This window comes from Pelodiscus sinensis, chromosome 4, assembly GCF_049634645.1.
Source record: "Pelodiscus sinensis isolate JC-2024 chromosome 4, ASM4963464v1, whole genome shotgun sequence".
NCBI classification, from domain to species: domain Eukaryota; kingdom Metazoa; phylum Chordata; order Testudines; family Trionychidae; genus Pelodiscus; species Pelodiscus sinensis.
The window spans coordinates 23,800,082-24,020,034 of record NC_134714.1 but is presented as its reverse complement, the minus strand read 5'-3'; the positions used below and the strand labels follow the sequence as shown (position 1 = coordinate 24,020,034).

Here is a 219,953-nt window from a genome sequence, read left to right as displayed (position 1 = left end):
TGGCTTGACTATGAAGGGTTAGGGGGTAGCCGCATTAGTCTGTACAGGATCAACTTAAAAAACAATAAATGGTCTGGTAGCACTTTTATAGACTAACAAAACATGTGGATGGTGTGATGCACCTGCTCAAAACCCAAAGCCTTGCCTTAAAATCATGCTGGGCAACAGCCAACCTTTTTCTTTTGTATTAAAACAAAATATATTTTGCAAGCTTCTATTTTAAATGCAGGGTGACTGACTTTGTGCAAAAATCGCACAGTTCTGGGAAGAGATTCCAGGAAAAATGGACCATGGGTATAAAATTTGTTATACATCAACAGCTTTGGTTACACAAAAAGTATGTTGAAGGAGAACAAAAGGTACTAGCTAACTAGCATTTGATAGCCAAATCTGTAATGTTTGTATGTTAAAAGTCACAGAAATGTCTTGCAGGAAAGGAATGGCTTAGCACTTTAGAAGAAAGTGTGTTGGGAATAAAGCTACCTGGGCTGTAAAATAATGCAGTAAGTGTGAGAGAATTTAAGTACAACACATACACTATTGGCAGCAAAGAGAGAGAGGATGAAGCATGAGGCCTGGTGAAAAGCCTAAAGCAGGAGTGGGGAATCAAAGGCCCGGGGGGGCTGGATGCAGCTTGCCTAAATCCTTCCCCTGAGGCTCAGAGCTAACCCTCCCCAGCATTGGGGAGCCTATCAGGCTGGAGCACACAAAATGTACTAGCCTGAGTTTGGGCCTTAAAAAGGTTCGCCAACCCTGGCCTAAAGCTTGAGCCAAAGTCAGCAAAAGCCAAGCTGTAAGCAGCTGCTTTTTTACGAGTTCACTGTCCAGCATATGGACTTGGCACAGCAAATGTTGCTGAAATACAGGCACTCCTAAGAAATACAAAGTACTGGGTATTCATGTGAATATATTCCAGAAGGCGAGCATATGTACACCCCAACATAAAGTTACAACATAAACACAAAAATCATGGAAGATAGCACAGGAAGTTTGTATAAAAGAGGAATCATAAGATTTGTCATGTGTCTATGACTAAGTTGAGTCCACTGTCACAAGCATATATGTGTAGTGTACCCATACAAACCATGAGGTACTAATACCATGTGTCATCAACAATAATCAACAATAAACGTAGCTGAGTCACTGAAATAAGTCAGTGCCTTTGTCACCGAAATAAGTCTGTGGTCTTTCTAAGCAGCACTGTTGAGGTTTGCTGGACCAGCTTTCTGTGCAGAACTAGGACAGCACACGGAGAGAACACAACATGCCTCTCACCTGACAATAATCTTGACCTTCTTAATGCAGGTTCCATTCCTTTCGTCTCTGTCCTTCTTCCTGTCCCTTCCTACCAATGGAAAAGAGCATGTTTTAAATTAAATATAACATTTAATGTCATGTTCTCTAGGTTCCTTTCCCACCCTCATCATAGTAGTATCTCATTATTTTGACATTATGTTGAAATAACTGCTTGTAGTGTAAACGTGGACTATGTTATTTTGGACGTTATTTTAAAATAACATAATCCACATCTATACTACAAGCAGTTGTTTCAACATAATGTCAAAATAATGGTGATCTGAAGGACTTCTTATTCTGACTCCTGTAACCCTCATTTTATGAGGAGTAAGGGAAGTCAGAGGAAGAATGCTCTACCTCTGACTTCCTGCTGTGTAGACAGCATCAAAAGCCAAATTAAGCTATTTCGACTTAAGGTACGCAAGTGATGTAGCTGAGGTTGTGTAGCTTCTTTCGGCTTTAGCCCCACTGTGTAGATGTATCCCTAAGTTAAGTGACTTGCTTATCATCACCTAGGGATGAAGCAATGGAGATAGGAAAAGAACCCAGCTTGCCTAACTCCCAGGCTATGTCTAGACTGCAAGCCTCTTTTGAAAAAGAGTGTCTAGACTACAAGTACAGGCAAGCTGGATGCTCTCTTTCGAAAAAGCACAGTTTGCATTATATAGCACCTTTTTTCGAAAGAGCACTTTCAAAAAAAAGGTATTCTTCCTCGTAAAACAAGGTTTTCTGCAGTCGAAAAAACTGCTGCATTCTTTCAATTTACTTTCGAAAGAACGCAGCAGCAGTCTTGACACAAGGGAATTTTTTTTGAAAAAAGGCTACTTTTTTAAAAAAAAACAACCCTGTAATCTAGACACACCATCCTTCTGCCTGGAGTATGTTCTTAAGGAAACTTGTCTGTGACACAAATAGTCTTTCTCTGATAACAGCATAGGCATGCGCAGTGCATTTCATTAGGGTGTGCACCCAAAGAATGTTTAAAGTGCACTTTGACACCCCTTCCCATTAGCCACACCCCGACCCCTGTTAACACACCCCTGTCCCCCATTAGCTACGCCCCTGGAGATAACCCTCTCTGGGCAAGGTGGGCACATGACCACTCCCTACAGTCCCCAGGCTCCCCCTCCCGAGGATCCCCCTTATCCAGCGCCCTCCCTCCCTCTGGGAAGGGACTGCAGCCTGCGAGCTCCCTATCTACATAAGCAGGGCCCTGACGGTGGATTTCCCCACCCCAAACTGGTTGGCAACAGAGTGGCAGCTGTCTGGGGTGGCCAGCTTCCAGAGGGCGATTGTGATGCACTTCTTCACGGGGATGGCAGGGTGCAGGTGGGTGTTGTGTCTCTAGAGGGCAGGTGTAAACCAGGCACAGAGCTCAAGGAAGGTGGCCTTGCGCATCCAAAAGTTGTGAAGCCACTGCTGGTCATCCCACTACTCCATGGCCAGTGGGTCCCACCAGTCCAAACTGATCTCCAGCCTGCAGAACCTTCTGGGTATGGTGGGATGCGGCAGCCAGTCTGGAGCAGCTCCAGCCATGCAGAGGGTGATGAGGAGAAGTTCTGAGTCCACATCCAGCATTAACATGTAGGCAGCTGGAAGCAAGTGCTGCAGATACTGCAGCATGGCCATGTGGATCCATTGCCTGCCCAGGGGCAGCTCCAGCTCCATGTTACACACCAAAGGCAAAAAGCTGTGGCGTCCACAAAAGGAAGGGGGCAACCACAGCAGGCACTGCTGAAGCTTTGCTGTCCCTCAAGAGAGGTCCGCAAGCAGGCAGCAAAAACAGAAATGGCTCTCCGGGGGTGGGGTGGGGGTGAGGGGCCTCTTTAAGCACGTGTCTCTGCAGGGCTCCGGCAACAGCACTCAAGAGCAACTGGTGACCTAAAGCCCGGCTAGATCCGGTTATATGCAAGACAGTGTCCGATAGTGTGGATGCTCTTGTCCACAAAAGCGCATCTGTGCTGGAGCTGGTGACAGTTCCCTCAGCTCTTGAAATATTGTGTCACAAACATTCCTCCCCTTGGGAGTGTGAAATCTGTGATATAACATCAGGGTAAAACTGATGTAAGAGAGCAGAGAATCTCAGTCCCTTCCACCCTTTTTTCCCATGGCATACAGGCTCAACACTTTGCTATTGTAGGGATGGATTGTCACTCTTCTCTGGGCTGTTATCTTATTGGTTTTGTTTGTTTATATTACTTAAGTTGAAGGAGAAATTAAACCTTTTGTTTTGAGAAACTATTGCATGGACGTTGTAAAAAATTTCATTCCCAGTCCATCCATCCAAATACAGGCCCAGGTGTTAGGCCTTACCAACTTGACAGCATTGCTGTAACTCTTTCCTGTTTTGCGTCTTGCGTCAAGAAACTTCCAAATTAACGTAGGCAGCTGTTGAACTGGTCTGTGAATGCATATGATTTTATCAAGACAAAGGCCATAGAAAATGGAACGTGGGAAAGATTTCCCCCTGAGGTTGGCCTTGAGGACCAGCAGATAAGGCAGAGGGAGATCAGAGATGAAGAAGTGCATGATGTTCTTTCTCATTTGCAGAGTGAATGTTGCTGGTAGTTTCCCAGGAGTGTGGGTCTCCACTCCTGGAAGAGCATTGTGCACTCAAGTGAATCTGACACATTTACATAATCCTGCCCAGTCTTCAACTGCACTAGTGTCTCTTTATTCCCACCTCTTTCCCCTTTGTTTTGTATGCTGTTCCTACTCTTCTCACCTGACTGCTGTCTTTAGCCTCTGGTCGTTGCATTATTATCCACATGTGGATGTTTTCTTACACTACTGAAATTACTGCAGCAGTCCACTTTTCAAATACAATGCAGGATTGGGACCTTGTCTCTCTTTCCCACTTTTGGCTTTGTAAATTCTGGCATATTTCCCCTCTGGCTGGGGCAGTGTCCTATTCTTCATCCATCAAGGAAGCGCCTTTCCCTCCTTAAACACACACATCTTCCTAGCAAAACACATTCAAAATTAACTGGTGGTTTATTGTAAAATGGGTTGTTTCTTGCGAAATAATTTCCCTTGAGCAGGATCAGTTCATATATTTCGTGTGTCAAATTTCATTGAACAGATATTTCCCCAGTCAGTAGAATAGCAGGATTAACATCAAATCTGAAGGGCTGTGTCTAGACTGGCCAGATTTTCTGGAAAATCAGCCGCTTTTCCGAAAAAACGTGCCAGCTGTCTACACTGGCCGCTTGAATTTCCACAAAAGCACTGACGATCTCATGTAAGATTGTCAGTGTTTTTGCGGAAATACTATGCTGCTCCCGTTTGGGCAAAAGTCCTTTTGCTCAAAACTTTTGTGCAAAATGGCAAGTGTAGACAGCTGAGATTTGTTTTCCGCAAAAAAGCCCCAATCGCAAAAATGGCGATCGGGGCTTTTTTGTGTAAAAACGCGTCTAGATTGGCACGGATACTTTTCAGCAAAAAGTGCTTTTGCGGAAAAGCGTCCGTGCCAATCTAGACTCTCTTTTCCGAAAATACTTTTAACAGAAAGCTATTCCGTTAAAAGCATTTCCGGAAAATCATGCCACTCTAAGCGTAGTCAAGGTGTTTGAGCATTACAGCTATTCATTGCCTAGATTTGAGCTGCTCTCCCAACCCCTTTACATACCATGGGTTGAAGCACTAGAAATCATTCAAGTTTGATCATCTGAAAGAGAAACTTGGAAATCTTTCCATAACTTTGAAACTTCTGTATTTGTTTATTTTAGAGGGTAGGGCCGGGGGGAGGAGGTCTGAATTTCTGAGATATTTCTAATGGGATGATGCCGGGGATTTGTAATTATTTGACACCCCAAAGAACAGTGAATATGACAGAGGGACTGTGTTTGTGAGGGACTGAGAGAGAACTCAGATCTTACAAAGACTCCCTGGTTCAGAAATGTTTATGATAAACCCTGGGAGAGGCTGAGTCATTGGATCATGACCACTTTCTCCTTTGGGCATGTTTATATTGTGTATCTGTGCCAAGATAGCTACATTGTATTCATTAGATTTAATTAGTGTTACTGAAATCTGATGGGATGAGTTGCACAATTGGAATGGTAAAAACAATGGCTATAACCTATTTAGAATGGCTCAAGTGGAAAAAGGACAGGGGGATTGGCACTATGACAAAAATGCATTACCTATTTCCAAGTCACCGGGAGCTCTGAAGAAAATGATCTTAAGTGCAAATTGATCAATATCCTAACAGATAAAGCACAAGATGGCGTACTAGGTGATATATGCTACAACCCAAAACCCCTGGAAGATCTGCTCCTTATGCACCTATCTACAATGTGTGGGGTGGTGGAAAAAAGCTATGTGATCATAGGGGATGTCAATTTGCATGACATATGCTATGGAGGTTTCATGCAACCAATACTAAAACATACTTGGAATTTCTAAACATATTAGATGACAGTTTTCTAGCCCAAAACATTTTGTAGGGAACACGGGAATTCTATATTGTACCTTGTCTTGACAAATAAAGAGGAACTGATCATAGAACTAACAATGAAAGGTAGCTTAGGAACAAGTATGACTTGTTTACATTTATAATATGATCTATAAGTTGGTGCTTTAAAAGGATCAATTTCACCAAGCAAAAACAATTCTGAGTTAAATCACCTGGGAGGAAGAATTAAAAGTCAAAAAGTTTGAATGATAATTGAGAATCATTAAGAACACCATATCACGTGCCCCAAAGTCACAATTGAAGAAGAAGGCGGTGCTAGCTAAAACCTGGGGGGGAAATGAAGGCAGCTGTAAAATAAATAAATACATAAATAAACTCAAATAAAATACTATGCAACAAATGTAAGAAAGGGGAAGTTAATAATAATGAATATAAATCAGAAGTTAGGAATTGTAGAAAACTGGTATTTCTATGTCCAATGGAGTAAAGGACAACAAAGAGAATTTTAAAAATATATTAGAAACAGAAAAAATTCTGACAATGATATTGGTCAATTAGCTGGAAATGATATAATTAATAATAATGCAGAAAAGGCAGAAGTGTTCAATAAATATTTCTGTATCATATTTGGGAAAAACAGATTATATAATCCAATCATATGGTGATGATAACATCCACTAGTATCTCTGGTAGTGATTAAACAGAAGAAATTAAAATTATACATTTAAAAATCATCAGGTCTAGATAAATTACATCCAACAGTTTTAAAAGAGCTGGCTGAGAAGCTCTTTGGGCTGTTAATGTTGATTTTCAATTAAGTTTTGGTGCAGTGGGGAAGTTCAAGAAGACTGAAAAAAAGTAACATTTGTGCCAATCTTTTAAAAGGGTAAATGGGATGACCCAAGTGATTATAGACCTGTGAGTCTTACATTGATCCTGGGCAAGATAATGAAGTGGCTGATACAGGACTCAGTTAATAAAGAATTAAAGGAGTGTAATGGATTATAAACTGGCTAAGTGATAGGTCTCAAAATATAACTGTATACAGGGAATCTCAAGTGGGATCATGCAGAGATTGATTCTTGTCCCTACACAATTTAACATTTTTATCAATGACCTGTGAGAAAACATGAAATCATCACAAATAAAGTTTGCAAATGACCCCCCAAAAATTGGGGGAGGAGTAAATAATGAAGAGAACAGTTCACTGATATACAGAGATCTGAATTGCTTGGTAAACTGGTTGCAAGCAAATAATGTGTTTTAATATGGCTAAATGTAAAGGTATACATTTTGTTCTTTAGGAACAAAGAATGTAGGCCATTCTTCCACAATGGGGGACTTTATCATGGGAAGCAGTGATGCTGAAAAAGATGTGAGGGTCAGGCTGGACAGTCAGCTGACCATGAGCTCCCAGTGTAATTCTGTAAGCCAGTGTTTCCCAATCCGTGCTCCGTGGAACCCTGGAGGTTTTTCTTTCTTTTCTTTTTTTTTTTTTTGCTCGACAAATTTTACCTTGGCAACCCCCTAGGGGTTCCTTGAAAGCCTTTCAAGCTGAAAAGGGTTCCATGGCCAAATAAAATTGGGAAACACTGTTGTAAACAAAAGAGCTAAAGTGATCCTATGATACATAAACAGGGGAGAGGATTTTTTTTTTAATCTCTATTATGGCAACTGCTGTAATACTATGTCCAATTCTGGTGTCCATAGTTCAAGAATGTTGATAAACTGGAGAGGGTTCAGAGAAGACCCACAAAAATGATTAAATGATTACATTAGAAAACATGCATTGTAGTGGTAGACTACATTTAGTTGAACAAAGAGAATGTTAATAGGTGATTCATTACCACTATATAAGTATCTACACGAGGAACATAATAATGTGCTCTTTAGTGCAGCGGAGAAAAGTATAACATGATACAAAGGCTGAAAGCTGGAGATAGACAAACTGAGGCTACACCTGTGGCTGGTTTGAGGGAGTGGAGATCAGTTGATTTATTGGATCTAGTGAAGTCCTGCATTGGCCACAGATTGTTCTCCACTTGACCCTGGTACTCTACCACAGACAATAAGAGTAAGGTAAGTTAACGAGAGACTGTGGATAGTCAACTCAAGGTACGTTATTCACATAGCTGGAGTTGTAGATCTTAGGTCAGCTTACTACAGTAGTGTAGATGTTGCCTCTGACTGGAGATAAGGTATAAAATTTTAACAGTTAGTAATTTACCACTGGAACACTTTCCCAAGGATTCTCCATCACTGGCAATTTTAAAATCAAGACTGGATGTTTCTTCTTTGAGTAATGTCCCTATGGGTGCAGCAAAGCCTTCTGTGCCCGTGACCAGAGCTCTGTAGCAGCAGTGCCCATTGGACCACATCTATGCACCTCCCCCATCTCTCTCTCTCTCTCTCTATATATATATATATCACATATGCACCTCCCCTCATTCCTTCTTAGTTTTAGTTTTACTGTTTCTTCTTCTTCTTCTTTGTTAAAAATGTTTTTTTCTTTACTCTATTTCATAGGTTTGGTTTTCACTTTCCCACTTCTTGCCCTTCCTAACCAGGAAGATTTTTCCCTAGCCCTTATGCTTGGATCTCCTGGGTTTAAGAGTTTTTTCTCTTGCCAAGGTACCTTCCTGGTAATGGATGGCCACCCACATTGTAGTCTCTGTCTGCAACACACCCCACAAAAGTGTTCCCACTGCCATGACTTCACTTCCAGAGCCAGAGAAGTCCAGGATATTTGGTTATGGCTTCTCTTTATGGAGAAATAACTATGTTCAGCATTGGACTCAATCCCAGGCCCTCCCCCATGTGAATTTACTGCTTGGATGAGAAGAAACAAGCTCCTTCCTCACTCCCTGAGGCACCGCTCATGAAAATACCATCAAGGTTAGTGCATCCGGTCATGTTGTGTCTGCTGTTCAAGAGTATTTATTGAATGGCTTCCAAAATATTATGTTCATAAGCTGTTAAATAAGTACACTTGGACAGCAGCATCTATGTTCCCTGTCCAAGGATATACATCAAAGTCAGTCAGCTTGACATCCTTGAATGGGGACATAGATTGAGGGCCTGTCTGAGTACCTCCAGTACTGTAATGAAACAATTGTCTAAATATCCTGACCAGGTCTTGGCACCAACTCTCGCCACTGGAGACCAAGACAGACCAATTATGGGCTCTACAGCAGTGTTTCTCAACCAATGGTATGAGGACCTTTGGGGTACTCGAGAGAAGTCTGGGGGGGTACATAAACACAACTGAAATTTGGAGAAAACTGAATTTTTGTTTTAAGTTTTACAGCGTTTTATTATTTTTGTACTATTTACACCCAAAAATTTCATTGCCCGCCCAGCTATGATGAAATTGTTTAAACAAACGTGTTGCAATGGTAGAAAAAATTTTGTGTGTCTGAAAACTGTTGGTACTGGGGGTACTTATAATTTTTGTTTTAAAAAAGGGGTACTTTATAAAAAAAAAAGATTGAGAAACACTGCTCTAGAGCATCAACTAAACTGTTGACACCTATGAAGTAGTTGGCACTGAGCAAGTCCTCAGCACGTAGCAAGTCTTTAGCTCCACCTGCTGGCGACTCAAGAAAACACATTTCTTCCTGTGCTCCAATCCATGCATGGGTGCAGCTAATATTCCTACCTCCTCCCTGGGAGTTCATATACCCTAAGACCCAATTGCATCTGATATACCTGAGTTACCCCTGTTCAAACATGATCTCTCCCAACTTCCACCCTCTTCATGACATTCTTTCCTTTTCTATTTGAGGACTGCACCCTCTTTGCCCAGTGATGAGGAGAAAGAAGAGGAGGAGTGTTCTATCAAACCCTCTTGATTGGGATAGGCACAAGTGACTTCCTATACTGCCGCTGATGACTTCAAGCATTTTCAAGAATTATTTCACTGGATTGAAATCTCCCTCCAGATTCTTTTTGGAGGAAGTGCAAGATCAGCAACATAAACTGCTCAATACCCTGCACACATCCTCCCCCTCCAAAATAGCCTCCCTGTTAATGATGCCCTTATTGATACCGCTAAAGCACTCTGACAGATCCTGACATTCATCCCTCTGACCTGCAAATAGGCACACATTATGTTCCCACAAAGGATATGATTACATGGTTACACAAGTGACTTTTTCAGGCTATGTACATCCTCACAGACACAGCCTGCAGAAACTCTTATACGTGCCCATGAGTTTTAAGGACTTGCTACTGTGGTGGACACAGCCCGAGAACATCTGTACAGAGATTCCTTTCCTTTAACCAGCACCTACTGACCATGCTCCTAACACCCAACATCTCCTTAATTGGTTAGGGAGCACACCTTCACATTCATACAGTGCGGAGTGGCTGGTCCTAAGCCAAATCTACCCTACACATGAACCGCCAAAAGCTGCGAGCTGTCCATATTTTCTACATCATTTTATCCCTCTGATCTCATTGCACCATCAGGGTCATGGCAGACAAACAGTATCATCTGCATGTTTCCTGTTGCCACACAAGTGAGTATCAACAGGAAAGGTGAAGTGAGGTCCCACGTTTTTGGAAAGCACTGAAATTATAGAACTGGTGTATCCAACATGACATCACCACCTCAGTATGCATGTCTCTGGAGACCAGAACACCACTGTAGACTTGCTGAGCAGGAGAAATTTCCATGATCATAAATGGGAACTGCATACGAGAATCCTTCAGCTTATATTCACCTCCTGGGGATTCTCCACCATAGACCATTTTGCCACACCACAAAATAACCACTGCCTTCAATTCTACTCCAGACCTGAAATGGGATGCAGATTTCTGGGACATGCATTCCTCATCACCCTCTTTTGTTTTAAGTACTTCACAAGATACAGAGGACTGAGCCTGTGTCATCCTTATCACTCCAACATGGCCATGACACATCTGGTATACTTACCTCCTTCTCATGAGGATATATATTCCAGTCCCTCTTCATCAGACTCCTTTTGTAGGATTCAGGTTGCATCCTCCATCCCAATCCATAACTGCTCCACCTGAAAGCCTGACTCCTTCATGAATCCGGGATTTGGAAATAATCTGTTTGGAAGCCATTAAATAATTATCTTGAACAGTAGATGTGACGTGACTAGACATTCTAACCTCCACAAATGCACTGGATTCCAATGCTGGTGCGCCTCCCATCAAGTCAACACACTGAGCACTCCATTGTTACTTGTCCTGAACTATATTTTACATCTTAAATTACCAGGAGTAATTACTGGCTCCATTTGTGTACATTTGGCTGCCATCACAACCTTTCACTGCCATTGCGTCTAAACACACCCACTCACAAAAAGTATCCTGAAGGGGTTCCAAAATCTTTACCTTCACAAACAGGATCCGAGCCTGGTAGGGGACCCTGACTTTGTCCTATGCTCTGTTCCTAAGCCTGTGTTCGAACCAATGGCAATCAGCTCTTGCTTCACTTATCAATGAAATTGCTATCATCTGCCTGATGGGCTGGTGAAATTAAAGTTTTGTCCCTCCCCTCCCCCCGCATATACTTTTTCATAAGACAAGCTTATGTCCACACCAAAATTTTTTCCCCAAGGTACCATCCTCTTTCCATCTTAATTAACCTATCATCTTTACTTCTTTCTGAAGCCTCATAAAACCACAGGAGGCAGCATTGCATACCCTGGGCATGAGACAAACATTAACTTTCTACCTGGATGGAACCAAACCTTTCCAAAAATCATCACACTTACTCCTTTCAATAGAGAATGAATGTTACAGTCCCTCAATGTTCACCAGGCCTTAGCGATACAAGGGCACAGGTTTCTCTAAGAAATGCCTTTCTCAGCAGATCTCACAGGGTATACCTCTGTCCTACCAACTACACAATTCCCCCCTGGAACTTCAGTACATTCCACCCATTCATGCTCCACCTTCATTGCTATTCTCAGTAATGTCCCCATTGCTGACATTTGCAAAGTTGCCACACAAGTGAGCAGGAACTTTTGCCCATCACTGCACCATCACTCACCACACCACAACAGATACTCTCCTCGGGTATATTGTCCTGTTACCAGATTTGCCCAATACTCTGGGGTATGCTCATTTATTAGGATTACTCTTATGGGACTGGGGGAAGGTTAACAATTCTATCCGTGTGCTGCTTGTGCTAACTTGTGCTTTCATATGGAGCTGAATTCTCCCTGCTGCCAATTCTCCCTCCCACTGTAGCTCTCCTGCAGGAACTAGGTTCCTCAGGACGGGGTTCTTCCCACCTTAGCAACACACACAGACACTCACACCCACTAACAGAGCATGCCAGAGAAGACTGGGTAATCAGCACTCACAAGTTGACCCCTCATATGTCCCTGGACTCAACAGGCTGGGTTTAACAGCAAAGCCACACTGCACCCTCATGAGCCTTTGGACTCAGTGGGCTGGATTAAACAGCACTTTAATCTGCCATCTTTATATGCCCCCAGGTTCAGCACCTCCCTATCCCCACTTTCACACCACAATCATTCACAAGTAAACCACACGATAAACAAGCCCCACATGATTTTGGGCACTACACGGATCTTTAGCTTGGGTACAAGAAATTTTGTTGCAGAACGAATGGGGAAGCCTAAACAACATCCCTTGAGGAAGAGTGAGTGAAAAAAGAAAGAAAGAGAGAGAAGCAACCAGCTTAACAATGCAAGTTATTTTATATATATATAGATAGAGAGAGAGAGAGAGAGAGAGAGAGACAGAGACAGAGACAGAGAGAGAGAGAGAGAGAGAGAGAGAGAGACAAAACAGGTACAATATTAAATCTAAATTGAAACTGATTATAAATGTTAGGGCTAACTAACAATATAACAGTTTATATAGGGCAGAATCAGGAGGCTATGCTTGGGGTGTAGTGGGGTGGGGAGAGGGGAAGGAGAGAGAGAGAGAGAGAGAGCTCACCACTCCATGGAGTTTGAACTGATCGGGGTTCCCAGATGGTGATGGGAGCTGGGGTCCAGAGGGCAGGAGACAAGCAGAGCCGAGCTTCCAGCACAATCAGACAGGACATGAAGAAGTCTCAATGGAACTGATGCAGTTTAATCCAGGTATCAGAAAAGTTTTTCTTGGGCAAGGGTAGGAGTTTTTATAGGAATAGGACAATAGTTTGAAGAGAACACTGGATTTGTTTATGGGTAAACAGAGGTGAGACAATAGGCTGATCATACCTGATTATGGGTGATGTTCCTTGAAAGAGCTCACAATACAACTAGGCAGTTCCAGTATTTTGGATGTCAATAGGATCCATTACTAGAATTGGTCTGATAATGACTAATTTGGGTGTGAGCAGGCTTGGGTTCATTAGCATCTGGAGCAGGGATTTCCCATCAGGCAGTGCTTCTTTGTTTTCGGTATCCCATAGTTCAGTGCGGTTCCTGCTTTGGAAAAGCTGGTCTCCATTCTGTATGCTAATGGAGATGTCTCTCTGTGCTATCTTCCATGCAGATGAGGCTGGGGTGTTTCCTTAATTCTATCACCCTTGTCTGAAGCAGTGCAGTTTAGGTGTGTCTTCCCCAGCCTTTTCATTGCTTTGTCTTTGATTCTTGCAGAGGCCTGGGTGAGGGGGATGGTTTTTCATTAGTGTCACTCCCTGGCTCCCCAAGAGCACAGGGCTGGTAGGTGACAGTCCTATCATCTGCAGTGAATGATGCTCCAAAGCCCCAACCTTCCTATTAGGGACACTGCTTTCTAGTCACCTTCAGTAGAGCACTCATAAAGACATCATTCAAAAAATAACAGAAAGTTATTCCCCCATACAGAAACTGAGGTTCTTGTAATTGAGGGTCCCTATGGGTGCTTCACTACTCCTCCTCCTTACCTCTGCTTTGGAGCTTAAATGTAAGCTCTGCAGAAGAGAAGGAATTGGGGAGAGGAGGAGGGTCATACCACACACTGTTAGATATATGCAGATATATAGATATATAAGGGTAGGAATAAATGGTAAATTTTCAGAGTGGAGAGAGGTAACTAGTGGTGTCCCCCAAGGGTCTGTCTGGGACCAATACTATTCAACTTATTTATGAATGATCTAGAGAAAGGAGTAAACAGTGAGATGGCAAAATTTGCAGATGATACCAAACTGCTCAAGACAGTTAAGACCAAAGCAGACTGTGAAAAGCCTCAAAAAGATCTCACCAAACTAAGTGATTGGGCCACAAAATGGCAAATGAAATGTAATGTTGGTAAATGTAAAGTAATGCACATTGGAAAAAATAAGCCCAAGTATACATACAATATAATGGGGACTATTTTGGCTACAACTACTCAAGAGAGAGATCTTGGAGTCATTGTGGACAGTTCTCTGAAAACATTCACTCAGTGTGCAGCAGCAGTCAAAAAAGCAAATAGAATGTTAGGAGTCATTAAACAAGGGATAGAGAATAAGACAGAGAATATCTTATTGCCTCTATATAAAACCATAGTACGTCCACATCTTGAATACTGCATACAGATGTGGTCACGTCATCTCAGAAAAGATAAATTGACATTGAAAAAAGTTTAGAAAAGGGGAACAAAAATGGTTAGGGGTTTGGAACAGGTTCAATACAAAGAGAGATTAAAAAGACATGGATTTTTCAGCTTAGAAAAGAGGAGACTAAGGGGGGGGGGGTATGATAGAGGTCTATAAAATCATGACTGGTGTAGAAAAAGTGAATAGGGAAAAGTTACTTACTTATTCCTACAATGTAAGAACTAGGGGTCACCAAATGAAATTAATAGGCAGCAGGTTTAAAACAAACAAAAGGAAGTTTTTCTTGACTCAGTGCACAGTCAGTCTCTGGAACTCCTTGCCAGAGGGTGTGGTGAAGGATAGGACTTTAACAGGGTTTAAAAAAGAGCTAGATAGATCATGGAAATCAGATCCATGAATGGCTATTAGCCAGGATGGGTAGGAATGGTGTCCCTTGCCTTTGTTTGTCTGTAAATGGGTGACAGGAGAGGGATCATGTGAGGATTACCTGTTGTGATCCCTCCCTCTGGGGCATCTGGTATTGGCCACTGTTGGCGGACAGGATGTTAGGCTAGATGGACCCATTGGTTTGACCCAGTATGGCCATTCTTATGTTCTTATGCTCTTATGTCCCATTCACAACATGAGATGGGAAAAATGCGCATATTCAGTCCAATAGACAATGCAGATGAATCAGACACATCAGGTACTGCTGAACCGACAGTGGCACACACATAGAGAAGCACATCTCGAAGAACCTCAGTTACTGCATAGAGTAAATAACTCTCTCTTCTAAAAGCTCTGCTCTAGGAATTAACCTGGGGTAATTCTGTGGCCTGTGTTATAGAGCAGGTCAGCTAGATGAAGATCAGTTCTGGCCTTAGAATTCAAGGATAAGCTGCACAGTTGCAGCTCTAGTTTAAACCAGTTCAGTGTGTAAACACTTCAGTGTGTAAACACCAGCATATCTACTTTAGTGTAGATACTTCAGTACAAATATCTGTAGTCAGTTCTCCCAGAAAGGGCTTCTTGTTTGGTAGCAATTCACAGAATTGGTTGCAATTTTTCAAATACTAATTTTCTCTAAAAATGGCCTTTTTTCTTAACTGAAATGTTTTGGTAGAAAATTGTTGATCTTCTAAAATGTTCTTTTCTCAGGATATTTGGTTTCTCAAAATGATGATTGAAAACCATGATCAAAATGGTTATCCAAATCATTCATTTATTGTAGCCCCCATTTCAGTCACCATTTCAATAAACATGTTTATGATTACAAAAATAAATCAGAATAAATGGATCCATTGTCACCCCGTGAAATGACAACAGTGTCGACATTTTTTTTTTGCCAGAAGATGTTGTGAAGGTCAAGACCATAATAGGGTTTGAAAAAGACCTAGTTAGATTCATCATGGATAAATCCATCAATGGCTATTAGCCAGGATGAGATTCGTTGCCTCTGCCAGAAGATAGGAATGCGCAACAGGGGACGAATCTCTTGATGATTACCTGTTTTGTTCATTCCCTCTGAAGCACCAGGTATTGGCCACTGTCATAAGACAAGATACTGGGCTAGATGACCCATTAGTCTGACCCAGTATTGCCATTCTTATGTTTGTTTTCCTGAGAGGAAAAGAATCACATGTTGATCATCTTTATTCACAGATAGTAAAGTAAAAAAATCCTTGATTAGGTTTGTACAGTTCAAGGGTGACATATTTGTTAGACCTAATATTGATGACTTGATATCTGTTAGTCAGAAAATGCCACTAGATAATATTCTCTCTCTCTCTCTCTCCCATTTCTAGGTGCAGATGTGGCTTTCAAAATGGTGACAGGATGCAAAGTGATAGCTCTTTGATAGCAGAAGGAATAGAGGGGATTTCTTCATGCAGCTGCTTGCGAAAGATTGATGGAAAGAATGCAGATTAAGACACCCTTTCCTGTACTTGGAAATGTTTGATTAATCACAAAGGTGAAGCACTGTTAATAAATCATGTGGGGTTACTAAATATAACAAGGGATAGCTACTGAATAACTCAGCATGTGTGTAGCAGTGACACTTCTACTTCTTAGGTAATATTTGACTTTTCTGTTTGTGTTCATGCTGTATTAGCATGATACTACATTGTGGAGTAAAAGTTCTCTTCAGTTTGGAAAATAATGTCCCTTTTTAATAAAAACATAAAAAATTGTTATAAATCCGTTGAATCATTGTTAGTTCTTGTCCACGCTCGCCTCATTGTAACCTGTGATGCCGTAATTGTACAAGGGGACATTGCTAAGTATATTCATCTGAACTATGTACTTTAGAGTGTATTTGGGGCTTGTGAAAAGGATGAACACAATAGCACTGGGGAAGCCCTCAGCTTACCAGTGAAACAGGTATGCCAGAGACAGAGGTAGTTCAATTATCCCCTCAGGCTGGCCTACCAATGTGTCTCACTCGGGCCCACTGACAGAAGTGGGGCAAAAGGGACAGTTGCTCCAGAGCCCAGTGATTCAAAAAGGTCCGGGGCTTCCAATTACCACCTCTGCTACCACAGAACGATGGCGGCCCTTTAAATCACTGCTGGAGTGCCACACAGTGCACTCTGAGTGGCTCTAAGGGTGTGACATGCTCCAGGCAGCACTCAGGGCTGGCTTTCCCCAGTTCTGCCCCTGTGCCCAAGGGTCTGTCCCTTCCAAGAGCATGGAGCTGGCCTCTCACCTTACCCAGGGGCCTGGTAAGTCTTCTGAGCCTCCTGGTCTCACTCCAATAGTCCTTTATTTTTTCATCTTTGTACAGCAAGATTGAGAGTTGCTGAGTGTTACAAAAAGCAGCAAAAAATACCCTGGGTTGTTGTAGGTGAACACTGCTTATTATAACTGATAATACTGAAAAATATAATTATATTGGGAGAATGGGTGGCACAAGAATGCTAAGAAAACAGTTCCTTATTTTTGAAATACAGTGTTGGCAACACCAGGACCGGGTACAACCTCTGCTAGAAATATCTGATTCAGGCCTTGCTCCAACAAAGCATATATGTACCTATGCAGCCCTGTTGACACAGCACATGCTTAATTTCTTTGCAGGATCAGTACTTTAGTCTCCCTGATCATTCAGAGTAAATCCAGCCTGCTCCTCTGTAGCTTAGATGCCATCTGGATGTCAGAACTGGTGAGGTTCTACTGTGCAAGACAGGAGGCCCTATATGGGGATGTGGCATGAGCTGACCTCTCTCCCACTTTGCTTTCTCCTTTCCTCTCCAGTAGGCCTAAGGTCAGCCTTCCTTGTACAGCACAAAACAGCACAAAACAGTCGTCCTCCATTCATGGGCCATTACTGTTCCACTCCCAACTAACCTTATTGAACTGTTTACATTGACAATGTGTTGTGTTGGCGTCTCTTATCTCACTGAACTTTGCCAGACCTGTCTAAATTTTCAGAGATTAGCTCCTTTGGCCCCATAGTGTCTGAGCATGGAAAAATTGCTAGTACCAGCACCCTGCTCTATTAAAGCCACTCTTTTCTTCCCTCTCTCCCCCCAATAATTGGAAAATAAACCAATCCAAATTCCAGAAAATATTCACAATTTATCAGATAAACAATTAACCAATGGTAACATTTAGTTTGTATTTTCTAGCTCAGAAGGGGCCCTGGAGTAGAGCGTCAGTGTTTTTACTGATTAAGCAGCTGATAGCTGTGTTGTGATAGCTACCTTTGATACTGCCTATTTGATCAGCCAAAATAGTCCAGGTTTAATTCAGGTTACATTTGTTGATGTAGAGGACTAGATGACGTGTGTCCAGAAATGAGGTACAAAGCCATCCATCTCTAGATCATAAACATGAATCTTGTCCAGGTAGATAAGGACTGATTTCGGTTACCTGATGGCCCAGGGGCCTATCTGAAAAGATCTGGTGGTCTCAGTCTAGTTCCTATTGGATCAGGTGTGCCCAATGGAACCCACCAGCTTCACTACCACCTGAGCTGGCTCTGTGAGCAGAAAGACAAAGAAATGGCAGACAGGCAACCAACTCCCCAGAGTCCTAAAGAATGGTTCCCTCTAGTCCCGGTTTGAGCACAGCAATGAAGTGGCAGGAGGAATAGTGGATATGCAAAGTGTGGCTTCTATTGCTGCTCCTGCTTCATCATTAATCACAGCACCCAACCCTGCAGTGTCCTTTCTGGTTACTTGATAACCCATCTCTGGTGATTTTTGAGGTCATGTTATAATATGCTTTTGCCTTAACAAGATGTCCCCCATTAAACCTTCCACTGACAGCTCATTTAAAATTACTATGGCATCACTTGGGCTACTCCCTATCTGCTCCGGTGAAGTTGCCTGCGCAGGGGCGGCCATAGACTAGCAGCCAGCAACTGGTGCCCTAGGCAAACCATGCAATCGGCACCCCCACCTCCAAATCCCACAACGATATTGGGCCACCATTTGGTGCCCCATTTAACTTGGCGCCCTAAGCGACTGCCTAGTTCGCCTATATGGACGGGCCGCCCCGGTGGTCAAACATTATGTAACAGGTCTCTTAGCTGGCTAGCCTAAATTGAAACATACACTTTACATTTGGAAATGTCCAGTCTCTCTGGATAGACCAGTCATAAGGGATGGGATTTGGGACAAAACAAGCATCTTGGCTGGAGATTTTGTGGAATGTACTAAGCTGAGGTCAACAGGGAGTGAAATCACAAGACAGTAAACTGTGCTCCTAGCCTAGGTGAAAAGGCAAACCAAAAAAAAAAATGCTGATTGGAATGCCTTATGCATCAATGCACTTGCAATGCTTTGTGTCTATATATGATAGGACATTTTAGCAGTGGGCAGAGGGATAGCTTAGTGCTTTATGCATTGGCTTGCTAAACCTACGGTTGTGAGCTCAATCCTTGCAGAGGCCATTTAGGGCAAAAATTTGTCAGGGATGGTACTTGGTCCTGCTGTGAAGATGGAAGACTGGACTCAATGACCTTACAGTTCTAGGAGACAGCCAAATTTGTAATGTAACGCTATTGACTTTCAATAAATTATACCTGGGATGAAGTCAACACAAGTTCCTTAGCTCAGATTCACCCAACCAAAGCAAACTGAATAATTTCTCCCTAACATGGTTTGGAATCAACATGTGCTGTAGCTATGTACAATGAGCTTCCAAACTCAGTCCCATGATCCACAGCGTCTTAATTTATAAGTCTAGCAGAGACCACTGTAAACATAGATTCATAGGAGATTAGGGGTGGAAGAGACCTCTGGAGGTTATTTATTCCAACGCCCTGCTCCAAGCAGGATGAACCCCAGCTAAATCATTCCAGCCAGGGCTTTGGCAAGCCTGCCCTTAAAAACATCTAAGGATGGAGAGTCCACTGCCTCTCTAGGCAACATATTCCAGTGCGTCACCACCCTCCCAGTGAAATAGTTTTCTTTCCCAGTGCAATTTGAGACCATTGCTCCTTGTTCTGTCATCACTGAGAAAAGCCTCTCTTCATCCTCTTTGGAATTCCCCTTCAGGTAGCTGAGGGCTGTTATAGCCCTGGGTAAACTGTTCCAATAGTCGATTACCCTCATTGTTAAATAATTGTGCTTTATTTCCTGTCTCAGTTATGTCTAGATTTAGCCTCCAACCATTGGATCTTGTTATGCCATTGTCTGCTAGACTGAAGTGTCCACTGTAGGGCTATGTCTACACTCGCGGCTTCTTGCGCGAGTAATATGCAAATGAGGTTAAGCGGTGAATATCACTGAGCCTCATTTGCATACCTAATGAACCACCATTTTTTTCAGAAGAGTCTCTTGCGCAAGAAGGAGCATCTACACTGCCCCTTCTTGCACAAGAAAAACGCTCTTGCGCAATGCTGTTCTTCCTGAAAAGTAATGGGTGGAACGGCATTGTGCAAGAGGGTTTTTCTTGAGCAAGACGGGGCAGTGTAGACGCTCCTTCTTGTGCACGAGCCTCTTCTGAAAAAACTGGTGGCTCATTAGGTATGCAAATGGGGCTCAGCGATATTCCACGTTTAGCCTCATTTGTATATTACTCACGCAAGAAGCCGCGAGTGTAGACATAGCCTAGGTGTTTATGTTCTGTGAGCAAGTCACTTGTTAAACTAAATAGCTTGAACTCCTGCATCTATCACTCTACAGCAGGTTTTTCAACTCCTTAATTATCACAGTTCTTCTCTGAACTCTCTCCAGTTTATTAATATCCTTCTTGACTTGTGGACTCTAAAACTGGACGTATTGATGTAGTGTACTGTGTATGTTCATGCAATTAACTCAAAGCACCAGTTTCTAGCAAGTGAGCTGGCTGGAAAAAAAATATTTTGAACTTTTTTGGTGGAGAAAAAGGGGCACATTTTTGCTAACATACACAAAACAGGTAGCTCATCAGGGTACTATTGGGTTCCAACAGCATATGGATATGCCAAAATGGCACACAGTTCATGAAGGGAATCGCCAATTTTAAAGCCTTCATGGTTGGGGGGTCTGTCAAAGTTGTTCCCCACTCTGGCATGACAAATGCAGAAGTGGGGGCCCGCAAGAGCACCCCAAAACCTTGTCTTTACAGGCTTTGGTACAAAAACTTCCCCCCTAATATCCGGATTTTGGGAAATCCGCTGCCACCACCCAAGTAAGTCCAAGAAACCAGGGAAGAGATCACTAGGGAAACCTCCTCCCTAAGGTAAAACTCTCCCCTGCCCCAACATCTGTTTTGCTTGGAGTCGGGAAAAACAGAGGGGACACAAAAAATCAACCAGTACTGATTAATTTAAAAAAACCCAACTTTTATTATCACATCAAAACTACAGTTACAAACATAGCAAAGTGGCTAGATGGGAAGAGCCACCAATTGATATTCTCAGGGAACCCCATGGGTTAAAACTTAGTTACAGAGGAAGACCAAACACTTAACCAGTTCAGACATTAGTTCCAAATTCCCAAACCAGGAAAACAACAAAATCTGATGGACTACCTAAACTTTTCCCTACTTAAACATTGTAAGAAGTCCATTTTTGGAGAGAGAAGTGCCTTCCATCTCCCTTTATACCTGGAAGAAACGGCTCTGCTTTTCAGACCAAGGAGGGAAAGATAAAAACTCCTTTGACCCAGTTTAAAATTCCTACCTGCATTGTTACTGGCTGACCAGATACCTGGCTAGGAACAAAGTTAACCCCTTAGTCACCAGGTGCTGGTCAGCACTCCTGATTATGACAGAGTCTGACATAGTTGGTTTTCTACTAGAGTCATGACCATAGTAGTCAGCAGGAGAGCTCAGCTTCAGTTGCTGCATTCCCCAGCACCTTCTGTACTAAGCAAACAAAATAAATCCAGTTTACTCCAATCCCATCCTCAATTGTTGTTTTTTCTGTGCCCTCCCAAAGCATCAATTAGACTGAGGCTTTTTATAGCCCTCTGTTCCTGTGCGTGCAGTAACCGACAGGAGGTGCGACAGAAGGCTGCTCTACGAATATGAATGCTGTGGGATGTCAGAGCACCCACCAGGCCTTGCAGGGAGAGAGAAGGCATCAGCTCTGCATGACCAGCATTGCATAAGTTGACCTATAGATCAGGATCCCTGCTTCCCATCAGGGTGGAAAGGTTTGTGGGTGGGAAATTGGCACCGGCTTCCATGGAGAGGCCTCCTTCTCCCAAAGAGCTCCCACCTGAGAGGTCACCTCCTAGAGCTACAGAATGCTTCCCTTTTCAGAGACAGCTCCCTGGTGTTTATGAGCACCACTCTTCCATGGCTGATCCCCTCATGTATATCTCTCTCCACCTCTGCTGTTAAGAGTTGGCAAGGGTTGGCTGAGAGCTGTGCAAGGCTGAAGAACCCCAACCATAAGTAGGAAGGTCAAAGTGAATGGCATGGGAAAACGGGATGGCATGCTTTGCCTTTGGCGAGGTCTACACCAGGGGAGAAGGTATGTGAATGGTGTAGCCTGAGTTGACGTACCAGAGATTGAATTTCCATGGCGTCTCCACCGTGAGAAGTTGATGAGAGAAACTCTCCCAGGGTATGTCTACACTACCTTCCTAGTTCGAACTAGGAGGGTAATGTAGGCATACCGCAGTTGCAAATGAAGACCGGGATTTGAATTTCCCGGGCTTCATTTGCATAGGCGGGGAGCCGCCATTTTTAAAACCCCGCTGGTTCGAACCCCATGCAGCGTGGCTACACGGGGCACGAACTAGGTAGTTCGAACTAGGCTTCCTAGTTTGAACTACCGTTACTCCTCATTCCACAAGGAGCCTAGTTCGAACTACCTAGTTTGTGCCCCGTGTAGCCACGCTGCACGGGGTTCGAACCAGCGGGGTTTTAAAAATGGCGGCTCCCCGCTTATGCAAATGAAGCCCGGGAAATTCAAATCCCGGGCTTCATTTGCAAGTGCGGTATGCCTACATTACCCTCCTAGTTCGAACTAGCGGGGTAGTGTAGACATACCCCCAGTGACTTCCCTCACTCTTCACGACCCAGTGGAGTTGATAGGGGCATAATCAGTGGTTGATTTAGTGGGTCCTTACTAGACATGCTCAATTGAACTTTGGGAGCTCAACCTCTGCAGCATTGATCTCCCAATAAGTGGAGACAAGCCCTTTGAGTGTGAAGGAATCTAATTTGAAGCAGTGCTTGTGGGTGACTCTTCCAAAATCTCCACTCCTGTATACTCTGCACCTAGGCAAGTGATGGAAAAGATCATCTCCTGTGGTAGTTAATACAACAGAGATGATGTGGCCTCTCCCTGTTTCTCATCACAGCTGGCCCACAACATTTTGGCACCTGAGGCGGGGAGCTCTAATGATGCCCCCATATGCACATATGCACCAGCAGCAGACACAATTTTCTACACTCTGGGTCCTAGTGGTGCCCCCCCACCCCCCTCACAGTCTGGCACCTAAGGTGGCCACCTCAGTTCGCCTCATGGTAAAGCCAGCCCTGTTCTTCATCATTGTTTTATAAGGCTGAGCATGTAGGGATTTGCAGGGCAAAAGGCACTGGAATAGAGGTTTCAGGTCAATGGTCTGCTTCGCCTCTTCATGAGATTATTTATTCACAATATTCTTGGAACCAATTCAATCTTTGTTTCTTCCTGCACATATATAGTTCATCAAGTTTCCCCAGAGTACATAACCTCTGGAGGAAGGTGGAGTTAGCTGGGTTAGCTTTAATATATTACGGACGATATCATTTCCAAAAGACTTAAGTTGGATTGTGTGTGGAAAGATTGAATTTTCCTCCTTGCTTCCTCTACAAGCCCAACATTTGATCAGGACAGTCAAAGCAGCAGACTTTGCGCAGATGGAGTTCATTGCTGGAGCCATTGGAGGTAAATAAACACATAAAATAGAATATGACGAAAGCTGTGTTTCCTTTTAATTCACAGGCAGAGTCTAATGCCGCAATGATAATGCTACAATTAAGGGGTTGTCCATGATTTATTGAGAAACCACTATTTAAAAAAGTATTCTGCTAATTTAATTTAAGGATCAGCAAACTTAGAAAATGTTAAATGAATATAATTAATCAGCTGATTAGCTGAGGTGATTGCTAGGCAATGCTCAGCCTAAGTCCAAAAATACTGAACAAAACAACACGAAAACCCACATGACAGGATACAACAAGATGGGACAAACTGAATGAAGATATTGGCAGTCTCAGCTTGTATAGTGCAGCCTGTTATCTGATATCCTAGGGGATATGAAGTATTGTTAGACAAGCAGGCATGGAACAACTGAGGTAATTTACAGTATAATTAATAGCGTGGAGAAATGACTATTTCAATTAGCACAGAGCTTTGGATAAGTGCCATTTAGAAAACCTTATTTCCAATTTTAGGGGTTGTTTCAATGCAGTTTTAGGTTATGGGGGGTGCTTGTATGTATAATTAAGTTAGCTTTGTTTTAAACAATGAAACTCAGTCAGCAAAGAGTATGGTCTAATTACCTGGGAAATTTTGAGAGAGGAAAGCACTACATGATTAAGAATGATCAGACGTGGAGAAATGCAATGTCATCTTTGCTAGAGAGCGTCAGAGACATTTGACATATGGCTGAGACATATGTTACAAGCAATTCCAACCAGGCTTCCAGAACCTCTGAACTTTGGCAGCCCTTTGCTGGTCAATTCAGGAGAGGTTTATTGCCAATGCAGGGAGTTATATAGGAGAACATACTGAAGGTCTGCCTCTATGTGATAATTGGGAGTCACAGTGTAGGGATGTAATAGTACAGTTGATTAACCTATTAACTGATGAGCAAAAGCTCATAGGTTAATGCTATAGACTGCACACATTTCCCTCCCCTACCCAACCAGTACATTTTTTAGCAGGCTGGTCAGCAGCCTGGCTCAGTTCTGGCTTATGCCGGGTCCAGGACCTATCCCCGCTGTGGCTCTGCATTTAAAGAGTATTAGGAGCTGGGTGGGCAGGTAGCCCGGCTCAGTTCCAGTTCGTGCAGTGTCCAGGAGCACAGACACTGACCCCCCCTCCTCCCCTCCTTCAGACAGGGGCTGCTGCCACCTCGAACTGCAGCAGAAGGAGCAGCACAGGGGGTACATCTAGACTACATGGCTCCGTCGACGGAGCCATGTAGATTTGTTGTTTTGGCAAAGGCAAATGAAGCCGCAATTTAAATGATCGCAGCTTCATTTACATTTACATGGCTGCTGCGCTGAGCCGACAAACAGCTGATCGGCTGTTTGTCCGCTCAGTGAGCTAGTCTGGATGTTCCCCCTGTCGACATCAAAGCCCTTTGTCGGCAGCCCCGGTAAACCTCATTCCACGAGGAATAATGGGGCTGCCGACAAAGGGCTTTGATGTCGACAGGGGGAACGTCCAGACTAGTGTGCGAGCCGACAAACAGCTGATCAGCTGTTTGTCGGCTCAGCGCAGCAGCCATGTAAATGTAAATGAAGCCGCGATCATTTAAATCGCGGCTTCATTTGCCTTTGCCTATGTGTTTAATCTACATGCCTCTGCCGACAGAGGCATGTAGTCTAGACACAGCCAGGGTGACAAGCAGCCAGTCCGCAAAAGGAGCTGGTTTTTAAACTATCTTCCTTCATGGACTAGCTCCCACCTGGCACCTCGCGGTGCTGCCAGCCCTGCCCTCAGGGACTATAGAATAGTTGACTAACCGATAAGAATTCATAAGGTTACTCGACTATTCAGTTAACCGATATTTAACATCCCTAGCTCAGTGAGCCTGGGTGGGATCTGCAATGACCTCAGGAGTAGGAGAGATGGATTTAGTCCCTTCATTGTGGTTCCTTTCTCTTCTCAGTTCTCAGTCATTGGACTGTGTGGTGGTTTGGGATCTTGGGCACTGGAGGGATATGGTTGACAATGACAAACTGTGAGAAAGAATCTTTAAGCCTTGTTACCAACTGCCAGATTGGGCAGCAGCTGTGCAGTAAGTGTATCTGTGGGAATGGGAATAGCAGACACTCAGTACTTGTTGGGTCCTGCTCTAGATAGATGCACCAGGGAGATGGCCATCCCTCTGTAATCCAAATTTTTGCTTATTTTAAACGCATCACATCGCAATGCACACAGAATCCTCCTACCTATTCCCTCAGGCAAACTTGCTGCTTTTCTATGCTGTGCAAGAAAGCAAGCTCCTCTGAGAGATTTTGTCCGGTATCTAGAGACGTTGAATGTAAATCAGTGGGAATTCTGTCTCTGCAAGGACATTAGGAGCTGTCCCAGTACCTTTTATTAGCAGTCTGATGTGGATGATGCCATTAGCTCTTTGAGGGGCATTTCCCAGATCAGAGATTTCCTCTGAGAACAGATATTTGTGGTTGAATTTTCCTGAGTCCTGCATTGATCTATGACTTGTGTTTGATTCTCTCATTTCTGACAAATGTTAGAGAGTTGAAGTGTCTTGTCTTGTGTATTTACACATTTCAAAATATGTTGCAAACAACTGAAATGGCAACATGACAGTGTTTCTGTTTAATTAGCTGCACTCCTGAGACCTTGACCTGTTTTTGCTTTTCAGAGAAAACACTATATGGCTTCTATTGGAGGATAGCAAAGAGGCTCAGCCCCTTTAAAATCCTGGCTGATGTCTATGGTGAAAATATCCAAGATGATAGGTTATCTACAAGCACAAACATGCACAGAACTATTTTGCAGCTCCTCACATGTGCACGTGCATCATGCACATGCACACAACCTATTTCACAGCTCCTTGCCCTGTCATTGCATCTGACGCTATTGAACAAGTTTAGAATCCAGGGAAGGTTTGAGCACACATTTACACTATGGGAGACATGCCTGAGAGAAATCAGAGGATGTCTGTTATTTTTTCATTGAAGACCATCTGCATAATTTGCATCTTCTCAATCCATATCCTCACAGGACTCACAAATATGTTACTTGTCAGGAACTGCTGGTGCAGAGAGGCACAAGCGGCTGTGATAACTGAATACATAAAAAATGAAACAAAATAAACAAACAAAAAATAGATGGATTGGGGATAAAGACAAGGACTCAGAAGACCTGGGTTCAGTTGCTTACATGGGTGACATTTGCATGTGTCTCAGTTTCCCCATCTGTAAAATGAGACCTGTGATTCTAGTCTCCCTTGTAAAGTGTTTTGAGATCTACTGCTGAAAAGCTCTATACAAGAACTAGGTAGTATTATTAAAACCCAATGGGTCCTCAACTTGATTTCACTGTTTATTTTCTATTCAACCTCCAGCAGCCAGGCACTATCTTATTGAGCAGGCTCTTTCTATAGGTTCTGCCTCCCCTATGCATTCTATTCAGAGTGGATCTTGTTTGGTTTTGCTGTGTAAACAGTACAACTGACTCAGGCAGCTGGCATGTCCTCCTGCCTCCTAGGTGTAGGCACCTGTGAGCAACAGGGCAGCTCCTTAGCTCCTCTCTCCCTGCAGTGTCTGGTCTGGGAAGGGGGAGAAGGGACCTTGTGTAAGCTACACACCTACTGGGTGTGGTGTACTGTTCCACCTATGTGGTGTACGTATCTCACCTTTCTTTGGGGATGTGCTCATGTTTGGGGCTGTGGTGACTCAGTAAAGCAGCCACCATTTTTACTTCTCCCATGTCGCAACTCTGGCCAAAGTCACCAAGATGGCCTTGCTATAAAAGAGCTGAATTTACTACGCTCTTTACTTTGTGAATCTCTAGGAAATGTAACAACAGTATAATTTCCTCAGCTCCAAAAAAGGGTTTATAGTGCACATTAAGACAAGTAAATCAGCTTTCAAAACAACAGGACTAGTCACCATAAATGTCCCATTGATACGACTCCATTGTCACAGAGCCTGATTTCTTTTGAGGTCACTTGCAGGTCATGTGTTAAGCAGAAGTTAATCGTTCTGTGAGCTGTAATATCAAAAAATACTTTGTGTTTAGGTATTGTTGTTGAATGGAGGAGTGAGATATTTCGAACCATCGGCTGAGAAATATGGTGGAACGTAATGGCCATAATGAAAATCGATTTATTTTTGTTAAGTAAAGAAACATACAAGAAAAAGGTGGCACTGCCCATCCTCCCAAATGGTGACAGTAACTTTGCCTCCTAGAATTATTGAACTTTCAACTCTAGTGACTATTTTAATACCCAGAAATGTTCCTTGGTTTCTATATTTGGGGCAGACAAATCCCTAATGCATGCTAAAAGCTATGTCTTTACTGTCACCTCTTGGTAATAAATGTCAGCTGGTTCCCAGACAAGTTTTGTTGACCAGCGTGATATTGTGTATACCCCATCATTATGCCTCCTTGGCACCATCACAGTGGGGTGACCCTTTAAGTTTGCCTAAGCTAAAACAGCAAGGTCAGTTCTGCCATGTTGATTTGCAAAGCACCCACTTGGTTTGTGCTGCATGTTGTCCACAGCATTACCATCCGGACATTGCATCACATCACTGTGCAAGGATTCTAAATTCAGCTTGGCTCCTTTTCAAGGCCCGTTTCCTCGTTAAGCATTAATCCTTTGTTTTTGTTCATCTTTTGCACTGTATTGGGGTGTTCACTGCACATGCAAAACACACAGAAGTGACACTTGCTTTATGGCAGTGGTCTCCAACCTTTTAAAGTATGAGATCCCTTTTTGAATTTAAGTGCAATCCAGGATCTACGTCAAACCCAGATACCTTTGCCCCACCTCCTTTGTGCCCCTTCTCCAAGGCCTCGCTCCTGCTCACTTCATCCTTCCTCTCTCCCCCATATTTCCTCCCTTTCATCTGATGGGGCAGAGGATTGGGGTGCAGGCTTTGGTTTTGGGCTAAGGGATTTGGAGCTTGAGAGGGGCTCTGAGCCTAGGTCAGGAGTTGGGGTGCAGTAGGTGGTTCAGGGTAAGGCTCTGTAAGGGAGTCTGGGTCTTGCGGGGCTCAGAGCTAGAGCAGGAGTTTGGAGTACAGGAGGGGGTTCATGACTGGGGCAGGGATTCAGGATGCAGGCTCCAGCTGGATACAGCTTACCACAGGTGACTCTTGTGGGGTGGTGCAGTGAGGCTAAGGCAGGCTCACCCCTGCCCTGGCCCTGCACCACTCTCAAAAGCAGCCAGCAAACTACCTCCCTCCCAAACCCTGTTGTGCTCCCCACCCCTTCTGTAGAGCTAGAATACAGGGTGGGAGAGGGGAACAGCTCCAAGGCAAAGGGCAGGAGCAACGGAAGTGCCAACCCTCGACAGCTTCTTGGCCAGACCAGTCAAGTTCACCTCTCAGAGGCTCCAAGATCTACCAGTAGATCCTGAGCTATTGGTTGGTGACCATTGCTTTATGGGCTCAATCCTGGAAGGTGCTGGATGCCCGCAACTCCCACTGAGTTGGCTGGGGCTTCCTATGCGGCTCTTGAAGAGTGCTCAAAAATGTGCTCCAACTTTGACCTATGAAGTTATAGAATGCAATCACCGGCTATCTCTGCTTAGATCAAGACGGGAGTCTTGCTGGCTGGAACCTGTAGCCTCTAAGGACAAACTCTCCTCCATTAACATCATTCTGTATTATTTAATACTTCTGGTATAATAGCAGAGGCCCTAGAAGGGGTGATTCAGTAACATCCAGAGGCCTAAGTGTTACCAAGGGGGAGACAGTGTGCCACATATGAAGGCTTAGTTCTTGCCCCAGAGACTTTACAGTCTAAAACAGGTGTGGGCATTCATTTTTAATGGGGGGGGGCCGGGGGCACTCCAAGATTTTGGCAAGTGGTCGAAGGCCACACTTCTGTGCAGGGGGCACGGGGTCTGGGATGGTGGATGGGGTGTAGAAGGGAGCTTAGGATAGAGGACTCAGATGCAGGAGGGAGTGTGGGGTCTGAGAGAGAGAGTTTGGGTGAAGGAGGGGGTTATGATCTGGGGCAGGAGCTTGGGGTGCAGGGTCCAGGAGGGGTTATGGGTGCAGGAGAGGATTCTGCACTTGGGGAGGGGTGTTGGAGAGGGTTCAGGGTCTGGGAGGGAGTTGTGACCTGGGAGAAGGGGAAAAAGGGGGTTCAGAGGGTTTGGATGATGATATGGGGCAGGGGAATGGGGTGCAGGATCAGGGAGGGGTATGTGTGCAGGAAAGGATTCTGGCCTGGGGGAGGGGTGTAGAAGAGAGTGCAGCACCTGGGAGGGAGTTGTGGCCTGGAGGAGGCGGGGAGAGGGGATACAGAGGGTTTGGGTGGTGTCCTGAGTAGTTGGGAGGAAAGTGGGAGTGGGGTACCAGAGGCAGTCTCTGATTGGGAGGTGCTTATCTAGGTGGCTCCCAGCCAGCAGCTCTCCAGAAACCTGAGACAGGATCCCTATGTGTGCTGTGCGGGCTACTCCATGTGACTCCAGCACAGGGAGGGAGGGAGAGAGCAAGGGGCAGGGGGGAGTGAGGAGGCTTCATTTGCTGCCCCTGCCTTCAGCAAAATTTCTCAGCTCTTATTGTCTAGAAACTGGCCAATGGGAGCGGAGGGATTTTGCCAGGGGGCAGGGACAGCACACAAAGCTTTTGACTCCCTGCCCAGACTGCACAGCAAGTAGTGGCTTACTGTTTAAAGTGGCTGCAGCTGCTCTTTAGTGAGTGTGCCGGCGAGGTGGCGGCAGGCCGAATCCGGTCTGCTAGCTGCCTCTTACCCATCCCTGGTCAAAAATGAGAAAGGACATAAAAAAGGCAGGGAAATAGGAAACAAACAACTATTTTCTTGATATCACCTGTTAAAACTCCAGACACAACAGAAGTCCACTGTCAATACGGCACTGCACAGTCCATGAAATTAGCATTGTGCATAGCATATTCTTAGCAACACCTCTTACTTTGTCTTTTCCAAACTTGGCTTGCCCTATGCTGCTGTTATCTCTGGCATAGGTTTTTTTTTTTTTTTTTGGTCATTCTGAAATTTTTATTTACATTTGTCTCAGCCTCTCTTTTTTTGCATCTTTGTTGTTTGACAAGCTTTCTGGCTCCCTACATATTAGAGATATGCTATCAAAACCAACTTGACTTTCTTGAATTAAATTTCACTGCAATTCATTTAATTACTTCCTTTATGTTAGAAAAATGGCCCTGTAATTGTGTATATTTTTAACCTGGTTCAATAAAATGTCTTTCAGGTGGCTTATGTGTTGCTGTAGGTTATCCACTGGATACAGTAAAGGTATTGTTTGAACTTTACTTCTAAAACTTAAGTTCTCTCTCTTGCCCATTTTTCTACATTTCGCCCCATTTAGTAAATCCACTCAATGTGCAGCGGCAGTCAAAAAAGCAAATAGAATGCTAGGAATAATTAAATAAGGGACTGAGAATAAGACAGAGAATATCTTACTGTGTCTATATAAATCCATAGTGCACCCACATCTTGAATACTACATACAGATGTGGTTGTCTCATCTCAAAAAAGATATCTTGGCATTGGAAAAAAGTTCAGGAAAGGGCAACAAAAATGATTAGGGATATGGAATGGCAGCCATATGAAGAGAGATTAATATGACTGGGACCTTTTAGCTTGGAAGAATGATGACTAAGAGGGGATATGATAGAGGTCTATACATGACTGGTGTGGAAAAGTAAATAAGGAAAAGTAATTCATTCATGCTTAAATTCGACACTTTATGCCTGAGTTTGAATAAAGAATCTAATTACCTTACTCATTACAAAGATAGCTTCCCCAATTATCACCTCTAATATCATTAGCTCACAGACATTTACCTTCCCTCCCCCATCCCCTTCTGTTCTGAAATTTGATTTGTCCTTTTCATATGTGTTCATATGTGTTTTTAATTGTATCCTTTGGTATATATGGTTGTGACAATTTTCTTCCACTATTTGAGCTGAGGAAGTGGGTCTGGCCCACGAAAGCTCATCACCTAATAAACCATCTTGTTAGTCTTTAAAGTGCTACATAGTCCTGTTTTTTGATTCAGCTACACCAGACTAACACGGCTACATTTCTATCACTTTACTTTTCCCCATAACACAAGAACTTGGGATCACTAAAGGCAGCAGGTATAAAACAAACAAAAGGAAGTTTTTCTTCACATAACACACAGTCAACCTGTGGAACTCCTTGCCAGAGGATGTTTTGAAGACCAGGACTTTAACAGTGTTCAAAAAAGAACTAGATAAATTCATGGACAATAGGTCGTCCAATGGCTGTTGGCCAGGATGGGCAGGAATGGTGTCCCTAGCTTTTGTTTGTCAGAAATTGGGAGTGGGTAACAGGGAATGGATCACTTTATGATTAATTGTTCTGTTCATTCCATCTGGGGCACTGAGCATTGGCCACTGTCAGAAGACAGGATACAAGGCTAGATGAACCTTTGGTCTGACTGAGTATGGCCATTTGTATGTCCTTATGTTAGTGATGTAACTGAATGCTTTAATTTTTTCTTTCAAATTCTTTATACAAATGCATTCTATAATTAACACCTGATAGTGTCTGCGGTCAGCTTGTTTGAGGACAAGATGTTACCGCAAATAAAATAGTGTGGTATTAAAATATTCATTAATATTTTCTGAATGTGTTGTCCTTTATAGGTGAAAGTTCAGACAGAGAGGAGCTATAATGGAATTTGGCACTGCATTCGAGAAACATACAAAGCAGAGAAAGTAAGTACATCTGGTTTAATACATTAAATTTATCATAAAGGCAAGTGTAACAAGAGGAACAATGATCCTATGAATCCACTTGTTAGCAGGTGATGAACCCGCTGAATGATGCTAAGTGCGTCATGCTGATTCATATTGCAAGTAGCCCATCAATTCCATTCTAGATAGAAGGGAGAAGAGATCTTAGAAGTGACCAAAGAGAACCTAGAGTTTGGAATGGGCAACCCTGAGACTGGACTGTACAAATAGCCAGCCCTGGGGAGAAGACTTAGGTTGAAGTTTATTTTATTGTTAATTTGTTAAGAAAGCTAACTTCAGGGTCAGGGTGAGTTTTGATTCTACAGTGTATTGATTGTGTTTTAGAGCAGACTTTGGTAGGGTATTTGCATTAAGGTACAGGTTATTTCCTTTCTTATCCATTCTTTCTCTTTCTCTCTTTCAAACCAGGTATCGGGATTTTACAAAGGCATGTCACTGTCAGTCTGTACAGTGTCGCTTGTTTCTTCTTTTTCATTTGGCGCATACAGAAACTTCCTTTATAACATCTGCAGATTAAGATACGGCACTTCAGATGCAAAACCATCAAAAGTGGATATTTCTGTTGCAGGATGTGCTACTGGTGCTGTTCGGGTAAGTAAATCACAGAAAAGGCCACACAAAATATACTGTTTCCATATATGTGAAGCTGGAAAGATAGTGAATAGCTTTTGTTCAGACCTTATAGGAAGGTCATTGAAACCCACTGTTTCTAATAACCCTTTGTAATCTTGCAAGAGATTTTTTTTTTAAAGAAGCTCTACTCTTCCTTGGTTGTGTCCACATATGTTGGTTTGGATGGTAGAGTGACTCAGTCTTTCTGGGCATCTGACATTGTTTTTATTTTAGAGAAAAGGATTAAAATATTTAAAAACACTTATAATGAATTACAAATTTGTATTTCCTTGCTCCATCTGGTGGACCATTCAGTAAATAATTTTTCATAGCGGGTCACATTATATAGTTCAATTTACTACCCAGATTAATTCAGGAAAATCAAATAGCAAAGATTTCTCATCTCAGTTTAATGTCTCATATTGTTAATGGCAGTAGTTCCAGCCCACTGGTACATGTATTAGAATTGGTATAATGTACTGTTAACTTATGATTCCCTCCTTCCTTCCCTAATGGCCTGACTACTTGTTCTTACTGTTCAGTACAGTCTAATGGGCTTCTGTACTATGCCCCAGTGAACCACCTTTGCCTGCCTCTCATCCCACTCTGTGCCACTGTGTGCCTCATGCTTAGGTGGCTCCACGCTTGAGGTCTTCTAGTTGCTCTATGATGATTTAGGATGTGCTCAGTTGAATTGGAGGAGGCTGGGAATGGTTAGCCTTAGGCGATCTACTATTGCCTGGAAAAGTCAAGTGTGAAGGCAGGATAATGACGTTAATTCAAATTCTGTGAAAGTTTAAAAGTTGTACGTTTTTTAAATTTCCCAGGTGGTGCTAACATCGCCAACTGAGACAGCTAAAGTTCGAATGCAAACTCAGAAGCAATCACATTGCTCAGTTACAGCTTCCCACCTCCCTAAGCCCAAGTATCAAGGTCCTGTGCATTGTCTGAGGATGATAGTGAAGGAGGAAGGCTTTCGAGGCCTATACAAAGGTTGTTCAGCATTACTGTGCCGGGACTGCCACTCATTTGCAACATATTTCCTAACCTATAATATGCTATGTGAGTGGCTGACTCCAGCTGGAAAAAATAAACCAGGTACGTGGAGAAAAAGGGCATGGATATTTTGAGTATACACTCTCTGTACCTATCTCCTTGAAAGTTTGTCTCAGAAAAGGTCCTTATTAAAGGCTGATGAACACTGGCTTTCATCCACCAGGCTTACAATTATTGCATTTATATACTGCCATTCATTCAATTGGCTCCCAAAATAATTTATTTACTGAATGCACAATTTATATATAGTAAAATATGTCTGAGGTGACTATTTTAATGTATCAATAAGTCGTTCAGTGTTGTTTTCATCACTCTCTAATTAGACCCTGCAAGCTAAACAAAGTAGAGTGGGATTCCTTGAATAAGTGGCATGTAGTGGACACCCAAAAATGATTTCTCAGTCAATAGGAATCACATTGCTTAGGAATAAATTCAGCCACCTCTGGGATGAAAGAGGACACATATTTACAAATGCAAAATGATCTTACTAAAGTTGTGTAGGATAGGACGCAAAAATTGTGATATGTGTTTGAAGATGCAGATGCTATTTACTCTAAAAAGAATGGAATTGAAATTTGACTGAACATGTTGGGGATGACACACCCAGTCTTAGATGATGTGCGAGGGATTGAGGAAACCATCCAGTTTACGGTAGGGCAGCGTTCTGCAGTAATACACTAGGGCTAGGACATTGGTTCTGTACTCAGGAGTTAATCCTACAAGGTGCCAAGTAGTTTGAACTCTCATTTGATTAAATCCTTTAACAAAGGATTTAATTTAATCAGAGAGAGTGGCAAGTCCTCAGTCCCTTTCCGGACTGAATTCTAGAGGGGGGGCAGTTAGTGCATCATCACCACCACTTCCTGCAGGATGTGAGTCTTCTTTGAGCAATCTCCCATCTGGGTGGTTTCCCACCCAACTCTGTTTGGGTTGTGAAAGCAGACCAACTTCATGAGACTGTAATTATTCCAAATGTAGCAATCTCTTTCATGCACTCGGAACGCTTAGTTCCCAAGCTATGCACCTTCTTTGCAGATAGCGATGGGGAGGGATTCCAGCAAATGAGACAAAACAATCATTCTACATTCTGCAGCACTGTATGCTCTACATGCTGAGGCTGTAATCTGAAAGCCAAGGCCTTTGCATTATCCCAGACACAGCAACAAAAAATGCCTTAAGGTTCTTAATAGGCAAATAACCCCAAAATGCCTCCCCTTTGGGCTAAGCCTAACTGTGAGATATTTCTGCAAAGATTATTCTTGGGGAGAAAGTTATATAAGAAATTGGAATTGGGGGAGAGGGAGGACTCCAGCTGCAGAGAAACTGAGCACCCAAGAGTTGGAGACATTCATCATCATGTTCCAGGCAAGTTCCAGGGCAGCCTTAACTACAATGTCTCAAAAACAAATACTATATTAAAATAGGTAAAGTGCCTCCCGCCACATGTCTTACAACGCTACATGAACACTGAGTATGCTGTGAAATCAAAATGTAGCACACTGAAAATATTGGAACAATATATAATATGCAGGTGATAGATACTCTGTAGAATACTACTACACCCAATACAAGATAGCTATCTGGAGTAAGAAGTTCCAAAGCCTAGTTTCATTAAGAGCACAACTTTGACTTCTTCCCCTTTACGAATTGCATAAATCAGTGGTCACCAACCAGTAGAGCCTTTAGTGGTAGTTCCTAGAGCCTATGACAGGGGATCCTGACTACTTTGGCCAGGAGGTTATCAAGTACCAGCACTTCAACTGCCCTTCCCCACACTGCCTTGCTGCTCCTGCCCTCTGCCTTCGAGCTGCTGCCTGTTTGTCTCCTGCTTGCTGTGCAGGATGGAGGAGACTGAGGAGGGGGGACGCTGAGATGTTAGGGTATCCACTTCCCTCCACTCCTGTACCTCAACTCCACAAAGTGAGCAGGGTGGGGCCTTAGAGAAGAGATGGGGCAGGGCCAGGGCCTCGGGGAAAGACGAGGAAGAAGGAGGGGAAAGGATATTTGGGTTTGAGGTAGACCCTGGATTGACTTAAATTTAAAAAGTGATCTTGTGCTCGAAAAGGTTGGAGACTACTGGCATAAATGGTCAAGCGCACTGCAGATTTATTTAACTTTATTTCAGCATCAGGTCAGGCCCTGGTCACAACTGGAGGCATGATATGAAACTTGATCATATATTAGCAGTGCTGTCTGAATTATTATATAGTTTAAGGGGCGTATATACTTTAGTGATGGGAATAATACAACCTCCTGGAAAGATTAGAATGGTCAGATGTGGCATGATAAATCTAGTGGACTGACTGAACTTCAGTTGAAGTCAATAGAAAGTCCAGCCACATGAGGAGACTCTGATCTCACTTATAGTGTCATAATGCTATTGATATCAGTGGTGTTACTTCAGACTTAGAGTGTTGTGAGATCAGGCACACTGTACAAGGCTAATTGTTAGTAAAACTGTCTCTTTCTGCAGGTTTTGCTCTTCTCCTAAAACTGTTCACAGTGTTAGCTTTGAACAAATAGCTGAGAAAGGTCTCTCTGGAAATGCTTAGCACTGTATCATTACCAAGCTCTGATTAACTACTTCTGCTGTTGGTTTTCTTTTGGCAGACATACCGACAGTGCTTATTTCTGGTGGCAGTGCTGGAGCATTGGGGTGGGCCGTGGCTACTCCTATGGATGTAATTAAATCGCGGATGCAAGTAGATAACTTGGGACAGTGCAAGTACAGAGGACTCATACACTGCATCAGAGTAAGTGTGAGAGAAGAAGGAATAAGAGTTCTTTTCACAGGACTTGGATTAAACTGCATTCGTGCTTTTCCTGTGAACATGGTGGTATTTGTAACATATGAAGCTGTAATGAGACTTGCAGAACGTCTTATGAAGTAAAAGCATATTACATCACTCGGTTCTAAGGTGGCTGCTTCCTCTGAGAAGGCTTTTCATATAACAGATCACGCAGACAACAGTCCATCAAGAGAGGACTTGAGTGAAATCAGTAGACTTATGGGGAAGAGAAATACAGAACTGGAGAGAAATGGTTGATTACTACTACACCAAGTCCATCTAGTTGTCTCATCAAGTTGTCTCCTACCCTTGTACAAACTTCATCTAACTTGTGTAGCACCCTGTAATTGTGCCTCCGTGAGACACAACTGAAAATACTGAATTCAGGACAAGGTTCTGAAAAATAGGGTAGATACACCCCAAAACTAATGGTTATTTTTCCATAAGATATACCAAACCAGCAACAAAGGTAAACTTCTGTTTCATCATACTGGCTAACAAGAAGTGAGAAAAGCAATTTCCTTAATCATTGCAGTCCTTGTATTACCAACAAAACACCAAACTTATTTACCAGTGGTCATTTAAAACCAGTTTAATCAGATAAAAAGGTTCTTTTGATCCCAAAGGACCCGTCACATACCCAGGTCAATATATAACTCAGATCTTACTCAATAAGAATGCTGTTTCTAAAATCTAACGATTTATTTATAAAAAAGGTGAGAATAAAAAATGGTTAAAGGAATCAAATACATACAATACTTGCAAAGGTATTGTTTGTTCAGGCTTGTAAAAATGACGGAATAAACTGTTGGCTTGTTAAGTCTCTGGTTGCTTCTAAATCATTGGAAGGTTGTTTGTCTCTTGGTTAGAATGCTCCCATTAGGATAAATTCATAGTCCAGAGGTTTGAGCAGGAAAGAGACTGAAGCTGGAAAGAGGCGACATGGAGATGTTTCTAGCACCTTTTTTTATAGGTTCTGCTTTGTGAAGAGCACTCCATTGTTTCTAAGACAGCCTGTAGCACAGCTAGTAAAATATTAAAGGTAAAAGATGGAATTTGGGGTCACATATCCATGCACCATTCTGCTTAGTCACAATAGAAGCCATTGCTTATACTCCAAACAGCACAGTCACAGGAAAGTCTATTCAGCATAGGTGGGCATCTTCCACTGTGAATTAAATGCAGGCCCGCCGATCGGAGGAGAGGGTGGGGAGGGAGGAAAGGGGCAGTTGCCCCAGGGCCTGGTAATTCAAAGGGGTATAGGGCTCCCAGCTGCTGCCACTGCTATCGCGAGACTAGTGATGGCCAGAGCCCCAGGCCCTTTACAGCACAGCTATCAGGGCTGCCTTGGCCTGGGGGGTGGGAGTGTGGTGTAGTGTGCGCTGAACAGTGCTGAGGGCTGTCTTGTCCCAGTGCAGTCCAATAGACTCACACATGGGACAAAGTGGCAATTCCCTCCACAGCAAGTAATAAAATCCCAAACCCTTAACATGTGGCTTGAGGACACAGTTCTAGGCTTGGGGGGAGAGGTGGGTTTGTCTCCCCAACAATCTCCCTGCCTTGAGAACGAAGGGAGACTCATTGCGCTGCGATGGACCCTCCGGTTCTGAGATGGCATCGGACTCCTCAGTCATCGCAGAGGGGATAATTGCTGCTGGCAGGTGTCTTCATGCTGCGGTCAGGCTACATGCTGTACCAGGATGTCCCCTCACCACCAAGGGGCAGGTTACAAAAACTATACTAAAAATCCCAACTTTAGTCTCCCACCCTAGTGCTTTGCCAGCCTCAGAGCAGGACCTGGACCAGCAGCTGGAGCAGTGACACCTTGTGGTGACAGGGAGCTGGAGAGCTAACGCAGCCTGGTAAAGCAAGTGGCGAGGAGTGTTTCCCAGCAAAGCCATCTAAACTGGAAGCTGCCTTGAAGAGAAAAGGACCAAGCTGAGGGAGCTTGTGGTCACTTCTCCTGGGAACACTAAGTGCAGTTCTGGGACCAGCTTCCCACACAGCCAGTACTGCTCTGTCTGTGGCTAGCTCCAGACTTCTCCAACATGGTTTCTGTCCCTCCAGGTCTCCCAGGGGCAGACATCTTACTGCCTATTGGTCGGTCTAGCTCAGAGAATGACAAAATTTGGCCCATGGGCTGAATCTGGCCTGCCAAGCCACGAGATCCAGTGCCCGGCTCAGCAGGAGCCTCAGTCAGGCTCCCTGCCTGCCCTGCCACTGCATGCTGCTCAGAGCAGCTCTCTGAATGCTGCGAGCACAAGTCTGGGGAAGGTGGAGAGAGGCTTCATATGCTGCCCCCACTCCCAGCACAATCTTGCTGCTCTCATTGCCTGGAAACCGGCTAATGGGAGCTGCGTGTTTGCCAGGCAGGCAGTATGCAAAATATCCCTCCTCTTCTGGGCTTGCAGGGTTCAGAAGAACACATGGTCCCCCGCAACCAGCTGCTCTGAGTGGCATAGGGGGCATGAAAGGCAGGAAGCCCGACTGAAGAACCTGCTGGGCTGCTAGCCAGGAGCTGCCAAGGAAAGCATTTCCTGGCAACACCCTATCTCTGGCATCCAAGCTCCTTCCTCCCCCGCCCCCCAGCCCTCTGCCTCCCCTCCTGAACCTCTAGCATCTTCCAGATCCTGCAGCCCAATCCTCTACACCCCTTCCTGCACTTCTGCCCCAGGTCACAACCCCCTCCCAGGCCCTGCATTCCCTCCTGCATCCTTCCTCCAGGTCAGAATCCTCTCCTGCACCCATACTCCCTCTCAAGCCCTGCCCTCCCCAGGTCCCTGCACCAGGTCTCAGCCCAATCCCTTGCACCAGGTCACAAAACCCTCCCAGACCCTGCACCCCCTTCTCCAGGTCAGAATCTTTCTTGCACCTATGCCCCTCCCCCTCCTGGACCCTGAACCCTCTTCTGCACCCGTGTTTCCTGCCCTAGATCACAACCCCTTCCTTCACCTAAACTTTCTCCCAAATCTCAGACCTTCTCCTGAACCCAAGCTCTCTTTGGTACCTGACCTCCATCCCTGACCCCGCACCTCTTCCATGAATATCATGGAAGCATGCAGTTCCCCTGTCAAAAATTATTGCCCACACCAGTCTAGCTATTCTTCCTGGGCTTGCACTTGTCAATCATTTGACCCTGCCCCTCTTGCTAGCAGGTGCCCTGCTATCCTCCCCAGGACAACAGGGGCCCCCGGGCACTCTAAGCAGTGCCTCTCCATTTGTATTGCCACAGATTCTGAATCTGCCCTTGATTTTCCTTTTATCCCAGGGTCAGTGCCACCTCCCCACTCCTCCTCCCCCCAAGAATGTAGTTGCGCTCCTTGAGGATTACACAGGTTAGCATGCTCGGTCTGTCACCCCTTCTCATTCAATATAATGCTTTTACAAATGCCTGTTTCAAACTGGCTTGCATTGCAGAGCTCTATCCGCTTAACAAATCTACTATGCTGCTTTGCCAAATGGATCTCTTCACAAAAGGCAAAAACTGTTTCCTATTCAAATAGAAATTGGTCTTCACACCAAATGCCTGATTAATAAAACAAACCAACCCACTTTTGCTGTAAGTCTAACCCCATACACTATGTATGTGCCATAGAGACAGGTACATTGCAAATACACCAACCAAGCAAAATGTTTTGATTTGTGAATGCTGGGATCCAGGAATTGACTGTTCTGTTTTGCTTAACGTTGCCTTGACATGAGCTATTAATTGCAACTTCAATGATCAGGGAACTATTTATTCTGATAAATTATCCAGGCTGATGGCCAGTTAGCACAAGGAAGACAACACATTTGCTGATTACAAAACATGTTTTGCCAGAAACTGCAGCTTTCTGTGCAAACAGAAGTCTCTTTTCTAACATGAAGCTAATGGCCTTCCACTTAAAGCAGTGTTGTGTTAGAGGTGCCAATCTGGTGCTTATATTTTTGTCTTGCTTTTTAATTCCTATTTCTGGAACAATGTTCTCAAGCATTGCCATGTGGTTTCCAGGGTGCATGACACTACGAAGTGAGACAATTCAGCTGAGACTAGTCACAAAGATTATTTGTCATTCTCAGCCACACTTCATTCTGGAGAGCCATGTTTCCACTTTTTTGTTGTTCTTGTCATATCACACCCACCGAGATACTGCTGCAAGAGTTTTGATAGCTTTCATATCCTTAACTACCCCCATATTCTTCTACGAAGAAATTTTACCCCCCAATTACAGAGAGACACTACTTAACTGGAATTCATTTACAAATGTGACATTGTCAGCTTGGACTTGAATAAAGATATTAACTGGTTAATGCATTACAAAAGCAATTTCTTCTGCTTTTGAAATCCACATTTTCACACAAAAAAGATCAGAACTTAAGGATTCCTCCAAGAGGTAATTTCCACGTTCAATGAAATTACAGAAGATCTGAATTGGAGGCAACTTTAGGCCTTGCAGAGTTTGAACAAGCAACATCTGGGTCTGATTGAATCAATCTTACAATGAGCAGAGAAAGGGGCTAAAAGAAAAAATGTGAAATGAAAGTAGATGCCCCTCATTAAGTACTGAGAGCTGAAATGAAGAAATTAAACACAGAGACATGTGTCAACTTGATCCTATTTTTTATTATACTGAGATGAACAAAATACCAGCAAATCAAGGAAAAAATGTCAGTTGATCATTGTTACAAAAGCTCTCATGGATTTCACTGAAGATTTTGAAGATTCTGCTCTCCCCTGACCTTTAAAATTTCTCTGGAATTTGACTGACATTTTCCAGTGGAAATTTGAATTTGTCAGTCTCCTTTGGGAAATATTAATCATGCTGTTGTTATATGTAAACTTCAGTTTTCAGAGACATACTTTTTTGTAAGCAAGCACTTTAGTACTTTACTAAAATATACCAGCAATCATGTTTTAATTCATTCTGGTTTCACATTTGTTTCTAGTACTCTCCAATTAGATTTTAAATACAAAATGATTCTTTATGTCTGAGTTACAGAATTATATACCCAGTTCCATTTTCTCCTATAATAATTTAAGTTTGTGGTTTAATTGAAATAAATTAGGATTTATAGTGCTACAGTGCCTGGGAAATCAGCACAAAAAGAAAACTGCTCTGGAACTTCTTCAACGAAATTAGAAAAATATCAATAATTCAATATAGCTGGATCTTATGAGGAGTACAGATCAAATATGGTTCAAATTGCACTGTGGAAAGATAGAAAGGTCACCATTAAAAATCCACATTAATCAGAGGGGCAACTTTTTACACACAGGCATGGTATTTCACCTTTCTAGTACAGAGTAATATTTTATCTCTTTAGATATGACAGAATGGAAGTTAAGTTAGCTTGCCCACAGGTTGGGAAGGAAGATAGATGGAGATTATTTTAATTTTTAAAGACATGGGAGGTGCTTAGATATTATGGTGATGGATTTTGTAAATGGGTAGCTGCTATTAAAGTTGACTTCCATATTCTAAACTCACTGTGATTTTATCTGTGACTAAAATTTAGGCCACTATATTTTAGGAGAAAAAAAACCTTTGTTTTGCAGCCTGTTTTGCAAACTCTTAAATACCCATGAAAAATACTTAGCATAAAGTCTACATAATTAAGCTAATTACACCTCATACTTTTTGCAAAGCCAGTTACAAACACACATTTTATTTCCCCTACTTGCTTTAATGATTTTTATTATCAACATCTTTACGTTTAACTTTTCCTAACTATATAGTTTGATTTTAGACATAAATTTCCAAGATTAGGTCAGGGATGAGAGTAAATATTTTTCAGCGCATGAACAATGAAGATTAAACAAGTGGAAGCAAGATCTCAACTTTAACAAGTTTCGTAATTACCCCCTGGTCCCATGTGGATGTATGTCTGTATCATATTAAAAAAATACATTCAACATACTTTTGAGCAGCAGCTGCCAGTTACACCAATTTGAGAGACTGCAGGACAAGGATGCATTGGCAGAATTTTGAGAATGGGAAAGGAGAAACTGCATTCTGCCAGCTCTAAGCAGGACTATTAGTACTTAATTTTCTTACACATTAAGGGCCTGATTCAAGTTAATAGAAATGCTCTCATTGACTTCAGCAGACTTTGGATCAGACTTTTAAAGTTCACTCATTAAACATCTCCTTTCCTATCTCACAATAACCCACTATCTAGTAAGGTATGAAAAAAGTTGGAGTGTACCTTTACACAGCTAAAGGACTAGTAGGGCATTGTACATCGTACACGTCACAGGTTTCCCGTATGTATAGAAGTCCTGACAAACTGATTTTTCAGGGGTTCAAACTGCTTCTCACCTTTCATACCAAATACATAGTATATCAAATCAACTCTTAATGGCTGGAATCCTAGCTACTTTCATTTCATTGTAAATGAATGTCTACTATCACAAGATCAGAGTTTTCAGTGTATTTCAACTGCATTTCTAATTCTGTCATCCAGGCAGGTATGAGTCATAACTACACGTAAAATTGTTATAGTTTAGATCCAGCCTAAAATGCAGTGTTTTTCAGCAGTATCAAATGTTGACTGATTGTATTGCTATTGCATGTGTTGCTCTAAAGAGTGTAAGGGTCTGTTGCTTAAAGAACAAGGATATGGAAATAGAGTACGGGTATTTCAAGGAAGTAGATTTCCTAACAAATGCACAACTTACAACAAATACTCCAATCTTGTGACTGATACAGTAAAACTGAATGAACAATAAAACCACAAAATCCTTTTCTGTAGCAGTCACAGAAGGAGTTTTTCAGCATAATTTGAGGTATTTTAGCTCCCAGTAACAGAAAAATAATTGGTATATCTATAGTAACTTCCATCTGATAAAAACTTTACAATCATTAGTGAATTGGGCCCATTGCACTGGAACAAATGTGAAAATGAAGGAAGAGGAGGTTCTGTGATTTACTAAAAGGCTGTGGCAGAACCAGCTTCACTCACAGTTCTCTGCTTTAGCAACAGATACATGCATCCTTCTTATCTAGTTTAATGTTGGGAACACATTCCTGTACTTTACCCTGTAAAACTCACCTACTATGTGCAATATGTCCCTGAGCAGCCACCATTAAAACTCCATCCATTAAGCTGAGCTATACAGGACGAAAATGTGGATCCATTAAGAATTTCATTTTTCTTTGAGATGTAGACTTTTACTGGCATATATAGAACAATGTACAAGTCAGACTTGGGCATTACAGTAGAAATTTTATTATTATTTTTTAAGACTTTCAACTTAAATACTGTAATAGAATCCTCTGCTAAGCAACATGGCTCACCAAAGACTCTGACAGCTCTGTAATTTGTGTTACAATAAAACTGATACCTGACCTAATGAGTTTTGGTTTTTAAATACAGATATGAACAATGTCTTTACAATTCTTCCAAACGCTCACTGATCATACATTGTACATAACTTATTAGAAGTAACATTTATAAAGTACTGATTGCAACCTTTACATAATTACGGAGTGATGACATACAACAGAAAACAATTCAGTCTGGTTCCTATCTATTGATAAATTACATCTATATCATTAAAAATCAAATGCCAATTTCCGTGGAGTCATAAATTGTTTCACCATTTCATCTGTAATCTGTTTGCGTCTCTGCTGATGAGCTGCTATCAAGGGCTGCAGTGTTTCAATAAGCACCTTCTTTAGCTCTCCTGTGAGCAGTGCTCCGCTTGTATAAGCCTGCAAGAAAGCGTCAGCTGTTAAAAACTTATCTGGTCGTATGGAAAAGGACCTGAATGTTGAGCATAATCTCTTTAAAAGCACAGCTCCTGGCCAATACTGAAGTGATACACTTCAGAAGATCACCTGATATCACAGTGGCAGTGTAATTTGCAACATTACCTACTGATTTTTAAAGGGTTAGCACCACAGTACAACAATTTTTTTAAATTTAACATGCTTCTGTGAGTAAAACTAAGTGAGCAGAGATTTAACTTGAAAATCCAGTTATTAGCTACAGGAAGCCATTTTTTCCTCCCTAGGATATCAGTATAATCAAAAAGTAGCAGTAGCCAGCTTGTACTTCACAACAGCATACCCAAAACTGTTGCTTTTCTTTCATGAGGTTCTACAGAGATTCTATACATGGATAGAGGATCCTGTTTATACTGAATGGCCCTGAAAGTCTATTTCCACACTAGGAAATATATGTGTTTTGCTAGCAGTGCATTCAACTGCACAGCTGTTAAATGGCTTAGGGGCAAACGTATACAGTACCAAACTCTTCAGCACTGTGTTAGAAACTGTGGCTAAGGCTTAGGGCAGCTCAGCCTTGGTTTTGAAGTGGTAATAAAAACAGTTTGGTTTCATCTGCCTTTACTATTAAGCCATTTTTTCGTATTTGTTCAAGCCACAGTTGTTGCTAATACCCAATGGCTACACTTCTTAAAGCCCAAATGTAATTATTCCAATACATTTCAGTGGACTTTTGGTCTTTTAATGACATTTCACTCAGTTAGGAAGCTGCATCTACAATGACAGTTTTTTGAAACCCTCCCACTATTTCACTATAGTGGGTGTAGTTTCATTAGTGCTAGGCTAGGTGAGGTATTTTTGTCACCAAATCTGAGACAGCATGGTGGTAAAATCCTGGCAGAAGGTCTATTTGTGCATTAGCACTGGAAGTGCAGTGCTTTGTTGATGCAGTGCTAGGAGATTTTCAGAAAACCTCTCTGAAGAAAGCATGTCCCATTGTGCTTCTGGAACATACAAGGACTTGGCTGCAGTATTCTATGGGGATAATGAATGTCCCTAACTCTGCCTCCTTTCCTGTTCAGGGAAAAGCTGTGGGGACAGAAAGAAAAATTGGCAGCTCCTGGTCTTTCTTACAGCTATTCTGATTGGAGAAAGTCAAACTAGTCTTGTTACAGTGGTTTTCAGCAGTGAGTGAAAGTACTGCCTGGTTAGACCCATCAATGATCCTTACAGGCAGAGTGGTGAGAGGGCCCTACCACAACTCCTGGGACATGGAGTTATTGTAAGATAGGTTTTAGAGGGAAATTACTTATATTATCATCAAGATCTTTTCTGTGGATTTTATTGTATATATACAAACATGTAGAAAGCTGAGTTAGTCCACAAAGATCTAAAATAAACTTTTCACTAACTTTAAAAGCTACAAAGGTTTAGGAGACAATGGACACTATACAAATATGGTTTATATGCACAATATACTTTAAGTGGGCTCCTTACCTGCTTCATTTTTTCAAGTTTGTCATCATCTTCAAGGAAGAAGGTGAGATACATATAAGAGACATCCACCTCACAGTTACCCCCATACTTCCTGTGTTCTTCAATAGTATCTTTACCTCCAGAGAAGGCATGCTTATTGATCTAGAACAAAAATAATTATTTATTGTATAAGTTATGTCAAATAGGGATTGCAGTGTGAAGGGCCATAATCACTTATATTAATATTATATACCAAAATTGATCTTAAAGACTAGTTAAGTTGCAAGCAAGAACATATTTGTGCAAAGCCTTAAAGCCGGGCAATAAGCCTGAGCCTGATGCAGAAGGCAATGGGAAGACACGACTAGGGGAGTGACAAGATGTGAGGAGCAGTACAAGATGATGGTGCACACAATCAGTCCATAAACTGGCCTGTTAGGTATAATCAAGTTGCATTACAAATTTACCCAGATTTTCATTAAGAACACCTAGTCGTTTCTGCTGCCACTGTCACCATATGTAAGGAAGGCTATGCATTATTATTATTGTACGAAACTATCTTCATACAAATAGCAGCAAATTGTTAAGTATATCCTATATTCACCTCACTGAGAAATTAACTTTGAAGGAGAATGAAACAGAACAGACAGTTTTAAAGAGATTAGACAGAGACTAAAACTGGTAGGATTTAGTAACTATCATCAGTGATGAGAGAAGGAGACAGGAGCTGAAGATAATGGCACAGGCTGGAAAGACACAGTGTCCAGCACCTTCATTTTTGCTATTTTCCTTTTTTAAAAAAGCCTTCTGTTTACAGACGAATCATAGAATCATAGAATAATAGGACTGGAAGGGACCTCGAGAGGTCATCGAGTCCAGCCCCCCACCCTCAAGGCAGGATCAAGCTCCGTCTACACCATCCCTGACAGATGTCTATCTAACCTGTTCTTAAATATCTCCAGAGAGGGAGATTCCACCACCTCCCTTGGCAATTTATTCCAATATTTGACCACCCTGACAGTTTTTCCTAATGTCCAATCTAAACCTCCCCTGCTGCACTTTAAGCCCATTACTCCTTGTCCTGTCCTCAGAAACCAAGAGGAACAAATTTTCGCCTTCCTCCTTGTGACACCCTTTTAGATATTTGAAAACCGCTATCATGTCCCCCCTTAATCTTCTTTTTTCCAAACTAAACAAGCCCAGTTCATGAAGCCTGGCTTCATAGGTCATGTTCTCTAAACCTTTAATCATTCTTGTCGCTCTTCTCTGTACCCTTTCCAATTTCTCCATATCTTTCTTGAAATGTGGCGCCCAGAACTGGACACAGTACTCCAGCTGAGGCCTCACTAGTGCAGAGTAGAGCGGCAGAATGACTTCACGAGTTTTGCTTACAACACACCTGTTGATACAACCTAGAATCATATTTGCTTTTTTTGCAACAGCATCACACTGTTGGCTCATATTCAACTTGTGGTCCACTATGACCCCTAGATCCCTTTCCGCCATGCTCCTTCCTAGACAGTCGCTTCCCATCTTGTATGTATGGAACTGATTGTTCCTTCCTAAGTGGAGCACTTTGCATTTCTCTTTATTAAACCTCATCCTGTTTACCTCTGACCATTTCTCTAACTTGCTAAGGTCATTTTGAATTATATCCCTATCCTCCAAAGAAGTTGCAACCCCACCCAGTTTGGTATCATCTGCAAACTTAATAAGCGTACTCTCTATCCCAATATCTACATCGTTGATGAAGATATTGAACAGTACGGGTCCCAAAACAAACCCTTGAGGAACTCCACTTGTTATCCCTTTCCAGCAGGATTTAGCACCGTTAACAACAACTCTCTGACTACGGTTATCCAGCCAATTATGCACCCACCTTATCGTGGCCCTATCTAAGTTATATTTGCCTAGTTTATCAATAAGAATATCATGCGAGACCGTATCAAATGCCTTACTAAAGTCTAGGTATATAACATCCACCGCTTCTCCCTTATCCACAAGGCTCGTTATCTTATCAAAGAAAGCTATCAGATTAGTTTGGCATGACTTGTTCTTCACAAACCCATGCTGGCTATTCCCTATCACTTTATTACCTTCCAAGTGTTTGCATATGATTTCCTTAATTACCTGCTCCATTATCTTCCCTGGGACAGACGTTAAACTGACCGGTCTGTAGTTTCCTGGGTTGTTCTTATTCCCCTTTTTATAGATGGGCACAATATTTGCCCTTTTCCAGTCTTCTGGAATCTCCCCTGTCTGCCATGATTTTTCAAAGATCATAGCTAAAGGCTCAGATACCTCCTCTATCAGCTCCTTGAGTATCCTGGGATGCATTTCATCAGGACCTGGTGACTTGCTGACATCTAACTTTCCTAAGTGATTTTTAACTTGTTCTTTGTGTATCCTATCTTCTAAACTTACCCTCTCTCTGCTTGTATTCACTACGTTAGGCACACCTCCAGACTTCTCGGTGAAGACCGAAACAAAGAAGTCATTGAGCATCTCCGCCATTTCCAATCCTGTTTGGGATTTATTGCTAGTGCTATAACTAGGTATTTTAGTTGTACAAATATCTAACCTGCATATGAATCTTGCTAAGCTCTGGATTTTAAACGATATCTTGGGTCGGTGAGGTTCATGGGCCAATTATTCATTGTCTGAAAACAATTTTGTAATCAATTTTGAATTTGCCATCTTCAAGTTTTAAGGCATTTCCCCTCATTCTTGTATTATGAGACGGGGTGAACAGCAACTCACAATCTGCCTTTTCTAGACCACTCATTATTTTATATATTTTTATCATGTCTGAACATGCACCTCCACAGAAGGCAAGCAATTCCAGTCTTTTGACTCTTCAAATAAGAATTTTTTCATGCTTTGAATAATTAATGTTTCCAGTCTCTGAATCTCATCCAATTGTTCAATATACTTACAGAAAGGGACGACTGGTACTGAAAGCAGAATTCCAGCAGAGAGCATACTATTGTTTCATATACAGGCAGTCCCCGGGTTACATGGATCTGACTTACATCGGATCCCTACTTACAAACGGGGTGAGGCAACCCCACACTAGCTGCTTCCCCCCAGCAGACCAGGGAGACGCGAAGCTAGTGCCCTCCCCCCCCCAACAGACCAGGGAGACGCGGAGCGGCTTTTCTCAGCAGACACCTCAGCTTGAGAATAAAGGACTGAGGGAAGTGAGGTGTGGGAGAATAAAACTGAGCTCTGGAGAAATGTTTGGCTAGAGTTTCCCCTACAATATGTACCAGTTCCGACTTACATACAAATTCAACTTAAGAACATACCTACAGTCCCTATCTTGTACGTAACCCGGGGACTGCCTGTAGTGATATTTTCGGTATAATTCTTCCCCTCATTCCTTAAGTGTGCAAACATTTTGGAATGCTTCTGCACACCGAGCAAAGGGTTTCATTGAGCTGTTCGCAACAACAAAGTCTTTTTTCTGAGCTGATGAAGTTAATTTTAAAATCCAGTTACATGTATAAGCAGTTGGGATTACTATGCCATGAATTTAAATGTACCATAATGTTGACCAGTCAGCTAGTCCGGTTAGCTCCCTCTCAATATCCTCACAGTCTCGACTAACTGAATTATAGCTTGAATCTGCAAATTTTACCACCTCAGTGCTCATATCAGTGCTCCAGATCATTAAGGAAGTTATTAAAAATCAGCTGTAGTACAGAATCTTGTGCCACGGCTTTTTTGTCACAATGGATTTTTGCTATTTATTCCTACTCTGTTTTGTCTCTTAGCCAATTGTTGATAGACAGTACTTTGCCTTTCTCGCCAGGACGTCTTAATTGCCTCTTGGGATGAACTTTTTCAAAGGCCTTTGAAAGTTTAAATCAACGTTAATTCTCCTTTATACAAAATTTTACTTACATGTTTGAAAAATTCTATTTTAAGCCATAATTTTTCTTTGCAGAAATGTCTATCATATTGCTATCTGATATTAATAATTCTATCTTTAATTATTGTTTCAACCAGTTGCAGATATAGGATTTCCTGGGCTACAATACCTTGTATTGCCCCGTGAGTGCATCTCAGGGGTGAGCCAAAGGGCCTCTGTGGGCCGGATCTGGCCCGCTAAGCAGATTGATCTGGCCCGCTGAGGTCCAGCCACTCCCCCACCCCCTATGCCAATCAAGGCCTAGGGACAGAGGAGCACACAGTGCTTAGAGTCAACCCTGGCGGTTGAGTCTAAGTGCCATGTGCCAGAGGGCAGGGAGTGAGAGCACCCCCAGCCCCAAGGCCAATCAGGGTCCGGAGGTGGACGGGAAGCACACAAAGTCTCCTCCTGCCCTGCCCTGCAAGGAATGCACGACGCTTAGAAGTGCTGTGCGCTCCTTGCAGGGTGGGGCAGGGCAGGGGGCAGACTTCATGTGCTCTCTCTGCCCCCAGGTCCTGATTGGCTTGAGGATGGGGAGGGAGAGACAGTGCGCAAAGTCTCCTCCCACTGCCAGTCTCCTCTCCAGGGGGACAGGGGCAAAGACTTCACGCACTCCTCCTCCCACAGACCAATCAGGATCTGTGGGCAGGGAAGCACAGAAGTGTCTGGCCCACCCCTTCCACCTGAGGCCCCACCCATTCTGGGGCAACCTAGGGCCTCTTCAAAAATTTCTGAAGTAGCCCCTGGTCAAAAATTATTGCCCACCCCTGGTGTATATGTTTCTGAGAGGCTGGAGGGAAACTACTTCTATTGTATTTAAATGAATATCACTATTTTAAAAGGTAGGGGTTAAGGTTGTTTCCCCTCTCCCAATAAAATAGAAGAGTTAATCTACCTACTTAATGCCAATTTCTGCATAATTGTGGAATTTTCCCCGCACAAATGCAAAAGGACACAATTGTGAAGCTGTAATTATAATTCTTAAACAAATACTGATGCCACACACACAGCAGTTTATATGCAGAACCCAGATTCTTCACAGAAAAAAAAAACTCAGGAAAAAGACTCTAGCTGCTACATTATCTAACAGTTTGTCAAACATGTTAGGAATGCTGCCTAACCAGTCATACACACAACAAATCTTTCTCAGCCCTTGACTGACAATGACCCCTCCTTGATCAACACATGGGGTGAACACTCCTCTTCTGAACACTTAACTTCTTAAGTACAAGGATGACTCATTCTTTGTGCAAAGTACACAGTGAATCATGTCACATGCACACACCTTGTCTAATTTAGTCTCCTATCATTATGCATGTCTGATTTTCTTCAGAATTAAGTGAGTTATGGGAATACACTGGAGAGGAAATAGAAACTCTTTTTAACACCAAAGAGAAGGCTAATGTAATATTTCTGTGCACCAACTAATTAGCTGGAGAAGTGCATGGCAGCAGCAAATCCACTGAGCCGCAATGAAAGTTTGGCCTGCCTAGCAACTGTCACTGTGTAGCACAGTGATATTTGGTGTCACAGAGTAGTCAACAAAGAACAACAAGAACTCTTCATTTGATTTATATCACAGATTGCCAGTCTTTAAAATTATAGATATCTGCTATGTATTTGTGGAATAGGGATATTGCCAGTCCTTATTCTTATGGCAAAACTCTGCAGACACCAGTTGAACAAACAGGATTTTTAGTACATTAAATATTATTCTGGTAGTTTAGCTGACAGGGCAAAAGATCAGACTAGGTTGGTTATGTTTGTCTGACTCAGTCAATTTCTGAAGATACATCAGAATAAATTCTAAAAAGGAAAAAAGATGTGGATGTAGGGCTGCAGCATGAAATCACCCCTTTAATAAATTATATCTACCAATGTGACGTGATGTATGTAATCTCATGAATTGTGGCTCAATTTTTATGAACGGGATTTTGATTAATTTGTTAGTAACCTGTTAAGAATTGCCTTTGGAGAATCTGTTGTAACTTTTTCTTTTTGGAACTTTTTTAATATAGTGTAACTGAAACCCCATTTTAAACTTTGTATTGCCTTAACTCTGTTAAAGTTAGGTGTAAGGAATCAGTCCCTGAAGCCAGCTTGTCTGGAGACCAGCTGACAGCACCACTTTGATGGCTGAAGAACAAAACAAACGAGCCCTGCAAAATAACCCACCGAAGGGAGAGGGAGAGGGACAAAAACTCCATTGAGAAAAGAAGATCCAAGTCCCATCTGCTGTAAACTACTGACTCATGGTCATACAGTGTTCTGGGGCAGTGCAACACCACAAGATCTATGGACTAAAATTTACAAAAAGATGGGTGCAAAACTACAGAATTGGGTCTTTCGGTTCTACAATCATCCTCTAGGAGCATCAGTGCACATTAACACAACCCTGCTCCTCTCCTCATGTCTAGACCACCTGGCCAATGAAATATCATGAGCAAGTGAGGCTGGTAATTATATCCCATCTGTAGAACTGTGTGCATGAGTGTCAGTATGTACAGTGGGTAATTTTAATAGTTAGGGTTAGTAAATGAATTCTGCCTTAAAAAATAGACGTGGCATATTGTCTTATCCCCTAACAAGATTCTGCTAGTTCTACAAGCATTAACATGGGTATGTTTAAAATAATGGTCAACAAAATGAAAAAAAGGGCTTATTGTAATCCTCAAGCAAATTATTCCACAGAATATAGAGCTGTATTTGTTTCCCATGTTGTGTAGGTTCTTACCTTTGTCTTGATCTGCTTGGGTGTGTCAGTGAGGAAGATGGAGGAATTGGGGTCACTAGCACTCATTTTTGTCTGTGCGCCTTGCAGTGCTGGGAAGAAGATTGAATGCAGCAAAGCTGGTTTAAGATATCCAATCCTTGGGGCTACATCCCTGGTCATTCTAAAATAAGGATCCTAGAACAGCCAACAATAAAAGCCTTGAATAAAATGGAATATGCATAGTTCCGAACTGTTTGATTAGAACTGGTTCAGGTTCCAATCAGTGACCTTCAGGAAAAATCTCTCAGAGTCAATTTAAATCCATTAATGAGTGCCCGGGCAATGCCCCTCTGCCATGTACATTGGCTAAACTGAACAGTCTTTATGACAAAGGATTAATGGACACAGATCGGATATTCAAAATGATCTCTCTCAGAAACCGGTTGGGGAACATTTTAACCTGCCCAGGCACTTATTAACGGATCTCAAAGTGACTATATTATTACAAAGCAAAAACTAGATGAGGAACTTGCCTTCATTTGCAAATTTGACACCTTTAATTAAGGTTTGAACAAAGACATGAACTGAACAGGCTGCTACATTCTACATCCTAATGACATCAAAAGTTAAGTATTAGGCACTTGTAGCCCACTCTATTAGCTTCATTTAGCATGGACACTCCAAGTGACAAGATTTTTACCTGTAAATGGCTGAAGGTGGGTTATGTTAACCGGTGTAACTAACCTATTGGTAATGCTTAGGAAATAGGAGATTACATCAGAGATATAATCCTTACACAAAAGACAGCTGGGGGCAGGAAGCACCGCCAGCCAGAACTAGGCTGACAAGTTGGATTGGAGCTCCACCAGCGGGCCTGGGCAGCATACTTGCTGGACTGGTGGCCAAGAGGGAAAGCCCGGGAGAACCTGAGGCCTGACCTTCCCTAGTCTGGAAAACCCCCTTGTTTGGAACTGTTCAGGTCCTGAGGGTGCCGAACCAGGGAGCTCCAACTTGTATTAGAATAACCACCAGTTTGGAGGTCTGTCTGCCCCATTCTTTGCAGTTTACCCTAAGTGAGCAATCTCTCCATGGCCCCCGAGACCTCACTTATAGGATATAATGCAATAGCTCGGTACTAGACTTAGGAAACATGAGTTCTATTCCAGGCTCTGCCATGGATATGGTAGGTGATCTTGGGGAAGTCACTTCCTTTTCCTGTGCCTCAGTTTCCCCAGCTGTAAAACAGGGATAATGATATCGATCTTTGTAGTGCTTTGAGTTCTACTGATGAAAAGCACTATAAGAGCCACACATTACATGTGACCATAGTACATACATTTGCAAACTAGGGATTAGTTGGATATCATGACAAGTTCAAGACTTAATGGGAATCCATATGAAATTAGTAAAGTGCCTACAGGGCTAATAAGCCTGCATTATTCCTATTAGGACACAGTACAAGACCTATCCATATTCTCAGACTTCTGCCTAAGGAGGTTGCCTGTGAGATGGATGTTTTCTAATTTTTTGTCACCCCAAAAAATCTGATGGGTGCATTTTAAAAATCCCCAAACCACATAAAATAATTTCTAACCTGATCAATGGCACATGGGATAAGACACTGAATGTCTTTCTTGTCTTTGAAGATTTGTGGAAATGATGAGCTAAAGGATGGAGCAGCTTGGATAGCAGGAAAACTGATCTTCCCTAGGAAAGAACACACTTTTGAGCATTTTTATTTGCCCCTTGCCAGTTGAATAACATTCAACACACACAAATATTTAGCACTACAGTAAGAGAATTAAGAGTTGTATTACAGAGATGGATTTAGTCTATTACCACATAAAAAAGTGAATGTTTGAGTTCAGCAAGATGAGAATTGCTGTCTTTCTAAAAGGTATGTTTTAGACCCCACACTGTGAGAAACTGTGCAGACTGTGTGAGTGTGGGGAGTTAGGCTGGCCCTTTCTGGCTTTGGAATCCGTGAATCCCCATTCATTCCCTTCTTTCACAGGCCCTAGGGAGAACAGAAAGCTCCGCACTGCCATCAATATGCTTATTTTTCATTAAGAATGTGACTATCATCTAATCTCATGCTTCAGACTTTTCCAAAGATGCCTTTTGCCCTCTCCAGGAGAAGCAGAGGAGATGGTGTGTATTACCTCCTTGCCTGGTTTCCCAAGGCTGAGATTCACAGCTCAACTCCCTCTCCAAATTGAAGAGGGGCAATGGTAGATTTCTCCAAACTGGAAAAAGAGTGCTCAGTGTCCCCACATAGCCTAAATAACCGTGGCCATTTATAACAAACCTCGTTTTTTCTCCCTGGAGCCCAGCCAATATGTGGGAATCACACCCTAGAATATAACAATAAATTCTGAGAAGCTAAAAGAGGCCTGAGGAGTTTGAGAACAGGGCTGGGAACCAGAAACTTGAGTTCTAATGATATCTTTGAGCTTCAAAGCCATTTGGAACTATAAGCACCTACAACTATATGAATGGAAGCTGTGGCTGCTCAGCACCTCTGAAAATTAGGCCTTTAGCACTCTATTTTTCAATCTGAAAAATACAGATAGTGTACTTATACCTTTTTGAGACTAGATTAAAACCTGGAAAATGCATTTAAGGTAGAAAGTGCTATAGAAGTGTTATTATTAGGTATTAGTTATAGCACTGAATTACACAAAGAATTACTCTCTACACTGTGGACATTGCATGAATGTCAACAACTTCTGTATTTCATACTTCATTGCTATCGAGGCCATAAACAGCCGCCCTTACACTGGGAAAACTTACAGTGGTAGCTAAAGGTGTTTTGCCTAAGTAAGGACTCTAGGACTATGTCCTACGTGATCAGTTCAAAATATTAATATTTGTGCTACTCTGGTCAGTTTTTCCAATGAGCAGCAGGTGCTAGTCTGTTTACACAATCAAGGTGCCTTTGGTATCACACAAAATGCAAATAGCAGTCCTTTCCAGTAACTCACATTCATTTTCTTACCAATGCAATCACTGTCTGTAAAGCCAAAGATCCCCTTCACTTGATTAAATGTAACATGCTTCTGAACCTTTGCAATATTCTTGTAGAATCCTGGACTCATTCTGTAAAAAAAAAGAGGGGGGGGGGGGGGATATAAAGGCGAAGAATTTAATGTCAAAGAGGGGAGACTAATTTTCTGTAATAGCATCTAAACAACACAGATATATTTTTATACCACCACAGAAGCACTGCTTCTGGTATTTGTTAAAAAATTAGGTTCTAAATTTATTGATAATCTAGATTTAATATTTATGAAGTTTATAGCCTTTTCTCCACAAGCTAACATACTACTTGGTCACTGGGGCTGGCTTCACAACTGGTTTTCAATGGAAAACTGGGTTTTTAACCAAATTAACTGTTTGCTTTTTGTAGAAAATTTCAGTTTTGTTGTTAAAAAAAAAAACCCAACAACAAACAAACAACAACAAAACACCCTCAAATCCCTGAAAAATCAAAATACTAATAGGTAGGTGGCTCTGGGGAATTGAGGTTCAGACACCTCCTGTTTCTGTTCTCCTCTATGGGCTGAGATTCCTGATGGAGATTATCTTCTATGATGCATCGTTGCCAGGGACTTCTTCCTCTCCAAGAGGGAAGACTGCAGTGTATCATGGGAGACCACAAGTCAGGTTGGCTAATATGGAAAAGGAGCTTGACAAACCAGAACAACGACTTCCATGAGGCACCATTCCCTAATCAAGAGGAAAAAAAAGACCAGTTCTGTTGTTCAGGAATGGCCATCTTTTGGTCTGCAACTAACCTTTGTGAAGCTAATCCCTATGCTATCATCCCCAAAAGTGAATTTTGCAGCAACAGGACCAGGTAGCTACCATAGAAAGGAAAGAAAACAAGATACCTAGAGACACCTTTCTTCAAGAGGAAAGGCGTGGAAGTTCTTTTTGCTAAATGGAAAAAAAAAAGAATGAAAGAACGAAAAAGAACAAAAGAATGAAAAAGAAAGAAAAAAAGAAATGTTTTCCTTCAGGGAAGAAGGAGTAGGCAAGTCTAGTGAAAACTTCCAACTCTGTCCCCTAAGTCACCAAGCCCCACAGGAACTATTTAATCAATCATCACCATCATAGTATCTGAACATCTAATTTACATGCCTTCCCTAAGCATCCATGAATAGATTATTTTCTTGTGGAAGAAAATGTAGGTATCTGAATTAATTTTGTTCAAAGTTGGCTTGACTAGCAGGTCTCATTAAGACAGAAAAACCATATTAAGAGAACCCATATTTTACATGCACAGGCACAAGAAGGCAGTTAGGCTGTGTCTACACTAGCAAGTTTATAGAAACTCACAGCTGTACCAATACAGATGTGTCGCTGTAAAATTACTCTCGTAGCCACTCTCCTGTCAACATAATAAATCCACTTCAATGAGCTATGTTGGCAGGAGAAGTTCTCTTACTGACATAGTGCTGGGCACATTACCATGAATGCTGGCAAAATGTATGTTGCTTAGTGTATGGTTTTTTCACATCCTGGAGTGACATAATTTTTGCTGACATATGTGGTAGTATGGATTTGGCCTTAATATTAACTTTTCAACATTTCTTGCTGAGTGTGTGTGATTTCTTCCCCTAAAATCTTGCATTAGTTCTAAATTTGTCATAGAATATGAAACACTACATACACTTATGTATGCAGTAAGTATATACGACTACAAAATGCACTATAAACAAAATATATCTGTTCTTAATCATAACAATTTACAAATGTTTAATTCACTTTCCTTGGAAAGAAGATTAATGGACAATCAACTATAACACTTTACATCTTTGGGAACATTTGTCAATAATTGCAGATTCATGAGAATTTTTAGCAATACTGCAGCCCGAACAACTGTTAGTCAGCAAACATTGCTATTTCTGTTCAAGGCTAAAATAGGTCTCCAAATACACTTTAATATGTTTATACAGCATGAGTGTGTTTACATATGGTATGGGTGGAACTTTCACATGCAGTCTGTCTTGTTTTATCTCAGCTCCCACTGAAGTCAATGGGAGTTATACATAGACACGAATGGGAGGAGAGGTAGGCCAATGTAGAGCGCGTTGAAAATCCCTCCTTAAGCATTATTTTTGACATTGGCAGGTAGGAAGAAATGAACTAATTTGTTAGAGATAGTTCACATAATCTTGTTAATTAATCTTTACAATGGAGAGTTTGGGACTTCTCAGCTGCATTGTTCTTCCTTATAACTATATGCTGTGTCTACTGCCATTAAAATTGGTATAAAATACTTGAAGTTTTAGGTCTTGGAAGTTCACAAACTTGCCTGAATATAACCCATTATCATCTTACCCCAAGTAGTCAAGATCAGAAAAGATAAAGGTTTTATTGATGTCAAAACCACAGGCTATGATGTCTTTTGCATTTTCCACAGCATATTCAGAAGCTTTCTCAATTGTCAGATCTTTCCACAGGTACTTCTCATCATCAGTCAACTGTACAACCAGCGGAACATTAAATACTTCTTGCAGCCATCTAATAGAAATTAAAATATTTTATTTTGTATAACAACTTAAAGCAAATGGGTTACACAGCCAAAATATTTAAATTAATTCAGGCAATATAAAAGTAAAGGGGCTTGATTCTCCACAGATTTATACCTTGTGTCATAAAATATGCTTATCCAAAATGGATGGAAAATTGTGCCAAACCAGAGCTCTCCACTCACTCACCTCAAGACTAGTGCTTTACGTGCATGTGCCATAGAAATAAATGGTTACACAGGGGAGTGGAGAATCAGGCTCAAGGTTTCTATTGCTGTGTTAGTGATCACACTGTACTTTTGACTCTTTTCTTTAACAAAGAAAAATGTGTGCTCCACGTAGGAGACGTAATGCTGGTGTATAGACAACAATAGACTTACTTTAAGCAGGCCACTGTAAGAGTTTCATTAACAATATTTTTGCATTTAATTTTATATACAGCTGAAATAACACAGACAGTCATAGGACACAGAATCATAGAAGATTAGGGTTGAAGAGAACTAAGGAGACTCTTTAGTCTAGCCCTCTGCTCAAAATAGGACCAACCCCAGCTAAATCATCCCATGTACCATTTTTATAGCTTTAAATGCTGTTCAAAATTTCAGAAGAAAAACAAATATTTATTTAGTAATAAACTAAAAATTTAGATGTCAAAGTTACTTACTTTGTGAAAATAAACGGGATAAGATGACCAACATGCATAGCATCTGAGGAGGGACCTCTACCTGTATAAAGGTAAAAGGGCTTCTTATTTTCATATGCATCAAGAATGTGGTTCATATCTCTAGAAAATAAAATAGAGGAAAAATGATATGACTTGGAGAATTTAATAAAAAAGGTTAAATAAATAAACCTGTAGGTGAATAAATCAGCTCCAAAAGGAACAACTGGCAAGATACAGTAAAAATTTTGAATAGAAAAATGAAAGCTTTTAAATGCAAAATGTATTCACAAACCAATTATAGTAACTTAAAAAAGTCTTATAAATATATAGTACACTTCATAAGAATTATTTTTAAAAAAGAGAAGGTATTGGCTGAGCATATTTAAAATATTCAGTTAAAAAAAATAAGTTATTTAATCGAAAAATGTAGGTTTTGTATATGCCCTGTATGATAAATTAAGGACTCAAGACTGTGTCTAGACTACATCCCTCTGTCGAGAGAGGGATGCAAATCAAGCACTTCAGAAGTGCAAATGAGAAGGGATTTAAATATCCCAGGCTTCATTTGTATACTCATGTTCCGAAGCTGTGCTGATCAGGCTCAGTGTCGAAAGTGAAAGTAAAGTGTAGCCGCGGCTCTGCCAACAGCGGGGAGCTTTTTCAGCACTCCTGTACGCCAAAGTGCTTGATTTGCATCCTTTTCTCAGCAGAGGGATGCAGTTTAGATGTAGCCTAAATGTCTATTGGGATCCATGTATCTGTGTTGAGTCTCATTGAAGTCAACAAGGACTCTGCACAAGCCTGGAGGTCTATGCTAGCAGATCCCAATAGAGAAGAGGGGCCTAAACATACACCCATGTTTGGATATTATACTATGTTCAATGCATGAAAATATGCATTCTTGGAATGATAACTTTTCACCTACCAACAAACAAAACAAAAACAAAATCAAAATCCCAACAACACAACAGAAACCCAACTCCTTCTCCACCCCTCTAATTTCTTACAACAATACAAAACCTTTGAAAGAAAGTTATACTGGAGCCCAAGCAGATTTAGTTCTTGTGATAGTTTATAATGCTTCTGAACCCAGTTCTGTTGTTGCTACATATGTGGAATGAATCACACTAAAATATAAATGCTATTTACTTCAGGAAGCGTTTACTGTTTTTAGTACCTAACTTCAAGAGGAACTATGACACTTCAGAATTTCTAGAATTTCAAAAGAAACTGTTCTTTGTTAAAACAGTAAGTTGAAAGAGCATTCTTACTTTTAACATAATTGTATTTTCACTTGCAATCTTCCATGTTATTCATTTATTCAGTCACAAGACCATACACCGAAAGTGTGATTTCTTATAATCCGTGACTACAAAGGTTTTGCTTTTCCCTTCTAGTTTTTCCCAAACTTCCCCTACTTTATTGGGCTATATTTTACTCCCAGCAATGATACTGTAAACCAAGAGAAATTTCACTAACTTGAAGCGCTTTTATTTTGGGTTTTTATTGGTATAAATGAGAACTGGATGTGGTTTTCTGTGGGATACAGGTTGCTCCTGCCAAGATTAATAGAAATTGCATGAACCCCGATCCATATGTTTCTGTGTTTACTAGCCTCTGAATATTACCAGAGGAGCAAAAGAAAACCTCACCCACCTATGAGAAAAAAAGATGCCTCTGCGCAGAAAGTGGTGAGGTGTTTTTCCAGTAACTCTCTCTATTCGATTGATTAGCTCTTTATCAATTTTACTGCTTCCAAATCGAACTGAAAAAACAAATGCACAACAAATTATAAGTATAGCTAGCTAAAACCCACCCATGGATTTAAACAAGATATTGTTCAGGCACAATGGCAAAGAAATCATCAAGTGCATCATATCCTAGGCTTCAGACCTCTAGCTCGCACCTAGTTCCAACTGGAAAGAGCTCTCTCAGAGGTGTGCTGTAGGTAAACCCCCTCAACCAAGGGAGTAACTAAGGGTGAGTTTACACAGCAGGGCTTATTTTGAAATAGCTTATTTTGAAATAGGGAATGTCTACACAGAACTTATTTTGAAACAGGAATAAGGGAAGTTGGAGGAAGAGTGCTCTCATACAATGAGGGTTACAGGCGTCAGAGTAAGAAGTCCTCCAGTTTGACAGTATTTTGACACTATTTCAAAATACAGGCAGTCCCCGAGTTACATGGATCCGACTTACGTTGGATCCCTACATACGAACGGGGCTTTTCTCGCCACGGAGGACGCGGGCGGTGGGACCGCGGTGCGTCTGGGCGGTCCTGCCGCCCGCGTCCTCCGCGGCGAGAAAAGCCGCTCCGCGTCTCCCTGGTCTGCTGGGGGGGCCACCCCAGCAGACCAGGGAGACGCGGAGCAAAGCCGCGGAGGACGCAGGCGGCGGGACCACCGAGACGCGATGCAGTCCCGCCGCCCGCGTCCTCCGCGGCTTTGCTCCGCGTCTCCCTGGTCTGCTGAGGGGGGGGCACAGCTAGTGTGCCTCCCTCCCCACAGCAGACCAGGCTTTTCTCGCTGACGCCTGGGGTAGAGCAGCTGGGGCGCTGCCAGGTTGGTCCCGCAGCGCCGTCCTTCGGCGCTACTGGACCTACCCGGCAGCGCCCCAGCTGCTCTGTCCCAGGCATCCAGATTCAGGCACTGTTGAAACTGATCGGCGGCTGATTCCAGGAAGCCTGGGCAGAGCTGCTCTGCCTCGAGCTTCCTGGAATCAGCCGCTGATCAGTTTCAACAGCGGCTGACTTGGGAACACCTGGGGTAGAGCAGCTGGGGTGCTGCCGGGTTGGTCCCCGCAGCACCGAGGTGCGGCGCTGCGGGGACCTACCCGGCAGCGCCCCAACTGCTCTGTCCCAGGCGTCCAGATTCAGCCGCGGCTGATTCCAGGAAGCCCGGGGCAGAGCAGCTCTGCCTCGGGCTTCCTGTAGTCAGCCGCTGGTCAGTTTCAACAGCGGCTGAATCTGGACGCCAGTTCCGACTTACATACAAATTCAACTTAACCTACAGTCCCTATCTTGTATGTAACTCGGGGACTGCTTGTAACTGACTACGGTGTAGATGGGACTAAGAATAGTGCTAGCTATTTCAAAATAGTGTTGCAGTGTAGACGTACCCTAAGAGTGCTGGGAGCTGTTTACACTGGTGCTTTACAGCTCTGAAACTTGCTGCGCTGGGGTGTGTGTGTGTGTGTGTGTGTGTTCTCATCCTTCAATGAGAAAGATACAGCACCATGAACACAAGCTCCACCTTGACTATATACAAAGTAAAGAAATATTTTTTCCTTTAACCTCAATTATTTTTTATCTTACGAACTGTAAGAATAAAAGATAAAATGCTTTCAATTAGATGCACATTCTTTATGTGGGCTGCATTCCCTCAATTCTAACATTACTTAACCTGGCCATGGCTCATATACTGTCTGACAATTCAACAGTGTGATGACCTTATTTCAGAGCCACTTTAACAATTCTACATGGTCTCCTCTGTCCAAATTCTGGGAATCAAGCTGGGGGTTAAAATAGGGCAGGAAGAACCCTTGGGCTGTAGTCATAGTGCACCGTGCACCCCATATTCTGAAAGTTACGTAACAATGCAATCGCTTCAAAAGTTTTTTTTTAAAAAAAGAGCAAAGAATTCTGCTCAAATTTTAAAAACAGAAATTCACAAATTAGAGATCAACCTCTGGACATTTTCAGTTTCAAATATGAATGTTTCTGAAAGATACTAACATATAAAGACACAATATAATGGAAACTGGTCCTACCAACTGTATTATATTTTACATTAAGAGGTTTTTGTAAGTTACATTAAAACGAAATGTACCGGGCAAATTAGTCAAAACAATAGTAAAGAATAAAATTGTCAGGCATGTAGAAGAACATAATTTGTTGGACAAAAGTCAACATGGTTTATGTAAAGGGAAATCATGTCTTACTAATCTATTAGGGTATGTCTACACTACCCTCCTAATTCGAAATAGGAGGGTAATGTAGGCATACCGCAATTGCAAATGAAGCCCGGGATTTGAATTTCCCGGGCTTCATTTGCATAAGCGGGGCTCTGCCATTTTTAAATCCCCGCTCGTTCGAACCCCGTGCCGCGCGGCTACACGCGGCACGAACTAGGTAGTTCGAACTAGGCTTCCTCGTGGAATGAGGAGTAATGGTAGTTCGAACCAGGAACCCTAGTTCGAACTACCTAGTTCATGCCCCATGTAGCCGCGCGGCACGGGATTCGAACGAGCGGGGATTTAAAAATGGCGGAGCCCCGCTTATGCAAATGAAGCCCGGGAAATTCAAATCCCGGGCTTCATTTGCAATTGCGGTATGCCTACATTAGAGGGTAGTGTAGACATACCCATAGAGTTCTTTGAAGGGGTTAACAAACATGCAGACAAAGGGAGATCCAGTAGATATAGTATACTTAAGATTTTCAGAAAGCCTTTGACAAGATCCCTCACCAAAGGCTCTTGTGTAAGTTACATTGCCATGGGATAAGAGGGAAGGTCCTTTCATGGATTGAGAACTGGTTAAAAGACAGGAAACAAAGGGTAGGAATAAGTGGTAAATTTTCAGAATGGAGAGGGGTAACTAGTGGTGTCCCCCAAGGGCCAGTCCTGGGACCAATCCTGTTCATCTTATTCATAAATGATCTGGAGAAAGGGGTAGCAGTGAGGTGGTAAAGTTTGCGGATTATACTAAACTGTTTAAGATAGTCAAGACAGAAGCAGACTGTGAAGAACTTCAAAAAGATCTCACCAAACTGAGTGATTGGGCAACAAAACGGCAAATGAAATTTAATGTGGATAAATGTAAAGTAATGCATGTTGGAAAAAATAATCCCAACGATATGTGCAGCATGATGGGGGCTAATTTGGCTACGACAAATCAGGAAAGAAATCTTGGAGTTATCGTGGATAGTTCCCTGAAAACTTACACACAGTGTGCAGCGGCGGTCAAAAAGGCAAATACAATGCTAGGAATCATTAAGAAAGGGATAGAAAATAAGACACAGAATATCTTAATGCCCCGGTATAAAACTATGGTACGCCCACACCCTGAATACTGTGTACAAATGTGATCTCCTCACCTCAAAAAAGATATTTTGGCCTTGGAAAGGGTTCAGAAAAGGGCAACAAAAATGGTTAGGGGTTTGGAACGGGTCCCATATGAAGAGAGGCTAAAGCGACTGGGACTTTTCAGTTTAGAAAAGAGGAGGCTAAGGGGGGATATGACAGAGGTATATAAAATCATGATTGGTGTGGAAAGAGTGAATAAAGAAAAGTTTTTTATTAGTTCCCATAATAGAAGAACTAGAGGAAACCAAACGAAATTAATGGGTAGCAGGTTTAAAACTAATAAAAGAAAGTTCTTCATACAGTGCATAATCAACCTGTGGAACTCCTTGCCAGAGGAGGCTGTGAAGGCTAGGACTATAACAGAGTTTAAAGAGAAGTTAGATAACTTCATGGAGGTTAGGTCCATAAAAGGCTATTAGCCAGGGGATAGAAATAGTGTCCCTGGCCTCTGTTTGTCAGAGGCTGGAGATGGATGGTACAAGACAAATCGCTTGATCATTGTCTTCGGTCCACCCCCGCGGGGCACCTGATGCTGGCTACTGTCAGCAAACAAGCTACTGGGCTGGACGGACCTTTGGTCTGACCCAGTAAGGCCATTCTTATGTTATGAAATGCAAAGTACTCCACACCTAGGAAGGAGCAATCAGTTTTACACATACAGAATGGGAAGTGACGGTCTAGGAAAGAGTACTGAAGAAAGGGATCTAGAGGTCATAGTGGACCACAAGCTAATATGAATCAACAGTTTGATGTAGTTGCAAAAAAAAGAAAACATGATTCTAGGATGCATTAACAGGAATGTTATGAGCAAGACACGAGAAGTCATTCTTCCGCTCTACTCTGCGCTGATTAGGCCTCAGTTGAAGTATTATGTCCAGTTCTGGGAACCACATTACAAGAAAGATGTGGAGAAATTGGAGAAGGTCCAGAGAAGGAAGACTGAAATAATTGGGCTTGTTTAGTTTAGAAAGGAGAAGACTGACAGGGGACATGATAGCGGTTTTCAGGTATCTAAAAGTGTATCACTAGGAGGAGGGAGAAAAATTGTTCTCCTTGGCCTCTGTGGATAGGACAAAAAGCAATGCAAGTTTAATTTGGACATTAGGAAAAACTTCCTAACCGTCAGAAGGGTTAAACACTGGAATAAGTGGCCCAGGGAGGTTGTGGAATCTCCATCTCTGGAGCTATTTAAGAGCAGGTTAGATAGACATCTATCAGGGATGGGCTAGACTACTGTTTCCCAAATAGTGCCCTGCGGAACCCCGGGGTTCCCTGAAGTGAAAGTAAGGGTTCTCTGAGAAGCCAATCACTCCTCCTCCCCCCCACCCAAGCCAGTCTTAGGGGCAGGCAAGCTGGGCGGTCACCCGGGGTTGCCATTTTCAAGGGGCCACCGCAGTTTTAGGGGTGGGCCAGCATTTTGGGGTTTTTTTTTGCTTGCCCGTTATTCCACCTTTTTTTTGGTTGACCAGTTTTCCCCAGCCTTTTTTTTTTTTGTTTGTTTTTTAAAAAGGGTTCCATGGCTAAATAAAATTGGGAAACACTGGTCTAGATGGTACTGGGTCCTGCTGTGAGGGCAGAGGACTGGATTCAATGACATCTCGAGGTCCCTTCCAGTTCCAATATTCTATGAAAGTGACACAAGAGAAACATCCTGGCACCCCAGACCCCTTCTATTTAAAATGAGAAAATATAGTAAAATATTTGCTATTTTTACAGTCATTAGAGTCATCTTTCAGATGTTAAATTTTAGCAATGATGCTTTTTAAAATGAGAGAGTAGAATACCTATAAGTTTGTCGTAGTCTACACCTTTTGCATTGGATGTCTGCACCGTCCAAGGGTCTACGAAATCCTCATCCAGTGCGGTAGTGGGGCCATTATTACTCATTGGTGAAAAATCTACTGGAGGAGAACCAGCTTTGTAATCTTGTCCTGTTGCTGCTTTATACTTCACTTTTAATGACAATAACAACTTCACTGCTGCATCAATTTCATCCTGCACCAAGGAAAAATAAGATGGAATTCACTTAAGACAAACTATGTTACTACAGCTTTGCTCCTTCAAAAACTTACACACATGCATTGAGTACAATGGGACTACAGGTTGATCCTCTCAAATCTGGGACTCTCTGTCTAGCAACATCTGTGGTCTGGCTGGGGAGCCACTGGTGTCAGCAGAGCCAGGCAGGGGCTGGGGAGCTCACGCTCCAGCTGTGGAATCCCTGGTGTGAACAGTGCTGCCAGTGGTTGGGTGGAACCCCAGGAAACCCCCAGTGGCAGTGGGGCCAGAGACCAGGCAGCTTGTTTGGGATCTGCCCCTGGCTGAAGCAGGGCTGGTGGAGGTGGGTGGTTAGAATCCCCAGCAACAGTAGGGTGGGGTGACTGGGTGGTCCCGGCTAGGGAACCCCTGGCAGCAGCAGAGCCTGTAGTGGCCAGGTGGCCCCATCTGGAAACCCTGGGAAAGAACCTGCGGCAGTGAGACCAACAAGGGCCAAGCAGTCCCCTGCAGGAACCCCGGGAGACCGTGGGGGAGTGGGTGGGCAGCCATGCTAGGCCAGCATTAGTGGGGCCAGCAGCAGGGCAGGGAGCTGCAAGGAGAGGCGCCTGAGAGCCGGGCAGACAGCAGGGACAGCACAGGTCCTGAGGGTTCCAGACCAGGGAGGTCCAACCTGTATTCATGTGCTTCAAGTTAAGCAGGATCAGTGGCCAAGTTAAAAAGAAAGGAAGTGGCATGTAGGACAGTTTCTTAATGCTCCTTGTAAGCATATAATAGGAATTTACTGTGTAATCTTTGGCAAATTAATCAAGGCCCTCTGTGCTCCACTTTTCCAAATGTAAAAGAGGGACAAAGATATTTACCTGCTTCTCAGGGAAGTGGTGAGGCTTAAATCATTTAAGAATTGAGTCAGTAGTTATGCTTAGATAAAGGTGCTATAAAATTATTATTTTTCTAGAATTACTCCTGTAGTAGATATATTTAACTTTCTTTAATTTGCTAGTACACCTTGATAAACTGTAATACCTTCTTTACAATTCACATAGTTATTTTATGTTCTATATAATTTAATGTTATTGTAACAGCTCATGCATGCACACACAGTTATGTGCTAAGATTTCTTATCAAAGTTTCACTTGGAAAAACAAATCTTTAGAGCCAAAACCTATTGCCATTCCCCATGTAGATCACCTACTGAATTTAATTCTATTTGCACAGAGACTGATGATGGGAAAAGGCATTCAGAGCTAAACACTGATCCCATTTAGGTTAGCACAAAATTGCCTAATGACTTCTAGAAGACTGAGTAGCCCCTGTGTGTTCAGACATAAAAAACCACTTTATAAAAATATTACTATAAAATAGTGCTTTGCCTCGAAATTTGGAAAGGTCGGTATTACTACCAACATTTTAAAGTAAGAAAACTGAAATGCAACAAGCCTAACAGACTTAAGGAAGGCAACATAGCAAGTCAGTGGCAGAATTAGAATATTGGCCCCTAAATTTAGTTACTCCCAATTCCTTCTTCAGGAAAAAACAACTTTGGTCATTTCGAGTAAGATAATATTAATAATAATTACAAAGTCTGTATTTAACAAAATATTTAAAAAAGCAAAGATTATTTTATTACTAGAATATTAAAATAGCATCCCAAGACACAAAACTGTTCAATGTGCTAAGAGTAATAAGCTGCAAAATGGAAACAGTTCAACAAATGAAACAAAAATACCGTTGATGCTTTCTCTGCTTTCAGCGATCTGACTTTTTCTCCTTGTGCAGTCACTCTTTCAAACAGCTCAAGTGGACTTGAAATGCAAGAGTCACAGTTCTGAAAATCTGCCATTTTTCAGGAGTGTAAATTATCCCTTTTATTCACAATCTAAAGTATTTTATCCAGCAGGTTCAAAACAGCTGCAGCAACAGACTGGAGAAGGAGAACAGCAAAGAAATACTAAGATCATACATTTTGTTTTATTATAATTTTAAAGACTTCTGTTCAAACTCTTTACCCATCTGACATGATGCCATTTAAATTCACCCATGGAAAGTAATATGTTTGAAGATTGTTTTTTCAGCACTAGTTTTCTGAAACTAAAGACACTTAGCACAATGGAATCCAGTTTTACACCATATATTTAGACTTTTGAACTAGAGGATGGGCACTGCACTGAAGGAAATAAAATCACAGGTTGATTCATAACACTGTTCCTCTAAAATATATGTATGAGCACTAATTAAATTATGCTCGCTTATTTTATGTCTCAACTTGTATTCTACTTCTCCCCTCTATACAACCAATCTTGCAAAAAAAAAAAAAAAATATATCTTGGGTTCATAATATATCAGCTAAACTTTTTGTTTTCTTTATCTCCTGAACCTGTTATTTGTCCCTTTTAATATTTATTTCTCACTTTATTTAAAGTAAAATGGCACATTTATGACAATTAAGTAGAATCTCAAAGTTATGAACACTTCAGGAATGGAGATTGCTCATACTTCTTAACAATATGTTATGTTATGGTTGTTCTCTCAAAAGTTTACAACTGAACACTAACTGAAATCAGTTCTGATACTTTACTATGTAGAAGAAAAATGCATGTAGCCATCTTAATTTAAATGAAACAGACACAGAAATAACTTCTTTACTTTGTCAAATACTTTACTGGGTGATCTACCTGTCATCTAGTCCTAGGTTCTATAATGAGAGGCTTAGTGATACCCAAAGCATGGAATTGTGACCATGATCAGCTTGGCTAATAACCATTGATCAATCTATCCTCCATTAACTTATGTAATATTTTTTTCAATACAGTAATACTTTTGATAGAAATGTAGCCGTGTTAGTCTGGGGTAGTTGAAGCAAAATGCAGGACAATGTAGCACTTTAAAGACTAACAAGATGGTTTATTAGATGATGAGCTTTCGTGGGCCAGACCCACTTCCTCAGATCCACCATTTGATCTGAGGAAGTGGGTCTGGCCCACGAAAGCTCATCATCTAATAAACCATCTTGTTAGTCTTTAAAGTGCTACATTGTCCAGTAATACTTTTGACCTTCACAACAATGAATGGCAATGAGTTCCAGAGACTGACTGCGTTGTCTGAAAAGTATTTCCTTATTATATCGTTGAGATGTGGTGACCAGGACTGCATGCAGTATTCAAGGTCTGGGTGTACCATGGGTTTCCACAATGGCAAAGTGATATTTTTTATCTTCTTACTTATTCCTTTCTTAATGGTTCCTAACTAGGGATGTGAAAGGTTAATTGGTTAACTGATAGAGGCTGGAGCAGCTCCCTGCCTACCATGGGCAGAGGGCTGCTCTAGCACTGCAGGGGGCCCACTGCGGACAGGGGCTGCTCTTGTTCAGAGCAGCTCCTGTCTGCAGAGTACCCGGGTGCTCTGCAGGCAGGGGCTGACCCAACATCCAGAGCTGCTCCAGCAGGGGGCTGGGAGCCAGTAGGCAGCCCTAGGGCAGGGTTGGGTGCAGGAGCTTTGTGGACTAAGGGCTGCTCCAGCTGGGCTGGAACGGTCTCCAGTCAGAATCCTGCTTTAGTTAGTTAACTGATCAAATGTTAGGCCAACCTAATGTTTAACCAGTTAATGTTTAAATGATTAACCAGGATTTTACATGCCAATAAATCCTGACTAACTGTTTGGACTGCTGCTGCACATTTAACAGATGTTTTCAAAGAACTATCTACAAAGACTCCAAGATCTCAAGTGGTACCAGCTAATTTAGACCCCATCATTTTGTATGTGCTGCTGGGACTATGTTTTCCAATGTGCATTACTTTGTAATTATCAACAGTGAATTTCACATACTATTTTCTAGCCTAGTCACTCAATATAGTGAGATTCCTTTGTAACTTCTCCATTGCCAGGTTTGGATGTACAGCCGCTTCCCGAGTTACGGCCACCTCCACTTACAACCATCCGCACTTACGACCAAAGCTGTCGTAAATGCTGATCTGAGTTATGAACAGCAATCCACGCTTACGAACAGCACGGTCACCATGTAACTCTATGGGATCCGAGTTACGAACACTTGGAGTTACGGACCAAGTGTTTCTGCTGTTCGTAACTTGTTCGTAACTCGGGAAGCGGCTGTAACTATTATGAGTTATTGTGTATTGTCTACAAACTTTGCCACCTGACTGTTTACACTTATTCCCAGATCATCTGTTAATATGTTAAATAGCACAGTTCCCTCCCAGTACACATCCTGACTATTTACAGCACAGGGAAGTCTCTTATTAAAAGACCCACGGAGCAGAGACTGACCCAGCATTTCTGTTCACCTGCTTTCCTGTGCTGTAAAATGCAGAGCGGCAGCTGGGACGGGAGAGGTTTGTATGCTGAGTCATAAGAGACCCACAGAGCAGGTACTGACCCAGCAGCTCTGTGAGCTGGCTTCCCTATGCAGAGTGGCAGTTGGGGAGATGCAAATAGTCAATAGTGCTCCTGCTTATTGGTTAGTCAACTAGTCACTAACATCCCTAATTCCTACCCTTTATTTCCTATCTTTGAATCAGTTTCTGATTCATGATGGGACCTTCTCTCCTATAACTATTTTGCTTAAGAGCCTTTGGTGATAAACTATGTGAAAAGTTTCTGAAGCTCTGAGTATACTGTATTTACTAGATCACTGTTGTGCACATGTTTATTGAGTCCCTCAAAAAACTATAATAGAATGGTGAGGCAAGAGTTCCCTTAAAAACTGTATTAATTCTTCCCCCAATATACTGTTTTCATACACGTGTCTGATCATTTTGTTCTTTCCTATACTTTCAACCAATTTGCCTACTATCAAAGTTAAGGCTACTTACTGGCTTGTAATTGCCTAGAACGCCTGAAAGTTTTTGAAAAAATTGGCATTGCATTAGCTATTCCCAAGTTATTTGGTACATAGTCTGATTCAAGTTACAGATTACGTATCTCAGTTAGTAGTTCTGTGATTTCATATTTGATTTCCTTCAGAATATCTAGTTATGTTGACTTATTACTGTTTAATTTATCAATCTGTTCCAAAACTTCCTGAATTGGCATCTCAGATCTGGGACATTTTTTCAGATTTGTCACCTAAGATAAATGATTCAAGTGTGGAAGTCTCTCTTACATCATCTGCAGTGAAGACCAATGGAAAGAATTAAATTAGCTTCTCTGCAATCGCCTTGTCTTCCTTGAGTGCTCCTTTAATACCTCAATCATCCAGTATCCCTGATTATTCTTTGGCAGGCTTCCTGCTTCTGATGTACTTCAAAAAAATATTTGCTTTTAGTTTTTGAGTCTTTTACTTTTTCTTCAAATTATTTTTAGGTCTGCTTAATTATACTTTTACATGCTACTTGATTTTTTGCTCCTTTTTATTTTCCTTAGTAGGATTTGGCTTCCAAATTTTAAAATATGTCCTTTTGTGTCTAACCACATCTTTTACTCTATTTTTAGCTATGGTGGGGTGGGTTTTTGTCCTCTTATTATTTTTTGGGGGGGGATTTACATATCATTTGCACTCTCTAGGATAATGTTTTAAAAATATTTCCATGAAGCTTGTAGGCATTTCATTCTTATGACTGTTCCTTTTAGTTTCTATTTAACTAGCTTCCTGATTTTACTGTAGTTCTCCTTTTTTATGTTAAATGCTACTGTAGTGAGTTTCTTTGGAATGTTCCCCCCCTACAAGGATGTAACATTTAGTTACTTTTTGGTCACTATTGTTGAGTGGGTCACCTATATTCATTTCTTGGATCAAAATCTGTGCTAGGGATGTAACAGTGTAGTCGATTAACTGATAAGCAAAAGCTTATAGGTTAATGCCAAAGACTACACACATTTCCCCTGCAACCCTTGCCAGTAAATTTTTTTAGCAGGCTGGCCAGCAACCCAGCTCAGTCCTGGCTTGCACCAGGTCCTGGACCTACCCCTGCTGTGACTCTGCATTTAAAGTGTTTTAGGAGCTGGGCGTGCAGGCAGCCCAGCTCAGTTCCAGTTCGCACTGGATGCAGGAGCTGCTGCCATCCTATCAGAGGCAGCAGCACAGGGCGACAAGCAGCTGATCTGCAAAAGGAGCTGGTTTTTAAACTGTTTCCCCTCGTGGACTAGCTCCTGCCTGGCACCCCACACTTCTGCTGTCCCCGGGGATTAGAGAATAGTCAACTGATAAGAATCCATGAGGTTACTTGACTATTCAATTTACCGATATTTAACATGCCTAATCTGTGCATCACTTAGGACTAAATCAAGAATTAACATTTCCCTTGAGCATTCCTTGACTAGCTCCTCCAAGAAGCAGTCATTAATAGTGCCCAGAAATTTTCTCTCTCCATCCCAAACTGAGGTGACAAGTTTCCAGTCAATATGGGGATAGTAAACATCTCTCATTATTATTGGTTTTCTGTTTTTGTAATCTCTCTAATTTCTGTTACCATCCTGGTCAGATCGTTGGTAGCATATTCCTGCTGCTATATCCTTATTATTAAAAATATAGAATTTTTATTCATAACAATGCTATGGTATTGTTCGATTCATTTAAAATTTTGCTATGTTCCTCCCCCTCCCCCACATATAGCACTACTTGCCCACTGGCACAACCTATTCTGTCATTCCTATACATTTTGTACTCTGATATTACTGTGTCCCACTGATTAGCACTTTTACTAAATTTCTGTGATGCCTACTATTTGACCATCCTTATGTAGCTCAACGTGACAGTGACCAGTGCTAGATGTTTCAGAGGGAATTTACAAAACAGGGCAATTTCAAATGAGCCATCCCCTGCCGCATGGTTCCAGCTTCTGGCAGATGGAAATTTATGGATATCTGGACTATTGGGATTTGCTTCTGACCACCCTTGTTAATAGTCGCCAATGAACCTATTTAATTATGTTTTGAACCCCATTACATTTTTGGTCTTCACAACATCCACAGCAATGAGTCCCACAAATTGACTCTGCATGGTGTGAAGAAGTACTTTCTTTTGTTTTAAACCTGCTCCCTATTAATTTCATTGAGTGAACCCTAGTTCTTGTGTTGTGTTGAAGGGAAAATGACACGTTCATTGCTTTCTCCACACCATTTGTGATTTTAGAGACCTCTATTGTATCCTCCCTTAATAAACTATTTTCTAAGCTGAATAGTGTAAGTCTTTTTAAATCTCTTTTCTCATAGAAGTTCCTTACACCCAATAATAGTTGCTGCCCTTTTCAGCATCTTTTCCAATGCTAGCATTTTTTTATATGTAGCAATCAGAATTGCACAGAAAGGTGCTGAAGTACCAGGGATTTCTATGGAAGCATTATCAGATTTTATACTTACTATTCCTTTCCTAATGTTAGCTTTTTTAACTGCCACTGCACATTGAGCACATCTTTTCAGAACAGATCTGCACTGTTCACTTGGGTATGCAGAGAGTTGTTTCAGCTGTGCCAGTCCCAGAATGTTAGACACAAGGTAGATGTGGCAATATCTTTTATTAGCTGAAATTCTGTTGGTAAAAGAGACAAGTTTTCTAGCTTAAAGAGAAAAAGAGATCGGTATAATGGCAAAAGCTTGTCTCCCTCACCAGCAGAAACTGGGCCAATAAAAAGCCACCCCCTCGGGTAACAGCTGTCAACATGCTATAGAGCAGTTGTTTTCAACTAGGGGTGCATGTATCCACAGGAATACATAGAGATCGACCATGGGGTACATCAGCTCATATAGCTATATCCCTAATTTTACAACAGGCTAGCAAAAGCACTAGCACATCAGTAAGCGCCATACAGACAGAAGAAACCAAGCACCTGTTCAATGACGTGGTGCGGTGACACTCCGTATTTCTGTGTCTGATTCTGTAAGAGTCTCAGTCAGGTGAAACTTGAAGGGGGGGAGGGGGACTTGGGTCACAAGACAAATCTGACTCCGAAAGGGGCACAGCAGCCCGGACAGGTTGAGAACCTCTGCGCTAGAGCAGGTCCAGACACCCTGTGCGGACTCTGCCAGCTCCGGCAGCGCAGGGACCAGCGCGCTCAGGCCTCCCTGCCCGGGGCCTCACCAAGGGAGGGGTCCGGCACCGGCCGCTGCTCTGCGGCGTTTCTCTCCCAGGCCCCAAGGCGATGCAGATGAATGAGCCCACAAGGGTGACCGCACACCGGAGCGCGCCCGCAGGCCTCCCCGCAGCGCAGCCGAGCCCCGGCCCCCTTACCCGGCGAGGCCCCGGCTCCTCTTCTCAGCGCCTCTGTCACCCTCAGCACCGGGCACCAGCCCCGCCCAGAGCCGGCGCGTCGCGTTGCGTTGCTCAACCCTGCCCGGTCGGAAACGCGTCCCCGAGCCGGAACCATTCGCTACCCGCGCACGCAGGGCAGCCGGGCGCATTTCCTCCCAACAGACAGAGCGCGGCATTGCCGGCGCTCGGCCGGGAAGCGCTGGGGCGTGGCCCGTGGGGACGATTTACGCGCGGCCGGGCGCGCTCCCGGGCTGTTAGCAGGGCGGCCCTTGTTTCCCCCCGGTTGCCTTTGCGGGGCGGACCCGCCGCTAGCCCCCGCGGTGCGTGTTTCTGGGAAAGGGCCCTCGTGGGGGTCGCTTCCCTCTCAGGTAACTGACGTGGGTTCCCCGCATAGGCGGGTCACGTGGCGGTCAGGCTCGCCCCGGCACAGGAGGCGCCTCCTCTGTAGGAGGAGCTGCAGGGCCAGGCTGCTGCGCACGCGCGCTCGCCCCCGGGGGTGGCTGCCAGGGACTCCTCTGCCCACGGGCTGAGGCGCTGGGAGGCTGACGCCCGCGGAGGGGACGGTTGCTGCGGAGGGGACGGTTTCACCCGCTCATAAGCATTCCGGGTAGTTCTCGTTTCAGAAGCGGTTCCTTCGGGTCTCGTTGGACGCCGCGGGCTGAGGGACACGAAGGGGATTTTTGAATTTTGGCTTTAACTGAAACGTTTAAACACGTTCGGAAAACAGTCCCACCGCCCCCAGCCTGAGCATCCGGAAAGAGGGGTTGCTCTGCCTGTGGCCTGGCGCTGCCATTCTGGGTGGGCGGCGGCCTTTCTCTCGTGGCCCGGGGTGAGACGGGCCGGAGGAGATTTGAACGAGCTACAAGCGGTGCCCTGAGATTTTGAAAGGCCTGGTTATCAAAGCTGAGAACGTGCAGCCACACTAAGTGTTGGCCCGGGTGGCCATTTAGGTGCCGTATTGGCCTTTTGTGTGTGCAGTTTGTATGCTGCCCCATGTCTCTCCAGCGTAATGTATGCTCAGGTACATGCAATGCATATACTGTGTTTGGCGTCTAATTCTCATGTAAAAACACATACGTAAACTTTCCTCATGAAAAAGTCTGTAGAACTATTTAAGCTGCACTAGCAACTTAAAACTAGTACCTTGTCAATCCATGCTGCGAACACAATTAGGGCTGTACAACTGGATAGGCTTATCATTAACCCCAATGGCTTAGGTGGGCTGGTAGGATCCCACTCCAGCCATGGCAGGCAGAGTTGTCAGCAGAGACCCCAGCAGTGCCAGCTAGAGCATCCTCAGTTAATAGTTAACTGGTTACACAATATAACATTGTTTAACCTGTTATCTCTTAAAACTTGTTATTGACATACCTGTGCATAACTGTTGCAGTACTGTTTGGAAAAAAATCTTAGTTATCTATGGTCCATTATTAAATTGGGAGGATGTATCTGCTTGGGACCTGCAGTAGTCTTTCTTGGGCAGGGGTGGGTAATTTTTTATGCGGGAGGAGACTCCAAGATTTAAATGGTCAAGGGCTGCATTTTTCTATGGAGGTTGGATGCAGAAAGAAGTTCAGGGCATGGGATTGGGGTGCAGGAATGTATTTTGACCTGGAGGAAGGGTTTAGGAAGGGCGGCAGAGTCTGGAAGAGAGTTGTGACCTGGGGTGGGGATGGTGACCTTAAGCATGGAGTTGAGAAGCTGGAGGGGAAGGGGTGCCAGAGGCAGGCTCAGCCAGGAGGTGCTTACCTTAGGCAGCTCTGAACCAGCAGCCCAACAGGGACTCTGAGGTAGGCTATTGGCCTGTTGCACCCCCCAGGGTGCTCAGAATAGCTAGAGGCTTCCTCCATGTGCCTCTCTGCACTGTGCCCCCTTGGTGGGCCAGGAAAGGTGGAAGATTTCATGCACTGCCCCCACCCCAGGCTAATCTCTGGCCCTCAGGGCAGGGGCTGCATGTAAAGTGTCTCGCCTCTTCCAAGGCTTGTAGTGCCAGGTGTTTTGAGCAGCCTCTGGCTGCAGCTTACAGTCTGCCTCAGGGTCTTGGTGGGGCGGGTCATGGGCTGGATCAAAAGGCTTGGTGGGCCAAATCCTGCCTGCCCTTGTTCTTGGGTCTGGTACTATGAAATGTTAATGAATTGAATAGTGGAGTGGAGAGCGTGCTTATAAAATTGTGGATGAAGTAAATAAAGCTTGCAAGTACTTTAGAGCAGCGATTCCCAAACTATGGGCCGTGGCCCAGTACCTGGCTGTGGGGAAAAAAATACTGGGCCTCAGCATGGCTGCCAGGGTGTTCCGGGCTTCCAGACTGCCCGTGTAGCGCCAGGTTCCCCAAGCCCTCAGCCGGGCTGGGCATATGCAGCCGTATGTTTCAGGCTCCCGGCAGAGGCATAGTGAGGGTTACCAGGTGAGCTCTTATTGTTGGCTGTGGAGAGGGGAGGGGAAGTTGGATATGGGCCGCAGGGAAGCAGGGTCGGGGTAGTAGAGCTGCCCGGGGAAGATGGGGGGGGGGAACCGGCCAGGCGGAAGCAGGACTGACTGGGGGGGGGGGAACTGGCTGGCAGAAGCAGGACTGGCCGGGGGGGTGGGAGCAGTGGGGCTGGCCAGGGGAGATCGCGGGGAGTGGGGGAGAAAATGCCTGGTGGGGGCAGCGAGGCTGGCTGAGGGAGATCGCGGGGCTGGCTGGGGAACCGGCCTGTGGAAACAGGGCTGGCGGGGGCAGCAGGGCTTGCCAGGAGTGATCGGGAGAGAATCGGCTTGCGGGGACATAAGGGCTGGCCCAGGACGGTGGGGGAGGCGGGAGAGGGGGGAGAATTGGCCAGCGGGGAGCTGGACAGTTCAGGGCGCGCGCAGATCCTGAATAAAAATTTAAAAGCAGTGCCTTTTAAATATCCCCACTGCTGACAGTGAGGTTTAAAGGCACTACAATGTGTCAGAATGGAGAGAACCTGGTGCATTCACCATCCGGAATGAGAATATGGATAAAAAATTCCAAAGATGGTGTCAGCTTTCTGAAAATAAATGAGCCCCTTTTCAATACACGATGTGGTGGTGCAGGGTTTTATTGGACTACTGTCCATTTTTCCAATCCATATTCCCTTAACTTGCTGGTAAGAATGTTGTGGGTGGCTGTATCAAAAGCTTTGCTAAAGCTGGCCGTGGGGGCTTTGGGAGGACCCAAACCAACATATTTGCATATTTGTCATTTGCTTAATGAATATGCAAATATGCAAATTACTGTTACCAGTCCTCTGAAAGCTCGCAAATGGATTTACTGGTCCCCATGTCAAAAAGTTTGGGAACCCCTGCTTTAGAGAATAGGATTACAATTCAACGTGACCTTGAGAAATTTAAGACTTGGGTTAAAATAAAAAAGATGAAATTTAATAAAGGCAAGTACAAAATATTACATTTGAAATATTGCATTACATTTCTAATATATAGTTACAAATAGGGAATAATTAGCTACACTGTAATCATGCTGAAAAGTGAGCATATTTAGTCTTGAGAAAACAAAAAGGAGGATAAGATAACTGCCATGTTGCCTTTTACACATTTTTCTTCTTTTCTTTGCACAGATGGAATCCCATTTAAATTAACAATTTCATGATGTAGCACAGATTCATTTGGTTGTTTAGGGAATAGTCCCAGTTTTATAAACTTCAGATAAAGATGTGAGTTGCCCTCCAGAGGGAGAATGTAATGTTTTTCATACTTATCACTATACTGGTTTTTAAAACTTCTGCAAAATACTTAGCTAACTGTCCTGCAAAGGGATTTGAAAGAACAGACCTGTAGTTGTGGATAGAGTCCTGTTGAGTCAGTGAGATGCTGTTCAGTAGTAAGGGTTTGTGCTAGGGGTTCATAGTAAAATAGAGGCACAGCCTAAAGTGCAAAGCTCTCTAGCTTGGAATAAAATAGGGATATTAGAGTCCTGCTCTATTTATACCAGAGTTCTCCCCCTTGGAGTGGAGCAGAGGAATTTTGGTGGTGATACCAGGTGGGCTCAGTGTCAACATTCACGGCAGCTGTGCCATTTTCTGCTCCCAACACTCTCTGCACCCAGCACTGGCTCCACTCTGACAGTTGCATTAACCTTCCCCCACTCTGAAAGTTTAAGAGGGGAAGGGCAGATATTATATCTTTTTTTGGTCTGGATTTAGGGATGCATGCAACCAAAATTGTAACGGGGTGTGTGTGGGGAAAGCACAGCTAAAAAAGTTTGAAAACAGCTGATATATACAAAGCTGATATATACAATCCTGCAAACAAATATGCATGCAAGTGACTTTATGCATATCAATAGTCCCATTGAATTCAAATGGACTACTCAGATGCATAAGTGCTGAGACAGACAAGTGGACAGGCTGCCACTGCTATGTCCCGTTTAAAAATGAAGAGTGGCAGCATGAGAGTTGTCCTGAGACCCAGCGGGGGACCACAGAATGAGCCTGCGTCTTTGCATGCTGGTTCCTCTCTGTCCCTTTAAGAGTACAGGGAGTGGGGGCGGGGAGTGATCGAGTATTCAATAATGCTACCTGATAAGCTCCTCCTTATCAGGTAGTCGACTACTCCTTTACATCCTTAATTCATACTAGATACACGTCTCTAAAAGACATTTTATTTCAAACTGGTAGACTTACCTGCTGTTGTCCGGGGGTGGTGGTAGGGCATACAGATCCCCTGCCAGTGCTCCCTGGGCCCAGCCCAGGGGGCCGAACAGGATGGCCAGCTGCAGCTGTGCTAAACAACCTGGCAATGCTGGGGGAAGCTGTTGCAGGGGTCACAGTAGTGCTCCTGAGGGGGGCAGAGATGGGGAAGGTGGGACTTCCTCCCCCTCCTCTGGTCTGGTGCTGGGGTAGGCAGAGCCACTTACCTGGGCAAGTGAGAGGCAAGATGGAGAGCCCAGTCCCCAGATGGCCACTCCTTTGGTGAGGATGCCCCCACTGGTCTCTTTTTGCAGTATTGCTTCCCAGTCACTTCCCAATCTGTATGTGTGACTACTGTAGAGTAGGGAACCTCAGCCCTAGGGGCTGGAAGCGGACCCCGACTTGCCTGGATTCAGCCCCCGAGGCTCAGTGCTCCTTCCCAGCAGTGGGGTTCTGTACTTGCATTTGAGCCCTCCCGCTGCCCCACCATAGGGCTGGAGCACTGAAAATCTGCTAGCGTGGTGCCCCTAGGCTCTGGTGTGTAAGGAGAATATGAGGAGTGTCTTTCTCCTCAGTGAGGAGCCACACTTCAGTGAGCAGTGTTCCCTCTAAGCTTCACAGGTGATTAATCAGCCCCGCCCAGTCAGGGGCTCAGGGTGTAGTGGAGTGGTCCCCAACGTTTTGGGGCTTCCGGGTGCCTGGAGGCGGGGCCGCTCACGGGCCATGTGCTTGGAGGCGGGGCCAAGCATGCGCCGCACGCCCAGGGCCGGCACCTGCATGTGTTGTGACCCCGGGCAGGGGCCGCCCAGGCGCTGCATGCATGGGGCTGGCACCGGCACATGCCGCGCACCCGGGGCCAGGGCAGGCACCAGTATGTACTGCGACCCCGGGGCAGGGGCCACCTATGCACTCAGGGCTGGCTCCTGCCGCACACCCGGGGGCTGGGCCAGCCCAGATTGCTCCGCGGGAGCACATAAATGGCCCGGCAGGCGCCATGGTGCCCGCGGGCACCACATTGGGGATCACTGGTGTAGTGCATACAGTTCATTGACTGGGCAGGGCTGATTAATCACCTGTGAAGCAGTGCTGCTGTAGAACATTGTCAGTGAGGTGGCTTTTTTTTTTTTGGTTTCTCACTTGTGTGGGCCACCCCTTCCCCCCCGACTGATTTTTCTGTTAGGCAGTGGCCCTCAACCCAAAAAAGATTCCTCACCCCTCCAGTAGTGGGAGTACTGCCATAAATCTCCTTAGCCAATATTATGGCATGCAAGGCCAATTTCAGCTTCTGTTATTGATTACATAAATGGCTAAAATCCATCAAATTACATTTCTGCTCATAGTAAGCACAAGCATGTATGCTTGTGTTTTCTAGTGACATCAACATGCCTAAAAATTTTATGATGACTCTTAAGCCTTTGATGTAAAGTTGAAGGTGTTGCTGAATTTACTATTTCGGTGTGGTTACATGTACAGTTGCCCTTTTAACACATTCTGTGATCCATTTAGCTATTGTGGTTCCTTTTTTCTTCTATCCTTTGAACTCCAATATGATGAAAGAAAAACTGTCACATTGGCTGTATGAGTAGTTGTAATTCTGCACAAAATTACTGTGATGGAGTGGCACTAACATTTCACAAGTTCCCTATCGGGACAAGTGTGTGTGCTTGCAATCTCTTAGTTCCAGTTGCCTCTTTGGTGACTCAGCCCTTCAGCTGAGTCGCCATTGTGTGAATCAAACAAAAACTCCTTCCGGGTACAACTGTAACAAGTGCCCATCTCAGTGCCCTCTGTCATGTCCCTTTCCCTACTCAGAGGGGGCTTCCTCTCCTGGAAGCAACATCTTGTCTCAGAATCCCATCACAGTCCAGCAATCTCCAATAGCTCTTCACACAGAGCTGTCCACAGTACTGCTGCTCTCAGCCAAACAGTCAGCATACCAACAAGGACTTAACAAACATTTGAACTATCTCACCCATTACCAAGATAGTTTCCCCAATTATCACCTCTAATACCATTAACTCACAAACATCCCACTCTCCCTACCTCTAATATCATCAATTCACAGACACTTACCTTCCTTCCTCCCTCCCCCCCCCCCCCGCATCCCCCTCCTGTTCTGCAATGTGATTTGTCCTTTTCATATTTGTTCATTTTTTTTTAATTGTATCCTTTGGTATATATGGTTGTGACTACTTTCTTCCACTATTTGATCTGAGGAAGTGGGTCTGGCCCACGAAAGCTCATCATCTAATAAACCATCTTGTTAGTCTTTAAAGTGCTACATTGTCCTGCATTTTGCTTCAACTACCCCAGACTAACACGGCTACATTTTTATCACTATGCATACCTTGAGGCCCTCAAAAACACTGACAGCTGTCAGTTCCTTCAGCTCCTTTTATGGGCATTTCTTGTCATTGATTGGCTTCTACCTCTGCAGTCACTCTGGCTTGGAGGACTTATCTATGGCTTCTCTGGGGCAGAGTGTTACAGAGCCATAAGGCTTGCAGCAGGGGGCCTCAGAGTCTGGCCAACCCTGTCACAGTTATATATCCCCAACCAACTGCATAATTTTTTATTATCTTGTTAGAATAGACCTGATGGCAAGTCAGGTTTAAAGTGTGCTGTTATAACTGCATGGATAAAACTTGTGCTTTCCTTGTAATCCTTTATATCAGTTTTGTGGAATGCAGCTTATTACCTATGCAAAATCTGACTAATATTAACAAAGATCTTAGAGATACTGAGATGAAAGATGCTCTGGAAGTGTAAGTATAGGTATGTTGAATTAAAGATTAAATTGTATGAGTAAATATGCATGAAAGTGCATAGTTATTTATATTTGCAAAAAATGTTAAGTGATTACAACCTTAAATATTTTATAGTCTGAATTATTAATTCCTTTAATTGCAGATATCCATCATTTTGGAAGATTTCAGCACAGAGATTATTGCATTTTGCATATTGGACCAGAATGAATTCATCATTAGTTGCTTATGATGATTCAGATTCTGACACGGAGACTGGAGAGGCTGAAAATGAAAATCTTTCTAGCCCAGAAGTTGGACTTGAAAATTCTGCTATGAATCCTGTTCAGCATTTTGCATCTGGTGGCTTGAACACAAAACCTACACACAAAATGCAGGCTGTTGAGTGTATTGACAGTACTGGCAGAAGTATTGTTTGTGAAGGTTCCCCTGCATATCAGATACAGACTAATAAGATGGATTTGTCAGACATTTATCCTTGGAAAGACTATTCTAATCAAGCTAACAAGTTTTCAGGAAATGGCAGTTGCTCTCAGAAGAGAGTAAATCAGGACAAGTTTGTTACCATAAAGGGAATTAGACCCTATGTCCCCAAAAGACTTAGACAAGAAACAACTTCTCAAGTGTATGAAAAAAAAGAATCTGAAGAACAGAGAGAGAGTTGTGCAACTAAAGCTGGTATACCAGAAGAGCAAATTTCCACAAAGGTTTCTGAATTTATTAAGCCATATTTAGGGTCTAAGTATAAATCAACTGAAATCCCAAGAAACCGGGTATTTCAAATGTCCAAACACAGCGGTCCAGTTAATAAAATCCAGTGGTGTCCTGTACAAGGATGGAGCCATATGCTTCTCTCAGCTTCTATGGATAAAACTTTCAAGGTAATGTACTTAAATAGTGGAATGGTTTACACTTAGTAAAATAGTTGGGAATGGTTAATACTTTCTGAATGCCCCATTCAGCTTCTTTGTCTTCCTGAATCTGATACTTGATCTCGTGTGTGTACTGCCTACCAAGACCTAGACCAGATCCTTTGCAGGACCAGACCCTATTCTAAGCTTGATACTGCAAGCCCTCTCATGCACACAGTCCAGTTTTTCCAGTAGTAATGAAGGATCGCAGGGAGGCTGTGGAATCTTATTGTCTAATCTGCTCTTACAAACCTCCAGTCATCTGTCAGGGATGGTCTAGATCAGTGGTTCTCAATCTGTGGGCTGCATGTGTCCTAACTGTGTGCTAAAGGCCATTGGGCCTGCATGGGAGTCTGGGCTGCCTGCTGGGGTTGGGGTCTCTGGCTGGCCCTGTGTAGTTAGGGACACTGGCTGGGGGTCAGGGCCTGGGAAAAGTGGCAGAGCAGGGGTGGGGCCTCAGAAGGGCTGTGGGAGGGGGGTCCCTGAAAATTTAAAAATCAAAATGGGGGCCCTTCTTTTGCTGAAGTTTGAGAACTACAGTACTAAAATAAAGCATGCGGAGAGGATTTAGAATCCATATTTCTAAAGCAATTCAGTTATTGAACATAACTGTTTTAAGAGTCTAGAGACTATGATAATGGTGCTTTTTAGGACTTGCTATTGATTTTATTAGAATTTACAAAACAATGCTTCTGTATTACACACTATCATTTTTTTTAAATTGAAGAAGCCAAATATACAGCAGAAACTCTTGGTATGAAATAGGAAAAAGATTTTGTATGAATTCTGTCACCCTTTATATTTTGATTCTTTAAATTTTTTTATTGTAATTTTCAATATATATATATATTTGTGATAGAAGTATACATCTAAATCCTCATGTAAATAAAGGATGATTTATTAGAAGCTGGGAATGGGTGACAGCGGGGATGGATCATTTGATGATTACCTGTTCTGTTCATTCCCTGGCATTATCTACTTTCAGAAGTTAGCTACTGGGCTAAATGGACCTTTAGTCTGGCCCAGTATAGCCATTTGTATGATTTTTGCAATATTCTCTAGAATACACATAGGGTTTTTTAAAATGCTGAGGCAGATATAGGTTGCCTAGCTGCAGGGAACACGAGAGCCCTTTAAATAGAAACAGCTGAAAGAGCTCCCAGCACCTCTAGCGTGTTGCCGGAGATGTGTGATTCCTTTAATATGTTTCTATTTAAAGGGCTGTTGTGTTCCCTGTGGCTGCTAGGTAACACTGCGTGACAGGCCTGGGGAAGGCACAATCTCTTTAAATAGAAGCACATAAAAGGGTTTACAGCTCCCCGCACCTCTTGCCCGTTGCTAGGGAGAAAAAGATGCAAGCCCTTTCAGCAGTTTCTATTTAAAGGGCTTGCGCCTCCCCACGGCTTGTAGGCAAGGCGTGAGGAAGACGCGAGCCCTTTAAATAGAAGCAGTTAGAAGGGCTTTTGCTCTTCTCCTGCTCCAAGGCAATGCACTGGAGGCAGGGCCTGGAACTGCCTTGCAGGCTGGATCCAAGCCCTAGGTGGGCTGGATGTGGCCTGCTGAGAGGCTTTTGCCCAACCCAGCTGTAGAGCATCACCCTTAAAGTCCTATAGAGCCCTCTGCTCCTGAGGCAAGCAGAGAAGAAACACCTTTCCTTTCTTATTCTCACCTTTTCTTACAGTCGGTATGTACTTTGGCAACCCTTTGGCAACTCTCCAAAAATATGAAACTGCTTGCACCAACATAGTCATCTTGTTCTATAGAAATTATAATGTATCAGTTGGTATATCTGATGAGCACAACAGTGAGAGGGCCTTTCCCCTGTTTAACTAAGTACATGCCCACTGTTTTCCCACATTGTTGTGGTGGATCTGGTAGACCGTTTACAGGTGGTACTGGTGTTACTGATGCCCAGTGTCAGGCTTCCTTTGACCAAAAGATGGAGGTTTGAAATCAGAGTTTTCCTTCTAGGTAGGTTGACTTTCAGGACTGAAGAGAACCTTACTTGCCATGAGCTGTCTGGTTATTTTTAAAACATACTTAATATCTGCCTTTCGCATGCCTATTTTTGGTTATAAAACAAATAAAATGCACACCTCTGCCACACATGAAGGATATTTTGTTGGGAACTTTCATGGGGAGAAAATCCTGAGTGTTGAAGGGCTTTTCAGTTTAGAGGAGAAAGGCATAACAAACTAGTAGCAGGAAGCTGAAAGCAGATGAATTCATGAGAAATTAGGGACAAAGTCTTTTTGTTTTAAACAGTGTTATCCATCTTGTCTTGATCAGTAAGAAAGGTGAAAGTTTTGGAGATGGAGAAAACAAACAAAATCTAGAATAATCTTTCCCCTAGAGATCTGAAATCACTAAGCTGCAATTTTCAAATGAGTTTAAGGGAGTTGGGTGCCCACATCCAATTGATGTCTACATGCTCTCCAGCACCTTCAAAAATTCCAGTCTGTATATTATCAAAATGATAATTTGGCAGACATTAAATTAGTATGTCGAACAGAATATTAACATATTTAAACATTTTTTAAAAATAAAGCTATATATGTGCAAAAGTGCTTTTGTAACCCACAGATCTCCTGGATGTGGTGCACTGTCCCACCAAGTGGCTTCGAGGCCACTTACAGAGAGAATAGTGAATCTGCTCTACAGCCTTAGGCAGCCAGCTTTTAGCTCATGTGGTATTCTGCCTGTTGAGAGACTGCGTTGCACTTTCCTGAATAGGGACGGACTTAATCATGTAATATCAAGCCTTCCTGAATTGGGGCCACCATGTACAACCTATTTAATGACCAATAATGGCAAAAATGCTGTTCTTAGTAACTCTTCAGTAACAAATGCAAAATAAAATTAAGACTCTATGGGAGGCTATAAATATTTAAAATAAACCTGCCTAAAGAAGAAAATTAAAATGTTCATTATAGAATAATTCTCAAATGTAATATTAAGAAAAGTCCTCCAGCTGCGTGAGACTTCTGAAATATTTTAGATATTAAATTTAAAAAAATCTGTTAGCCATAAAGTATAGTTTATTATTAAAAATTAACTAAAAAGTATTTCATTTTATTTCTCAAAAGTAAATGTAGGTTTTTAATAGTGCTTAAGATTACCACCTCTGAGGTGTTGAAAATCTGGGTACTGACTACCACTTATCACCAGAAACAGATCACACTCCAACCAACAAAAAGTCTCTTAGTGTCAACTATAGCAAATTATGACTAAAACGATTGAGATGTTTTACACACATACATGCCACTGTACTAGTGTTGCACCATATTATTTTGCTTTATCATTTTTCTTATCCTAATATGATGCTTCTGTCTCAGACGACCAAGGTGTGAACTGTAGAGCAGGGTTTCTCAACCTTTTTCTTGTTGGGGCCTGCCCTCCTCAACGTGCTATAAAAATTCCAGGGCCCAGCAGGGTAGGAGGCGCTGGGGGAGAACTTTGGGCTCTTGCCTTGGGGGGGAGGGCTGAGGCATAAATATAAGTTTACTTTTATTGGGGGAGGCAAGGGTTGGTGATGCTTAGGCCACCTCTGCATAAGGGGATCCAGGGAGGAGGTGCTATCTTCACCTCCTGACTCATCTCAGCAGGCCACTCATAGGGTTGCCAGGTGTCCGGTATTCACCCGGACAGTCTTGTATTTTTGCTTCCTGTCCGGTAAAAATAATTCAGAGAATACCAGACACCTAAGATGTCTGGTATTTTCTGAAATTTTTCCTGGCCAGGATGCGAAAATGCCGGGTACCTGGCAACCCTACAAACACTCAGCGCCCAGCCTTCCCCCCCTTTCCCTCCCAGCCCCCATGCTTACCTGGTTCTCCAAGGCTGCCGGCACAAAATGGCTGCTGGCCAAAAGACCTAGCGGAAGCAATGCTTCCCTTAGGTCTTAGTGCTCAACTGTTCCCCTGTTCCTTTGCCTGTACTCACTCTTAAAGGGGACATGCTGTTTGGTGTGTCTCTCCTCCCCCCCCCCCCCCCCCCCCGTTTGTTCTTCCCTTCAACAAAATTTTTTCCTGTGGTTTTTTTTTGGGGGGGGAGGGGTTGTTCGGTATTTTTGTTTCCATCTGGCAACCCTAGCCACTCAGCCTGTCTGGGGGGGGGGGTGGGTGGGTGTGTGGGTGTGGGTGTGTGTCGGGAGTTGCAAACAAAAAATATAACTCAAAGGGAAAAGACAGCTCAGAAAGTTTGAAAACTGCTCATGGCACAGGTAGGGAGTAGCTAGGGGCGATGCAGGTAGGAGAGCAACTGGGGGGGGCTGTGTGTGGGTAAGGGTGGCTCCCAGCTTCAGGTCACAGATGGGAACTGTCCTTCCCTTGCCCCCATCATATTTCATGTTATAATCAGCAAAACAGTAAAAATACTATCCAAACTAGCTAAAAACCAGGTAGGTGGCAACCCTATTATCTGTAACATCTTTAGCATTTTAACATACTCTCTTGTATGTATCTTTCAGGCCAGTAGGGGGCACAGTTAGATTAAATATGGGCATTACAGGGTTCCGAGATTTAATTGTATAAAGGGTTCACTGTCACAGGCCCATGAATCTCTAATCATGTGGAAAGAGCACTTTGTAATATAAGAAATCAGGTAGTGGTGTAGAGCTTAAGGATTTTTTTTCTTTCCAGATGCAAATTTTTGGAAAAAGTATGTGATTGAAAATGGTGAATTGAAGTTCTAAAACGTGGATTTTTCTCACAGTGCCACATTTCTTTGAAATGCGAAATACTAAGTAGTACATAAAGTGCTTATGAAAAGGTCATGTGAATATGAACATTTGAGATCTGTTAAAGAAGACACAGGAGTATGTAACATGAAGAATAGACAGCCAGAATGGATGATTTATTAATCTGAGCTTCAAGTTTGAAACATTTAGCCTTCTTGGAACAACAGGTTTGAATCCAAACAATTCTGACTCAGTCCTTTGCCATTCAATGGCAGGATTCATGGTACTAAGTAGACAATTTGTCGGATAGTAAATATTTGTAGAATTAAATTTACATGCTTCAGTCATGCAATCTGATCAGTGCAGCCACATCTATATGTTTGCATTGTCCTAGCGAAGTCAGAAAAGCTTCCCGTAAGAATGGGGTCCTGGCAGTGAAGATTAGATTGACCCTGGTTGATCCTGCATAGTTTAGAAAGTTTGTTTTTGTTGTTTTTGTTTCTCTAATTACAATAGCCATAAGACTATTATTTCAACTTTGTATCTGGTGAGAATGCACAGCCAGATAGCTTTTTGCATTATTTCCTCTTTTTTTGTTTTGTTTTTGTTTTTTTGTTCATGTGTACTTGAATACTCACACCACCTTAATTTTTTTGTCACAAACTAAGAATGTTGTATGCTTAGGGTTTATATAGGAAGAAAGAAAAAATGAATAAACTGTCCTGTGTATTACATTCCAAATAGGAATTTATTACTATAATATACACATGGAACTTGCTACTTTTGAAGTAATGTATGGAATGTGATATACGCTCTGCCTTTAATAAGGAACACAGAATAAGCAGCCCACAACTGTTCCAATGTAAGGACCATAGAGGGTCCTTTATCCATATCACCCTTTCAGATCAATGCTAGAATAAAGGTCAAGGGGCATTTTTCAACTGGTGTCCAATTTACATGTGAAAAGGAAAAATCAAACCTCTTTTTTTGTTTTTCTAGACAGAGTATGAAACACTGTGGAAGGAGAAAGTTCTCCAGGAAAAATAAAATGTCTAAAGTTGTGTGTAACTTATGGTGGCATGTAAAGTACAAATATTGCATGTCCAGCTGCACTGATATAAATAACAGTGTTGATGGTGAGACCTGGTCTACATGCCTGAATCCCCAGGATATATACCTTGCAAAACTCTTTGTGTAAAAATAAAAAAGTTAAAAAACAATGAAAAGTCTAACAAAGCATGTAGATGGTATCATGAGTTTTCGTGGGCACAACCCACTTCTTCCGAAGGACTTCTAATACTCCAGTCTTCTGAAAAAGTAGGTTGTGCTCATGATACCATATACGTGTTTTGTTAGTCTTTAAGGTGCTACTAGACTTTTAGTTGTTGTTTTTTTTTAGTTTTTCCTGTTGCAGACTAACTTGGCTACCCCTCTGAATCTCTGTGTAGTTGCTCATATGGTTATCTTGCTGATTTTAGCTGTGTAGTGTTCTGGAGCCTTTCCACACCACGGGGAAAAGCTTCAGCAGTGGGAAGCTGCTAAAATTTTTTCCTGCTGTCTCTTGTCTGCTAAACATTTTCACTGCAGCCTGTAGTGCAGCATGCTGTAGAGCAGGGGTTCCCAAACTTTCTGACATGGGAACCAGTAAATCCATTCACGAACTTTTTGAGGACCGGTAACATTCATTTGCATATTTGCATATTCATCAATCAAATGATGAATATTCAAATAAGTTGTTTCTGAACCTCCCAAAGCCCCCAGTGCCAGCTTTAGCAAATCTTTTGATATGGTCACTCACAATATTCTTGCCATCAAGTTAAAGAATATGGATTGGCTAAATGGAGTGTAAGACAGACAGACAAAGCTGGTTAGACCAGGGTTTCCCAAACTTTTTACTTTAGTTGGAACCCTTTTTTTTCAGTACTGTTTTTTGCAGCCCAAAAATATAAACACATAAACTGAGAAAATACCAGACATATAACATTAGGTACGTTTTATTATTACTAGATGTATCAGTTTGTAGTTTCAAACTGCCTGGTTGCTAAATGTGCTCAGGCTGCATGAGTGTGTCTACCAGCCAGCCAGTTCGCAACTACTGCAGGGGGTGAGGGTGGGGGGCACAATAGAATCCTCAGGCTGGACTCACTCGTGCTTTGTGGGGTAGGGGGAGGCCATCTCCCTGAGATGTACATATGGCCGGGTCAGTCTCGCTTCCCCCGCTGCGCCTCTGGCCAGCCCTTCTTCCCCCAATCCCTCCTGAACAGTCAGTTCTCCCCTGCTTCTCCTTCCAATCTCCCTTGGCCAGCCCCGCTGCACTCTAGCAGGCCGGAACACCCCGGCAACCACACTGACGCCCGGTATTTTTTTCCCTGTGGCCTGGTACCGGGCCGCGGCCCCTAGTTTGGGAAACGGTGCTGTAGAGAGAAGTGTGGATGCAGCCTTACGTTCGCTGCAGTGTGTGTAGCTATATTTCAAGCCTCTCGTGTATAGGGATCTGTAAAACCATACAGAAAAGAGATAGAATCACCAGGCAGGGGAAAGATGTTGGCTTGGGGCATGCTCTCCCCCATCCAGGACTGCCCCATCTCTGAACTTCCTACCCCTTTGCTCATTAGAGGAGGGCTCTCCCCCAAATTCATTCAGGAGTATTTCTGGCTGTTCCCCATTGTCAGGGAGCAAGGGGAAAGTACAGTTTGCTCCATTCCTCACGCTGGCTGGGAAGCACAGGGGGCAAACAAACCTGGACCTGCCCTAGCCAGGGGTCATGCCCCCCTCCTCTGGTTGTGCCTGCTGGAGTTGCAGCGGTCATTGAGAAAGCAGCTTGGGGACAGGTGAGAAGCACTATGATGAATGAGGGCTGGAGTAATCCTCTCTCCCTGGGGTAGCTTACATACTGAAACCCCCCCTCTCCATCCCAGAGTAGTGATTTAAATGCAGAAAAAAAATTGATTTAAGGACCCGAACAATACCGGGTAAATCTTTTAGTTGCAAATAACTTAGTCAGTCATTTCTCCATCCTGGTGCATTTTGTTTTAAGAATGACTATTTCATGCTGCTTTTAGAATGGCAGAAATACAATTGTTTTTAAAAGGACTTGAGGCCTATACTTCATGACTAAAGTGATGAAGGAAAGAGAAATAGATTGAAATAAATCAGGAAGACCATTTAATCAGCATTAATGCATTCCAGATTACTTGGCTGTATATGACATGTATTTTGGAACAGTGTCTCCTAACCTTTTTGCATACAGACTCCTTTTCAATCTATTCAAATTTTATGGATCTCCAAACAATATAGCTGTTTTCATACATTCCATTATTGATAATCATTTGAACTGTACTATAACGTTATCTAAACAAATATAGTAGTATTGAGAGAGAATACAGGGTGTCCACATTGAAGTGCAACAACTTTGAGGTTCCATATTGAATAATGCAAACATAAGAATATGTACACGACTCATAAGTAATATGCTTAAGATACATTTGGCATATGGGTACATATTAGCGTGCACCATTTGTAGCACAGACTGCATCACACTGATCTTCAATTTCTCTCCACACATTGTCTAATATCACAGGTGTCAGTCTGAAACATGGAAGAATATAAGGACCGAGACTTAGATATACGATGTGGTATCTGTGCAAGATTCAACATTTTCACATTAATACAGAAAAAAATATAACGCTTCAAGGTCGTTATATCTCTGTGTGGACATCCTGTACTTTACTTAGTGAGGTGGCTGGTGCTGTAGAGTGGATGACCAGGGTTCGACAAATAGATTACATCCCGGAAGAGCCGGTGCGGAGTGATCTGCGTATGCTCAGAGCGCAGAACCACGCGGCTGGCGAGTGGGCCTCGCCGCCGCTCGGCGAGCCCTGTGGATGACAGAGTGAGGATGTCTGGTTGGATTGATGACGGTCTCAGCCTTAGATCTGATTCCATGTTCACTCAGCTCTTGTACTTTGATTTTAATGCAACCAGAGTGGAAAATCCAGTCTCACAAAGATAAGTTGTTGGAAAAGGCATCAATATTTTGCAGTCTTGTAAGTAAGTTCTGGACACTCAGTAACAACTTGTAGCCAAAAGTCAGTCAGGAGCTTTTGTTTGAAGACCGGCTTTAGCGAGTTGTCACATGATAGTTCAGTGAGACTGTCTTGTTCTTGGGATGTCAAACTTGTGTATATGTTGATAGCAAGGGCCACAAATGGGTTTCTGATCCAGTCATTATTTGTGTTTAGTAACAGGAAAGTACTCACACAGCTGTACATTGAGGTTTTGCATGTGCTCTCTGATTTCTCATTTTACATTGTCTGTGAGTTGCATTTCTGAGCTGGCCAAAAAATTGGACAGATTGTGGAAAGAATCATAGTTGGACTGATCAAATCGAGATGTCCACAGGCCCAATTTTGTTATGGACATGGAAGATGGTTACAGACTTTCCCTATAGACTTAGATTAAGCCCATTTAGGTAGCTGAAGATATCAGCTAAGTAAGCCAATTTAGCTAGCCAAGGAAAATCAACGAGGTGATGAGAGAGCTCATAATGATGGTCCAGCAAAAAAAATCCTCACTTCATCACACAATTCAAACAGGTGCAAGAGAACCTTTCCTCTCAAAAGCTAGCGAACTTCTGTGCAAAGAAGTTGGCTGTGATCACTGCCCATCACGTCACACAAAGCTGCGGATAGTCTTGAATTCAGTGGACAGGCCTTGAAGATCTTCAATTTCATCACCAACTCATCCAAAACCACCCTTAGGTCAGCAGGCATTTTTTTAACAGCTAGCGCGTCCCTGTGAATGTTGCAGTGAATGAATGTAGCTAATGGTGCCACTGCTTTAAGTTGAGTGACTACTCTTGTGTACTGACTGGTCATTGCACTAGTCCCATCCGTCCTGATCCCCATACATTTTGATGAGTCAGTATCATGCTCCCTCTTGAAATCGCTCAACACATCAAAAATAGCCTCGACAGTTATGTGTCAGAGCAAAGATTTGTAAAAGACAAAGTTCTCTTGTCTTAAAAATATATTCACCATGTTTTGTTTCAGTGTGATGCTGAAGATTAGCTGGTTTTAAGCTCTCATTTCACAGCATCATCTTACAGAGTAAGCATAATGGACATGGTCAGATTCATTGCAAGTCCATGTAAACACTAACTCCAGGTATACATCGCTGTAGTTTCGCATTTTCCATTTACTTTGTTTTGAAGTGGAACTCGACGTTCCACAATAGTCTCCCGGTTCCTTTCTTTTCAGCATCCCTGTTTTGATCAATCCAACTAAAAGCTTCCTGCCACTCTGATAGCTTTTGAATGGTTAGAGCAAGGTGACATATTCACGTAACAGGATCGCGGAACTAAATATTTAATATATATTTGTGATTAACAATATATGAATATTTATTAATTAAAATACATAAGTGATTTTGAGCCCACCCAGTAGGTGCTGCTGGCCAGCAGCACCTAACACCTTGTCCTGTCCTGGGAAGCAGTGCCGCCACCCTGGCCCGAGGCCAGCTTGGGGTAAAGCTGGTAGCTTGGGTGCTTGGCTCCCTCCCCAGCTCTGGGCTACCCCCCCTCTGGGCTAGGTCAGGGTGGGCTGACCTGTGGAGAAGCTGGTAGTCAGAGTGTGTGGTCCAGGCCCCTCAATGAACCCTAGAAACACTAGGTAAATCTTCTAGTACTGCATAAAGTTAGGTGGAAAAAATGCCCTAGTGTGAGTCCAGATATTCCTAATTTTAGAAGAGAAGAAAAACATTCCAAAATGCCAAAGTGCTATGTGACCAAAAAATATGGAGGTTGTTGTAATGAAATTTCATCTCAACCTTATTTATGGTGGAACTACTGCACTGTTAGAAGTATATGATTTCCCCTCCTGTCTGGGAGGTTTCTTCATGTGGTGCTTTTGTAGTACTGTACTTCTAATACATTAAGCTAGAGATAGGGGCAGGATGTTTCACTAAGGGTAGGGGGAAGAAGTGTTGGGAGCTTTTCCCATGGCAGTACAGAATACTTTAATCTTCTATAAATGATAGCTACATTTGTAAAGGAATATTTACAGTCCAATTTGGGAAGTATATGTGTGAGGAATGTGGGACATGGACACATGATTGCTTGTCTGAACTGCTATAGTATGAACTCTCAATTTATTTCTCTCAAGATAATATTAACATTTTTATACATCCTTCATGTTGAATTTCTGCTTTATGTGAATTCTAGGAAGGCATAATATATTTAATACTAGCATACTGACCGAGCATTGCTTGGGTCTTTAGTTGGGGGAGGGGAGGCCTCAGGGCAGTTGGGTGCAGGAGTCAGGGCAGGGGGTTGGGACCTGAGAGTGTGAGGGCTGCTGGAATCAGAATTGGGGGGTGAGGAGGGGCTCAGGATGGAGTGGTGTGTGCAGGAGTCAGGGCAGGGTTGGGAGGAGATAGGTTCTTAAGGCAGAGGCTTGGGGGTGCAGGAGGTTGGTTGTGTGGAGGGACTCTGGGTCAGGCCAGGTGTCGGGGACTGAGCTGGTTGGCTGGCAGCTTGCTGGGGCATCAGGAGCCATGCTGACTGGCCGGCAGCTCATCAGCATGGGAACCTTACCAATGTGTAGTATCTGGCACCATGCAGAGCCTGATTTCCAGCTGGCCTCTCTCTTACTGTGCACTTGTCCCCCGGTGGTTATTCTGCAATATAACTGTGGCTGCTAGCATATCCCTCCCTTTCCATTTTATGAGAATTAATTATATTTTGGGCACATCCCATTGTCCTGGCACAGCCAAACCCTTACCTTGCTTTAATTTATAAGAGGAAGCTGCATACCAAATTTGGTGGTCCTAACTCTTGTCATTTAGCAGGAGTTCTTGAACAAACTGACTCACAGACAGACACAGAAACTCTCTCAAATATATAGTAGATTAATGCCATGTATTTTTGCTTCCTGGAATCAGCTGCTGATCTGTTTCAACAGCAGCTGAATCGGGGACCCCTGAGGTAGAGCAGCTGGGGTCCTGCCGGGTTGGTCCTGCAGCACCGAGGGGCGTCGCTACGGGACCAACCCAGTAGCACCCCAGCTGCTTTGCCCCAGGCGTCGGGATTCAGCCGCTGCAGAAACTGACCAGCAGCATCAGTTTCACCAGCAGGCTGAATCCGGTCGCCTGGGGCAGAGCAGCTGGGGTGCTGCCGGGTTGGTCCCGTAGCGCTGCCCCTCGGCGCTGCAGGACCAACCCGGCAGGACCCCAGCTGCTCTGCCTCAGGGGTCCCCAAGTCAGCTGCTGCTGAAACAGATCAGCGGCTGATTCCAGGAAGCCCCAGGCAGAGCAGCTCTGCCCCGGGCTTCCTGGAATAAGCTGCTGGTCTGTTTCAGCAGCAGCTGAATCGGGGACCCCTGAGGCAGAGCAGCTGGGGTCCTGCCGGGTTGGTCCCGCAGCGCCATCCTTTGGCGCTGCGGGACCCACCCGGCAGCACTCCAGCTGCTCTGCCCCAGGCGTCCCCAAGAGCAGCTGGGGTGCTGCCGGGTTGGTCCCGCAGCCCCGAGGGGCAGCGCTACAGGACCAACCGGGCAGTACCCCAGCTGCTCTGTCCCAGGCGTCCCCAAGAGCAGCTGGAGTGCTGCTGGATTGGTGCCGTAGCGCTGCCCCTCAGCGCTGCGGGACCCACCCGGCAGCACCCCAGCTGCTCTATTGCAGACATCCCTGATTCAGCTGCTGCTGAAACTGACCAGCAGTGGCTGAATCAGGGACGCCTGGGGCAGAACCGGACTATCGTAAGGGGGGGGCTATGAGGAGCCTGGGGTGGCATCCCCTCCCACCCCACTCCAGACCCCTCATAGCACCCCCTTCTGATAGTCCGGCATATCTGATAATCCAGCACCCCCTGGGTCCTAAAGGTGCCGGATTATTGGAAGTTTACTGTATTTATACTAGCCAGATTTGATGGACATATTTCACAGCCTGCATTACATCAAGAACTATATGAAACTATATTTGTGTTTTCAAAACTGTTTTTTTCTGTCTACACTGGAAAGCAAAAATAGCAGATGAGGCTTATATTTCTAGAAGTTTATTCCTATATAATAAGCTGCCTGCTTAGACCTGTTGTGTCATATTGAAAGGAATGGAAACTGAAGTCTTCTGCTCATCCATATAATGAGTGTAGCATTGTCTGTAGAAATGTGAATTTCCTCATCGCTATGATTTTTACCCTGTCCTGGCAGGATCGCTTATAAAGTTATTTTAGTTTTCAAGCCAATTCAGTGCTTGGTTTCTCAGATGAAATAGCCAATATAGATGATAATTCTGTGTGCGTGTGTGTGTGTGTGTATATATATATATATATAAAAAAAATATGACATGAATCTATGTTTACTAGGTAAAGAACTCAGATCCCTGACTCGTTTAACATAAGTCCACAAATAGCTGTCAATTGATAAGACCTTATCACTAGTTCACTAGTGACCTGGGCTCTTTTCAAACTAGTGATCAAGTGGTGAGAGCTTTATTACATTACCAGTCCTCTGAGCTGTCCACTTCCCGTCTTCTAGGGGAGATTCATTTTGAAGTCCAACTGTCTTGTCTGTGTTCCTTTAACTGCTGTCAGAATATTTGTAAGACTGATGGTCGATGAGCCTTTTCTCAGAAAATTTCTATCATGTTACATGTGAAAACTCTAAAAACACAGAATTGTGCTCTGTGGTGGTAAATTTTTAATACTACATTCTAAAATAACAAGTTGCATCCATCATGTCTTGCTTACAACTCTTCTGGGATGTTAATATCAAGAGTGGTAGCAAGACATGAGAAATACTTCTACTTCACTTAGCGCTAGTAAGGTGTCATGTGGGGTATTGTGTCGAATTCTGAGCACAATAGTTTGGGAGAGCAACAAAAATAATACAGGTTGAATCTCTTTGGTCCGGGATTCCCTGGTCCAGCAATATCCAGACCATGGATGTTGGGTAGTTGGGATCGGGAGCTGGCTGGGAGTGGAGCAGGCATGGTGCCAGTCCTGTGGCAGAGGCCAGGGAGACTGGCCAGGGACAGCAGCAAAGCCCCGTGACTGAAGTCGGTGGCCATGAGGGGAGAGTCCAGAGGCTGGCAGCAAAGGGTCTGGAAATGACCATCCCCATTCGGCAAACTCCCTCGTTCAGAACTGGTTAGGTTCCGAGGGTACCTATCTAAAAAATACGGCCTATGAAGAAAGATTGAAAAAAAATTGTTTTTTAGTCTGGAGAAGACTGAGAGAGGAGATACTCTTTATAACAACCTTTTACTCATCTGAAGGCTAAGGTGATAAATTGGTCTCCTTAATCATTGAGGAAAGGGCAAGAAAGAATGGGCTTAAATTGCAGCAAAGGAGATTTAGGTTAGACACTAAGAAAAACTTCCTAGGGTAGTTAGGGTACCTAGAGAGTTTGTTGAATCTTCATCATTGGAAGTTTTTAAGAACAGGTTAGTAAAAAACCTGTCAGAGATGGTTGAGATAATACTTCATCTGCCTCAATGCAGGGGACTGTACTGGATGATAAACCAAGGATCCTTTGAGTGCTACTTTTCTGTGATCATCAGGGAGCCATCAGAAAACCTCTCCTGATGATATGAGATGTACGTCTGATAGAGTGCTGTGTTACTGGTCTTGTGAAATAGCACCATCTCCTTACCATCATTACCGGCATGGGAGGCTAGAGAAGAAAGGAGAGGATAGTAGGGGGCAAGCAGACTTTCAGAATGATTTTACAAGTAAGAGAGAGGCTAGGTTAATCTCTTTCTAATGCTGAATAGCACTTTAACAAGTAATCTTATTATGGATGTGAACGACTAGTCAACTATCCGATAAGCAAATGCTTATTGGATAGTCGACACTAGTTGACTAGTCACTTCTCCCCCCCCCCCCCCCCCTGCTGCCTTTATCAGAAAGAGGCACCAAGGGGGAAGGGAAGATGAAAGGGACGCTTCAAAGCGGCAGCATTGCATGGAACCTGGGGTCTGCTGTGGACTCCCCTGCTGACCCTGGGCTCCATATGGCGTTGCTGCTTTGAAACACTGCATTAAGTGATCACATGTCTCCACTTGGTCTCATAATGGCTTTGGTAATCTCCCATGTAAATGTGCCTTTCTTTGTCTTTAGTCATACCTTCTTGTTTTAGAATGAAGTATCATGAATTACTCACACTGTACGCTACTTTCAAATGCGAAAATTAAAGTGGACGATAAGTATAGGCGATAGGGCATTTCTCCCTTATATATTTATATATAATGTAATTTAAAGACTTATGATTGAGAGTGCCTAGGACCTTTGAAGATCTTAATCCAGCCCTGAATATCAGTGCTCTACATTCCTGCTGTTAGGGGAGGGAATGTTGCATGTGCCGAGAGATGACATTACAAGGGTTTTCTTGTGAATGTAATTACTTAGGTAATAAAAATATTTTGCTGCACAGCACTCAGTTGACACACACGGGCTGTCAAACTTGAGTGATTAGCACATTACACTTTGTTAAATAAAGCAGCATGTCAGAGACTTTGTCATAGAAAAGTAGGGACCTCAGGAGGTTATCTTGTTTATCTTCCCCCATGGAGGCAGGACTAGGCTTTTCATGGAATGAGCATGCATGTAAGAAAAAACTTTACTAGCTTAGAGTCATCAAGCTAGAATCCTTTCATTTAGGTTTTTTAAAACTTGCTAATTATTAAAATACAGAAACAGTAATATTTAGGTATATTTGTAGAATTGTGTATGAATACATATTTGCCAATAACTGTAATGCTATTTTTGTCCAAATATTTGAAATTTTTCCATTTTTAATCTGTTAAATGAGAGAGACTTTTGAATACTCATTATTGTACTTGTTTAAAATGATCATTGTGTAGGGAGGATTTTAGTTGACAACCAAAACTGACTGTACTCGTATCTAGATAATACAGATCAAGACTTAATAACCAGTTGTTATAAAAGTAATTTTATAGAAGTCAATAACGTACATCAGTAAAATATAGTTCATGGGTGGTAAAAGTGCTTGGCTTTGGCCCCCTTACACAGAAGTGCTTGGAATGCACAGGTGTCTGCAGCATACTGTTTCAGTATGTTATTGCTTAAATATGTTTGAGATTTTTGTTTCAAAGATTTATTTTTTAATTATTTTCTCAGTTGCTTCTGGCGAAGCTGTTGTCAAGGAAACAGAAATCCTTGTAATGCCTTGCTCCACTTTGTCTGATTCATTGACTAGAGATGACTTGTGTAGTATTTATCCTGATATAAGTAACAGGTGCATTATTCTGCCTCTAAATCAGAGGTAGGGAACCTTTTTTGGGGTCGGGGGCTGCTTACGCACAGAAAAATCAATTGGGCTTCACACAAGTGAGAAGCCAAAAAAAAAATTTTTTTTTGTTTAAACCCTTCACTGACGTGGTCCCTGACTGAGACGGAAAAAGACATTTCCCACATTCCCCTCACACACCAGAGCCTTGGGGGGGGGGGGGGGGGGGGGAGGTGGCCCAGACTAGTAGATTTTGTGTGCTTCAGCCCCACATGGAGACAGTAGGGGGACTGGAGCACCAGCGTGGGGGCTAGATCCAGGCAAGCAAGAGACTGTATCTGGCCCTGGGCCTTAGATTCCTCTCCCCTGCTCTAAATGGTTTCTTTTGAAATGAGTTTATTTCCTTGATTATGAATAGCCTCAGCCTGGCCTGGCATGCGCAGATAGCCCGAACCTGGCTCTTCCGGGATGTAATCTACTCGCCACAGGTGAGTAGATTACATAGATTGTTGAGCCTTGGATATTATTACACAGATGCTGTTTTACACTCCAGGGCCCAAGTTCTTGGAACACAAAGACCAAGCAGGGAAACACTGCATCTTCTCTGGCCTAGGAATATGTTAAAATCTTACAACCCCATTGCAATGATGACCTCATCTGTCTTGATACACTTATGTAATGCCTCCAGGTTTGGGGCACCTGGGAGTTTGTAGAGCAGCATCCCTATAGGAAGGATATTCCTTGGGAAGCTGTATGGCTGCTTCATGGCCCATTTTTGATGACATACCTGTTATAAAAAGATTATAGGAAACTGATGAACGTCTTCCTCTTTCTCTTCATGAAAGAGCTAGGAAGTGAAGAATTGGAAGAATACAACATGACTGAGGAAAAATGTGTTCTTCATATACCAAAGAACAGCCACTACATCACCTATGCAGAGGATACCTGTAAGATATTGAAAATGAAAATGTGGCCTGAAATAAGTGGTACAGTCAAAAACCTGGGTTATGCTTTTTTTTCTTTGATATATGGAATAGAGGACTGATAATAAGCGTGTATAGGTTTAAAGATTTTTTTTTCTTGCTTTGGAAATAAAAAACTTAATATTTTTAATATCTTCCTTGTTTTGTTGGGAGTTCTCCCAGGGGCCCTCTCATCCTTAGCTTGAAGGGAGGTGGCATTAAGTTTTTATTTGAAGAAATCTTTTCCTGCAGATGTGTGCAAAATATCCAGTTAAATAGAAGTTAACAGAGGCAAGCAAAAAATATTTTATTATCTGTCTGTATAAAAATAATTCCCTCCCTTAATCAGATGTCACTTCCTTGGTATCGTAAACCCACTACTACTTCAGTCAGACATAGACCCTTTCAGGAAAATCAAAATTGACAAGATTTGAAAAGAAAGAAGAAGGAAAAACTTTTTTTTGCAAAACCTTTTCAGGCCTTTGTATAATCATGAGAACAAGAGATACACGCTAGGGATGTTACATTTTGATTAATCAGGTAATTGAGTAGCCGATGGAATTTTCATTGACTACTTAATTAGTTGATAAGGTGTGTGTGTGTTTGTGTGTGTTCACAATACCCGCTGTGCTGCTGTCTTTTAAATGTAGTAAGAGCCGCCCATTGGGCTCTTACTACATTTAAAAGGAAGAGGCGCAGCAGTCAAGACCTGATGCAAGTGGGGCCTGCAGCAGTCCCCACTTGCGCCATTTCCCCAGCTGTGCCTATGCCTCTCCTGCTCCCCCATGGAAACAGTGCTTGGTAGGGTTGCCAGATGGTCCCCCCCCAAAATAGCGGACACGCGGTATTTTGGTCAAGCAAAACAAAACAACCCCCCTCCCCAATGCAAGCTAACCCCACTCTGGGCGCGTCAGAAGCGGGGGGGGGGGGGGGAGGAGGAGGGATTGGCTGGGACTCCCAGCCATTCCCCCTGCCCCCGCTAGGCTTCTGATGCACCAAGAGTGGCGAACGCAGCCCCACCTCCCACCCTGGGAGTCCCAGCTGGGAGGCGTGGCCACGATCGGCGCTGGGAGCCTATGATTGTGCAGAAGCCTGGTGGGGGTGGGGGAGTCCTAGTCACTCCCCCCGCCAGGCTTCTGCGCAATCACAGGCTCCTAGCGCTGATCGTGGGCCCGCCTTCCAGACGCTCTCCCCGCCCACACCAGGCTTCCGTCCAGTGTGCAGCTGGAAAAATCAGAATACCGGACATTGCACATGTCTGGTATTCTCTGTTTTTTTTTTTTTTTTTTTTTTTTTAACCCGACAAAGAGCGCAAATACTGGACTGTCTGGTAGAATACCAGATACCTGGCAACCCTAGGCTTGGGGGAGCTGGCTTTTAAACTGGGTCCACCTAGCACTGGCTCCTGCTCCCCTCTTGCTGCCTCTGATTCAAAGACAGCGGTTTGGGGGGAGCAATTAGTTAACTAGTTGCTTAAATCCCTAATGCATACCCCTCATGTTTTCGTTTTACAGGTCAGTTTCAAGTCATACAGAACAGTCCCTGGGTATGAAGTGTATTATTTTGCTTTTTCCTTGTTCTGGAAAGCTTCTTAGAACATGTCATGATTTTTAAGCTTTGAAAAAATAACACAATGAGAAGGAATAGTTTTTTGAGTGCTTGCATATGTCCATTCTACTTTTGGTGTATGCATCCTCTTACAAGCAATTTATTGGAGAACATTTTTCCCTCAGCAATACCCATTAGGGCGATTGAGCTCCCTCTGCTGGCACAAGGCATGCTGGTATAAGAGCATAGGACTGTCCCCAGGCCTCTCCCAAAGACAACTGTCAGAGCAATTTTACAGTAATTACTGTATTTCTCTGAGTCCTTGTACATAGTGCCATCTTTTGTTGTTTCTAGCTAAGATAGTCTAATTTATTAATAGTTTTTAACTTGTGTTCCTTTGTACTAGGTTTGATACTGAAACTATGCCACACTCACCAGGGACTGAGTCCTGCAACACTTGCACTAAACCCTTGCTGTTCAGTGACCCACAACTGACATGCTTAAACTGCTTGGGAGGATCCCATATCAATGACAAATGTCACATCTCTAAAGAAAACTTAAATCCCTTATAGAGGATTAGAGCAGTGAGATTCAAGAATTTATTCATGGAGGTAACGCTTCAACCTCCTCCAGAATCATCTCACACAGAGAGCATCCTGAGTATTTTGACCTCAGTGTTGAGCAAACTAGTTATGTCTGTGCCTTCTAGGTAAGGATGTTAAGAAGCAGGTAACTGACTAATCGTATATTCGATACAATTTGTATTGAGTATATGATAGTCGATAAGGGCCTCCGCTGCGGCTGCAGCTCTGACATTTAAATGTAGTAGGTGCTGGATGGGCAGGGGGTAGGTCCAGGACCTGGCACAAGCTGGGACTCAGCAGTCCTGGCTCACCGGGTCTTGGACCGCTGCACGTCTACTTTTTAAATGTAGTAAGAGCCGGGTGGCTGTTACTATATTTAAAAAGCAAAGGCGCAGAGGGGGGGTATATCCAGGACCCAGCGCAAGCTGGGACTCAACAGTCCTGGCTTGCACTGGGTTCCAGGTCACTGTACCTCTGCCTCCCCTGCACACCCTCTTTCTCTCCCCCCCCCCCCCCCCCATGGAGATGGTGCTATGGGGAACTGGCTTTCAAGCTCTCCCCCCCCCCCCAACACTGTCTCCTGTTCTCTCCCCTTGCTGCTTCTGATACAGAGGCAGCAGGGAGGGGAGTGAGTAGTCGAGTAGTGACTCGACTAGTCACTTACATCCCTACTTCTAGGTCCAACTCATCGGTGCTGAAGAAAAGGCTTACAGTTTTCTTCTTATATACGTAGCCAGGTAAGTACCTAAATCTGTAGAGGCAGAGACGCCGAGAAATACTCTAGAGACAGTCTCTCAATGGGGCAAGTTCCAGCTAGAAAGTGAGGTTCACTATTTCCAGAACTCGTGCCAGGTCCATTGAAGTCATCATTGGAAAAATGTTTGAGGCAGATCCCTCAGCCCCTGCCGTGTTTATCCACTCTGGGGGTATACACAGTTTCAAAAGACCTATTTAGTCTCTCAGTATTAGTATCCCTCGCAGTACATGAAAGCTTGTACTTGGTATCGTTGCGTGTGGCTCCTACCTCACCATGTCAGGACATCACAATATTATTACCTACCAAGTCTAGTCAAAGGTCCTGGCAGTCTACGGTCAAGCCAGTGATTATTTCCCCAATACCTTCTTGGGCATTGGGTATCTGTCCCTGGTCCCATCTGGCTTAATGTTCCACTCCCCTCCCACCTCCACTTAGGGATGTAATTGACTAGTTGAGTAGTTCTCAACTAGTTGCTTCACTCTTCCCCCTCCCCCCCGCCTCTTTTAGAGGCAGCAAGGGGGGGGAGCAGGAGCCAGTGCTGGGGGGAGTGTCAGCCGACGGTCAGGGCAGGGTGTGTTCCTATACCTGTCCCTTATGACCGGCTGAAGTTCTTTTAAATTGTGCTTGGTTCTGTTACAGCAACTGAAGGAGTCAGGTTAAAGCTTAAACAGTTACTATTTTATTGTTACAGGGTAAACTTAGCTGTTAAATGCTACTGCTGTGTTACAGATAACACAGCCACTACAAAGGACAGGACAGAAATTACACTAAGAAGTCACTTACAGGTACCATGAAACCCTTTTGGTTCTCTGAGCTCTTATTAAATGCATGCAAAATAGACACCTAGCAGGTATATATTCTCACCCCTGCGTTCCAGACTTGGCGTGGCCAGCGTCTTTCTCTCAATCCCTCGGGAAGAAGTAGGACGAGGTTGGGCGTTCCACAGACCTCGGGAGACAATCAATACCTGCCAGCAGGTGTAGATGATTGAAGCTCAAATGGGGTGGGCTACTAAACCCCTCTTTATACCCGTTGGGTCATGTACTAGCCATCAGGGTGACGGGAGGCCCTGGGTCGTCAGCTAGCCCATTTACTGTCTGGTTTCTGTTTATGGTAGAGTCAGGGACAGGCAGCACACCTGCGTTCCCTGGGCATCAAAGGCTGACTGCTTTTCTCTTGCTCTCTGGGGGGGGGGGCCGGCGGAAACCAAGATGGGGTTCATGTCTGGCTACAGGGAGCTGGCTTAAAAGCTGGTTCCCTGCAGCACTGTCTATGTGGGGGGTGCAGGGCTGCAGCAGGCAAATGGCGCAAGCAAGGACTGAAGCAGTCCACTGCTTGCACCGGTTCTCGCTGTGACTGCTTCAGCCTTTGAGACGTACAAGAGCCCTTCAAGAGCAGAAGCCCTGCATGGGACGCAGGACTCAAGGAATCCCCAACTTGTGTACAAGAGGCTCTTGTACATTTCAAATGCTGAAGTGGCTGCAGTGGGAACCGGTGCAAGCAGGGGACTGCTTGAGGCCTCTGCTGGCCCCTCCTTCCTGCAGCACCCTCCCTTGCTGCCTCTGTTTAAAATGCAGAGCTGCAGTATGGGTAGCTTCTGGAGTCGGCACGAGCCAGGACTTCCCAGTCTCAGCTTAAGCAAACTCCTGGAGATATCCCCTCTGTGGCTCTACAGAGCAGTCCTATTGACTAATCAGATAGTTGATACAAATCCGATTAACCTGATAACCGCATTTTAACATCCTTACCTCCCAGTCCTAGCGTTTGATTCATATGATTCATTCTCTGACTCACAGGTACATTTATCTGTGTCCCATCTGAGACAGAGGATATACACTGCCCACAGCTCCCATGTGTCTGTCGAGGGTAACAGTTTCAATGTTGATTTCCGTTCAAAGGACAGTGGCTTGGTCAAGGACGGATTCTGGGCCCATATTGGTGCCCCTTTTTGGGCACTGGGGGATGTTCCTTTCCACACTTGGTATTCCCCACAACAGTCTTATGCAGTGTCACTGAGGCCTCTCTGAGGTCACCAGCACAGGGTAGATCAGTCTGCACAAGCTCTTACCCACATAAGTACCAAACAGCCAGCTGCTTCTCAGTTTCCCCACTGCACATCAGGGAGCAGCTACCTTCCCCGAATCCTGTGGCCTCCCCTCCTTTGTCTCCAGATGAAGAAGTGGGGACTGTAAGTGATTTACCACCACCAGAGGACAATAGGGCTTACCAAGACCTATTGAAAAGGGTGGCCTCTGTTCCAAGCAGAGAAGATGAATGAAAGTTCCCACAAGTTGGTGGACATTTTGGTATTGGCAGCCCTGCCAAAGTAGATCTGCCAGTCAATGAAGTTATCTTGGATCCAGTCAAAATATGATGACAGATTACCATTCTTCTTGCCTCCCACACCAAAGTGAGCGGAGAGGAAGTATTCTGTCTCCTTTCAAGGGTATGAGTATTTGTATTTCTCCCCCTCCCCAAGATTCCTTGGTGATGGTAGCTGTTAATGAACAGGAGAGACAAGGATATCAGGTGTCCTTTTTTCTATGCTGGGGAATTCCCGGAGAGGACCTGTTTGCAACAAAGGTAAAATTTTTGTCTGCCCTGACCCAGAATTTCTCTCTGGGGTAATCTCTTAATTTCCATTTCAACAAAACAATCTGCTTGCCCCAAGCACATAGGAATGATGAGAGGTTTCATTCATTGGATGTGAGAAGAGCTTTAACTTTCTATCTGGACTGTACTAGCACTTTAGTTGTTTATTGTAGTTGTGGATGGGCTAACCAGTCTCCACTGAGAGACTCTTGTCCTGGATCTTATCATTCATTTGTTTATGCTACCCGTTTGCTGAGGTACCCCAACTGCCATTGGCACATTGCACTAGAGTGCAAGCAACTTTAGCAGCCTTCTAGGCATATGTGCGCATCATTGATATTTGTAAAGCAGCAAAGTAAAATCATAGTATTAGAAGGGGCCACAAGAGACATCTAGTTTATCACTGGCCAAGATGCAGGATGTGTTTTGTCTAAACTTGTGCTTTCCAACCTTTTTTATACCATGGACTGGCAAACCCATTCACAAACTTTGGGTGGTCATTTTATTTGCATATTTGCATATTCGTTACACAAATGCATTTGCATAAAATCATTAGGATCAGAGTTTGCAGATATCTACAGCACTAAAAAAAAATTGCTAAAAGAATTCTTTCCTTTCTTATCTTAAGCTACCTCTGTAAACTTTGTTTGAAATGTAATCGTGCAAATGTCATGAGTTGGTCTTTTGTTCCAGTATTCAAAAGCAGCCTAAAAGCTTTTAATCCACATGAAATTTTGACACCACCTCATACACCAGGGGTCAGCAACCTTTTCAAACCAAAGTGCCAAACTACATCAAAATTCAGAACAAGTGGTCAACGAAGAGCCAAATAAGAATGCCCATTTGCATGACTGAAAATATACAATGTAATAATATTGATAACTGACATGATGATTAATAATAGCATAAATGAAACATTGTACTCACAGACTTTTATCTTTTCACATGTTTCTTTGAAGTTTACAACCTGGCCCCAAGAGCTGCCATGAAGTAGCCCAATCCTGGCCCCCAGAGCCATGTGGCGGCTGCTGGAGCTGAAGCCAGCTGCTGTGCAGTGGCTTAAGGGTCCAGGGCTAGAGTACATCTTGGCCACCTGAGCCGACACAGCATCAGGCTTCAGCCCCAGAGCCGCTGCAAACAGCCAGCTTCAGCTCCAGCAGCCACCAGTCATGCACCCAGGATATACCCCCACCTCATGGGCGTGGCCTGGCAGCATGCCACAGTCTGGCAGCCAGCGGTTTGCAGCCCAACACTGGTTCATGGACCGGTGGTTGGGAACCACTGGTCTAAACCCCCCAAGATAGTTGGCTATTCTGCCTCTTTTTGAACACCGTTTCATTTCCCTTCTTTTTGATAGTTTTGGGAAGTATTTCCTGAGATTTAATATAAATCTGCTATGCTGTAGTTTGAACCCATTGTCTTGTCTTGCCCTCTGTGGCAGGAGAGAACTGTGTTTCTCCATGTTTTCATGTCCATGTTTCAAGTATTTATAGACTACTATCTTATCCCCACACTTAATTCCTCTTTTCCAAATTAAACATACCTAATTCTTTCAGCTTTACTTATATGCTTGCATTCCATCCTTCTGGTCATCTTTGTCTGGATATTCCAGTTCCTCTACATTCTTTCTATGCATTGGTGACCAAAATTGGACAGAGTACTCTAACAGTCTTAACCATCTCTGAATAGAGTGGCAGTATCACCTACTGTGGCTTGCATCAACAGAGGCATAGCACACAATCCAAGATTATATCGCCAGTTTTTGCAACAGCATTGCATTGTTGACTCTTGTTGAGGTGGTGATTCACCACAATGCCTAGATCAGGGGTCTCAAATTCCCAGCCCATGGGCCATCCCTGGTTGGAGCACTTGTGCAGTCTGTCCTGGAAGTCCTGGGGGCAGAGGGGACTGTTTGTTCACATTTCCCATGCTCTGCCACTTCTTCCCATCACCCCGCACCCTCCCCTCATGGCACCGCATCCTCCGAGAGATACAACCTCTGGGATTACCAAGGGGGGCCTAGTGTGAAACAGCAACAGTGATCCGAGAACCCTGTCCTACATCTTTCTCAGTGGTGTGGTTGCCAAGCCAGTTATCCCCAATTCTTCATTTGTATATTTGTTTTTTCTTCTCTGTGTAGCACCTTAATGGTCCCTTCTGACCTTAAAGTCTATGAGTCTATGAGTCTATGTTTGTCTTGGTCATCAGAACATGCTTTTGCTTCACATTGTGCTCTTTCCAGAGATTATGCTAACTTTGGATGGGTTGTCTTATAATCACTATTTAAGCAGACTACAAGCCCACCTCCTTGCATGTTTTACTTGTGAGTTAGCTAAAGAGGAATGGACGTGTGTGAACACGCAAATAATTAAAAACAGTTACTACATTTCTGTTGGAATTTGAGATGTGTTGCACATATCCATTCCATGACTTGTAGGGTTGCCAGATGGTTTCAGAAAAAATACCAAAGCCCCTCTCCTCCCCCCCAAAAAAAAGGCCCCCAAGAGAGTTAAGTGTGTGTAAAAAAAAAAAAAAAAAAAAAAGTGTGCCCCTTTAAGAAACGAGTGCTGAGGCTGCCAGCGGCCGCCCACCATCTTACCTCCCTGTGCTGGGCCGGACAGCTCCCCGGGAAGCACTAGATTTGCCAGGCTGCCTCCATATTGAGCTGGACAGCTCCGAATTTTCGCCTCCTGGCCAGGAAAAAAATCAGAAAGTACTGGATCTTTTAGGTGTCCTGTATTTTCTGAATTTTTTTTACCGGACAGGAGGCGAAAATACTGAACTGTCCGGGTCAGTATCAGACACCTGGCAATCCTAATGACTTGCGCTCCTTCCCCTCTCTATCTGAATCTGTCCAGTACAAAGGAAGTGGAAGGGAGGGGTTGGCCCTGCCCCCCTTTTTTTTTTTTAACAGTGTGCAGTGGCCTGCCAGTAGAGGGAGCTCCAGCAACCCTGGTGGATACTGCTGAAGAAAAAAAAAATCTCTGACAACAGCTCCCTAGGATCATAGAATCATAGGACTGGAAGGGACCTCAAGAGGTCATCGAGTCCAGCCCCCCGCCCTCAAGGCAGGACCAAGCTCCGTCTACACCATCCCTGACAGATGTCTATCTAACCTGTTCTTAAGTATCTCCAGAGAGGGAGATTCCACCACCTCCCTTGGCAATTTATTCCAATATTTGACCACCCTGACAGTTAGGAATTTTTTCCTAATGTCCAATCTAAACCTTCCCTGCTGCACTTTAAGCCCATTACTCCTTGTCCTGTCCTCAGAAACCAAGAGGAACAAATTTTCTCCTTCCTCCTTGTGACACCCTTTTAGATATTTGAAAACCGCTATCATGTCCCCCCTTAATCTTCTTTTTTCCAAACTAAACAAGCCCAGTTCATGAAGCCTGGCTTCATAGGTCATGTTCTCTAGACCTTTAATCGTTCTTGTCGCTCTTCTCTGTACCCTTTCCAATTTCTCCACATCTTTCTTGAAATGTGGCGCCCAGAACTGGACACAGTACTCCAGCTGAGGCCTAACTAGTGCAGAGTAGAGCGGCAGAATGACTTCACGAGTTTTGCTTACAACACACCTGTTGATACAAACTAGAATCTTATTTGCTTTTTTTGCAACAGCATCACACTGTTGACTCATATTCAACTTGTGGTCCACTATTACCCCTAGATCTTTTTCTGCCATGCTCCTTCCTAGACAGTCGCTTCCCATCTTGTGTGTATGGAACTGATTAGAGGGGGTGAATGAAATGGGCAGAAGAAACACATCTCAAAGTACAAAAGTTGGGCCACTGGGATTTTTTCTGTTCCTAAATGTAAAGTATTAAATTTCAAGAATGCATCACTTAAAATCTTTTACAGCAGTCTGGAAAAAAAATATATGTGCATCTGTGTGTGTGTGTGTCAGTTTGTTCTGGAACTCCTTTTAAACAGTAAGAGCTAGGGCTCCCAAATTTAGTATGCAGCTTCCTCTTCTCCTTACTTAAAGCAAACTCAGAGTTTGGTATTGCCAGGACAACCAGAAGTCCAGGAAAGGAACTGTTTTCCATAACTTGCAAAGAAAAGGGCTGCTGTTTGGAGGGATGTGATATGAGAGGAGCAGCAAGCCTTCAGGGAAGAGCCATTCTATAAAGTGTATACTGGGGGCAGCTGTATACAGGCAAGTGTCATCTTGCTTGTAAGCACACTGGGTAAGTAGTTCCGTGCCTCAAACCCTTTTCTCCCCTCCCAGCCCTTGGCTGCAATGCTGACTGGGGGTGTGAGGTGCAGAAAAAAGGCCTCTGGTGACCAGAGAGTTGGGGAGAGGGAAAACACCATGCTGGAGAGACCCCCCCCCACACACACACCTTCAACTCCCCTTACCGCTGCAACCTCACTCTTGCATGTTCCTCGCCCCCAACCTCCTGCACTGCCCCCTTACATATCCTGAAGGTTGGACATTGATTCCTGGCCCCCGCCCCTCCTTGCCCTGAAGGACCCAGGCAATGCTGGGTAAGATTGCTAATATAATATAATGTTTTGTGTGTGTGTGTGTGTGTGTGTGTGTGTGTTAAAGAATTGAAAGTTAAATTAGTGTTCTTTTCAGGAGCATAGCTTCATAGATATGCACGCTCTTCCTTTCTCTCTGCACATTTATAAAATCTACTAAGAAAGGTGCAATGTATTTTCCACTTGAGTTTCTTTACCTCTCTTTGTCAGTGCTGTTGTCAAGGCAACCCAAATCTTTGAGAAGCTCTGCCCTCCTCTTTCAGATTCTATGTTGAGAGAGATTATTTGTATCCCAGTGTTAGTAACAAATACATTTGCATTAAATTTCTGTTCTTTCTAATGTGTTCATGTGCTTGCTTATTTTTTATTAAAAGCAGATTTAATTTCAAGGATCACATAAAATAATTACATATTGAGGATCATAGTCTATGGGAATATACTGCAGATCTTTAGTTAACATTAGTTTCTTTGTATTAACTTTAGTATAAACAGCATTACCACACACAAATATATTTAAATGTCATTAAGGCAGTGCTAGCCTTTGTGGTCTCATAGAGACTGCGGGTCCTTCTAATTTAAGAGGACAAAAAATGCAATGAAAAATTTCCACGTTAATTTAAAAAAATTCTAGCCCTTTGTGAAGTTAGCCTTCAGAATCCAAGCCAATTAGTAGAGTTGAAATCTTGTTTCTGAAATTTTTCTAAAGGTCAAAGATTTTTCAGTTTCCTTATTAGTATGTTAGAGGAAATACCTATTAATTCTGACTTTGAGTAGGAGCTGAAAAAGAAGCTACGATACAAAGTCTTGCCACACTAATGCAGACTATTATAATTGAAAAAAAAATCTTAATTTGATGCAGCGTTTGCCTGTGGCATAAGGTTCATTCACCATCTGCATTTAGGAGTGGCACAATTGAGCTGCTAGTGGGCTCCTTGCTTACTGCTCTGCATCTGACATCTGGGTTTGGTCCCTGAAATGCAGCTGCACATAGTCAATGTACTGTCAGATTGACCGTCTTACCTGCTTGTCTGCTAGGAGAGCAATGTTCCTTCTAATCTTCTCTCCATGTGTAGAATTATTGTTTATGTGCACTGAGAGATGTGCGAGTGTACACCACCACTAGAAAAAAACCCTTAGCTGTGGGCATTCTGCTAATATGCAGGGTGGCATTTGAATTTCTCCTTATTGGCCACACCATCACACAGCTTACAGGAAACACTGTGCAAGAGGTGTCCAGTCTGCAAAGATGGTCAGAAACAAGGACAAAGCAGTTTCCTTTAATAGGAAAAAGGACAGGCCTTGAAAAGAGAGGGACACAGTAATTCTATAGTTTATAAAAAGTGAGATCTTGTTATTTATTCATGTTGTTGGCTGTCTGAGATTTTAATAAGAGGAAGGACTAAGTAAAAATAAAAATGGGAAGGATTTAATGTAATGGGGAGGGTGGAAATTAATGGGGAGGATATGTGTGTGGAGTTAGTGGACAAGTATTTCACAGTACTGACCCCCGCAAAAAATGCTAAGCCTTGTCTCTCATTAAGGCCATGAGTCAAACTAAGGGGGTTTTCACCATGTTAGGTAGTTCTGAGGTGTTGCTGGGCAAGTGTGTTATCTTGGCAGTGAAGTTATTCTGCTGCACAACTTCTAGTTGCTACTATTTATTAAAAATTTGTTCTTGTTTGAAGACCATGAGAATTTTGTCATTGACTTCAGTTGGTTTGGATTAGGTCTAGATTGGGGTGAAAGTAATTTACAAATCTTCCCAGTATGGGGGCCCGGCTTTAGGGTTGCCAGATGGCTTCAACAAAAATACCGGACACACTTGACATTACAGTCTACCATACATCTTATTTAGAAAATACTGTACATTTATATTTTCTCAATTTTTTTCCTGAACTGAAAGCTCAAATACTGGACTTTCCGGTTCAAAACCAGACTCCTGGCAACCCTATTGGCATGGAAGGGGCATGGCTTTCGGCTGATGGGGCAGGTGTGCTCTATATGGAGCCTGCCAGGCCCTTTTTAATTGCTGGGCCCCCCCATGCAGTTTCCCCTTTTGCCACTCCACCCTCATCGACAGCCCTGCGAGATGCAACATGCTGCCATGTCAGCTGTGTACACCTTGGTACCCAGAGGCCATCTTTCTGCTCACTTTCACCTCTGGTTTATATACTGTATAATTTATGTAGTGCCTTTCACCTAAGGACTTTACAAACAATTAGCCTCTCAACACTCTCGTGAGACAAATAAGCATTAGTATTTCCCCTATTTGCCAAAAGGTGAATATTGATGCAGATGTCAGCTATTTGCCCAGGCTTACACAGTGAGGGTATGTCTACACTTGCCCCGTAGTTTGAACTAGGGAGGCAAATGAAGCATACCCAAGTTGCTAATGAAGTGCTAATGAAGAGGCACCGGGAGCAAAGCGGTAGCGGCGGCGGGGTGCCGCGCCTCTGAGGCTTTGCTATGGCAAAGCCTCAGAGGCGCGGGACCCCTCCTCCTCCCCGGCTTTGCTCCAGGTGTCCCTGGTCTGCTGGAGACGGTCCCCAGCAAACCAGGGGCACCCGGAGCAGCTTTTCTCATCCCGGAGGTCGAGGTGGTGGGACCGCTGCACTCGGGGCGGTCCCGCTGCCTGCGAGCTCCAGGGCGAGAGAGCCCCGTTCGTAAGTTCATAACTCGGGGACTGCCTGTATTCAAGGAGAATTGAGGGGCCTCTAGGCTGGTTATGCTGGGAACCACAGCTACCTCCCAAATCAGAAATAAACAGGTTTCACTTAGAAAAAACTCATTACTTAGGAGATTTTTCTATGTTTGCTGTAAACTGATCTTGTGTGGCTGCCTGTCCACCCTTCCTGTTTCCTGTAAGAGACTTTTAAAGGGCAGAAGGCTGCCCTTAATCTTCTGTAGTTATCTTGAGGTAACCTTTCAGTTTATAGGGGAAAGGTTTTAATTATTCTACATATGATATTCTACAGTCTTTTCAGAATTGTCAGGTCTGACTGTAACAGGAACTGATGAGACTCTTTTGGAGGACTCTTTTTTTTTTTTTTTTTTTTTTTATTGGGTCCAAAAAATATTCTGGCTGCTTCTAGAGGATACAAGATTAGTGGCCCACTGTCTTGATTTCAGAGCCATACCGGGCCGGGCCGCGCATGCTCCCTGCGCTGCTGGTCGTTCGCGCCCTTTCCAACGATCGCGGCTCGGCCCCCCCGCCAGTTCCTCTCAACCGTCCTCAGTTGCTGACGGAAACGGCGATCTCTCTGCGGTCGCTTGCCTTTTTTCTCCTAAAAAAAAAAAAACAAAAAAACCCCCACTAGTCTGTAAATAGTTTGACCTTTACTGTAATTAGTTAGTTATTAGTCTTTGTTTAGTTAGTTAAAAAGGAAACAGAAGATATTTAGTCAGTTGCGCGCTGAAGCGCTTTTCCTGGTCAGTTTCACCGCCATGTCCGGATCACCCGGCTTTAAGCGGTGCGGACAATGTAAGGAGGCAATGCCTGCTTCTGATGGGCATAGTCTCTGTTTTCGTTGCTTGGGGGAGTCTCATATCCCAAGCAAGTCCCTTCCAGCTTTATGAGATAGGTATCTTTGGTATGCCAACAGCAGTTCTGGTTGTCCCATCTCAGAGATATATAAAAAGTACAAAGGACATAATGATTAGGGGCATAGAATATCTCTCATATGAGGAGAGTTTAAAAAGGCTGGAACTGTTCATCTTTGAAAAGAGATGCCTTGGGGGATATGATAGAAATCTATAAAAATCACAAATAATGTGGAAAAAGTGACTAAGGAAGTGTTGGTTATCCCTCACAGAACACCAGATCTAGGGTCACCCAATAATATTAATAAGCATCAGGTTTAAAACAAACATACAGAAGTACTTCCTTACACAAAGCAGCCAACCTGTGGATCTTATCGCCAGATGTTTTGAAGGCCAAAAATATGACTGAGTTAAAAAAGAATTAGGTCATTTTACAGAGGATTGGTCAATCAATGATTGTTAATCAAGATGGGCACAGGTGCGACCCCCATGCTCCAGATATAATTAAGCCTCTTAACGGCCAGAAAGAGAGACAGTGACAGCACATGGATCATTCAGTTGCCCTTTTCTGTTCATTCTCTATAATGCATCTGGCACCAGTTCCTGCTAGAAGACAGGATATTGAGCTAGATGGACCATTGGTCTGGCCCAATAGGACTATTCTGATATTGTTTGACTGGAGTATTATTTGGTTCAACAGATGCACTGTAGGACTTGTCAAATCAGTCTTCCACCTTTTAGTTTGTGGATCAATTGCTCCAGTGATGAGTCTCTTCATTTCCAGGGAAAACATTCTATTAAAGACAAAACAATGAAAATGCCAAGGCTGTTAATGGTGTCTTGTTACTATTTGAAAATAACTGAATAAGCGCAATCTCTTTTATTTTTTTATCTCCACCTTTTGGTGGAGGAATTCATACTAAAGAGTTAGAATGGAATGGGAATAAACAAATATTAAGTACTGTTTTCTTTACTTAATGAGTAGGAATCTATCTAAACAGTTACCTTTGGTATCGAGGGGACTTTCTTCGCTAAAATCTCTCATGTAAGCTTCTACACACATTTCTATATGAGCAAGTAAGCAAAAGCATCTCATTTTACAAAGTAGCAAAATATTTGATTACAGGTCTAATTCTAGTTTGAGGTGTTTTCAGATACGCTGGAATCAAGGCCTTGCAGCAGATGAATGTAATTATCTTTGTGAATATGCACAGACATATTATGTTCTTTAAACGTCACAATTGGAAATAGTGCCATATTGCTAGTTAATTGACAGTAATTGCTAAAGGCAGTACTTGTGTTTCTGGAATTTCTTACCCACCAAGCAAAACATTTTTTGCATGTATAAATTTTTAACCCATTCTTAAAGTACTTCTGTTGCTTAGTCTCTCAGCATTTCACCTTTGGTTTGCACAGATAATAATGTTAGTTAATATACCTTAACATTTTACTTTGCCATCTCTGTTTCAGATAGCCAAGACCTTTAGTGGCTAAATCCCAAAATTTTATAACTATTTTCCCTTATAAAATGCAAGTGGCAAGAACTTCTTCAGCTTTTAATCTTTCAACTTATTCAGAGTCAAGCCATTATGTATTGTATATAAGGCTGTCAATTCACATGTATTAACGCCTGCGATTAATGCAGGGCAGGATTAACACATTAAATTTTAATGCATTAATGCTGCACTGCCCCTTTGAAGTGCCACTCTGGTGCATCAAAGGGGCAGTGCAACGCGAAGCCTGGGACCCTGGGCTCCACTGCCCCTTTGAACATAAGAACAGCCGTACTGGATCCGACCTAAGGTCCATCTAGCCCAGTAGCCTGTCTGCCGACAGTGGCCAGCACCAGGTGCCCCAGAAAGGGTGGACCAAAGACAATGATCAAGTGCTTTGTCTCCTGCCATCCTTCTCCAGTCTCTGACAAACAGAGGCCAGGGACACCATTTCTATCCCCTGGCCTTTTATGGACCTAACCTCCATGAAATTATCTAGCTTCTCTTTAAACTTTGTTATAGTCCTAGGCTTCACAGCCTCCTCTGGCAAGGAGTTCCACAGGTTGACTACATGCTGTGTGAAGATGAACTTTCTTTTATTAGTTTTAAACCTGCTACCCATTAATTTCATTTGGTGTCCTCTAGTTCTTCTATTATGGGAACTAATACATAACTTTTCTTTATTCACTCTCTCCATACCACTCATGATTTTATATACTTCTGTCATATCCCCCCTCCGTCTCCTCTTTTCTAAACTGAAAAGTCCCAGTCGCTTTAACCTCTCTTCATATGTGACCCGTTCCAAGCCCCTAATCATTTTATTTGCCCTTTTCTGAACCCTTTCCAAGGCCAGAATATCTTTTTTGAAGTGAGGCCATCATATCTGTACACAGTATTCAAGATGTGGGCATACCATAGTTTTATACAGGGGCAGTAAGTAATTATTAAGGGGCACTTAATAATTCCTAGCATCCTATTTGCCTTTTTGACTGCTGCTGCACACTGGAAGTTTTCAGAGAACTATCCACGATAACTCCAAGATCTCTTTCCTGATTTGTCAAAGCCAGATTAGCCCCCATCATACTGTACGTATAGTTGGGGTTATTTTTCCCGGTTGTGCATTACTTTACACTTATCCACATTAACTTTCATTTGCCATTTTGTTGCCCAGTCACTCAGTTTGGTAAGATCTTTTTGGAGTCCCTCACAGTCTGCTTCTGTCTTGACTGCCCTAAACAGTTTGATATCATCCGAAAACTTTACCACCTCACTGCTTACCCCTTTCTCCAGATCATTTATGAATAAGTTGAAAAGGATTGGTCCCAGGATTGACCCTTGGGGGACACCACTAGTTACCCCTCTCCATTCTGAAAATTTATTCCTGCCCTTTGTTTCTTGTCCTTTAACCAGTTCTCAATCTAAGAAAGGACCTTCCCTCTTCTCCCATGGCAATGTAATTTACACAAGAGCCTTGGTGAGGGAACTTGTCAAAGGCTTTCTGAAAATCTAAGTATAGTATATCTACTGGATCCCCCTTGTCTGCATGTTTGTTAACCCCTTCAAAGAACTCTAATAGATTAGTAAGACATGATTTTCCTTTACAGAAACCATGTTGACTTTTGTCCAACAAATTATGTTGTTCTACGTGCCTCAGAATTTTATTCTTTACTATTGTTTCAACTAATTTACCCGGTACTGAAGGTAGACTTACCGGTCTGTAATTGCCAGGATCTCCTCTAGAGCCCTTTTTAAATATTGGTATCACGTTGGTTACCTTCCAGTCATTAGGTACGGAAGCCGATTTTAAAGGGTAGGTTACAAACCACAGATAATAGTTCAGCAATTTCCCATTTGAGTTTTTAGAACCCTTGGATGAATGCCATCCGGTCCCGGAGATTTGTTAACATTAAGTTTTTCTGTTTGTTCCAAAACCTCCTCTAATGACACTTCAATCCGGGACAGTTCCTCAGATTCATCACCCACAAAGGACAGTGCAGATTTGGGAATCTCCCTAACGTCCTGAGCCATAAAGACTGAATCAAAGAAATCATTTAGTTTATCCGCAATGGCTTTATCGTCCTCGGTCTCTCTCACAAGGTTCCTGGAGAGGCCTGTCTTATTCTGGCCTCCATAGTGGGATAGCTTCCCACAACAAGCCACCACTAAATAGCTTGGGGTTATGGAACCACACAACAGTGCCGCACGTGGCCCATGGTAATGCCCAAACTCAGTATCAGTTCCTGATCAAACATGGTGATGTGGAGGAAAATGATCTTGTTCATGGGAACCTGCCAAGAGGAGGAGGTGGGGGTGGGGGGGGGGGAACGACCCATTAGCACACTCTCCAGCAAGTGGAGTCTGCTGCTCACATACACCTGCCCTCTCGCCTGCAGGCTCCTGGCCTGGCTGGCACTTTCACATGCCTGCTTGTTCCTGGGCCATGGGTGATGCAATGCTCCTCTGGGAGGTCTGTGTCCCTACTGGAAAATTCCCACTTTCTAGGTAACACATGGCCTTGTGTGAAGCAGATTTCCATAGTCTGAACTGAAATCTTTGGTGTCAGCTCAGAGATTAGGGCTAGGCTTCATACACAGTGTCTTCTGTGATGAGTGCCTTTGTAACTTTTCTTCGCAGCTGGGATAGCTGTGAGCATCCCCCACCTCCCACTCCATCTACCCAACTCAGAGGGATCCTCAGACAGAAATGCACCTAGGAGGAATTCATGAGGGAGCAGTTGACCTGCCTGCAGTTCCTCATCCAGAGGCTCGAGGAAGAGCTCCAGGAATGGGCCACTCACCAGGAGGAGTGTTGAGATGACTAGGAGGCGAGAAAGGACTGCATGAGCCAGGGGAGCAAGGGGTAGGCTGTGTTGCTTTGGATCATTGTGAGCATGTCCATCTTTGACTGATGGTGCAGTTGGGGAAAAAAGTGCCAGCGTGCATCTTTCGGAAGAGGCAGGAGTTCTGGAAAGTGTGGGCATCATGTGCCTTTCCCAACCATCCAACATTGATGTCCGTGAAGCATCCCTTGTGATCTGCAAGGGTTTGCACACCATGGAGAAATGTCCCTGCCTGTCAATGAACTCGGAGGCCCAGTTTTTGGGGGCCAGGATGGGGATGTGTATGTCGTCTATCCTATGATACAGATTTCACAGAGGGAGACCAGTATAGCATAGGCTACAAGCACAGAAGGCTGGGTTTCACAAGGGAAGACCAGATTTCATGGTCCATAAAGTGTTTGTTCTGGCTGTGAATTTGATATGCCCCTAATTATAGACCATCCCACCAGTTTGAGATATCTGTCATGTTTTCTGCCTGTCTGCCCTGAGGTAGGCACTCACACCAGACAGTGGGACAAACATTTATTCATAAACTTTGTTAAAATTCAAACCAGTGTATGCTTCAGTGTTGAGGTAATACTTGGCTTCTGAGGAAGGATTGAATAAATTGAAAGAAATTGCAGTGGAAACAGAAATATGCCCAGGTGAAAAACTGAGTTTTGGTCTCTCATAGGAAATGTACATGAAAACATCTCACTTCATATAAGATGATTTTCAGACAATGCAGAGGATAAGAAAACAGGTGCAAGGTTACACACATTACATGCAAATGAACTAACAGGAATAGGTATGTAAGCATATACTAATCAGGTAGTCAACTAGTCGCTTATCGGGTAGTCTGTGCTTTATCGGGTAGTCAAGTAGTGACTCAGCTAGTCACATCCCCCCTTCTACTTCTATGAGGAAGAGGCTCTTGCTGAATTTCAAAGGCAGAAGTGCTTTGGGGAACACGGGACAAGCAGGGACTCAAGCAGTCCCCACTCACCCTGAGATCCCCACTACTCTTCTGCCTTTTAAATGTAATAAGTCACGGGTGGCTCTTACTATATTTAAAAGGCAGAGGTGCAGCTGGGATAGCAAGCACCCCACCTTCCCCATATCAGCTAATCAAGTAGTTTATGGAAATTCTGCCAACTACTCTGATTAATCAAAATTTGATATCCCTAAACAAATATTAGAAAAAGATGTTACATTAAATAGTTATCTTTGCATTGTTTAGAGAGAACCCGAATAGTCAATAGCTTCACAGAGACCAGCCATTGTTTCTAGGGCAGCCATAGGTCTTGCCCCATGGGCTTTCAGAAGTTTTTTTTTTCCATTTTTTAATAATATTGTGCTTGGGTTATTTAAGTTATACTTGTGCTATGACCTAAAAGCCAATGCTGTCAGCACTCTGTTGCTAGCCAACCCTAAATATGCCACCCTGTACCCTAGACTGGTGCAAGGATTGAAATTTTGCCAGAGTCAGGGATCTTTCAGACTTCTTTTCAACTTCTCATTTCCAGCTTCCATTTATGTTGATAAGAGTTGTAAGCACACAATGAGGAGAATGTAAACAGCTGCACTGCTTTTTTCTAGAGGACATACATCGTAGATTAAAGGGAAAAAACATGATTTTCACAGAGGAAGTATCAGTGAATGTATAATAAACAAGAAAGTGTTGAATTGACATAGATGGAATATAAGAAAAGGAAAGGCCTATGTGTTTGCATTCTTGACCCTTATAAAACTTGGCTAACTATTTCTTTCCAGCATGGAGTCACGGTTTCACGTCTGTTGCACCTTGTGTGGATGGCCTCCATCCAGACTATTGAATCACTTCCTCAACTTTTAATCACTTCTTAAAGCTTTCTTTTCCTCATCGGTGTATTATGGACTGTTTTGCTGTAAATTGTTGTTTCACTTACTTCATTTTAAGGGACAAAAAACAGGACTATGTAGCACTTGAAAGATTAACGAGATGGTTTATTAGGTGATGAGCTTCCGTGGGCAAGACACACTTCCTCAGATCAAATAGTGGAAGAAAATTGTCACAACCATATATACACCAAAGGATACAATTAAAAAAAAAGAACACATGAAAAGGACAAATCAAATTTCAGAACAGAAGGAGAATGGGGGGGAGGGGGAGGAGGTAAATGTTTGTGAGCTAATGACATTAGAGGTGATAATTGGGGAAGCTATCTTTGTAATGGGTAAGAATTAGTCTTTATTCAAACTTAGGTGTAAAGTGTCAAATTTAAGTATGAATGACAGTTCAGAGGATTCTTTTAAGTGTAGTCTTAAAAGGCCTTTGAAGCAGGATGCAGGTAATCAAGTCGTTGAGACCATGTCCTTTCAGGTTGAAATTGCAAGAAACTTTTTTCTTTGTGATCCTGTCTAATATCTGTTTTGTGGGCATTGATCCTGTGAAAGTATCTGAGACGTTTGTCCAGACGGACACACTCGGCACATGATAGCATAAATTATATTTCTGGATGTGCAGGAATATGTGTTCTTGATCTTATAACTCACTTGGTTAGGTCCAATAATGGTATCAGCAGAGTGAATATGTGGACAAAGCTGGCAACGGGGTTTGTTGCAAGGGAAGGTACCAGGGTTGGTATTAGTGTGGTATTTCCTGTGGTTGTTGGTAAGAATCATCTTGAGGTTAGATGGTTGTCTATAGGAGACTATGGGTCTGTCTCCCAGAGCCACTTGGAATTTAGTATCCTGTTCCAGTATAGGCTGTAGTTTATTGATAATGTGTTGGACAGGTTTAAGTTGGGGGCTGTAGGTGATGAAAAGTGGTGTTCTATTGTTGGTTTTCTTGGGTCTGTCTTGAAGTAGATGGTTTCTAGGTATTCGTCTGGCTCTTTCAATTTGCTTTTTTATTTCTCCGGGTGGGTAGTTGAGGTTTATAAATGCTTGGTAGAGATCCTGAAGTTTCTGGTCTTTGTCAGTGGGATTAGAGCAGATGCGGTTGTATTGAAGGGCTTGGCTATAGATGATGGATCGTATGGTATGTGCTGGATGGGAGCTGGAAGCATGTAGGTAACTGTATGAGTCAGTGGGTTTTATGTAGAGGGTGGTGTCTAATATTCCATTGTTGATTTGTACTGTGGTGTCCAGGAAATGGATCTCTCGTGTAGAATGGTCCAGGCTGAGATTGATGGTGGGGTGTAGGTTGTTAATCTCTGTGGCATGTCTCCAGTGTTTCTTGGCCATGCGTCCAGATCATAAAGATGTCATCGATGTAGCGTAAGTAGAGAAGAGGTAAAAGGGGACGGGAGTTGAGGAAACGTTGTTCTAGGTCAGCCATAAAGATATTGGCATACTGTGGGGCCATGCGTGTACCCATAGCTGTGCTGCTGATCTGGAGGTATAAGTTCTCAAACTGGAAATAATTGTGGGTGAGAACAAAGTTACATAGATCTGCTATCAGATTGGCAGTGGTGTCCTCTGGGAAAGTGTTTCTAATTGCTTGTAATCAGTCTTCATGTGGGATGTTGGTGTATAGAGCTTCTACATCCATGGGGGCAAGGATGGTGTTATCGGGGAGGTTATTGATGTTTTGTAGTTTCCTTGGGAAGTCAGTAGTATCTCGGAGATAGCTGGGGGTGTTGCTTGCGTAGCGTTTGAGAAGAGAGTCTACATAGCTGGATAAGCCAGTAGTGAGCATGCCGATACCAGAGATGATGGGACGTCCGGGATGTCCAGGTTTATGGATTTGGGGAATCAGAACAATCCTGGTCGGGGGTCAGAAGGTGTTTGTGTGGATTTGTTCCCGAGTAGCTGTAGGGAGGCTTTTAAGGAGACAGTGTAGTTTCTTTTGGTATTCCGAGGTGGGATCAAAGGAGAGAGGTTTGTAAAATGTGGTGTTGGAGAGTTGTCTGGTTCCCTCCTGGTTATAGTCGGCCTTATTCATAATGACCACAGTACCCCCTTTGTCACCTGGTTTGATTATAATGTCCAGGTTGTTTTTGAGACTCTGGATGGCATGGTGTTCAGTGCGGCTGAGATTGTGTGTCGCTTGTTGTCGTTTGCAAATAATGGTCAGTCTGTGCGTTGTTGCGGAAGCTTTGTATATAGAAATCCAGATTGTAATTCCGACTGTCAGGGGGAGTCCATATAGAATTATTTTTCCTTTGGTGTTGATGGGGGGGGGGGGGAGAGATCTGGTAGGTCAGATTGATGTTCATTGGTGGTTTGGAAATATTCAAGACAAACTTTCTAAAGTACTCCACACCACAGGCTACAACAGCAACTACCTCAACCCACAGGATAATATTGCTAACCTCTCCAGCTACAAACTCAATCCAACAGAAGTCTTTCTTATCCCAGGGTCTCTTTCTGCCCCACGTCCCCCACAAACTGGATACAATTTTGTGGTGACTTTGAGGCTTTTTTTCGCTGCCTCCGCCTCCAAGAATATTTCCAAACCACCAATGAACATCAATCTGACCTACCAGATCCCCCCTATCAACACCAGACTAACATGGCTACATTTCTATCGCTATTCATTTTAAGGGTGATTTATTTAGAATTAAAATCTGTTTTGGGAAGAAGGTCTGGTGCAATTCTCCCTGTTCAATCTGCAGTTGGTTGGAAAGGTTCCAGTGAAGGGTAACTAGAGCCAGGTCTTCTAAATCAAAGAAGAAATGCCAATGGGCTTTAAAGAGAAGGGTTGCTAGAGAGACATTTTGAAGACTACTGCCTCAGAGCTCTCAGCTGCAACCAGCTTACCCCTAAGTTGCATTGCTATTGGAGCAGTGACCAACATAGTGGCCCACAGTGGCGCTTTCACACAAAGGTTTACCGTGATTCCCATTATTCCCTGTGTTCTGTTAGTAGAGGGGTCGGCAACCTTTTCAAACCAAAGAGCCAAACTACATCAAAATGCAGAACAAATGGTCAACAAAGAGCCAGTACAAGAATGGCCATTTGCAGGGCTCAACAAATAGTGTAATCTACTTGCCCATGGTGAGTAGATTACACCCCGGAAGAGCCGGCGCGGAGCGATCTGCGCATGTGCAGAATGATCCGCGCAGAGCACAGAACCGTGTGGCTGGCGAGCAGGGCTCGCTGCTGCTCGGCAAGCCCCGGCCATTTGCATGACCGAAAATATATAACTTCTTATTGATAATTTACATGATGATTAGTAGCATAAATGAAACTTTGTACTCAGACTTTATTTAATAGGACTTCTACATCTTTTGCACATCTTTGAAGTTCACACTATAATTGGTCAAATTCAGCTTCATGCATGCATACAGGCTGTTTTCCGTCAATCTTTTGGCAGGGGCCTAGGGATTTGGGGATGCAAGAGTCTGGGCTGGCGCCTCAGGGTAGGGGATTGGGGTGTATGATGGACTCTGGCACAAGGTTGGGGTGTGGGGGGTGCAGGAATGTTATGGCAGGGGTCTGGGGATATGAAGGGTGCAGGAGTTTGGGGCTGAGGGGCTCAGGGCAGGGGGTTCAGATGTATGATGGGCTCAGGGTCGGTGTGTGTCTGGGGTGCAGGAGTGTTATGATGCTGCGGCCAGATGAAGGCTGCACCCCAATTTGGGGCTTGTTGGCCAGGCTTCTTTTTTTAAATAAACTAAAATTTGTCCCAACACAAAAGTTTTCAATACTGCCTTTATTTATGGCAGGAGTGGGGAACCTTTTTTGGGTCAAAGGCCACTGACCCACAGAAAAAAAATCAGTCAGGAGCCAACACTAGTGAGAAGCCAAACCCTCCCCCCCTCCAAAAACCCCCAACCCTCACTGATGTGGCCCCCGACTGAAATAGCTCACTCCCCTGGTGGAGAGAGGAGCAGGGAGGACTGAGGTTCAAGGCCTCAGACTAGATTTACTCTTTACAAGCTCTGGGGTGGGGTTAAGTGTGGGACAGGGCTGCCAGTGAGTAGGATAGGGATGGGGGATCTAGCGGGGCTGAGTTGGGGCTCCAGAAGAGCCATATCTGGCTCCCTAGTGAGCCATATTTGGTTCAGGAGCCATAGGTTGCTGTTCCCTGTGTTAGCATATGGAGATGGGAATTTACCTTGTATTCCTGACTTCTCTACTGGGTGGTCATGGACAAATCTTTTAACATCTCTGCTTAAATTTCTCCATCAGTAAACTGGGGATAGCACTTTTAAGTCACTTTGAGCTTTTTTACAATGAAAAGTGCTAAATAAGTACAAATTATTAGTGTTAAATATTGTTTATTGTATTATTGTAGTGCCTAGAAGTCCAAATCATGGATCAAGGCCCGATTATGTTAAGTTCTATGTAAACAGAGCAAAAAGACGAGCTTAAAATTTTAAGACAAGAGTGACCAGATAAACCAGTAATACAGGGAAACAATGAGACAATACTGCTCAGAATTATAGGCATTGATCTCTTCAACAGTAAATATTATATGTCCCTGGTTGTTCTTTACAGTAATAGCATTTAGTACATGTTGCACAAGGAAGTACACTAAGCAAAGCTGATTAGTGTAATAAATATTTGAACATCTGTAGGAAGAAATTGTACCATATCAAGTGGACCATTTTTATTACATTAGACATAAAAGCCAGCTATTTCCAACTTGGATGCCTAGAGTTAGTCACCTAAGTTGCTATTTCGGACCTACCATCAAAAATGATTTTTAGAGGTATGGAATACCCACAGATCCTCTGAAAATCAGGACACTTAAATTGAAGTACCGAAAGAGGAACTTAATTAATTAACCCGATTGTACCCAAATTAAAAAAAGGATGAAGATGAGATGTTGTGCTCATCTTAATGTAAAATATCCTTGCTTTTGCAATAACTTGTAATTCAGTCTTTATGTAGATTGTTCCATTTTGTTTGATTTTACAATGATAATAGGACTTGTAATGGAAAGAGTTTATAGTTGAAATGACACATCAAAATTGTCCTTTAATGTCATCTTAATGGGATCCCTCACATATTACATTGAAATGGTTATTTCACAGTGGCGTGTGATGGCATCATTTACAGACTCCATAAATTTTGTATTGATTCAATTAATGAATGTGTCAATGAGCTTCTAAGTTTAAATTTCTATTTGAGAATAAAGAAAGCAGCATTGGGGAAAAAACTGCTTTATATGTAGCATCTGTTTTTCAAGGAAGCATTTCTGCTGTCTTAATATTAGTAAGATACTCAGTATTTATAACATTAGAAAAACTAAACACAAGGAATGGTCTAGTAGCATCTTAAAGACTAACAAAACACGTAGACGGCATCATGAGCTTTCAAGGGCATAACCCACTTCTTCAGATGACTGGAGTATTAAAAGTCCAGATCCAAGAATAAATAAGGGAAGGGGAGAGGAAAAGAGGGAAAAAAAAGGGAGAAAAAAGACAGCAAATAGATTGTTCAAGTAGTTACAAGAGGCTGATGAGAGCAGTTAACACTTCCATTGTTTGTTTGGTTAAGTCATTAGGGTGTGGAAGGTAGTGTGCAAGCTAGCCCATATCCCTGTTGATTCTGATAAGAATCAAAATTGTAAAAGGCCGCCTACAGACAACCCCCTAACCTCAAACAGATTCTTTCCAGGAGCTTCAGGGTGTAGCGGAGTTAGTCTTCCAGAAAAGAAACAAAAACAAAAAACCAGCAAGCAAATGGTCTAACAAAACACGTAGATGGTATCGAACTCTGGTCATCTGAAGAAGTGGGTTGTGCCCACAAAAGCTCATGATACCATCTACGTGTTTTGTTTGGTAGCGCTTTATAGACTAATTATTTCCAGTAACCACGTAACACACCTCCATCATAATCATTCATGAACCCACCACTTCAATCAGTCCTGATGTGTTTTGTTAGTCCTGAAGGTGCTACTAGAGACAATTCATTGTTTAAGTTTTTCTAGTTACAGGCTAACTTGGCTATGCCTCTGAAGTATAAGATACTAGTTTACATTTATAAGGATATTGTTAACATCACAAGGTCATAAAAATCCAGGAGCATTAAGTTGATTTTCTTTCCAGTTAGGAAATTAGAATTATTTGTTTATCATGACATTGCTGCAAGGTGATTAGCATTGTAACTTACTGTGCAACCTATGCTAACACAGTATGACAGTGTTAGAGACTTTAAACTGTCATTAACCTATCACTATAACCTCTGATTGTCTTTAAGCCTATGACCACATTTATTTGAAGCAATTATGTTGTATTTATGAAACTATCTTAAGTCAGTTATGTAATTCAGAGCCTAGATACTACAGAGATCAACAATATAAGGTGTATTCATTTACTATAGATACTAGTGCAGCCTTCAATTCAAAGTACTGACATGAAAGCTAACAACACCGCTAAATGTTACAATAATACATGGCTTTTACTCCCTCTGAATTGCCCCAGGGAGTAAAGATGAGGAGGGTTGTCACAGGGTACACTCACCAGCATGGCACCTTCAGCTGGTTGCCTTAGGGAATTAGCTTGTTGTTTCATTGGGCGCCTTCCTCCAGCTGGTATCTCCCCGTGTTCTTCTTTAACCACAGAGTCCTCTTTAGGACACTGCCCTTCGGCAGTGCCCACTCCAGTCTCTCTGTGCCCCCTTCCAGGGGGTGGGAAGGGGAGGAAAATGTTTACTCCACTGCACACTCCAGGGTCTTCCCTTCTTCCAGGGACTCCCAGTTCACCTGTACCTACCTTGCCTCAGTGACCCACTGCCAGTCTTCATCTAGCCCCTGCCTCCAGGGGGGAGGGGGGGGCTGCAGTCAGTAACGGCCACACATCTCTGACAAAGGGGTGTGGACCTGTTGCCACTACCTATCATGGCTGCCTCCAGTAGCTTCAGGCCTTGCAGTCTGGGGGGCTTACTTGGCCAGAGCCTCGTTCGTTCGTTCGTTCGTTCGTTATCTCTCTCCTCCCACCCCCAGGAAGCCTCCTGCTTCCCTAGCAGTCAGGTCCTTACTGCTCTTTAGCCAGGAGTCCTTCTTTATATAGCTCCCAGCTGGATATTCATTAGCAGAGCTGCCTCAGCTGGGGCTTCACTCTCAGCCCTCACTCAGGGCTGGTGTTTTGCCCTTAAAGGGCCAGTGCAGGGCAAACGCCCTGTCACAAAGGGTCATGACCATTCCTTGTTGTACTGATCTGCAGGGTAACCTTGGAGGGAACAGATTGTATCATCTAAAGATGTTTGCATCTCCCTGAAGTACAATATTTATCCATATGCCTGCTGAGATAGTACACCTACATATTAACTCAACACAAAATGTTTGTTAGAGGTACAACTTGATCCTAAATAGACAAACCAATGGGTCTGAGTCAATTTATTTCACTGATCTATATATATTCCTTTGCCTAACAAAAAAAATCCCTACCTCTTACTTAAATCCTACCTTAAATTCTAAATGGGCTGGACTGATCCTTCAGCTGCTGTGCCGCACAATGTGATGCTTTGAGTTATTGATCAACTTGATAGTATTAAATATTTGCCTGTAATTTTCTATATTATGAAATGAAATCTGGATCCATATTGAGAACTGTATTCTAGCCAAATCCTCTAGATGGGCCACTGTGGTATCAGTAAGATTATTTTAGTTAAATCTCTCTGATCCTCTCTTTTATTGTGTTTGAAGAGGATAATAGAGTAACTAATAGACAGTAGTGCTGGAATAATTTGTATAGTGGGGGTATTGAGACCCATTGAACCTATTCACATAAGATTAAATAGGTATTAATTAGAGATGTAAAAGAGTAGTTGATTAGTTGACTACTCGTTCCCCTCCCGCCCCCCGCCTGGCTGCTTCTGTTTCAGAGGCAGCAATGTGGGGGGGAGCAAGAGCAGGTGCTGGAGGAGAGCTATCTTAAAAGTCGGTTCCCTCCAGCACTCTCTCCGTGGTGTGGAGGGAGTCATGCCAGGCAGAGGTGCAGCGGTCAGGAAACCAGCATAATCCAGGACTGCTGAGTCCTGACTTGTGCCAGGTCCCGAACCTATCCCACGAGGCTTTGCCTTTTAAATGTAGTAAGAGCCAGGAAGACCATCCTTATTAATAATAAGGATGTTAAGAAGCAGGTAACTGTCTCATCATGTACTTGATACAATTTGTATCAAGTACATGATTAGTCAATAAGGGGCCCCGCTGTGGCTCTGCAGTTTAAATGTAGTAGGAGCCGGATACACAGACAGGCCAGCTCTTACTATATTTAAAAGGCAGAGGCACAGCAGTGTAGGTCCATGACCTGGCTCATGCTGGGTCTAGGACCTATCCCTGCTTCTGGCTCTGCAGTTTATAGGTAGTAGGAGCGGGGCTACCCGTGCACCCGGCTCCTACTACATTTAAACTGCAGAGCTGCAGCAGGGCCCCTTATTGACTAATCATGTACTTGATACAAATTGTATCAAGTACATGATGAGACAGTTACCTGCTTCTTAACAACCTTACTGTTAATGGTGGAGTATTAAGGAGAATGCATATCTAAATCTATATATTTAGTGGAGTCTCTATATGTCCTCCATTGTTGTTTTTACAGATTTTAATATGTAAATTCATGCCCCATATACAACCAGATAAAACATTTTTCTCCCAAAATGTATCTAAAAAATGCAGTTTCAGATTGACTGAAACATTGTGAGTTCATGTTGAAAATTATCTCCAAAGAGCTTCACTTCTGGATATTTATAAAATCTGTTTTGGTCTACCCTTTTGCATCATTTCTGTTCTGTATAGGTTCTTATACTGTGCTCATCTTTGTAGTATTATAGGGCAGCATTTCCCAAACTGTGGTCCATGGCCCGGTACTGGGCTGCGGGAAAAAAAATTCCGGGCCTAAGCGTGCCTGGTGGCTGCCGGCCCTTAGGCTGATTCGACCCATTCGGTCGAATTGGGCCCCAGGCCCCTGCACCCGGAAGTGCCGGCGAGTTAAGAGTCGGGGCCCTGCTCCAGCGCTTTGTGGAGCTGAGTCTCTCCCCGGCTCTGCCTGGAGCGGGCCCCAGATCCCCCCCTGCCAGTCCCCCTGCGCATCCTCCCACCCCGCCCCCTGAGTGTCCCACTCGGCCCCGGATGTCCCTGCTGTGCACAGCTCCTCTTTGCCGCCTGCCATCCATGCGCGGCGTTGCACCTGGACGGGGAGGACGCCTGGGCATGACGTGATGTCACGGCCCGGGGTTTTGAAGCCCGCGGGAGGCACGTGGCGGGGCCCGGCTGCCTCCGGGGCCTGAGTGCAGACTCCGGCCCCGCAACGTGGAAGGAAAAGGTGGGGAACCGGATCATGCGGCGGCGGAGGCGAGGTGAGAGAGGAGAGGCGGGGGGGGGGGGAGGAGTTTGGGGGGGAGGGGAAGGCACCAAGGGACAGGGGTGCGGGAGAGAGAGACAAATGGCAGGGGGCCAAGTGCAGACCATGAGGGAAAGGGCAGGAGGGGCGGTGTCAGTGGGAGGGGGGACAGGGTGATGCTAGGAGAGGAGAGGAGAGGGGAAGGGCACTGGGGGCTGGAGCAGGAGGTGCTGGGAGAAGGCTTGAAAGAAGGAGTGGGCATGAGGAAGGTCAGGATGGAGCAAATTGTGTGTGAGGGCACAGAGGGGCAGGAGGGGAATGGGGCAGAGACTGGTGAGGGGGTGGGTATTAGGGAAAAAGAGGGCAAAGGGAGGCACCAGGAAGGTGCAGGGCTAAGGGAAGGTGCAGGTGCCAGGGGATTCTGGGGTGAGGAGGAGGGGAGAGCTGGCCACTGGAAGCAAAACTGGATGGGGGAATCAGGGCAGGCTGGGGAGATTGGGGGGCTGGTGGAAGCAGGGCTGCCGGGGGGTGTGAGGTTGGGGGCATAGAGCTGGCTGGGGAAGATGTGGGCGGGGTGGGAGAAGCGGCCGCTGGAAGGAGGGCTGGACGCGGGCAGTGGGGCTGGCCAAGGGAGATTGGGAGAAGAAGTGGGGGAGAACTGGCTGCCCGGGAGGGGGTTGGGGGAAGTGGGGCTGGCCAGAGGCGCAGCAAGAGGACCGGGAGGAGGAATGAATCGGCCTGCGGGGAGTGGGACTGACCCGACCCCGTTCCCCCCCCCCCCCCCACCCACAAAGCACGAGTTAGTCTGGCACAAGGATTCTACTGTCCCCCACCCCCTCCACACCCCTCGAGTAGTTGTGAACTATCTGGCTGGTAGACACACTCATGCAGCCTGAGCACATTTACCAGCCAGGCAGTTCGAAACTACAAATTGGTACATCTAGTAATAATACAACTTACCTACTGAGAAAATACCAGACATGTTATATGTCTGGTATTTTCTCAGTTTGTTTTTCATGTGTTTATATTTTTGGGCTGCAAAAAGCAGAACTGAAAAAAAAGGGTTCCAATTAAAGTAAAATGTTTGGGAAACCCTGGTCTAACCAGCTTTCTGTCTGTCTTACAGCCCATTTTTCCAATCCATATTCCTTAACTTGCTGGCAAGAATATTGTGGATGACCATATCAAAAGCTTTGCTAAAGCTGGCACTGGGAGATTTAGGAGGACCAGAAACAACTTATTTGAATATTCATCATTTGATTGAGTATGCAATTGAACATTATTGGTTCTCCAAAAGTTCGTGAATGGATTTACTGGTCCCCATGTCAAAAAATTTGGGAACCCCTGTTATAGGGTATGTCTACACTACAGTGTTATTTCAAAATATTTTATTTTGCAAGTTATTTTGGAATAGATTATTTCAAAATACAGGCAGTCCCCGGGTTACTTACAAGATAGGGACTGTAGGTTTGTTCTTAAGTTGAATCTGTATGTAAGTTGGAACTGGCTGAAACTGATCAGTTTCAACAGCGGCTGAATCTGGACGCCAGTTCTGACTTACATACAGATTCAACTTAAGAACCCCAGGCATCCCCAAGTCAGCTGCTGCTGAAACTGATCAGCAGCTGATTCCAGGAAGCCTGGGGCAGCGGCTTCCTGTAGTCAGCCACTGGTCAGTTTCAGCAGCGGCTGACTTGGGGACGCCTGGGGCAGAGCAGCTGGGGTGCTGCTGGGTTGGTCCAGTAGCGCCGCCGCTCCTCGGCGCTACTGGACCAACCCGGCAGCACCCCAGCTGCTCTGCCCCAGGTGTCCTGATTCAGCCACTGCTGAAACTGATCAGCAGCGGCTGAATCAGGACTCCTGGGGCAGAGCAGCTGGGGTGCTGTCGGGTTGGTCCAGTAGCACCAAGGAGCGGTGCTGCGGGACCAACCGGCAGTGCCCCACCTGCTCTACCACAGGCCCGGGGCTTTGCTCCACGTCTCCCTGGTCTGCTGGGGGGAGCCACTAGCTGCGCCCCCCAGCAGACCAGGGACACGGGGAGCAAAGCCGCAGCGGCGGCGGGGTGCCGCGCCTCTGAGGCTTTGCCCTGGCAAAGTCTCAGAGGCGCGGGACCCCTCCGCCTCCCAGCTTTGCTCCAAGTGTCCCTGGTCTGCTGGAGACGGTCCCCAGCAGACCAGAGGCACTGGGAGCAAAGCGGCAGCGGCGGTGGAGTCCCGCGCCTCTGAGGCTTTGCCGCTGAGAGGACTCTGAATCGCATTTAAGGCTGGCTGGAACCAGTTCCAGCAGGGTACCAGGTCAGGACTTACTATGAGGGGCTGCTGCCTAAAGCCATCTGAGGTCTGTGCTTAAAAGGCTTCTACCCTGAGGAGAGCTTCTACCCTGAGGAGCACTAAGAGCCTTCCTGGTCTGCCCCACTGTGGACTTGTGCCTCATTCCTCCCTCACGTCCTTCTGCTTACCCCTCCCTAACCTCCCTTCCTGATGTAAAATAAAATACACGTATTTTCATGAACATAAACTCTCTTTATTTAACAAAACTGGGGGTGGGGGAAGGAATGAAACTCTGGTGAGACTGAGGAAAGGAGGCAGGAGAGGGAAGAAGAGAGGGTGGTAGAGGAGAGGGGGAAACCTGGGAGGAGGGAGCTGGAAGGGGGAAGCGAGAGGAAGCTCAGGGCTCAGGGTTGGGGGTCTCACTGGACCAACTTGATTGTCATGCAGACCTGCTCCTGGGTTCGCATATGGCCTTTGGTGGCCAGGCTGGCAGCTATGTGTTCCTCTGTCTAGTGTGGAGATCATGGACGTTGGGGGCATCCCCCCCAAACCTGAATAAGGTTCATGATCTCCACCCTGGACCAGCAAGGTGCCTGCCTTCTCCGGGCCCTGGCAGTCTCCTGGGAGCTGGCAGACTGCTCCTGGAGAGCGGTGGAAGACTGGCTGCCAGTGCCTTGCTGGCTCATGTTTTGGGGCCACTGTGTCAGGTGCAGTGACTGCTGGCTCTGGGCTGGCAGACTAGGTGCTGGCACAGGTGCTGTGGCCAGAGTCTACCCCTGTAAGGGCTCCAGGGAGAAGGGGAGGGAGAGAAGTGTTCTTGGTTGAGGCGGGAGTGGCCACCAGGGCACCCTGGGAAGGCTGGAGGCCTCCTATTTCAAAATAAGTGTCTACACAGCACTTATTTCGAAATAGCTATTTCAAATTTGGCGTTATACCTCGTAGAATGAGGATTACCAAATTCAAAATAAGTGCTCTATAACCTTACCAAATAAGGTTTGGCTGTGTAGATGCCAGGAAAGTTATTTCGAAATAACTTGGCTGTGTAGACATACCCATAGTGCCTTCTAGCAGTGTATTATACAACATAAGTAATATCTGTCGTGATGTTTATTCTCTAATCCTGTCCCCATGCAGTCAGTGAACTGTAGTATATGAAGGCACGGACTCGGGCCGGTGCAAGCATGAAATCATTTTATTGTAAGATTACAACTATCTTTATCAAACTTCCCAAAAGTCCACATCCTGCTTTTCGTAAACTGTGCTTCTTCACAGTCCCAAACACAGCATTCTCGAAGGTCGTTGAGTCAGGCAGATGTTGTTATTGTTGGCTCAGGACTCTTGCTTGGTTTCGTCCTTGGGATGCCCTGTCACGCGGCCAAAGCACTATATTTGTTGATTCTCTACATCTTCCCCTCTTTTATCCAAAGCAATACCATTAATAAGTAACAATGTCATCACACAAGCCTCAACTTTCTGAGCAGAACGAATACAAGAAAAAAGTAAAGAAAGAATTATAAAAAACACAATAAGAAGCCCACTTGCAAGTCCAATAAACACCCACATGCACAAATTTAATCCAGAAAACCACGTAGGATTAAGCCAAGATAAGTCAGATTGCAAAGTAGCAAAAACCTTTTGTGTGGTTAATTCTTGCAATTGCTGAATTTGGTTCTTTAATTGAGCATGCAAAGAATGAACATGAGAACGTAAAGAAACATCAAAGGCACCCTGCAAATGGTGTTTAACAAGGTTCCAATCATGAACTGATGAATTCCAGGGGAGGGATGTCACACAGAGACCTCTAGCAGTGTGCTCCCAATCACAATGCAGAGACAACCCAGTCTTTAAGGCTGCATGCCTATCACCAAGCCAAATTACTGCGGCTTCTAGGGCCTCAAGCCGCGCCAATATCTCTTCATCAATGGTCTCCTGCGTTTGGAACTCCAGTGTAACGTTTATTACAGTTTCCCCTACCATTTTTGCAGTCTTAACCGACTGAGTTAAAGAGGCAATAGCAGCAGTGGCAGAAGCAAGAATAATAATTGCTGACACGAGAGCAAAAATCAGCCACCCCAAAAATTGCTTTGTACGTCTACGAGTGTTAGTAATCTCCTCCTGCAGCAGCCTTGTAAGATGGCCTTCCCAGTCTCGTGTGAGATTAACAGGAATCCATAACTCAGGGCGTCGTTGAAGAGGGAACACAAAGGTTACATTATCACTCATGGAAATGCAGGTCTTATATCGCACCTCAGACAACATAACAGAATAACAAGAATGGGACAAATTACATCTCTTAAAACTTGCATTTTTTGCCAAGGCAAAAACATATGGATGCGAAGTACAAACCATAACACTATTATCTTGCTGCTTAATATAATTAGATGTATAATTCTCTAAAATCAAACTCCCTAAACTATAACCCATAAATGCTAACCCTATCCGCCACACCCCCTTATGTAACGTGGAGGCCGTGGCGTTATCCCCATTAGTAATAAATTGTAACACAGGACCTGCAGAGCCTCCCCCATGCCATGAAAGGCTATGATTATACTGGCCGAAGGGGACAGTGCGATTGTCCACTTTATCCCACAGCATACCGTGAGGGCCCCAATCCACAACCGTGCTGAATTCGCCCCGGAGTACCAGGGGGCTGCGTCCACGACATGCCTGCCAAACTGGTGCCGCGTCCGCTGATATACTCTTTATCATGCAGCGGGGCAAATCAGGGGCGTATGGCTCCCAAGAGTCATTACCGCTTCCGTGCATCCCGGGAATGCTCAGTAAGGTATAGTTAACCCTTCCGTCATGCTCCCGCGCCACTAGGTGCAACTGTGGCTGCACGGGCACACAACCTGAGTCATAAAGGGTAGAAAAGCAAAGCAGTGGGAGGTCAGTGACAAAGGTGACTGGTAACATTAACGACCTCGGTTTCTTGTTCCGCTGTAGGGGGTTCGACACCCCTCCCACCAATCGGTACCATTGTTACTGATGGGTGGTGAGGGATCCCACCACGTCACAGGCCTGAATACGGGGGGATCAATGATGTGCACCCAATACAATTGTGCTGTCACAGTATGCACACAGAAACCGCTCCACAGGAACCACAAAAATGCAGCGGTGTCCGTCATGGATTTGTCGCTACGGATCGGCAGCGGTCCCTTCATTCTCAAGTTGAATCTCTTGCGCTGATGGCGTACCAATCCTGGCTGGCTTAACAAATCGCACAGGAAGCCAATAGGGACCTGAGGGAAGAGAAACACAGGCATACCCACATCCCCACGTGATTAATGGTATGGGACCTTGCCACTGTCCGGATTCCAGGTGTCTGTAGTAAACCTGTGGCCGCTCCGGCCACGCAGAGTCTCTCCCAAAGTGGCGCTGTGCTGCCGTGAAAGACAAATCAGAAAGATTTAAAAGTTTAACACATACATAGCTTTGTACAAACGCTTCTGTGGGGTCATTCCCATTGGATTCCCCCTTTTTTGTTTATCAAGAAGGGTCTTGAGAGTGCGGTGTGTGTGTTCGACAATCGCCTGGCCCGTGGGGGAGTGTGGAATGCCTGTGGTGTGGCTTACACCCCAATCCTGCAAAAAGGACTGAACTTTGTGGGAGATATAAGCGGACCATTATCAGTTTTAATAGAAACTGGAACATCCATAACAGCAAAACAATATAACCAATGCCGAACAACATCACGAGCCTTTTCTCCCGCATGGGCAGTAGCAACAATAAGGTGGGAAAAGGTATCAACAGTAACATGTACATAGCGCAATCTGCCAAATTCGGAAAAATGGGTCACATCAGACTGCCAAAGTTCATTGGCCCATAGGCCTTGCGGGTTAACACCGCTAGGTACTGGTATGGTAGATAGACGCTGGCAATCTGGACAGGCGCGAACTATATCTTGCGCCTCCTGTTTAGTAAGGGAAAATTGCTGAGATAATGATCTAGCAGTCTGGTGAAAAAAATCATGTGAAAGTTGTGCTTGTTGTAACACATTGGGCCGGACAACTGGCATAGTCAGGGCATCAGCCACAGCATTACCCTCTGTGATGGGCCCCGGGAAAGTGGTATGTGAGCGAATATGGACCACAATGTACAGATGTGTCCGAGCCAATAAAAGGCGTGACAATTGCAAAAAGAGCTGAAAGAGGAAGCGATTATTGACTTCCTTGAGAAAGGAGCCCTCCAAACGCTGTACTATTACCAGACACATGTCGAATCTACAACAAGATTTAACTGTTCCTCCGAAAATAGTTCAAAAGCACGCACAGCCGCGGTGAGCTCAACAATTTGTGTTGAGCCTTGCACACGGAAAACGTCCGAGTTCCAGGGGGCATCATCGCCATCCCTCCACACAACTACGGCCTTGCCAGTGTTCCCTGAGCCATCAACAAATACAGTGCGTGCGCCAGGGAGGGGGATGTGAGAAAGCATGGTCCAGGGCTGCAGAGGCAGTTGTGGCAAAGATTGTAATAGCCGATGGCATGGCAAGGTGTACTCGATCCGCCCCAAGTAATCGGCCAGCGCAATCTGTAAGCTAAGGCTTTGAGACAGCCAAAAATCAAAATCAGCGCGTGTCAAAGGAATATGAAGGACAGAAGGATCTGCTCCGGTAAGTTGTTGGCAACGGACACGACCCTGAGAGATTAGAAGAGCCAGCATATCCGTTGCCGTGGTAACCGTTTTTGAAAAGGCGTGCGGAAGAAAAAGCCACTCCAAGGTGTGCAAAGATAAGTTTGGGGACATGGGACTGTTGTCCCACTGGCCAATCAATGAATAAGGCTGAAACATGTGGTAGATTGAAAACAGTCGAATTGGAAGGTACGCATCTCGGCGGTGACCAAAGGCCGTCTGTATTTTTTCCGCTATGCGCTGTAACGCGGCCACAGCTTTGGGTGTTAAAGCACGAGGTGAGGACAAAGCAGAGTCGCCCCTCAAAAGTTGAAACAATGGAGTCAATTCTTCTGTAGTGACCCCCAAGGTTGGCCGAATCCAATTGATAGTACCTAAAAGTTTCTGTAGATCATTTAAAGTGGTGATGGACGTGGCAATTTTCAACAGCTGCGGGCGGATCTCAGACTCATAAAGTTTCCACCCCAGATATCTCCAAGGGGGCACAGTTTGAACTTTCTCCTCAGCGATACACAATCCATATCGTCGCAACAGTCGAGAAGCCAAATCATATAAAGCCTGTAGGACCGCTTGATCAGCAGTGGCAAAAAGAATGTCGTCCATATAATGGTATATAATGGCCTGTTGGTGGCGGTTTGGAGCCTATCCAAAAATGACACACAGAATTCCTGGGGGCCTTGGCGGACCGTAACAAAAGATGTGTCCCTTCGGCCCGCATCAGGGACCTGTCATAAGGCTCGAAGGGTCAGCGATGTGGCTTGCATAAATACCAAGCGATTCATCTGAGCCTGAGCCTGGGGAGTAGCATATTGGCTCTGCCCTATAAGTTCATCCATGCCAATGTTTACCCCATTGGTAATATTATCCATAACTTGCGACGTAACACCGTCACGATACTCGGTGTCCCAAACTGCATACTGCGCCGGGCTAAGTAGCAGGCGTAATAGCACGCGCCAATCATGCGGGGCCATAACATATGACTCCGAAATAGCCACAACCAAATTCATCGTATAAGAAGACTGTAATCCATAATCCTTCACAGATTTGCGTAACTCTTTTACGAGTTCATATGGCAAAGCCTCATATCAGGCGGGCCGTTGGGGCTCATATACAATTGGAAAAGCCTGTAGAAGCTGCACATCTCCTCGCTGAAGAGCCTCACGTCGGCATTCAGATAAAACCCCTGCCTGCTCATTATGCGAGGGCGCCGCCAAGGGGGGCCCATATGGAGTGACTGTGTGGCTTGCGGACCTGTATGAAGAAGCAGGAGCTAATGCTGGGGCAAAAGGCGGAGGGGCTACAATCGAGGACCGAGAAACAGCTTGTAGCCTCTGAGTCTGTAAAATTTGCTCTGCCGTCGGCGCAGATGCCACCAGGGCCTTGACGGGCTCGAGCGGCGGGTACGAGTCAGACCCTACGCCGACCGCCGCTGTCCCTGTGTCAAAGGGGTTCACGGGCCCGCCGTCCTCAGATTTACTGTCCTCAGGGCCGAGGCACAAGTTGTCAGGCTCCGGGGAGACCGGGACCGTGGTGTACACTGGCTCACAATCCTCCCTGGGGGGTTTTGGGGGAGGGGACGAGGGATCCTCTGGGTCCTGATATAGCCTGGGATCAAATGTTGCCGACGCTTCCTTCAGGACCTGCTCGGCGGGATGCAATGCCCGTATGGCTGTATAAACAGTTCGCCACGTTACTATGATCCCTTTGGGGAGGAATAATGCAAGATGTTCAGAGGTTCTCAATTCCTTGCCCACCTTCTCCCAGAAGGTCAAATCATAAGAACCCCCTTCCGGGAACCACGGGCAATGGTCTCGTATCCAAACCAACAGCTGAACCAGCTGTACAGGGGGAACCTTAAACCCCTGTTCCTTCACAATGCGCTGAAGATCTCAAGCTGCAGTTTTTGCTCTTTCGTGGCAGACTGCCCCATACTGTTATTCTGTCCGCGGCTGCTCACCTGTTCGTCCTACGAATGGTGATGTCAGTAATTTCGTGAGCTCTTCTCAACAACTTATCCTCCGTCCAGCTGCGGATACACCACCAGTTCGAATCACTCGTTCACTTCAAGCCCTGTATCAGGCGCCATTTGTGGTGTATGAAGGCACGGACTCCGGCCGGTGCAAGCACGAAATCGTTTTATTGCAAGATTACAACTATCTTTATACCCTCTCAAACTTCCCAAAAGTCCACATCCTGCTTTTCATAAACTGTGCTTCTTCACAGTCCCAAACACAGCATTCTTGAAGATCGTTGGCTCAGGACTCTTGCTTGGTTTCGTCCTTGGGATGCCCTGTCACGCGGCCAAAGCACTATATTTGTTGATTCTCTACAGTGAACTATCTTGTTTTGGTAGGTTTTTAAAAAAAATTGTATATTTATTTTAGTGAAATTCTCTGTGCACTGGGGCAGTATGTGCTGTGGTTTGGGATGGCTTTTCATTATTGGGGAATTCATTTCACAGTTTTGAAAGAATGTTCTCTCTCTCCTGACATTGAAAAGAAGTCGTTTGTGTTGCGTCCCATACCTCCTGATATGATCATCACCAGGGCTCAACAAATAATGTAATCTACTCGCCCATGGCGGAATAGCCGGCGCAGAGCGATCTGCACAAAACCGCGTGGCTGGCGAGTGGGGCTCACTGCCGCTTGGTGAGCCCTGGTCATTGCTCTTTTCTCAGAAGACCCAATTAAGTCTCACATGCTTCCAAACCTACTGAGTCTAGGCACAGTGTAGTCACTGTTTCTAGTTCTGGCATCAGGTCCACACTATAGGGGAAGATTGGCTTAAGGTAGGGAATTCCAGCTATGTAGAAAATGTAGCTGGAGTCAAGCTGATGTATCTTAAACTGAGCTTCAGTTCTTTTTTTACAGCAGGAGGTTGATGGGAGAAATGCTCTCACTAACATCCCTTACTCCTCACAAGTAGGAGTACTGGCACTAATGGGGGCATTTTCAGTGTTTGATTTAGCAGATCTTTACTAGACCCTCTAATTCAAACTCTGGAAGATCTACTGCCTTAGCATGGCTCTTCCTGCAAGTGGAGATGTGGCCAAGAACTCTAGGAGAGACTCCAAGACTCAGACCTGTCTTTGACTCCCTTCCTTGTGATGCGGGTTACTACCATTCTAGAACTCAAAATCAATGTATGTGATCTCCTGAGCCCTAACAGTCTTTAGTACACCCTCCCCCACCAAGTACAAAAAAGCTGTGGGCACTTCAGACTTCTAAGTAAGCCTCTTTGAAGCAAACATGATAGGAAAGAAAGGAACACAGGCTTAGCAAAGGAATTTTATAACCATGCCGTCAACCTTTTAGGATAGGCATTGTACCTCCTGCTCTCGCACTCCTACAAGTCTTACATGTGAGAATTGATTACTCTGTACAAAACAGAATCATATCCTATAAGTAAGCCTCTCTTTCTCTGCCTCTTTCTTTCCCTGTGGCTACTGTGAGAGTCTGTCTACTCTATCCCCTGCCTTTCCATGTTATGAAAAACAGTCCCTTTCCAGGGACTTCCCATTTTCGTAGCACAACCAAACACTGACCTTGCTTTAAGTTAGGATAAGAGGAAGCTGCATGCCAAATTTGGGGGCCCTAGCTCTTACACTTGAGGAGGAGTTCTTCAACAAACAGGCTCACAGACACATACAGACACACTAAAATATATAGAGAGATTTATGAATTTGATTTTTTCTTACAGCTTAGCATTCCTAGTTAATGCTATTAAAAAGAAAAAGACAACCAATCAGGTGTTGACATTTGCCGCATTTATTTTGCTTTTAATGAGCATTTAATTGTCTTAAATATAGAAATATAATTAACTGTATCTTACTAATTAATAATTGAATACAGTGGAGTTATTTGACTGTAAATGAGGAAAGAATTTGGCTTTCATGTTTCTGAGATGTTAAATTCTTTGAGGCAGGGACTGTGTCTTTTCTATATTATGTAAATTGCTTAGCACATGTTAACCATTTTATAAATAATAATGCAGATCAAGGCTTAGAAAATGAGTAGTTAATTAGGGTAGAAAGAATAACGACTTGGTGAGTTCACAGGCCATTTTTGTTTGAAATATTCAGCAAGGTTTAGGCTATGTCTAAAATGCAATCTTAAGTCAAGTTATGATAGGTCAAGTTACAGTCATTGCATTAATTAATGCAGTGGCTGTGTTAATTACTTCAGTGTCTGTGTACACACTACAGATGCTAAAATGTGTTTAGTTGTGTAATTATGTTATAAGGTTACATGTGGAGTGAGGGCAGGTGGCTCTTGCCTGTAGCCCCACACTGCTGCCTCTGTATCATGCTGTTGCACCGGCTTCCGCCTGACCCCTTCCCCACACTGCTGCCTCTGATGCATGCTGCTACACTGGCTCCTGCCTGGTCCCTCACCCACACTGCTGCCTCTGATATATAGGCAGCAGCATGTGAGGGGCAGGCGGCTCTGCGGGAGCCAGTGTGTGCAGAGAGCTGGCTTAAAAGCTGGCTCCCTGAGTGCTCTGGCTCCTGCCTGCCTCAAATCTGTTAAGGGTTGTTATAAAAAGGACGGGCATCAATTGTTCTCCATGTTCAGTAGAAGTAGTAATGGGCTTAATGTGTAGCAAGGGAAATTTAGATTGCATATTACAATTTTTTCCTGACTATAATAGTTGTTAAGTTCTTCAGTAGGCTTTGGGAGTTGGGGAAAGTCCATAATTTAATGTTTTTAAAAACAGTTTGGATACACATGTCAAGGATGGTCTAAGTTTACTTGGTCCTGCCTCAGTGCAGAGGACTGGACTAGTTAATTTCAAGGTCTTTTCCTACTGTATATTTCTTCTATTCTGTAAAAATATTTTCATAATTTAAGGGAGTGCAGTATTATTTTAATCCCGTCTTCATAGCAAAATCAAATCTGTTAAACTATACAAAGCTTTCTCAGCTGGGCTAATTGATTTGTTCTAATTTTTTTTTCAGAAGGCCAAATAACTTAATTACTGCTGTTTTTCAATTTATATTTAGAACTGTCCTTGTTTCTTTTTAAGGTCTGGAATGCTGTAGATACAGGCTGTTGTTTAAAAACGTACTCCTGCCACAGTTGTGCTGTTCGAACTGCTCAGTGGTCTTTGTGTGGAAGAAGAATTCTCAGTGGTGGCTTTGATTCTATGCTTAATTTAACAGATGTTGAAACAGGTAAAAGGTTTAAAGTTACATTTTTAATGCTATTTTTCAACTTTTGCCTGGATAGTGTGGCATGAGACTATTCTCCCATAAGAGCTTAAATCTCAAAATATCAAGGCCAAAATTTGGGTACTTAAATGTGGATATAATTAACTACACTTATGATACTTGAACAGGTGTGCTAATTTTCAGAGATATTGAACACCTAGAGCCCATTATTTTATATAAGTAGGACTCCATTTCAACAAAGTGCTGAAATTAGGTATAAAAGTCCATGCTTATTCGGAAGAGCATTAAGCACATATGCTTGACTTTGAAGTTGACATTATTGAAACTTACACATGAAATTAAGCATATGCTTAAGTGGCTTGCTAAGTAGGTATGGACTTAAGCATATGCTTAAAGTTAATTAAGTAGATAATATGCTTTGCTCAAGTGGTACCTAATTATTTGTGTAGGCTCCTAACTTTAGTACTGAAAGTTTGAAAATTTTGGCTCAAACTCATTAAATAGTGATTTGTAGAGTCATGAACTTAAGGTTGGATTTCACTTTTGTTACCTCATTAGTCTTGTTTCTAAGGTGCCATTTTTTTCCATCAGGCTGCTTTAACAATTGGAAGGGCATATTTAGTGAGTCTTCCAGATCTTCCCACATTCTTTGTTTAGTCCATTATTTCATCAGTCCTGAAATGGAACCTATGCAGTTAAATCCTTGCACTTTCATGGAGCTTCATTGACTTCAGTGGGGCTCTGCATGAACACAGCATCCACCTGTGCCAAGGTAACTGTAAGAGTGGTACTTATAATAGCGCTTGCCTGCTGAAGAGAGACACTTTAATAAATCATGGCCATTTAATTTACATTGAAATATTATTTAACTGTTTTACAAAGTAATTTATTTAATGTGAATATAATTTTATATTTAAAGAGGCTATATTTATAAAGTCGCATCTGTCTAGTAGATTTTTTTTTTCCTGATGTAAAATGAAAAATGACCTTGTAAAACAAGTTCTGATGTCTTTTGGAGAGTAGAGTGGCTGCAGATTAAGCATGTAACAATCCTCTTCTAATGAATTAGGAATCTGGACAAAAGACTGAGAGAACTGTTTATACAAGTAATTAAAGAGAAAGTTCCTTTCCCTGCCATAGGAATCGATTTCCCAAGATTTGTCAAGCCACGTGATTTTAAATTCAGTCATGGCTATCAGGTGGTTGCTGTATACTAAGGGTACGTCTAGATTACATGCCTCTGTCGCCGGAGGCATGTAGATTAGGCTACCAGGCATAGGAAAATGAAGCGGCGATTTAAATAATCGCCGCTTCATTTAAATTTACATGGCTGCCGCGCTGAGCCGACAAACATCTGACCAGCTGTTTGTCGGCTCAGCGCTGTAGTCTGGATGCGCGGGTGTCGACATCAAAGGCATTTGTCGACCACCCAGGTATGCCTCCTGGGATGAGATATACCTGGGTGGTCGACAAATGCCTTTGATGTTGACACCCGCGCGTCCAGAATACAGCGCTGAACCGACAAATAGCTGATCAGCTGTTTGTCGGCTCAGCGCGGCAGCCATGTAAATTTAAATGAAGCAGCGATTAGTTAAATCGCCGCTTCATTTTCCTATGCCTGGTAGCCTAATCTACATGCCTCTAGCGACAGAGGCATGTAGTCTAGACGTACCCTAAGACAGTAAAACATATCTAGTACTGAAATATTGACAATCCTGGAGTATTCAAGCTTCACACAAGTATAAATGAGTTTGCCTGGATGGAATTGTGTAGTTAATGTATCAAAATTTTAATTTCAAATAGACTTTATTGTGTCATCCTTTCTCCCGAGTCTCATTTCAGTATTTTTTTTTTTCATTTTCATTCTAATTTAAAACTAACTGTAACTCTAACTGAACCTAATGAGCTTAAATTCCTGTGCAAGCTCAGGAAGTTATGCATATAATGACTGCTATTGCTAATGGGAATTTGACACAAAGTATATTTATTCCAGAGCGCTAAATCAATATGGATGAAATCTCTGTCTTATAAAATGTCAATACAAATTCCTAAGAGATATAATTCTTAGATTATATAGTAATATTTTGTGTCTTCTGGCTGCTTGACTTACAGAACTACCATGAATCAATGTTTAAATAGAATTCTTTCTTGAATTAATTATTTTTAGTATTTCTTTTGCCTGTAAGGGTAATTTGAATATTAAAATATTGCCAGCATTTAAGACCCTGGCAGAATGAGTGGCAAATGAGCTGATTTAAAGCTCAGTATGCCAAGTGGAAATGGTATACTTCTAATCTGTTAGGATTTATGAATCTCCGGTATCTTGTAAGGGCCTCATTTTAGGAGTCGGTAGCACCTGTAGCTCCTGGTGACTTCAGTAATGGTGTCCGTACTTAGAACCTCTGAACATACCAGGCCCAAGATGACTAATCAACCTCCAAAATAGTATACATCCAGCCCAAACTTCCCATTTTCCCACAACTGTAAAGTTATCCTTGTTCTCTCCTACATTTAGTAACTCTTTCAGAGAGCGGCGAGGAGTCCTGTGGAACCTTATAGACTAACTGAAGTGTTCGAGCATAAGCTTTCGTGGGCAAAGACTCACTGCGTCAGATGCATGTCTTTCAGAGAAACAGGTCAAGTAGTTTGCAGCTGGAATCCAAATCAGACTGATATAAAAAGTCTCATTTCCATTTGAAAATACTAAGCCAGTTATTAGGATCAGATCTGCATTAATTCACTGAACCATTCACCCCTCCCTATTCTTCATTACTTCTCAGATTTCATCTTAGATTAACTGCTGATAGATGTTACAACTACGTCTTCATAAAAGTGACTCATTCTTTTTGGGGCTAGTGTTCTTAATTATCTTTCCTTGCTAGGTTGAACTCACTGTCACTACATTTAAATATAGTGAATGCACACCCATGGTGCCATATAAATAATAATGCCACCTGCAATTAGCAGCTTAGCCCTAAACTCTGTTCTTTGTACTTCGTTCTTGCCATTTTGCTTTTTTCCAACTATGTGTATTAAACTTTAATCTCTTCTGTCCTCATTTTCAGTACAGTTTCTGTGTGTGTAAATTGCTATGTTTATGTAGAGGAAGGGAGTATAGCCCAAAATTGTTTTCATCATGTAGATTCCTTTTTTTAAAGCTGTAGAAGAGAATTAGCTTTAAAAAAATCCAGTACATTTATATTATATTGGCCCTTTGGAAGGTTTTTTTGATATTTTATTTTTTCCTTGGATCTAATATTCTTCTACCCTTTATTTTATACCTGTTCTTTTGAAAACGTTAGTATTCTTAGAATATAATGAATCAATGTTATAAATTAAAATTCAAATCCTTGTATGTCAAATGTATTAGCATTTCATATTTATTCTTATTTTCAATATTACAGTCTTTCTGTCTTGCAAGCTACTGAAAAATGCAAAGGGCGAAATCCTCATCCTGTTGAAGTCAGAGAAGTGGGGATTTCACCTAAAAAAATATAAAGAACAAAACGTTGTATATTCATGTTTAGTACAAAGCTCTTCTTTAGAATGACATCTAAATTAGTCTATTAATAATGAAAAACTATGTTCATCTTTAGTTTATTGAAACAAAATTTAATGTTTAAAAATAATTTGAGTTGGGGCAAATTAGTATTGCTAATGGCACACCCACAAAAATCTGTTGGCAGTCTTGTAACGTCCTCACAGACAAATATTTTTGGTCGAATACAGTACTTTATTACAAGAAGTTGATAAAGTTGACACCACTTTGGGTGAGATAAGCTTCTTTATTACAAGAAGATAACATGCCAATTAAGTCTCTAGAAATCTTGTTATTAATTTTATATATAGCCATTGATTTACCACTTGAATCTCTGGTCTTTGGTAATAAACTTATTCTTATTTACACTTTAAATATATCTGTGTGTTTAGTAGAATTGTGTTCAAAGATCTAACTAACAACTTGGTGTTTACTGTTCTTTGGGAACAGGAGGCCAAGTAACTCTGTGAGGCTACATCTAGACTACAAGCATCTTTCAAAAAAAGAGCATCTAGACTACAACCAGTACTTTCAGAAACGCAAGCCGCTTTTTCGAAAGAGAGCACCCACGCAGTCTGGATGCTGTCTTTCGAAAAAGCACAGTTTGCATTACATAGCCCCTTTTTTCAAAAGAGCACTTTTGAAAAAAGAGAACTTTTGAAAAAGAGCACTTTTGAAAAAAGGCGTTATTCCTCACTAAACGAGGTTTTCCATGGTCGAAAAAACTGTCGCATTCTTTCAATTTACTTTCAGAAGAACGTGGCAGCAGTCTAGATGCAGGGGAAGTTTTTTTTTAAAAAGGCCACTTTTTTTTTCCAAAAACCCCTATACTCTAGACACACCCTGAGTGGTCAGTGGAATAGGGACTAGACTTTACAGGGAATGCTCTGAACACTTGGGGGTTGATGTATGCCTATTGCTTACCTATGAGGAAAGTGAGGGTAGTGTTTGTGTTGCCAGAGGTTGATGGTTTTAGGGAGCTGACCCACAAGAGGCACAGATGAGACTTTCCTCACACTAAGGACAGTTAGGGGGTGGATGTGTATCCCTGGAGGATGTCATTGTGTCCATAAGGGAATTTTTTTCCTAATTCAAATGTCAGTGATTGGTTTCTGCCTGAAGCATGAGGGTTTATTAATTTTGGAGATTCTGTATTTTAGAGGTTTTTTAAATTTTGGTTCTAAAATTGTTTGCTTTTTCACATCTGAATTTTGCCCATGCTAAGTTGAGTTTTGTGTGCTCAAACTGAATTTGTGCACACAAATTGAATATGTCCACATAAATCAAAGTGATGTTACGTGCCAAAATATTGATGTGGAAAATTGCAAAGACCTGTAGAGAGAATGTGTTGACATTGCTTGGAAATTTGGCTTTGTGCATCTACAAGATGCATTATATTTACTAACCAACTTCAGATTTTTCTTAGGTGCCTATTACCAGGTACTTTTGTGCTAAATTAATAATATTGATTGTGTGGATATGAGGAGTCTGTCTGTGGGAGACTAAAGAGACAATGGAGAAGAGAAGGAAAAGGAGAAAAACGTTACATTAACTGATGCATTGTAGTGCTATTAAAAGTAATTTGAGCTTCTGAGAGGAAAGCGACAATATAACAGAATACAGTAATTGCAAAGTATTATACATAGTACATTTGAAGGGGATAGAGAGCTTTGCATTTGTTGACATAGAAATCCCGTCATTGCTTCAGGAAATGGAAATGATGGACATGAGATAATATATAGACTAATCTTGCAGTCTTTATGCAAGCAAAACTCCCTCTTTATTTAATGGAAGTTTTGCTCATGTAATGGCTATAGGATGGAGACCATAGGACAGGGAGGAGGTTCAACTGATGATGCAAAGAAAATAAATGAAGAGTTCACTCCTACTTTAGTGAGGTTCAAAATAGAGTGTTTGCTTTAATTTTTTTAACTCAGTCGGTCAAAAGTTATCCATTAGTCTGATTTCAAAATGATAGGCTCTGATTTTAGCATGGCTTTTTTAAAAATTGTCATTCATATATTGTAAAATAAGGGCTTGATCCCATAAGCACTTAAATAGGAATTCTCAAGGTTACTCATGTGACTAGTCCCATCGACTTCTGTGGGTATATTCACGTGAGTAAAATTAACTGTGTACTTAACCTTTTGCAAGATGAAAGACTAATACTGTGCTGTAAGTTTTAGATTTTTTTGTAAAAATACAGTTGATCTGCTTTATTACTCATTGTCAGTGTTTCTTAAATACACTTTTGTTATCTTTCCAGAATTTTCAACGGTATACAAAATATACAGAATGGTTATATAAAAAAGGCAGTTCTGTCATTTTTCAGGAATATGTTTCAATGAACAAATTACACCCTTGTGCAGTGAATGCAACCATAAACGTAATTAATAACATTTCTTACACACAAATTTACTGTAAATGAGTGAAAAATATGTTTTCCATAAGATCTCTAAGGTTGCTTATTTCTGTTTTACACTGCCCTACTTCAGATATAGTTTTTCATTATAAAAATGAAACTCTTCTGTTTGTTCTAGTAATAATTTGCAAAACCTTTCCATACTCCAGGAATCAGAGAAAATATTTTTGTTGTTCAGTCGCTCTTTGCAACTACCTATTTTTCGTTTCCTCTCTTCCCCCGTTAACAGTTGAGTTGATCTATAATTTACATAAACATAGCCACATATTCTATGAATGCATCAAAGGCTATGTTTCCAGAAAGTTAGCAATCAACTTTTAAAATAGTTCTCTGTAGAATGTGTATTACTACTCCTGTATATCACTTATTATTTACGTCTCATACACTTTTTAAACTACTAGCCATTATTTTTAGATGTAATTCATATGGTCAGCAAACTTTAGTAGGCTATTACTATTTTTCTTTATATTTCTATACCTGTGTGTATATGCACAGCCATAGAAAGACACACACACACAATTTGTATATCACTGAATATTTATATATTAGTATAAGTCAAAAGGAGTACTGTAATCACATATATAGAATTCCGGAAAAAATAACATTGTTTACAAGCCTTGGGTACCATTCAGTCTTTCATATTATGGTAGAGACAATGCTCCATGATGTTCAGAAGTACTTTATTAAGTGCATTTCAGATTGCCTAACATAGCAGTGACATTACAGCTCATTAATTTAATATGCACCTCCCTCATAGGTACCAGGGCACTCAATACCCTAGTTTGTGCTACTAAGATTACATCTAACTTTAAAGGGAAATGTAGGTTATATAAAGTAGTTTTAAAAAAATTGATAGGTTTTGTTGCTTGTTTTATTTTATAAAGCTTTATAGAGTCCCTTGGGTAGTAATACTTTGCACTACCAAGTGGGAAACGTAGTTCTGCTGCCATAGTTTGTTTATTATTAATTATTTTTTATTTGTGAGAGTGTCCATTTTAGAAGCCACCGGTGATAATCCCAGCAGGATTGTTATAGCCCTCCATCTTTATTATAAAGATAGAATAGTGTGCAGTTTGCTGAATTGGAATCATTCAGCTGATACCTCAGAAAATGGTGGCATGATTTTTTAAAAGGCACTCAGTGCCTTTGAATGAAGCCCCAAGACTTTTTAATAGTAGGATTTTGTCTTTTTCTCCTTGACAAAACATTTTCCTCACAGCCATTGCTGAATAGTAACATGCTGAAATACTGTTTATCTATAACCCTACACTTGAGATGTGACCACTTTTCATTGGTTTTGTATGCAAAGTATGTAAAGTGCTTTGGAAAGAAAAAGGATGAAAAAAATATTTAGTTTTTCTGAAGAGTGTTCAGCTTCTTAGCTGGAAAAACCTGTACAGCATACCCAATATTCACATTTTAGGTTCATTTAAAGGTTAAAAATGTTAATGTCCATCTGGATAGCTAGATGATAAGCCTTTATCTCCTTTAATAGGATTTTTAAGATGTAGAAAATACAAGACACTCCCAGGTAATATATTTCCAAAAATGTTACCCTAGTATTCAACATTGTAATATGCCATTTGAAATAACTCACCACAAGTGATATTTCCAGTTGTGTTGAGCTTTAGGCCAATTTTGCTCCCACTGAAGACAATGAGAGTGAAGTGGGTTTGGCCCACGAAAGTTCATCACCTAATAAACCATCTTGTTAGTCTTTCAAGTGCTTCATAGTCCTGTCTTTTGTTTCAGCAAGACCAGACTAACATGGCTACATCTCTATTATTATTAATCTTAGTGAGAGCAGTTAGGTAAGATCCACTCCATGTGCAGCAGCAGTCAAAAAGCATACAGAATGTTGGGAATCATTAAGAAAGGATAAATAATAGTACAGAAAAATCATATAGTCTCTATATAAATCCATGATACACCCACATCTTGAATACTACATGTAAATGTAGAATAGTGATAGAAATGTAGCCGTGTTAGTCTGGTGTAGCTAAAACAAAATACAGGACTATGTAGCACTTTAAAGACTAACAAGAAGGTTTATTAGATGATGAGCTTTCGTGGGCCAGACCCACTTCCTCAGATCAAATAGTGGAAGAAAATAGTCACAACCATATATACCAAAGGATAAAATTAAAAAAAATGAACACATATGAAAAGGACAAATCACATTTCAGAACAGAAGGGGGATGCGGGGGGGGGGGGGGGGGGAAGGAAGGTGAATGCCTGTGAGTTAATGATATTAGAGGTGGGGAATAACTCACAGACATCTACCCTTCCCCACCTCTAATATCATTAACTCACAGGCATTCATCTTCCTTCCCCCCCCCCCCCCGCATACCCCTTATGTTCTGAAATGTGATTTGTCCTTTTCATATGTGTTCATTTTTTTTAAATTGTATCCTTTGGTATATATGGTTGTGACTATTTTCTTCCACTATTTGATCTGAGGAAGTGGGTCTGGCCCAGGAAAGCTCATCATCTAATAAACCATCTTGTTAGTCTTTAAAGTGCTACATTGTCCTGCATTTTGCTTTAATAAGATTAGGACTTTTCAGCCTGGAAAAGAGACCGTGATCAGTGGGGTATGGTAGAGGTCTATAAAATCATGACCGATGGCAAGTAAATAAGAAAATGTTATTTACTCCTTCTCATAACACAAGATGTAAGAGTCACCAAATGAAATTAATAGGCATCAGGCTTCAAATAAACAAAAGGAACATACAAAACATAGCCTGTGGAACTCGTTGCCAAAGGATGTTGTGAGGGTCAAAACTGTAAGAGACAGGATTTAGAAAAAGAACTATATAAGTTAATGGAGGATAGATCCATCAATGGCTATTAGCCAGGATGACCAGAGGTGCAAAACCATGCTCTGAAGTGTCCCTAGCCTTTGATTGCCAGAAGCTGGGAACGGGTAACATGGAGGATCGCTTGATAGTCATCTGTTCTGTTCATTGCCTCTGGGACATTTAATACTGGCCACAGTCAAAAGACAGGATACTGGATTTGATGGACCTTTGGTCAGATCCAGTGTGGCCATTCTTATTTATATTTGTACTTTTGAAATCCTACCATAATTGGTGACTTGCTGTTACATTGGCAGGCCCCCTCCTTTCCCTGATCCATCCCCTATGCCTGAAGCAGGGAGAAGCCAACTCTAGCCTGTAAAAAAGAAGTATTCTGCAAGGGCCAGCTACACTTCTTTTATGACCCTGTTATTCCAGAAATGAATAAATGGACTGCATCATATGGCTCAGTGAGACATTTTGTCACATCAATGTGTGTCGACAGGACCAAACCACATTTAAGACTCATGCTAAAGGCTTGCAAAGTCCTCTGTGCAAAGAATCACAATGATCAGTCATAACGGATGGAAATTAAGTTAATCTGGTGTCATCATTACTACTTTAATTTGTAGGTTTCATTTAAAAATACTAGAACAAAACTCCCACTATGAAGTTGTATTTTAGAAGAGTGTACAAATATTAATACAATGGTGAAGTAAATAACAATAGTAAAGGGACAAAATAAGGGAAAACTAAAGGTAAATTAATTCTACCAATATAATTAGTCATACAGGCAGTCCCCGGGTTACGTACGAGATAGGGACTGTAGGTTTGTTCTTAAGTTGAATCTGTATGTAAGTCGGAACTGGCGTCCAGATTCAGACACTGCTGAAACTGACCGCCAGTTCTGACTTACATACAGAATCAACTTAAGAACCCCAGGCGTCCCCAAGTCAGCTGCTGCTGAAACTGATCAGCAGCTGATTCCAGGAAGCCCGGGGCAGAGCAACTCTGCCTGGGGCTTCCTGTAGTCAGCGCTGGTCAGTTTCAGCAGAAGCTGACTTGGGGGACGCCTGGGGCAGAGCAGCTGGGGTGCTACTGGACCAACCCAGCAGCACCCCATCTGCTCTGCCCCAGACGTCTTGATTCAGCCGCTGCTGAAACTGACCAGCAGCGGCTGAATCAGGACCTGGGGCAGAGCAGCTGGGGTGCTGCCGGGTTGGTCCAGTAGTGCCCACGGGCGCTGCAGGACAAATCGGCAGCGCCCCAGCTGCTCTGCCCCAGAGTCCAAAACAAAAGCCTGGTCTGCTGGGGGGGGAGCACACTAGCTGCGCCCCCCCCCCCCAGCAGACCAGGGACACGGGGAGCAGAGCCACAGCGGCAGCGGGGTGCCGTGCCTCTGAGGCTTTGCTCTGGCAAAGCCTCAGAGGCGAGGGACCCCGCCACGGCTGCGGCTTCAGTCTGGGTGCCTGTGGTCTGCTGCGGACGGTCCCCAGCAGACCACAGGCACCCGGACTGAAGCCGCAGCCGCGGGGGGTCCTTCGCCTCTGAGGCTTTGCCAGAGCAAAGCCTCAGAGGCGCGGGGAACCGCCGCTGCTGCCGCTCCAGTCTGGGTGCCTGTGGTCTGCTGGGGACGGTCACCAGCAGACCACAGGCACCCTGACTGAAGCCGCAGCCGCGGGGGGGTTCCGCGCCTCTGAGGCTTTGCCAGAGCAAAGCCTCAGAGGCGCGGGGAACCACCGCTGCTGCCGCTCCAGTCTGGGTGCCTGTGGTCTGCTGGGGACGGTCACCAGCAGACCACAGGCACCCTGACTGAAGCCACAGCCGCGGGGGGTCCCGCGCCTCTGAGGCTTTGCCAGAGCAAAGCCTCAGAGGCGCGGGACCCCCCCCCCCCCCCCCCCCGCGGCTGCGGCTTCAGTCAGGGTGCCTGTGGTCTGCTGGGGACCGTCCCCAGCAGACCACAGGCACCGGATCTCAAGGGGCAGCAGCAGCGGTTCCCGCGCTTCTGAGGCTTTGCTCTGGCAAAGCCTCAGAAGCGCGGGAACCCGCCCGGTGCCCCTGGTCTGCTGGAGACCGTCTCCAGCAGGCCAGGGGCACCGGAGCAGCTTACGAACGGGGCTTTCTCGCCCCGACTTCTGGGGCGAGAAAGCTCCGTTCGTAAGTGCGGATCCGACGTAAGTCGGATCCGCGTAAGTCGGGGACTGCCTGTATCTACAGTAAAGATTTAATTCTGCTGGCATATTGACACAGTAAATATTTTGGGTGAAATGTTGGCCCCACTGAAGTGGATATCTAAATACAACATTCAGACAAACATCTTGCAGGAATAAAGATCTACATCTTTGTTCAGGAACTCCAGAAGTACAGTGAATACATACATTCACTTTAACATGCATTTTCTGTTTTATGCCTCTAGGAGCTTTCATTTTTACTTTATTAATAAAAGGATTAAGCTCCCTCAATTCCCACTGAAGTATGAGGGAGATGGGGGGAAGCTCTGCAGCTAGTAAGAAGTAGTACCTCACTATATCTGGCCCTGGAAAAATGTTACTGTGTGTATTAATATTACCAGTAGCTTTTGTAAACAAAATTGGATAAAGTGTTTGCATAGAAAACGTATCAGTGGTTACTTCTAGCATGCTGGACTAACAGAAAATTAAAGTTATAATGATCTTTCTTAGCTGTTTCTATTGCAAATGTTGAATATTTAATATGTTGACTAAAGGTCTGTCAGTGCAGTTCCCTGTCAGTTGTCACTCTATCACGTATTAGATAAAGGCTAAGGTCAAGGGTGGGTGGGGAACCTCTGGACCACAGGCTGCACGCAGTTTGTCAAGGTTAGCCACTGGTGGGTCACAAGACGGTTGATTTACCTGAGTGTCTGCAGGAATGGCTGCTCACAGCTCCCAGGGGCTGTAGTTCGCCGTTCCCAGCTAATGAGAACTGCAAGCAACCGTGCATGCAGACATTCAGGTAAACAAACTGCCTGGCAGCCTGCCTGACAAATTGCAGGCGGCCAGTGCACAAGAGGATCCCCACCCGTGGCTTAGGTGAACATGTAGACCAACTGTCGTGTGAAGTACTGTTATGAGATATTTGAACAAAAAATCAAATGCTATAATTAATTGAAGTAGGGCTGGTGAAAGACTTCACCGGGCCCTGGGCAGCGTAAGGAGGGGCTTGATTCTGGGCGTTTAAAATGAATGAGGCTTTCGGCAGCAGGGAGGGGCCAGAGGCTGGTCTCTGGAACGCTGGGTCCTTTTTAATTGCTGGGCCCTGGGACAACTGCCCCCTTTGTCCCCAACCTCATTGGCAGTCCTGAATTGAAGTGATGGCCCTTTGTGATGCTATATGTGCATCTTGGAAATTCCTGATGATTTAAAGCAGGGGGACTCTACCAGGGCTACATGTACCCATGGGCGAACACAGAAATTTTCCAAGTAGTACGTCAACTAATCTAGACGTTTGCCTAATTTTACAACTGGCTACATAAAATGCACTAGCAAAGTTAGTACAAACTAAAATTTCATACAGACAATGACTTGTTTATAACAGAATCATAGAATGATAGAACTGCAAGGGACCTTGAGAGATTATATTGCTCTATATCTTATACACTGAACTGTAAGTACAATATTTATTTTATAATTATATGGAAAAAATGAGAAATAATAGTGTTCTGTGACACTTGTATATATTTTTTTCAGATTATGTAAGCAAGTAGTTTTTAGTGAAGTGAAAGTTGGGGCTATGCAAGACAAATCAGACTCCTGAAAGGGATCTGGAAAGTTTCAGAACTAATGATGTAAAGTATTCATGAAGTAATACCGTAAAGCACATCTCAAAAAGGTACAGTAAGATTGAGGTATCTGAAGTGTGACAAAGAAAAATAAATGCAGCAATGCTAGCAAAACACCAAAGCTAAATCTAATGGAAGGGAGCATGCATAGCCAAAAAATGTAATTGTACTGTTGTGGTGATAGATGAAGTATAAAAGCCTGAATATAACAGGATCAAAATCAGGGTGAAATGACTGCTAAGAAAGCATTTCTAAGACCAAAAAACATGAATATTGTTCATAAACTATCATGTAAAATAGAGACTGCATAACAGTATACTTGTATAATGGAAGACAATTTAATAGCATCAGTAACACTATGAAATGATATAGGAAAGGAAAAGAATAACTTACTGAATGTTTAGTTAGGTCAGAATGTAATTAGCTTGGTGGAATTTAGCATGGTGTTGCTCCCATACTCTAACAAATCATTCCATGGGATCTTTAATTAATACAAGTAGTTAGGTCAATTTTACATTTCATCTGAAAATGGTTCCTCCAGCAGTGCCATGACCTAAATTCTTGTCCCTCCCTGTATACCTACTGTAATGCTCTACCAGTGCAAAAGACAACTTACAGCTAAAGGGCAATGATCTGGAAAAAGGCTCAGCAGTGAGGTGGCAACAGTTTTAGACAACACAAAATTATTCAAGGTAGTTAAAATCCAAAGTATCCTACGAAGAGTCACAAAGGGATCTCACAAAAAGGAGTGACTGGAGAACAAAGTGCCAGATGAAATTCAGTGTTGATTAATGCAAAGTATTGTACATTGGAAAATATAATCCCAACTATACAAACACAATGGTGGGGTCTAATTTAGCAATTACCACTTACAAAAGAAATTTTGGAGTCATTGTGAATAGCTCTCTAAAAACATCTACTCAGTGGGTAGTGGCAGTCAAGAAAGCTAACAATGTTAGGCACTATTAGGAAAAGGATAGATAATAAGATAGTAGATATCATAATGTCAATACATAAATCCATGGTTTTCCCATACTTTGAATATTGCATGCAGTTCTGGTCACCCCATCTCAAAAAAAGATATATTAGCGTTGGAAAGGGCACAGAGAGAGGCAACAAAATTAATAAAGGGTATGGGTTAGGTTCCTATGAAGAGATGTTATAAAGACTGTGCCTGTTCAGCTAGGAAGAGATGACAAAAGAGGAGGGATGTGATAGAAGTCTATAGAATCATGAATGGTGTGGAGAACACGCATAAGGAAGAGTATATACCACTTCATATAACACAAGAACAGCTGTCACCACATGAAATTAATATGCAGCAGGATTAAAACAAACAAAAGGAATTACTTATTTATACAGGACACAGGCACCCTGTGGAACAGATTACCAGGAGATGGTAGGAAGGCCAAAACTGTAACAAGTTCAAAAAGGAATTAGATAAATTCATGGAAAGGTCCATCAGTGGCTACTTGCAAGGTGGTCAGGAATGCAACCCTATGTCCTCAGTGTCACTAGCCTCTGATTTCCAGAAGCTGAGAGAGGACAACATGGGATGGATCAATCGATGATTGTCCTGCTAATTCCTTCTGAAGTGTCTGTCATTGGCCATTGCTGGAAACCACATCCTAGACTAGATGGACCATTAGTCTGACTTACTCCCCATCCCTGTATTGGGAATTGAAGAGATGGGGTGGACTAAGGGGAAGTGGAGATCCCCATACAATGCTTTATTCTCAGCCCATGGAGAAGTCCTTAGGACAGTGGTCCCCAACCTTTTTAAGCATAAGATCTCTTTTTGAATTTAAGTGCAATTCAGGATCTACCTAAAACCCAAAGACCCTTACCCCACCTCCTTACCGCCCTCTCTGAGGCCCTGCCCCTGCTTACTCCATCCTCGCTCACTTTTATCAGGTTGGGGACAGGGGTTTGGGGTGCAGGAGAGGTTCAGGACTAGGACTGGGGTTCAGAATGCTGGCTCCAGCTGGGCACCGCTTACCACAGGTGGCTTCTGGGTGGCGGTGCAGGGGGCTAAGACAGGCTCACCCCTACCTTGGCCCTACACCACTCCCAAAAGCAGCCAGCAAACTCTCGCCATCCCTGCTCCGCTCTGCTCTGTGGAGATGGGATACAGGGTGGAGGAGAGGCACCTTGACATCAGCACAAGCACAGCAAATAGGAGGCTCCCAAAGGTAAGGGGCACCTCCAAGACAGAGGGCTTTACCTGTCAGAGGTTCCAGGATCTACTAGTGGATCCCAATCTACTGGTTAGTGACCACTACCATAGGGAATCACTCTAACCCAGCACAATTTAGCATTCTCTGAATTACACCGGGGTCCACTTTGGGAGCTAGTTTTACTGAATAGTAGACACTTATTAGTAGCAATGTATCAATGTCCTTTTGTTATGTTGCTCCTAAGCAGCTTCTGTTGTTATGGGGAGCTTTGACAATTCACAGTAGGAAAGGTGTTCCTGGAGAAAATATTGCTTGTAAGCCGTAGTTGCTCTTACAAGGTGTTGCTGCAAACAATCATCTATTGTATCAAGAGCAATTGCATACAAAATGGAACAGAATTGAATAGAAATCCCCAACTTTGTTCGTAAAGTTTTGTGTTTTAAAATATCTTAATAGTTAAAATGACCATTTTGTAGACTTCCTGTTTAACAAAAAAGTTCATATTCAACTTTTCACACTTTTTAGCCTCTTTATATAAATTTATTTTTTTATTGTTTGATAATTTGCTTTTTCCTTTATATCTGGCAACACTTTAGATGTCTGATTATTAAATCATTGTGTTTTGTTTTTCTTTGCTTTTGTGCATGGGCTCTGAGTGAGCACACATAATGAAATCTCACTTTTTGAGAAAGTGACTCAGAATGGCTTGTTAGGCTCCCTAGCCATGTAAGATTGGCTAATCCAGTCAGAGAGTTGGGATCAATTCCTGAGTCAAAGCCAATCAGATCACCTCCAGAGTCAAGAAAGTAGTGTGAAAATTTATTACATTTTTACTTTCAACCTTATACAAAAAGGTGTTTTTATAGAACAAAAAATGTTTATTAATAAAGAAAATTGGCCTGAAAGTCTGCTTTGCTTTACATCTGGTGAGGTGCATATTTTAAGGTATATAGGAGCCCTTGACTTACTCAGTACTCCGGAAAAGTGAGAAAGCAGTGAAGTGGAAAAGTTTGCAGACAATACAAAATTACTCAATATAGTTAAAGCCAAAGCTGGGTCACTGGACAACAAAATGACTGATGAAATTCAGTGTTGATAAGTGCAAAGTAATGCACATTGGAAAACATAAACCTGTCAGTCCCCGTAATACACGAGGTTTGAAGGGATGCCGGAAAGGATGAGACCACAACTGGGGGTTTTAAAAAGCACAAACTGATTTTATTTTGATGGCGCCAGACAATCATCAGAACAAAAATTAAACAGATTGCCAGACAACACAAAACAATTCCCTGAGGCTTTTCTAAATCACAATAATTCCCAATAACTGCCCAGGGGTTAGGAACAGTTGAATTAACACTGGTATTGTCCATAGGGCTGATTATTTACACAACTTTATACAAGGAAACAGTAAAAAACCTAAACCACAACTATTTATAAACTAACTTAGTAACTTTTTAACCACTGTCACTTGACAAGCAATAAGGACAACTAAAAAATCAATTAGGATAGGGATGATGGTGGTGGTGGTGGTGGGGGGGGGTGGTTATACCAGTTCTGGAGACAGCAGGAACACAAGTACCGGTCACACGCTCATAAACTGTCTCCACTCGGGTCGACCAACTCAGAGTACGCTCAGTAAGACTCGAGAGCGGGGGGTGCAAGGCCTCTGGGTGATCAGGCCAGGCGTTCACTCGATGCGAATCCCCAGTGAGAGAGGGGCTGCCTGCCTGTTTTATTGCCTGTGAACTTATCACCCCATAGGTTGGTTTTTGGTGGGTGGAGTAGCAGGCCTGAGCACAAGTCAGCCCATTGGCTGATCTTTCACTGCAATGGGTGGAGCGAGCAGGGGAAGATTATTAATTTACATGCCCTTATATGGAAAACACTCCACCTCACAGACAGAGCCCCCTATACCAGCCTTAGAGGTATTACAGGCTATGGCTCCCTGCGACGGGCAGCCATTTCTGATGTTCTGTCTCTGACAAAACCCAACTGTCATACACACCGTTGAAGTTAAATTAGCTGCTACGGCTCAAGAAATAGATCTTGTAGTCATCATGGAAACATCTACTTAATGTGCAGTGGCAATCAAAAAAGTTAATAGAATGTTAGGAACGATTAGAAAAGAGATAGATAATAGGACAGAAAATATCATAATGTCACTATATACATCCATGATACATCCACACTTTGAATACTGGGTGAAATACTGGTCATCCTATCTCAAAAAAAGATATGTTATACAGTAAACTTCCAATAATCTGACACCTTTGGGTCCCAGGGTGTGCCGGATTATTGGATATGCTGGAGTACCGGAAGGGGGGCTATGAGTGGTTGGGGGGGGAGCACGGTAGGGAACTGCGCAACGTGGGCAGCACTCCAGCTGCTCTGCCCCCGGCTTCCACAAGTCCGCCGCTGCTGGAACTGACCAGTGGCGGACTTGGGGAAGCTCTGCCCCTGGCTTCCACAAGTTCACCGCTGGTCAGTTTCAGCAGTGGCGGACTTAAGGAAGCTGGGGGCAGAGCAGCTGGGGTGCTGCCGGGTTGGTCCTGCAGCGCCACCCCTCACCTGAGTGGCACTGTGGGACCAATCCGGCAGCACTCCAGCTGCTCTGCCCCCGGCTTCCACAAGTCTGCCGCTGCTGAAACTGACCAGCGGTGGACTTGGGGAAGCTCTGCCCCCGGCTTCCCTAAGTCCGCAGCTCGTCAGTTTCAGCAGTGCCGGACTTAGGGAAGCCGGGGGCAGAGCAGCTCCAATTGTCCGGCTGGCCAGAGCACTTCCGGGTTCCAGTTGGTGCCAGACTATCGGGAGTGCTGGACCACTGGATGCTGAACAACTGGAGTTTTACTGTAATTGGAAAAAGAACAGAGAAGAGCAACCAAAAATGTCTGGGGGCATGGAACAGCTTCCATATGAAAACAGAGGAAAAACAGTGGGATTGTTCAGTTTAGAAAGAGAGGGTATGTCTACACTACAGCACTAATTCGAACTAACTTAATTCGAATTAGTTACTTCGAACTAAGCTAATTCGAACTAGTGAATCTAGACCTAAAAACTAGTTCGAATTAGCGTTTTGCTAATTCAAACTAGCATGTCCACATGGAGTGGACCCTGAACCGGGGTTAAGGATGGCCGGAAGCAGTGCCGGCAGGGCATCAGATTAGGACTTAGAGCGTGGAGCTACTGTCTCAGGCTAGCCGAGGGCTGTGCTTAAAGGGACCCGACCCCCACCCCGGACAGACAGTTTTTAGGGGTTCCCCGCTCGCTTGTCTAACTCGATGAGGGACAGCAAAGCAGTCCTGGCTTGGAGTGCCCTGAATGCCCACACTCAGCACATCACAGCACTCAGCCATCAGCCCGGCTGCACTTGCCGCAGGCTGCCATCCGGGGAGGGAGGTCAATCGGGGGGCTGCAGGAGAGCTTCCACCCTGAGAAGCCCGCAGAGCCACCCCAGTCCTCCCCATCGGGGGCTCGTACCCCGTTCCTCCCTCACCTCCTTCCACGTACCCGTCCCTAGCCCCCCTTCCTGATGTACAAAATAAAGGACACGTGTGTTCAAAAATAGAAACTCTCTTTATTGAACAAAACTCGGGGAGACTGGAAAAGAAGGTGGGAGGGGGAAGAGAGAGGTTGGGAAAGGGGAGGGCAACTAAAATGATCAGGGGTTTGGAACAGATCCCATATGAAGAGAGGCTAAAGAGACTGGGACTTCTCAGCTTAGAAAAGAGGAGACTGAGGGGGGATATGATAGAGGTCTATAAAAGCATGAGTGATGTGGAGAGGGTGCATAAAGAAAAGTTCTTCATTAGTTTCCATAATAGAAGGACTAGAGGACACCAAATGAAATGAATGGGTAGCAGGCTTCAAACTAATAACTGAAAGTTCTTCTTCACAAAGCAAATAGTCAACCTGTGGGACTCCTTGCTGCAGGAGGCTGTGAAGGCTAGAACTAGAACAGAGTTTAAAGAGAAGTGAGATAAAGTCATGGAGGTTGGGTCCATGGAGTGCTATTAGCCAGGGGGTAGAAATGGTGTCCCTGGCCTCTGTTTGTGGAAGGCTGGAGATGGATGGCACGAGACAAATGGCTTGGTCATTGTCTTCGGTCCATCCCCTCCAGGGTACCTGGTGTTGGCCGCTGTCGGCAGACAGGCTACTGGGCTAGATGGACCTTTGGTCTGACTCAGTACGGCCGTTCTAAGTTCAGGGTTCAGGGTCGTGGGTCTCACTGGACCACCTTGATTGGGTGGCCAGGCTGGCAGTTATCCTGCCCTAGACGTCCACTTTCCTGTGCCTAGTGCGGAGGTCGTGGATGAGGTCCACGATGTCTGCACTAGACCAGGCGGGCACCCGCCTCTTGTGGACCTGGGCAGGCTCCCGGGAGCCGCCAGCCTGGTCCCGGGAGGAGGCTGTAGCCAGACAGACCGCCATCTCATCAATAAGCTGGCCTCGAGGCTGCGAGAAGTACCCGGCTGGCACCCATGTTGATTCGAACACACAAAGTCCCTGGGAGAGGAATTTCCCACTGAGAAAAAGAATGCCCAGTACTTCCAATTTAATCCTCTCAACTCTCTCTTACAAGTGTAAATTAAGTTCACAATTCCCTTGTAAGAACTGGTCTCACAAAAGACAGACCAGCACCATTTGGCATCACAGATAAGAAAGAGAAATACGTGACCCCATGAGTATAAAGGTGGGTACAGCAGCGCACTCACTTTTGAGTGTCATTCTACCCTCTACCTGCTGGTCGGGTTAGGTGTTTGACCTCCCGAGGTTCTATGGGGACGCCCACCTTGTATTTTCGTCTTTCCTAGGAATTGAGGGACCGGCCCTGTCCAGACACGCTGGAGTCGAGAGGCACAGAAGGGGGTAAAAATTGTATCTGGATGTGGTCCTCTGTCTTAAGTGTACACAGACTTAGAGCTCTTTAAAGGTTAAGCTGTTACTTGGTACTATTATTTCTGTTTTTCCTATCTTTATCTTCTTTGTAACCATTTTTAAGATCTATATTTTGCTAGCAGTTAAGAAATAGAACAATAGCCATTGCAACCCTATGATTTATAAGCTTCCTCAATAAACCTGTAACTGTTTAAGCTTTAACCTGACTCCTTCAGTTGCTGTAAAAGAACCAGGCACAATTTAAAAGAACTTCAGCCGGTCTTAAGGGACAGATATAGGGAGAGCTTGGGCGTTTGGATTTGTGTCACTCCCAGGTGGCAGATCCGTTGGGGCACTTCTCAGCCTCCCCCAGGCTGCCCGCTGCAAAGGAATCACAGATTCTAGCAGCTAAAATCTGAAGTGTAATAAGCTCTCCCTGCAAACTTATTGGGGCACTCGTCAACCTCCTCCAGGTTGCCCACTGCAAGGGACCCCGGTCTCAGCAGTTGAAGTCTCGGGTGTATAGCACGCGCACACACCACTCACTGCCCTGACCGTCGGCTGACAGAGGGGGAGGGCTGGGTGGCAGCGGGTGGCTGGCTCGAGCCGTGCCAGGTGCAGGGTCTGCTGGCTGGGTGCTGGCAGGCTTGCATCTGGCATGGGCACGGTAGCCAGCCTGTGCCCCCTTAAGAGCTCCAGGGCCGGGAGGGGGGCAGAAGAGTTTCCCTGTGGTGCCCAGAGTGGCCACCAGGGAAAGCTGGGGAGGGCTAGCCTCCTACTAGTTCGAATTAAGTGGCTACACAGCCCTTAATTCGAACTAGGCATTAGTCCTCATGGAATGAGGTTTACCTAGTTCGAATTAAGCGCTCCGCTAGTTCGAATTAAGTTCGAACTAGCGGTTTGCTAGTGTAGCGCCTATCAAAGTTAATTCGAACTAATGTCTGTTAGTTCGAATTAACTTTGTAGTGTATACATACCCAGAAAGAACTAAGGTGATGGGATATTAGCCAAGATGGTCAGAGATACAACCCCATGTTCTGGGTATCCTTAAACATCTGACTGCCAGTAAGAGACAACAGGGGATGGATTACTTGATATTCATCCTATTGTGTTAATTCCTTTTGTAGTATCTGACACCAGGCACTGTCATTGGACAGAGTCCTGGACTGAATGGACCATTGGTTTGGCTGTGTTCTTGAGTTAGTGCATACCTATATAATGTATTTTCAGTGTATGTAGTCATTTTTTATTCTTGAATGAAGATACTCTATGTAATACAATAGAATAATAAATTGTGAAATTCTGAAAAACTTAAATACATTTAGCTTAGCATATGTTGCTATTTCAAGTAGTATTATAGTGAACGTACATGTTCTTTAATTTGATAAGTATAAAAGCAATGATCTGGACATAAAACCTATAAATTAATGTACCTGAATTTCTTGTGGCATTAAATTTATGACTTGGGAAGTGTTGTTTGCAAGCCATTTGCTATTAAGACACGGGATCCTGTGAAGATTACCATACACAGTTAAATTTAGAGAACAGTGTCTCCTTGGGAACAGATATTGCCTCAGTATGAGGGTATGCAAATTATTTTCTGTTGTAAGGGCAAAATTCACCTCTCTTTTACAAAATCAAAGCAAAATCCAAGCTAGCAACTCAGGGGAATTGCATGAGGTTGGTCAGATGGAATTCTACTCCCTGCAACAAACACACATGCAGGCCACCGGATTGCAATGCAGCCCCTTCTCTAGCTATCGGAGTAACAACTACAAGTCCTCTGCACAAGAGTCCCCATCTGTGAGATCTGCATATGTAAACCCTGCATGCCATAAAGTGAGACCTTTGTGGAACTCCCATCTGCAGTGTGCAAGTGACTCAGAAGTCTCCCTGCACAAATCTTGTCTCTGCAAAGGCACTTCCGAGCAAATGGCATAGCAGGCCAAGAGTAGGATGAATTTCACCTAAATGGAATAAAGTTATTTCAATTCCAGATTTTTTCAGAAATTTAAAATAGTCCCATGTGTTTGTTACCATTGATTTTTGGCAACCTACATTATATTTTATTTATTTGTTTGCTAGATACAAGTGTAGAATTTTATTTAATAAGAATATATTCATGTTAAAATTTTAACCCTGTTTTTTTCTTTGTATTTTAGGGGGACAGATATTTAGCAGCAAAAATGAATTTAGGGTCAGCACACTGAAGTTTCATGTTTCTGAGCCGAATATTTTTATTTGTGGAGGATTCAGCCCTGAAGTTAAAGCCTGGGATATAAGGAATTGTAAGGTAACAGATGTCTGATAAATTTCTTGTTCTCCAGATTATTAACTTGTCTGATATAGATGCATTCTGAAGGGTGGGGAGTGTGGGTAGGTAATAGGACTTTGTTTTTGAATGGGGAGGGTATAATTAGAAAATGAGAATATGTTTTTGTCACTGTTACTTGCTCTGTGTTAAAAGGAAATAAGTAAGTCAGTGTTTCTGCTCTGTTTAGATAAAAAACATATATTTAAAATATTTTTAAAAAAAGCCTTTTCTTGTTCTGAGAACTATACAATACAGTGACTGTTGGAAGATGGAACTGTCAGAAATTAATGAGTAATGCATTTTCACTGGTACATATTGGTGAATAGATAGGAAAAAGCTGCCGCGCAGCTCAGAGGGAACACTGATTGTGAGATCATTTTAAAAACTGATATACTTGTCACTATCTTTGAAGTTGGTAAAAATATTTTCTGTGTCATAGTTAGGGATGTCAGCATGTAGTGGTCTACAAAATTAACTGATAAGCCACAAGAGTGGGGAAAGCGGGAGCTGGTGCTTGTGGGGAGCCAGTTTTTAAGGTGGCTGCCCACAAGCACTGTATCTCATGGAGCCGCCTGCCCCTCCCCACCTCTGCGCTGCTGCCTCTGAGGCAGCTCCCCACCTGTATCGTCTCATGCAGAGCTGCTTGCCCTTCCTATGCTGCTGCTTCTGTATCAGAGGCTTCCTAATCCGAACTAGCTACTCCGTGCCGCGTGTAGCCGCGCGGCACGGGGTTCGAACTAGCCGGCATTTAAAAATGGCGCCGGCCGGCTTCATGGAAATGAAGCCCGGGAAATTCAAATCCCGGGCTTCATTTGCAACTGCGGATGACTACATTACCCCCGCTAGTTCGAACTAGCGGGGTAGTGTAGACATACCCTCCGAGAGGTAGTTTTACTATACTGACAATAGTCTCTTCTGTTGCTGCAGTAAATGTAATTGCAGTGGTGGCACTGTAGTATTTGTGGTATAGGCATATCCCTACTATACATTACCCTTATTATACGCTGGTGCTGCATCTATACTGGCAAGATTTTGCACAAAATCTTGCCACCTGTCTACACTGGCCACGAGTATTTGCGCAAGAACACTGACTTTGTACTGTACAAAATCAGTGGTTCTTGCGCAAATACTCCAATGCGCCTGCTCAGGGATAAGCCCTCTTGCTCAAGTATTCTTGCACAAGAGGGCCAATGTAGACAGCCATGTTAATTCCTTGTGCAAGAAAGCCCGATGGCTAAAATGGCCATTGGAGCTTTCTTGCGCAAAGGCACATGCCAGTATAGATGCTCTCTTGCGCAAATACTTTTAACAGAAAAACTTTTCTGTTAAAAGTATTTGCGCAAAATCATGCCAGTCTAGACGCAGCCTGGAAGCTTAATTTTCAGTGGTCATTCTTCAGAGTATATTTTTTTGGGGCGTGTTTAATGTGCTGGTTTTTAGCAAATCTTAAACTTACATTTCCAGGGCCAAGTAGCCATCATATTTTGAATGTCCTTTAAACAACGTGAAATTTATCTGACTCCTGCACCTGCAATTTTGTGATGAACTCTGGGAACATATTATAGGAAGAATATTGGCACAGTAGAGGGTGTTCAGAGAAGAGAAAATTAATAGGAAAGTATTAGCTAATTAGATGTATAATAAGTGTGTCAAATGGATTGCTTTTTGTGGGAATAACTGTAAATATGATTTAGTATTAACAATTCATTTTCCGAGAATTAATATATACCAAAAAAGGGCATTTTAAGTCTTAGATGTAATGATACAATAGCATGTTTGTTGCAGTCTTTCACACACTGAAACCTGGAACTATTGCTATTGCAAACTGGCTAACTAGAAACAAAAATGTTAAATCTATGTTCTATCAAAACATTGAAGGACAGATTTTGTGTACACCGAGTGGTGCCTTTCTGCATAGGACGTCCTGTTGATTTGAGTGTAGAGTAAGATGTTACTCATTATGAGTAAGGCTAGAGTTTTTGCGTAGAAACTCGCAGAGCATCCACACTACAAGGCTGTGTCTAGACTGGCCAGTTTTTCCGGAAAATCAGCCGCTTTTCCAGAAAAACTTGCCAGCTATCTACACTGGCCGCTTGAATTTCCGCAAAAGTACTGACTTCCTACTGTAAGAAATCAGTGCTTTTTGCGGAAATACTATGCTGCTCCCATTCGGGCAAAAGTCCCTTTTGCGCAATACTTTTGCGCAAAAGGGCCAGTGTAGACAGCTGAGATTTGTTTTGCGCAAAAAAGCCCTGATCGCGAAAATGGCTTTTGCTTTTGCGGAAAAGCGTCCATGCCAATCTAGACGCTCTTTTCCGAAAATGCTTTTAACGAAAAACTTTTCTGTTAAAAGCACTTCCAGAAAATCATGCCAGTCTAGACCTAGCCCAAGTGCGTTTTTGCGCAAGAAAAAGTACAGTAGATCATCAGAAGACAGGGCTTTTTGTGCAAGAGTTATTCCTCTTTCTACAAGGAATAAGTCTTTTTGTGCAAGAGCTCTTGCGCAAAAAGGCATGTGTGGATGGACAACAGGGGTTTCTTGCACAAGAAATCCCTATCGGAAAAAGCACAGGTGCTCTGTTTCTGTGAATGGCAATCAGAGCTTTCTTGTGCAGGAGCATCCATGGCAAAAAGTTCTTGTGCAAGAAGCCTGCAGTGTAGACATAGCCTAAGATTGGCAAAATCTGGCCTTTAGTTGATGTGGCTAAAGCCAACTTAAAGTGAAAATTTTCAAAGTAAAACCAACCAATGTTTCATAGAGAAATGCAGGGCTCCAGGTTGCAGCTTGTTAATGGTTTGATTAATGGTGAAGTATAAACACATACCTCATAAGTACACAGGCTAGTTAACTAAGCTGATATAGTGAAGAAAGAACAAATGCGCACTGATTCAGAAGTTAGAGATTTAATATACAGTTATTTCATTCTGCTGGTACTGAACCAAGCTTTGTCTACTGATGAACAGATTATTCAAATGACATTATATTGCTATATTATGGGCTGCTTAAATAAGGTTATAAAATCATTGGAGATCATATAAAGACTTCACGCTTGAGATGTAAGCAGGTAAACCGTTTACTTCCATCCTCCGTCAGGGACTGCTTATCAGACTGAATCCTCCTGCCTATCAGATTACTTAACTACTTTTCAGTCTAGACTTGGGGTGAACGTCCCATCACAGGCCCCACAGGAGCTTTGCAAAGACCTCAGAGCGGATGCTGCCAGAACAGAAGGTACAGGAGAAAACACACACACAGTAATCCAAAGAGAGTTTAAAATATAAAAATCTCTCCGGGACCTAAAAGAAAAAGATTTCACGTAGCTGTAAGAAGTCTACTGGTGAAAATAAAAGGGGCTCTTGGAGCCAAGCTGAAGAATCCAGATCTCACTTCCTTATTCAATGCAGGTTTTCCTGTCTATGAAATGGATCGCTGATTATATCAACTTTTAACCAGTTTACATAGGTGAACCACTCAACATTAAGTATGCTTTCTGCCAGGAGATGAGGCGATTAAATTGGCACGAGTTGTGTTTTGTAACTCACCCTCTGATAGCCAAGTAAACAAACAGGAAGTCCAGTGGGAAGTGTAACAGTTGCAAATTTATAAGAATTCTGAAGTTCTCAAGCAAACTGAAATTCAGTGAATTTGTGACAAACCCTCTATAGTTAACTGGTCAGTTGAATTACTTAACAACTGTGGGATAGCTTGCATTGAGTCCCTAATTACAAGGGGGCATCAGAGCACCATCCCAGGGTCAGAAAGTCAAAGTCCTTTCAGGTATTCATAATTCAGTCTATTCAGATATTTGTGGTATTCATTTAAAAGTTGAAACGTATTCCCCCTTGTCCCCCAATGCTGCCAAACAACTCTGCTGACCAGTGTGTGGCCTTGTCAACACTTGTGGTGGCATGTGGTGTACATCTAGTAGCACATTGCAATGAAAAGCAGCCTGCTTTCATACTGTTGTATGTAGCTATGCATTGCAGTCAAAGGCTCCAGCAGCGGGGACACTATACTGCTGAATGTGAGAGGCACTGTTTAGATATGCAGAGAGCCATATAGGATACTTACTGTAAAGTTATGGCATCCCTTTATTTGTCTAAGCCACCATTTACACTGCTCTTTATACCCATGCTAATGCATACCTTAGCATGGGTATAAAAAGCAGTGCGCTACCACGTATACGCTGACTTAAAAGTACACATAGCCTATGAATGCAGGTTAGTGTCTTAGTTCAGTCTACTTACATTCCCCTGGAAACAATTGGGTTTTATCTGAACTATAGCCTTCCTTGCTCCCAAAACTTCAGCCAATCTTTAGCCTTGCAACAATGAGGTGGAATCCTTAATCAGTCCAGTTTCCCTGCATGGCCTCATAAGCACTAGTCATAATCTAATGCTACATTTTGTATAATGTATCTATCCTCATGTTGATACAGTATAGAGGAGCATAACTAGAGTTAATGGGATGAAATTCATAGGAAAAATTCAGGATGAAATATGTAACCAAAAAGCTTTTCCTGATGGTGTGATGTTCCAAGCTATAGAACAGTCTCCCTAGAGAGTTGGTGGAAGCAGTAATGTTTAGGACTTTTAAAACTAGACTGAACACAACATAAGAAAATTTATGAACAATGGAAACAATTCAGCATTAGCATAGGAATGGACGGAATAAAAATATATCTTTTATTTTTATGTCTTTTTGTCTTTTGATTTATAAAATAATACATAATTATACTTTTGAAGTTTAAGAAAAATCAGTTATAGCTATATGTGCAAGAGAGCTTATTCATAACATTGTTATTACAGTTCTCAGTGTTTGAATCTCATTAAAGGACAGTTAAAAGCTAATAAATTTATAACGTGCAAATACAGTGTCGTTTCCTTGGAAACATTCTAGTACAATTGCTTTATGATGAACCATATTCATTTTAAGAATTGTGTAGTGAGAAGCCTGTATAAACTGGTGGAGATGTTTGTGCTCTTGTGGTTTCTGTAGAAACAGCCTAAGCATAATCATATTCAGATCACATTGGGTAGAAAAATGTAACATTTTAGTAATGTGATACTTTGGGGAAGGGAGACAAACGTTATTCCTCTTTCAAGGGCAGAAATCCTTATTGAGTCTATGGGTAAGATCGTCAAAGGAAGATGGAGCAGAGGCATTTGTTAATCCATAACAGTATTTGTGTATAAGTGTCTTAATTTACACAGTGATCCTTTCTGCATGTGAAAATACACTTCTGTAATGGATACAAAAGTTGCATGCACAGCAGTGAACTGTTTAGTAAGAATAGGGAGGGAAATAGGGTGGAGCAGCTTGCAGGATCAGAATCTTAGGGCTTGTCTATGTATGGAGTTATTCAGTAGCTATTCTTGAATAACCCCTTGTGTAGATAAGGTCTTTGTGTTAACACCTTCAGATGTAACTTGTAAAAGTGCATAATTAAATGTTGCTTTATCATTTGGAGGGCTCATTCAGCATTCTGTAGTGCAGGGGTGGAGAACCTCAGGCCCGGAGGCTGGATGTGGCCCTCAGCTTGCCTAGATCTGGGCCCGAGGCTCAAGGTGTCGTCCCCCCCAGCATTGGGGAGCCTGTGCTGGTGCTCCAGACCCCCTGCTGCCATCTTGGGGGTGGAGTGCACAAAATCTACTAGGCCCGTGGTCACCAACCAGTAGATCGCGATCTACCAGTAGATCTCAGGGGCTCTAAGAGTAGCTCTTGAGCCCTCTCTGAACTGCGGAGCAGCTACTCACCGAGCAACAACACAGGTGAGTAGCTGCGAGGAATAATGGGAGCTGGGAGGTTGGGAGGGCTGAAACACCCCAGCCAGCTGACTGTGGCTGTCAGCTGAAAGAGGCTGCCCCGCGTTCCATCTGATCAACGGCTTCTCCTCTGCGCCTGCCCACGTAGAGCTTGGTGCACCCTGGCTGAGTGCCATGGCCAGCTGGCCGGGCAGCCACTTCTTTTCTCTCCAGCCCGGCTGCCCTATGCTCAGCCCAGGGATGCTTTGTCTAGCTCTAGCTGTGCTGGAGCAAGCTTCCCGGGCTGAGCGCAGGGCAGCCAGGCGGGAGTAAAGAGAAGTGGCTGCCTGGCCAGCTGGCCATGGCTCTCAGCCAGGGTGCACCAAGCTCCGCGTGGGCAGGCGCAGAGGGGAAGCCACCCGATCAGCTGGAGCAATGTTCAGCCTCCTCCGGGCTGAAGGCCACAGCCAGCTGGCCAGGCAGCTTCTTCTCTGCACCAGCCCACGTGGAGCGTGGTGCACCCTGGCTGAGCACCACTTCCAAATGTTGGAAAAACCTTTTAAAAAAAGCAGCAGTATAAGGATTGGGGATAGCAAGTGATGGAGAGGAGGAGAATAGAGAGGGCAGAGCTTCAAGGAAGGGGCAGGGCTTCAAGGAAGGGGTGGGGCGGTAGATCTTGGCTTGGTCTGTCATTTAAAAAGTGATCTTGGGTGTAAAAAGGTTGGAGACCACTGTACTAGGCTGTTTCTCCCTCTTCCCCCCTCAGCACCCCCCCCCCCCCCGCCCTCCAGGCTCTGATATGGAATGTGGATAGTATCTTTTTCCTTCTCAGTTGGGGGCCACAGTGAGCATTCCCCCCCTTCCCCGTTTCTCACTTGTGTGCAGCCCCCAACAGATTTTTCTGTGGTTCAGTGGCCCAGGGCCCAAAAAAGGCTCCCCACGCATGTTGTAGTGCATTAAACAGAAAAATAAAAAATATTATTTTTCCACCAGTTTCATTATCCTTTCCAAAGAAAATGCTTAAAACACACTCTTTATAGTGTCAACCAACTTGAAGTTTAATTAAAAAAAAAAACAGTAAATTTCATGTCCATTTTTAATTTGTCTCTGTAACTTACAAACATTTTACTGTGAAAGTCAGATTAGGCATTCAGCATTTTATCTACAGCTGCATATTTTTTTTAAAGTATGCTTTATGTGCCTCAGTAGTCAAGATTTTGTTTCTCAAAACAGAAGAAAATTAGCCAACAGTGCCATCAGAACAACAACCCTTGGCTACGTCTACACTGGCCCCAAATTCCGGAAAAGTCATGCAAAGCAGGTAAGTCAGAATAGGGAAATCCGCGGGGGATCAGGTAGGAATAAGAGATCCTCCAGAAAAGGGCTTTATTCCAGAGGATCGCGCCAGTCTAGACGCTTTTTTCCGGCTTTTCCCCAAGCCGGGAAAAAAGCGGCGGACATGTTTATTTAAATCCGCGGGGGATATTTAAATCCCCCGCGGATTTCCCTATTCTGACTTACCTGCTTTGCATGACTTTTCCGGAATTTGGGGCCAGTGTAGACGTAGCCCTCCTGTATGCCTTCAGTGGCATCTAGGAAAACCCATCCTGGGCTTATGCTATGGTATTCTAACCCAAAGGAATATATTTTTGTGGAAAATAAAGCTATAGAGTTTCTGACCTTTCTGTCTATGACATTACCATCTGTTTCAGTAATTAAAATTGCCATTAAAATTCTGCAGATTGAGAACTGAAACATAAGTGAATTTGTCATTTGTTCATTTGCTCTTGTAAGTGCTCTGTTCTGGTCTTTAAATGTGATGAAAGTTAATAAGGCAACTAGGATTTTGCAGTCACAACAAAACATAGGAAGATGTAATGTTAATATAAGTTATAACATGATTGAAATGAAATATTTCACATTATGAAAATATATCCTGTAAAATGTGCTGAGATAGCATTTCATTTATACTTAATCATTTGACAAATGATTTCTATTGTATTAGAGAAAACTCTTGTACAAATTAACTTTTTCTTATGCTGAAATGGAGTTTCTTGTTTGTATTAGTGTAGCATGATGAAGTCTCAAATGAGATTAGGGCGAGGATGGGTGCAGGGGTGGAGCAGGAACAAATGCTGGGGGAATGGGTCCACAGGGGGTGGCTGCTGGACTGCTCAATTGCAGGGACCAGTTGGTTGACAGTGGTAGTGTATGCCACGGGCGTGCTCTGGGTCTGCTGGGACAGCTCCTGCCAGATGGTGGGAGGTATGTGTGAGTGGCAAATGCCACTTGCCAGGGAAGATGCTACTGGGGTTCCCTTCCCCCAGCAGGGTCTCAGTGTCTTCTGTCTTTCCACGCTTGACTGGGAGCAGATGCTGTCCCAAGAGTGCAGGCATGACCACGTACCATGTGCAGCACTGCTGTGGGTATCCATGACCCCAGCCTCCTTAATGGTGGCGTATGATGGGAGGGTATCCCAGCATGGACTCTGGAGTAAGGCAGGCCTTTCCAGAACCGTGGGACTGGTTTCTGTGTGGCAGCCTCAAGTGGCTGTCTTGCTTCAGACTGGTGTTCCATGTGTACCCACGTGTACAGGCGGCTGTGCAATCCCCAGGCTGAGAAGGCCAAGTGAGGAGCATGCCGCCCGCTGCCTCCTCCCGTGTGTGTCTAGGGAAGGTATTGGAACTCACCTGATGGGACTTCCTTGTCCGAACCCTGGGAGACATCCTGGGAGGAGGGTGCCAGCTCCAGGGAGACGGTGACCTCCCGGGTGGTGGGCATTGCGTCCTGGCTGGCCTCCTCTTTCTCCTCCTCCTCATCATCCACAGCTCTTCCCTCCTGGAAGCTGATGACTAGTGTGTCCAGGCCAGAGTCAATGATGGGAGAGGACGGGACCAACCCCTCCTTCCAGAATGTGGTGCAGCTGCTTGAAATAGCAGCACGACTGGGGTGCCACCCCTGAGCAGGAAGTCCATTCCCTAGCCTTTATGTAGACCTGTATAAGTTCTTTTGTTTTCATGTGCACCTGCTCCTGGGTGCATATGTGGCCTTTCTAGCCTAGGCTGGTGGTCATCTGGCCATAGACTTTGGCGATCCAGTGCCTGGTGAAGAGATCCTGGAGGTTAGTCTCCTCTCCCCAGACCACAATGAGATCCAGGATCTGTGCACCAGATCAGAAAGGGGTCTGCTTCTTCCACTCCTGGCCCAGGCCTTGTGAACTGGCTCCTGGCTCCTGGCTAACAAGCAATCCTAGGGAGCTTAGTGGGAGTGCAGAGGTCTGCCATTGTTGCATACAGGACTGGTGCTGTGTGGCACAAAGCTGGGAGGGATGGTGTGGTGCCACAAGCAGTTTCCCCTGTGGCTGCAGCTTTAAAGGCTGTAGGGGAAGGGAAACTATAGAGGTTTGAGGGGTGTGAACAGAGTGGGTACCAGGGCATCTGTGAGGAGCCCTGTAGGTCAATTATTTTGAAATAAGCACAGTTGTGCCATCCACACTCACTCTATTTCAAAATAGCAATTTCGAAATAAGCATTATTCCTCATGAAATGAGGGTTTATTATTTCAAAATAAGATGCCCATTATTTCAAAATAATTTTGAAATAACACACTTGCTTTGTAGATGCACACCTTGTCATTTTGAAATAACTCTGTAGTGTAGCTGTGCCCTATGACTTTCCTAAGGCCACACGAACAGTTGGTGGGAGTTCTGGGATTTGAACACAGATGTTTCCTAAGAAAAATGACAACACAGAACCATTCTTCTTCCTCGTGGCTTATATAAATCCTGAGTAATAGGACTTGATGAATGTGAAATGCATCTACGCTGTGGGGTTGCCATTCTGGGGCCAGCATGCAGTTCACTTTATGTGAGACTTCAGATTTAAAAAAATCATATATCACTATACATAATGCACTGCATACACTTCATGCAAAGAAATGCAATGGACCATCAAAAATAAGTCTCTTAAATTCAGCCTTACTAAATGCTATTCATATCACCAATATTATTAGAATCTATTTAAAAATGCTTTCATTTGCTTAAATCTTCTTCTTCTTTCGAATGTCATGTTCAACACTATATTTCTTCATCAAAGTTGGACGTCCAACCTCTCCAGCCGGTGAGCAATGTTGCTGGTTAGATTGTGGATATCCGCCAATGAGCCAGTGAATTTTTGTGTTGGGCATTCCGCAACAATGTGATGCATAGTTTGCGGACTGCCACAATCATAAAGTGGAGATGGCAACAAATTCCACTTACACAGTGGATAACCACATCTGCTCTGACCAGTCCTAAGCCAGTTTAGGACACACCGTAGTCTCTAGGGAAGATCGAAGCCTTTCTGCTCAGTGGTGGGATCCGACACAAGATGTTTGTTTGGGACGTCTACTTCCTGCCATTCAGCTCGCCATAGTTCCTTGACATTGGCCGTGACGTTTTTTGCTCGCTGCCAGGGAGACTTACGGGATTTTAGACGTGATGTTGGTGGCTGATCAAAGTATTTGTGGATGGGAAGAGGTTGGCTGCTGCGGTTGATACGTTGGTATAATCTGCATTCCTGCTCCCGTCAACAAATGCTGGGTGGGGCAACGTTTGCCAGCCTGGGCCCACCATGGACAGAGGATGCTTCACGGCAGTAGCCCCTCTTCATGGGGGGCCTCCACTCCCCCGGGCAGGCAGGATTCCAGCACAGCCTCCATCCCCAACCCCAGTGCTGCTGCCTCTGTTAGAGAGGCAACAGCGGTGTCGGGGGGAGGTGACTCCACAAAGCTGGTGCCCATGGAGAACTGGTTTTTAAGCTGACTCCATGAGAACTAGCTCCTGCCTGCTCTCCCATACCGATGCGACCTCTGTGGGAGGCAGCAAGGGGCGGGGGGGCAGGTGGCTTTGCGGAGCTGGCATGTGCAGAGAGCCAGCTTAAAAACTGGCTCCCTGTGTGTACCAGCTCCTGCCTGTCTCTCTCACCCACTACCCTACTGCTTCTTTATCAGAGGCAGCAATGTAGGGGGTGGAGAAGCATGCTGTTCCACTGGATCCAGTGCTTGTGGCTTAAAAGCCAGCTCTCCACAGGCATTGCTCCCAGCCTCCTGCCTCCCTCTCCCTCCTTTGCTACCTTTGAGACAGCCCAGGCTTATCAGTTAATCGTTTATACAACTGTACTCTAACATCTCAATTACAAACCAAAATATTGCTTTATTGGTTCTCAGTTGCTTTGTTTACCTAAGAATGCTTCTTAAAGTAAAAGAGCAGTTTTTCATTGTTTTTTGCCTTTATAACCTAGATTATAAAAATTACATGCATTCTGGGGTATGTCTACACTCCAGCACTAATTCGAACTAACTTAATTTGAATTAGTTAATTCGAACTAAGCTAATTCGAACTAGTGCATCTAGACCTAAAAACTAGTTCGAATTAGTATTTTGCTAATTCGAACTAGCATGTCCACATTGAGTAGACCCTGAACCGAGGTTCAGGATGGCCGGAAGCAGTGCCGGCAGGGCGTCAGATTAGGACTTAGAGCGTGGAGCTGCTGTCTCAGGCTAGCCGAGGGCTGTGCTTAAAGGGACCCGACCCCCACTCCGGACAGACAGTTCTCAGGGGTTCCCTGCTCGCTTGTCTAACTCGATGAGGGACAGCAAAGTAGTCCTGGCTTGGAGTGCCCTGAATGCCCACACTCAGCACATCACAGCACTCGGCCATCAGCCCGGCTGCACTTGCCGCAGGCTGCCATCCGGAGGGGGGTGTGTCAATCGGGGAGCTGCAGGAGAGCTTCCACCCCGAGGAGCCCGCAGAACCACCCCAGTCCTCCCCATCGGGGGCTCTTACCCTATTCCTCCCTCACCTCCTTCCACTTACCCCTCCTTAGCCCCCCTTCCTGATGTACAAAATAAAGGACACGTGTGTTCAAAAATAGAAACTCTCTATATTGAACAAAACTCGGGGAGACTGGGAAAAGGAGGTGGGAGAGGATGGGAGAGGAGAGGAGGAAACCAGGGAGGAGGGAGCTGGAAGGGGGAAGCCAGGGGAAGGAGGAGGAGGGGAAGTATCAAACTATGGTATGCCATATCTTCAGTACTGTGTACAGATGTGATCTCCTTACCCCAGAAAAGATATTTTAGCCTTGGAAAAGGTTCAGAAAAGGGCAACTAAAATGATCAGGGGGTTGGAACAGGTCCCATATGAAGAGAAGCTAAAGAGACTGGGACTTTTCAGTTTAGAAAAGAGGAGACGGGGGGAGGGGGAGATATGATAGAGGTCTATAAAATCATGAGTGGTGTGGAGAGGGTGAATAAAGAAAAGTTCTTCATTAGTTCCCATAATATAAGACCTAGAGGACACCAAATGAAATGAATGGGTAGCAGGCTTCAAACTAATAAAAGAAAGTTCTTCTTCACAAAGCAAATAGTCAACCTGTGGAACTCCTTGCTGCAGGAGGCTGTGAAGGCTAGAACTATAACAGAGTTTAAAGAGAAATGAGATCAATTCATGGAGGTTGGGTCAATGGAGTGGTATTAGCTAGGGGGTAGAAATGGTGTCCCTGGCCTCTGTTTGTGGAAGGCTGGAGATGGATGGCACGAGACAAATGGCTTGGTCATTGTCTTCGGTCCATCCCCTCCAGGGTACCTAGTGTTGGCCACTGTCGGCAGACAGGCTACTGGGCTAGATGGACCTTTGGTCTGACCCAGTACGGCCATTCTTATGTTTTTATGTTCTAAGCTCAGGGTCGGGGTCTCACTCGACCACCTTGATTTTCATGCAAACCTGCTTCTGGGTGGCCAGGCTGGCAGCTATCCAGCCCTACACGGCCGTATTCCTGTGCCTAGTGCGGAGGTTGTGGATGAGGTCCACTATCTCCGCACTAGACCAGGAGTGCGCCTGCCTCTTTCGGCCCCGGGCAGGCTCCTGGGAGCTGCCAGCCTGGTCCCGGGAAGAGGCGGATGGCTGGGTGGCAGCGGGTGGCTGGCTCATGCCGTGCAAGGTGCAGGGTCTGCTGGCTGGGTGCTGGCAGGCTTGCACCTGGCACGGGCACCGTAGCCAGACCGTGCCCCTTTAAGGGCTCTGGGGCCGGGAGGGGGGCAGATGAGTTTCCCTGGTGGTGCCCAGAGTGGCCACCAGGGCAAGCTGGGGAGGGCTAGCCTCCCGCTAGTTCGAATTAAGTGGCTACACAGCCCTTAATTTGAACTACTTAATTCGAACTAGGTGTTAGTCCTCATAGAATGAGGTTTACCTAGTTCGAATTAAGCGCTCCGCTAGTTCGAATTAAGTTCGAACTAGCGGTTTGCCTGTGTAGCGCTTAGGAAAGTTAATTCGAACTAACGGCTGTTAGTTCGAATTAACTTTGTAGTGTAGACATACCCTTTGTGTATTACAGAATTGTGGATTGATATTGTTTTAATTTGGTGAAAAGGGTAATGTCCTGTCTCTGTCACCTCCTTAAAAGTCCATATCTACTTTCTTTACCCTTCGGGTCCTATTTAGTGTTTACCAATCTTTTGACTTTTCCTGTAGGGTAGAGATATGCTGCCTCTGCAGCACGGGTGGTCTCTCTTGACTTAGAAAATTAAATCATCCATGCTAAAAATCAAAACTTGTAACTCTGAGGGTATGTTTACACACCAAAGTTATTTCGAAATAACAGCTCAATAAAAGTTTCAAAATAACTTTACCAGTGTCTACACAGTGAAACTGCTATTTTGAAATTAAATGGAAATAGTGGAGGGCTTATTTCGAAGTTGGTAAACCTCATTCCATGAGGAATAGCACCAATTTTGAAATTGCTGTTTTGAAATAGGGGGCCTCCAGCCCTTCCCAGGGTGCCTTGGTGGCCACTCTGGGCACAGACAAGAAAACTCCTCTTCCTCCCCCCCTCCTGGAGCCCATAAAGGGGTTGACTCTGGCCACGGTGCCTGTGCCAGCTCCAAGCCTGCCAGCCCAGAACCAGCAGTCACTGTACCTGACCAGGTGGCCCTAGCATGAGCCAGGCAGCCAGTGTCAGCCAGCCCTCTACCGCCTCCCCAGCTACCATTCTTCCTCCCACTCCTTCTCCCGCTCCTGCTTCTTCCTCCCCACCCTCCCAGGAATGCTGAGGCCCCTGCACCTGCGGTGCTGGGAGATAGTTGGGCTGGCAAGACCCGCAACCCTGAGCCTTGAGCTTCTCTTCCCCTTCCTCCCCTGGCCTCCCCCTGCCAGCTGCCTCCTCCTAGGTTTCCCCCTCCCATCTCTCATCCTCCCTCCTGCCCTCTCCCACCTTCTTTCTCGAGTCTCACCTTAGTTTCATTCCCGCCCACCCCAGTTTTGTTCAATAAAGAGGCTTTGTTGTAATCAACACGTGTCTTTTATTGTACAGCAGGAAGGGGGGTTAGGGAGGGGTAAGTGGAAGGATGTGAGGGAAGAATGAGGCACAAGCCCCCAGTGGGGCATACCAGGGAGACTGTTACTGGCTGCAGAACGTGCTGCCAGGTTCGCAGCAACACATCTAGGAGAAGCACCAGAGTGCCCAGGGCTCCATGCTGCAGAGTGCTGTGGTGTCCTGAGTTAGGGCAACCAGAGCACAGAGAAAAAAATGCTTTGCTGTCCCTCAGCAAGATAGACAAGCAAGCGAGGAAACCTTAGAATTGGCTGTCTGGGGGGGGGGGGGGGGGCGGTCCCTTTAAGCACAGGTCTCAGAAACCTTGTGTGGCTGCTGCCTGAGGCTAACTCCTGACCTGATGCCCTGCCAGAACTGGTTCTGGACAGCCTGAAATGCGATTCAGCATCCTATCAGTGTGGACGCGCTATTTTGAAATAGCAAAACTCTTATTTCAAAATGCATTTTGTGTGTAGATGTGTTATTTCGAAATAAGATATTTCGAAATAACGCTGTAGTGTAGACATACCCTCAGTTTTAAAATCAGACTGGAGCATGGTATCCCCCAAATTGAGACTCTTAGCACTTTATTCCGACACCATTTTATTCGTGGATGTCCTTAAAACTCTCTGAACATACTCTTATCACCAGTTCCCCTCCATATCACAAAGCACCTTCCTCTAACGTTGCTTCCTTCAATACATACGGGGTGTTGCAGTTATTGTTGCAATATTGGCAGCTAGAAGCACCTACTAGCAAAATCACTATGCAATATGCAACCTTACATAATATCTAACTGATAAGTATTAACTCACAATGAGCAATGGGACAATTAGTCCATTTTCTAAGACTTTCAGAATGCAGTAGATCAGAAATGGTATTGTGCCCTGAAGTACTATAAAGGAATTTAAAAGGTTGAAATGTAAGCAGGTTTGTGGTCACACGTGTATTTTTGAAAACAGCTTCATATATGTTTTCATTACGTACAATCTATGTGAATAATTAAAATATAAGGCCCCAGATTTAAATTAAATTCCTTTGGTTTTACCCCAGTGTAACTGAGATTAAAATTTGGCCTGTGTTCTTATTTGGTGAAAGAAAAACTTCTATTTGGTGATGTAATTATTGCCCATTGAACATAAGGATGATGGTACATGAGTGCATCTCGAGCTGTAATATTGCCACAATAAAACTGTACAAGAGTGGCAGTAAGGTAGTTAACTAGCATGCTTGATCACCAGTGAGAACGTCTTCATACTTCCCTCCAGCCTCCTTCCCATTTTAAGTTTAGTTACACATTAGCAATGATTCCTGGGAATTTTTGAAGTTTTTTTTAGCATCATTAAGTTTCAGAGGACACTGTTATTTCCTGATTAAAGTGGTTAGTATTTGGAATTAAATTGTTCAGAGACCAGTAAGCAAAACCTGTTGCTCAGAGATGAAAAAAGCAGATTGCCTCCCCCTTTTCTGGCCATTATTTGTTCTTCAAGCCATTTAAAATGGCTGAATCTGGCTCTGAGTGGTCAGCTGAGAATAGGAAAGCTCCGAGCTGATGTAAAGCATTTTAGCCTGCTCTTATGCCAAATACCCGTCTCTGGTGTAGTGCCTGCCTCCAGGCACTCCCAACCTCAGGGAGTGAGGGGAAAGTGCACAGTTTGCTGCATTCCTCACTCTGCTGGGGAGTGCAGGGAGCATGGAGAGACACTTCTCACATGGTCCCAAGCTACTGGGGCAGTCCTCTCTCCCTGGGGCAGCCTGCATACTGAACCCAGCCTGCTCATCCCCAGCAATGATTCCAGTGAGCATGTACATTTTTGTTTTCATTTTATTTTCCAACCCTCCCCCCAACGATTAAGTACTTGAGCAATTCCAGGTACATCTTCTAGTATTTAGTGCTTTCGTGGATAATTCTATAAAGACGTTAAATAAAAAATGTGTGTCCACTTACGAAGAAATTGATAGACAAAAGCAACATGGCAATTGTTCTGTTCTCCCTAGAGTGCTTGTTTATGTGCATTCCGATCAGATGGGTGCACACATGCATGCAAGGAAGCTGGAAAATTTGTGTCTAGCAGCAACAGTCGAGTCAGTTTAGGTGCCCTCTGGAGTGGCACTGACATGGCACTTGATATGTAGCTTTGCTGACCTGTTAACCTTCCTTCAGTTCCTTCTTACAACCCAATGACTGCAGGCGCTCCGAACAGCAGATAATGTAAATGGTTGAATAGTATTGTTCCAGTTTGTAGTTAGTTGTTAATATCAAGCTTATGTCAACAAATGACCCCCACTCTGAGTGTTTGAAGTGTCTGAGTGAGGGTCACCAAAAAGAGAAGTGCCACATCAGTGAAAGCTTTCGCCCTTGGACCTTGAAGGATTGTGAGCAAAGACTCAGGATCCTGCTTTTGGAGGCTGCACTTTACCCACAATCCAATCCAGGGCTGGCTGACCTGACTTGTAGTACCTTTCTCAGTGCAGAGCTCTCTGGTGCCAAGGATGTTTGATATGGCACCAAGTAAGGAACAGCATCAGCATGACACCGACCATAGGGGGAGTCCATGCGAATCTACCTCCTCTGTGCCTGAGAAGAAGCAGAGGCATGAGAGGAGCAGGTCTTCCAGTCTCCAGAGGAAGCAGGCTGTGAGGCACCAGCCACAGCAGCAGACCAACATAGCACCTATGAATACATTGACTCGTGCTCTGCAGGAGTTTAGAGTCGAGTTCAACCCATCATCACTCCCTGGACCAGCATGGCAGGGAGCATGTGGCGGCAGCCAACTCCCCAGGAACAGGTGCATGCCAGGATCCAGGAAGTACCTGCAGAGCAGAGTTTAACCATAACAAACCAATAAGCTAATGCTTATTAGTTAACCAGTTAAACTCTTAGGGTATGTCTACACTACCCCCCTAGTTCGAACTAGGGGGGGTAATGTAGTCATACGGCGTTGCAAATGAAGCCCGGGATTTGAATTTCCCGGGCTTCATTTGCATAAAGCCGGCCGGCGCCATTTTTAAATGCCGGCTAGTTTGGACCCCGTGCCGCGCGGCTACACGCAGCACGGACTAGCTAGTTCGGATTAGGCTTCCTAATCCGAACTAGCTGTACACCTTGTTCCATGAGGCGTACAGCTAGTTCAGATTAGGAAGCCTAATCCGAACTAGCTAGTCCATGCCGCGTGTAGCCGCGCGGCACGGGGTCCGAACTAGCCGGCATTTAAAAATGGTGCCGGCCGGCTTTATGCAAATGAAGCCCGGGAAATTCAAATCCCGGGCTTCATTTGCAACTCCGTATGACTACATTACCCCCCCTAGTTCGAACTAGGGGGGTAGTGTAGACATACCCTTACATCCCAACACCAGACCTTTTGTACACACATAACAGGGTGTTATGTATTGGTGATGACAGACAATATAGAACATCATTGTTATATCAACAAATGGGGATGCATGCTCCTCTCACCTGTGCAGAGAAGCCCTTCTTTTATGGGACTTTTGTATTGAACATTCAGTCCACCTGCAAGCATTTTACATTCCTGGAGCATAGAATAAGTTGGAAGGCGACCTCAGCAGGTTTTTCCATGGACATGAGTGGTCTCTTTTCTCAGGCATGGCCAACTTACTCTTTCAAAGGTGGAGCACTCCCCAAGTCGATTGGTTCACCACATTCCACAACAGGAAGTGTCACCAGTTTTGCTTGTTAGAACCACAGTCCGGGATCTTGCAGCAACACATTCCTCCTCTCATGAGAAGGCCGTCTTGTCTACACTTTCACTCTAATTCCATTGGTTCACAGAGTACTTCTCAAAATCAAGAGGGATCGAGCATAGATCATATTAATAGTGCTAGGGATGTGTTAGTGTATACATTTAAATGGTTAATCGATGAGCCTGGCTCATTGGTTAACCCTCATGGTTCCATGTAAGGCCCTCCCACACTGTCTGTGTTTCAGAGGCGGGGGGAGGGAAGGAGGCAGGAGTCAGTGATCGCAGAAGGCCAGCTTTTAAGCCGGCCCCCTGCACATACGAGCTTCTGCAGAGCCACCTGTGCCCCACCCACTCTCACCTGTCTCCCTGCGCTGCTAACTCTGTATCAGAGGCAGCAGCATGGGTGGGGTGACAGATGAGTCCGTGGGAGCCAGTGCTAGCAGGGAGCTGCTTCCCCCCTCCGCATGTGAATGTGTAGCAACTGAAAATTTCAGTGGTTACAAATTTATTAAAAAATCTGCTTTTTAACATCGCTGAATAGCGCTGCCTGCTCTTGTCAGTACTGCTATGCAGCCTCCTGGACATGTCAGCAGAAGTGCCAATCCCACTTCCTTTTTACTCAGACCTGCTGAAAGAAGACCAAGGTCATTTCCAGCATCTGAACCTTGAGTCCTTACATTTCACAGCCTGGAAGTTCTGTGGCTGAATCCCAGGGAGTTTCTTGCTTAGACCAGGTTCATCAAGTCCTCATAGGCAGTAGGAAACCCTCCACAAGAACCATGTTTCTGGCCAAGTGGAAAAGGGTTTGCATTTGGGCAACACAGTTTGGCTCATCTCCTGTGTAAGCATCAGTGCCACTTGTCCTACCCTACTTATTTCATCTGAAGCAGCAAGGTTTCTTGATTTAATCTAAAAGGTTCTATCTGGCCGTCATGTAAGCATTCCACCCTGGTGTGGAAGCCCACACCGTGTTTTCTGACCCCATAGTTAATCAGTTCTTGACAGGTCTAGACATATTGTATCCACAGATATGTCAGCTGGTCCCTCCATTGGACCTAAGACAAGTCCTGTCACGGTTCTCCATTTGAACCGCTGGCTATATGTTCATTGTTTTACCTCTCCTATAAGGTAGCTTTTCTGATGGCTATCACCTCGTTCAGAACAGTGTCAGAACTCAGGGCCCTAACATCAGAGTCCCCCTACATCATGTTCTCTTTAAGAACAAGCTACAGTTAAGACCTCATCCTGTGTTCCTCCCTAAGGTGGTCTCTCATTTCCACATCAATCATGACTATTCCTCCTGGTGTTTTATCCTAAACTGAATTCTTGGACTCAGGAAAAGAGACTCCACACCCTGGATGTATGCAGGAACTGTTTTTTATTATTGTGAGAACTAGACCATTCAGAAAATCGGTTCCGTTGCAGATAGGATGAAAGGCCAGCTTTTGTCTTCTCAGTAGATTTCCTGGATAATCTTCTGTATCCACAAATGCTACAGACTTGCATTATGACACGTTCTACCAGGGCACAGGTTTCATCCACAGCATTTCTTGCTCACTTTCGAACTCATGAGATATGCAGTTATCCATCCTCACGTTCACTGCGCATTATGCAATCTCTCAGCAGCTGGAGATGACATGGCCTTTGGCAAGGAAGTACTCCAGTCAGGCTCTGACCCCACGTCCGAAAGCTTACGTCTGTGATTCACCTGATTGGAATGCACATGAATAAACACTCAAAGAAGAAAAAAACGGTTACTCAGCTTTCGTAACTGTTCTTCGAGATGTGTTGTTCATGTCCATTCCAAAACCCACTCTTCTATCTCTCAGTTGGACTATTGCAAAGAAGGAACCGGGGGATTAGCAGGTCGCCAACTCTATAAATCGAACCCCATGTCAGCGACATTCTAGAGGCCATGTAGTCAGATGTGATGGTTGCTGCTAGGCAAAAAATCTGTTTTCATGCATGTGTGTGATACACCTAATTAGAATGAACACGAGCAATACATCTTGAAGAACAGTTATGAAACGTGAATAACCATTTTTTTCTTTCTGAAGCAGATAAAGATTATAATTCAGGAGAACAAGTTAGCTCTATAGCAAGTGATTTTTGATTTCACAAATCCAGTTTGAAGAGCTGTGTAAAATAAGATATCAAACTGCATTTTCCATTAAGCAGCACATAGATGCATCTATTTTTAAAATTCGCCAGTGAACATGTAAAAACTGATCAACAATGGCAGATTAGTTATGGTGTAAACTAATTTTTGCATAGATGTCCATTTTAATTATTTCCCCACTTTTTGACCTTTCTCCTCATTGAAGGTATGCTCTCTTGCTATGTGGACCCCTAAATGTATGTAAAGAGAATTGCATGTGGCAGCCCTAGAGTATGCCATACTTATGTTCTGTGTAAATATGTATATTAAGTAAAGGCTTCAGACAAACATTGTATTGCTGAGGACCCAAATGTGTTTGAGTTAAAACCTCTGACATTTTAAAAAATAGAAAACTGCCACTTCGGATTTCTATTTAAGATTTTCATTCATTGTTCCCTTTTACACTGAGTTAGCCTTTGTCCCTTCATGCAGCCTCTCTCCTTCCATGTGTCTGTTTTGTGCATCTACGTTCTCTGATCTTTCCAACTGTCATGGTTAGAATTTGACTCCTCTTTAAAGATTCCTGTTGCTAGGTAACCATCTGTTCCATTTCCTGTTCTATCTGGGTGCTAGAATGCCCCTTTTGCATTAATAGCTTCTTGATTTTTTTATGTGATTTTTCTCTTAGTTTAAATAATTTCCAGTTTTGCTGCAAGCACTAGAGATTCCTTATATTTTATGATGCCTCATTCAGAAAACAGCAATAGTATGTAGGAGTTTTGGGGTTAAAAAAATCCTCCTAACAGTTTACTTTCCCTTGCAATACTCTACAGAGTTATCCATACATAGTTGTCACAGAATTATAAAGCAAAGGTTAAATATGCAATTATCATTTTGGGCTTTAAAAAGCTTAATCGTCTTTTCTTTTGTGTAAGATTCCTAGGAATTTAAGTTTGAAGGGAACACATTCACTTTTTCACCATCTAAAAAGGCAAACTGATTGCTGAAAATTATGTAAAGTTTGCAGACTGCAGGCTTACATCTTATCTTGTTGATTTTGTTATAATGTGTGAGCACTACCTGCATGATCCAGAGTCTAGAACTAATTGCAAGTATTACATTTCCCAGCAGATGAGACAAAGCATGTGAACAGCTGGAGCAACTGCTCCCATATCTGTATGTAATGAGATGAAAGGTATCCAGGGTGTCTCACAGTGGAGACCAGGGGAGGCAGTTTTAAAAGTGTATATTTAATTTTCACTGGTTTGTTTAAAATGTGGTCAGAGATGGTTAGGTGGAAGATTTGATTGATACTTGTCATTTTATTTTTTGACATTTTAAAATCCTTGGTTTTTAGATGTTCATTATTAAATGAAACAGCTTGTGTTGACCTATACCATCTGTGAGCAATACAGGGGCTAATCAGTTGGGTCACTACTGTCATTCTAAATGTGCAATTGGAGCATCATTCTCTGAGCAGCTAGGGCAGCACTTTCACTGTCTATTATTACAAAAATATTCAAAGTTAAGATGATGATAAGGATCTTACTCAAAATCTGGATTTCATTGCTTTAGTTGATTTTTATCTGTGTCCATAACTGTTATGTTTTTTCAGTTTTTACATTATATATTTCCATTTATATTGTCCCTTTCATTCAGTCAACCAGCTCACTGTACTGTGAGTGAAAGAGGGAAAATTTAGGCAAAGACACAGGGGCAGACCCTTTTAAACAATACCATAGATCTTTAAGGTCAAGAGAAGACCTAGATCTCAGTGAAAGAGTCATCAACAATATTCAGCTTAGCCTCAGAAGGAGAAGAAGCTGAGGCGATCCTGACTGGTCATCCTGTAGCACTATAGAGTCCAACTCTTTCACCCTTGATGGCTAATTCCATATACGTGTTGAATCTTTAAAATACAGGACTCTCTGGTCTACTCTAGCCATGAATATTGCTTGACCAGAAAGACCTAACTTGCCAGGTTCAGAAATGTAGCCCTGCGATCCCCAGGCAAATACCCTATCCCCTAAGCCAGTGTTTCTCAACCTTTTTGTTTATAAATTACCCCTTTAAAAAAATTATAAGTACCTCCAGTCTAACCCAGTGCCCTCCTCCCTCCCCTAGAGCCAGGCACCCTCTAGCGCCCCCGCTCCAACCCAGTGCAATCTCCCCTCTCCTAGAGCCAGGCAGCCCCAGATTCTTTTATTATTTTATTAACACCCTGGGTCTCACCAGAGCCACCGCTGCAGCCACATGCTTCTCCCTCCAGGTGTTGGGGCGTGTGTGCAGAGCGGCCGTGAACTGTCCAGGCGCATGGCTCCAAAAGACAGTCGAACATTCCCTTCAAGGCAGGTGCTGCTGCCCCCTTCCCAAATCTTGAACATTTTTTGTGCTTTAATTAGGCCGGCCAGATGGCAATTTAACATGGAAAAACAAGGACATGTCTGGGAAAAACTGGACGAATGGTAACTCTACCTTTGAAGTGCATCCTGCCGCCCGGCCCTGCCTTGGTGCTTGTCTGCAGGGAACAAGTGACCCGCCAGTTCCAGGTTTGTCACATGGGGCTGTGTGCTCCCACCCCAGCCCGTGGCCCCCCCCTTGCATGGAGCCCGGGGGCAACTGTCCCTTTGCTCCCCTCTCACTACTCCACTGGCCAAATCTCTCCCCCCAACTTGGAACTGCCCAGGGTCTCACTGGAGCCGCCGCTGCTGCAGCTACGCGCTTTTCTCACCAGGCGCTGGGGCGCGTGCGCAGAGCGGCTGTCAATGTCCAGGCGCGCAGCTCTGAACATTCAATTTGACAGGCACAGGCTGCCACCCCCTCTCCAATCCCTTTTTCAGGGCAAAATCCTGGAAATTTTTTGCTAAATTTCACTTGTGTTGACGTACCTCACTCGCATACCCCTAAGGGTACACATACCACTGGTTGAGAAACACTGCCGTAGGCTACTCCAGAACCCACCCCAACTCCCTACCTTCAGGGCATCCCTTATGCTGCCTTACTAATGCAAGAGCCAGCTCCATTTCTGGTGCTGGGGAGGCTCAGCCCCAGTGGACTGGTGCGGTGGGGAATGCAGGCAGTGGGGAACATAGTTCCAGCCAGGACTGGAGTCAGCGTAGTCAGCGGCTGGGTGCACAGCCCCGGCTAGTGCTATGCGGAGTGGGTGCAGCTCTGGTTGGGGCTGGCGATCAGGAGCACAGCCCTGGCAGGAGCTGGAGGTAGCAGGGCTGCTGGCCCCTAACCAGAGCTGATGCGGTGCAACCTTGACCAGAACTGGTGCAATGTGGGGCTAGAGGCAGCAGGACTGGCAACAGAGAGCACAGCCCCGGCCAGGAATGGAGCATACATCCAGGTGGGGAACCTTGACCTCCCCTGGTCCAACAAACTCCAATGTTTGGGACAACTCAGGTACTGAGGGTGCGAAACTAAGGAGGTCCCATATATACCATCTCTCATGCTTTTCATATCAGTGCATTATGTTTGTATGAAAAAGCGAGAGAGAAACGTGGCATATAGGATTAGTGTGTTATAATGGAGCTTTTTTGAGGCTTCCTGACTCTACAAAGCTGCTCTGCATGTTTGGTAGCTGGAGACATTTGGTAGCTGTGCTTCTCATTTCTGCGGGAGCACCTCTAATAAGTTTGCCTTTACTTCATAGGCACACTATCTCACTGATTGGCATTACTGTCAGAAAGTATTTCCAGGTAGTCAAGCTAAGCCAACAAATTTGAAAATTAACAAAATTATGTAATAACTAATTGTCAGCTTTCTTTGATACAGATTTTGCCTTGCAAGTGAGTAAAACAATCTTTCAGTAAATGGAAAATCATTTCCATATCCCACAGATGTGTAGCATGGCTTCTTATATATTTCTTTCCTCACAGACCATTATCAGTATCATAATTATTTTTTTCTGAAAATACTTTACATTTCAGTTCCTTTGCAGTAGTTCTGAAAGATACAGATATTTCCTTTATTGTTCTTAAACAAGAAGTCTTCATGCTGCTGTGCTATTGGAGTGAGGACCTTTGGGTGAAAATCTTACTCTTACTTATTAGTCTAGTGTCTACCACATACTTTTAAGGAAGGAGCAAGGACCAATAGCATAAGACTAATGTAGGTTAAAGTTTTCGGGTGTCTTCATGCACTGTCCTCAGAGTGGCCTGTGAAGTTTCCAAGAGCAATAAAAAAGGTATCTCTTTGTTCCTCATAAATCCAATTTCATTTAAATTAGGTCTCTTATGCACCGTATGCAAGACCTAGTTTGTACTGGAACCCACAAAAAAAATATTTTAAATATCCAGCACAAAATTGCTGTATTACTGGATTTTTAAAATATTTTTTTCCTGTGGGTTTCAGTACAAACTAGTGGTCTGATCACACAATCCACAATCTTCTTCCTTGTGTGGAAATACATTACACTCTCATAGCAGCAGCCATCTCTGGGCACATGTAACACATTTAAAACATCATGAGCTATTGTGGGCAAAAGCCACTTCATTAGATTTTGCCCACGAAAGCTCATACTGTCATATTTATTTGTTAGTCTCTAAGGGTATGTCTACACTACAGCACTAATTCGAACTAACTTAATTCGAATTAGTTAATTCGAACTAAGCTAATTCGAATTAGTGCATCTAGACCTAAAAACTAATTCGAATTAGCAAAACGCTAATTCGAAATAGCATGTCCACATTGAGTGGACCCTGAACTGAAGTTAAGGCTGGCCGGAACCAGTGCCGGCAGAGCAACAGGTTAGGACTTAGAGTGTGGAGCTGCTGCCTCAGGCTAGCCAAAGGCTGTGCTTAAAGGGACCTGACCCCCACCCCGGACAGAGTTCTCAGGGTTCCCTACTTGCTTGTCCACCTCGATGAGGGACAGCAAGGCAGTCCTGTCTTGGAGTGCCCTGAGTGCCCTCACTCGGCACGTCACAGCACTCGGCCATCAGCCCGGCTGCACTTGCAACAGACTGCCATCCGGGGGAGGTCAATTGGGGGGCTGTCAGGATCCAGGAGGCCCTGCAGAAGAGCATCCACCCCGAGGAACCCGCAGAGCCACCCCAGTCCTCCCCATCAGGGGCTCGTGCCCCATTCCTCCCTCACCTCCTTCCACTTACCCCTTCCTAGCCCCCCTTCCTGACGTAAAAAATAAAGGACGTGCGTTCAAAAATAGAAACTCTCTTTATTTAACAAAACTGGGGGGAGGGAGGATTAACCTCTGGGGAGACTGGGAAAAGGAGGTGGGAGGGGGAGGAGAGAGGGTAGATGAGGGGAGGGGGAAACCTGGGAGGAGGAAGCTGGAAGGGGGAAACCAGAGGAAGAAGGAGATGGGGAAGTATAAAACTATGGTACGCCATATCTTTAGTACTGTGTACAGATGTGGTCTCCTCACCTCAAAAAATATATTTTGGCCTTGGAAAGGGTTCAGAAAAGGGCAACTAAAATGATTAGGGGTTTGGAACAGGTCCCATATGAAGAGAGGCTAAAGAGATTGGGACTTTTCAGCTTAGAAAAAAGGAGACGGAGGGGGGATATGTTAGAGGTCTATAAAATCATGAGTGGTGTGGAGAGGGTAAATAAAGAAAAGTTCTTCATTAGTTCCCATAATATAAGGACTAGAGGACACAAAATGAAATGAATGGGTAGCAGGCTTCAAACTAATAAAAGAAAGTTCTTCTTCACAAAGCAAATAGTCAACCTGTGGAACTCCTTTCCACAGGAGGCTGTGAAGGCTAGAACTATAACAGAGTTTAAAGAGAAGTTAGGTAAATTCATGGAGGTTGGGTCCATGGAGTGGTATTACCCAGGGGGTAGGAACGGTGTCCCTGGCCTCTGTTTGTGGAAGGCTGGAGATGGATGGCACGAGACAAATGGCTTGGTCATTGTCTTCGGTCCATCCCCTCCAGGGTACCTAGTGTTGGCCGCTGTCGGCAGACAGGCTACTGGGCTAGATGGACCTTTGGTCTGACCCAGTACGGCCATTCTTACGTTCTTATGTTCTAAGCTCAGGGTCGTGGGTCTCACTGGACCAACTTGATTTTCATGCAGACCTGCTCCTGGGTTTGCATGTGGCCTTTGGTGGCCAGGCTGGCAGCTATCCTGCCCTAGAGGGCCGTATTCCTGTGCCTAGTGCGGAGGTCGTGGACGTTGGAGGCCTCCCCCCAAACCTCGATGAGGTCCACGATCTCCGCACTAGACCAGGCGGGCACCCGCCTCTTGCGGCTCTGGGCAGGCTCCTGGGAACTGCCAGCTTGGTCCTGGGAAGAGGCGGAGGGCTGGGTGGCAGTGGGTGGCTGGCTCATGCTGTACCAGGGGCAGGGTTTGCTGGCTGGGTGCTGGCAGGCTTGCAACTGTCACGAGCACTGTAGCCAGACCATGCCCCTCTAAGAGCTCTGGAGCTGGGAGTGGGGCAGAAAAGTTTCCCTGGTTTGGCCCAGAGTGGCCACCTGGGCAACCTGGGAAGGGCTAGCGTCCAACTACTTCAAATTAAGTGGCTACACAGCCCTTAATTCGAACTACTTAATTCGAACTAGGCGTTAGTCCTCGTAGAATGCGGTTTACCTATTTCCAATTAAGTGCTCTGCTAGTTCAAATTAAATTCGAACTAGCGGTTTGTATGTATAGCCACTATTAAAGTTCATTTGAACTAACGGCTGTTAGTTCGAATTAACTTCGTAGTGTAGATATACCCAACAGTGCCACAGGGCTACTCATTGTTTTTAAAGATACAGACTAACACGGCTACCTCTCTGAGAGTTTTTAACATTTAAAATAGTTTATCTATATATACAGTTTTATTAGTGAGAGGTAGACACCAGAATATATTCCATCAGTTGACTGAGATAAATTCCTGTTTTAATACCTGTCAATCAAATCTTGGGCCTATGTCAAAGTGCACTAAACATCATGAGAGCTGTTCACTGCCATGTGTGCTGGCTCTGTACTGGATTTATGGACCCTCATAATAGTTGGTCCTAGAGAATCAAAAGGGGGAAAGAGACCCAGCCTCATTGTCTCTATAGGAAAAAACAACAAATGGTCTGGTAGCACTTTATAGACTAACGAAACATGGAGATGGTATCGTGAGCTTTCGTGGGCACAGCCCACTTCTTCAGATGACCAGAATTATGAGTTGGGGATATGAAAACTCGAAATAAATAGGAGAGGGAAAGGGGAGGAGGGAGAGAAAGTAAAATGGAGGAGGGTGGAAGACAGAGCATCACCCCTCAAAAAATGAGGAGTAACGTTAGTTCAAACCAAGGGGTTTGATTCGAACTAAAGTATCCTGGAACACACTTTCTGGTTCAGATCAGCTGGCAAGCGGAATAGCGCCTGCGAGAGATTATGCTAATGAAGCGCAGGATATTTAAATCCCCGCTTCGTTAGCAATTTTGGTCAGCAACATTTGCATCCCTAGTTTGATCTAGGGAGCAAGTGTAGACGTGCCCTCACAGACTAACTCGACTATCCCCTGAAGCTGTCTCTATAGAACTCACCAATCGCCACAGTGACCACTTCCAAAGCTGTTCAACCTATCCTTTGGAAGTCACTGCTTCCTTTTATGCCATCTGTGAACTCTCTGGCTACCATTAATGGTAGTTGGTAGGTGGAATCGCAGATGCTGCTTCTCGGAAGAGGGAGTGGTTGAGCCAACTTTGTGGGGTCTTTGGCCCTCAAGACTTGTGTTGGATTCCACAGCTACAGTTCCTGAGTACTTCTGATGCACTAGCAAATGGCATTGAAATTTAGCATTAAATTTATAAAATAAAAAGGAGCATAAAGTGGCACTAACAAGTGTTTGTTTCCTTGTTTCTGCAACAAAGAGGCTAATCTCTTAAAAAGGTTTGATAGAAGTTTATAAGAAAATAATGAAATGCAGTAACTCCTCATTTAACACGTGCCTGCTTAACACGTTTTTGCAATAGCACGATTTTTTTTTTTTAGGGAATGTTTTTTGAATTACACAACTGTCCCTGGAATAACACAATTTCTCCAGCCGGCCCATTGCCAGCAGCTGCACAGGGTTTCCCCGCCCCTCTGCAAAGCGGCAGACAGTTCGCCACTTGCCGCGCTGTTCCCCAGCAACCCCCTCTCACTGGACGCAGTGCAGGTCCCAGCAGACCCATCACAGGGGCATAATCCCAACCCAATCCCTCTCCCCTCCCTTCCCTTCTCTTTCCTTCCCCAGAGCCAAACACCTCCCCTCCCTGCTGTAACCCAGTCCCCTTTCTCCCCCAAACTTATGTCCCGGTCCCAACAGACACTATCACTTGAAATGCAACCCCCACCTTTTCCATTATTTTCAATGGGAAAATTGACCCTGCATAACACGTTTTCACTTAACACGATCATTTTCTGAAACCTATCTATAGTGTTAAATGAGGAATTGCTGTAATGCTTCCTATTTATTATTTAATTTTCCATTATGAGTTATTAAATACATATTGTGTGAGGTTATAATAATGGTTCCTTAATAAACAGATATAATAAAGTACCTTTTAAATACAAGCATTCTACTCTGTTATCCTATATCTGTATTTAAAAATATGCTTTATGTGGCTTTAATGCAATGGTGCCCAAACCTTTCCTGTCCTGTTTCTCTGCCCCATCACCAGTAATAGAATTTGTTCGTGTCTCTCCCTCCCCATTAGTACACAGCCAAGGCTTCCTCAGCATAGGCATTTGGACTGAAGGGCAGAGCTGGGGTCAAAATTGGGGATGGAGGAGGAGCTGGGTCTAGAGGTGGAGTTAGCCTGGTGAATATGTGGAGGAGTGAAGGGCAGTACTAGGCCAAGGATGGAGCAGGAGATGGAGTAGGGATGTAAGTGACTAAGCATATACTCACCGGGTAGTCAAGTAGTGACTCAACTAGTTGCTCCCTGCTGCCTCTGTCAGAGAGAGGCAGCAAGGCGAGGGAGCAGGAGCTAGTGCTGGGGGGATCTGGCTTAAAAGACGGTTCCCTCCAGCACTGTCTTCATGTGGGGTGGGGGGTAGGAGAGGCAGAGGCACACCATGTTTCCTTCTGCTCTTCTGCCTTTTAAATGTAATAAGAGCCATGGGCAGTTCTTGCTACATTTAAAAGACCGAAGCGCAACTGAGATAGCAAGTGCTCCACCTCCCCCATCGACTAATAGAGTAGTCGATGGAAATTCCATTAACTACTTGATTAGCTAATTAATCGAAATTTAACATCCATGGGACGGAGTGGAGCTGTGCCTGGGGGCAGAGTGGGTCTAGAGACCACTGTTTTAATGGCATACCCGAGTTTATGCTATGAAAATATACTTGTCACAACTTTAAATGCCCTCACTTTCAGTGTGAAATAGAATCTGTCCCAGCATAATGGTTGTTCTTGTTACATAGGTGATAAAAACCTACAAAGCAGCAGTACAACAGACCTTGGATGTCCTCTTCCTTCCTGAAGGAAAAGAATTTCTTACAAGCACAGATGCAGTAAGCCGGGACTCAGCTGACCGCACGATCATTGCATGGGATTTCCACAGCTCTGCAAAGATCTCCAACCAGATATTTCATGTAGGGTTAACAATTATTATTTGAATACTGATTTGGTACATTGTGAGGAGAGTAAAAAGCTTTTGTTTTTTTTAGGAACTGCTGTGAATTATTGATCAATTTTTCCACAAATAGGGATGAATGCAGCTTGTATTAAATCACAGTACTTATGTACAATTTGAAATAAGCTAATATAACCTTACAGTGATGTGTAAAATGCAACTTACTAAAAAGTGAGAGCTGTTGTTTTATTTTAGGAACCGTTATTTATTCTCTAACTATGAGTGAAGTCACCTAGAGAATTGTGAGTGCCCTCCTTGGAAAAGGATTTTCATTTCACTGGCTAGTTACTGACATTTCAGATAGGGTTAGGCAGGTACACAGGTAGAAATGTCAGTGTGTCCTGCCAATTGTGTACCAAAGTATTTGTTACAGTATCACCTTTCCCTTTCCAGTCCTTTTCCCAAGACTGCAGAAATGATATATTTAAGCTGATCACAGATGAAGGATTTTATCAATTAAATGTTTGATCAATAGCAAAGTAAATGCATGTAAATACATAGCAAAGGATAATAGCAGAGGCAAAATGGTGCTGGCAAAATAATTACTTCAGCAAACACAGGTATAGAATTCTTTGCAAAATGTAGCAGTCCAAACAAGTAATTCATTTATCTGTTCAATTGTCAAAAAATGCTTGCAGCTTCACAAGACACTTAGGCTTTGTCTACACTACAAAGTTTTATCACCAAAAACTGCCTTTTGGTGTCAAAACATTCGGATATACACATTACAATGTGACTTTTGTCAAAGAAAAACATCCAGTTTCTGTGACAAAAAACTTCCATCCCTTCTCCCTTTATTGTCAACAAAGAGCCAGGGTGGACACTGCTGGCTGTTTTGTCCACAGAACTGGCTTTGGCCAGTATCCCACAATGCCTGCCCCAATGGCTCTGCTCAGTGTTTTGATCTCTGCTGTCTGACAGGCATGCACCCCTCCCTTTTCAGAATTCTGGGAAGTATCTGACAGCTGAGTGAGCTGCTCTGTTTGGGGAAACAAACAAAGAACAAATTATTGAACTGCTCCTTTTCTGTCCCGCATGAAGAGCACAGCGGCAGGCAGGGTGCTGCTGCAAGGGAGGGGTATAGGCTGCTGTGTTGCTTTCACATTCCTCAGCACAGAAAACTCACAGAGCTACTCATGATGCCACTGCCAGCAGCTGAGGAGTCTGGGAGAGAACTTGGAAGGAATCCCAAGATGCAATGATTAGCTCTGCCTTCCCACTTCACTGCACTGTGGGATACATACCCACAGTGGATTGCTCATACTGTCGAAGAGACCATGGGACCTTTAGTCTTCCCAGAGGCTGCTTGAGTGCTTTTGAACTAAAATTGCTTTTGTATCCCTTTGTAAAGGGAATAATTCTTCCCTATGCATTTGCTCAGCTTCCACTCAGCCCAGCTAGTTAAGATAGACAGACATCAGATTTAATATTTACCCCATGTAAACTTTCAGGAGTGTGTATTGAGAAAATTGGGGATGGATGATTTTAAGTTTCTTCATAGTTACATATCTAAAATAGGTCAGTGCTCTCCCATCTTCTGATTATTCAGATATATTAGATCTACAAAAGGCTGCTTGATTAATTTGAACAAGACTATATTTCTAGCAACAAAAATACAGGAATGTTATCTTCTCAACTATTTTTTAGGAGCGTTATACCTGTCCGAGTCTTACGCTGCACCCTAGAGAACCTGCATTTGTTGCTCAGACAAATGGAAACTACATGGCATTGTTTTCTACCCAACGACCATACAAAATCAACAAAAGGAAAAGATATGAAGGGCATAAGGTATTATTCTTCACTGGGAACTTAAAATATTTACAACTATAAGTAATATAACACAATTTCTGTTCCCTTAACGTGTTTGCTGATACTGTTGATTTACAAATAAGGATAGACATTAATTGACTTGCTTCTTTTCCTGTCTGGTTTCCTGTAATGTAGTTAATTAGAATGATACAAATATGAAGACAATGGATTGGGGACTGAAATAATGGAAGACTTTGTGAATTGTTAATAGCTTCACCAAAATATTGATTGGCTAGTGCTAACAATTTAAGGTTGTAATAAATCTGTTGGAATAAATACCTGGGGGAAATAATTAGAGCATTTTGTATAAAAAGAGACATTTTTACTATATCGCTGCATTTTCAAGAGGTTAAATTAAATTTTCCTAATTAGCATATTGATATACACTCTTAATCTTCACTCTTTACAGGTAGAAGGATTTGCAGTGGGCTGTGAATTTTCTCCAGATGGAATGCTTCTAGTGACAGGAAGTTCAGAGGGAAAAGTATTTTTCTATAACTATCACACTGCTAGAATAACTCAAACATTGTCTGCACATAACGAAGCTTGTGTGAGTGCAACTTTTCATCCAGTCCTTCCATCACTTCTGGCAACGTGTGATTGGACTGGAGATATCAAGATCTGGCAATAATAAAACGTTACCATTCAGAGTGATTCCAGCTAGACCACTTTGAAGACATGGGTGCTGGTGTTTCTTAACAAATAAATCAGTATATATAATTTGAATATTTCTTGTAACTTTGAGGTAGTCAGTCATTTTGTATATTCCATGTCAGGCTTCTAAGAGCAGGATTTTCAAAAGTCTGTACAGCTGGTGTAAGTCTGGAAGTCACTAAGAGTTGTGCTAACACTGAGGTTTTTGAAAATATCATATAAATTTAAGATTAAATATCTTTTTTTAATCATGTGATGCTTAATGGGATAAAACGCATGCTTTGTGGCAAATACTAAATTATACCAAAACATTAAAAAAACATTTTCAGATGACTACAGGTCTCTGCATGTCCAACTCCTTGCTGCTCTTTATGAGGTTAGCACTAGGGTGTTCAGGGAAATATAATATTTTACTTTTATAGCATAACTATTCAATCCAAAAGTTTTCTACTTCCATGCAGTTTAGGATCACTGTGTTGGAGAAATCTGCCAAAGTGTAAAAGATGTCTACAGACCTCTGTTAATTTTTTTTATGGTGTGTCTACACAGCACAGTTATTTTGAAATAACTGATGTTATTTTGAAATAACAATGTGAGCATCTACGCAGCAATTCCATTATTTCGAAATAATTTTGAAATGACAGCTTATTCTGACTTCTGTAAGCATCATTCCATGAGGAATAATGCCTATTCTGAAATAGCTATTTCAGAATAGGGTGTGTGTAGACGCAGCCACTGGAATTACAGGCAGTCCCCGGGTTACGTACAAGATAGGGACTGTAGGTTTGTTCTTAAGTTGAATTTGTATGTAAGTCGGAACTGGCTCCAGATTCAGCCGCTGCTGAAACTGACCAGCGGCTGACTACAGGAAGCCCTAGGCAGAGTTGCTCTGCCCCCGGCTTCCTGGAATCAGCCGCTGATCAGTTTCAACAGCGGCTGAATCTGGACTCCTGGGACAGAACAGCTGGGGCACTGCCGGGTAGTTCCCCGCAGGACCAACCCGGCAGCATCCGAGCTGCTCTACCCCAGGCGTCCCGCAACAAAAGCCTGGTGTGCTGGGGGAGGGGGGGTGCACTAACTGCGCCCTTCCCCCCCCCCCCCCCCCCAGCAGACCAGGTAGACCCGAGCAAAGCCACGGAGGCGCAGAGGTCTCGCCGCCTCTGCGGCTTTGCTCCTGTCTCCCTGCTGTGCTGGGGGAGTCCCCCCCAGCACACCAGGGAGACCCGGAGCAGCTTTTCTCGCCCCGGAGGATGCGGTGGCGGGACCACTGCGCTCTGGGCGGTCCCGCCGCCCACGAGCTCCGGGGCGAGAAAGCCCCGTTCGTAAGTGTGGATCCGACATAAGTCGGATCCGCATAAGTCAGGGACTGCCTGTATTTCGAAATAAGGGGCCTCCAGGAAATCCCACAGGTGTCCTGCTGGCCACTCTGTCCATACACATCAGGACTCCATAGGGGAAAGGGCTTGTGGCAGAAAGCAGGCCCTCATAGCCCTCCCTTATTCTCAGGAAGCATTCTGATGGCTCCCAGGAGCATGCCAGGTGTCACAAGAGGTGAGCGTTGTCCTGGAGATCCTGGCCCCCAGGAGATCCTGGCCCCCAGGTTTGGGGCGAGGAGGAGATCCTGGCCCCCAGGTTTGGGGCGAGGAGGAAAACCTCTAGGATCTCTGCACCAGATGACACCATGCTGAAATCTATGGCTGCATGGCTGACAGCCTGACCTCAAAGGGCCACATCTGGACCCAGGAGCAGCTCCGAATGAAAGTTAAGGAGCTCCACCAGGCATATGCCAGGGTGAGAAAGTGCAGCTCTCACTCCAGGACAGAACCATACTCCTGCCCCTGTTATCAGGACCTGCACCACATTCTGGGGAGAGGTGCAGTCCCTTCCCGCCAACTGGTTGACTCAGGCCCCTAGAGGGGAAGCCCAGTGGAGAGTGTCATGGGGTCCTTGTGAGAAACTCTCCTTCAGGGCCTCCCGGATGTACACACCCCCTTAATGAGCCTGCCAGATGGCAGCTGTGCACAGCTGCTTAAAGGCCCTGCTGACCTGGCTAGCCTTTGCCACTCACCCAAGGAGGAATGTGACTCAGCTGAGTGACACAGCTTCTCAGGACGTTCGAATGGGCAAGCGACAGGAGCTGGAGCTGGTTTTTGTGCTTCGCGGCTCTGCTGTGACCATGAGACTGGAGCAGCAGCACAAGCTCCCTGCTGCATTGGGGAGAAGAGGGAGGGCTGAGCTCGGGCCACAGATCACCAAGGAGGTGGCCACAGACCACTAGTGGTCCGTTGACCACACTTTGAGAACCACTGATCTCGCAGTACTTGGGATTTTTCAATCCCAAATGCAGGACTCTGCTTTTGTACTTGATCATCAGATTTCTTTTGGACCAATTCTCCAATTTGTCTAGGTCACTCTGGGCCCTATCCCTGTGTTTGTGTTGCTTGGTTTTGGGATAACTACATTACTCTTGGGCTACATCTGCACTACAGGCTTCTTGTGCAGGAACTGTTTTGCGCAAGGGTTCTTGTGCAAAAGGTCTTCCACAAGAGCGTGTCCACACTGCCATGTGCTTTTGCGCAAGAGCATCCATGGCAGTGTGGACGCTCTCTTGCGCAAGAAAGCTCTCATGGCCATTTTAGCCATAGTGGTTTCTTTCACAAGAAAATCATGTTGTCTGTCTACACTGCCTTCTTATGGAAGAGCTCTTGTGCAAGAGTACTTATTCCTTGTGGGGAGAGTAATAACTCTTCCAGAAGAAGTCCTGTTTTCTGACGCTGTACTGTAAATTTACTTGTGCAAGAACATGCATTCAGTGTAGACACCCGACAAGTTTTTGCGCAAGAACAGCCATTCTTGCGCAAAAAGCCTACAGTGTAGACGAAGCCTTATAGTATTTTTTTACCATTGAATTACTGATTACAGTCCCAACCTCAGCTCTGTATCAGTATAGTTGTTTATCTTAGAATAAGGATTGTGAATTTGGTTTGCATCTGCCAGATTAGTTTAGGGAACTATTTTAAATAATGTGTGATCATTCTGGACAGTAAATTGTCTCTTTCTGCAAAAATATTGATGCAAAATGCATAATGCATGTATAACAGTAATTCTTTTTCACATGTACCATTGTGTTATTCTGCTGATTTAATCCTCCTTGACACAAATATAACAGTTCATTACCATTCTTTGTGTGCTCAGTTGTAACATTCCAGTGAATGGCAGATTTGAATCCAAGCAATCACAAAAATTGGAACATGGTGTTTTAGCAAATGAAATCAATTCTTTTTGTTTTCAGTTCAGAACCATACTTGGGGTCCAATCACCTCAAAATGTTTAGACCGTGTGACATTTGCCTCCAGATTTTGTGGGCTAAGATCTCTAGTTTTAATTTGCTTGCCAGCAGTGCCAGCAAATGGGTTGCAAATTGGATGTAGAGGCTTGAAATTGAGCTGAGCAGGCAACATACACTAACAAGCAATAGTTAAGTGTTTTCTCAATTTTAAGACATTTCATAGTGCCCTGGATTTTTAATTTCTTTAGAAATTTTACCAATGTCCTACCAGATCACAGGGAAGATTGGTCCAGCCCCAGCTGTGACTAATTCACTGCCTCCCAGCTGAGGTGTAGGGTTAGGGTGCCAGGTGATAGCCATCGAGCATAGTTGAGCTGAAGGGCTGCAAGGGGTGGACTCCTGTAGTAGGCCATGAAACAGGGGAAAGAACCCTGCTACAAAGTACAGGCAGCTGATATGGAAAGTGAGAATTGCAGGGAGACTCCAGTGGTTTGGTGTTGGACCAGAGCAAGGATTGGAGAGGCATAGGGAAGATGTGGAACCCCCCTGGGAATGGTAGGCCATCTTGGGTAGAGGTTTTGACTAAGTTTCTGTGTAATCAATAAGGCCTTGAAATGGATGGGTATAAAATTGAGCTTTCCTGGGCTAAGCAGCTAGCTGTATGGATGGATCACCTGGGATTGAGCGGTCTTCGGTTATCGTTAAGACTGCGCTGATCACAACATGTCCACCATTCTTTTCGCATCCTTGCCTTTCTTCTCCATGTTCATCCAAAACATTTAACAATGTCATCTTCCCATCTTCTTGGAGGCTGACTGAGTGGTCTTTTCTGTTCTCACGGGTACCGCTCAGCAATAATTGCAGTCCACCTATTGTCCATGAGCCGTGCTGTGTGGCCTGCCCATCTCATTTTGTTATGTCTGCTTTCCACGATAACATCTTTCACGCCTCTGCATTCTCTGATCATTTCATTTGGAATACTATCCAGAGGGGAAATTCCCAACATAACTCACTCCATTGCCCTTTCAGCTACCAATAGTCGCTGCTCTTCTCTCTTCATCAGTGCCCACGTTTCACTGCCATACAACATGGCTGCCAGCACTGTTGAATTGAAGATATTTGTACGTGTGGTCTTATCTGTTTTCCCTTTGAGGATGTCTTTGATGGAATTGAATGCACACCATCCTGCCTGAATCCTTTGTGAGAGTTCTCTGTTTAGGTCTTGGCGCATATTAACTTCTTGGTCCAAATATATGTACTGTTCCACTTCTTCGATTTCTTCTCCTGTTATCGTTATTCAGGCTTTTATAAGACATCTGATCACATGTATTTCATTTTGCAGCAGTTCATTTTCAGACCGACCTGACTGCTTTTTTGTCAAGTCTTCGTAGCATGCTCTGCAATTGGTTGGTGCTTTTGACAATTAATACAATGTCGTCGGTGAATCTGAGATGAGATAATCATTCTCTGTTTATGTTGACACCACTCCTCCAACTGATCTTGTTCATAACCATTTCGAGGCATGCAGTGAATAGTTTTGGTGAAATTGTATCTCCTTGCTTCACACCTTTCTCGATTGGGATATGGAGGGGAGTTTTGAGGAGAGTAATATCTGTTGTACATCCAGTATTCACTTCCTTCAACAAATTGATGTATTGAGCGTTAATGCCCTGCTCTGCGAGCGCCTTTAATATTGTGTTGAACTCGATGCTATCGAAGGCCTTTTCATAGTCGACGAAAGCAATGCACAGCAGAAGTTTGTATTCCCTCGCTCTTTTTAGGAGCTGGCTAAGGGTAAATATATGGTCAATCGTGCTGAAATTTCTTCGAAACCCTGCCTGCTCTCTTGGCTGTTGTTCATCCAAGCTCTGTGAAAGTCGGTTCTTTACCTTTGTAAAGAGCTTGTAAATATGAGAGAGCAGGCAGATAGGGCAGTACGTCTTAAGATTTTCTCGATCGCCCTTCTTGTGCAGCAAGATGGTATTCGACTCCTTCCAGCTTGATGGTATTTTTCCTTCTTCAAGATATCAACTGAATCTTAAAGCGAGGGCCTTCCAAAGTTTTTCACCTCCTGCAGAAATCATTTCTGACGTTATTCCATCTTTTCCTGGAGCTTTTCCCCTCTTCATCTGGTATAGTGCACTTCGGATTTCGCTGACCGTTATTGGGGGGATACGTTCTTCTGACATGTATGGAAAACAGCTTAAAGCTCTTCAAAGGCAGCATCTGGTATACCTCCTGTACCTAATCAGTGTTCTTTTAAGAAATGAAATCCCAAAATGTAGACTGCATTAGCATCAGATCTCCAAGAATGGCTGGAGTTTTTGATTACCTGTAAGAACTGTGTTATATTGTCTGAACTTTGCACTGATTATGATCACAACATGTTTTGTGAACATCTTTACTCATTAGGAACTGATTAAAATCTAGACTGAAATTTCTTGATTGATTTTGTCTTCGCACTGTGGTGTCAACTAAGTTGTCAATATGAACCGAAAACAAGTTCAACAGTCAACACACATTGTGGTTGATCCATCTCTCAGGTAAAAAGTATGGCTTGGGCTGCAAACAAGTATTGATGTGATTAGCTGACGTTTTTGAAATGCAGTAAATTGTTAGTGAAATTTATTTTATTCATAATAAGGTAATATCACATGTCTTAATGTTGGCTTTGGGCGAGGTTCCAGGTTACTAGGAAAATCTGCAGAGTATTATGTATTACAATGGATCTTCTGTTTTGGCAGTATTTAAAAGGACCATTGCTGAACACTGCGATTAAATTAACAGTGACAGTTTGAAGTGGCCAGCACTGTGGGAATAAAACAAGCCCACCTCTTTTTATTTTTAACACTTAATTTCCAAGGACTTTTTTAAAAAAAGAACAAATGATTATTGTGTTAGCTATTAATGAAGGCATAATTTAATATGGGTGACAAAGGAGCTTCACCATCCTTCTCCCTCTGTCCCTGAGGACTTGGAGATGGTCACTAGGATGCAAGAACCCACTCTAGCCCTTCAGCTGCAATATTGGTTATGAAGTAGTTCTGCCTCGCCACTGTAGCCTGGATTGGAATACTAGTGCATGGAGTCACATTGCAATGGGTATATTTTGTAGCAGAAAACAGATTTGTTTAAATTTCAAAGATTATTGCAGAACAAAGCAAAACCAGCACATGCCAAAGTCATGGAGTCAATAGCTTTCTCTTATCCTGATGGTAAGACAGTGTTTGTTTTCTGAGAATGTTGGTTGAAATGTTTATAATTTCATTTAGCTGGGGACCTTCACTTCAAAGTATCTGTCCTGGTGTCTCTAGCTAATTCCTCCTGCCCCATCATTCTTATTTCATCCCCAGTCTCTTCTTCATACTCCTCGTTCATCACCTTCCTCTTTGCTTTAAAACACATTATAGTCTTCTACAACCTCTTCAGTAGATCATTCTTGCCCCCACATTCCTCCTTCTCAGTGCCTATGTCCTCAAATGATTGAGTTTACCCTTGCTGTATTCATTCTCCGGTAACTCTCTTCTTGATCCCCTACTATCCAGCTTTTACTTCTTTCATTCCCTTCTAACTCATTACCAAGAAAACCAGAGACCAGTTCTTGGTCAAATTTGCCACCTCTACTATGGTTGATTACAGTCTTGTTCTGCAGATTCTCCTCTTTTGTTTTCTAAAACTGAGTAGTACTGTTTTCTCTTTCCATTTTTACTTGATTCTTTGGCATTTCCTTTTAATGTTTTTTTTATCCTCTCTTCTTTGCTCTTGATTTCTCATGTCCCCAGTGGGAGTCTGTCCTTAGCCATCTTCCCATCTCATTCTGTCCTTGCTGATAAATCCCGTGTCTCGCTCTTCTGTCTCTCTGAAATCGCCTCAAGACATCTTGCTGCCATCATCTCAAAACCTGGAATAATGGGGAACTAAACTTAAATTGATCTCAAAGGAAATTTGTCATAGAAGGACCCTCTACTGTTCGTTTCATCCTTACTCTGTTCTCTCTGTGAAATTCATGTGTTCCCTGTGCAAAGTCTGAGTAACTCTATTCTGTATGGCACCTGCTATACAGGTTGGAAGTCTATGAAGGGGAATATTGTACACAACCCCTCTTCTTCTACAACGTGAAGGTTTAGAGACACTGGGTCCATATCCCAATCCCTGCATCCTCCTGTTTGGAGCCCATCCACATCGTGGGGCAATAGAGCCCACATGCGGGGCAAGAGAGTCCACTGCAGGGTCATTCTGTCTGTGCCCTGCTTGGAGTTACTGGGGAGCTCTGTGTGAAAGCCCTTTTGAAAGCCTTTGCACACAGCTGAAATTCACCCTATGAGAATGCTCCAAGTTGTTCAAATCTGGTAATTTGTCAGGAAAATATCAAGAGCTACTTCAGTTTGGAGCACATGTTTGTCTCTTATTTTCTTCAGTACAGCCACAGAGCCCAGGTAATGTTCCTACCTCTGAACTGACTGAAGCACCTGCAAATTGTCTGAAGCGTATTCTCCCAGCAGCAATTTATATAAATAGAAAATTGCTTGAAAGAGCTGCAGAACGCTGTGCCTGGTGCAGGTCTGTTTACCTTGCTTACCATATACTGTGTATTATAGGTGTCCTCTGAACTACCAAATCTGCACTTAAACCTACTTTCTGAGCTTCAGTGATACAGCCCCTCTGCGCTGGACTTCTAGGTTTCCCTGTGAGAACAGTCTAAATGCCTCAGAGTGGGAAGTCTGGTTCACTTGTGCCTTCTCCAATGAGAGAAGCAAGAGTAATAGATTGAAAACCAAGTTTACCTTTTAGAATCGTGTATTAGATTAAAATTTTCTTCTGGGTTAAATGGGCAAAATGTGACAATTCAACCACTGATTTTGTATTTTGAATAAATCTCCTGGGTTTTATTAATATTTTGTAGTTAAAATTCAACAGTAGTCAGAAAAATATGTGTGCTAGTTTGTATGTGTTTTTTCTGGCATCTATGGGTATGTCTGCACTGCATTCCTCTTTCGAGAGAGGAATGCAAATGCAGCCAAGCGAAATTGCAAATGAAGAATGAATTTGAATTTCCCAGGCTTCATTTGCATAATGACATCTGGGTGCTTTTTCGAAATACCCTATTTCAGAAAACCCCCCGCTGTCCAGACAGGGTTATTTCAAGAAAAAACCCTTCTTTCGAAATAACCCTTAAACCTCATTTTTAAAGAAGTAAGGGTTACTTCAGAAGAAGGGTTTTTTCTCGAAATAACCCCTTCTAGACAGCGGATTTTTTTTCTGAAATTAGGTATTTCGAAAAAGCGCCTGGATGCCATTATACAAATGAAGGGTGCTAAATTGAAATCATGCTTCATTTGCAGTTTCGCTTGGCTGCTTTTGCATTCCTTTCTCGAAAGAGGAATGCAATGTAGACATACCCTATAGCTCCAAATCTTCCAAGAGCTAGTATCCCTCCATCCCCTTTGTTTGATCATTCTAGAATGACCAAATAATGAAGGTTGGAAGCTTGCTATTAGAGATACTGCTCCCCCATCTTTGTGCTATACCATCTCATGTGGAATGGGTAGAGTCACTTAAGCTGTCTCCCCACAATTAAAGAGCAGAAGCTGATGGTAAAGCATTCTCTGTGAAGTGTCTTTGGCTCTGGAACATGTCCCCCCATCCTACCTCAGTGAAACATAACCCTGTTGATCTTCCGCGCAAAATGTATGATTCTTCTATTTGTGTGGGCTGCTATGGAGATGGGCCTTGTGAGAACTCAGTTGCCTGTTATACAAGTGATATAATTTTGTTTCATAATGTACGGCAAGAGCACCTAAAGCCATTGCCTCCTTCTGTTTTTATCTAAATCTGATAATTTTCAATATACCGGTGTGATGGGACATCTACCCTACACTGGCATTTAAAGGAGACAAAGGGCATGTCTCAAAATAAGCTACACAAATTGAGCTACATCAATTGCATAGCTTATTTCAAAATTGGGAGCATCTACACAGCACTTATTGCACTCTTCCTCTGACTTCCCTTACTCCTCATACAATGAAGGTTACGGGAGTTGAAGTAAGATGTCCTCCAGCTTGACAGTATTTTGCCATTATTTTTAAATAAGTGCCTGCTGTGTAGACGCAGATTAAGTTATTTCGAAATAACGCTAGTTATTTCGTAATAATGTTGCTGTGTCGACGAACCCATGGAGAGGTTACAAGGAACAGCCAATTAGGGCATGGCAGGCTCAGATAAAAGGATCTGTAGAGCAGAGCAAACTTCACTTACTGCTGGGAGCCCAAGGAGTGAGGGCTGTGTCCCTAATAAGCTGAAAGAAAGCTAGCACCATGGACAGGTCAGTTGCTGACAAAGACCCTGGGGAGCAAGAGAGAGCTCCAGGCTGGTGGCTGGGACTGAGCAGTTGAGTGCCCTGAGGCAAGGACAAAGCTGGTGCTGGGGCTTCCAGGAAGTGGTTCAAATATTGTAGCAGCAGCGAGAGGAAGTAGAGGCACAACAAGAGACTGCTAACCAAAGGTTAGTGGAGCTGGGACCTGGAGTTGGGGGCAGGCCCAGGTCCTCCTTACAGACTCCTGGGAAGTTCCATGATTATTGGACTGAGACATTAACCCTGGAAGGGGGAAACACAGATGGTGGCATAACCAGAGGGCTGACACACAAAGAGGGTGCTGTGGGTCCTGTGGCTGCAAGAGGGGCTGCAGGCAGATACAGCGATGGAATGAAAGTGTACAAGCTGTGGACAGAGAGCATCAGCCTCAAGCAAATCCCCAGTGTGATCAGGAGGTAGTGCAAGTGCAGCAATGAGTGATGCATCCCATGCCAACCCCCTTCCCTAATATACAATTCAATTGTTCTTTGTCTTTTGAGATGGGTGGATGGGACAGCCTGACTCCGTCAGAGTGGCTGTCAACATGTTCTATCAATTTGCCCTGCAGAGGATTTCCGTAATGGGGACCAACATCAAAAATGGAACTGGTTGGACTGCAAAATATTTAGTCAAACAAAATTTCAGCCATAAACTGGAAAATGTTGGATTTGGCAGGTTTTGGTTTTCCAGTCCAAAAAAAAAAAAAAAGTTTGACACTTCCCATGAGAAGCTTTATTTAATCAAAACCCTGATTTTCAACTATAACAACAGCCATACTGGGTTAGACTAATGGTAGTCGTAGCCCAGAATTCTATCTTTTGACAGTGGCTGGTGCCAGCTGCTTCAAAGAGAATGAATAGGACAGAGCAATTTATTGAGGGATCCATCCCCTGTCCTCGAATTTCAGCTTCTACAGTCAGAGGCTTAGGGACACCCAGAACGTGTGGTTGCCTCCCTGACCATCCTCCACAATAGACCCTGAGCCTATGAGGGACTTTTTATCCACATACATATCTAATTCTTTTTGGAACACAGTTATACTTTTGGCCTTCACAGTATCCCCTGGCAATGACTTCCAAAGGTTGCCTGTTGAACCATCCCTGTCGCGACCCAGGTCTCTGCTAATCGAGGGATAAATATGCCCGTGTAGCTCTTAACCCAGAGAAGCACTTCATAGGAATTTCCAGATACGTGACCAGATTCTTACATAAGAATTTGAAAGAAGAAAATTGTGACACTAATTTCAGTAAACGAAGAATTAAAATATCAGTGGGCTCTTCAAATATTTTCAAACTTTCTCCTAGGGAGATGTTATTTTTTCTTAATATCAGAACTTACATTTTGTTTCTGAAACTAATAGCTTTGTTATCATTTCTAACATTCACAATTAAACATTAATTTCTCCCTAACTGTTTATGTTTCAAGCTTCTACAGTTCTACTGTTTTGAGCAATTACTCTTTTAAATGTCAGCAATGGAAATTTGTGAAGATAAAGTAATAAAACTTTAAAATACACTTAATCTTACTGATGGGGTTTCTTATAATCAGAAAGAGCTTGAGACAACTCTCAGCAAAGCTAATAGGAGATATATATGGAACAATCTAAATTGCAATGAAGTTTCTTTCCAAGCAGTCTTTTTAGCATGGTGTGACCTAATTGAGCACAGCTCATAAGCTTCTACCATCTCCACTTCTCTGCATCTTGTTTGTCACGTGGTCCTGCTGTGAATCCTGTGACTGTTTAAAAACCCCTTTTCATTTTATTATTGCTTGTTTCTCTTCCCCTAATCTCTACTTGTCTATATGTCTTTAGAGCTCCCCAGGTCAGTAACTGTGACTTGTTAAACATCTGGAAAGCACCTTATTGACACTTCTGCAAACAAATTATATATGGAAGGATTCTACATGATTTCAGTCAAATGTATTTAATTCACAATGTATGTGCTAAAATACACAGTAATGGTAGTTTAATCTGGACAGTTATGTACGTCTAGGGAATATCTTTATCCACGCTATGCCAAGCCAAACATATGCACGCCCCAAAGCTTTTTAGAGCCATGCTCGTTAAGAGCTTGCTCCTCTGTGTCAAGCTCTTAGTCCACAAAGTAAGCATGGTCAGAAGTCACTGGTGTGTGGTGTCCTGGCAGATATCTTTCTCTGTTCACTGATGATAATTGTTTGGCTGCATGTGGGTGCTCCTCCTGTATATTGCACTGGCTCTGCGCAGAGAGCCAGCACAGCAGACTCTGAGAGACCCCCGAAAGACCACAAAATCAAATAAGGGATGAAGGCACCCAAGCCAGGTTTACTGTCAATGAAACATGGTCTAACCTCCCTGGAGCAGATATCTACAGTCACGCTAGCATGTGTATGCTTGTTACAATGGCTCAGCTCAGTCAGCAGCAGGATTTTCCACTGCCTCAGAGGCCAGCCAAAGACAGCCCCTCTGCAACATCTTTATTCAAAGATAAAAACAAGATCTTCTTTGAGTGCTTGTTGATGTGCATTTCCATCAGTGCCCCATCTGTAAGAGTTTAAGGATTTTGAGCAGAGACTTAGGATTCTACTCATAGGATTGGGGTGAATGCAGGCTCCATCTGGGGCTGGCAGACCCGGTGTGCAGCTTGTGTTCATTGGTGCAAAGTGCTCCGGCACTTATGATGCACAGTGTGGAGCTGAACAGGGATCAGCACTGACATGGTGCCAACCTGTTTGTCATTCTGAACTGATTTTTATTATGCAAGTTTGCATACTGAATCTGTTTCTTTAGAACATGTTTATATTTAGGTAAAAGGTGCCTATAGAAAGATTTCTGATTTGTTTTCTAGGGGGTTTTGAGTGATACATTTTTAGTATATAAAAAATTTACTTTTCAGTTCTCAGGTGGAACTTCTTTGCAGAAAGAATGAAACAGCTGCTTAAAAGGTACTTTATAACTTAGGAAACTGACATTCCAATATTTTATTTATATATAAAATTTTAAAAGTGAATGGCAGAAAATACACGCATTACTACTATCTGAACGGTAATATCTATTCTCATAAGTGGATTGCTTGCAGATACACAAGTAAAAGTGAACTCTCCAACAAGACTTTAGGATGTTTATCTCTCTTTTTTTTAGACCAGCTGTGAAACTTATGTTTTCTAAATGAGTTTTATTTGACTGCTAACTGAGAATAGATAGCCATAAGATATTTTGCTATATGTTGATGAGGATCAAAATGACTAGTTTATTTACTACATAACATCTCTTCTATCCTAATTTGCCAAAATTCCTGTGTGTAAATCTAATGAATGTGGTGAACAAATACAATGCTACATAGCCAAGTGTGTATCATGCAAGAATAGTGTTCAAAGCTCTCAGGGTATGTCTACACTACAGCACTAATTCGAACTAACTTAATTCGAATTAGTTAATTCGAACTAAGCTAATTTGAACTAGTGCATCTAGACCTAAAAACTAGTTCGAATTAGCATTTTCCTAATTCGAACTAGCATGTCCACATTGAGTGGACCCTGAACCGAGGTAAAGGATGGCCAGAAGCAGTGCCGGCAGGGCATCAGATTAGGACTTAGAGCATGGAGATGCTGTCTCAGGCTAGCCGAGAGCTGTGCTTAAAGGGACCCGACCCCCACCCCGGACAGACAGTTCTCAGGGGTTCCCCGCTTGCAAAGCAGTCCTGGCTTGGAGTGCCCTGAGTGCCCACACTCGGCACATCACAGCACTCGGCCATCAGCCCGGCTGCACTTGCCGCAGGCTGCCATCTGAGGGGGGGGGGGTCAATCAAGGGGCTGCAGGAGAGCTTTCACCCCGAGGAGCCCGCAGAGCCACCCCAGTCCTCCCCATCGGGGGCTCATACCCCATTCCTCCCTCACCTCCTTCCACTTACCTCTCCCTAGCCCCCCTTCTTGATGTACAAAATAAAGGACACGTGTTCAAAAATAGAAACGCTCTTTATTGAACAAAACTCGGGGAGACTGGGAAAAGGAGGTGGGAGAGGGGAAGAGAGAGGGTGAGAGAGGGGAGGGCAACTAAAATGACCAGGGGTTTGGAACAGGTCCCATATGAAGAGAGGCTAAAGAGACTGGGACTTTTCAGCTTAGAAAAGAGGAGACTGAGGGGGGATATGATAGAGGTTTATAAAAGCATGGGTGGTGTGGAGAGGGTGCATAAAGAAAAGTTCTTCATTAGTTCCCATAATAGAAGGACTAGAGGACACCAGATGAAATGAATGGGTAGCAGGCTTCAAACTAATAAAAGAAAGTTCTTTTTCACAAAGCAAATAGTCAACCTATGGAACTCCTTGCTGCAGGAGGCTGTGAAGGCTAGAACTAGAACAGAGTTTAAAGAGAAGTTTGATAAATTCATGGAGGTTGGGTCCATGGAATGCTATTAGCCAGGGGCTAAAAATGATGTCCCTGGCCTCTGCTTGTGGAAGGCTGGAGAGGGATGGCACGAGACAAATGGCTTGGTCACTGTCTTCGGTCCATCCCCTCCAGGGCACCCAGTGTTGGCCGCTGTCAGCAGACAGGCTACTGGGCTAGATGGAGCTTTGGTCTGACCCAGTATGGCCATTCTTATGTTCTAAGCTTAGGGCTCAGGGTCGGGGTCTCACTGGACCACCTTGATTTTCATGCAAACCTACTCTTTGGTGGCCAGGTTGGCAGCTATCCTGCCCTAGACGGCCACTTTCCTGTGCCTAGTGTGGAGGTCGTGGACTTTGGAGGCTTCCCCCCAAACCTGGATGAGGTCCATGATCTCCGCACTAGACCAGGTGGGCGCCCACCTCTTGCGGCCCCAGGCAGGCTCCTGGGAGCCGCCAGCCTGGTCCCGGGAAGAGGCGGAGGGCTGGGTGGCTCGAGCCGTGCTAGGTGCAGGGTCTGCTGGCTGGGTGCTGGCAGGCTTGCACCTGGCATGAGTACCGTAGCCAGACCGTGCCCCTTTAAGGTCTTCGGGGCTGGGAGGGGGGCAGAAGAGTTTCCCTGGTGGTGCCTCCCACCAGTTCGAATTAAGTGGTTACACAGCCCTTAATTCGAACTACTTAATTCGAACTAGGCGTTAGTCCTCGTAGAATGAGGTTTACCTCGTTCGAATTAAGCACTCCGCTAGTTCGAATTAAGTTCGAAGTAGCGGTTTGTATGTGTAGCGCCTATCAAAGTTAATTTGAACTAACGCCTGTTAGTTAGAATTAACTTTGTAGTGTAGACATACCCTCAGTGATTTGATATGTGTGATATCATGAAATAGAATCGAACCCTAGGATGGGAAGAGGTATAATTGTCAATAAATTCACTATACCACCTCACCTCTGCCTGCACATACTGCTAAGCCAATGTTCAGAGAGCTTGGAAAAACAGCTTTGCATATTGGACCTGCTGTGTGAATAGAGAATGCTGATGAATTTTGAAACAATATAGTTCAAAGAGAAGCAGATAATTCCAGTCCAACCAGCAAGACAATGCTGTTGTGATTAGTGACCAGTCTCCTAAAGTCAAGAACTAGGCCTCCCAACTCAGTCAGATCTGCCAGGTGGAAAGTGTGGTTGTCACACATGGTGCTGTAGCTCAAGGCCTAGTGCAGGAGTGGCCGACCCATTTAACAAAGAGAGCCAAAACAGCGGTGGAAAAAATGCAAAGAGACGCACCAGAATTGTCAAGCAAAAGAAAAAAAAAATTTTTTTAAAGGAGGCTGCCCCTTTAAGATGGCTTCCATCTTGGGCACCATTTTTAAAACCCTGCAGCTCTGACCTGGTAAGCACAGGGAAGCTGGGGGACAAGGGGGAACCGGCAGGAGAGAAGGGCCGTTTGTGGGGGAGGGGGCTAGGCAGCGGCGGATATACGGCAGGGCGAGCGGGGCGGCTGCCCCAGGCCCCGTGCTTCAATAGGCTCCATGCCAGTGCCAGGGGCTGACTGGCCCGGCGGGATACCAGGAATTTCCCGGTGGGCCATCTGCCGAAGGGCTGGCCGGCGGCTGCTGGAAGGGGGGCAGGGATTGTGGCGGGGCGCCACAGCCCCACACTTTTGAAATTCCCTGGCGCTGGCCAGTACGGGTGACGTGGGGCCAAGGGAGCGCATGCGCGGCGTGCTGAAACACTGCGCAACAGCTGAGAGGGGAGACACCTGGGCATGGTGTGGCGTGGCGTGGCGTGACGCCATGGCCCGGGATTTGGCAGCCCAGCATTGCACCGCATGGTCTGGCATGTGGCCTGGAGCTGGGGCCGCGGCTGCCCTGCACACTGGAAGGCAGAAGGTGGATGGCAGAGGAAGGGGCTTGTGCTGAGGGGAGGGGGGGCAGGTCAGGAGAAGAAAGGGGAGGAGAGACAATTGCCAGGGGGCCAAGTGGAGACAATGAGGAAATGTGCAGGAGGGGAGGTGTTAGTGGGAGGGGGGACAGAGTGATGCTGGGAGAGGAGAAGTTAAGGGTATTGGGGGCTAAAGGGGGGAGGGGGAGGTGCTGGGAGGAGGCTTGAAAGGAGGGGTGGGCGTGAGGAAGGCGGGGATGGAGCAAGGCATGTGTGAGGGCACGGGCATGAGGGGAATTGGGGCAGAGGGTGGTGAGGGGGTGGGCATCAGGGAAAAAGAGGGCAAAGGGCGCAGGGGCAGTGAGGGAAGGGGGAGGCACCAGGAGGGTGCAGGGGTAAGGGAAGGTGCAGGTGCCAGGGGATTCTGGGGGTGAAGCAGAAGGGCAGACACCTGCAGGGGAGGGACCAGCACCAGGAGGAGAGAGGCAGGGCAGGTGTGTAGAGGGAGGTATTAGGAGAGGGGATGAAGAGGGGGTAGCTCACATGATCAATGTGGGGCTACTGGAGGAATGGGCACGGGGGGGACGACCCCTCTTTTCTGTTTTTTCTCCAAAGGGGGGGATATTGTGCTGTCCTGGGCCCCGCAAAACTCTCATCCGCCCCTGGGTGCAGGAGTGGCTTTGCGAGCTGCACTTTTGGGGGGCAAGAGCCGCATGTGGCTTGCAAGCCACAGGCCACTACTGGCCTAGTGTACCAGTGGAGGATCATGGAATTCCACCCAGGGAGAATGAAAGGCATCTGAGAGCTCAGAGAGACCAAGAGGAGGACAACAGTGATAAACCCATTCAAGACTGGGACCCTGTTGTGCCAAGCATTGTTTAATTACATTGTATGGGACAATCCCTTCTCTGGTGAGCTTATAATGGTAAATAAATCAGAGGCAAGAACAATCCCTCTTTTACAGAGAGGAAACTGAGACACAGAGAGTTGTGTCTTGTCCAAGGTCACAGAGGAAATATATTAGCAGATAGTGGGAATTAAATCTACATCTTCTGGGTGGTGAATCTCAGTTCTTAATCACAAAACCATTCTTCTTTAGAGAATAGGAGAAATTCAAGCCTCAATGGAGAGTGATGTTAGACATTACAAGTAAATATATGCTGAAACACAAATTTGTCAGGTGCAAGGTTCTGGTGTCTATGGCAATAGCTGCCTGTATTAGGAACAGCTGAAGTAAAAGGAGTAATGCAGTTTCCTGCTGTCAATTGGCACCGGAGTAGTACAGACCCCAACATTCATGTCTTGGCAGGTGAGGGGTTTTTGTTTGAGTTTATTTTGAGATCCCCTTTAGTAAGCAAATAGCAGTGAGGTAGGTAGGTGACCTTAACAAGCACCCAAATAAGAAATCTAGTTTATTTGGCACTCTGCAATACTAACAAATGCATTTCATCAGCAGCACCCACTGAATTAGGGAGCAAAAATAGTTCAGAGTCTTTCTGAAGTGTGGTTTCATGTAAGTTATTGTGTTTCTGCACCATAATCAATGACTTTATGATCTCTGAGATCATAATAATGAGCTATCTACAGGTAGAATCTTTCAATTAGGCCATTTCTGCGGGAATAACAACAGCTCTTCTCTTCCTGAAAGCATTTCATCTTTGGGATGATTTTCCATCCAATGACAAATTTCAGGTCATTGCAGGAGAGACTGAAAGACTCTAGCCTTAGCAAAAGCCATACTATTGCTGCTTTTGTAACATTGTATTTTCCTCCTAATGTAGAATTATATTTTTAAGAAAAGGCAAACAAAGGAACACAAGCATGTGTGTTACTAAAAGCTCTCTTCCAGAGACATTTCTTTAATGTGTTTTAAAGAGCAGGATGACACAATAAATATTGTGACTAGAATGTCTTATAGTGATATTGTGCTGGTGCAGCTATAGTCCTGGGTCTACTTCTGTTCCATTATCAACTATTGTAACTTGTCAGAAAAAAAAATCAGTCTGGCTCAAAACAATACTTCACAAGGTCTCAGCTGGGGAGCAATTATTTTTGTTCTCAGAGCAAACTTTGAAATAAAACAAACTGTTCTTTGATCTGAACACAAACTGCAGAAAGGTTAGTGTTTTAGATGGGGTTTTTGTGGGTTGGTGGATTTTTATGAATTCTTGTTCTTTCAGCTTCCAACCCAGTCCTCCTTAATCTCCAATGTTCATGGGGTTGTAGGCTTGGAAGGGGCCTCCTGAATCACTGAGTCCAGTTTTCTGCTGTTGAAGGAACCTCACAGTATTACCTCATTCATAAACTTTATCAAACTCCATCTTATAATCAGTTAACATTAGTGGGGGCAAACAACCTATTGGAAGGCAGTTCCAGAATTTCCCACCTCAGGTAGTTAGTAATACATGTAGTACATTATCAGAAAGGCTCCCAGGGCTGGGGTCCAGTGGAGAGGGAGGGCCCGGACCCCCCTTTCCCACCACACCATATAGAACCTCGATAGGGGGCAATTAGAGACTCAGCTGCTGGGCCATATTGAACCCCGATAGGGGGCGTTTAGAGATTTGTCTGCTGGGCCATATTGAACCCCAATAAGGGACGATTAGAGACTCGGCCGGTGGGCCATATTGAACCCCGGTAGGGGGCGATTAGAGACTCGGCCGCTGGGCCATAGTGACCTTGAGGCTTGGGGTGTGCGCGGCCCCGTGACACTAACCATTAAAGATTGCTTATGCATTAGTGCGTGTATCATCAGTCCTCTGCCAAGTGTGTCCCTATCTCATTCACCATCAGGTCACAGAAACTCCTCCAGATGTGAGATCTAAATGGGGGCTGGAACCGTAACAGATAGTGTCCCCATCTCTATCTATGTCAGAAAGCTCATTTAGTAAATAATATGAGCTGAAGTAGCACCATAACTGCCATAGCCACAGGCTAGGCACATCTTAAATCTTCTTGCAGAACCTTCCAGCCAGACAGTGGGCATTCTGTGAAGCTCTCTTACACATTGCCTCTGAATTTAGCCCAGTGCCTGGTTCAGAGCCCATTGAAATCCATGGAAAGGCTTTGGAGCAGACCCAGCATATGGTGAAAATGGCTTTGTCTTTTGGCTCTTTGGGTATTTCTGCACTGCAGTGTAAGCCTTGGGTTAGCAGAACTTAAGTTAGGATACCCTGGGTTTGTTAACCTATGGCTTGAGTGGCTACATTAATTTGTAGCCTAGGCTAGGAATTGTTGAACCTTATGTCCCAACCCAGGATTCTAGCATCTAAACTGCATTATATGGACCTCTGTCCAACCACCCACATCCCAGACTTCCTAGTGCCTTCCCAAAATGTGACCACTCTAGTCCCTTGTTCATGGTGCAGTGAGGGAAAATTTGACTGTCCAGAGGACAAAGAAAAGTTGACTCCATGAGATCGTGGGGTACTTTGGGCAGACCCTCAAAGGTGTCTATTATTATATTAACTCTCCTGCCTGCTTTTAGCCACTCACCTGCAGCTTAAGAGGGAGCAATTGCATGTCTGGTGAGTCTCCAGATTCTGCCTTTTACACAGCATTTATTCTTAGTTTTTCTTTTGTTGTTTAGTCATTATTTCTTGTTTAATCATATTATTTCCAGTTGTGTTTGGAAGGGATTTTACACCTTCTCCCAAGAACTCCTACTTTGGAAGCATTACCACTCTGGGTTATGCTGGAGACCCCAGAGTTTAAGCCCTGCCAGACCTGCTACAGACCTTTTCCCTGTAGTGACAAGCATTAGAGCTGCCTTCACTGTCTCAGAGATACCTATGTCTTGTCGAAGTGGAACGTCTGCATAGGGTTTAAGTCAGGTTTCAGAAAGACGCAGGCTAGACTGAAGCTCCTTCTCATGGAGTATTCATTAGCCCCAATGATGTCTGCCTCCCTTCACCACCATCCTCATAATCAGCCTCAACATCCCAGACTGCTCCCATGGCAGCAGCACCTTCAGAGATTAGGACTTTTGTATTGCCAAGAGGTTCTTCCCTTAAGTGATTTGGAGGCAATAAGCTCACAAATTGGGTGAAGGCTTAAAGATTTTACTAAGCAAATATTAAGGTAAAATACAGTGCTTAATATTAGAGTAAAATACAATGAAGCAAATCTTAGAATAAAATACAATACTTATTAAGCCTAAGCAAACCTCAAAATAAAATGCAATGCTTACTAAAACAATACAATGCTTATTAAGCCTAAGCAAACCTTAGAATAAAATGCAATGCTTATTAAGAAAGTACAATACTTATTAAGCCTAAACAAATCTTAGAAGAAAATCTTAGGATAGGATACAATGCTTATTAAGCCTAAGCGAGCCTCAAAATAAAATACAATGCATACGTCCTTTCTGCTGTCGGGAACCCGCTGAAGAAGGACAGCGGACGGACCCCAGTGGCTGGTACGGAGCACCTGCTGTGGCTCCCAATGTTAGGAATATCCCTGGCACTTATATACAGGCAGTCCCCGGGTTACGTACAAGATAGGGACTGTAGGTTTGTTCTTAAGTTGAATCTGTATGTAAGTCGGAACTGGCATCCAGATTCAGCCGCTGTTGAAACTGACCACCAGTTCTGACTTACATACAGAATCAACTTAAGAACCCCAAGCGTCCCCAAGTCAGCTGCTGCTGAAACTGATCAGCAGCTGATTCCAGGAAGCCCGAGGCAGAGCAACTCTGCCTCGGGCTTCCTGTAGTCAGCGCTGGTCAGTTTCAGTAGCGGCTAAATCAGGACGCCTGGGGCAGAGCAGCTGGGGTGCTGCTGGGTTGCTCCAGTAGCGCCGCTCCTCGGTGCTGCTGGGTTGCTCCAGTAGCGCCGCTCCTCGGCGCTACTGGACCAACCCAGCAGCACCCCATCTGCTCTGCCCCAGGCGTCCTGATTCAGCCGCTGCTGAAACTGACCAGCAGCGGCTGAATCAGGCCCAGAGCAGCTGGGGTGCTGCTGGGTTGGTCCAGTAGCGCCCAGAGCGGCGCTGCGGGACCAACTGGCAGCGCCCCAGCCGCTCTGCCACAGACGTCCAGAGAAAAGCCTAGTCTGCTGGGGGGGGGGGCGTACTAGCTGCGCCCCCCCCCACCCCAGCAGACCAGGAAGACGCGGGCGGCGGACCGAGACGCACCACGGTCCTGCCGCCTGGGTCCTCTGCGGCTTTGCTCCCCGTCTCCCTGGTCTGCTGGAGACCAGCAGACCAGGGAGACGGGGAGCAAAGCCTCTGAGGACGCCGGCAGCGGGACAGCCGCGGGGCGTCTGGGCTGTCCCGCTGCCGGCTTTCCCCGCGGCTTTGCAAAGCCTAGGGGAAGCCGGCAGCGGACTGCCCTGCTGCCCGAGCCCCCCCGCGGCTTTGCAAAGTCTGGGGAAGCCGGCAGCGGAGCAGCCCAGGCGCGCCTGGGTTGCCCCGCTGCCCGAGCCCCCCCGCGGCTTTGCAAAGCCGCGGGGGGAAAGAGGGGGAGAGGGCTTGGGCAGCAGCTTTGCTCCGCGTCTTCCTGGTCTGCAGACCAGGGAGACGCGGAGCAGCTTTTCTCGCCCGGAGTACACAGGCGGCGGGACCGCGAGGTCCCACAGTCCGTGTACTCCGGGGCAGCTCCGTTCGTAACTGCAGATCCGACATAAGTCGGATCCGCGTAAGTCGGAGACTGCCTTTACTGTTGGATCTACAGTAATCACCCCTGTTGTTTTGAGAACCTAACAAGATCGTTGATACTTTGCATATTTTCCCAGGCCAAATAATTAGCATTAACAGGTGGGAAACATTTAGCAAAAGATAGCTATGTGATCTTCCCAAGCCCTCCTGCACTCCCATACCAGGTGCATGGCCTTGGGACCTGTCCCAGAACTGTTGAAAGTCAACAGTGCATTCCTACACTGAGCAAACAACCAACTCTTTGAGAATAGCAAAAGAATAATAAGAAGCACAAATGGCTGCCTAGAGCATCCAGGCCTGACAGGAGATGAAGGCATAAAAGGAACAATTGTGGTATATCACCTAATTTCCTTGACCTCACAATTGTCTTCTGCATTTCCACTACAACTTCTATGAAGAAGCAACCTCTTTCTCCCTTCTGGAGAGCCTGAGAAGGGGCAGTCACCCTATAAATCACCTTCTAATGAGATCTCATGTCCCACAAGGGAAACATTTGAGGCTTTATCTGTGCATGGTACAAAGCCAGCACTACTGCACAAGAAATGGTGTATAGAGAAGTTGTCTTGCTGATAGCACAGGGAGGAGCCTGCTTTGGTACCAATGCTTCCAGGCACTGAGAAATGCACAAACCTCCTTCACAAGCCCTGGTACTTATCATCTCCCTTTCACCAGGTTTTCAAGGTTAGAGAAGCTCTACTAGCCACACTGGTACCATGTTCACCATCTTGTACTGCCATGCCTTGGTCCTGACTCAGTCTTCTGGGTTCTGTAGCCCTCTAGATCTTTTCCTAGAGGATTGGAGATAGCAGTGTCTCCCCTTTAACTGCCTTCTACATGGGCCTATTCCCTAGTCTGGCCTAAATGGATTGAATTTGACTCAGACCACCTGTCTTCAGTACTAGTGCCTATCGCTGACGTTTCCTCTACCCAAGAGAATATGCTGCTTCAGCATGAGATCTTGGTTCATGGTACTTTTTTGGCACCTCACCACGTGCAGGACTCTGAAGAAGTGTGTTCAGACCCCACCAGGTGTGCTAGAGTTATGGTCTCTGACTAGCGTTGGGGACTCCTTCTTTGCTCATTCTCCCAGTGGGCTTACACGAATCCCAGTTTTATAAAGTTGTATGCAGAAAGAGAACCCAATACCTAACAGTGCTGCATCATTCCAAGGCACAATTGACTACCCTTTGATACCACAGGACTGTCCTCTGGCATCACATGATCTCCCTCTGATACTTTATAGTCCCTTGCACTGGGAGACACCAAATAGCAGCAGGAACTTGTCCCCCATCAGCTAAGTCCTCCTTCCCTGAGGACATAGTAATGCCTACACCATCTTCTTACGTCAGCAACTCTTGGCTTTTCAAAGCCTTATGAAATATCTAGTGGAATCCTTCCAGATCACAGCACAGAAAGTCCTGGAGTCTCAACACTCCTCAATGGGCATTTTGAATATCAGCTGTCAGGGAAACACTGGCCTCCTAATACCTGCCACTGTCTACTAGACTACCTGTAAGTGGGCAGATAAAAAATACTGCATTCTGGACAATAGAATGGAACTCCTATTTTTCCCACATCACTCCAAATTCCTTGGTGATGGGTGCAGCTAATGAAAGGAATAATCAAACTCATTACAGATTTGTATGACAAGGAGTCTGTTTAGTTATCCCAGGTAGGAAATGCTACTCCTTGGTGGCTCTCCCATTTTTTTATGACAAACTAACAAGCCCTGTTAGCATATGTATTACAGTCACATTTCACCAAATTCACTCATTTCATGGAAAATCTTTCACAGGACCATAAGGAACAATTTCAGGCTTTTATTTCAAAGGGTCAGCTGATAGCCAAAACCACTGTTCTAGATGACACAAACATGGGTTCTAGATCCCAAGGCATAGCGATGGATATATGAAGAGCATCCTGACTGCAGTCTTCCAGCCTCTCAAAAGAAGTACAGAATTCAGCTAAAGACTTTCCCTTCAAAAGACCCAAGCTTTTTAGTGCTTATATGAATATTTCCCACCACATACAGGGGGATTTGAGAAGCATCATACAGTTGCTGCAAATTTACGTTCCTGCACAAAGGAGACAGTTAAATAGGTGTCGAGTCTCAGCGGACTAATTTATTCCAGTAAACCTACAACTAAGGTTTCCTAGACTTTTCAGGGAGGTGATCTCAGAAAAGGGGACCTCGTCCTTCTTTAGCAATGTCATCTGCATCTCTTTCTAAGAAACAGTTTTGACTTCTTGGCTGAGGACCTTAAGCAACCTACCGGTACTTTTCCAGATTATGTGCTAATTGATTCCCTCCAATTCCTTTTGGAGATTGTGTTTCTCCCTGTTTCCTTGACTGGGAACAGATTACCTCAGACAGATGGATTTTGAAGGTGATTGTTATGGGATATTCCTTCCATTTCCACATTATTCCTGCTGCCCACACACTTTCCCCATCTCACAAAGACCTCTAGAAAAAAAGAGGTCCAAGATCACCTACTCTTGGAGGGATGGAGGCAGAGGATGGAGACCAGTCAGAAACACAACCATGTACATCCTTTTTCAGCACTTCCAGATGACAATGTTAGCCATTATAATCCAATCCCTAGATGGGGGACACTGGTTCTTTACTTCCAACCTTCAGGATGCCTTACTCCATGTAGTTATGAACCGTCCCACAATCGCTTCTTATGCAAGAAAGCTCAGAATCCTACCAGTCCTTCCTTTTGGAATCTCTATGGACCCCAAAGTCTTCTCAACCTCAGTCCAAGTATATATATTTTTTATATATAAGGCAACACCTCCTCCCTTTCCCCCCTGCTTGCCTTTCCTGAGCAAGCTGTCCCCTTCTATATCAATATTCCAGTCATATATATTATGCCACCAAGTGTTTGTGATGCCAACTATGTTAAAGTTCTGTTTCTTTACTAGCATTGAGTTTTTCCTGCTTATTCCTCATTCTTCTCATATTAATATATGAACAACTAAAATGCTGATTTGATTTTGCCTACCAAGTTCTATCCTCTCTCTTTTATCCCTGCTATTACAGCCTATGCTATCCCCAGTTTCTGACCCTTCTTCCAGTTCTCCATGTGATTTACTTACCTGTGTCATTGGCCCCTGAAGAACCTCCTCACTGGTTTAGCCAGTCTGTATTCAAATATACTCTTCCTCTTCCTTATAGGTGAACCTCATCTCTGCTTAATAGTCCTTCTTCCTGGAATAGCATCACATGGTCAAGGAAGCCAAAGTTCTCCTGGTGACACGATCTTTGCAGGCAAGAATTAATCTCCAGGAAGCATCCGTCTCTGCCTGGGCTCCTACTCTTGACTGGAAAGATTGATCTTTGGATAAGAGCATTTGTCCAAGACAGAGAACAGAATGCTGTAGTAGCTGAAATGTGAGGTGAGTTCTAGCTGTATAAATGGATAGGTCGTGGCTAAGAGATCTTCTGCAGAAAGAATTGGCAAGATTTAGACAAAGCCAGAATGTAAGGACCTACAGAGAAGTTTCAGTCATGGAAGACAACCAGGTTACAGGCCTACGGGACAGGCAGGGTGGCAGTGTTGTCCATAGTCCTCAAGAAAGGAGGTAGCGAGGGTTGTTTTAAAGGAAAGATTAAAAGCTCTATTTTAGCCATGTGATGCTTGAGCTGAAGGTTAGCTATGAGCAAAGAGATGTCAGGGAGACAGACCAAGATTTTTGTTTGGACTGAAGAAGGCAGATAAAGAGTACAGATCTGTGAGCGAGCACAAATATTCAGTCTAAGTATTTGCCCATTTGTTTTTATATCAGTAGCATTATATAAAGTTTTCATTTCTTCCTACTTACCACTCCTTATCTTTCTTGTTAAAGATCATATTTATAACTCTTCAGTCATTGTTAGACCCATTATTAATTCCAACTGACTTCTTATTTCTGTTTCTCTCCAGTATTTAATTTCCTTAGAATGCATTTGTGAGTTCTCGTTCCCCTTCTGCTTTTTTGGTAGGCTAAAATGAACATGGCCAAATTCAGCCCTACTGGAAATGAGTGTATTGCTGGTGATGGAGTTACATCCATTCTCATCCCATGCTGACACCTTCGTAGTACTATGTGTCTGGGTGCTGTCCCTCCCTTCAACTTTACAAGGAGGACATGAAGATCTGTAAAACCCAAAAGAATAACCCATACTGAGCCACTCCTGTGTTTTCCCAGCACTCCCTGCCCTGTCTTCTGATCAGTC

General features: G+C 43.9%; 3 protein-coding genes across 9 annotated transcripts; 2 read left to right on the top strand and 1 right to left on the bottom strand.

The window, feature by feature from the left end:
* The first annotated feature begins 23,303 nt into the window (after positions 1 to 23,303).
* On the top strand, positions 23,304 to 37,553 carry SLC25A47 (solute carrier family 25 member 47). Its single transcript, XM_006123784.4, has 6 exons — positions 23,304 to 23,520; positions 30,743 to 30,786; positions 32,166 to 32,237; positions 32,685 to 32,867; positions 33,716 to 33,986; positions 36,555 to 37,553. Exons 1-6 carry the CDS (start codon positions 23,493 to 23,495, stop codon positions 36,833 to 36,835), a joined length of 879 nt encoding a protein of 292 aa, XP_006123846.1. The 5' UTR covers positions 23,304 to 23,492; the 3' UTR covers positions 36,836 to 37,553.
* Positions 37,554 to 41,316: 3,763 nt separating this feature from the next.
* On the bottom strand, positions 41,317 to 74,163 carry WARS1 (tryptophanyl-tRNA synthetase 1). 4 transcript variants are annotated; one of them, XM_006123786.4, is made up of 12 exons: positions 74,005 to 74,162; positions 73,137 to 73,305; positions 67,552 to 67,746; positions 65,612 to 65,822; positions 60,402 to 60,510; positions 58,746 to 58,865; positions 57,891 to 58,073; positions 55,543 to 55,643; positions 54,139 to 54,251; positions 52,566 to 52,739; positions 45,940 to 46,080; positions 41,317 to 44,427 (listed from the first exon to the last, which is right to left on the bottom strand). In XM_006123786.4, the coding sequence occupies exons 3-12, from the start codon at positions 67,663 to 67,665 to the stop codon at positions 44,269 to 44,271; spliced, it is 1,425 nt and encodes a 474-aa protein (XP_006123848.1). In that variant the 5' UTR covers positions 67,666 to 67,746; positions 73,137 to 73,305; positions 74,005 to 74,162; the 3' UTR covers positions 41,317 to 44,268. The 4 variants fall into 4 exon arrangements, with proteins under 4 accessions (XP_006123848.1, XP_006123847.1, XP_006123850.1 ...); XM_006123785.4 differs by lacking the exon at positions 73,137 to 73,305 and having other exon boundaries at positions 74,005 to 74,163; XM_006123788.4 differs by lacking the exons at positions 73,137 to 73,305; positions 74,005 to 74,162 and adding an exon at positions 73,855 to 73,992.
* Positions 74,164 to 74,204: 41 nt separating this feature from the next.
* Positions 74,205 to 194,272, top strand: WDR25 (WD repeat domain 25). Of its 4 annotated transcripts, none has more exons than XM_075926566.1 (7): positions 74,205 to 74,393; positions 81,582 to 82,317; positions 140,203 to 140,350; positions 162,119 to 162,249; positions 191,522 to 191,692; positions 193,381 to 193,521; positions 193,952 to 194,272. In XM_075926566.1, the coding sequence occupies exons 2-7, from the start codon at positions 81,643 to 81,645 to the stop codon at positions 194,171 to 194,173; spliced, it is 1,488 nt and encodes a 495-aa protein (XP_075782681.1). In that variant the 5' UTR covers positions 74,205 to 74,393; positions 81,582 to 81,642; the 3' UTR covers positions 194,174 to 194,272. The 4 variants fall into 4 exon arrangements, with proteins under 4 accessions (XP_075782681.1, XP_075782682.1, XP_075782680.1 ...); XM_075926567.1 differs by lacking the exon at positions 74,205 to 74,393 and adding an exon at positions 74,485 to 74,632; XM_075926565.1 differs by lacking the exon at positions 74,205 to 74,393 and adding an exon at positions 74,639 to 75,046.
* The last annotated feature ends 25,681 nt before the right edge of the window (positions 194,273 to 219,953 follow it).

Excerpts from the sequence above, each read along its gene's own strand:
- WDR25 (XM_075926564.1), top strand. The coding sequence starts at position 81,424 with ATGCTCTGGAAGTGTAAGTATAG. Across the intron at positions 81,447-81,581 it reads CTCTGGAAGTGTAAGTATAG|ATATCCATCATTTTGGAAGA; the intron begins GTATGTTGAATT and ends CTTTAATTGCAG. Across the intron at positions 82,318-140,202 it reads CTATGGATAAAACTTTCAAG|GTCTGGAATGCTGTAGATAC; the intron begins GTAATGTACTTA and ends TTTCTTTTTAAG.
- WARS1 (XM_006123785.4), bottom strand. The coding sequence starts at position 67,665 with ATGGCAGATTTTCAGAACTGTGACTCTTGCATTTCAAGTCCACTTGAG. Across the intron at positions 54,252-55,542 it reads TACAGACAGTGATTGCATTG|GGAAGATCAGTTTTCCTGCT; the intron begins GTAAGAAAATGA and ends GTTCTTTCCTAG. Across the intron at positions 52,740-54,138 it reads TCCCATGTGCCATTGATCAG|GATCCTTATTTTAGAATGAC; the intron begins GTTAGAAATTAT and ends TGGCTGTTCTAG.
- SLC25A47 (XM_006123784.4), top strand. The coding sequence starts at position 23,493 with ATGGAGTTCATTGCTGGAGCCATTGGAG. Across the intron at positions 32,238-32,684 it reads AAACATACAAAGCAGAGAAA|GTATCGGGATTTTACAAAGG; the intron begins GTAAGTACATCT and ends CTTTCAAACCAG. Across the intron at positions 33,987-36,554 it reads AGCTGGAAAAAATAAACCAG|ACATACCGACAGTGCTTATT; the intron begins GTACGTGGAGAA and ends TTCTTTTGGCAG.